Source organism: Mustela lutreola, chromosome 10 (assembly GCF_030435805.1).
Source record: "Mustela lutreola isolate mMusLut2 chromosome 10, mMusLut2.pri, whole genome shotgun sequence".
Lineage (NCBI taxonomy): Eukaryota > Metazoa > Chordata > Mammalia > Carnivora > Mustelidae > Mustela > Mustela lutreola.
The window spans coordinates 11,383,957-11,628,553 of NC_081299.1; the positions used below are offsets into that span (position 1 = coordinate 11,383,957).

General features: G+C 47.3%; 7 protein-coding genes and 1 non-coding gene across 32 annotated transcripts; 2 read left to right on the top strand and 6 right to left on the bottom strand.

The window, feature by feature from the left end:
• Positions 1-5,742: 5,742 nt before the first annotated feature.
• On the bottom strand, positions 5,743-20,239 carry ARHGEF19 (Rho guanine nucleotide exchange factor 19). Of its 5 annotated transcripts, none has more exons than XM_059136022.1 (17): positions 20,068-20,239; positions 17,443-17,566; positions 15,913-16,356; positions 15,228-15,509; positions 14,957-15,065; positions 14,796-14,872; positions 14,251-14,513; positions 13,369-13,529; positions 13,096-13,248; positions 12,719-12,848; positions 12,501-12,575; positions 12,253-12,342; positions 11,914-12,074; positions 9,653-9,811; positions 9,297-9,376; positions 7,558-7,662; positions 5,743-6,080 (listed from the first exon to the last, which is right to left on the bottom strand). In XM_059136022.1, the coding sequence occupies exons 1-17, from the start codon at positions 20,167-20,169 to the stop codon at positions 6,046-6,048; spliced, it is 2,550 nt and encodes an 849-aa protein (XP_058992005.1). In that variant the 5' UTR covers positions 20,170-20,239; the 3' UTR covers positions 5,743-6,045. The 5 variants fall into 5 exon arrangements, with proteins under 5 accessions (XP_058992005.1, XP_058992004.1, XP_058992008.1 ...); XM_059136021.1 differs by lacking the exon at positions 5,743-6,080 and adding an exon at positions 6,581-7,142 and having other exon boundaries at positions 20,068-20,237; XM_059136025.1 differs by lacking the exons at positions 5,743-6,080; positions 13,096-13,248 and adding an exon at positions 6,581-7,142.
• A 1,300-nt stretch (positions 20,240-21,539) lies between these two features.
• LOC131809223 (anoctamin-7-like) lies at positions 21,540-29,251 on the bottom strand. Of its 6 annotated transcripts, none has more exons than XM_059136029.1 (7): positions 27,887-29,251; positions 26,762-27,677; positions 26,043-26,296; positions 24,103-24,139; positions 23,269-23,334; positions 22,623-22,739; positions 21,540-22,362 (listed from the first exon to the last, which is right to left on the bottom strand). In XM_059136029.1, the coding sequence occupies exons 3-7, from the start codon at positions 26,141-26,143 to the stop codon at positions 22,285-22,287; spliced, it is 399 nt and encodes a 132-aa protein (XP_058992012.1). In that variant the 5' UTR covers positions 26,144-26,296; positions 26,762-27,677; positions 27,887-29,251; the 3' UTR covers positions 21,540-22,284. The 6 variants fall into 6 exon arrangements, with proteins under 6 accessions (XP_058992012.1, XP_058992011.1, XP_058992010.1 ...); XM_059136028.1 differs by having other exon boundaries at positions 22,156-22,362; positions 22,611-22,739; positions 24,103-24,479; positions 26,123-26,296; positions 27,887-29,189; XM_059136027.1 differs by having other exon boundaries at positions 22,156-22,362; positions 22,611-22,739; positions 27,887-29,187.
• A 3,411-nt stretch (positions 29,252-32,662) lies between these two features.
• CPLANE2 (ciliogenesis and planar polarity effector complex subunit 2) lies at positions 32,663-36,514 on the bottom strand. Of its 4 annotated transcripts, none has more exons than XM_059137170.1 (6): positions 36,420-36,514; positions 35,792-35,940; positions 34,649-34,801; positions 34,003-34,127; positions 33,618-33,754; positions 32,663-33,387 (listed from the first exon to the last, which is right to left on the bottom strand). In XM_059137170.1, exons 2-6 carry the CDS (start codon positions 35,901-35,903, stop codon positions 33,138-33,140), a joined length of 777 nt encoding a protein of 258 aa, XP_058993153.1. In that variant the 5' UTR covers positions 35,904-35,940; positions 36,420-36,514; the 3' UTR covers positions 32,663-33,137. The 4 variants fall into 4 exon arrangements, with proteins under 4 accessions (XP_058993153.1, XP_058993149.1, XP_058993150.1 ...); XM_059137166.1 differs by having other exon boundaries at positions 35,792-35,905; positions 36,420-36,505; XM_059137167.1 differs by lacking the exon at positions 36,420-36,514 and adding an exon at positions 36,328-36,401.
• A 9,515-nt stretch (positions 36,515-46,029) lies between these two features.
• FBXO42 (F-box protein 42) lies at positions 46,030-151,870 on the bottom strand. 2 transcript variants are annotated; one of them, XM_059135059.1, is made up of 11 exons: positions 151,656-151,870; positions 94,921-95,188; positions 89,883-89,999; positions 82,309-82,443; positions 56,166-56,319; positions 55,132-55,242; positions 53,592-53,688; positions 53,058-53,114; positions 51,739-51,855; positions 50,759-50,902; positions 46,030-46,836 (listed from the first exon to the last, which is right to left on the bottom strand). In XM_059135059.1, exons 2-11 carry the CDS (start codon positions 95,168-95,170, stop codon positions 46,822-46,824), a joined length of 1,197 nt encoding a protein of 398 aa, XP_058991042.1. In that variant the 5' UTR covers positions 95,171-95,188; positions 151,656-151,870; the 3' UTR covers positions 46,030-46,821. The 2 variants fall into 2 exon arrangements, with proteins under 2 accessions (XP_058991042.1, XP_058991041.1); XM_059135058.1 differs by having other exon boundaries at positions 46,030-50,902.
• On the bottom strand, positions 99,708-99,780 carry TRNAK-CUU (transfer RNA lysine (anticodon CUU)). Its single transcript has one exon. It is a non-coding gene; the product is annotated as a tRNA-Lys (tRNA).
• A 9,190-nt stretch (positions 151,871-161,060) lies between the features above and the next one.
• On the top strand, positions 161,061-184,277 carry SZRD1 (SUZ RNA binding domain containing 1). Of its 7 annotated transcripts, none has more exons than XM_059135110.1 (4): positions 161,066-161,177; positions 177,770-177,819; positions 179,564-179,815; positions 181,050-184,277. In XM_059135110.1, exons 1-4 carry the CDS (start codon positions 161,127-161,129, stop codon positions 181,150-181,152), a joined length of 456 nt encoding a protein of 151 aa, XP_058991093.1. In that variant the 5' UTR covers positions 161,066-161,126; the 3' UTR covers positions 181,153-184,277. The 7 variants fall into 7 exon arrangements, with proteins under 7 accessions (XP_058991096.1, XP_058991093.1, XP_058991092.1 ...); XM_059135109.1 differs by having other exon boundaries at positions 161,067-161,177; positions 179,561-179,815; XM_059135107.1 differs by lacking the exon at positions 161,066-161,177 and adding an exon at positions 173,382-173,531 and having other exon boundaries at positions 179,561-179,815.
• A 556-nt stretch (positions 184,278-184,833) lies between these two features.
• SPATA21 (spermatogenesis associated 21) lies at positions 184,834-217,195 on the bottom strand. Its single transcript, XM_059135106.1, has 14 exons — positions 217,036-217,195; positions 215,269-215,512; positions 212,940-213,091; positions 209,915-210,113; positions 206,579-206,841; positions 206,153-206,201; positions 204,605-205,065; positions 204,114-204,202; positions 201,701-201,838; positions 199,480-199,551; positions 199,245-199,362; positions 186,540-186,712; positions 185,557-185,731; positions 184,834-185,012 (listed from the first exon to the last, which is right to left on the bottom strand). The coding sequence occupies exons 2-14, from the start codon at positions 215,386-215,388 to the stop codon at positions 184,955-184,957; spliced, it is 2,067 nt and encodes a 688-aa protein (XP_058991089.1). The 5' UTR covers positions 215,389-215,512; positions 217,036-217,195; the 3' UTR covers positions 184,834-184,954.
• Positions 217,196-223,521: 6,326 nt separating this feature from the next.
• Positions 223,522-238,494, top strand: NECAP2 (NECAP endocytosis associated 2). 6 transcript variants are annotated; one of them, XM_059136374.1, is made up of 8 exons: positions 223,522-223,680; positions 225,842-225,942; positions 228,594-228,698; positions 228,785-228,866; positions 229,829-229,937; positions 232,575-232,752; positions 236,396-236,483; positions 237,274-238,494. In XM_059136374.1, exons 1-8 carry the CDS (start codon positions 223,589-223,591, stop codon positions 237,320-237,322), a joined length of 804 nt encoding a protein of 267 aa, XP_058992357.1. In that variant the 5' UTR covers positions 223,522-223,588; the 3' UTR covers positions 237,323-238,494. The 6 variants fall into 6 exon arrangements, with proteins under 6 accessions (XP_058992357.1, XP_058992358.1, XP_058992355.1 ...); XM_059136375.1 differs by having other exon boundaries at positions 236,399-236,483; XM_059136372.1 differs by lacking the exon at positions 236,396-236,483.
• Positions 238,495-244,597: the final 6,103 nt, after the last annotated feature.

Sequence of the window (244,597 nt, forward strand, 5' to 3'; positions counted from 1 at the left end):
CTTGACCCTGGGATCATGACCTGGGCCGAAGGCAGAGGCTTTAACCCACTGAGACACCCAGGCACCCCGACTGCCTGATTTTCTACAAGAGCTGGCTTAGTTGCCCATCCACAGCCCCCAGGCTTTCTCCTACTGGGGCCAAGCTTCCGTTGAAGTTTAACTCACCTCAAGGACACAGATCTTATGTGTGTCCCTCCACGAACTGTCTCCAAGACAGCAGCCTGTGCAAAGGGCGTCCTCCGACTCCTCCCCGCCAGTTACGACACCCTGACCTCTACCCCATCCGAGAATTCCGCCCGCTTTCGTACTTTATGTGAATACAATCATCTGAGAAGCCTTTGTCTGGCTTCTCGCACAGTGTGTCTAGATTGTGTCCTTCAACATACTTGCCGGTGGTTTACTCTCCTTACTGTATAGTGTTCCCTGTGGGAACAGACCACACTTTGTCCATTTTGCCACTGATGACATCGCATTTGGGTTGTTTTTTAGCATTTTGGTCATTAAGGAATAGGACTGCTGTGAACATCCCAGCTCGTGTCTTTCAGGGCACGCACGTACACACTGTGTTTACCCTGTGGGTGTTTACCCCAGGGAAGAAGTGGATTCGCTGGATCACTGGGTAGGCACGTACTCAGCCTTAGCAGATGAAGCCACACTGTGTTTCCAAAGTCATTGTGCTGGTGTGAACCCTGCCAACCGTACAGGAGAGGTCCTGCTGCCCCCCATCCTCACTGACACTTGAGTCTGTCTGGGGGCTTTGCATCCAGGCCCTTGTTGGTCTCACCTGTTGCCGGGAGTGGATGCTTCTGTGCCACCCACCAAAAGAGACACAGGATGAAGGGGATCAGAATGCAGGACAGAGACAAAGAGGCAGAGAGAGAGAAGACGGAGGGAAGAAGGGAAGAGAGAAGGAATCGGGGAGGAAGAAAGGAGGGAGGAAGAGAATCAACAGAGAAACATTAGGCTGACTCTGCCATGGGGGCCCACACCCGCTGCCCACCACAGCCACCTCACAGCTTAGTGCCTGCTGCTGGGACTGAAGCTTCGACTCCGGGTTCGCCCAGAAACCTCAGTGTGTCCTATACATGAACAACTGAATAAAATTCTTTCTCAACAGTTTCCTTTCAGGATAAAAATCTTTTGAAACACATGTAAAATCAGGGGACGCCTGGGTGGCTCAGTCGGTTAAGTGTCTGCCTTCCGCTCAGGTCATGATCTCAGGGTCCTGGGATTGAGTCCTGCATCGGGCTCCCTGCTCAGCGGGGCGTCTGCTTCCCCCTCTCCCGCTCCCCCTACTTGTGATCTCTCTTTCTCTCTCTCTCTCAAATAAACAAAATCTTTAAAAAAGTAAAATCTTTGAAAATAGCCTGGGGTCCACTGAGCGGACAGACGGATCCACTTGGTCCCTGTAGAGGAGTGAGCCCTGGGCGGGGAGGGGCTTCCAGAGATAGGGGCTTGGAGACCTGCTGAGCAGACAGCCTCAGGGGCCAAAACCCCTGCCCCAGACAGGCCCGCCCTCATCTCCTGTCCTGCCAGTCCCACCCCTACCTTCCGCCTTCTCCCATGGCAAGCAGGGGCAGGATCCTAGGTCCACGGCCAAGGCCAGACACCCAGGCCAGGCCTACCAGGCAGAGGCAGGTACCCCTGAGAGAAAGGCCCCCTGGAGATGCTTTGCCTGGATAACCTCACAGGGAGCTGGCAGAGGAGGGGGGCTGGCCTGGTGGGGCCTGGCTCAGTCCCTGCCTCCCTGCCTGGCAGCACGGCCCCAAAGCCAGCCGTCGAGCAGCCCCCAGCCCAGCCCCCCACAGCCTCGTGCAGACACAGGTGTCGGCCCAAGTCCAGATCCGCCGGGGGCGGGCTGAATGGGAGCTTGTTTCCTCTGCTTGGCCAGCCTGATGCCAGCTTGGCTCTCCCCATGCAGATTCAGCACTGAAAGAAGCAGAGAGGCCCGCCTGTCTTCACTCAGTGCAGGAATCCCGATGCTGGACTTTCTGAGTTCCTTAAATCTTCAAGGGACAAAGGCTTTGCCACCTCCCAGGGGCCCCCACACTCTGGCTATGCAGCTCCGACACAATAAAAGCCGCCATTTTTGGCAACTTTGGATGGGCCAGGCACTCTTTTGACCTTGTATTTCCTTCCTTCCTTCCTTCTGTCCTTCCTTCCCCTTTTATTTATTTATCTGAGAGGGAGAGAGCACAAGCGGAGGAAGCAGCAGAGGGACAAGCAGACTCCCTGCTGAGCAAAGAGCCTGACGCAGGGCTCTATCCCAGGACCCCAGGATCATGACCTGAGTCGAAGGCAGACGCTTAACTAGCTGAGCCACCCAGGTGCCCATTTTTTTTTTTTTAAGACTTTATTTATTTCTGAGAGAGAGAGAGCAGCAGGAGGAGCCGAGCGAGGGGGACAAGCAGACATGGGGCTACATCTCACGATCCTGAGATCATGACCTGAGCTAAGACCAAGAGCCGGACGCTCAACCTGCTGAGCCCCCGGGGGGCCCCAATCTGGCCTACTTCCTCTCACAGCAGCTCCGTGAATTAGGCACGATGGTCACCATCAGTGTTTGCTGCTGTGGCAACAGAGGCTTAGAGCCATTCAGCATCTTGCCTAAAATCATGCAACATAGATGGGGCAATAGATTCCCCACCTCCGTCCAGGGGGAAGGCCTAGAAGCAGTGACACGTCAATACCCATGAGCACCCCCGGTGCCCAGATCTTGGTTTCTGAACACCATCTCCAATGAAAACAACTACGCGCCTTAGAGAAATGACGGATTCTAGCCCTCAGGCTGGGTGAGCACAAGACGAGCCTGGAGCATCTCCCAGCGCCAGAAAGCGAGGACATGCTCAAAAGACAGAAATAAAAGGGGAGGGGCACCTGGGTGGCTCAGTGGGTTAAAGCCTCTGCATTTCACTCAGGTCATGATCTCAGGGTCCTGGGATCGAGCCCTGCGTCGGGCTCTCTGCTCAGCAGGGAGCCTACTTCCCTTCCTCTCTCTCTGCCTGCCTCTCTGCCTACTTGTGATCTCTGCCTGTCAAATAAATAAATAAAACCTAAAAAAAAAAAAAAAAAAACCAAAACCCCAAATCAGTAAGCTGTTGCTACAGAAATGGTTAAAATCAATCCTACTCAGATCTGGTTAAGAAATAATCACAGGGGCGCCTAGGTGGCTCAGTGGGTTAAAGCCTCTGCCTTCGGCTCAGGTCGTGATCCCAGGGTTCTGGGATCGAGCCCCGCATTGGGCTCTCTGCTCAGCAGGGAGCCTGCTTCCCCTCCTTTCTCTCTCTCTGCCTGCCTCTCTGCCTACTTGTGATCTCTGTCAAATAAATATATAAAATCTTTAAAAAAAAAAAAAAAGAAAGAAAGAAATAATCACAGTGAGGGACACCTGGGTGGCTCAGTGGGTTAAAGCCTCTGCCTTCGGCTTGGGTCACGATTCCAGGGTCCTGGGATCAAGCCCTGCGTCCAGCTCTCTGTTCAGCAGGGAGCCTGCTTCCCCCACTCTCTCTCTGCCTGCCTCTCTGCCTACTTGCGATCACTGTCTGTCAAATAAATAAATAAAATCTTTAAAAAAAAAAACTAAACTAAACTAAAACAGACACCGGAGCGAGTTGGAAAGAGCTCCCAATGGCCAAAGCTGGAATAATTTAAACAACAAAATACATAACTTAGTATTGAATTATAACCCAAAGGAAAGATCCATAAAGGCACAGGTCCTTTATAATAACTGATTACATAAATAGAGAAAAGGAACAGATCTTCCTCGCAGAAGAATCTTAAATAATGGGATCCAGGTAGACGTACCCACCAGTTAGTGGGAGCGTGCCTTGAGAGTGGGTTGCACTTGCTTCCCAAGAAGACAGTATGGGAAGGGGAAGGTAGTAAACATCACAGCGGAGGAAGCAGACTCCAGTTTACCGATGTCAGCAAGGTTAATGTCACCAATAAGTCACGTGGACACCGCGCGGGCATCACATGCCTCCTGCGATCATGTGACAAGAAGGGCCCTTGGCCTCTGAGGTATTCGTCCCCCAAACCCAGAACTTCTGTCCAGTCATCAGAAAAACACCAGAGAAACCCAAATGGAGGGCCAGTCTAACAAAATTCTGACCAGAACTTCCTAAAATTGTCAGGGTCATGGAAACCGAGGGCGGACAGAGGAAACCGGTGCTGACCAGAGGACACCAGGGAGACATGACAACCAGACACAGTGTGGGATCCTGGATCCAATTCCTGGACCAGAAAAAGGACATTAGTGGGAAAACTGGTGAAATCCGAATAAAAGCTGGAGTTCAGTTAATAGTCATGTACCCGCGTTGGTTTCTTAGTTTTGACAATGGTACCATGGTAATGGAAGATCTTAACAGCAGGGGAACAGACATGTGGAACTCTCTGGGCCACCTCTGAAATGTTTCTGTAAATCTATAATTATTCCAAAGTAAAAACTTTATTTTAAAAAGTCACATGGTGGTGGGGGCGCCTGGGTGGCTCAGTGGGTTAAGCCTCTGCCTTCAGCTCAGGTCATGATCTCAGGGTCCTGGGATCGAGCCCGGCATCTGACTCTCTGCTCAGCAGGGAGCAGAGAGTCCCTGCTCCCTCCTCCTCTCTGCCTACTTGTGATCTCTCTCTCTGTCAAACAAATAAATAAAACCTTTAAAAAAAGTCACATGGGTATCAGTGTCTGAACCAGGATTCAAATTCAAATGTGTCTGTCCCCTTCGCCCATACACTGCACCCTCCCTGCACCATCTCAGGCTAGAAAGCCATTCCCAAAAGCTCCTTCATGGGTCTGAGTGGCTCCCCATCTTCCTATGTTTGCCTTCTAGGACCAACCTGGCTCACGTTTTCTTTGCCCCATGACCTCCTTTTGAGAGGTGAAGGATGCTCTGGTCCGCGCAGGTGTGTTTGCATCTCAAGCTCATTTCCCTGGTGTTTCTCCTCTCCTGGGTAATTTGGGTTTCAATGTTCATTGGCCTCCCCAGAAGCCACCTCTCCTGTACAGCAGCCATCAGACTCCGCGTGGGAACCAAGGGGGTTCCAAGAAGGGTAGGTCCCCAACCTGACTCCAGGGCTAAAGCACATGACCTAGGATAGGTCTCTCAGCACACACCACCCCCTGGCCACCGTGATCAGCCCAGAGGTAGCCCCATGACCTAAGCTGGTCTAGTTAGAAAGCATCCCCGGACTTGGACAGGGAATGCTGGGACAAAGAAAATTCTCTCCTTCCAGGGGCACCTGGGTGGCTCAGTCATTGAGCTTCTGCCTTCAGCTCAGGTCATGACCCGGGGTCCTGAGATCAAGCCCCATATTGGACTCCCTGCTCAGCAAGCCTGCTTCTCCCTCTCCCTCTGCCTGTTTCTCCCCCAGCTGTGCTCTCTCTGTCTGTCAAATAAATAAATAAAATCTTTTAAAAACAAAATACCCTCCTTTCATGTTGGATGTGAATGAAGAAGCGCCTGGAGGCCTTAGGATGAAGACAATACCAAAGACAACCAAGTGGAAGAATGGAAAGAGCAGAGTCCTCAGTGATGTCACAGGAGCTGCTGGATCAAGCCTTGCTTGAAGCCCACCTTGCCCATATATTTCTTAGTTTTGAGAACTGTGGAAGGCTGAGACATGGTCCTCTAAAAGATATCTGCCTCCTAGTCCCAGAATTGGTAATTATTATCTTCTATGATAAACAAGGGAGGGGGGACAGATTTTTCAGGAGGGATTTAAGGTAAGGACTCTGAGATGGAGAGATTATCTGGGTGGACCTGAAATAAAATCCATGTATTCTTATCCTTGGGAGGCAGAAGTAGCTCTGACACAGACACACAGAGAAGAAGGCAGTGTGATTCCAGAGACAGAGTCTGAGTGGTGTGGCCACAAGCCGAGGAGAGCTGGCAGCCACCAGAGCTGTGAGAGGCAAAGACCCATTCTCCCCTGGCAGACATCCCCACTACAGGACAGAGTCCTGCCCTGCTGACACCTGGATTTTGGCCCAGCGATACTTATTTTAGATTTCTGGCCTCGGAGCAGTCCGAGAATACAGTCCTACTGGTTTCAGTCACCCGGTGTGCGATCATTTGTTACAGCAGCTATAAGAAACAGACACAAGAGGGCGCCTGGGTGGCTCAGTGGGTTAAGCCGCTGCCTTCAGCTCAGGTCATGATCTCAGGGTCCTGGGATCGAGTCCCGCATCGGGCTCTCTGCTCAGCAGGGAGCCTGCTTCCTTCTCTCTCTCTCTGCCTGCCTCTCAGTGTACTTGTGATTTCTCTCTGTCAAATAAATAAATAAAATCTTTAAAAAAAAAATGTATAATTAAAAGGAGGCTTTGTAAAAAAAAAAAAAAAAAAAAAAAAAAAAAAAAGAAACAGACACAAGAGCCAATAAAGTGTCTTCAATCTCTATGCCTGGTTGAATACGGTTTCTTGTCAGTTGCCACACAAAGGAGTCTAATTCACACCCAGCCCTGTCGTCCCCTCCTCCGGATAGGGGGTGAGCTCTCCCCACTGGGAGGCAGCTAGAGAGCCTCCTGACCTTTAGCTGGAGGAAGCGGGGTTGGAGGGGGCAGCATCAGACAGCTTGCAGACTCCAAGCCAAGGCATCATGGGAGTTTATTTACAGAAAAGTCACAGCCGCCAGGGCCCATGCAGGCTCTGGCCAGAAGACCCCAGATATATATACATCTCTCTATATATACGTCCCAGCACCCGTCAGCACCAGAGCTGTCCCCAGCTGGGTCCCTGCCAGAGGGACCAAGAGTCAGGCAGCATGAAGGGAGTGAGCCCCAGTCCTTGCCAGATATCACAGGTCACCTGTGCAGTCCCTATGCCAGAGGAAGAAACTGGAGTCGGCCCTGAAGTGGACTGGGAGGAGCATGAGGACGGGCTGCACTCCGGACGCCAGGCCATGGAACACCAGCAGCGGCCTGGGGCATGCGACACCAGAGGTCCCTGCAGACCTGTCCAGGAGCTGGGCACGGAGCTGGCATCCCACCCATCAGGCAGGGGGCTCCCCCAGTTTGCTGGGCGCACTTGTGATCCGCTTATTCTCTCGGAGGTTTCGAAGGCGGGCACTGAGGCTGCTGATCTCCTCCACATAGGCCTGGGGCACCCACCCCTTCTCACCATCTGCCAGGCGGACCCCTTCCAGCCAGCCTAGAGCCACACGGGCCAGGAGCAGCATTAGTGGCATCAAAGGGACACCAGGGCCGGGTCTGCCAGGGAAAGCCTAGGCCCTGATGCAAGCTTTGTCTGCACCCCGGGGGCAGAGGTGACCTCATCCCAGCGTCCCAGTTCCAGGAAGGACCCTGCCTCTAGCAGTCTCATAGATGAACTTCTGACCTGTTTTTCCTGACATCCTCTACAAAGGGTATTTCCCATTCTTCCCCACCCGTCGCTCTGAATCCTCCAGCTTTGTAAGAGGGAAGTTCCTCCTCTTGTCTAACTTGATTCCTACATGCTGTGGTTGATCAACACTTGCACAACCTTTTCCTGTGATATCTTAGCCATCTAGCTACCTCCTGCCCACCTGGGTCCCATCAGGGAGGCCTTCCCAGGAGGCCCCTCTCACCGTCACTGGTTTGGGTCCTCACGGCCAGGATGTCCGTCTTCTCCAGAGTCAGCTCGTCTGGCTGCAAAGCCTTGTACGTCCTGACGCACTGAACCTGGGGGCGGTCTGACAGCCCAAGGGAGAGTCAGGGAGTCCCCAGGTAGAAGGAGGAAGGTGAGGGGTCAGAGGGTGGCTGCTGCTGCTTCATTTTCTCTGCACCTCCGTCTGCTCACCCTGGCCACCCTCCTCTCTTACCCTAAATACAAGCCCTTGGTAAATCCAGTCCCTGCCAGCTTGGGTTATTGCCCAGGGCTCTCACCTCCCCAGCTCAGTCTAACACCTTGACGCTGACCTCCAGGTCAAGGTCCACCTGCCTCCAGACACTCCCCACAAAACACTAATGGTCCCTTCATCTGCCCCTGTTGGTACTCCAGGGCTCCCTCTAATCCGTCCTTCTCAACTGGGAGTCAAGTTACATCACCTCCCCGCCAATTATAACCCTCTGGGGCTTCCTACTCCTCTGAGTAAAATCCAAAGCCCTCCCTACAGCCTACAAAGTCCTACATGGCCTGGCATTGTGCCTTCACAAGCCCCTCTTCCTCACCTCTTCCCCTTCACCGGACCCTTGCTCACGGAGCTCAGCAACACTAGCTGCCCTGCTGTTCCCAAACATTCTGAGCTCCCTCCTGCCTCAGGGCCTTTGCACTGCCTATCCTCCTCCCAGGAGAACTCCCCCCCCAAATCTTTTCATGGTTGCCCCTCTTCCTCCTTCAGGGGCCTTCTCTGACCACCTCTCAGGAATGCGAGGCTCACCCCACAGCTCAAACAGGACTCTTAGCCCAAGCCAGAGAATCTGCTTCAATCTAGGCCCACGGCTCTTTCTACCACAGGAGACAGGCTGGCAGTATTGAGAAAACCACAGGCTTTGGGGCCAGACCTGGCTTGAATCCCAGCTCTGCTCTCCACTGGCCTGTCTGACCTTGGGCAAATTACTTAGCATTTCTGAGCCTGTTTTCTCAGATATGAGAAAATGAGTCTACCCAACGGGCTTATCAGGAGGATTAAGTAAACTAAATGCGTATAAAGGCGGCCAACAGCAGGCCTGATGAGGAACAAGTATGGGTAGAAACAAGCTCCCTTCCTTTTCCCTTCGTTAGCTGAGCCCTAACTCCCCGGCTCGGCAACCCTCAGCCACAGCCTGGTGTCCACTGGATCAGGGGTCCCTCTCGGACTGGGCAACACTCTGGCTTACCGGCCTCACTCACACCCCAGAGAGAAGCCTCTAGATCAACAGAGCTGATCCCCCATCCCGCCCCACCCCACCTTGTGGCCACTTTGGTTCCTGCTCCTTTGCAACAGAGGCAGAGGCAAAAGTGGAGACAGATCAGGGCGTCCGTCTCAGCTCTGCGGCTTACCAGTTCGGTGAACTTGGGTAAGTCACTTTAACCTCTCTGAACCGCTGTTTTCTAGCGGGTAAGATGGGCTTGTGCGGGGATGAAACGGGAGGACACAAAAGGCTTTGCCATCAGGCGCCGCCTGAGCACCGGGAAGACGGTGGCGGTGGCGGCGAGGTCCGGCCTGGCTTAGGCAAATGTCGCTGCTCTTCCAAGGGTCTGCACGGCAGCCCCCAATGGCCCCAGGCCAGCTGGTCTCTCTCCCCGCCGGCTCGGCCAGCAACAAGGCACCAGGATGGGAGGAAGGGGGGAGAGCAGTGAGGGACCCAACCCCGGGGGGATGTGGGCCCGGAGGCAGACTGCTACCTTGGCCCTCGCTGAAGAACTCTTTATCCTCCTGGGAGCTGGAGGGACACAGGGCTGAGATCCATCGCTGCTTCTCACTTCTAGGGAGGGGGAGGCTGAGTTGCCACAACGTGCAAAGTACAGTCTCCCAGGGCCAGGGTGGTGAGACAGGGCTGGGAGGATTGGGCATGGTGTCTGGACTCGGGGCATGCCCGCCCCACAGCCCTGTCTGTCCCCAAGCCCGCGCCCCACCCAGCTCTGAGCCCAACAGAGCAGGCCCGGAAGCCGCTGGACGCCAGCTCCACCCGTGGCCTGCCTCAGGCCCCGTCCTACAACCAGCCCAGGGGTCCTCTCCCCCCACGCCCAAGCCCACTCACTCCGTCCGGGCCCTCAGCAGGAACTGGTGCTTCGCGTGGGGCCCATGGAGAAGCTGGAGGAGGAACACGTGGCCGGGGACGCCTTGCAGCTTCCGGCTCAGGTCCTTCACCTGGAGCTCGGCCATCCTGGCGTGGACGAACACGGCGAACTTCCCTAGCCTGCGGGACCGGGGCAGGTGAGGTCAGCCCGCTCACCCTCGGGCTCCCTCCCCGGGGAAACTCTCGGAAGGCAGTCACCTCCCTAAAAGACCGCAGGCCCCCACAAGGAATGGGGAGCGCAGACTCCCCGGCAGACGAAAAAGGTGACAAAACTAGTCCCTGCCCCTCAGGGCACACTTTCAGGTTCTCTGAGTCCCTGTTCTAAAGAGCCAACAGGCGGCCCCCCGGATGAGACCCCCGTGCTGCTTAGTGTCTGACTCTCGGACCACGAAGAAGCTGAACTATGTCTCTCCTTTGCTATTCTATCCTAGTGCTCCACACTGCCAGGCCCATCATTCGGGTTCAATAAACACTTGTGGGAAGAATGAGGAGGGGAGTGGGTCAAGGATGTCCCACGGGTCCTTTCTTCTCAACCTGTCTGAACAGCAGTCAGTATCTCCCAGTCCAAACCAGACCCCTTCACTGTTCCCCAGTCCAGGGAAAGACTCCGTCAAGTAGCCCAGGAGGAAACTCAGCCATCATTCCAGCCTCTTCCCTCCCTCTCCCCACCCTACCCAACTCCTGACTGTCCCTGGAATCTGCTTCCCACAGGCCCCCTACCATTTTGGGGTGGATCTACTCTCATTTGGGCAATTGTAATAGCTTCTGGTCTCGCCCCTTCCAGTCCATCCTCCAAACTGGCCAGGAGTGAAATGTCACTCGTCTACGTAACTCTCCATGCTCCCCATGGCCCTCAGAAAGCACAGTCTCTGTCCTATGGCTTTCAACAAGCCCACCTCCTTCTTCTGGCCTTCCCCTCTACGAATCTAGCCATATTTAGGCTTCATCCTCCCCCAAACACACTCTGCTATTATACCCTACTGTGACTTTGCTATATCCTCCCAAACTCCTTCTCCATCTGGAAAACTCCTATGTATCCTTCAAAACCCAGCTCAAATGTCCCTTCCTCTTTGAAGTTTTATAGATTCTCACCCCATACCAGGGGATGCTACAGTAGGAGTGCACCTTTCCCCTAAAAACCCTGACCAGGTGGTTATAAGGATATAGCTTAATTGTCCTGAGAGCTCCTATAGGCGGAAATGACCCTAGCACCCTTCAGGGCCCGGAAGAGAACAGGGATTCGGTGACACTTTCGTGAATGAATGAATAAACCAGGAATAAACCTTTCCCATAGCCTAAGAAGTCCTTTCTTCATCACATCCAGCCTGAAGGTTTACCTCACTCAGAAAGACTTCTCCCTCATCCCAAACTGTTAACAATCATAGCTAACACTGCGTGTGTGTTCACTGCGTGTCAGGTACTATGCTAAGCTCTTTCCCCGTCTTATTATCACAGAGTCTCCCTACATACAGTCTCTATGTTACAGATGGAAGACAAGATAATACAATGGTTAAGAGCCTAGGATGGGACATCAGACAGACCTGGCCTCCCCTGGAGCCCTCTTGGCTTCTGCACTTACTAGATCCATGCTGTTGAGAATAACAAGGGAGCCTACTTTCCAGGCAGATGCTTAGAGAACTAGGGATAATAGTGCAAACAGTGGGGGTACCTGGGTGGCTCAGTGGGTTAAGCCTCTGCCTTTGGCTCAGGTCATGGTGTCAGGGTCCTGGGATAGAGCCCCACATTGGGCTCTCTGCTCAGCAGGGAGCCTCATTCCCCCTCCCCATCTGCCTGCCTCTCTGCCTACTTGTGACACCTCTCTCTCTCTCTCTCTCTCTCTCTCTCTCTCTCTGTTAAATCAATAAATAAAATCATTTAAAAAAATTATGCACACAGCATGCCTGGCACAGGACAGGCACTCAGTAAATGCTGGCCATTATCTGGATGAGTTGGGTCAGAGCTGAGACTCCAGAATTATGCTCTTAATCTCTGCTCTACTCGTCTTAAGCTCAGAGCACCATTGAGTCCTCTGCACACAGCCTAGCCCTTGGTTCTCAGGTCTGGAAAATGGACTGGCCTCACATCGCTGCCTTTTCTGGGGGAGCCTCCAAGGCTCAGGGTGTCCCAGCAGCACAGACAGGGGCTTCCAGGCCCAGTGATGCCTGACGGCAGGGAGAAGGGACCTGGCTCCGGTCTACCTCCCGCACCCTGCCTAGACTCACTCCTTCCGCCGGGAGAGCAGCAAGCAGTCATTGAAAAGGTGCAGGTAGACTGCCTTGCTGGACAGCTTCAGCTTGGCGGGTGGCGCTGCAGGCAGTGGTGCCAGTTCCACTAGTTCCCCATGCCGAACCAGCCAGCGGGCTTGTGAGATCAGTGGGAAGATCTGGAAGTATGCGGGAGGCAAGGGGGAGAAAAGGTCAGGCCCCGGACAGCAGGGCAGACAGCACAGAACAGGGGAGGGGAGGGGAGGGGGGGTGAGGAAGTGGCCTGCTGTGCCTGGGGAAGGACAGAACGAGAGTGGCCCCTTGGTGGACCCCACCCCGCCAGCGGCAGGTGTGCACCTTGCCCTCAAAGTGGATCTTCTTGCTCAGATGGATGAGCTCCTCTGTCCTCTTCATGGACTGCACGCTGGCATTGCACTCTTGCACCAGCTGGGGAGGCCGTGTGTGAGTCATCTGTGGTCCCCCAACCCCGGCTCCCAGAGCCCAGCCTCAGGCTCCCACCTGGGAACCAGAGGCTCTGCTGGCTGGGGCTCATTTGGAGATATGCCGGGGATCTGGGGGGCGGGGTCCTGGAGAGCTGAGCTCACCTCCTTGAGTGCATTGAAGGCTCTGGTGGCCATGTCTTCATCTTCCGAGCCCTGTGCTGTCCGTTTCAGGATGTTCTAGAGGGTGAGGTTGGTGTGGTGAGACAGACCGGGACCTCTACCCATAGCCCTGCCCGCCAGTGGTTACCCAGGAGGGGCTGTGGGAGGCATAGCACCATTCCCCCCACAGCTCTCACTGTAGCCTGGTGCCCTCCACGTACCTCGACCAGCATCTTGAGGCGGGTGATCCTCTGAAATGGCAAGATAAGGAAGGAGGTGAGGGGCAGACGTTGGCATACGGGAGACTCCTCCAGGCGAGCCAGGATGCCAGGGAACTTGGGGTTCTCCAGGCTGGAAGATGGGGAGGGACCTGAGGTCACAGATGGGCTCATAGATCCTATGAACCCCCAGGATCCATGACCCCAGCCACCCTCTTGGTTTTTCAGGTGTCTTCCTGTCACATCCTTCCTGCCCTTTGGGGTGGGGTCTAAGCTGACCCCGGTCAGAGAGCCCTATTCAGGAACCATTCCCGCCTAAGACTCCCTTTATCTCCAACTCCCACCACCCCACGCCCGCCTTTCAGAGCCTCCAGCCCTACAGCAAGCGCTGGTAGGTGCGCTCCTGGTAGGCCTGGTTGGTGACATAGGGCAGGTACACTCGGCGGAAGGCTGGACAGTGGTGCAGCACAATGTCACACACACTGAAACGCAGGACATCTGCCTCCAGCCGCTGCTCCAGGTCCTGCAGAAACCTGAGGGGTCCGGTGAGAGGTCAAGGTCAGGGTCAAGGCGAGAACCCAGACCTGGGAGCCCGGCCAGTCACAACAGGCTCTGCCCCGCCCCCACCACACCTTACCGTACCACTCCCTCACCTCTCGCTCGTGCTCTTGACTTCGGGTAGTTTGGAGAACAGCCATTGCTTGTCCTGCACCCCCAGACATTCGCTCAGTTCAGCAGATCCTAAGAAGTGGCCCACGGCCACCGACAAGCTGTGGATGTAGGACGCCTCGGACGTGATCAGCTCAAATTTGGCCTGAGTGAGGGGGAGGCGGGATCGAAAGGGCTGGACCGGCCCACCTCAGACACTGTGAACTCACCACCCACCCTTCCGACGCCGCCTTTCCCTCCCTGTCCCCCTGCTGTTCCAGCCCCACTTCCGATGACCTAGTACCTGCCGGGTGAACGGGACCACCTCTGGCCACGCGCTTTTGTTCAAACTCAACGGAAGACCTCGATTGAGGGGTGGAACCCCTAGCTCCACCCATCGGGCCTGCACCCCCCAGCCGGGCCCTCTCAGTCCTTCGCCCACTAGGCGTTTCCTCTCCAGAGGGCTCCGCCCCTCCTGGTCCCCGCTTTCGCGGTCCCACCTCGGCAGGCCCAGCCTGACTCCGCCCCTCGGCCGGCCCTGTTGGCTCCGCCCCGGACCCCACCCCTGACCCCACCCCTCCTTCCCGCGGCGGCTCAGTCCCCGCTAGCCGCCAGCCCCAGTTCCTCGCACCCACCTTTCGCATAGACGGTCCCGCCGGCCCCGCCCTCTCGTGGCCCCGCTTTCCCCGCTGGGTCCCACGCCCACCTCCAGCAGCGTGCAGTCCCGCTGGTCCGGTAACCCTGGGCCCCCGGCCCCGCTAAGTCGGGGGACCCGTCCCCCGTCCCCCTGGCCCCGCCCCCGATGTGGCCCCGCCCCCTGCGGGCCCCAGGGCCACCTCCCGGCCGGCAGCCCCGCCGGCCCCGCCCCGCCGGCTCCCGGCGCCCACCTCCTGCAGTTTGCAGTCGCGCAGGCTCAGCGTGGCCAGGACGCCGCTGCCGCGCACGTCGGGGATGTCCTGCCACAGCGAGAAGGTGGAGCCTCGCGCCGAGCGCTGCGCCCGGAAGGAGCTGCTCGGGGAGAGGTTGGCGCGCGGCGGCCCGGGCCCCTCCTCCGCGCCCTCCGCCTCGTCCCCCGGGCCCTCCTCCTCGCGCTGCTGCCGCCGCAGTTCGCGGGCGCTGGCCACGTCGCTGTATTCCTGGTAGAGGACCGCTGGGCGGGGAGAGGGGCGGGGGAGGGCCGTGGGGCGCCCGCCTGCCCGGTTCGGCTCCTGCCCGGCTCCCCGAGAGCCTGCCTCAATAAACGAGCCTTTCGGACGGTTCGGGTAGCGGGACACCGTGAACTCGTTCACTCACGCACTCACTCCTTCCACCCACTGCGTGCTGGGCACTGTGCTCGCTCCTGAGATTCGGCTCTCCCTCCCTCTCGCCAAGATCCCAACCTCTCAACTCTCCAACCCCCCCCCCCCGCCCCCAGCCCCTTCGTCCCACGTACTGTTAAGGAGAAACCGTGACTGGCGCCGCTCGCTGGAGCTCCTGGACCCCAGAGCCAGCTCTTCCGGCGTGTCCAGCCTAGGAAACGGACAGGGTCAGGGCCCTACTTCGCCTGCACCCCTGCACCCCTCCTCGGACCGAGCGCACAGTGGGAGATAGTACCTGGGCTCGGGCCAGCCGCTATGGCACCCGCTCGGGTCAATAGGGGCTGGCATCACCAAACCGTCCACCCTCATCTCTACACTGCGCGACTCCCTTCCAGATGATCTTCCTAGAGAGGGCGAGAGCTCTGAGGGTGGGTGGCTCCAAGAATGGCGCCGGGCGCTGGGGTGCCACGCTGCAGCTGACCAGCACCCAGTCTCAAGTGTGGGCCTTGCCCCATGCTGCATCTGGTTCATGGCCTGCTCTTAGGGCCCAGGGGAGAAGCTGGTACCTTCCCGAGCTGCGCCAGTGCCTGACCCTGGGGTCAGCACCCTGGCTGCTGAATTCCGCCCCAGACGCAGGGAAGAGTGCAGGCGGGTCATCAACTCGGAGGCTGAGAAGCGCCTGCGCTCAGGCCCCTCCAGGCCTACCCTGGAGGGTAGGGACAGCTCCGGTGGCCTAGGCTCCTCTGTGCTCAGGGTTTGCTCTGCTGCCTGGCCAGGCTCGAGGAAGACAGCATGGGCTCCAGGGCTGCCAGGGAGCTCTTCACGCTGATAGACCCGCATCTTGCGCCCTGTGGGGAAGTGGGGTGAGCACACTGGCTGGCATCCACTAGGTGCTCTCTCCACTCCTCCCTGTTGCTACCCTGTGGCCCGGAGCATCTGAGGGAAAGGTCAGTATTTTGGCCAGGATCTGGTCCCCATCCCCAAATGGGATCAACAAGAGGGCTAGTAGAGAGAACAGAGCGCCTGACTGCAGTGGACAAAGGGCCAAGAGCTCAGGACAGCCCCTCATCTGCTGTGCAGCCTCTGAGAAGTCACCTGTCCTCCCTGATTTCCAGTTCTCTTGTCACTAGAATCTACCACTTGTCCTGCCTGTTTGGGGGAACTGTGGGGGTTATGAGTCTTAAAAGTGCCACCCAACTTCTCCCCTGTCTGTCCCACTAGGCCACCACCCCCTCACCCAGAGTGACTTACATGCAGATTTCTTCTCCGAACCATGACTGGCCCGGCGCTGTGGCTGTGGGTGCTGGGGACTCCAGGGTCCCTCCAGAGCTTGGGGCTGGGCACTAGGACAGTGTGGCCAGCTGCCAGCTCTGCTGGGCCGCAGCCCCCCACTGGTGGAGATCTCGGTGTCTGGGACTTCCGGGGATGGTGGCCATGGCAGCCCTTGGAGAGGAGCAGGGGTCCCCAGGGACCAGCGGCTGCCGGGAGCCCGAAGCTCCTCTGGGGCAACAGGGAAGAGATCCAGACACACAGGGCTCGGGGGCTGCAGGGTGGGCAGCTCTGCAAAGGACAGACTCTCCTGCTGGCACACAGCTACTGGGCGGCGGTCAGTGCCACGTGGCCCAGCCAGGTGGGACTGGAGGGTGGCAGGTGGCCCACAGTCCATTCCTCCTTTGCTCTGCCACCCACCTGGGCCTGCAGGGGAAAAGGTATGAGAGGCAGACACAGAACAGGAGGGCTGGCCAGCAAGCCACCTTTGTCTTGGAGGCCTGGACAAACCCTTGTGTACACACATGCGCACACATCTGTTCAAGCACACTCACACACCTAATCGCATAGTAACAGCTAATACTTACTGGGCACTTACCAAAGGCAGGCCAAGTGCTTTTTATATGTCATTTCATCTAATCCTCACCACCCTGAGGTGACGCTAGTTTTATCCCCATTTTTTTAGGTGAGGTCGGGGAGGCACAGAGGTTATTTGGCATAGGGGAGAGCCAAGATTCAAACCCAGGCAGTCTTGCTTCTGAGTCTGTGCTTTGAACCAGCTCGTGCATTTTCAACTCTCACTGACCTATGATCAGACACACATACATATGTTGTCACACAATCTGTGTATGTTCCATGCACATGCACACATGCTTCCTTCCAAGGAGACACATGGACATACACACTTTCATGGGTACACTCAGACACTTCATATTCACAGGCTTACACATTCACACTTTTCACACAACTACATATATTCACAGACTCTCTCTCTCTCTCTCTCTCACACACACACACACACACACACACACATGCTGACCCATTAGATATTTATGTATCTGCTCAAGCTTTCTCACACTCCTGTTCTATTCACACTCACACACCGAGATATCAACGCACACACACAGGCCCAGAAGTCCTTGCTTTGGTGTTACCCAACCTCCCCTCCCATGCCCAGAGTTGCAGCCTTCAGCTCTGAGTAGTGCCCACACCCTGCCAGGCTGGCTGGGAGGGTCACAGACTGGCAGGCGGGCCACCACGGAGATCAGGCTAGGCCCTCCCGGGAGAAGGGCAGGGAGATGTCCCAGCTCCCCAGTTTGGGGCGAGAGAGGGGTTCTTCCCTACCCGGGCTCTCAGCCCCAGATCGAGCCAGGCTGACTGGGTCCTCTCTGGGCAGGAAGTCATCCCCAAGGAGTCTGCCAGAGCCTCGGGACAGGCCTGATGACAGAGGGATCTGAGCCCTCACAGCCCTTCCCCTGTCCCTCCACCGGCGGTCCTCCCGCAGCCCCTCACCTCTCCAGCCGAGGGCCGCTGCTGATCTTGTTCTGCTCCTGCTCCCCGCGGCTGGGGAAGCCCTCTCTCTGCCCAGCTGGCTGGGGGAGATCCCACCCAGACAAAGAGTTTGATTCATCAAACCCTGTGGTGAGGCAAGCGGGAGGGAGGGAGGGAACAGGCAGCGGGCTGGGCGGGGGCCTACCCTTGCCTGGCCTCACTGTGGGCAGGCGGGGCAGCAAGGACCCCCCCCCCCAGAGGCCCCCTGTGGCCAGAGGAGCAATGCCCAGCCTGACAGGGCAAGGAGACCCAGGAGACAGAGATAGAGACCCAGAGATACGGAGAGACTTTAGGCAGCATCTCAGCACGGGAGACACCAAAACACTCCAACCCAGAAAACCACAGATGCCGAGACATTCAGGGACCCAGGGATGGAGACAGAGAGACAGAGATACCGAAAATGTCACAGACCAGATACTCAAAGACAGATGCAAAGCCCAGAAAAAAAACAGGGAGACAGATGGACAAACGTTTTGTGGCCCACTGCGTTGCCAGTCTAGTGAGGGAGCTAAAAATGAGGACAGTTTCAACTCAGGGTTGGCAGGAGCCAAGCCAGAGGAACCATCAGCGCTGGGTTCGACTTGACCTGAGCATTCCAGGAAGGCTTCCTGGAGGAGGTAACGGCTAACTGTTCCAGCTGAAATAGCCAGGGACCCAGTAAACATGGATAAGGAGAAAATCTTGACTTGAGAGAAACAGTGACAGTGTCAGTAACCGAGGGATGAGGGAGGGATGGAGGAGAGTACCGGGGGGAGGGGCACCACTCTATCTACACAGCTTCTCCCTTGCTCTCTTCAGTGCCTGCCTGGGGTGGGGCTGCTCCCAAGAGACAGTTACTCTGCCAGGCCCTCTCCACAGGGACAACTTTAGCATGTACCTTAAACCTCTGTCCATCTGAGCACATCTCTGTTTCCTCATCTGATAAATAGGCCACTCATACCAGCTTTAAAACACTAAAGTGTGAGGGGCACCTGGGTGGCTCAGTGGGTTAAGCCTCTGCCTTTGGCTCAGGTCATGATCCCAGCCTCCTGGGATCGAGCCCCGCATCGGGCTCTCTGCTTGGCAGGGAGCCTGCTTCCTCCTCTCTCTCTCTGTCTGCCTCTCTGCCTACTTGTGATCTCCATCTGATAAATAAATAAATAAAATATTAAAAAAAAAAACAACACTAATGTGTGAATCAATGACAGCGCGTGTAAAGCCCCTTGCATGTGGTAGGAGCTTCGTAGTTGATAGTCATTCTCCTGAGTATTATAATTAGTCTTTCTCTAGTCGGGCAGGTGGCCTGGGTCATCCCACGGATGGGGAAACTGAGTCAGTGAGGATGAGACCCACCGTTCTTTGTAGGAGCGTGAGGAAGGAGACTCGGGACCACTGCCTGCCAGAGAAGTCTCTTTCTCTCCAGGACTCTGAAGTTCTTGACATAGAAGTCCCACTTGCTTCCGTGAGGACCCGTGTGCAAGAATACACACGTGCTCTGCTCCCCTTATATCCTGGGAGATCCTCTCCACTTGGATCTCGGAAGCCCCTGGAAGGCAGGGAGCACACCACCCCACACCCTCCTGAGTTACAGGGATAAATGAGCAAAAACATGGAAGCCTTGGGGCAGGAGCACCCCCTATTAAGAGCTTAGAGGAGAAGCCTAGGTGAATGCCAGGGGAAGGTGGTAGGTTTTCTGTAGAGAGGAGGCTGGAGGCAGGTCCCTAGGGGAAAAGTCAGGGATGAGTCAACCTCCACCTCTGTCAGACCAAAAGGCAATGACCCATCTAGCTGGGATACCAGCCCTATGGCCTTCCAAAGATGTGGCCCACTCAACCTTGGTGCTCGGGACCAAGGAGACGTTGAGCTGTGTTCATATTGTGTGCAGCTCATCTCTGCTAGTAAAAAAAAAAAAAAAAAAAGGAAAAAGCCTCAGGAAGAGAACTGACCCCAAGTAGCATGTTCATTCCCGGCCCCAGAAATGATCACTGAATATTCTAGTGCCAAGGGTCATTCTGGAACCTATAGGGGAAAACCCCTAAGGTTCAAGCCCAGTGTTGACACTACCAGCTGTGTGGCCCTAGGCGAGTCATAGCCTATTCCTGGGCCTCAGTGTCCCCATCTGTAAAGTAACATGGGAAGTCCCTCTTGGCTGCCCCCTCTAGGAAGCTCATGTCATCATGAGTGTCTCCATGGCCAGAGAAGGACAGTAGGGACCAAGGAGGGCTCCATCCAGTGGACGCTGCTAATCACACAGACAAGGAACCCACTTGGCAAGGCTGGCAGGGAGGGTCTCTGGATACTACTGTGGTTCAGGGAGAGCACCTCTGGCTTCCTACGCCCAGGATTTCCCTGCCCCCTCCCTGGTCCCCCTTGCCCCAGTGCCCAGAGGAGTAGGGCCCTGCCATGGCCCCTGTGCCCCTTCAGGGACAAAGCCGAGTGGAAGGTCATGGCCGGAAGGGGGATCCAAGCCAAACAGGCTGTGGAGCCTCAGGAGGCCATAAGTGGGTGGGAGCCTGGATCAGAGGCCAGGCCGGCAGCACAAAGGACGCACTCTGGGAACACGGGCTGGAGGAGGATAGTACTGCCGGCAGCAGGGTGGGGCCCTACCTCAGCCAGGGAGCTCCGTCCAGCCTCCGACACGGTCCAGGGCTCCAGACCACCTGGGGGCTCTGGGGTTGCAGCTGGATCCTCAGGGGGCGATGTCAGCATGGCCCCTGAGCCGGGCAGTGCACGATCCTGGGTATTGTGTGGGGCGGGGAGGGGGGGAGGCGAAGGCGGAGGGAACCTCGCAGGCAGGCGGGCGGCTGTCTCAACGTGCCTGCTCCCCGCCCCCCTTCCCCAGAACCGGTTTGGCCAGTCTGGGGTACAAGAGGGGGGCTGGAACAATGGGAGTCCTATGCCCAGGAGAGGTTCTGAAGGACCCCAGACCGATGTCCTAAAGATGGAGGAAGCACTGCTTTTCTGTCCAAGAAACAGTTCACCCCTCTTCTGAAGCTAACCCCCACGTAAGACATGCTGGGGGAGGAGTGGCTTCACAGAGAAACTTCCAAGCCTTGGACTCTTCAGGGACCCTGAGAACTCTGTAGTTTGCTGACCCTCTCTGAGCTGGCTACAGCACCCATAAAATAGGAACACTCGTTTCCATGGTGGAGAGATGGAAATCACGAAAGTTGGTGATGTGAGGCATCGAGGACCAGCCCGACCAACCCTTTCAGCATCACTGCTGTCATGAATGACCCATCCTCCCCTGCTGCCTGGAATGACCCACCTTGCCATTTCCAATGGCCTCCTCCTCCAGGAAGCCTTCTGGGTCTGTAGTCCACACTGAATGAGCCCTCAATAAACCAACAGCCCAAGCAGAACCAGCCTCCAGTAAGGAGACTGCAGCAACCATGCAATCATCCCAAGCCCATGAAAGGGAAAGCTGTTCTTTTCCTAATACTGCCTGCCACTTATTTAAGCGCTCCATAATGGCCAGACACTCAGTGTTAATTCCAATATGTACACAAATACCAATACTCATGTTGTGAATAAATTATTGTGCACTATGTGCCAGGCACTATTCTGAGCACTTCACATCTGTTTACAGGTTTCCCCCACTACCCCAAAGTAGAGCCTTCCTACAAAAGCTTTCCTAAGCCAAAAATGGCACAAAATGAAGAAGCAGTTACCATTAATGTATATGGAAAAATGTTTTTTCAGCATTTCCATACCCCCAAAATAACCTCTCTTAGACTTTTCTGATACTTGAGGACACATCTTCCTAACAGATGGCAAAATTAATCGAGATAAAGGACAGATGCTCCTGGACACAGTTCAAAGTTCTGGTAGTTTGATACTGAGTTGCCGAGTGTGGGGCGGGGAAGAGCTTGGTGGGGCAGGCTCTCCGCTCAGGGTGTTTGCTGCCTCTATAACGGATCTTTGCAAAACAAATGTTGAATGCTATTTCCTCCTTTTTTCACCATTTTCCGCAATAGCAAACATTTTCTCTGTATTTCCTCTGGTTGGTGAAAACAGGTAGTAATAGAGGTCTTTGGGGGAAGCCAAGTGGTTGTAACACAAACTTTTGAAAAGCAGGGTATACTGTATTCATTTACTCTTGGCCACGACCCTGTTATTGCTCCCACAAGTACATGTTAAATCAGGGGGGATTATCCCATTCAATCTCTCATCAGCTCTATGAAGTCTCTATTTTATAGATATGAAACTAAGGCCCAAAGGATTAAATCACTTGCTCAAGTTCATACAGCCAATAGGTGTCAGAACTCATACTCAAGCCCAGGTCTTTGACTCAGCCACCAACCTCTGTCCTAAGCCACAGCCCAGGACCACGTGACCAGGCTTTTGGGAAGATCTGGTGAAAAGTGTGTAAACGTCCATTGGGAGGTGTTTCAGCTCCCCTAACTTAAACCCTCTTACTATTACTCATACACTGCAGGCCTTCTTGAGCATATGGGGCAGGTGTCCAGGGCCCAGATCCCCTACCAACGGGTGACCATTCAGTACTGAGTGATTAGCGTCCCTCCACTCCCTCGATCTCTAGAGCACGCAGACATGATGAAGAGACACTGCACAGCGTGTGTGTGTAAACCAAGTGTCCGTGGAGAGGCGGCACCCTGGGGGGCAGAGAGGTTTGTTGCCAGCACTGCACGTGGAAAAGGAGACTGCGACAGGGAGAGGGAGGCAATGCGAGACTAGCGGTCTTCAGAGAGCTTTAATCCTCACAGTCCAGTTCAGAGGCCGACGTTGGGGCCGCTGGCCAAGGTACTGCCCAGACCCCCTGCCAGAGGCAGAAGACCCCCCCCCCCCAAGGGGAAGGAAGCATCAGGAGAGCCCAGGATTCTTGAAAGACCGTTCCGCCTCACTCGCCCCGGGTCCCGGGCTCTGGGGACAGTGCCCCTGCTGCAAAGGACAGAAAGCATGGCTTGGTCAGGCTAAGTAAATTGGTCCTGGAGAGCAGAGGGGACTCCAGTGGGGACACTGTCATAGAAGGGGCGGGAAGTGGGCGGAGTTTGGAGAAGGAAACCGGCCAATTCTCCCTATGGGAGAGGCCAAACCAGAGGGCGTGGCAAGAGAGGGCTGAGCTAAGGCCTGGAGGCGGGCCGAGGGGCGTGGTCAGGGAGGGGCCAGGGTCTTTTAGCCGCGCTGACCGAAGGCAGCACCTCCCGGTTGTCCGCAGGCTCCTGCACGACCAGACAGCGCTCGCGCTTTATTTTGGTCACCAGGGCGGCTGGAACGTCGGGCACGAGCCAGACGAGGAGGCGCACGAACACCACGTGCTGGGGGCATGGGGGAGCCAAAGAGACAGTGAATCCCTTAGTTACCTTCATTTATCGACGCTTGCTGAATGCTAGGCTCTGTTCTGAGGTTTCCCGGGTATTAATTCACTTAATTCTCACAACACTAGGAGGTGAGGACAGTTACTACTCCTGTTTTACAGATGAAGAGACTGAAGCATAAAGCGGTTGTCATTTGCCCAAAGACACAGGCATAATTTGAAACCTGTAACACTAGGGACCCTGGTAGAGGCCGAGCTGGAGAAAGGATCCTAAGCAAAGCTGGAGGGAGCATGCCTCCTCTCCTTCCTTCAGGTCGTTGCCTAAAGAGAACAGTGGTAGTGGTAGTGCTGCTTATTGAGCACGTACACAGTGCTGGACACTGTGTAAGGGCTTGGCACCGAATCTTCATAACGACCATATGAAGTAGATACTACCCTATAGCATACCCCCCGTTTACATCTGGGCCGCGGCAGCGCTTAAACTTGAACTTGAACCCCAGTGTGTCCCACACACAAATAGCTGAGCCTACCTCGAAGGCGACGATGAAGCCCAGACGCAGGGCCAGTAGCTTCCAGTAGAAGAGGGTGAGGTTCCCCTGTGGGTCGCAAAAGGCCGCGTACCTGAGCTGAGGAGGGCACGGGGTCCGGCGAGTCTCTCCCGCCCCTCCGGGCCCTAGAGCCTGGCCCCGTCCCCTCAGGATACTCTCCCCCCCCTCCCTCGCCCCCGCCCCCAGCTCTGCCCAGCAGTCCGCTGCGCAGACTCAGCTTTCTGTCCTCCCAGTCAGGCCCCGCCCCATCCCTCCCACCCACGGACTCACCGCTCTGCCTCCAGATTCAGCGCCCCGGCCCCCCAGCCAGGCCCCGTGCTTCCCAGGCTCAGCGCTCCACCCCTCCCAGACAGGCCCAGAGGCCCTCCTTGAGGCTCTCATTTGGAGGGCGTGAGGTCCACCTGGGCAAGGTAGATTGGAGGTGCGGGTGCAGTTGTGCAGTTGACTAAGCTGCACAGAAGGCTGTGGTGTTCCTACTGGCGCAGGAGATGCATTAGGTCCGCGGTGGAGGCGAGGAGAAAAGCTTGCAGGGCCAGAGGGACTCCAAGGCCCAATTCCCCAGCTACCCTGGGTCCAAACCCATTCCCGTGGGCAGGATGAGCCCGCGTCCAGAATCCTGGAACTCTACCTCTTACCTTCCTATCTCTGACCCTGGAATTCAGCCCCCATTTCCCCATTGCTAAGCCGCCTTTCCCGGACTCTGATCTCTATTTCCCCCTCTGACCCTGTATGCCCCTCCTTTGCCCCATGCTCACATTCACAATGAAGGTGAGCCATGGCCTTAAGCAGAGGCAGCCAGATTCCAGTGCCCTGTACCTGCTCAGCCTCTGGCCTCCAAGACTCGCAGGGGAACCTGTGATAAATAAAAAATAAACGGCTCTCCAACTGGTTGTTGTTGAGCAAAGCAAGCAGGGGTGCCGGCGCAAGGGCCCAAAGCCCCCTCACCATGACAAGGATGGCTGCAGAGCTGGTGAGTTGGTGAGGAAGGCAGGAGCAATGTGGGAGGGAAGTGCGACTCCTTCAAAACCCTGTCACTGGGATCTGGGCCATCTGTGGGCCCAGAGTGGCCAACTCTGGACATGCACACTCGTGTTCAGAGAGGCAACAGGTGTGCCTCCTGGGGCCCAAGAGGCTGGGTGTTACAACCGCGGGGTGGGGGGAGCCCCCATCTTTTTCTGCCTGTGTAGGGAGTTCTGGAAATACAGGAATGAGGTCCAAGTCATTTTTGTCTCTGCAGGGCCTTTCCCCTCAAGGTTCTGGCTAAACACCTGTGGATGGATGCATGCATAGATGGAAGGTACGTGTGACGGACAGGAGAGGAACCAATGGGTGGGTAAACCGGATAGGAAAAATTGGCAAATCTCCATGAGTGGGTGCACAAGTGAGTGAGCAGAAGGGCAGATCGGTGGACAGACAGGTGGATAACTGTGGATGAGCAGAGGGATGGCTGACCGGCATGAGGACAGATGGACAGATAATGGATAATGCACTAGTTCATTCAATAACTGTGAACTGGGGCGCCTGGGTGGCTCAGTGGGTTAAAGCCTCTGCCTTCGGCTCAGGTCATGATCCCAGGGTCCAGGGATCGAGCCCGCATCGGGCTCTCTGCTCCGCAGGGAGCCTGTTTCCTCCTCTCTCTCTGCCTGCCTCTCTGCCTACTTGTGACCTCTGTCTGTCAAATAAATAAATAAAATGTTTTAAAAAAAACAACAACAAAAAACTGTGAACTGACTGCGGCACCTGGCTGGCTCAGATGACTGAGCATCCAACTCTTGGTTTTGGCTCAGGTCCTGATCTCAGGGCCATGAGATCGAGCCCCGTATCAGGCTCCAGACTCAGTGCAGAATCTGTGTGAGATTCTCTCTCTCTCTGCCCTCCCCCCAAAATAAATAATCTTTAAAAGAATAATCTTTTAAAGATTATTAAAAATAATCTTTAAAAGAATAACTATTAACTGACCACATACGGTTCTGCAGTAGATACTAGATATGCTGTGGTGAACAACCTGGGCACGGCTTAGGCCCTGATGGAACCACAGTCTAGTTGGGGAGACAGACCTCAAATGAACAAGCACAAATATGTAATTGTGAACAAGTCCGATGAAGGACTGATCTAAGTAAGGAGTTGTGGGGGGGGGGCAGCATCCCACAGTGGTGGCGGTAATGGCAGGGAAGATCAGTCTGTGCAAAGGCAGGGCCATTCTTTAGGGTGCATGAGCTGTATACCACCATATTCTAGAGGGCACCATTCACATTGATTTTGCTACCTCTGTGTTCCCTGACTGCTTTCTCGGTCCTCCCACATCTGTTTAACCTCATGCAGCCCATAGGGCATAATACGACCCCCTAGAAGGTGTTGAATGAGGGCAATGCATGATGTGATTTGTGTTTTCAAAAGGTCACCCTGACCCTGAAAATGAATTAAGTAGGGTAAACATGGAAGCAGGGAGATCTTGGGAAAGCTACCACAGTGGTCCAGGTGAAGCGGTGTGGCTGGGACAGGGGGTGGGGATGGGGGAGGGAGCGGCGGTGGAGATGTGGACAAGCAAAGAGATTCAGGATCAGTGATGGGGTGTTTGGTGGGAAGCTGGCTGGATGGGTGAATGGAATGCTTCTCCTCTTCCTCCCTGTGCCAGAGTTTCTCTTTGAGACCCTAAATATGCCCAGTGTTTAATCTCACCAAACCTGGTTTCATCCTGATCTCAGGGGAGGGTGGTAAGTAACCCAGGAGGTGTGGGAAGGAGCCAGATTTGGAACCTGGAATGATGGTCTCTGGTCTGGGCTCTTCCCAGCATGCCTTGTGGTTTCTGAGAATTCTGGGAAGTGGAGTTCCGGACCTGGCAGGCTGCGCTGGGCATCACTTCCTCTTCCTGGAAGCCACTGAGGTCCTAGTGGTGGGCCAAGGGGATGCTCTTGCCCTTCCAGTGCTGCAGGAAGGCTGTGGCTCAGAAGGGCTCAGAAGGACATGAAGATGCTGAAGAACACAGTTGCCAGATAGAGAAGCAGCCCAGCTGTAAGGGAGGGAGAGAAGACACACTGCAGGACCAGAACTACCTTCCCTGCAGCCAGGCCCAGGTGTTCCAAGCCCTGTCCATTCCCTTGTCCCTGTCTCACCTGGCCATGGGGCAGATCTTGGAAATATTCCACGTGGCACAGGTGTTGCAGAGTGGGCACATAAGGAAGGCACCCTCATGGCCCAGATCTCTTCCCTGTGAGCTAAAGCTGCCCATCCTGGGAAGGGCTGTTCTCAACCAGCCAGCTGATCTGGCCCACCCAGCCCATCCTCCTGCCCCCGGCTCCAGCCACTCATGGTGTGTTGGTACCCATGGTAATAAGGCCAGAGATAAAGACCAAGGTGCCCCTAAGGGCAGCAGACAGGCTGTGTGCAAAAGCCAGAAGAGGTGACAAAGTCCGTGAGCCATCATTACTGTACTTGACCTCAGCTCCCAGCCCCCACCCCCCATTGCCCGACTCACCTAGCCAAAGTCGATGGCCACCGTCTCCCCAAAGTATTCTCATACAAGGTGTAAGGGTTGGTGCCTGTGCCAGCATCGCCAGGAGGCCTAGGATGAGTGCAGCAATCGGTGAGGGTTGGGGTGTGCCTCAGGCACCTGATACCCGGGCAGTGCAAAGGGGTCCTAGGCAGATGAACAGAGGGAGGGCTGCAGGGCAGTCCCAGAATTCCCTCCTGATGCCCCAGCAGCAGAAGAGGGCTGAGCTCTGTCTTCTCTCCTTCACGCAGTGGGAAGCCTGTAGCGCAGACTCCGGCCAGCAGACAGGCTATGGCTTTCTGCTCCCCATTGACTGCCACCTGCCTGAGAGGATCCTGACATCAGCTTCCTCCCCATAAGGTCCCAGGTCCACCCTCCCCAGGCAGCTGTCTTGCCATTCATGTCTCTGTGTGTTGGAGAAGTACGAGTGGTAGGACGCACTGCCTAGGAATCGGTGAGCAGAGCAGGGGTCAGACCTAACACAATGGGATTACAGGGTCTAATTTCTAGGCTGGGGCAGAGGGTGGAGACGTAGCAGTTGCTAAAGCCAGAGAGCCCATCTACCCACGAAGCTCAGCCTGGGCTGGTGTGTTCCAGCCAGATGGACAGCTGAGGGGGTACTGAAGAGGTGGGAATCAGGTATCAGGAGCCGCTAGAACACAGAATGGCTGAAGACATAGCATGAGGGAGGCGGGAGTTGCTTTTCTGAAGAACTTGGGAGCCAAGCGCCCCGCCCCTCCGCGGAAGGCCCCGCCCCCTCACGTAGCTTGCAGGGAGTTGCGGGCTGGGAGCGCTGGATAGTCCCCCCGGCTTGGCCACGTGTAGCTGCAGAGAGTTGTATAGGCAGGCGCAGGCGTCGCAGCGGTTCTTCCGAGCCGTCCGAGGCCAGGTTGGATCGGGCCTGGGGGACAAGAGCAGAGTCACCCGCGCCTGGCGACACTCCACACCCGGGCCGACTCCTCCCCGGCCCACTACTCAGTCTCAGTTTCTCTGCGTAGAACCAGAGCAGCACCCGGGCTGCGCTCAGCTTGGCGAAGTGCACGGCCTGGGCGCGGGACCGTGCGCCTGGGGGCCAGGGTTCCGGGTGGGCCAGAGCCCCGAGCCCCTTACCTTGAGACCCCGGCTGGGGCTGACAGATCCCGTCGTGCGCGAGGGTCCTTTCCGCCTTCAAAAGCATTTTGACGCGCCTTTTCTCGTTTGAAATTCAAACGAGGAGGGAACTAGCGCCCCCGTTTTATAAACGTGGATACACGCTGAGCGGGCCGGCGTCCTCGAGCAGTGGCTGCTGTTTCCCAAGTATTGGGCATCTCCAGTGTGTCAGGCTGAGCGCTGTGCACACTTCGCCCACTAAAGCATCAGCCCCTCTGAGGGGCTGACACGACAGTAAAGTCCATTTTACAGATGAGGTGGTGCAGTCGCTTGCGCAGGTCCCAGAGCTTGTTAGGGGAGCCCGCGCTCAGCTTCGGGTACCCAGCCGGCTCAGCCCGTCTCCACTGGTTTCACTGGAGCGCACACTGCGAGCGCCGCCGCGCGGGAGGAGAGGGCACAGCTGCCCATCCCTTAAGAGCACGAAGACTACGCCATGGCAGGGAGGACAGTAGTTAGGAAGGGTCCGCCTCTTTCTCTCCCGGGCGGGAGGCAGGGGACTGGGTTTATCAGTCCCACTGAAGCCAGAATTAAAGGAAGTAGGTTGCGCTGCAGCAAGAGGAATTGGGTTTGTTTCTAAGGGGGAACTACCCACTGCCCGTTGCAAGCAACGGACCAGAGATGCCACAGGCTTGCTCACAGAGGGAGAGGGGACTTAAGAGAGGGCCGTCCGTTGGCTACTCTGGGCTCGGGTGATGTGGGGCAAGAGTCTTGTCTGGCCCAAGTCTCACCGAGTTTGGTTTTCCCGTCTAGGAAAAGGTTGCCCTGGATTCTGAGGCACAAATGCTGACGCAGGACGGGCAGAGACGGGCGTGGTCCGGGTCCTTGTCCTCAGTGCCATTGCCGTCCTGGGCGCAACAGGACGGAAGTGCGGGGGAGAGGAGTCCCTTGCAACCTGCAGTTGCAGGTGCCAGGAGTGTCTCCATTCTCCGTCGGCCCAGCTGGGCTGCCCCTCCCTCTGCCCACCAGCCGCCCATCCCTGGGTGAGTATGCAGTGTGGCAGCCCCTCTGCTGCTCTCAGCCCAGGAACAGCCACCACTACCATAAGAACAACGTGGAAGATCATAGCCAGCCTTTATGGTGCCCCTCAGGTGGTGCCTGGTGCAGCGCTGAACATTTACATACCATTTACTTACAACTCCCAGAAGCGGGTGTTGTTATCTTCATTTTACAGAGGAACACGCAGGAATTGAAGTGAATGGTTCAAGGTCCTAGTTCTCCTTCGCCTTCCTTCTGGAGCCCCTCCCCACCCTCAGCTCTCCGGATCTACCCCTACATTCAGACTGGAGTAGAACCCCAGCTTCTCCATCCCCACTGCCCCAGCCTTTGAGTCTGAGGTCCAAGGGAGGGGAGAACCTCCACCCTCTCACCCTTCACTCCCCACCCCCAGTTGGGCCCCCTCCGGTCCACGCAGCTCCAACTTGTCCAGGCCCCTGAGCCTCCTACCTCCATCTGGGCACTTCCCTCCCCTCCCCCAAGCCCGTGCCTGGCACATGGGGATCACAGCTGGCACCAGGCTGCCCAGGGAGTAAGATCCACCGCAAGACAGGAAACCCCCACCCCCACCCTGGACTCAGCCAGGGTCCTGCATCCCCTTCCTTATGCTGGGGCCAGGTTCCTTGCCAGGGGGTCCTCCCACTTGCCCAGTTGCCCAGGAGGCCAGCCAGATCTGGGTGGCAGAGGGAAGAACTTTTCAGTGACCAGCTGGGCATGGCCTGGGAAGGGAAGCAAGGCGGGGGGGGGGGGGGGAGAAAAAGGGAAGGAAGTGAGGAAGGAGGTGACAGCACTGTATCTCCCCTCCTCCGGGCAGCCCCAGGCTTCACAGCTGGCAAAGCTGGGAGGACCAGGAGTGGGCCAGTGAGGGGCTGGACCAGGAAGACAGCATTAGGAGATTGGAGGGGGGGATGGCTCAAGGGAGGGGCGTGCCTAGGGCTGAGAGCATCAGAGATGCTTCGTGGCTCTGCAACCCTGGGCAAATGCCTGTCCCTCTCTGGATATCAGCTTCCCTAAGTCTATTCGGGCTATTATAATAAAATACCATAGACTGGGTGGCTCATAAACAACAGAAATTCACTTCTCACAGCTCTGAAGGTAGGAAGTCCAAGATCAAGGCACCAGCAGGGGCCTTGAGGACCATCTTCCTGGTTTATAGCCTGCACTTTCTGCGTCTTCTTCGGGTTGAAGGGGCTACAGAGCTCTGCATGAGGCTCTGCCCTCAAGAGATGATCACCTCCCAAAGGCCCCTAATACCTTTGCTTTGGAGATTCGGATTTCAAACTATAAATCTGGGAAGATCGGCAGCGGGGCTGGGCCACAGCACAGCCCACCTGCACCCTCACCTCAGGAGATGGTCCCTCCTCCTCCAGGCTTCCCTCCAGAGCCCCAAAGTTCAGTGGCTCCAGGGCCCTGGGCAGCAAGCATGGCTACTCTTTTCCCAAAGGTCCCTCTAAGTCAGGGCCCACCCCTGAACTGTTGTGGGGCACAGTCACTACCCCTTCCTCCCAGGGACCCTCAGGGCCCATGAAGGGGGTGGGGTGAGTGGAGAGGTATTCGTCTTTGAGCTGTTGTGATTTTTTTTTTAAGATTTTATTTATTTATTTGACAGAGAGAGCACAAGTAGGCAGAGCGTCAGGCAGAGAGAGAGGGAGAAGCAGGCTCCCCCCTGAGCAGAGAGTCTGATTCGGGGCTCGATCCCAGGACCCTGAGACCATGACCTGAGCTGAAGGCAGAGGCTTAACTCACTGAGCCACCCAGGCGCCCCTGAGCTGTTGTGATCTAATGGTGGAATTTTTGGCACCAAAGCGGGAAGAAGGCAACTTCTTGGTGGCCCTGCGACACTTCACTGAAGTGGTCTCTCTCTCCAAGCCCTTAGAGGGGGGCTTCATCAGGACCCCAGACCCTCTCCCTGGACAACACACACAGGACATGCCACATAATCTGTGGTGTGCAGAGTTTCAGGATGGCAACAGCAGAGCATTAAACCAGGTGGGAAGACCCCTCTGAGTGTGGGACCCACGTGGCAGGCCCATGAAGCTGGCCTGAACCCACACAGTGTGTCTACACACGCTTCTCGCTCTCCCTGTAACCTGCCCAGAGGACACACTGCAGGCACAGCCACCGGCTCTTACAACGGTTGCTCGCGGTTCCTTCCTCCCTCAGGCTCCCAGGTCTGCACTACCGTGGAGCAGCAGGCTCACGTGGCACAAGGGCTGGGCTTCCGGGGGCTGGGAAAGTGGGGCTGGGACAGCAGGCACTGGGCTGCCAGTCCACCGCCCTCCCCACCTTGTCCTTACGCAGCAAAACAGCAAAAGGGAATTGTTCACCTCTTGGTCTGGGGTGAAGGAGCGTGACAGGTGATTCTCTGACTGGAGCAGGGCTAACCGGGAGAAAACTGTCCTGCTGATGCAGAGCTGGTACCCTAGAAGGAGGCAGAGGCTTCCTTTTTGGGGGAGATTCAAGCCCAGAGGTAAGTGCTGGACGTGGGGCAGCTGGTGCTCACAACACAGGTACCAGTGCCTGGGAGGCAGGGTGTCACATTCAGGCCCAGAGGCCACCTTCTCTGGGTCCCACTCCCAAGCTTTTCTGTTGCCTGCTGGGGTAAGGTCTACTGGAGCTAAGAACAGAGAATGGGCTAACTCACTGCCCGGAAGCAGAGCTGAAGCCTACCATGGGAGGGTCTATGGCACCTGCTGGGCGCCACTGTGAGGCATGGGCTCCTGCCCAGGGAATATTCCTACTCTGGGGTATGGGGTAAGCTTGGGTCTCAGCTCTGAACCAGAGTTGGGGGTAAGAAGGCACTAAAATCAGCCCTTTAGGTCCTGGAAGGGGTGACGAACCTATGGGTAGTGCCCAGGGTGGCAGACATGGTAGACACCAGGCAGGCAATCAGGGTGTCCAGGAGTGGAGCCAGAGTGCAGAGGTACAAACCTCCTGTGCATGTCAGCAGGGGGTGTGTAAATGTGTGGACAGCAGCATTTTAGAAGGAGTGTTAGGATGGGGTCTTGCATGTTGATCCCATCTTGCATGTTGTACAGAGCTGCTGATGCTGCCTTTTCAAGAGGGGGTTCCAAGGGTCAGCTGGCTTTTGGGGTCACATATCTGGGCCCTCAGTCCCTTCCAGCTGGCTCAGACTCAGGCTGGGCCTCAGCCCACCATCGGAGGGTGTCAGAACACATAAGGGCCCTCTTCATAGCACCCACCCCCACACTTCAGCCTGCATTCACCGGTGTCTGGTAGACGGGGCAAATGTGAGACACAAGAATGGGCAAGTTCACTCGTTTTCCTTCACCTGCCCTTGCTGGCTTTCCATAGGGCAGAGCTGCCTAACAGGGCAACTCACTCCCTGACCCCACCTGGTCCAGTCCCTGGCCCTGTATAGTGAATTTTCTGATTCTCCAGGTTGGTGGGGCCCCTGTTCTAAGCCTAGCTTGACACCTTCCTGATGGAGAAAGGTGCTGCAGAGAGAGAGGGCTCACCTCCTGAACACGTTGGTGGACTACATTTCCCAGCATGCCCTGCCTCATGTAACCATGTGACTCTGTGTTAGCCAATGGATGGTGGGCAGAGGCCAGGTCCTTGGAGACCTTCTAGATAATCTTCCATTTGTGCTCATTCCCAGTGGGCTGACTGGGGGGTTGAAGTCCCAGGCCAAAACAGGAAGCCACATGTTAAAGACCTCAGAGTCAGGATCTCTACATGAGTTCAATGAGCAGACAGAGCAAGAAAAAAACTTCTATAGAGTTAAACCACCAAGATTTCAGGATTTATCTGCTACAGCAGACGGCTGTAATGTAGGCTCTTGATTGAAGTCACTTGAGGTCCAGACCCAGCGGGGACACCCCCTCTTCCCAGTCACCCTCTCTGGGTGCTGCAGAAAGGGGGAGGACGGCAGGCAGCTGGGGGAACAGCTTGAGCCCTGGGGCCCTGCCCCTACAGTTCCTCAGCTTCCAGGGCCTAGACCCTCAGGTCAGAAGGAGAAGACCAGGGACACCCAGATGCCCTCAGACCACTGGCCCACTGAGCCTTGTGCCCCCATCTCACTGTCAGGAATTCTGCATGGAAGGTGCTGCTGGGGCAGGAGGCTTCTTCTCAGGGCACCGTCCTCCCAACAGGGCCCTCTGGCCAGTCCTCGGGATGAGATCAGACATTCCTGCCTCAGCCCTAGGACCTGGCTGCTGCCCTCTGCCTTGGGTCACGTGAGGGTTGGGAGTAGGGATCAGCTTGGGGTGTTCTCAGAGGTGTTGGGAAGCACGCCAGCTGCCACCTGGTCCTGATGCCACAGCTGTTCAGCCAAGCCATTGAGCACATGGGCAATGTCGGCTAGCCCGGCCCGCCCATCCAGAGTGCGCCCATCTGCCAGCCGCCGCCCTGGCACACTCTTCACCCGCAGGAGCGGCAGTCCCCAAGCCTGCCGGAAGGCTGTGAGGTCCCGCTCAGGCACATCTGTGTGCATGTACTGGTCAAATCTGCAGGAGGGTCAAGGAGCCTGGCCGGGTACCTCTGTGTGCCACCTCATCACACCCAGCCTTAGCCCTCCTCCCTGGGATGGTGGCAGGGGGGAGCACGCCTGCTGCCTTTAAGATAAAGTCCATGGGACTAGACCCCACAGCTGGGCAGAGGCAGGGTTCCTGATCCCCTTGCTCCATGCCTTGCCAAGTGTGGCCTCTGACCGTCCTAGGGGCCACCCGAAGGATACTTGGAGCCGATGACCATCCTGACAACACCAGGGGCCTCGCCTGCTACTCGGGCCAGCTGTCCAGGGAGGTCTTCAAAGGACGCACGGTCGGTGAAGGAGAAGAGGAAGAGGAAAGCATCTGTTTTCTCCTTGCAGGCCTGGGTATGGAGAGGCTGATGAGAGGCTTATAACCACAGGCCCTGAGAAGTCTCAGCTCACTTCCTCCCTCCGCAGGACCAGTCCCCACTGCCAGCTCAGAGCTCTCCCACCTGGGGCAGCACCCTCAGCCTGTGCCCAGATCTGGCTCCTGCAGATCAAGCAGGCTGGGCTCAGACACTCAGATTCCGAAGCCCATCTCAGACAACCAGCTCCTCCCGGACCCTCCCAGGCCCGCCTGTCTGCTCACCGGCAGCATGTGATCGAACTTTTTGAGTGCAGACTCCCCACAGTCCCAGAACTCAAAGCGGAACATGACAACACGGTCGCTGGCCTGCAGCTTGGCTGGCCAAAATACCACAGTGGTCTGGATGCCTGGGGAGGGTCAGCCATTCAGCATGGGGAAGGCAGAGTGGAGAGGGTTAAGGGGACCAGGAAGGAATAGAAAGAAGACATGTCCCTGGTGGGTCACCAGCCTGAGAGGGAAGGCATAGTCACTGACCTGGGAGAATTCTCAGTCTGATGGGAGAAAACACCTGCCTAGATAAGCCTCCAGCTTGCTGGAGAGATGCAGCTTAGCCCTAGACGAAGCAGTTTCACTTGTATGCACAGGGGACCCAAAGGTACAGGATACTGGATAATGTTGCAACCTGCTGGCCAGTCAGCGTCCAGTGGGAGGACACACAAAGGGAGGGGTAATGCTCCCTGAGCACCTCTCTTGAGCCAGCTCAGTACTATCTCTAGTACTTTGGGGTTGGTACTATTACCTCTGCTGAACAGAGGAGCCAGAGGTAGGCTCAGAGAAGTGAAGTGACTTTCCAAGGTTGCAGAGTAAATGGTGGGACAAGGGCCAGACTCTCCTCCATCCCAGGCAAGGCCTCCCTGGCTGGACTCACCAGTGGTCTCATGGTGTATGACGGGTACCTCTAGGCCAGCCAGCTTGGCCACCAGCGCTGTCTTGCCCACGCCACTCTTCCCAGACACGAAGATCTTGTAGCTGGCTGTGTCAATGGCCATGGGTGGGGGCAGCACTGGTCGCTCCAGCAGCCCTGGAACAAGAAGGGAGCCAGAGGGGGTCAAGAGGTCCGCCCCACCAGACCCAGCAACTCTAAGAGCTTTTCAGTGCCTGTAGCCATGGTTTTCTATGCTCATTACAGAGGCCTGGGACACAAGGGGGGTCCCTGGATGAGCCCTGCTAAGAAGCTCACAGCTCACCTGTGCTCTATGAGTGGCACAAAGACCTACTCCAAATAATACCAAGTTACTTGTATCTGAAGTTGGATGCATGAGATTGTTTTTATTGATACTATTATACCATGTTCTAGATTTCCCACACGTAAAGGCAAGGTTTTTCGTAGTTTTTCCTCAATGGAGAAATATTAGCAAAAATATTCTCAATTACTACAAATAAACTCAGTACAATCAATAAATCAAGATCTTTATGAATCCTTTTAATTTGAAAAAAAAAAAAGAATTATGATACATCCATAGGCTTGGGATCTGAAAGTCCTAAGTTGTGGGCTGCCCTCTCATTTTCTGGCCAGAGCTGAGCCCCCACAGCGGATGCCAGGCCCCTCTGCTGATGTCAGCCCAACCCTGGGTGAGTTGGCTCATCCTGGGAAACATGAATGTCTTGTCTTAGAGATAGCAGGTTGTAGAAGAGGCATGCCTCTGATTACTAGGCTGGATCTTGGAGAAGTCTGTAAGGTGTACTGCTGAGGGTAATTGGGAGTCTGTTGTATAACGTGCCCAGCAGAAGGCCTGGCACAGGGTGAGAACTCAATCAACAGCCTCTCTGGTGACAATGGTTCTTGGCAGCGTTTCGGCTGTTTCCATGTCCCTGGCTTTGATGATGGAATTAGCTCTAAGGTGATTCGGGGGTGGGAGCCCCAGAGATAGGGCTTCCAGGGGTCTCCAAGGTTGAAGAGTGCAGCAAAGCAGGCCCTCGCTGCCCTACGTCTTCACTCTCCCCAGGGAACAACAGGTGACACTTCTCACCAGGGAGTGACAGGCGACAAGCCTGGGGGTCAGGCACTTACCAAACACCCGTCTGCGGTTCTTGCGTAAGATGCAAGCCAGGTACTCCTTGCCCTCAGCACTCTCGTGCCAGTCTGGAACAATCACCGAGCCCGGGGCAGGTGGTCTGGCCATGGCTGGGCGACCCGAGGGGTAGGGAGATGGCAGAATGCTGAGTAGGGGATGGGAGACGGTAACCGTCCTGAGCTGGACCTGTGATCCCACTCAACCTGCTCTCTGACTCTCCTCCTTGGGGTGAGGGATCAGTCACGGCACCCCACCCTTATCCCCATTAACGCTATTGGAACCCGGGCTTCCTTTCACGGTCCTGGGGAGTTACGCAATCCCCGTCTCCCTCTTATTACCCAGAAGGTGCAATCCCATAGTTACTTCCCCATATTGCTCCCTGGGGGATACTCATCCCATTCATTGCCGGGGGTGGGGGTGGGGCATTTGCAGAGCCCTCCCCTCCCTTGTCATCTCCGGGCGGGCGGGGTTGTTACGTGGCCCTGCTTCTCCTCTGCCTCGATCCCGACTACCTGGGCCACCCAGCCCTCACCATCAGCGGGTCCCGTCGGCGAACGGGCCGGTGAAGAGCTGGTCCCTTTAAAAACCCAGCCCGCGCCCCCACCGCTTAGCCCGCTCGGGTACCTTCCGCCCGGCTCGCATCCGGCCTCGGAGCCCGCCGCCCGCCCAGGCGCGGGTGTTTGAGGCGCATGTGCGGACGCTGTTGTCAGGGAGACGCCGGGGGCGGGGCTGGCCCCACTTGACAGTCCGCGGCTACCTCCCGGCGGCGACACCCAGGGCAGAGCCTTCCACCCTCATTGTTCAGTCCGATCCCCCAGGCATTCCTCCAAAAATCTGATCAACTCCCGCGTCTCCAGGAGCCTTCCCTGCCTCAATCTCCCTTCAATAAAGTGGAGGCAAAATACTATTGCCTCCTAAGGTGTTTTGTTTTGTTGACAACAGCGCTCGGCCCATAGCAGTGCTCAGTAAGCTACTATTCTTGCTGTTACTATCGCTCTGTTAATTCTGCTCGCAGGACCTAAATGATGAGTTAGACACCTGTGGCTTCACCAGTGGGGAACCAGAAGCTCAGAGCGTGACGGACTTGCTCAAGGTCTTAAAAATGAGTCAGAGGCCCACAGGATTATGCTGGCCGGTCATTCATTTATTGATTGATTCATCCCATTCATTCAGCAAATACTTACTGAGCACCTACTATGTGTCCGTGCACCCCGCCCCCTGGCCCTGGCAATACAGAGACTACCAAGACCTGCTCCCCTCCCGGAGCTGATATTTCAGCACTGACGCCTACAGCCCCTCTCCACTGTTCCAGCAACAGGCACCGGCCTGTTTCCAGAAGGTGGGCGCTCAGGAAATGCCCGCTAGTGGGACTGGGTGTGGGTGGGTCCTTCCTGATAGATTGTCTATTATGCTTGATTTTCACCAGTATCTTCTTGCAGGGCCTTCACATTGGGCAAATCCCTGTTTTGTAAGGAATAATCTATAAGTTAACTTTTATTGAAGGCTAACTAGGTGCCAGACGGTGGGCGCTTTATAGCGGTGACCACATTTAATTTCATAAACAAGCCTGTGGAGGAAATATTATCCTTATCTTTTACAGATGAGGAAGCTCTCAGAGACAATGTGGTTATCTGAGGTCACATCATACAGATGGTCAGTGGGAAAACTAGACTTGGAGCCCAAGTAAGCCTTCTAAGTCTAGAAAACTAGACTCTGTCCTGCCAGACTGGGTCTCGCGTTTTTTACCCTCTGCCCCCAGCCACTAGGAGGGCTCTTCTTGGTAATGCTGAAAGCGTTTGAGGGCCATGAACCCGCAAATGACTGTGGCTCCTTATGTCCAAGAGAGTAGAGGGGATGTGGCCGTGTGAGACAGGGCGCTCGCTTTCAGCTTGCTTCCACAACAGCCAGGCAGAAACACAACAACTGAACACCAGTTCTTACAGGATCCTGCAGCTCGAAACTCTCGCCCACATTCCCAGGTTGCTCAGCTCCCTTTCCTGCAGGTCTGACCGCATCTGCCCAGAGTCAGGACTGGTCACAGTGTGTGAAGCGTTCTCCCTCCGTGGCAGGGCTCAGATCTCACTTATCTGAGTTTCCAGACTTCCTATTTAGCCCTGCTCTGTCTTGGCTCTTGGAGGTCTCAGAGACAGTGTAAGGAAACGAAGCAACTTGGCAGAATGAGCTTGCCGGTTCACCTGGAGGCCGAAGGTGAAGTCCTCTTGGACAGAGAGGGAGGCTGGTGATCAGAGGAGCTACTGGCCAAAGGTTCCTAGGGGAATGAGCCTTCACTGCCCTCAGGAGCCCCAAAAAGGACACCAGTGAGCAACAGGAGCCTGTTCCAAACATGGATTCTTGGGGCCCATCCTCCAGAGATTCTGCTTTGGGGGCCGGATGGGTCTGTGAGCTTGCACACTTAACAAGAGCCCTGGGCAGTTCACAAGGTGGGTTCTGAAGCAGTCTGCGGGGGCTGCCCTAACAGAACACCACAGACTGGGGGGCTTCAACAAAAGAAACCTATTTTCTCACAGTCCTGGCAGCTGGAAGTCCAAGCCCAAGGTGCCAGCAGGGTTGGTCTCTGATGAGGCCTTTCTTCCTGGCTTGCAGACAGCAGACGCCTTCTCTGTGCACACTTGTTCTTGGTGTGTCTTCGTCTTCTAAAGACACCAGTACTCCCGGGTCAGGGCCTTGCCTGATTAACTCTTTAACCTTGATTACCTCCTTTAAGGCCTATCTCCCAGGAAGTCACATTGGGGGTTAGGGCTTTACCATATGGATTTGGGTGGCGGGTGAGGGGGGGGGCACACAGTTCAGTCCGCAGCAGGGCCACAGATCTCACGTAAACACTGCTGCTGGCAGCAGGAAGCCAGTCGAGGGTTAGAGCTGGGAGTGAGGTGGTTCAGAATTTCATTTCAAGAGGATGCCTGTGGACTGTTCTGGTCTGGTGAGTTCCACTTTCCTGTGCCCCCTCTGACCACTAAGTTGAGGGTCCTCCAAGCAAGATGCTTTTCCTTTTAAGGCCTAAGGTGAAGCAGGTTGGCCATTTATCTAAAGGCCCTTCTGATGTAAAACTTCCCAATTAATCCACTCATTTCTCATGGTTTGGTCTCTCTCCATCCCCCAAGTTGATCGAGCACCTTCTGGACAAGGCCCCATAAGGCCTGGAGAGGACTTATCAAAGCAGGGAGAGACAGTCACCTGCCTGAAATAGATGGCCCAGGGGGGCAAACACACAGGACTTCGGGGGCAGGGGGGGGGGATGGGATGCCCAGGGAAGGTAAGTGGTGAAGGGACAGTGGGTTATGTTTCTCTCTCTTCTCTGCCTGGACACTGCAGCGGTGTCCTGCAGGGTTTCCCATTTCCCAGCTTGCCTTCTGGAATACCACAGAGGCACGAGAGTAGTCTTTAAGCAGTGTAAATCCAGCAATGCCACACCCATGCTTCCAGTTTTCCAGTAGTTTTCACTGCACTCAGAATAAATCCAAACCTCATGCCTTCAAGGCCTTCTGTAACTGGCTCCTCGTGCTTTCAAAGGGTCACCCTCTTCCCCTTGCCTACTGCACTCCAGCGCGCCCGGCCTTCTGTTCCCACACAGCGCCCAGCACGGCGCTCTCTCCATCTCCCCCCTAACCTCCTGTGCGTGGGCTGCCCCACCTGCCCGGAGCCCTGCCCCCTCCCGCACTCACGGACACGCCCTTCCTCCCTCCGCTGACTCCTTCACATCATCCTGTTCATGATTCTGAAATTTTACTTTTTTTTGTTTTTTTAAAGATTTTTTTTTAAAAGATTTTATTTATTTATTTTGACAGAGAGAGATCACAAGTAGTCGGAGAGGCAGGCAGAGAGAGAGAGAGAGGGAAGCAGGCTCCCTGCTGAGCAGAGAGCCCGATGTGGGACTCGATCCCAGGACCCTGAGATCATGACCTGAGCCGAAGGCAGCGGCTTAACCACTGAGCCACCCAGGCGCCCCTAAAGATTTTTTTTTTTTTTTTTTTTATTTTATTTTTTTTTTAAAGATTTTATTTATTTATTTGACACACAGAGAAATCACAAGTAGTCAGAGAGGCAGGCAGAGAGAGAGAGGGAAGCAGGCTTTCCGATGAGCAGAGAGCCCGATGCGGGACTCGATCCCAGGACCCCGAGATCATGACCTGAGCTGAAGGCAGAGGCTTAACCCACTGAGCCACCCAGGCGCCCCCCTAAAGATTTTTTTTAAGTAATCTCTCCACCCAATATGGGGTTCGACCTCACGAACCTCAGAGTAAGAATTGCATGACCTACCAGCCGAGCCAGCCAGGCGCCCTTTGGTTCTGGAATTTTAAAATTTATCGTCGGTCTCTCTCACCAGAACATAAGCTCCATGAGCATAAGGGCCTTTTTGTTCTGTTCTATCCCCGTATCCCCTCCACCTGCAGTCACGAAGGACCACAGACTGCGGCTTACGCAGCACACAAACGTGTCTTCTCACTTCTGGAGGTCGGCAGTGAGAGACAAGGAGTCGGTAGGGGCGGGAGGGAGGATCTCCTCCAGGCCTCTCTCTCCGGCTTGTGGGTGACCAGGCTCTCCGCAGGTCCTCGCACTGCCTTCCCTCCGTGGAAGTCTGACTCCAAATTCGCTCTCCTTAAAAGGACACGAACCATACTGGATCAGAGCCCACCCTGATGGCCTGGTTTTAACTTAATCACCTCAGTAAAGACCCTATCTCCAAATATGATTACAATCCGAGGTATTAGGGGTTAGCACTTCAGCATAAGAATTTGGCGGGGCGGGGAGGGGCAGAAGGACACAATTTGGCCCATAATAATCTCTACCAGGTGGAGTATGTCTGACCCAGTAAAAGCTCAATAGAAATGTGTTGGCTGACTGGCTGTGGCTGCAGCTTGGGAAATGGCCTGAAGAGGGCGCACCGGGAAGGAGGACCGGTTAGGAAGCTGGGCGAACATCCCAGGCCTGAGGGGATGCAGACGGGTACTTGTCAAGTGTGGACAAACACACCTTGTGGCAGGTCAGACGCTGGGAAGGCCACTGGGAAGTAGATACGGACCCTGCCCTTGTGGATCCCACACTCTGGTGGGGACTGCGATTAAATAACCAGGCAACTGCACTTAGAAACAGGACAGCAGGGTAGAGAGAAAGGGCACACTGGAAATGTCTAGATCCTGTTTAAATATAAAATTTGGGGCTGAGCTGCCAAATTATCCCCAGAGAGTTCTTCTGAGCCTGGAATGTGCGAGGCCTGCTTGGCAGCAAGGCTGGGGTCCTTGACCTGGACAGCCTCATGTATCACTTCCCTGCTTACAGCCCTCTAATGGCCACCCACTGCACCTAGAGTCATGGCCACCCCAACCCCTCCCTCCCCATGGCCTAAAGGGCCACCTGCAACCTCTGCCTTCACTCACATACTCCAGACATGCTGGCCTTTCCTCTGCTCCTTGAACTTGTCAGTTTCATGCCTGCCTCAGGGCCTTTGCTGCTGCTGTTCTCTCTGCCCCGCTGCTCTTACATTAGGGTCTCAGCTAAAATGTCACCTCCTTGGAAAGGCCTTCTCTGGTGAGCCTAAGCCCATCACATTTTGTCACATCCCAACTTTATAATCCTCACGGTCCTCATCTGGAATGGTCCTGCTCAGCTCTTTACCCATTTGTTCCTTCTCCCTCACCCCCCACTGAAATGTCAGCTCCACAGGAAGGGTCTGGCACACAGCATTACATGCTTGCTTAAAGCAGGAGTGGGTGCCGGCCTCCTGTTCTCTTGATGTAGTCAGCCGCCAGGGGCTGAGTTTTCTCCCTATACATTTAACATCCTCTTGTGGTCGCCCCCACCTGGGTCCAGACCCCACGCCTGCCTGCCTCTCATCCCCCTCTCCAGTTCTGCCCTGTGTACTCGGGTCACACTGACCTTCCTCAAGGTCCCGGAAGGGCGGGTCACACTCAGATTTCTGTGCCTCCGCAAAGGCAATCCTCTCTACTGGAACACCCTTCTCCTTTCTCCCTCTGGCACTGGCCACAGCGCCTCTCACCCTCCGTTCTTGGGATTCCCTAGCCCTTCATCTGATTTCTTTCCTTCTAACGGGAGCAAGTACAAGCTCTTACCTTCACTGAAAAAGAGCTTTGTTTCCTGACTTGATTTAATCTGTCTGCAGCCATTTTAATCCAATAGTTTCCCGGTGAACTTAAATTCAGTTGACTTCTCATTCTCTACAGTTTTATCTCAATCTCCTCAAGGTTGTTTCTTTTTGTCTCCCCCTCCCCTGGCCCTGGGGCTCATTTTCCGTGTGTAGGACGGGTTACCCAAATGCCAGGGAAGCACGTGTGGGGAGGGGAGCACCCTCTCCTTGGACATCCTCTGTTCTGGACCTTGTGGGTCTCCTGCTCCAGGGAGAACTCTCTTTCAGAATTCCGCCATGGCCCCATCTGTGCTGGCCTCTCCTCCCACTGTGACTGGTCATACGCTTCTTTCCCTGCTACATCTGAGGCAATAACCCCTGGTCATTAGATCCATATGGCTCACTCTGCATTGCCCTCAGCGCTTCTGATATGCCAGATCTCCCACAGCTCCTCTGCACTTGACCTGGCCCACAGTGAATGGGTCTTCCCCAGTGTGAGGCCTGGAGGACGGCCGACATCCTGCATTACGGACTGCCCCAGGCCAGGCCTGGGATCCCCCAGACAGACTTTATTCTTATCTGCTCGCTGCCTCAGTTTAGTGGGGTGAGGCTGGGGTATGGAGAAACCCATCTCTTAGCTCTCTCTGGCTTCCGAACAGCTCTCCTGCCCGCCTGGCTGTTGCTTCCAGACAGTTCTTTACCTTCTTTGTGTCTTTTTAGTCTGTTACCTAGGACTGTCTTCGGCTTCTGAAGCTCAGTGAAACAACCTCCCTGGTTGGTCAGGAGGCTGTGGGAAGCTCCAGGTGCAGGCCTCTTTTTAGCCATCTGTGTCCCTGCGCCTCGAGGGCCAGTCCACGCTCAGGCGAAGGTGTGCGGGAATGACTGATCCCCAGGGCAGTGCTGGGCTCTCGTGCCCTTGCTGATGGGTGGGCAGGAGCTTCCTTCTTCCTTCCAGGTTTCTGCCTGGTAAGGCCTGGCCCCCAGCCCTCTTTCTCTTTCCTACAGTGGGTGGGCAGACAGGTGCCCCGGTGGGGAAATGGCACACTCTGCCAGCCCGCTTAGGCATTTTCTTCTAACATCAGCTCAGCTTTGTGCGTGCTGACAGGGCCTGGGCCCAGAGCCCAGCCTGGTGGGGAAAACACTGGTTTTCCCACAGCTGGGGGCTGGGGCAGAGAGGGCAGGGAGCCAGCCTGGGGGTGGTGCTCAGAAATGTGGCAGAGTCCAGGGATGGGGTCCTACCCAGGCTTTACCAACAGAGAGAAGGGAGAATGGGCATTTTTCTCCTCCAGCCCATTCAGTTTCCCTCCGAAGTCGGCCTCTGATAGAATGCCTAGGATGCAAAGCCTTTCACAGGGTGCCCCCAAGTGGTCTTCTGGGGAAGCGCACCCACTCCACAGATGAACAATTACTGCTGAATTGCTAACCTGTGAGGCTAGCCTCGACCCAGGTTAGTGATAAAACTGAGGCTCAGATGGGATCAAGAGACTCCTATGTGACCTTTAGTTGTGGGATGACTTGTCTCAGCCCAAAGTGACAGTACCAGCTTTTGAACCAAGGTGTTTTCTGGTTGAAAGTCAGCCCACGTCCCTGTCCTGCAGCCTCTCTAGGCTGAAAGGGCATGGAGGGGTCTCTTGTCCCATTTTTGATCTGACGCACACATCAGCTCTGTCATTGCCTCCCATGCAAGTTCCCAATCTCTGAGCACTTCCGTAACAGTGGAAGCATGACCTCTCAGAGCATCTACAAGAGCTCTGGACTACTGCTGGCTGTGGTCAATCAGAGTGGGGAGGGCACAGTTATGGCCACTGAGGGCAGAAGGCGGACCCGGGCTAGGTATGCTCCCCCATCTCTGGGGAGGTGGTAAGGCACAAAGAAGCAAGGGTGGACACCGGTCCCCTGTGGTAGCACGACAAGCAGACCAGCCTGCAAGATTTGAAGGTGATGCCTCCTGTCCTGCTGGATATGAGGGTGCTCAAAGGTTGGTCTTTCAGGGTTCCCCAGATGAGGGTGATGGGATAAGCGATAGGCTGCAGGACTCGCTGAGGGTAGGGACATGGGCAAGGCCTCGGTCTCCTCGTCTGAGTCAGTGATTCCCACACCGCTTACTCACAGAGCCAGTTAGAAAAGTAAACCCAAGTCCTGGGAAGGAGAAAGGGCAGTGTCGAGCGGCCCTTTCCCTGTAGGTGCTGTCATTTAGACCTAAACGTGCACAGGCCTCTGGCCCATCAATACCGAGGGGAGTGGCCCGGGAGTCTCGTGCTAGAACTGCATGGGAAGGCAGTGGCCGCCGCCTCCTGCCAGGCCTTGGGGGAATCATGGATCTTCTCTGAGCTGTGTTCTCCCTGACACTGGCATATCCTCTCTTCTCTGTTCCCACGCACCCTCTGACCTGGGGCCGATCACACTGCTGTCCTCACGTTCAGGTCATCATCTCTGGAGCAGGAGCATGGCCCGTGGTGGGACAGACTACATTAGGATGCTGTCTGGGGGGCTTACAGGCCAACCTATCCTGAAAGCTGAGTATGTGGGGTCCTCCCCAGGCACTGATGTTTGCCTCCTTCCGCAGGACCACAATCGCCCCGGCACCCTACGCACTAAACGCCGCCTCCTCTACAACATTCCAGACTGCCCAGGCAATGCCTGAATTCCCCCAGCAGTGCCAAACTGGTTCTGATACATACAGCTCTGACCATAATGGAGTTCTTCCCAACGATGAGGAAATCTCTTCTCTACAGCTTCTACCCACTGGACCTTGTTCTGCCCAACAGACCTACAATGAGCCCAGCCCTTCCACAAGGGTGACTGAGAAAGAATACAGAACAGTCGTTCTGCCTCTTGCCAGTTTAGCAGCGGCCAGCACATGGCGCTGGACCCTTCGGACCCAGGACCCTCCTGCGGCCATGCTTTAGTTTACTGTGTCTCAAAGTGCAGTGGGATAGACAGCATGCTGTTAGAAAGGGAAGTTTCATGCCACATCTTGGGAAGCACAAATGTGCAGCTAGCATGAGAGCTGCAGGCTCGCGGCACCTGAGCCTGGGACAGGGTCAGTACACGGTACTCACCGAACGAAAAGAACATAATGGTGCTCGGCACAAAGACCCATGGGTATAAGAAACTGGCATGTGGTCAGCAAGTGGTTTCAGCTCTCTACCCTCATGGTGCCTGTCTCCTCCCAGGCCCCCACGTAGCTGGGCAGACTCCTGTCATCAGTCCCCAACTGACACTTCCAGAATGGGAGCCAACTGAGTGTGCCCTTGAATCCAGGCAGAAGGATACCTTAAGTGCCAGAGGCAGAGTTCAACTAGCAAACCAAGGAATTCAAGTCCAAAAGGGAGATTAAACAATGAGACAATTCTGACCTGATTTATGGCAGCAGCTGCTGCTTACTGCTCTCGAGAGGCAAAAGCCTCAGAGGTTCTCACGCTGACATCTAAAAGATGACCCAGACAACCAGAGACACGCATAATCCTCAGCAGGGACATGCTTGTAGCAATTTACACAGCGAGCCTAGCCCTTTCCTTCCCCGAGCCTCTATTTTCTTCCAAGGTTCATTATAAATAGTAGCCACCATCTACTGAGCACTCACCATGCGCCAGACACTGTGCCTAGTGCTTTCATACACAACCTCAGCTAATCCTCATGAAACAACTGTATTTACAGATGAGGAAACTCACGTCCAAGGTTAAGCAGAAAGCAGGGGAAGGCAGGATTAGAACACAAGCCTCTGGGGCTTCAGGCTTGTGTTTCTAACCATTTGCCGTGCTGTTTCAAGATCCAGGGGCCCTGTGTCCTCCTCTTTGCTTAAGAGGCCAGCGATGATGTGGTTGTTGCTGTCCTGGTCCCTGGGGCCCTCCTCCAAGCTCAGGCCCTCTCTTGAGTCTCCACCACAGCGCGGTGCCTGAGACTCTGAAATGCCAAGTCCTTCGAGCATGACTAAGAGTTGCCTCTTATTCAATGGGAGCTGTCCCCAGGGAAGGGCAGCTCCCCACCTCTACGCCCAAACAACCTTTCTAGAGTGGTTAAGGGCAGGTTTTCCAACTACCTTGCCTCCAATTTCCATCTCCAATCTCAACAGCTTCCATGACAGTTCCGTTTCTTTCTTCTTTTCTACTAATAAAACAGTTAAGACAATTCTGTCCATTTTGTTTTATTTGTTAAATCGCTAAAAAGTCATCAGGGAAAACCTTAACAAAAAAATGAAATTGACAGATTTAAATACCAATGAAGTCCACTTTTCATTCCTACACTGTTATGTGCCTAAAATGACCATCTCAGGGTAAGCCATCTGGGACCCCTGAGTTGTATGGGAAACATCACTCACAGCACCAGCTTCGCCAGGGCACGACCGGGGTGCGCTGACATGAACCCTGGTTGGTGGGAAGGGAGCAGAGCGAGGACAGAGAGCAAGGGTGGAGCCAAGGCCGAAGGGCTGCTCTCATAGGACAATGAACACAGTGAGAGGGAGCCACTTACTGGTGACCATGCAGAACATGCCTTCTGCAGTTCGTGGGGAGGCTGCACGGGACGCAGGCCTCAAAGTTCGGCTTCCTTGCCCCTGGGTGTGTTCAGATCCTCCCCACTGACTTGTGCGCTGGTAAGAGAGCAGAGACAACGCAAAGCAGAGCACATCACCATGCCAGGATCACCACAACAACAAGGACAGACAGACAAACCCACAGGAACATCACTTTTAAGGGGAAGCAAAGAAGCAAAGCAGAGGGAAACCCAGAGAGAGAAAGAGGAAAGGAAGTATCCCTCTGTTCTCCATCAGCTGGTGGCTTTCTGTTCTCCAACGTCAAGACTTCTCAAGTTGGTTTTCTTTTGTTGTCCTCTTCTTTTCTTTATTTTAGAGAGTTCCAACACAGTTCCTGGGATAGTTCGTGGTTTTAGCTCTTGATATAAAACTCGAAGATTAAAATTAGATCAATCTGCAGAGGGCTGGGAGGAGAGGAAGGCCAGTATTACCTTACAACTAAATGTAAGCTTGTTTCGACACCTAGTTTGTGCTCCTAAAATACAGAAGTGTGTGCGGGGGGTGTGTGTAAAGGGGTGGTTGCGCAGCCCACCACCCATGAAATGTGAACGGAAATACAGAAGCCTCTCTACTGCCCGGCCTGCAAGGTGAGAAAACAGAAGCCCTGTCCACGAGGCAAGGAAGACACCGAGACTCTCACAGGAGGTCCACGAGGGGGCCAGGGAAGTCCATGTGACGTGGGGCTCTCAAAGGCACACTTGCAGGAGTGGAAGGGGTTAAAGCTTCAAGTAAGAAACACCATGTATTTTAAATACTTCAACACTGACAAATATTTGCTAATTTAGGTGCTCGTGAAGGCCAAGGAAACTGTCTCATTTTTCTCAGTGAATCGTTAAGACAAAATTGGCATCCTGTCCAAACCAGAGTCGTGGTTAAATGTGCCCTCATGGAAGCAGCCAGGGTGTTGGGGAATGCTCTCCACAGGGGGGACACCTGAAGTTCCCCTGCACACGTGGCTTCACGGGGCCCTGAGGACACAACCACCCTGTGTGGAGATGCTCTCCTAAGCTATCTGGCCACAGTGCCCAAGAGCCACCAAGGCCACCACCACCAGGTGCAGATGAAGGAGATGTTCCTAAGGAGCTGTCAAAATACAGCGCGCTTCTGAGCAGTCTGGGTAGCACTGGGTGCCACGGAGCTCCAAGGAGCCAGCGACCTTCCAAGGGAGTCATCACCTCCGCTGCCTGCATGTTTGGGGAAGACAGAGGGAACCCACGAGCCAACAGCTGGCTGAGGAAGGCCACAGGACTAAGGGAATGGTCACAAAGCTGAGATTCCGAACTCTCAGGCTTCCAAATACTTTATATTTAAACAGGAACTGAGTTTGGGGACGCTGCCCATGCACAGATGCAATGTCATAAACACGGTTCGGTAATAGCAATAAAGTAATACCTAATCTTACAGGCTAGGCTTTCTCTTGCGAATAAGGACCCCACATGATCTAACAGTCTTTGCTGAAGAAGGACCGGCAATAGCCCAGGAGCAAGGTGTCCAGCAGGCAAAGTGCTGAGCTAGGAGTAGGTGGATACTACAGTAAATAGGCACATGGCAGTTCGTCATCTAAGGGAACAGTCTCTGGAACACAGACCTCTCCCTGTGAGCTGGCCTTTTCCTGGGCTTGGCACCAGGGGGGGCTTTCCCACCAAGACCACATTGTAAAAGCTAATGGCTACGGGAAAGAATTCAACATGATGTCATAGGAGAAAACACACTTATCAGACAGATTGCTAAGGGCTGGCCTAAAGCCAGGACCCAGGGCCAGCTGTAGCAGGCTTGTGCTTGGGAAATGCTAACAGGAAAAAAGGGGAGTGTGAAAGATGGGAAATGCAGTGTTCTGAAATTCAAATCCTAAAGGCAAAGTAAAAATCTTTCCACTGATGAGAAATCACCAAAAATTAAAGTGGGGCCATCTGACTTACTCTAACATCTCCTAGGTCCAGGCCATGGTTTATAGACTGGTAATTTGTAACTTCCTGTATCAACCAAAGGAATGCTCTAGTTGGTTGCACATTATCTCAGGAACCGTATGACATAAAAACCCAACTCTTATTTGGGTCACATGTGAAGGAGACAGTCACAAAGGAGGGGCTGCTCCCAAGGTGTGCCCTGCCTCAGAGAGGCTAAGCACCTGACACTCAACCCAACCACTAGTCAACAGCCACGCAGAAAAATGCATGTCACACCAAGAGGCGAAATTATTTCTAGAAGGAACTACTACTGGGATTCTCTTCCAGGATCAATTTCCACATGGTATAAATAATAATGGGTGTGCCTAATGCGCTTTGGAAGTAAAAAGAAGCCCAAAGGGAAATAACAGTATTCTTGACACTTCAAGGATTTCTCATGCTATTGGCATCTTGGAATTCCCTACCAGGTCCCTCCGTGATACCAGAAAACAGGATCCAGAAATATCTCTAAGAGATTTCCCTGGGCACCTTAGCTCTGTAAAAGAAACAGAAAGTGGGAACACTTTCAGGGCTTGCTTTAAAAAAAAAAAAAAAAAAAAAATCCACATATGCCAAAAAAAAAAAAAGGGAAAGGCAGCTTCTGAGGATCAAGTCTTAAGGGAACAAATGTGGTTTTTGGCAGCTTGCAATCAAATACGATTGTCAGAAAGTTCCGAAAGCAGACACCAATATGTTTTCTGAGACAGAGAGGGAGTGTGCTCCAGACCAATGGACACTAGGCGACAGGCATCTATGCATTAACACTGCCCCATGGTGATCCTGGGACACACACGTGCAACGGAATTCCTGGCTGGGTAACTTTCCTCGGTCACAAGGCCAGAACAGGGCCAGGCAGAGGGCATGACCGCAAAGAGACATTTGCACAGGTTCTGTGTGGTTTTAAAAGGAAGGGAGGAAGAGTGCTCTACAGGCTCCTTTCACCCTGCCAGCTCCTGGAGCTCGTGGATCGGGAGGCTCCACATGTGCACCTTACACACGCTCTTTCTTTCTCTAACTCCAAGAAGGCCACATAAAAATTTACGGGGGCTCTTCAGTTGTTCTAGTTAAGTTCTGACATTAGTCTGTTCCCTAAATTCTTGGTCTAGTTACCAGCAAAGTAGAAAAAGGCAGCACAGCCTCTGCTAAAACACAGCAACAAATTTATCTGAACCAGGACGGAGATCTCTCCCTCTTTGTAAACAGAGTTGGCTATATAATATATATTTATATATTTATATATAATTCTTTTCTTAATGGAGTTTTGATCCCAGCCTGGAGTGAGTGAGGTTGGGAATTGGGGTTTTGGTTTATGGGAGTAATTCTGTCCTTTGTTTTCCCAATTCGCAGTCCAAATGCTTGCACGCTGGAAAATTAAAAGCCACAGAAAGGGGAGGGGGTTTAGAACACATTATCTCTTTGCTCGCACAAAGTACAAGGCGTTTGTTTTTGGATAGTACTTCACATTCTGTTTCTTGTCCATGAGTCCTCCAAATATGATGAGTTCACCCCTGCCTTGGACCACTGTATGGAGGCTGGTTTCAGGAGGTCCGACCACAGAACTGCTATTAAATACTTTCCATTTGACCCGCCCCTTCTCCTTGGTGTCTTTAATGTCTAGCACGTACATCTGCATGGGCTTGCAGTTCATACTCTGGTACAAAGGTTTGCCAACATTTAGGGACTGTGGAGGGTGGTGGCCCAGACGGCGGGCAATGGGAGGTAAGGAATGTCCGTCTCCTTGGGCAGGCCCTGGGCGGGGAACGGGAACTGTTTCTCCACTGCTCAGGTTCTGGTTCCCAGGAGAGCCTGGAGAAGACCCCAGAGGAGGACTTAGCACTGCGGAGGCTGAGGGGCCTTTGGATGACATTGCTTTGATGGCTTCTAGGCTCCGACGCAGGGCACCTGGGGAGACAGCTCCTGCAAGGGCACTGGCCACGTGTGGAGGGGTGTGCACACCATTCGTCTGCTCAGGAGGGTGTCTCATGCTTCCCCCAACTGTCCTGTTGTCCACACCATCCATATGATTGCTACTCGAAGCAGGTTTTAGATCCCAATTCAGATCTATTGATCCTAACCTCAGATCTTTCTGATCTGGTAGCGACCCTCGTCGGGGAGCCAAAGAAAGTCCCATTTTGAGGTCACACCCTTCAGTGGTAGACGGAGTGCCAGGAGATAGGGCCTGCACAGGGCTGTCCAAGGAAGAGCCACCTAGAGCTGCTGTCCCTGGAGACAAACTCCCGCCGTTGAGGATGGGAGAGCCATCCCCTCTGGCTGGGGAAAGGCTCCCTTCCCGGGAACTTGAGGGGGTCTGCCTTTGAGCTCTGGGCCTCAGTGTTCCCCAGCGGCCGTTAACACAAGGGGCTTCATCCATACTCCTTACTGGAGACTGTGAGCGGTACTCTCGGGTTTCAGGAACCAGGGCTGGAGGAGTGGCACTGATCGGCGATGGGCGGGAGTTCAAACTGGGGCTCAGTGGGGCTCTCCCACTAGGAGCCTGGCTGAAGACCACCACACACTGCCCCACCTGGAAGACAAAAGACCTATGTTCAGTTCTGATCATTCATTTAAGCCTCAAACATTTTATTATGAGCACCTGGGCAGGCCAGGCATTATACAGGTACCAGAGATACAGAGATGAAAATAATGCAGCCTGCCTTTCAGGCCAGAAGGGGAGACAGACATGGGAACAACCCATGGCTGAAGCATGACAAGTGCCATCATGAGAGGTGTGTGTGCAGGACAGGGATAGGGTGAAGGAGGAATCAGTTTTTGTTTGGGGACCCTGAGGAAAGGTTCACAGACAGAGAGATACTTAAAGCTGGCACTTAAAGGATCAGTGTGGGGGGGGGCACCTTGCTGACTCAATCAGTGGAGTGTTCAACTCTTGATCTTGGTGTCAGGAGTTCGAGTCCCACATTCAGCGTAGAGTAAATAAATAAATAAATAAACTTGGGGCACCCAGGTGGCTAAGTCAGTTAAGTGTCTGCCTTCGGCTCAGGTCATGATCCCATGGTCCTGGAATTGAGCCCTGAAGCAGGCTCTCTACTCAGTGGGAAGCCTGCTTCTCCCTCTCCCTCTGCCCTCCCTACCCTGACCGCTAATACCCAGCTCATGCTCACGCATGTTCTCTCAAATAAATATACTTAGAAAAAGAAAAAAAAGGATCAGTGGGGCCCACACAGGTTTCCCATCTAGAAGTTCACATATGAGCAATGCCCAAAGAACGATGGTTAATGTCCACTTCTTTTATGACATCAAGGTGTTTTTTATTTCCACACAAATCTGCTTAGAAATCTGACAAGCCAATTAGGCTTTACAATTAGGGCCCTTCTCTCACTGGCCTATCAGTGCCCTGCTTACCCGACAAGCTGGGTGGCACCACAGTTCTGGGGCCCCATGGTCTTCATTTTCTACCTTGAGTGGCTGCCAGGCCCAGGGGCCCGAGTGCATGTGCAATAACCAAGCATCCTTGAAGAGCTAGAAGAGAAGGACCAACAAGAGGACTCAGGTGAGGTACGCTACACAACACATACACATCACAGGAATCCCAAAGCTGTGCCGTCTGGTCTAGAGGGTGTGTGGGCTCTTCAGAAGAAGAGCAACATTTGTGGGGCACTTGGGTGGCTCAGTGGTTAAGCATCTGCCTTGAGCTTGGATCAGGATCCTGGGTTCCTGGGACTGAGCTCCATATTGGGGCTCCTGCTCAGCGGGAAGCCTGCTTCTCCCTCTCCCACTCCCCCTGCTTGTGTTCTTTCTCTCACTATGCCTCTCTCTGTCAAATAAATAAATACAATCTTTTAAAAACAAACAAGTAGGGTGCCTGGGTGGCTCAGTGGGTTAAGCCGCTGCCTTCGGCTCAGGTCATGATCTCAGGGTCCTGGGATCGAGTCCCGCATCGGGCTCTCTGCTCAGCAGGGAGCCTGCTTCCCTCTCTCTCTCTCTGCCTGCCTCTCCATCTACTTGTGATTTCTCTCTGTCAAATAAATAAATAAAATCTTAAAAAAAAATAAATAAAAAAAATAAAAACAAACAAGTAATTAAAAAAAAGGAATACAGCCACATTTGTGGCCGCTCTTTCACTCATGCCCTCATCATGCTCTCCTTTATTCACAAACTATGGCTGGAACGGAACATGGAATTGTGCTGTAACCCATGAATCAATTTTAAGTGGTTCTCAATCTCAATTTTGCCTGTGTGTGTGTTGGTGGGGAGAGGTAGATAATACATATTCACAACTTTCTCGATCTGCATTCTTCAATAAACTCCATGTAAATTTTGGCAGTTATCAGACTGTTGTTCTGCCCCACCCCTCCTTGAAAAAATGGTAGCAGCAAACCATACAGCCTAAAGAGGAAGCGCGAGTAGGAAGAATATAGATAGAGGTATGAATATTTAAGAGACGAATGTCTTTGATTTAAAGCACCTCTCACCCCACCAAAGAAAGAAAGAGGAAAGGAAGAAGAGAGAAGAGAAGAGAAGAGAAGAGAAGAGAAGAGAAGGAAAGGAAGGGAAAGGAAAAAGAAAGCAGAGTTCGGCCAGAAAATACCATGGTTATATACCCAAAGTGAAAAAGGTATTCCTTCAATAAAAAGGACACCATGCTCACAAGGTGAGACAGGGAAGCAAGTTCTGAACCCTTAGCAGCATGTGCTTTGGAAAGCCACACCAGCAATACTCACAGCATTGGGACCGCCACACCCTCCAAGGATTAAGATAGTTGCATCATCTATGACAATCTGGGGAGAGGAAGACATTTAAAATAAACCAACAAAGACACAGGTATCTGACCTCCTATGCGTCAGTGGTATATGAAAACAGCCTACCCAGAACCCAAATCAGAGTATTCTAGTCACTATAAGTTCTCCACTCTCCCCAGACCATGTCAATTCCGATCCTTGTGAACAAATTACTGATGATTAGCCTGAATGGATATATTTTTTGTTGATCAAACATTAATGTGAGTGTACATAAAATGCAGGGTTCTCTTGAGAAATGAAACAGCAAAGTAAATGCTTTGGAGAGAGGATAATATAAAGCCACTAAAAATAAATACAACCCATTAGAAGTTGAAAAATAAATACCAGCAAAAAAAGAATGACAAAGTCTCTTTGGCTTATGCACGTGGGCAGCTTACCTGACTCCCTCCTCCCTCTCCCATCCCAACTGGAAGATGCTACAGTGTTTGCTGAATAGTTATTTTAATTCCTGAGCACCTGAGATTGGCCACCTCGAGGATGAGGACTGGGGCCGGAGATGTTCGGCTTGGACCACGCCCACTGCTCAAGGTCAAGGACCCAGACATCGTTGCTCCTATAAGATAAGGACATAAGGTTGAAAGAGTTGGGAGCTCCCAGGGACCACAGAGCTGATATAAATGAAGTTACATTTATATTTTATTTATTTTTTAAATTATTATTTTTAAGTAAGCTCTATGCTGGACGTGGGGACTGAACTCATGACCCTGAGATCAAGAGTTGTATGCTCTACCAACTAAACCAGCCAGGTGTCCCTGGAAGTTACATTTATAAAGATGCCCAGCAAAGTGCCATGGCCATAGCATTTTAAACTATAGTTTTCTTCCCCTTCTTTCCCTGGAACCCATATCAAGACCTTCAAACCTTTGCTCTTCCCATGGACCCATAAGGCCTCTTTGGAGTTATGTCTGCAGCCACATACTAGTACCTGCAGTAAGAGTGAACCAGCGACAGTAGGAAACAGCTACTGACCAGGAGATAGCCGTTCAAAAGCAAAACCACAAGAAAGAGAGAAAACTGATGCAAACGGTAACTCTACCATTGTCCAGGAGATAAAGATTTATTGATTCTGGCTACAAAAGTAATTTCACCATGGCTCATGAGATCTGCAGTTTTATCAAGGACAAACTGGCATCTCCAACCCCCAAGGGGCCGGTATGGCCAGGAGAGACTACTGGAAGGCAATCTCTATTTTACCGTCACATCACTAAGGTCATTGACTCATAAAGAGGAAAACAGGAATAAGAACTCTAAGCCCTAAACTTTCTCATCTGGGGGGCAGCTCACAGTCTCTCCATAAATGTTTTGAAACAGGAAGATGGGGAATACCTTGTCTAACAGAGAACAGAATTGGATCTTGAATGTTTTCACTTCTGACAGCTCATTGACTTCCCTCTCCTGACCATTAACGCAGCTACCACCAACTCAGATAAAGAGTGATTCAGACGGAATGCTCTGGTTCTTGACTCTGGCCTGAGCTGGCCAGCTGTGGCCAGAGGTGGTAAGGACAGAAGGCAGGGAGCACAGCCTCACAGAAGTGCACTGGACCTGAGAGTTTTCCTGCTCCTACCCACTCTATCAACCATCTCAAATGAACCATTTTCAACTTGTCCTGTCAATCTACCTGTCTTCTCTAAAGCCCAAAAGGGCACAAGCTGGGTAATAAAGGAGAGAAAGTAAAAGGACTTTTTGCTTCTTAGATGGTAGCCTTCTGTAGGCACAGGGAGAAACAGACAAGGTGGAGGCTACATCAGAATTTGATCCCACTCAATGAACCACATACCAAATAAAAAGATTCTACATGGCTCTAATTTTATGGAGAAGTTTTTCATCCTACTGCTCTGTGATTCAGGGATCAAAAATGGGAATGATAGGAAGCAACAACTGGTTGGATCAAAATCCTGCTGAGAATACTGACCTGACTAGTTCACTCTTCTGACCTGTTATTCCCAGGAGTATTTACCTTCAGGCTGACAGGCAGCAAGCCAAATATACTTACATTTGCCGGGATCCTAAGGAGCCACCAAAGACAATCATTTTATCATCTATCACACAGGAGGAATGGCCAGCCATGGGAGGTGGCCCATGGGTTGTCACAATGCAGTTCCACCTAATATAAAAAGAGAGGAGAAGCCAAGAAGTAAGCACCACCTGTATTGAGTCTTAAGTATTTAAGGTGGAAACAGTAAGTGGGTATCCACTTAAATGACAATCCTATCACCTTCAGTAGAGATACTGTTAGCATAGTAAGTGGAAGATGGCAGAAGGTATGAGGACTTTCCCACAAACGTGCTAAAGCTATGCTCACTTTTAAGTTCTCAGTGTGTATGGCTTAGAGGTGGAGTGGACAGATGACCAGAGACGCCATCATGGCTCCCTGGCTGTTTCAGCCTAATGTGCTGGGCACCACCTTCCACTTCTTTCTATAGTCCTGATCAGCTGCAGCTGCCAAGAGCCCCGTACTAAGTAGACCATTACAAGGAAAAAGGAAAAAAAGTCAGGAATCAGTTGGAGACACAGCAGGGAACAAAGGATCATCTGGATCCACAGCACACCTGAGAAATGAGCCGCCAAAACTGAAGACATCCCCCGACCCCTGCCATTCTCCAAATGGCACATTTATTTTTCTAGGAAGAGGAATAAACCTCTTCTACTTTTTCTCTTTGGAAGAGAGGATCTTAGCTTTAGTTTAGTTTTTTTAATTCTTTTTTTTCTTCTTTTTCACCTTTTTAAAAAAAACGTTTTTAATGTAAGCAATACACCCAACATACGACTTGAACTCACAACCTGATCAAGAGTCGCATGCCCCACTGACTGGACCAGCCAGGCATCCCTAGCTTTAGGTTTTAGGGGGCCCTGTAAACTCTCCATAACTGTCAGCACATCTGTGCATATGTGAATTTACTTCCTGGAACAGAGTCCAGAGCTTTTACCAAATTCTCAAAAGAGATTCCTGGACACAAAAAATGGAAGCTGTCCATTCATTTGAAATCTTTTATTCCAGACTGAAAGGATCTTATCTTTATGGCTTACCAGTTTTTAGAGGGTGAGTAAGTGTGTATTTCATCAAAGAATCTCTCTGGTTGGTGTAGGGGATATGGGCTTGGCCGCGTCCAGCCACCAAATAGTACCAGCAGGTCCTTGTACACAACCAGAGTTGCTCCAGCTTTAGGGGAAGGATAGGATCCTAGGAAAGGTAAATAACATGGTGGTTAGGATTCAGGGTCTCACAAGTCATAGGTAGGTTGTCTGTAGGTCACCTTTACCTGAAAGAATCACAAAAGTGGAACGTATAACTATAAAACATAAGGGAAGGGAGAGAACAAAACTGGTTTGCAGATCTGACAGAAAACCATCACCAATTTATACATCTTTTCTTTTCTTCTTTTTTTTTAGTATAGTTGACACACAATGTTATATTAGTTTCGGCTGTACAACATAGTGATTCCACAAGTTTATACATGATGCTAAATCCACCACAAGTGTGCCACCATCTGTTGCCATACATCGCTATTATAATACCACTGATTCCCAATTTATAAATTGTTTATAATTAAAACAGGGAAACCTGAGTTAGAGGAAAGTTACTTATTTTGCTTATCTGAAATTAGGGATGAAGAACACCTATCTCATAAAACTGTTTTGAGTATTAAACAATTCATCTGAGAGGCACCTGGGTGGCTCAGTCAGTTAAGCACCTGCCTTTGGCAGGGTCCTGGGTGTTGAGCCCCACCTGGGGCTCCCTACTCAGCAGGGAGCCTGCTTCACCCTCTTCCCTTCTGCATGTGCTTTCTTTCTCTCTCAAATAAATAAACAAATAATCGTTAAAAAAATAAAATAAAAAATAAATAATACTGTGTATGTGTATACACAGTGCTTGGCAGACAGCAGGTGCTCAATAAATGTTGATTCGCTCGCCCATCCTTTTAATCAGTTTAGTAGACCCTACACAGCAAACAATGTAAGGAAATCTAGGGAGTACTAGGGAGTACGCATACAGGCTAGTACCTGGATGCAACGTAGTAACAGCTGCTGTCTGAGAACCTGGGTAAAAGAGGAGGCACCCTGGAGTTCTCCTTTGTGCTGAGCCACATGTTAGCATGGAGACCTCTAGGCCTCTAGCTGTGGGCCTCCCCAACACAAATGGGGGCGGAATTTCAGGCTCAGTATGAAGGCATTCCAGTGGAGCTGCAGGCCTGATACCAGCAGTGGCTACTAAGGCCCTCCAGGCTAGACTTCTGAGCTGTGTTGACCAAATCTTGAAACAAAAGAAATTTGGCTTATGCTAGAAAACCTGAGGGATAATAAATGTCACATAGAAGCAGGGTTTCTCAGAGCCTATTCTGTCTTTTAAATAACAGTTGCTATTTCTCCCAGCCTCTTACTCTATGTGCCGCCTTTAGTTTACTAAAGATCAAAGAAATTTGTCTCAATGTCCAGGTGTCAATTAATAAATACTGTAATATTTAAGAAAAAGAAATTGTTAACGCTGCAGGATTCATTTTAAAAAATCTTTTTTTTTTTTTTTAAAGATTTATTTGAGAGAGAGAGAGATTGAGAGAACGAGTGGGAGGAGGGGCAGAGGGAGAATCAGAGTTCCTGCACAGCAGGGAGCCCAAGGTAGGACGCCATCCCAGGGTCCTGAGCTGAAGCCAGATGCTTAGTTGAGTCACCCAGGCGCCCTAAAAAAAATCTTAAGCAGAAAGAATCCCGACACTATATTAAGCTAATAGCAGCTGAGGTGCTCCCATTCAGGCAGAGATCTGGGCTTTCCACTTCAGCAAGGGATTTTGGGAAACATGGTTTAATAGTGTTGATGACAAAGTCTCAAGGCTGAAAAAGGGAGCAAGTGGCTGTCTTCCTTGGGCTCCAACTTAAGAGTAACGTACCGTGATCTACGGAGAAGGAAGCAATCTTCGGAAAATGGAGTGAGTATCTAAGAGTACTATGTGGCATCAGCTATTCTGAACACTTTCCTAACGTAACAGACATCAATCCAAATAGGATCCGACCACAGAAATGAGGCTTCTCTAGGAATGATTCTCCTGTCAGTTAGCAGCACTGAGGGAATGTTGGCTGAGTCCTCCATGAGCTTACTCCTGCTACCCTCATACCCTACTAGAATCATGGCTAAGGGAGCTAAAGTTCTACTTAAAACTTCTGCCTTCCCATGGGGTGCCTGGGTGACTCAGTCAGTTAAACCATCTGCCTTTGGCTCAGGTCACGATCCCAGGGTCCTGGGATTGAGCCCTACATGGGGCTCCCTGCTTGGCGGGAAGCCGGCTTCTCCCTCTGCCTGCCTGCCCTGCTTGTGCTCTCTCTCTCTGACAAATAAATAAAATTTAAACAAGCAAACAGAAAAAATTTTTGCTTTCCCAGGAGGAAGCCTCCTAGATCAACCAGAAAACTTAACTGATATAATGGTCTACTAAAATGCTAATACTACCCCAAAATGATTTGATTTATGAAATACCAAACAATGCTTCAAGTTCTTGACCTTACTCTGGAACTCATAAATACGATGAAAAAAGTTGGAAAAAGCAAATAAAACATGTAACAGATTCAGCAGAGTAGTTACTAACCTTACAGACTAAAATTTGGATTTGGATTTGAAATACTAGAAATCCTGGTTTTTAAAACCATGGGTATAAAATGAAGCAGCACCATTTGCAGTGACGTGGATGGAGCTGGAGTGTATTCTGCTGAGCAAAATAAGTCAGAGAAAGACAAATGCCATATGTGGACTTTAAGAAACAAAACAAATTAGCAAAGGGGGGGAAAGAGAGATAAACCAAGAAACAGACTCTTTCCTGAGAACAAACTCGTGGTCACCAAGGGGAGGTAGTGGGGGGATGGGTGAACCAGGTGATGGGGATGAAGGAGGGCGCTTGTGTACAGAAGCGCTGACTCACTACATCATACACCTGAAATAATATTACACTGTATGTTAACTAAGTGCCGCTTATTTTTATTTTTTATTTTATTTTATTTTATTTTATTTTTTTTTTAAAGATTTTATTTATTTATTTGACAGAGAGAGAGATCACAGCAGGCAGAGAGGCAGGCAGAGAGAGAGAGAGGGAAGCAGGCTCCCCGCTGAGCAGAGAGCCCGATGCGGGACCCGATCCCAGGACCCTGAGATCATGACCTGAGCCGAAGGCAGCAGCTTAACCCACTGAGCCACCCAGGCGCTATTTTTATTTTTTAAAGACTTTATTTATTTACTTGTCACAGAGAGAGTGCACATGTGCACAAGCAGGGGGAGGCAGAGGGAGCGACAGACAGAAGGAGAAGCAGGCTTCCAGCTAAGCAAGGAGTCTGACACGGGGCTCCATCCCAGAACCCTGGGATCACAACCCTAGCCGAGGGCAGACTTCCAACTGACTGAGCCACCCAGGCATCCCCCAAGTAACTGGAATTTAAATAAAAACCTTAAAAAAAAAAAAGAAAAAGAAAAAGAAATGAAAGAGCAGACCAAGGGTCCCCAAAAGAGCACAACATGGGATCAGGAGCACCTCGGTGGCTCAGCTGAAGGAGTATGCAAGTCCTGACCTTGGGGTTGTTGAGTTCAAGCCCATGTCAGGCCCGGCACTTACTTTAAAAAATAAATTAATTAGATTTTTTTAAAAATTAATTAGATTTTTAAAAAAGCATGGAAACAAACAGAATTTCTAAATGGCCATTTGTATCAAATTTATATAAAAAATTTTTAAAGTGCAGGGCACCTGGGTGGTTCAGCTGGTTAAGTGTCCAGCTCTTGGTTTCAGCTCAGGTCATGATCTCAGGGTGGTGAGTTCAGTCCCATGTCTGGCTCTGCGTTAAGTGTGGAGTCCGCTTAAGATTCTCTCCCTCCCTCTCCCTCTGCCCTTCCCTCCCGCCACTCTCTCTCTCTCTCTCACTCTCTCTCAAATAAATAAATCTAAAAAAAAAAAAAAAAAAAAAAAAAATTTCTTTTAAGTGCATATGCTTTCAATCAGTAATTCCATTTCTAAGGATAATCTAATGATAGCTGGACAAAACAAAAAAAGAAATACAAGGATACTCATTTGAAGTATTAAAGTAGACAGAGGAATATTCATACAAAAAATACTATGTGGCAATTAAAACTTATGTGGCTCTCTGTCTTAGAATAATCAATGTCCAGGCTTTATTAGGTGAAAACTGAAAGCAGCAACTGACCATGTGCCTGTGTTTTGAGGTTATGGGGAAGGTGACAGGAAAGGATGGGTGACTTGATTTCTTTTTTCCCATAAAGATTTTATTTATTTACTTATTTCAGAGAGAGAGCAAAAAAGCACGAGAGAGAGCATGTGAGACATGCACCAGCGCCGGGTGGTGGTGGTTGGTGGGGGATGATGGGGCGGAGATGAGAAGCAGACGGGAGGGAGAGGGAGGGGAAAGAATCTCCAGCAGACTTCATACTGAGGGCAGAGCCTGGCTCCATTTCATGACCCTGAGATCACAACCTCAACTGAAAACAAGAGTCGGATGTTCAACTGATCCACCAAGGTGCTCTGGGTGACTTGATTTTTAAGAGAAATTGCAATGACTACTATTAACTACTGCTACTACTAATGATAATGACTAATATTGGTATTTATCATATGCTAGGCACCATCGAAGTATAGTCTGGGGGACTGAGCCCTGCATCAGGCTCCCCACTCAGTAGAGTCTGCTTCTCCCTCTGACCCTCTGACCCCCTCTCGTGCTCTCTCTCTAATAAGTGAGATCTTTAAAAAAAAAAAAAAAAAAAAAGTGACTTCTCAAATATCTTGACCTTTTAGAAAGCCAAAATCCTTTTCTCTACTTCCCATCCCAAGAAGTGGGAGAATTTCCTCATCCAGCATTACCAAGGCCTATTTCATGTCACAAATATACATTTTAATTTCAGCATTTAAATATTATGACAACTAAGTATGGTCATACTTAAAATTAACTGTGTTCCTCCACCTAAGTTTGTAAACAAAGTGGGGAAAAATTACCAAATGAGGTGGGGTGGGGGCGGAGGAGGACACACAATTCAACGTACAACCCCCTAACAGTTAGTTCAGGAAGGAAAGGTCAAAGATACTGATGTATCTTTTTTTCTTTTTAAAAGATTTTATTTATTTACTTGACAGAGGGAGACACAGCGAGAGAGGGAACACAAGCAGGGGGAGCGGGAGAGGGAGAAGAAGGCTTCCTGCACAGAAGGGAGCCTGATGCAGGGCTTGATCCCAGGACCCTGGGATCCTGATCCAAGCTCAAGGCAGATGCTTAATGACTGAGCCACCCAAGCGCCCCGATACTGATGTATTTTATTTTCTATGACCCAATTATGCATATAATGTTTGTATTTGTTACAAACTGGATACTTTTAAATTCTTGTTACTTTAAGAATCAATAGTGAAGACCCTGTAAAAAGTCCCTAATTTGATCATTTCTAAGAATCTATGTATTTCACTTTTTTAAAAACGGGTTTTTAAAAAGATTTTATTTATAGGGGCGCCTGGGTGGCTCAGTGGATTAAGCCGTTGCCTTCAGCTCAGGTCATGATCTCAAGGTCCTGGGATCGAGTCCCGCATCCGGGCTCTCTGCTCAGCAGGGGGCCTGCTTCTCTCTCTCTCTCTCTCTCTCTCTCTGCCTGCCTCTCCGTCTACTTGTGATCTCTCTCTGTCAAATAAATAAATAAAATCTTTAAAAAAAAAATAAAAAGATTTTATTTATTTGACAGAGAGATACAATGAGACAGGGAACACAAGAAGGAGGAGTGGGAGGGGGAGAAGCAGGCTTCCCGCCCAGCAAGGAGCCTGATGCCTGGGCTCTATTCCAGGACTCTGGGATCATGACCTGAGCGGAAGGCAGACACTTAACGACTGAACAATACAGGTGCCCCTGTATTTCATTAAAAAAAAAAAAAAATTTTTTTTTTTTTTTGAGAAAGCAAGAGCAGGAAGGGTAGGGGAGAAGGAGGAGTAGAAACAGATGCCCCACTGAGCAGGGAGCCCACCAGCCACGGGGCTCCATCCAAGGACCCTGAGATCATGACCCGAGCAGAAGGCAGACGCTTCATGGACTGAGCCACCCAGGTACCCTCAGATTTTGAATTTGTATAAAGTAGAGGGTCTTTTAACTCCTCTCCAATGATTCTAATTCAAGGTTCACAAATCAAATGAATTAAATTTATTGTGAGGTCAGAAACTGCAGGGGTCAATGAACTCTGGCAATTTCTATAACTTGAAGAATAAATGGTCTTTTAAGCCAAGTGGAGTTCTGGAAAGCAAACAGTAAGTCTCTACTAGGATTTTGAAAAAATAAGAAAACTTATATTCAAATTACATACCTTTATCTATTGTTTTAAGGTTCTAAGAAAAGCAAGCTATTTTAAGAGTACTTAAAACTTTCTAAAAAAAAAAAAAGAAACCCAAAACAACAAAAAAACAACCCCCAAAACATGACCACACTGTTAGATGAGGAAATAACTTTTATATGAACTAGTCCTAGACAAAAATGTGAAGTCAAAAACTTTGAAGAATACATGCATGCATTCATCTCATACAGTGGCTAGAATGATATCATATTTCATAAATTTTTATTAACACACACCTTTCTACCACACTAGAGACTGATTGATTGGAAATCTGGGGTACATTATAAAGTACTCTGACAACAGCAGAACCCTTCACAGTTAAGAGGCCCATCATCCTCATCTTGGTGATATATACTGAATAAATCCCCTTCCCTCCAGAAAATTTATATTTGAAGGATTTATACTCAGTAGGACATCTCTTGGCACAACTTCAAAATAATGTGGCTACTGAGCCTCTAGACAGAGTCTAAATATCATCATATCACAGAAGTAGAAGAAGAAAGGTTGACACAGGACCGAATGTGCCCGTATTTTTTTTTTTTTTTTAAGATTTTATTTATTTAACAGACAGAGATCACAAGTAGGCAGAGAGGCAGGCAGAGAGAGAGGAGGAAGCAGGCTCCCCGCTGAGCAGAGAGCCCAGCGGGGCTCGATCCCAGGACCCTGGGATCATGACCTGAGCCTAAGGCAGAGGCTTTTAACCCACTGAGCCACCCAAGTGTCCCCGAATGTGCCCATATTAAACCATGTTACTCAGGCCTGTTCCCCCAGAGCCAATGGTTAGCCTCACAGGGTTCATTCCCCAAACATAATCACACAGCAGGTATGATCAATGGAGCGAATCTCTAAACAAGGCATAAGCCAAAAGGCAGCTGTGGGAAACTGGATAATGAGACAAGCACACTCTACACAGAACTAACATTCCCTAAAATTGCTAATTAGTTCAGATGCTTCCCAAGGTTCCTATGAAATCGGGGAATTTCACATGTAAAAGATAGTGGCAGAATTACGAGGCATTCTTGTTTACTTTTGCAAAGAAGATGGTAAAACAGTGAAGCAATTTCCAATTCTATTTTGGTTTCTTTGCCACCTTCCCACTGTAGTTTCTATTCACACAGAACCAAGAACTAGGAGAGCGGTTCGAATGTTTGATACAAGATAAAACAAGTACTGGTTCCAATCAGGGATGCCTATAATGTTACAGATGGCTAAAACATTATTTCTATATCTCTATTCCATGACTGGTCTTTATTAATATTATTGATTTTTATTACTAAGATTTTATAGACAATAGCCACCGTCCCCCTGGAGCATTAGTTCTCAAACTCCAGCTTATGTTAAAAGCAGCTGGAGGAGTTCTTGCAACGCAGATCACTGGGCCTCACTTCTGCCTTTCCTATTTAAGTAGGTATGGGGTGGGGACGCAGTTAGATACATATCTAACAAACATCCAGGTGATGTTCATGTTTGGGGACTAGACTGTGAGAACCATGTTGTAGAGTTAAACCATCCTTGAGTGCGTTGTTAGAAAATTTTCCAAAAGGACATGAACATGGAATATATACAGCCTGCTCTTCTCCTTCCTCCCTGCCTCCCTGCCTTCCTTCCATTTACTTATATGAGAGGGAGAGAGAGAGTGAGTACATGTGTGTGCAAGTGGGGCAGGGGGTGGTGGTGCAAGGAAAACACAGGATCTCAAGCAGACTCCCCACTGAGTGCAGAGGTGGGCTTGATCCCACCATCCATAAGATCACAACCTGAGCCTAAACCAAGAGGAGGACCCTCAACTACCCAGATGCCCCATATTGAGTTTCTTCAATGCACACTCAATTTAGGACTATATGGGACTCTTCATTTTGGTTAACAGAATAAGAACAAGGGTCCAAAGTGGGCTTTCCTCAACAAATGCTTTTGCTCATGGGGGTGCTGAAAAGAACACGCAAGTTTTCAGTATACAAACATTTTGCCTCATCTACAGGTCACTGAACTTACACTTTGCAAAATAAATAAAAGGAAAAAAAATGTTCTACCTACTGGCTTTCAGGCAAATCACTTTAAGACTTATTTATAGCAACACAGGTTACCTGCTAATAGTTCTCTAGGACTCTGAAAATAGATTGGAGACTAGGAATTAGGGACTTACAGGAGGTGAAGTTTGAAAATGATATCTATAAGCATGAAAAATTTAACCATGGGACTCACAAGCATACTAATAAATCCAGAAGAAAAGTACTGGACAAAATCTTTTACTTTGCTCAAGGAATTCCAGAATGTTCTGCTTTGTGATTTGCTTTTCAAGGGGGCTTGGTCTAAACAGGTTCTTAACTGGCAATCGAAAAGATTTCCTCTGGATGCTTTCAAATATTTTACAGTAATGCTGCTGAAGGGAACATAACAGCATGAGTAACTGCTGAGGTTCTAGGTCACAGTCCTTACTTTGAGCAACTCTTCACGTGCACTCACTTTCACAGGCAGGTCCGAAGAAAGGCACTCCCTTGCAGCTCCACAGGCAGCACCCCAAGTCCTTCCCACATAGGACCAGCCTCTAGGGCGAAGTAAGACCTGATAGACCAAACTGACCTACAATCCTACCAAACAGCTTCTTTTGTGTGAGTACTACTTCTCTGTGGTAGTCAGGAGCCTTGAGCTGGTGTGTGCACAGGGGTTAGGAGAGATGAATTTTGCTGAGAGAATCCAAGTTGGGTCTTGGGAAGCTGACCAAGCCTTTGGCTTGATAGAGCTGTCTTTTTGGTAGTGTGTGAAGTGACTGACCTTGATAGCAAGAGTTCAGAGGTCAGGAAAAGAATAATTTGGAAAGGAATTTCCCAGAACACCACATTAGCATCTGAATCAGAAAACCTAGAGGGCATGAGAGGACAGGCTAGCACTTAATAACTTAGGAGGCAAGAAATCCCTCAAAGAAAAACTGCTGGAGTTATAATTTAACTGCTTCTATCTCTAAACTGTTGATTTTATAGGTAATACTTTGTCAGAGAAACAAGGAAAGCATGTTTCACAGTTTTATTGTTTGAGGAACAGAGAAACAAGAGGAAAATTGAGAACACTTTACAATTCCTGAGTATAAAGTCTGTCTTGGGCTGTAAACACCTAGAAGACAAATAACTATTCAGAATGGTTTCCAAAGTACACAGAAGGTCCACAGGGGTACCGTCTGGAACAGATAACAGTCTCTCTCCTGATAGTGAAAATATGTCCAATTTACCATCAGTGTGGCCAATAATAATTACAATAAGTCTTTGCATTTATAGAGATATGCTCAGAAGATACAAAAATATAGTGCTTATTTTATAGAAACAGAGTAGGAAGCAAACAGGAAGCAACTCTTTAGCAAAGTCACTATAGAACCCCTAAACCACTTTCTAGAATTTTGTTCTGGTCAAGTATGCTGCTTAAACTCAGCCTAAAATAGAGATTTAAGTTATAAAGAACATGGTACTGGATACAGAACACTAAATTCTTCTGAACTGGCAAGGCCTTCTTTGGGACCTCTGCCAGCACACCCCTCCCATGCCGGTTAAAGAGCCTCCTGGAAGGGGAGGGGTACACAGGGAAGGGACATCCTGTATCTACTTCAGTCCCAGAACTTAGCACACTGCGTTGAAGTTATCCATTTAGAGTATCCCGATAAGATTTCACTATCCCAAAGGGCAAGAACTATTTCTTAGGAAAATGCTGAACCAAATGCTTCCACTGAAACCAAATGGTGAAAGATCCCTCCTGAGCTGGGATGAGAAGTGGCTCCAGTGAATCACAACCTACCCTGGAGGCTCCAGCTGGTCACTCAGCAGGGATGAGGCCAAACAATTTTTAGGGTGTCTCCTTTACACTTCCATTTTCTTTTCTTTTTCTATTTCTTTTTTCTTTCTTTTTTCTTTTTTTTTTTAAGATTTTATTGATTTATTTGACAGAGAGAGATCACAAGTAAGCAGAGAGGCAGGTGGAGAGAGAGGGGTAAGCAGGCTCCCTGCTGAGCAGAGAGCCCAACGGCAGTGGGTCTCAATCCTAGGGCCCTGAGACCATGACCTGAGCCAAAGGCAGAGGCTTAACCCACTGAGCCACCCAGGTGCCTCTTCTTTTCCTATTTCATTCTTCAGTTGCAAAATAGCCAGAAAGGTACTGATTGATATCAAAACTACTCACTGATATTAGACAAAGCCTGTCTGGAACTTGGGTTTCAGGGCATACATTTTATTATTATAATTATACTTACATTTTAAAAAACATCACTCCTTGAGTCACTTACAGGACATCCAAAACAAGAGGAACTTTTGTAATGGGCATGAGAAACGTTTAGATCCTGTATGCCTGCATATGCCACATGCATTAACAAAAAGCAATTCCCTACTGGCACTGTTTTCCCTTCTAAATAAACCCACGTGAAAGGCCCTGAAAGGCCGCTTGATGAATAGGATAGCACTTATCAGCTAAAAATTAACAACATGAAACCAATAATAGTTCCTTGTTATCCTTTCAAGCAGTCTTTTGATTCAGTTTCTCCTGGAAGAGAGGAGGGCCACAGTCTGCTTAATCTGTTAACTTGTTAACTGCAGTTCTAATGGGGGTTGGAGAGTGGGTACCCTTTGAAGTAGCTCTGTTTAGAAGTAAAAACAATGTTGCTAGTCATAAAGTTTCTGGCCTGGTATCAAAACAGGAAAACCCTAGTGAGGCGGGAGAGAGCCAAACTGAAATACGGAATAATCTTACTTATTCTCTCCCCTGGAAGACCAAGGTTTACCCAGATTTGTGCTATGCAAATATTCCCACTCTTCTCTCCAGCAGGAGAGAAAGTGTACCCACCTTAGAAAAGCATGTATTCTGGAAAAATCCCAGGTTCTGAACTTTATACATAAACAGGAAGGACTCCTTCCTTTCCTAGGGAACCCAGTGGCTCTGCTCTCATGCACACCTCCTGAGGCCACCGCAGATCCAGGTTGTTTCCAGGACTGCAAGTGGCTAGAGGAGACAAGGAGAAATCACCAACTCATAACAAAGATTAACCAGGAACTGGTCCAGGAATGAGGAAGAAGCTAATAAAACAGAGTAGTAGCTAAAATAATATCCTATGACTTCTTCACAGAGATTAGGCCATGAAAGTGGTATCTGGGCCCCTAACTGCCTTCCTCCTATGAAACAGAAATATGTTTAAAATACTTCACAGGCATTTTAATCAAAAGCAAATCATCTTAATAAAATCACATAACTGGCCTTAAAAATAAATTGTAACAAATTGTGAAAAGAATCCAAATTCATTAGTGTGCTACTTCTCTTTTCATAAATTAGATTTCCTATAAAAATCCATGCGTCCACACAGAAGTCCTGGCTTGACATAGTTTATAACTTATGTTTTTAAAAAGATTTTATTTATTTATTTGAGAGAGAGAGAGAGGAGAGCAGGGGAGGAGCAGAGGGAGCGGTACAAGCGAATTCCGTGCTGAGCACGGAGTCTGACACGGGGCTCAATCCCACGACCCTGAGATCATGACCCGAGCTGAAATCAAGAGTCAGATGCACAGACACAGGCTTCTCTGGGACTTGTGTGTGACTGAGCCACACAGGCACCCTTATAACTTACTTTAAACACGCCGTCTGCTCTCTGGAGCCAGCAGTTATTCTCTTCTTAGTGCTTTATATTCTCTTTGTACTGACTGGTTTATTGTCTGTTTTTCCCCAACAGACCCTGCATCTTACTCACGTCTGTGCTGCTATAGCTAGGACAGCACTGGCTATAAACAGTAAATAAAGGCATGAAAATGAATACAGACAGATGAATGCAATCACTTTTCAAGCTCTGGGAACGTGAGGGTAACTTCTGGCCACTCCCCACTCCATAGCTGGCACTTCAATATATATAAAGGTGTCAAATTCATCAGATTCTATATCCCCTCTCCAGCTGAACACCATATGGGATAGAATCGGAATAAAAGCTAGGAAAAGGTAGGTATTACCATCTCTACTCTAAAGTTAAGGCAAATGAGATGTTAAATACCCCATTTAAGGTCGCCAGTTACTAAGCAACAGATCTGATGCAAACCTGTTTCTGCCTAGCACAAAATCCAAGCTCTTAACGTGTTACCCACCAGCCTCCCTCCCTCTCCCAACACATTCCTTCCATCACTTTCGGTGGGGACACCTTCGTTACGAGCACTACCTTTAATTACTGGACACACAGTCTTTCCTCCTCAACCCTCTGTGATACTTCGCTATCTACCATCAGATCTTTCTATTTAGAGCAGGACTAAGTGAACAGAGAACTCTCTAGCAGACTCACAATATCTAGAATATTCCTTTTCTTTTTTTTTAAGTTATTATTATTATTATTTTTCAGTAATCTCCACACCCAATGTGGGGCTTGAATTTACAATCCCAAATTCAGGAGTCGCATGCCCTACGACTGAGCCAGGCAGGCCCTGCCCCTTAAGACCTAGTAGGTCTTTTTTTTTTTTTTTTTTTAAAGATTTTATTTATTTATTTAACACACAGAGAGATCACAAGTAGGCAGAGAGGCAAGCAGAGAGAGGGGGGAAGCAGGCTCCCCGCCGAGCAGAGAGCCCAATGCGGGGCTCGATCCTAGGACCCCGAGATCATTATCTGAGCAAAAGGCAGGGGTTTAACCCACTGAGCCACCCTGGCACCCCAAGACCTAGTAGGTCTTAAGAAATGAATGATATGTCCATAAACTTATATAAGAATGTTAACTCCCAACTATATTCAAAATGGAAATAACTCCAACATCCAACATCAAGAGGACGAACGGAAAAAAAAGAATATTCATGTCATAGAGCACTCACGGCAATGAGAAAGAATAAACCAATGGTAAATGCAGATGAATTGCAAACAAACCAAGATGAATCTCAAATCACGAAGAAGTCAAAAGGTGGTTACCTCTGTGGGGACTGGTACTGACAGGAAAGGGCATGAGGGGATAGAAGTATTTTGTATCTTGACCTGGGTGATAATCACATGGCTGTATACATACTTCTTTTATTTTCAATATGTTTAATTTATTTGTTTGTTTGTTTGTTTATTTCAGGTGAGCACACATGTGTTGTGGGGAGAGGGCCAGAGGGGAAGGGAGAGAGAGAACTTAAGCAGACTCCAAAACCAGCGTAGAGCCTGACATGGGGCTTGATCTAACAACCCTGAGATCATAACCTGAACTGAAATGAAGAAAAAACAACTGAGCCACCCAGGTGCCCCTACTACTGTTACTGTTTTGTTTTGTTTTAAAGATTTTATTTATGTATTTGACAGAGATCACAAGCAGGCAGAGAGGCAGACAGAGGCGGGGGCGGGTGGGGGGGTGGGGGTGGGGGTGGGGAAGCAGGCTCCCTGCTGAGCAGAAAGCCCAATGAGAGGCTCGATCCCAGTACCCTGAGATCATGACCTGAGCTGAAGGCAGAGGCTTAATCCACTGAGCCACCCAGGCACCTCTGTTTTGTTTTGTTTTGTTAAGATTTGAGAGAGTGGTGGGGGGAGAAGGAAAGAGCGAATCTTAAGCAGACTCCCTGCTGAGCGCAGAGCCTGACACAGAGCTCCATCCCACGACCCTGAGAGCATGACCTGGGCTGAAATCAAGAGCTGGACATCAACTGACAGCCGGCTAGGTGCCCCTGTACACATACTTTCATAAGTCTGAGTTGGGTACTTAAAACCTGTTCATTTTACTACACATAAATTATGTCTTCAAAAGTATTGTTAAGAAAAAAGAAATAGCTAATGTCTGAACTGACAGAGTGAACTGTCAACCATGTTTTTACCACTGTCACATCAAGTCACCTACTGCTTTACCCAGTAAACAGAAAGACCACTGACCCACTGCCAGAAAATTCATTATGTGAGGTCTTTAAGAATATTCCTCAAATAAAATGCAATCATGTTATAACTCATATATGTAAATCAAACAAACAGCAAGAAACATTTTAAGCCTGGGCAATGGTTTTCAGAAACCTTACTAAAATGGGGAAGAAGGCAAAAAAGGAACACAGCATAAAGGTTAACAAATCAAATATACAATCCATAGCCCATAACCACTTCCAGAGAGACTTATGAACAGAGGAAATTATCAGGGAGACAGCTTGTGTGAAAAGAAGGGTTCCTTAAAGCAACACTGCAGGAGTTCATATCCCAAAGAGATGAGAGGTGGCTTCCAAGCTTTGAAAGGATAAGGCAGTCTCCTAGGATTGAAGATGATATTTCAAGTTAATAAATGACCCATCACAACCCTCGCCCACCGAGAAAGACCACCTGATAGATCTCTTACAAATCTTCTCAAAGTTACAAGAGCTAGAAAACTTAAGAAACCAGACCAACCCTGACTGTACAGAGAATAAGCAAACAAAATACACGCACTGGGCAGGAAGTGGTACAAGGCACTGCTGAGTGTCCGGAAAACCAACAGTGCCATCCATGGGGCAGGACTCAGGACTGACTCTAGGACAGTATCTTGTGTTCTCCCTAAGTAAGATTAGCCTTCTGCAATTTCACTCAGGACACAAAGTAACATCAATAAATCTATATAGCCATGGAGATACACAGGGATAAGGCACCATGCAAAATGAAGTCTACTGTGCTCATAACACAACAAGAGCTGCTGGGGGGAAGGAAGGTTATGTGGAGACCTGAGAAAAACAGAAATATTAGATGATTTGAGTTTTACTGCACAGGAAACCCCAAAGCAACCAAAAACTGCCTGTCAAGATGGTAGGTAGACAGTTAACAGTGCACAGATATGAAAGCCAAGAGGTGTTTTGTTTTTGTTTTTTTTAAGATTTTATTTATTTGAGAGAGAGAGAGAGAGAGGCGCACAGGCAGAGGAAGAGAGACAAGCAGACTCCCCACTGAGCAGGGAGCCCGACCTGGGACCCAATCCCAGGATCCTGAGATCATGACCCAAGGAAAGCAGACGCTTAACTGACTGAGCCATCCAGGCACCCCTAATGGCCTGTTTCTAGGACAGAGAGCAGAAGCTTGGAGTGTATTTGAAAGGCATGTGTGTCCTCTTGTTATATGGTCCAATATTTATCAGTTGATAAGCTTCCACCTCTCTCATCTCCACACAATTGGCATTCTCAGAACATACCGGCATATAATGCTGATTTTAAATAATGTAAAGGGTGCCTGGGTGGCTCAGTGAATTTAAGACTCTGCCTTTGGCTCGGGTCATGATCCCAGGATCCTGGGATCAAGTCCCGCATGGGGCTCTCTACTGGGCAGGGAGCCTGCTTCCCCGCCCCCCGCCCCACCTGCCTCTCTGCCTACTTGTGATCTCTCTGTCAAATAAATAAATAAAATCTTAAAAAAAATAAAATAAAATAATGTATAAAGTGTTCAGATGCAGAACAATGTTAAAAAGCAGAATCTAATGCCTATGATTAAGTACACTAATACATTATTTTTAAAAATTCCACATTCAGCCATTTCAATGTCTACACCGACACCTGGAACCTAAACTGAGGAAAGGACTGTGTGATCTTTTCCAGAACAGACTCTTCTGGTTAGCTGTTTTGGTTATACCTGGTGCCAGGTTATCAGTCGCACACTCCCTTATTTGTTTTGACATTTTTTGGACACGTTACCACAGGCTCAGGAAAGGGCAGCAGAGAACCTAAGACTAAGCTTTTCTACCAGACACAGGACAACAAAACATCTGTGGATCCAAGAGCCCGATCTGCATCATTTTTAAGGTATCATTTACACAGTAAGAGAAACAATGATACTTTGGGCAGTTATTTCTAGACAGTTTCAGAAATTTCCCGCTTCTGAGGATATCCTGGCCTTCCCACAGACATCTGATATGACCAACACTCTTTCTTTTTGCTGCCCAACTCCAAAAGTAAACTAGCTTTCCTGCTGGAAACTCAGTGATTTTGGAAGATGTGATTATTCGTTTAGGGAACAGTCCTAATGAAACAAAATGATTTCCAGTAGAGCTTTTGGCTCTAGGTAGCTGGAAAGATCTGGATGTACAAGGTCATAATAAAATAGATGTTGTCTTCAGCATTCTGCTCCCCACCAAAAAGTCTTTAAAAGTCTTACTGATATTTTAAAAATTCCCTAAGGGGTACCTGGGTGGCTCAGTCAGTTAAATGTCTGCCTTTAGCTCAGGTCATGATCTCAGGGTCCATGGATCGAGCCCCACATCGGGCTCCCTGCTCAGCAGAGAGCCTGCTTCTCCCTCTCCCTCTGCCTGCTGCTCTGTTTACCTGTGCTCTCTCTTTATCTGTCAAATAAATAAAAATCTTTAAAAAAAACCCCAAAACCTCCCTAAGCTGTGAAAATTTTTCTTTAAATGACATACCCTATGCTCATTATCCTTTCCTGACTCTGATGATAGACATAACACCAGATAGCTCAGTTATTCCCCGCCAACCCCAATTCAAAGGAAGATCAAGAACCAAGGACAACTACAAATAAAGGGAATCACAGGAAAAGAAAGAAAAATAAACTAGAAAGAACAATTTTTTAAAAGTAGGCTCCATGCCCAGTGTGGAGTCCAACACGGGCCTGAACTCATGACCCTGAGATCAAGACCTGAGCTGAGATCAAGAGTTGGACATGTAACCAACTGAGCCACCCAGCACCCTGAAAAAATAATTTTTAAAGAAAGAGCAAAAAAAGGAGAAAAATTTTACTGTAGAAAAAATCTAAGATACACTATCTCAGCCAGGTGATCAAATTATCAAAAGCAATAAAACATGTTCATAGTATGTCCTCTTGACAGCATATGATGAGAAGGATGCTTTACTGCTGTGGTGTTCCTCCTCCTAACTCCAAAACTCTAATCGAACCATAAGAAAAACCTCAGACAAACCCAAACCAAATGACAGCCCACAAAGTATCCGACAGTACTCATCAAAACTGTGAAAATCATGAAACAAGGGAAGTCTGAGAAACTGTCATAGCTAGGAGGAATGTAAGAAGACATTAAGATTAAATGTAATGTATCCTGAGACAGGATCTTGGAACAGATAAAAGTTTTTAAAAAAACAGATAATATGAAATAAATTATACAGAAAATGAAACTACTCACAGCATGACAGAGCAGAAAGAACACAGACTTTAGAGACAAAATCTTGGGTTTCTTTTTCTTTTTTTTTTAAATCTTGGGTTTCAATCACTGCTCCATCATTCATTGGCTGTGTGAGCTTAGGTAAATTACTAGGTGATTCTGAGCTTCAGCTTCCTCATCTGTAAAATGGGGATAAGAGTGCCAACCTAACTGGGTTGGTTTGAAGGTTAGATAGTTTGTTTAAAGAATCTGAGACCACCAACACTCCACCCCAAAGCCCTCTCACGGATGTCCATACACATTTCCTCAGACAGCAGGCCACTCGTGACTAAGCAGGGTAAAAGGCAGCCCTTTTTACAAAGCGGCAGTGAAGAGGGCACAGAGCACCCATCCTTCCTTAAAAGTCAGGGAGTACAGCTCTGCACATTACACACTCACCTAATAGACTGTGATAACAAAGTTAGGTCACAGACTGCACAGTAAGAAAGCCACAAGATTCCATAGGGATCCAGGATTTCCAAATTTAGCTAGGTTTAGAATCAACTGGGACATGTTCTGTTTTTTTTTAAAAAGATCTACCACTCTATCCCCAACTCCTTCAGATAAGGTAAGTCTGATATGAGGTCGAGCAATATATTATTTTTATTATTTTTAGTTTACTTGGATAAATTGATCTGCTATGGGATTTTTGTTTTTATTTCTCTTATTATTATTTAAGATTTTACTTATTTATTTGACAGACAGATCACAAGTAGGCAGAGAGAGTGGGGGAGGAAGCAGGCTCCCTGCTGAGCAGAGAGCTCGATGCAGGGCTTGATCCCAGGACCCTGAGATCATGACCTGAGCTGAAGGCAGAGGATTTAACCCACTGAGCCACCCAGGCACCCTGCTATGGGATTTTTAGAAACAGGGATCCTGTCTCTTCTTTCACAGAGAAGGAAATCAAGGCCCAAAGAATGCAGAAGTGATTAAGGATTAAGTTCAGAGGCAAGTGGCTCAGGAGTGGCAAGGCCAAGACCAGAACATGGCCTGGGCTCAGTTGTGTATCTCTGCCCTGTTTTCTAAAACAAAGGTCCCAAACCATAAGCTGTCACTTGAAACTGCATGTGTGACTGACAGGGAAGAAAATGAAAAGCAAAAGCATTTATTGGGCAAGAAGATTCTATGGGGAGAATGTAGTGGAAAAATCTACTGTGCTCCGGGACTAGTTAACAGACATGAATGACAGTGTGAGCTTTAAATCTTCCCCTAACATTTACCAACTCTCTTACCGGTGGAAAATTCAAATACTGAAATTTGTTCCCCTATTGTAAATGGGTGTTGGCTAATGTTTAAGAAGTTCTGAAAATCAGAACACTCCAATTTTAAGTGTAAAAATGTATGCTTGGAAATCTCTACTGTGATTTGAAGTAACCAAAAGAGACTGTGACTGATGATGTTATTATATATTAAACAGATGCCAAAATCAGCCCCAGTCTGATGAAAGGGTATTGTAGAAACAGTTTAAACCTTAGTCTTTTGAAGAACCTATCCCAAGAACTGCGCAGTTACTTTGGGAATCAAACACAGGCTGATTAAGAATTAAGGTGTTCCTTAGTACAACACCAGAGGGTGGAACATTCAACTTCCTAGAACCTTCTGGCAAAGACTACAATGTAGACAATTGTACATTCATAATCACCTGCCAGGATTTCCAAAGGCATCTGTTCTGTTGCACCCTCAGTTATTTTATCTGAGTGATAAAGCAATCAGTGATAACTTCCACTAGTTCCCACATCTATCCATCCGCCAGCATCTGTAATCACATAACCCTTCCTGTTCCTTTGGATAAATTGTCAATGCTCCCATCCACAACCAACATCCCTGCCTTTCTCACCACTGGAGGACACAGCTCTAACAATCCTTTCTCTCCATCCACACCCATTCCTCCCTCTAGATCACTCCCATCAGCACGAATTTGCTATACAACCTGTCATCTTAAAAATAAACCTCTTGGGGGCACCTGGGTGGCTCAGTGGGTTAAGGCCTCTGCCTTCAGCTCAGATCACGATCTCAGGGTCATGAGATAGAGCCCTGCATCGGGCTATCGAGCCCCACATCGGGCTCTCTGCTGGTCAGGGAGCCTGCCTTCTCTCTCTGCCTGCCTCTGCCTACTTGTGATATCTGTCTGTCAAATAAATAAATAAAATCTTTTAAAAAATACTCTATACTACTTTTAAGGACAGTTCTAAGTCCTCAAATGACTTGATCTCTTTGCTGTGCAGGACCGAGCTGATTATCTTTCTCCTGAAAACACGTCCAAGTATGGATTTCTAAGATGCCATGTTCTCCTTGTTTTTCGCCACCTCCTTGGGTGTTCCTTTTCTAGTTTTTTGCTGTTTCCCCTCTTCTCGTTGATCTCCAAATACTGCTATGTCCCAGACTTACCCTCCTCTACTATCCTCACTCACTCCCCTGGCAATCTCACCCAGCCTCATGGTTTTAAATCTATCCACATGCTAATAACTTCCATGCTATCTCCCAGAACTCCAGACACACCTCCACTTGGAGGTCCAAATGTGTGTTTCAACGCTGATGTTTCAAACTGAATTTCTCACAACTCCTGCACTTTACCAACCTTGACCACCCACAGGTCTTACCTGCCTCAGTTAATGGCAACGCCATTCCTTCAAATGCCCAGGCTAAAAATCATTAGGGCCATCCTTGACGCCTCTTTTGTACTTCACATTCAAATCCTGTTGGCTGTGTCCAATCCATTCAGTTCTTAACTTCCTGACCACACCCTAGTCCATATCACCGTCATTTCTCGCCTAGATTATTGCTACCACTTCTAAGCTGGCCTCCTCACTGCCACACTTGTCCTCTTCCACAGGCTTCTCAGAACCCCAAACGACCAGTCACTTCACTCAAAAAAATGTGAAAACCTCCCTACAGCAGCCAAGAAGCTGTACATGGATAACACATTCCCCTCCATTATTTGCCCGACCCCCTCTGCTAGGAGAGTCTCCTTACTTTACCCGGTGCTAGTCACACTGATTTCTCATTATCCATGGACTATCACAAGCCGACTCCCACCTCTGGACCTTTGCATTGGCTCTCCTCTCTGTTTGTAATGTTGCTTCCTTAGCTCTCCACTCACTTCGCTTCTTTTACCCATTCAAGTCTCCGTTTCAATGTTGCCTCCTCCATGAGGTCTACCCTGGGCACTCCAGCTGTAATAGTTCCCCTATCCCTGACCCCCTTAACATGTGATCATTTTCCTTCAGTAGCTTAATCATCTTCTAATATACTGTATTATATTGTCATATATTTATTATTTTTATTTATTTATTTATTTTTATTTATTTTAATGGGACCCAGGCTTGGGGATTTTTTAAAGATTTTATTTATTTATTTGACAGACAGAGATCACAGGTAGGCAGAGAGGCAGGCAGAGAGAGAGAAGGAAGCAGGCTCCCCACTGAGCAGAGAGCCTGATGTGGGGCTCCATCCCAGGACCCTTGGGATCACGACCTGAGCCGAAGGCAGAGGATTTAACCCACTGAGCCACCCAGGCACCCCTATTTATTATTTTTTTAAAAATTTTTATTTATTTGAGGGCGCCTGGGTGGCTCAGTGGGTTAAGCCGCTGCCTTCGGCTCAGGTCATGATCCCAGGGTCCTGGGATCGAGTCCCGCATCGGGCTCTCTGCTCAGCAGGGAGCCTGCTTCCCCCTCTCTCTCTCTGCCTGCCTCTCTGCCTGCTTGTGATCTCTCTCTCTCTCTGTCAAATAAATAAATAAAAAATATTTTTTAAAAAAATTTTTATTTATTTGAGAGAGAGTGAGTGCATGCCACCATAAGCAGGGGGAGTAGTAATGGGAGAGGCACAAGCAGTCTCCCTGCTGAGCACAGAGCCTGACAAAGGGCTCAATCCCAGGATCCCAAGATCATGACCTGAACCAAAGTCAGACACTCAACCGACTGAGTCACCCAGGTACCCAACATTGTTTGTCCTTTTATTTTATTTTTATTTTTTTGGGCAGACAGAGATCACAAGTAGGCAGAGAGGCAGGGGGCTGGGGAAGCAGGCTGAGCAGAGAGCCCAATGTGGGACTCAATCCCAGGACCCTGGGATCATGACCAGAGCCGAAGGCAGAGGCTTTAACCCACTGAGCCACCCAGGTGTCCCTATTTGTCCTTTAAAATATGTCTTCTCTCATTTGGATTTGATCTCCATTAAGAGTTGGATTTTTGTCTGTTTTATTCATTCCTGCATCCCCAGCATCTGAAATAATACCAGACACAAGGTAGTAAATTTATAAATATTTGCTGCCAGAACAAATGAATGATGAGAGTAGAATTAACCAAACAAAAGGAAGGGCTATGACATCATTTAAGGGAAGGTAGTCCCTCTATTTTAAATGTCAAAATCTCACAACAACTAATTATGGGACACCACCACTTAAAAGTATAAAGAAATTAAAACTTAAACTTCTTCCAAACATTTATTTTTATTTTTAAAGACTTTATTTATTTGACAGAGAGAGATAGAGATAACAAGTAGACAGAGAGGCAGGCAGAGGGAGAGGAGGAAGCAAGCTCCACGCTGAGCAGAGAGTCCAATGTGGGGCTTGATCCCAGGACCCTAAGACCATGACCTGAGCCAAAGGCAGAGGCCCAACCCGCTGCGCCACCCAGGCACCCCGCTTCCAAACATTTTCCATTTTAGCAAACAGGCCCACTGTCTACCTAGCTGCCAAACCTGAAACCTAAATCAGCCTTGACTAACCCTCTCACCCTCCCACAGTCAAACCATCAAGAAGTCCTATCGATTCTATCATAAAATTTTAGTTCAAATTCATCCGTTAGCCTTTTTCTCTACTACTAGAACTCTAGTCCAAGTCATCACCTCCTACCACTGTGATGGCCTCTTGGCCGGTCTCTGTTTTGTTCTCATGGCTTCAATCTATTTCCTAAACAGCAGCAAAAGAGTTCTATAAAACATAAATTGGATCCATAATATCCCTCTGCTTAAAATTTCAAAATCTTCCAGACCTTGAGGTAGGAATGAATTGGCTCCTGTCTACATCTCAACTCCATCTCTACCACTCTACTCCTTGCTCATCATGCTACATCCACAGAGGTCTGCTTTCAGGTCCTCCAATACATTCCATTCTTTGCTGTCCCGGGGTCTTTGCTGGTCTCACTCACTCCACTCTTTATCCTTCAAATCAGCAAAGAATGTTGCCTCCTGTTTAAAGTAGCTCTTCCCCTCTTATTCTATCTCATTCCCTGCTCTCTTCATACTTTCTATTTGTTTTCATTTCTCCCCCAATACAATATAAGCTTCATGAGAGGAGGGGCTGCAGCAACAGCTGTAAGGGGAGAAGGAGGTACTTCACTGGAAATGTCTGAGAAGTACTGGCTGTAGGTAGGTCTCGCTCAGCTCTTTCTTTCTACATTTCTTTTTTTTTTTTTTTTTTTTTTTAAGATTTTATTTATTTATTTGAGAGAGAGAGAGAGCAGGGAGGCAAGGGATAAGCAGTTCCCCACAGGCGCCTCTATTTGTTTGTTTTTGTTTGGTTGGTTTTTCAGTAGGCTCCACACCCAATGTTGGGCTAAGAACTCACGACCCTGGGATCAAGAGACACATGTTCTACCAACTAAGTCTCTTAGCGGTGTGAGTTGTCATTCTAACACCAGTTACTACCACATTCCCTCGAGATGGAGCACTTCTACCATTTCAAAAGGAACTAATAATAAGGACTCAGGGGCAAGTCACATTAATTCTAATGGCTACGGCCTGAATTGTATCCTGTCAAAATTCGTATGTTGAAGCCCTAACACCAGTGTGGTGGCCTTTGGAGATAGAACCTTTGGGAAATAACCAGGTTTAATGAAGTTATGAGGTTGAGGCACCAGAACACAATCTCCTCCAGGTGAGGACAGAGCAAGAAGGTAGTCTGAAAGCCAGAAAGACGGCCCTCACCAGCACCCTGACCTTGGACCCCCAGCCTCTGGAACTATGAGAGAGAAAGTTGTGCTGTTTATGCCCCTAGTCTATGGTATGTTGCTATGGCAGCCTGAGCGGGTTACCGCTCACGTCACCAAAAATGAGAAGGCCCCAGTCTCATCTGCAGGATCAACAAATGAACAAGGAAAAAGACGCCTGATGCAGGAGCGCTCTCCAGAAAGACTGCTCCAAAATGAGACCGCCCCCTCCTGCTCATGGGATGCTCTTCTCTGCACCACTACACGAGCAGAGACTGAACCCTGTTCAGGCTGGTGCTTTGAATACTCGCTGCTTACCAATGCTCACATGTGAGAAGACTTCACAGCTGACACGGAAGGGTGGCATGCACCCTCCCTTTAGCCACCTTCCAACCTACCCACCCCCATGCACTAAAATGGGTGAGTCAGGCACACCAAGGCATATATCAACAACTGTGTTTTGTTCAGAAAGACTCACTGATGTTTCAGTTAGGAAGTAATTTGGTTGGAACTCATGACAGCAGGCAGAAACATTTCCTTAGGCAACCTTCCCATGGGATTTCTGCCTGAAGGAAAATCTCACAGGATTCTTTAAAAACTATTGCTTGCTTGTTTGTTTAAAAAGTAGACATTTCAAATAGCTGTTTCCCCCCCTTTAAAACTAGGCTTTAATTGTAGATTAGAGTGAAGTGGCTAGCAGATTCTTTGAGACACTTTGTTAGAAAATCAAACCTTCAGGAGTTTCTATGTTTTATAAAAGGAAAGAGTCAAACATTGTATTTTTATTTTTTTGAAAGATTTTTATTTGAGAGCGAGCACATGCACATGCACAAGAGCGGGGGAGAGGGGATGGGGGAGACAGAATCTCAAGCAGACTCCCCCCACTGAGCATGGAGCCCAATACGGGGCTCAATCTCACGACCCTGAGATCATGACCAGGAGCCAGATGCTCAACCAACAGAGCCACCCAGGCACACCTAACATTGTATTTTTTTTTTAAGATTTTATTTATTTATTTGACAGACAGAGATTACAAGTAGGCAAGAGAGGCAGGCAGGAAGAGAGAGGAGGAAGCAGGCTCTCTATGGAGCAGAGAGCCCGATGCGGGGCTCGATCCCAGGACCCTGGGATCATGACCTGAGCCAAAAGCAGAGGCTTTAACCCACTGAGCCACACAGGCACTCCTAACATTGTATTTTTAAAGTCAGTTATTTCTCTGATACTTCTACCTTGGGGATTTCAAAACATAGCCTTAGTGATTTTAATAAAAAGTCCCATATCTACCTTACAGGGAGAAATAAGGGAAACTAAGCAATAGGCTATGAAGGTCCCACAGTCCAGAGCTCCATATCAAATCATCAGAGGCATAAAGCTTGGTTACAAGACAGAGAAAGATTATATTGGTATTTTGTGATTAGAAAAATCAAAGCTGCTCTGAAATGGGACCTAGACACCAAGTACAGTGGCAACAGGATGCTTGAGCTGAATCTGTGATTCTAAATATTAATATTGCACGAAGTGCAACAGGGGACAGAGGGCTAGAAAAGGAAACCCTCACACAATTCAGAGGGCCCTAAAATAGTACAAACTTTCAAAATTTTTAAAAGATTAACACCTAGTCATCTTTCTAATGATTTTAATAGAGAGTTTCACCTATACGCATGCCAGCCCCACTCGTGAATGAATACCCGCCGTCAGTAGGCTACTGCAGGGGAAGGAACAGGAGTTTACAGCTTTGGGGGAGCAAAATGTAGCCTCATCTCAAAAAGGTTTTAAGTCTCTGGCCTAGACATTCACAGCAGTCATCACAGAAAAAAAGGGAAGCATAAACCAGCCTTCCCAACCCTCTATAAAACAGAATCGCCTAGTCCTAATCCGTATTCATCCCAGAGAGATGCAGTCACCCGTACAAAGATACCTGGTGAACTGGCTGTTTTGCCAGGAAATGAAACTCAGGTCTCTTCATCTTAGCTCAGGGCACTTTTTACTATACCAAGTCACTTCCCATCTAATACTCAAAGCAGTAAATCAAGACCTAAATAAGAATCTGCTCAAGGAAAACCTCAGTCTCTTTAGTCCGAGAGTGAATTCCGACCTTGAAAAGCCAAATGAATGTCCGGGGAAAGCTTGCCAATGAATCTCGGAGAGTGCTTGATGCTTCGTGGACTCTATTTCTCTATCACCCCAGCTCCTTCAATCTTGTGGCTATGTCTTTTCAAACTGTCCTGCCTCAAGCGTGCAAAAACAAATCCCCCACCCGCCTCAAGAAAGGTGAGGTCAAAAAGGAAAAAAAACAGTTGCTTTTTGCTAGAACCGTGGCACAGTGGGGCTGTGCAGGAATGTACCTACTCAAGAATCTTCCCACACTCCTAGGTTGTTGAGAGAAACCAGCAGAGGCATGTTCCATACACTCCCCAAATATCTGAGCTGGCGACAACAAAAGATACTCATTCAGAGTTCTCAGCCCTGGGACAACAGCTTCTGTCAGTCAGCTATAGTTCTCACGATGCTGTGTGTCTGCTCTTACTTCAACTTCATACCAAAAAGCATATCACACCAGTGCAAGCACTTGAGAAAACCACACAAACGAATTCACACAGTAGCCCAGCAATCCTGGCAGTGCACCAGTACTCAGGATAAAGCTTTTTTAAAGAATTTTATTTCAAAGACCTTATACAAACACATTACTTTTGGCATTTACACAGCAGATCTGACAAAGGACCTGGGGCCCCAGCACCAGAGACCAACATCAAAACAGCCAGAAAGAATTACCATGCACAGGGAGTTACCTGGTAAGAGGACAAAGATCGGCATTTTCTTTCTTACCTGAAGCCAAAGGTCGGATCCACTCTTTGCTATTTAGGTCAAGTCTCCAGAGGTCATTGAAGGCAGCATTGCAGCTGCTCTGGGTACAGCCTCCGAACACATACATAGACTGGTTAGCATCGTAATAGCATGCACCTAGAAAGAAAACAATAAATGCATAGTTGATGTTTAACTCTAAAGCCCCTCTAACACTGTAATTATAGCCCGTATCATTCAAAGATCAATTATCTCACGTGTTCTGCAACTCTTTGCCAGGTGCCATCTTTATATAACCAGCCTCTTGTCTTCAGATTGGTTAATATTATATTACTCTTTTTTTTTTCTTTAAAGGTTGTATTTATTCATTTGACAGAGAGAGAAAGCGTGTTAACAACCAGGGGGGAGAGGGAGAGGGAGAAGCAGGCTCCCTACTGAGCAGGGAGCCCAATGTGGGGCTCTTGGACCCCAGGATCATGACCTGAGCCAAAGGCAGAAGCTTAACCAACTAAGCCACCCAGGCACCCCTCACATTATTACTCTTTAAAATAAGGCCCAGAGAGGGGCACCTGGCTGATTCAGTCGGAGAAGCATACAACTCTTGATCTCAGGGTCATGAGTTTGGGCCCCACGCTGGGTGTAGAGATTATAAAAAATAATAAATTTTTTAAAAATGTGTGTGTGTGTGTGTGTGTATAAAATAAAACAAGGCCCAGAGAATGGCTATGGAAATGTGATTTCTGAGCACACTAAGCAAACTGACAATGTTGTCATTAAATAAGAGTATCATTCCAGCAAGAGCACACAAGAATTCAGATTAAGAGTGCTCAATGAGGGACGCCTGGGTGGCTCAGTTGGTTAAGCAGCTGCCTTCGGCTCAGGTCATGATCCCAGCGTCCTGGGATCGAGTCCCACATCGGGCTCCTTGCTCCACGGGGAGTCTGCTTCTCCCTCTGACTCTGCCTTCCACTCTGTCTGCCTGTGCTCGCTCTCCCTCTGAAAAATAAATAAATAAAATCTTTAAAAAAAAAAAAAAAAAAAAAAGAGTGCTCAATGAGTAAAATTTCAGTACAGCTGCATATTTAATCTAAATCTACATCATTATGCTCTAGGGCTAGGCAGAGGCAGAGGCAGAGATTCTATCAAGAAGTAACATCCCCCCCACTACCAAGAAGTAAAATCCTATGAAAGTCCACTGCCCATACTTCAGATTGTTAAGAACTGCAAATAACAAAGGACAGAGTTTAGCTGACCTCAGACAAAAAGCCTAACTGCCAGAGTCACATTTCCATGTCCACTAATGGAGCTGAACTTCAGCATCTTGGTTTTCTCCTATCTGTCTTTAACTAGACATTCCAACAAACATGAAAGAAATTTTCAACTGAACCAACTGGTGCCAGGCACGAAAGAACATTCTTTTCCTCCTGGTAACCCATACTTACAGAACAGAAATTAGCAATGTCCTATGGTTTCTGAACCTTAATTTGTGTCCACTATAAGAATCTTTAATAAGACAATTCCATAACTAAGAGAGTCAAGGGCTCATTTACGTTTCACCGTTCTTCAAAGACCAATTCTTGGCAGCTGTTTCCTTCATATAGCAGAAGAGCACGGTGCCTTTATTTTTTAAAGAGCTAGCCCACATTCTTCTTCTTCTCTATTTGGACTGAAACCTCAGCCAACAGCTGGGCCCCATGAGCTCCTTGCCACATGTATTTTAATCCCATACTAAAATAAGGCAATTGGCATTTTCCTGCTTCTCTTTTAGCAAACAAAGGTTTCTGGAAGAGGAAGGCACAGCCCAAATTCTGCAAACCTAGCAGGCCTGAAACGACAAGTTTCACACACACTGTATTCTCAATGCCTATCAGTTATTATCAACGAAGCTTGGAGAGGAAGGGAGTCAATTCAGGCAGCTATGTTTAGAACTCAGATATAATGGAATGAGAAAATAGCCATCAATAATACACTCAAAAATTTTAAGCATCCTACTAAACTTTTGTTTATTGTCTATTTTTATTTAAGACACCTACATGTTGGTATGGGTGGGGGTGGGGAGACCCAATGAGTTCAATGGGCCTTTTAGAAAAAATTAAGAATTTAAGCAAATACCAGCGCTCAAGTAGTCATTTCCCTTTTACCAGCATTCTCCACCCAAACAGCACATTTTCTTTTAGAACATCCAGACCACTGGAATGTGCAATACAAAAGTTATAGTTCACAGTACAGTATGAATATTCTGCTAAGAAGTAACATTAGGAATGTTTATTCTAATTGCTAAATCTCTTCAAATTTTCTAAAATGGTTTGATTGCTCCATGAATAACTATTCCAAGACATCTATTTCCAGTTAATATCTAATAATCCCTACTCAAAGGCAAGTCAAATATTCACATGAACACACAGCAAGCAGTTCTTCAGCACCCAGCACAATTGCCTACTGCAGTATAATCCTCTCCAGTGCAAGGTCTTCCAGTTGTTTCATATTTCCCATGATGCCTGAGAGTCACTTAAGAAATTTCACTGAACTCCAACCTTTGCACATTCAGATGTTAAATTCTCTTTTGTTTTCCACTTGTTTCTAGGGAAAGGTCCTGAGGCATTTATCCCATGCTTAAAGAGCTTTGCTGTCAAGTGTCTCACATCTACAAGCTAGGACATATTTGATAAGTAATTACGTAACTATGGAACAAGCAGGGCTGCTTATCCAGTCTGGGCCTGCTAGCTATTGCACGGGCACTACTAGCATGGGTAGGAAATGACCCGACCCTATGTGCAGCCTAAACCTAAACACTAAAAGCATGAGGCTAGGGACTCTAAGAGATCCTTCCATCAATCTGAAAAGGACATTCTCTGTTAGTCAAGACTTCATGATTAGTCATGCGCACAATCGCCAAATAGCTAGGAAAACTGGCTTCATTTTTGTCCCAGGCTTCTACGCAGGAAAGAAGCTGTACTGCTCCATCTTTGTGACACTTAATTTCACAGAATTCAATAGATTTCAACTCTGAAAGAAATGTCACGAAAGGTGCAAGGATGTCTAAGACCTGGAACCTGCTTATCCTCCAGGAGTCAACCACCTGTGGAGCAGACACCTTCAACACCCAATCACTCTGCAGTTTAAAACAAGCATTTCCTTGGTTAAATTTCCTAGCAATGCTGTGACATAAACAGAATTTGTTATATACACTTTACAGATGAGAAAACTGTGAGTTAGAAGAACTAAGGAGGGGCGCCTGGCTGGCTCAGTCAGGGGGGTGTGTGACTCCTGATCATGACTTTGAGCCCTATGTTGGGGTCCTGGGATAAAGTCCCGCATCATCCTCTCTGCTTGGCAGGGAACCCGCTTCTCCCTCTGCTTACAGCTCTGCTCGCTTGTGCTCCCTCCCTCTCTGTCAAATAAATAAAATCTTTTTTTTAAAATTTGCTAAATAAAAATTAAAAAATAAGAGCCAAGGGACTTGCTTCTCAAGTTTAAAGTTCTTCTATCAGGGGTGCCTGGGTGGCTCAATCATTGGGCATCTGCCTTTGGCTTGGGTCACGGTCCCAGGGTCCTGTGACTGGTCCCACATCGGGCTCCCTGCTTGGTGGGAGGCCTGCTTCTCTCTCTCCCACTTATGTCCCCCCTGCTTGTGCTCTCTGTCGCTGTCTCTGTCAAATAAATAAAATCTTTAAAAAAAAAAAAAATTCTTCTTTCGTATACAGCCTCTCTGACAATTATGGGGACAGATAGATGGTAATGAACAGTACAAGGAAGGAAGGAAGAGTGCTTTAGGGGTGTACAAGTAGATGAAGGAAAGAGCTTAATCTCCATGCAGGAAATATGAGAGGAGTTTATGAAGAACGTGGCTTTTGGCTTTATCTCTGAGAACATGTTCAGGCCATTAACAAGGGACAAACAAGTCCAGGGATGAAAAAGGAATAGGAGGGAAAGGGAGAAGGCAATCGTGGCATCCAAACGAGGCCATGATGTAGGAAATTTTTTTTTTTAAAGATTTTATTTATTTGACACAGAGAGAGAGAGAACTCTAAGCAGAGAGCCTGATGCAGGGCTCGATCCTAGGACCCTGAGATCATGACTTGAGCCAAAGGCAGAGGCTTAACCCTCTGAGCCACCTATTAGGCACCCCTGACATAGGAAATTTAAGACATAATAAGGAGTCTTGTGTGGGTGGAGCCTAGTTGTGTGAGGATGTGGCAGAGATTTAGGCTGAAAGAGTATACTAGGGCCCTGAAAGTCCAGGGGAGTGGAAACTTCTGCATGCAGTGTAGAAAGGCTGAGTTTTCTCGGCAGAGGAGAGGTTTCAGACTTGCAGCGGATCCGGACAGGGGCTCCTGCCATTTTAGGCAGGTCCATTCTCTTTGTGTAAGAGCATCCCATTCACCACAGGACAGACAGCATCCTGGTCCTTGCTACTAAATTCATGCACTGCTCTCCAGTCAAGCCAATGAGCAATGAATGACCTTACATATTTCCAAATGCCCTAGGAGGTGGCACTGTCCCCAGTTTCAGAGATGGGTGCCAGAAGTGTCTAGTGCAGTTTTAGACGAAGCGAGAGAAAAAGACCATTTAGAAAAGATTTAGGAAAGATGGAATGATAAGCTCATAAAAGTGAGTAATGGGAAAAATAAGAAAAGATACAAGAGAGATTGCAGAAGTGGATGGAATCAGTAAGATTTGACTTTTGTTGCTGAAGGAAAGAGAAGAAGTGAGGATAAATCCAAGAATTCAAGTGTGTAACCAACAGAATGATAATGCCATTAACTAAACTATGGAGAGCAGAACATCTGGGGGAACTCCTAAGGGCCACGAGTAGCTGGCAAGATAGGAAACATCTGTGTATCTCTGTGGCAATATGAGCAAAGACCTGGAAATGCAGACCTTGAGCTCAACATGAGTCAAGAATAAGAAATAAAATTGGGCTCTGGGGAGAAACACAAAGTAGGAAGAGGAAGGAGCTAAGGAAAGACACTGAAGGAATTTCTGGTTTTTAACCTATTCTGAAAAATGCCGACTTCCCATGTAACAGTCGTCTTCAGTCTGCCAGTTAGCACGCAGAGAGAAAGGGAACAATGAGAGATGCGCTCGGAGGAAATGAGACACAGCCCCTTTTTAAAAAAATCTATGGCACATTTTCTTGGCTTTCAAGTGAAGATATGAAAAAATTTTAAGGTTAAAAACATATATCTAAACCCACCAACCTCTGAATTTCTGTGAGCTTACTCGCTGCACTTTTCCTTTCCATTTTCCCTTCAAATAACTATCTCTATTTTGTGGTGATACTCTTTCCAAAGCTGTTAACAGAAAAATATTTCCTTCTTCTCTCACTAGAAAGCTGAACTATTGCTGTGATAATTATTCACCCCTGAATACTAGCCAGTCTGGTTTCTACTTTACCCAGATTCGCTCCATTTCCCTCACCTAGGGTTCTAAAACTACTTGTTTCAAAAAATCATCTGAAAAGTCTTTAGAAACCTTGTCTCCACTTTTTAGTCCAAATATCTGTAGGTAACTGAAGTTAACACCCCCTTGAACAATAAATTAAAAATCCTAACATAGGGACGCCTGGGTGGCTCAGTTGGTTAAGCGGCTGCCTTCAGCTCAGGTCATGATCCCAGTGTCCTGGGATCGAGTCCCACATCGGGCTCCTTGCTCAGCGGGGAGCCTGCTTCTCCCTCTGCCTCTGCTGCCACTCTGCCTGCCTGTGCGCTCTCTCTCTCTCTCTCTGGCAAATAAATAAATAAAATCTTTAAAAAAAACAAACAAACCTAACATAGATTCTTCTGTAATTTCATTAAATATTCCTTTCAAGAATTCATTTAGAGTCTATATTCCTGAAAATATTCAAGACCCTTTCAAAATTATGTTTGAGGTAATAAAATTGAGAAGGAGGAAGAGGAGAAGAGCAGGAGGAGGAGGAAATAGTAGTACTAGTAGTACTAGTCATTGGGTTTGGGGTAATTTTCAGTAGTTGCTGTTAATGGCCCTTTCACTATGTTGACATCTGCATGGATGGTCCAAAAGCAATGCTAGGTAAAATTGCTGCAGCCTGGGCAAGACTCAAGGCAGGGGTATTAAATTAAACAAAACCAGTTCTGACTCCGCAGACCCCCGAAAGGGTCTCACAGATGCCCTCCTCCCTGAGAAGCCCAGGAATCACACTTTGAGATCCACTGTCTTGGGGGGTTTACAACAGGACAAGTAAAAATAGCTCAAGAAAACTGAAAACACTGGAATAGTTTGGCCTGTTCCTTTGATCTATTTAGACTCAGTTCAAAGACAATAATAAATTGTAATTATGGACTGAATTCCCTCTGGATATGAGTACCACATACAGTCTGAGGCAGCCAGCCTCCAAGATGGCCTCCAACAGTCCTCACTTCTTGGTATTTATTCCGCTGGTCAATCGCTGTGTGACCATAAGGACTGAGCAGAAAAGTCAGTATTCACTTCAAAGATGAGGTTAAAAAAGACCATGGCTTCTGTCTTGATGTCTGTGTCTCTCTCTCAGTTCATTTTGTGGGAAGCCAGCTGCCAAGTAATTAGCAGCTCTACACAGAGGTCCATGTCCCAAAGAACGAAGCCTCGTGTCTACAGTTACTTAAGTGAACTTGGCAGCGGATCCCCTGGGCCCCAGTCAAGCCTTCAGGTGACTACAGCCCTGGCGGACAGACTGACTGCAACCTCATCAGAGACCCTGAGCCAGAAGCTCCTAGCTAAAGCACTCCCAAATTCCCGATCCTCAGGAACTCTGTAAGATAAACGTTGTGGGGCGCCTGGGTGGCTCTGTGGGTTAAAGCCTCTGCCTTCGGCTCAGGTCGTGGTCCCGGGGTCCTGGGATCGATCCCCGCATTGGGCTCTCTGCTCGGCAGGAGCCTCCTTCCCTTCCTCTCTCTCTGCCTGCCTCTCTGCCTACCTGAGATCTCCGACTTAAAAAAAAAAAAAAAAAAAAAGAAAAAGAAATGTTGTTTTAAGCTGCTAAGTTTTGTGGTAATTTTTATGCAACATGAATAACCAATAAACTCTCCTGCTGAAGAGGTCAAAAAATATACACTGATCATGATGAGCACTGAGTGATTTATAGAACTGTGGAATAATTACACTGAACACCTGACACTAAGAAGATTTATAATTTCACTATTTAAATTTGTATTTTAAAGTTAATACCCTTTGTGTTCAAAAATTTTTGTGTTACCCCAGTCAAATTCAGTGTTTGCTAAACATATACTATGTTAAAATAAAGAATTATTGTTAAGACTTAGTGCTAAATCCTGGCTACTCCCAAAGTAGGATCTCAGAAATACCCATGTGCACTCCTTTCCTTTGTTTCCTCTGACTTGACGTCAGATGTTCAAGTCTAAGATAATACCTTGACTTCTTTGGAGCAGATACTAGAAAAATCCAAATATAAAATTGTACCAGAGTGTCTATGCTGTATCTAGGCTCACACTCTTCCCTGACTGTAATTATAAAATTAATATAAATCCTCATTTTGAATTCATTTCATTAAAAAGTCAAACAAAATACATGCCTCTGATGTAATTTTTAGAAATATGACTAAAGGCAGGGTGGCCTCTGCGCTCACAGTGAATACTTACTGTGTGAGAACCGCTGAGTGATCGGGGTTCCAGGGTAAGGGTATGTCCGACTCTCCCACTGAATGTGTCCTTCCTGGACAGCCTTTATGAAACCATGGTAACACTGGTGAGCTACACCTAAAGACAAAATAACAAAGGCCTCAGCCTGGATACTTCACTTTTCAATCAAATTATTAAAACTGCCTCTATTAACTATCTTATCACTTTCACAAGACTTAAGAATCCGGGATGTCTGGGTGGCTCAGTTGGTTAAGAGGCTGCTTTCAGCTCAGGTCATGATCCCTGGATCAGGGGACCCAGTCCTGCATCGGGCTCCTTGCTCAACAGGGAGCCTGCTTCTCCCTCTGCTTCTGTCTGTCACTCTGCCTGCTTGTGCGCGTGCTGTCTCCCTCTCATAAATTAATAAATAAATAAAATATGTAAAAAGACCTAAGTTTTTTGTTTTTTCTTAAAGATTTTATTTATTTGACAGGCAGAGATCACAAGTGGGCAGAGAGGCAGGCAGAGAGAGAGGAGGAAGCAGGCTCCCTGCTGAGCAGGGAGTCTGATGCGGGGCTTGATCCCAGGACCCTGGGATCATGACCTGAGCTGAAGGCAGAGGCTTTAACCCACTGAGCCACCCAGGCGCCCCAGACCTAAGTTTTTTTTTTTGTTTTTGTTTTTGTTTTTAAGATTTTATTTATTATTTATTTGACAGAGAGAGAGAAATCACAAGTAGGCAGAGAGTCAGGCAGAGAGAGAGAGAAGCAGGCTCCCGCTGAGCAAAGAGCCCGATGCGGGGCTCGATCCCAGGACACTGAGATCATGACCTGAGCCGAAGGCAGTGGCTTAATCCACTGAGCCACCCAGGCGCCCCGACCTAAGTTTTTTTTGAGGAACTCTAAATTTCTCTGATTTTTCATTCAAAGAAGGAAAACAGAATTTCAAAACAAGAAAATCCACTCCTTTTACTTTACCAAGGTTCAGGGAGGTTAAGTGTTACTAAGCTCAAGGTTACAAAATTAGCTTGCACTGTAACTCTGCTCCCCTTTATGTCATATGATGGGGCAACACATTAAAATAATTGGTAGGGGTACGTGGCTCAGTCAGTAGAACATATGACTCTTGATCTCAGGGTTGTGAGTTTGAGCCTCACACTGGGCATAGAGTTTACTTTTAAAAATAAATAGGGGTGCCTGGATGGCTCAATGGGTTAAGTCTCCGCCTTCGGCTCAGGTCATGATCTCAGGGTCCTGGGATCAAGCCCCACACTGGGATCTCTGCTCGGTGCCCCCCCGCCCCTCTCTGCCTGCCTCTCTGCCTATTTGTGATCTCTGTCTGTCGAATAAATAAAATCTTTAAAATAATAAGTAAGTAAAAATAAAATAACTGTATTATTTACTCCAAAACAAAGAGGGTGGGGGAATAGTTTAGTTTTCTGAGAAAGAGCTGGTAAAACAGTGTCTGGAATATAAATAACAGGCATTGATTAATGCCTATGGTTATACCATGGTAACCAAGCATATTCCATCTTTTCTTTTTTTTTTTTTTAAAGATTTTATTTATTTATTTGACAGACAGATCACAAGTAGGCAGAGAGGCAGGCAGAGAGAAAGGAAAAGAAGCAGGCTCCCTGCGGAGCAGAGAGCCCAATGCGGGGCTCGATCCCAGGACCCTGAGATCATGACCTGAGCTGAAGGCAGAGGCTTTACCCCACTGAGCCACCCAGGCACCCCAAGCATATTCCATCTTAAACAAAGAGATAATAATTAGCTTACAGGGAATTATGAAATGATGAATTTACAACTACAGAAAGCTATCTTTAAAACTGAGAGCTTTTACTATAATGGTGGATACATGTCATTATCCAGTTGTTCAAACCCAAAGAATGTGCACCCTAATGTAAACTGTGGACTGTGGGCAATGAGTGGTCCAAGAGGTTCATCAACTGTAAAAAATGTACAACTCTGGTAGGGGATGTTGATAGGGGAGGCTGTGGATTCTGGGTATATAGGGAGATATATGGGAAATCCTAAAATTTCAATTCAATTTTGCCGTATACCTAAAACCACTCTAAAATATCCAGTCCATCTTCCTTTTTTTTAAAGTGAGAGCTTAATGTTTCTGGAACAATCTTTTTTTTTTTTTTTTTTTTAATATTTATTTATTTGACAGAGATCACAACTGGACAGAGAGGCAGGCGGGGTGGGAGGTTGGGAAGCAGGCTCCCTGCTGATCAGAGAGCCTGATTCGGGGCTCAATCCCAGGACCCTGGGATTATGACCTGAGCCGAAGGCAGAGGCTTTAACCTACTGAGCCACCCCGGCGCCCCAACAATCTATCTTTTTAACACATGAAATGATTATCTTATTTCAAAGAGCAACATTCTGAATGAAGAGTATAACAAATTATGTTACACATTTTTAAATTCATGTTACCTTAGTGGATCCTTATGCAGGATCAGAGTACTTACACATGTTCTCCAATGATGATTACTATCCCTTGGCTGAACTCACAACTAAGAATTAAATATTAAGGGATGCCTGGGTGGCTCAGTTGGTTAAATGTCTGTCTTTGGCTCAGGCTCCTTGCCCACTCCCAGCTCGTGCTCTCTCTCCCAAATACAGAAATAAAATCTTAAGAAAAAAAAAAAGATTTAGGGGCATCTGGATGGTTCAGTGGGTTAAGCCTCTGCCTTCCACTCAGGTCATGGTCTCAGGGTCCTGGGATCAAGCCCTGCATCGGGCTCTCTGCTCAGCGGGGAGCCTGCTTCCTCCCCTCTCTCTGCCTGCCTCTCTACTTACTTGTGATTTCTGTCTGTCAAATAAATAAATAAATAAATAAATAAAATCTTTTAAAAATAAAATAAATAAAATTTTAAAAATTTTAAAAAGGAATTAAATATTCAATGTGTGACAGCACTGCCAACTATACATTGATGAAGAAAGTAACACAGATTTATAAATACTGGAATGAGGTAAGGCAGCAAGGAATAAAAGACAGATACCTAGTGAAAGAACAGGACAGGGGGAAACTGTCTTGGCAGTAACTTCCTTCCCCCTGAAGATTTAAGGCTGTGAGTACTAGGTTAGGGTTTCTCTCCCTTAAAAAAAAATATATCAAAATAATTGGAATGCCAGAAAAACCCCACAAAAAACCCCTAAGAATAAATTCATGTATTTCATTAGATCACAGTCCCTCGAACGTGATTCTTCCACTTCTATTTTAGAGATGAAACCATATACTCCTACAGGTTAGGCCCCCAGTCTCTCCTGGGGAGTCCATTAAGTCTACAAGTGGAAGCAGGCTGTGCACACCAGTATTACCAGTTGTGAGCAAACGAGCACAGGGCCCACAAGCAGTTACAGCACAGATGGTCCTCAGTCTTCAGGCTGGATGCTGAGCAACTGACAATGACCCCACGCCTCCTAAGAACCACCCTGATGAAAAGATTTTAAAACTCAGTTTGATGTAAAGGTTTTTCTGTTGTAACTCTGACTGCCTGTTCCCACCAGGAAAGAACAAATTGATACAAGCCTTGCTTTGATCAAAGATTATTTAACTTGCCTGATATCTTAATTTTACAAACAGGCCTTTTCCACTTAAAATGAAGTCAAGGGGCACCTGGGTGGCACAGTCGGTTGAGCCCAACTCTTGGTTTCAGCTCAAGTCACGATCTCGGCGTCATGGGTACCAAGCCTTGGATCAGTGGGTTAAGTGCTTGCCTTCAGGGCAGGTCATGATCCCAGGGTTCTGGGATGGAGGCCCAAATCAGGCTCCCAGGCTCACATTCGGCATGGAGTCTGCTTAGGACTCTCTCTGCCCCTTCATTCCTCTCTCCCAAATAAATAAATGAATCTTAAAAAAATAAAAACAAAACCAAAAAAACCTGGGGTGCCTGGGTGGCTCAGTTGGTTAAGCATCTGCCTTTGGCTCAGGTCATGATCCCAGGGTCCTGGGACCAAGTCCCCACATCGGGCTCCCGGGATGCTCAATCTGCTTCTCCCTCTCCCTCTGCCTGTCACTCCCCCTGCTTGTGCCCTCTCCTCTCCTCTCTCTCTCTCTGAAATAAATAAATCTTAAAAAAAAAAAAAAAAAAACCAACCAACCACCTAATGAAGCCAATTACCTGCTCTCTGTTAATTCAAAATATAGTACACCTAGTAACTACAACATTTAGCCAGAGTTGAAATCTTGATTAGGAAATGATGGAAAAACAGGAGAAACTCATTTTTAAATGTTAAAGACATGCATAGAGCCCATATTGCTTGAGATAAAATTAAACAGTAAATGCTTGTACAACTCTACATTTGCCACAGTTAGCTACTTTAAGAAACACAATGATATCCTCATAGAGAACATGGACTCTAAACCCAGACTACCTGAATGCTGAGTGTTTGATCCTCCATTTACTACCTGGGTGACCTTGGCTAACATACTTAACTATGCCTCACACTCCATTTCTTCATCTAATTCAGAGTCTGTAGCCACTACACTGCCCAACAACAGTACGAGGTACATTAACGTTCATTATACTGTTACCCCATGTCCATCCCTACTTCACCAATTCAAGAACAATACAATTTACCAGATTACTCTAAGAATATGCAGAAAAAGAATCTTCGTTTTAAAACTGCAAGTGGGGGGCGCCTGGGTGGCTCAGTGGGTTAAAGCCTCTGCCTTCGGCTCAGGTCATGATCCCAGGGTGCTGGGATCGAGCCCCACATTGGGCTCTCTGCTCTGTGGGGAGCCTGCTTCCTCCTCCTCTCTCTCTCTGCCTGCCTCTGCCTGCTTGTGATCTCTGTCTGTCCAAAAAAATTTTTTTTAATTTAAAAAAAAAATACTACAAGTGGGATTAAATATCACAAAATTCAAGCTGTTCATAACACTAGCCAAAATTAAGAGAAAAGGAAAATGTACAGAGTTAATTGTCTTACACTAAATTTTAGAACCATGATACACTTCAGGGAGAATAGTGAAAATGAAAGTAGGAGTTCAAAAATAAATCATTAGAACAGATTTTAAATAAATAAATAAGCCTTTCCACTGTCCACAGTACCTTTGATAAGCCGATACCACTGTTTGCAGACAAGGGCTGCAGTTTTGTGCTCCTGGTATGGTGAAAGGAAGGACAGGATATACTCCAAAACCTCTTCTGGCAGTTCAGACATGGACCTGTTATGTCTTGTCTCCTCAGCCTCCAGTGCTGGGTGGGGCTCCTCATCCTGCTCCATTGTCCCTTCCAGCACAGCTTCTTCTTGGTCCACAGCCATGAAACTGTCATCTTCACTGTCCGAGGAGCTGGCCATGACATTCCACTCAAACAGCTATGGTAGGAAATGCACAAACATCAGTATACACTGTCAGAAGCTCTGAAACAACTCAGGCACACACATTCAAGCTGCACATGATATCTTTCAGACCCTCAATGTGAAATTTGTTCCTCAGCCCTTTCCCACACTAGCTGTGAGCCGTCCTCATTTGACAGGTAGAGCTCATATACCAAGCCCATCCCAAATATCTAACAAATCTTTACAGGCTTCTGACTGTACTGTTTCTCTCACTGTAAACCAGAATGACAGTCAAGTTTTAGTACAACCATAAAACTAGAAGACTGTTCTCTAACAGCTCTTCTAAGACAAATTCCTGACTGGCAAACAGCAAAGGGTATAGCAATTAGACTCCCCCTAGACATGATTCAAGACCTCAAACTTCAAAGAAAAAACAAACCGTGGGTCCTATAAAGAGTAATAAGAGCATTCTGAGGACGTGGATTAAGAAAAGTTTTTCTAGGGATATCTGGGTGGCTCAGTTGGTTGGACCACTGCCTTCGGCTCAGGTCATGATCCTAGAGTTCCAGGACTGAATCCCACATCAGGCTCACAGCTCCATGGGGAGTCTGCTTCTCCCTCTGACCTTCTCCTTGTTCATGCTCTCTCTCACTGTCTCTCTCTCTCAAATAAATAAATAAAATCTTTAAAAAAAAAAAAAAAAAAGAGTTTTTCTAGGGGCGCCTGGGTGGCTCGGTGGGTTAAGCTTCTGCCTTTGGCTTCGGTCATGATCTCAGGGTCCTGGGACTCCATCCCACATCCGGCTCTCTGCTCAGCAAGGGAGCCTGCTCCCACCCCCCCACCCCCGCCTGCCTCTGGCTACTTGTGATCTCTCTCTCTGTCAAATACAAAGATAAAACCTTTAAAAATAAAAGTTTTTCCGGCACCTGGGTGGCTCAGTGGGTTCAGCCTTTGCCTTTAGCTCAGGTCATAATCTCAGGGTCCTGGGACTGAGTCCCGCATCAGGCTCTCTGCTCTGCAGGGAGCCTGCTTCCTCCTCTCTCTCTCTCTGCCTGCCCCTCTGCCTACTTGTGATCTCTCTCCGTCAAATAAATAAATAAAATCTTAAAAAAAAATTTTCTAGATTTTATACAAGGCAATTCACTTAAGAGGAAAACAAATATTCCAAGAATAGGCCTAACTAGCTAAAATACCATATACAAGGCAATATTTACATTGTCTTGCATCAAAATAGATCCAGGGAGTAAAACAAAACAAAACAAAAACCAGAAAGAGATATATATGCCCATCAATAACGTAACAGATAAATTGTGGTACATTCACACAGTGAAATTAATACAATGGAATACAGCAAGGAACTACAGGCAGAGAAGATGGGGAAGCAGGCTCCCTGCAGAGCAGAGAGCCCAATGTGGCGCTCGATCCCAGGACCCTGAGATCATGACCCAAGCCAAAGGCAGAGGCCTAAACCACTGAGCCACCCAGGCTCTGCTCAGCCACTGGCTGGGAGTTCCTCCAAAGCTGAGGCCCACCATGAAGGGACTAAAGGATTTCTTTAGTTGTACTCCTTACAGATGGGCAGCAAGTTCTTTCCTGAAAGGACATCTGAGTTCATTTTCTTATTTTCCAATCAATCTATTCCCCTTGACCATACACAACTATCCAGATCACTCACTAGGACATTAAAATTTCCAGCATTCCCTCTAACACTGATGCAAAGAATAAAAAATAATGGGAAGAGAAGAGGACTCTTGAAATATACTTGGGGCTTTGAGAAAGATCTGCAATGTTCCAGGGTTGCCTGGCTGGCTGCCAGTAGGGCATGCAACTCTTGATCTTGGGGTTGTAAGTTCGAGCCCCACACTGGGTGTAGAGATTACTTAAAATAAATATAAATATAAATATAAATATAGATATAAATGTAAAGATATAGATATAGATATAGATATCTGAAATGTTCCAAAAGATGAGGGGGTGGGGAGAGCAAAGAATAGAAACCTTCCCTCTCATTTCCACCACTCCTGTAATTTATATAAGAATTATGTATGACATCTTAAAAACCAGGGGCACCTGGGTGGCTCAGTGGGTTAAGCCTCTGCTTTTGGCTCAGGTCATGATCTCAGGATCCTAGAATTGAGTCCTGCATTGGGCTCTCTGCTCAGCGGGGAGCCTGCTTCACCCCTCACCTCTGCCTGCCTCTCTGCCTACTTGTGATCTCTCTGTCAAATAAAATCTTTAAAAGATAAATAAACACTGGAAGAATGATCACATAAAGGAAAATGAAAACATGAATCAGCTCATGAAGTAGCTTCCAAGAAACTCATCTATCAAATTGGCTCACGATACTACAGTGTCCTAGCAAAGTGGCTGCTAGAATCTTAATGAGGTGGTAAACGACTGGTAGCTAATGGAAGTAGTGGGGTAGCCTAAGTTCTCCTAGCTGGGGAAAGAAGGACAATGGCAGAGGGAAGGTGGCAGCAATCTCCTCCATTCCCCAAAAGTAGAGCACTGTTTACTATAGGTTTACTGTAATTGTATTAAATGATCCTAGTTAGTTACCCCCATATTGGGTGAGCTGTTTTTCCACACACTTAACTCACTAGAGGAAGGCCTTTCCATTTCCAGTCCTAACTCCTACCCCAAAGAGTTGTCATATAGGGGCACCTGGGTGGCTCAGTGGGTTAAGCCTTTGCCTTCGGCTCAGGTTGTGATCCCAGGGTCCTGGGATCGAGCCCCGCTTTGGGTTCCCTGCTCAGCGGCAAGCCTGCTTCCCCCCGCCCACCCCCTCTGCCTGCCTCTCTGCCTACTTGTGATCTCTGTCAAACAAATAAAATCTTAAAAAAAAATAAGAGTAGTAATATAAAATATAAAACAAAAATTAAAAATTTTTTCTGGCAAAAAAGAAAAAAGGCACATTTACTACTGGGAAAAAAAATTACTTCCCATATTCCCTCTTATTCTTTCCCCTGCAAGTTATCATTTCTCACTGCCCACTGGCTATCTTCCCTAATATATTGACTTTCTCCTATTTTTAACCCCTGTAAATTTCAGCTCTCAGGGTCCTGGGATCGAGTCCCGCATTGGGCTCCCTGCTGGGAGCCTGCTTCCTCCTCTCTCTCTCTCTCTGCCTGCTGCCCTCTCACTCTCTCTGCCTGCCTCTCCATCTACTTGTGATTTCTCTCTGTCAAATAAATAAATAAAATCTTAAAAAAAAAAAAAAAGAAAAGAAATGTTTGGGGATGCCTGGGTGGTTCAGTCAGTTAAGCTACTGCCTTTGGCTCATCATGATCCCAGGGTCCTGGGATCGAGTCCTACATCGGGCTCCTTGCTCAGTGGGGAGCCTGCTTCTCTCTCTTTGCCTCTGCCTGCCACTATGCCTGCTTATGCACTCTCTCTCTCTCTCTCTCTGACAAATAAATAAATAAAATTTTAAAGAAAAATAAAAATAAATGTTTGGCCCAATAAAAACAACTTCTTGGGCGCCTGGGTGGCTCAGTGGGTTAAGCCTCTGCCTTCGGCTCAGGTCAGTATCTCAGGGCCCTGGGATCGAGTCCCACATCGGGCTCTCTGCTCTACGCAGAGCCTGCTTTCTCTCTCTCTCTCTCTCTCTCCCTCCCTCCCCCACTGCCTGCCTGTCTGCCTACTTGTGATCTCTGTCAAATAAATAAATAAATCTTAAAAAAAAATTTTAAGAAAACTTCTTACTCCCTTTCCAAATCTTCTCAAAGTACAATTAGCAAGCAAACATGAAGGGACTCACAGTTTTGTACCGACCAGTTTTAAGTAATTCTCCCATTCAACCATTTCCCTGTCCACAAAAGCACCAAACCCCATGCTCCTGAAGGCATGTTTCCAATCTTAGCCCTGAGCACAGATGCCAATGAGAATACACAGGAATGGGCTCAGATGCGATTCCTCTGTAATTACATGCCCAGTACCAATTTGCACAGTCCTTCATTTTCACTTCCATGATTAGGTAATGAAATCATCACTCATATTCCCACAGGATATGGAGGCCTTCTGAAACAATTTTTGTTCCTTTCATGCCAAAAAAAGCCCTACAAAACAATTCACACGTAACTGTTGTTAACTCATTGAATGTGGTTTTCATGAAGCCTTTTTTTTTTTCTTTTTTTAACATCTTAATTCTTGGGACGCCTGGGTGGCTCAGTCAGATGGGTGGCTGCCTTCGGCTTGGGTCATGATCCCAGGGTCCTGGGATCGAGTTTCACATCAAGCTCCTTGTTCAGTGGAAAGCCCGCTTCTCCCTCTGCCTGCTCTGCCTGCCGGTCCCCCTGCTTATGCACGCACGTGCTCTTTCTCGTGCGTGCATGCTCCTGCTTTCTCTCTATCTCTCTGATACATAAATAAATAAATAAAATCTTTTAAAAAAGAATAAAGATCTTATTTCTTAAGTAATTTTTACACCCAATGTGGGGCTCAAACTTACAATCATGAGATCAAGAGTCATACCCTGTACAGACTAAGCCAGCCAGGAACCCCAGTTTTCCTGAAGTCTTTTTTTTTTTTTTTTTAATTTTTAAAGTAATCGCTACACCCAACATGGGGCTCAAACCCACAACCCTGAGATCAAGAGTCACACACTCTACCGACTGAGCCAGCCAGGTACCCGATCATGAAGGCTTTAATAGAAATCTTCCTCATCCTTCACATTTTTGTTAGACCTTCTTAGTTTCCCCAAGTTTTTGGAAGAACCACAAACTGAAGCCAATTTACTGGAATCTGAGCTCTTTTGAGGACAGAGACCATGTCTAGCCATCTTGTCTTGCTAGAACTAGATATACAAATGAGCCCAAGGTTTATTGAAATTTCTACTCACACCACCCCTGTGCTGACTTTGCCTTATTTTATACCAGAAATTACATCATCAGTACATGTGAGAATAGCAGACCTTACCCTTATAGGTCACTGGATGCTGCCAAGATACTTTACTGGTCAGAATGAACATACTCTCTGGTTCCTTGTTTCGACCTTTTAAGGTGTACACTGGTCTGAGAGTCTGCGCCAGATTCCGGAGCCATACCCAGTGACCTTTTGCTGGGTCAAGATGGGTGGTACTAAAGAAACCATTTATTTGGCCCAATAATATCCCTACTATACTATACTATACTATACTATACTACTACACTATACTATATATAGTATACTATGAGACTACATCCAACTAAATACAAATCACTTTTAAAAATCCAAACACCTTGTGGCACCTGCCTGGCTCAGTCAGTGAAGCATGTAACTCCACCTCAGAGAGCTCAAGCCCCACATTGGGCATAGAGCTTATTTAAAAAAAAAAAAAAAAGTGGAGGTGCCTGGATGGCTCAGTCATTAAGTATCTGCCTTCAGCTCAGGTCATGATTCCAAGGTCCTGGGATCAAGTCCCCCATTGGGCTCCCTGCTCTGGAAAGCCTACTTCTCCCTCTCCCACTCCCCCTGCTTGTGTTCCTTATCTCTTGAGTTTCTTTCTCTCTGTCAAATAAATAAACAAAATCTTTTTTAAAAATTACATATACCCTGCCCGTCTGAAGTATAAATTAAAGTTAAGATTTCGAGACAGGGAGATCTGGCTACTGTTTCTCCTTGTAACACTGCATGATCTAGGATAGGTCCACACAGAACAACGTGGGAAAACCTCTTTACCCCTAAGTAATGAAAATTCCCTACTTTATGAAGATTCTGTAAACAGGTGGCAGCTATCAAGCAACAACTCTGAACTCCCTGAAGGAAACTGATTTCCTTGTGAAGAGTTAAAATCAATTCATAGAAATTCAGGATGGGAATAAAACTATTTTGTTAATCAAGTACAAGTTTTTATCAAATCCTAGAACAGTATTTGATTAACTGTGCCTTTGATTTCCGCAGAACTAGACATCTGACAATCCTCTTGGAATAAACATGTCTTTATGAAAATCAAAATACATTTCACTTACTAAAAGGAAGCTGAAGGCTTAAAATGCAATCAAGTTTATTCTTCACAATTTCAAAAAGCTAAAAAAGATAATGCAACAGGGGAACCTCTCACTGACAGTAAGATAAAGCACTGAGACTTAACTGAAGAACATGTGGCTGGACTGAATGGAAAAGCAACCACAGTCATCTGCAATATGAGGGCTTCTGAGGTTCAGGAGCAAAGCAGCAACCTTGCACACAGTTAATGTGAACTCATGAAGTCACCCAACTCAGCAGCACTCATGTTAGCTAAAAGGTATCAGATATTACTCTTGAAAATATAAAATACTGTTAAACGAAGGCCACAATATGATTCAATCTAAGATGATAACAAGCCTTGTTAATATACCACATTATCATTCTACTAACTCAAATGAGTAAGTTATAGAAAACGGTAAAACACAAATTTCCACCCTCATGCATTCAATAAATATCAATGGAACATTTACTATACATGAAAATACTGTGCACACATCCCATGGGAGTTAAAAAGAGGAGGACATTCCAGGGTGCCTGGGTGGCTCAGTCGGTTAAGCACCTGATTTTGGTTTCAGCTCAGGTTATGGTCTCATGGGTCAAGGATGGAGCCCTGCACGGGGCTCTATGCTCAGCAGGGAGTCTGCTTGAAGATTCTCTCCCCCTGCCCCTGCCCCTACTTGCATGCATGTTCTCTCTCTCCCTCAAATAAATAAATAAATAAATAAATCTTTAAAAAAAAAAAAAAAAAAAAAAAAAGAGGATATGCCACTATTTCCTCTTAAGGACATTAACCTGGTGAGAGCCAAAGACATATAAATAATGAATACCAACACAGGACAGACCTGTGATACAAACAAGCTTTGGCAGTTCAGGGGAGGAGGAGATGGCTTCCAACTAGTCTGAGGAGGAAATTACACAAAGACAAGCATTTCAACGTTGAAGAATAGGTAGGACTGCAGAGAATGAAGTGGGAGAAGGTGGAGGGATAAAGACGTATCTCTTAAAATGATATTCTTGCTATGGAATCATCTTTAGGACAAAGGGTAAAACTATTTTTTCACCATTTGCACATACTACTTAATATTTTATCTATATCAACAAAAGCTCATAATCTGGAGACTCCTTGGTTCCTGACAGTCAATGTTTTGACTAAGTCTAGAAATAGAGTCATTTGGCATAACTACTATTGCTATTAGCAAACTGTGAGCTATTTTGACAAGCAAATTCAGAGCGCTGTTTCTACAAAGCATTCCAAACCTAGTAAGAGATATCAGCTGCAGTAAGCTTTTTTTAAAGTGGTTAACTCATCACTGGGTTATCTAAGATCTGCTTTAATGAAATCGAAAAATATTTTCCCAAACTACCCACTTAGTATACTTTCATTCTCTACAATGATTGATTATTGGACTTTTATAGAGTAGCAGAAATGGACCAGGTCTCAGGGCATTCTCCATATTCATATGTAGCAGCAAAGGCCTTTGTCATTACCAAGTATATGGTCAAGAAAATGTACTGGTTTCATATCACGAATGGAAATACTCTAGGATCTGAAAATCCCATATGGAGGAACTACACATTCTAGGTTCAACAAACTGTTTCATTTGGTAGAAAGAATACAACAGAACTTTAATACTCAAATTTGTATTTTGTGAGAGCTTAAATTTTTGGGTTTTAAGAAAAGACAATGATAATGTACAAAATATAGAATAATTAGGATTGCAATAATTTAATACATAGTAATTTTAAACAAAGTGCTTTCATTTGAAGTACAGTATGAATCAGAGAGGGGTTAGAGGGGAAAAAAGGTACATTAAAAGGTGTATTATTCTGGGTTTGGAAATTTTTTTCTTCTCAAAAATAATTATTTAAGGGTGCCTGGGTGGATCAGTTGGTTAAGCATCTGCCTTCGGGGTCAGGTCATGATTCTGGAGTCCTAGGATCGAGTCCCACATCAGGCTCCCTGCTCCACAGAGAGCCCACCTCTCCCTTTGCCTCTTTGTCTCTTATGAATAAATAAAATCTTTAGAAAGTAGTATTTAAGAAAGAAAAATGCAAAAGGGGCAAATAACCATACTATAACCGTAGTAAACTGTATTAACTCAAAATTGACTCCATCAGGCTACAGAAATGCTCAGAACTTACCTACTTCTTCCTCTCTGCTCCCACAATACTAACTACCTGCCAGCAGTACCAGGAATTACTCCACTGCAGCGTCTGTCTGCCTTCTCCTCTCCCCTTAGGACATAATAGAAATTCATTTTCTGCATCCATAAAAGAGATCAGCAAATAAGCAAATACAACTTTACGAATTCATTTTAAAGTCAATGACAAGGGGCGCCTGGGTGGCTCACTGGGTTAATTAAGCCTGTGCCTTCGGCTCATGTCATAATCTCAGGGTCCTGGGATGGAGCCCTGCATCAGGCTCTCTGCTCAGCAGGGATCCTGCTTCCCCCTCGCCCTCTGCCTGCCTCTCTGCCTACTTGTGATCTCTCTCCCTCTCTCTGTCAAATAAATAAAATAAAATTTAAAAGAATAAATAAATAAAGCGAATGACAAAACCTACGTATTAATTCCTACATATTCTGATGGGGGAAAAAACACTTCATATCAAAAAGTAAAATTAAAAAAAAAAACAAAAACAGTTCAGATGGCTAAAGACTAATAAAACTGGAAGATGGAGGCTAGAAACAGGCATGAAATGGGAATTTTTATTTTTTTTTAAGATTTTATTTATTTGTCAGAGAAAGAGGGAGCACAAGCAGGGGGAGCAGCACACAGAGCAGGCAGAGGGAGAAGCAGGCTCCCTGCTGAGCAGGAAGCTCGATCCCAGGACTCTGGGATCACCAACCAACTGATCGCAGATGCTCAACCAACTGAGCCACCCAGGCGCCCAAATCACTACTACTTTTTTTTTTTTTTTTTTTTTTTTTTAAAGATTCTACTTATCCATTTGACAGATAGAGATCACAAGTAGGCAGAGAGGCAGGCAGAGAGAGAGGAGGAAGCAGGCTCCCCACCAAGCAGAGAGCCCCATCCGGGGCTTGATCCCAGGACCCTGGGATCATGACCCATGTTGAAGGCAGAGGCTTTAACCCACTGAGCCACCCAGGCGCCCCATCACTACTACTTTTAAGATGTTCAGATTTTTCTGCCATTATGCATTTTCCTTCTGACAATGAGAGAGGAGTATGTAAAAACCACTGCAGGCCAGGATTCTTTAGCCTTTTGTGGAAAGATCGTATCACAATGGTTTCCCAGACTTATGAATTTCACAAATCAGCAATTTTTTTAGACTGACATAGGGTCAACAAATTTCTATTTTCCCAAGTAAGGACAAGGTGCCCCTTGCATTCAAATCCTTGGTTCATTTTGAGTTTACTCTTGTGTGTAGTGTAAGAAAGATCCAGTTTCATTCTTTTGCATGTAGATGTCCAGTTGTTGAAAAGACTGTCTTTTTCCCATTGCAATATTTTTTCCTCCTCTGTCAAAGGTTAAATCCCATATTTATTAACCATTATAACTATGGGTTTATTTCTGAGCTTTTATTCTGTTCCATTGATCTATGTGTCTATTTTTGTACCAGTACCATACTGTTCTGACTGTTACAGCCTTGTAATTATAGTATTATGTCATCTGTGAATCAGGGAAGTTTTACTTCTCCCTTACCAATTTGGGAGCTTTTTATTTCTTTTTGTTGTCTGATTGCTGTGGCTAGGACTTCCACTACTATGTTGAATAAAAGTGGTGAGAGTGGACATCTTTGTCTTGTTCCTGACCCTACGGAAAAAGCTTTCAGTTTTTCCCTTTGAGTATGATGTGAGCTGTGGGTTTTTCATATAAGGCCTTTATTATGTTGAGGTATCTTCCCACTGAACCTACTTTGTCAAGAGTTTTTTTTTTATAAGGAATAGATGTTATACTTTGTGAAATGCTTTTTCTGCATCTATTGAAATGATTATACGGGTTTGTTTGTTTGTTTGTTTGTTTTTCATTTGTTTTCTGGGTTTTTTCCCCCTAAAGATTGATTTGCTCTAGAGAGAGAGAGTAAGCGTGCACACGAGCATGTGCAAGCTGGTGGAGGGGCAGAGAGAGAGGGAGAGGGACAAGCAGACTCTGAGCTGAGCGTGGAGCCCATAGCCGGGCTTGATCCCATGACCCAAGCAGACACCAAGAGCCTGACGCTCACCTAGGCACCTGTTTTTTGTTTTTAAGTAGGCTCCACTTAAAAATTCCTCAATGCAGAACTTGAACTCATGACACTGAGATCAAGACCTGAGCTGAGATCAAGAGTTGGGTGCTTAACTGACTGAACCACCCAGGCACCCCATGATCCTATGTTTTTTTCCTTTCTCTTACTGGTATGATGTATCATGCTGATTGATTTTGATGCTGTTTGATTTATGAGCATCAAACCACTGTTGCATACCAGGAATAAATCTCACTTGATCATGGTGAATGATTTTTTTTAATGCATTGTTGGATTTGATTTGTTAGTATTTTGTTGAGAATTCTGACACCCTGTTCATCAGAGATATTGGCCCGTAGTTCTCTTTTTTTGTTGTGTATTAACTCGTTTTGGAATCAGGGTAATGTTGGCCTTATAGAATGAATTCAGAAGTTTTCCTTCCTCTTCTATTTTTTGGAATAGTTTGAGAAGAATAGATAAGAACTCTTCTGAAATGCTCAGTAAAATTCACCTGTGAAATTGCCTAATCCTGGACTTTTGTTTCTTGGGAGTTTTTATTACTGATTCAATTTCATTGCTGGTAATTGGTGTATTCAAATTTTCAATTTCTTCCTGCAGTTTTGGTAGGTCACGTTTCTAGGAATTTATCCATTTCTTCTAGGTTCTCCAGTTCGTTGGTGAATTTTATATTTATTTATTTACTTAGTGAAGTTTAACAAAATTAGCTGTTTCCCGTATGCTGGGAAACCATTTCCTAATGCTACAAAACAGAGGGAATGATGGTTAATGGCAAGAGTACATGAAAGATGAATATAACCTGATTTCTTTCAGAACTATCTTAGCTGCTCCTGGGGAACACGGGTGACACAGCTGACTGTCTGACCCTTGGATTCAGCTCTGGTCCTGATCTCAGGGTTGTGAGATCAAGCTTTCTGTCAGGCTCTGCCATCAGTACACAGTCTAAGACTCTCTCCCTTTCCCTTTTCCTCTGCCCCTCTTCAACCCCCACCCCGTGTGCGCGCTCGCTCTCTCTCTCTCTCAAATAAATAAATAAATCTTAAAAAGATATCTTAGCTGCTCTTTTCATAATGCTTTTTAATTTACAATTTTTCAAATTTTATTTTATTTACTTTTTATTTTTTATTTTTTTTATTTTTATTTTTTTTTTTTTTAAAGATTTTATTTTTATTTATTTGACAGAGAGAAATCACAAGTAGATGGAGAGGCAGGAGAGAGAGAGAGAGGGAAGCAGGCTCTCTGCCGAGCAGAGAGCCCGATGCGGGACCCGATCCCAGGACCCTGAGATCATGACCTGAGCCGAAGGCAGCGGCTTAAACCACTGAGCCACCCAGGCGCCCCTACTTTTTATTTTTTATTAGATTTTATTTATCTATTTGACAAAGAGAAAGAGAGAGATCACAAGTAGGCAGAGAGGCAGGCAGAGAGAAAGGGAGAAAAGTAGGCTCCCTGCTGAGCAGAGAGCCTGACTCAGGGCTTGATGCCAGGACCCTGAGATCACGACCTGAGCTGAAGGCAGAGGCTTCCCACTGAGCCACCCAGGCACCCCAATTTACAATTTTTTTTAACTAATGTGTTTTCCCCACTAAATTCCTAATGTCTATATATATAAATATTTTTAAGATTTTATTATTTATTTATTTAACAGAGAAAAAGACCCAGCGAGAGAGGGAACACAAGCAGGGGGAGTGGGAGAGGGAGAAGCAGGCCTCCTGCTGAGCAGGAAGCCTGATATGGGACTCGGTCCCAGGACCCTAGAATCATGACCTGAGCTGAAGGCAGCTGCTTAACCAACCAAACCACTCAGGATCCCCTTCACTGTGCTATTTTATCACTCCCTTACTTCTTCCTTATACCTTTACCACATAAAGATATGAAAGAAAAAATATATTCCTAAGCAATATATTGTTTAGTTGCTGGATATAGCTGCAGTTCATTTTCACTGCAATGTAAAACTGCTGTATGAAGACATCACAATTTATCCATTCTACTGTTGGAAGAAACCGATGTCTCCAATGTTTGCTCTTATGAAATAATGAGCATTTTTTAGTTTCTGTAGGTTAGGAGTTGCTTTTCTGTTTGTTTGTTTGTTTAAAGATTTCATTTATTATTTGACAGACAGTGAGAGCCCAGGTAGGGGGAGCAGCAGACACAGGGAGAGGGAGAAGCAAAGCAGGCTCCTCACTGAGCAGGGGGCCAGATGCAGGGATGGACCCCAGGACCCAGGAATCACGACCTGAGCTGAAGGGTAGAGACACAACTGAATAGAGCCACCCAGGTGCCCCTAGGAATTGCTTTCAAACTTTCTCGATAGCAAGCATGTAAGAAAATACATTTTACCCCACAAGTCAGTTCCCCTACACATACAGATATATAATTGGGAGTAAGTTTCTCAAAATAATACCCTTACAATGAAGTACACGAATATTTTCTGTTGTATTTACCTGTTAAGAAAACTGTTGGCCAGGGGCGCCTGGTGGCTCAGTGGGTTAAGCCGCTGCCTTCAGCTCAGGTATGATCTCAGGGTCCTGGGATCGAGTCCTGAGTCAGGCTCTCTGCTTAGCGGGGAGCCTGCTTCCTCCTCTCTCTCTCTCTCTGCCTGCTTCTCTGCTTACTTGTGATCTCTCTGTCAAATAAATAAATAAAATCTTAAAAAAAAAAAAAAGAAAGAAAGAAAAGAAAACTGTTGGCCAAATGCCATTAAACTGCCTTCATTCTTACTACTGGGCTACAAGCCATAGGCTGAAAACAGAGCTCTAGAAGACATGTTTAGGAGTACAATGTTTAGGAGTGAAACTGCAGGATATAAGGAGAGACATGTACATTTCTACAAGGTAATGTCAAACTATCTTCCAGAGTCATTATTCCAATTTACACTCCCACCTGCAGTGTATACAACAAGTAATTTTAATTTTTTTTAGAAGCTTATTTATTTTTAAGTAATCTCTTTATCTAACATGGGGCTTGACCTCATGCTCTTCCAGCTGAGCCAGCCAAGTGCTCCCATTTGATTTTATTTTAAAATTATAAATGAATTTTAAAAGTTTATCAAATGTTTTTGCTGTAATTACTAAAATACATGGTTTTGTCAGTTTATTGAAGTAAATTACATTAAATTATATATGACTTTATTAATGTTAAAATAAGCTTGCATTCCTCAGATAAAATGAACTAGATAAAATAAAGTAAATGTACTGTATTTTTTTTATAATGCTGGATTCAGTTTGCTAAATGTTTGGTTTAGAATTTTTGTATCTAGGGGCGCCTGAGTGGCTCAGTGGTTAAAGCCTCTGCCTTCGGCTCAGGTCATGATCCCAGGGTCCTGGGATCAAGCCTCACATCGGGCTCTCTGCTCAGCAGGGATCCTGCCTCCTCCTCCTCTTTCTCTCTGCCTGCCTCTCTGCCTACTTGTGATCTGTCAAATTAAAAAAGAAAAAAAAACTTCAAAAAAAAAGAATTTTTGTATCTACATTCATGAGAGAGACACGGCCTACAATTTTTCTTTATTATCTATCTCTGGTTTTGGAATCAAAATTATGCTAGTTTTATAAAATGATCTGGGGACTGTTCCTTTTCTCCCCATTGTCTGGAAGAGTTTAAATAAAGGGAATTATCTGCTCATTGAATATTTGGCAGAAATCACTAATACAACTATACAGGTCTAGAGTTTTCTTTCTTTCTTTTTTTAAAGATTTTATTTATTTATTTGACAGACAGAGATCACAAGGAGGCAGAGAGACAGGCAGAGAGAGAGGAGGAAACAGGCTCCCTGCCAAGCAGAGAGCTCGACGCGGAGTTCGATCCCAGGACCCTGGGATCAGGACCCGAGCCGAAGGCAGAGGCTTCAACCCACTGAGCCACCCAGGCGCCCCAGGCCTAGAGTTTTCTTTGTGAGATTTTTCTGTCCCCAGATTCCATTTCTTGTATAATAGGACTACTTGAGTTTTCTGTTTCTTCTTGAGTCAATTTTGTAAGTCCTATCTTTTTCTAGAAATTTACACTTTGGGGCACCTGGGTGGCTCAGTTGGTTAAGCAGCTGCCTTCAGCTCAGGTCACAATCCCAGAATCCTGGGATCGAGCCCCACATCAGGCTCCTTCCTCAGCAGGGAGTCTGCTTCTCCCCTGCCTGCCTGCCGTTCCCCCTGCTTGTGCTTACTCTCTGTCTCGCTCTCACACTCTGTGTCAAGTAATTTTAAAAAAAGAAAGAAAGAAAGAAATTTACACTTCATCTAAGAGAAAACACACCAACCAGAATCAACTACAGCTTTCATTACCCATACAATTTAAACTTAAGACTAATGACAAAACACAGAAATAACTATACAGATACCATCTACATAATTGGTAAATGCCCTTAAACAAGGTATATATTCTCTGAAAACTTTCAATTTATGATGAGCATTTAACTTTTTCTAATCTCCAACAGATGTCACTAAAATGTCCTGTTCACTTATACAGCCCTCCTTTTTCTATGACCTGCTTCTAAATTCCATTTTAACTTCCTTTCTTCCCCACTACATGGTACACTACTTGAGAAAAGAGGCCAACTCGTGTTCATCTTACCAGATTTTTTGGTAAGATTTTATTTAATTATTTGACACAGAGAGAGAGAGAGAGAGAGAGAGACAGTGAGAGACAGAATACAAGCAGAGGGAGTGGGAGAGGAAGAAGCAGGCTTTCTGGCAAGCAGAGAGCCCAATGCGGGGCTCAATCCCAGAACCCTGGGATCATGACCCAGCCAAAGGCAGCCGCTCAACAAGTGAGCCCCACCCAGGCACACCTGTAACATCTGGCATATTAGTAGGTACCTTATCAATATAAAAACTTTTTTTAAAGATTTACTTATTTTAGAGAGAAACAGAATGCAAGTGGGGGAGGGGCAGAAGGGAAATAGAATCTCAAGTGGACTCCCTGCTGAGTGTGGAGCCTGATATGTGGCTCAGTCCCAGGACCCTGAGATCATGACCTGAGCTGAAATCAGGAATCAGATGCTCAACCAACTGAGCCACACAGGCACCTCTAAAAACTTTTTTAATGAATGAAGATCACAAGAAGAGGTTAGTGTTACTCATCTCTGGTTGCCATTCTTAAGGCAACCGAAGTTGGGTGGAAGAACTCTATTGGATTCTACTCTTATATAGCCCTCCTTGTGACCAAAAGTACAAAGCCATCTGTAAGACAGTCTGCCTTATTTGGAAGGAGAACACAAAATAGGTTCCCTTCATTGATACAGTTACTGGATTAAAAATAAATCTGCAATAAATAAATAAACAGATCTTCAACTACTCACTGTACTTAACTTCTTCCTAATCAAATAAGTCATCTGCCTAAGAATAAAACTATAAAATGAACAAAAGGAATAATGTCCCAAAACAAAGGTAAAAATGCCAAGATACTATTCAACACTAGATTCTGAATACCTGGATTCTTTGAAGATAGAACTATTCCTTCATGAAAATCTTCATGTTAGATTTAGGGGCTTAGCTGATTTAAAAGAAAAATCCCAAACAGACACCTGACCCCAAACCACTATCTTCTTTTGTTTTTAATTTTTATTTATTTTTAAAACATTGTTTATTTATTTATTTGACACACAGTGAGAGAGAAAGAGAGCGAGAGAGGGAACACAGGCAGGAGGAGTGGGAGAAGGAGAAGCAGACGTCCTGCAAAGCAGGGAGCTGGATATGGGGCTCAATCCCAGGACCCTGGGATCATGACCTGAGCCTGAAGTAGACGCTGAATGACTGAACCACCCAGGCGCCCCTTTTTATTCATTTGAAAGACAGAGAAAGCACAAGCATGGGGGGCGGGGGCAGAGGCAGAGAGAGGAGACTCGTTTACTCAGCGGGGAGCCCAATGCAGGACCTGATGCCAGGACCCGGGGATCATGACCTGAGCTGAAGGCAGCCACTCACCCAACTGAGCCACCCAGGTACCCTCAAATCACCATTTTAATAGTGAGAAGTCCCAGAAGAAAACCATTAAAAAGAGAAACCAAAAATAAAAAAGATAGATGTTAGGGGCGCCTGGGTGGCTCAGTGAGTTAAGCCTCTGCCTTTGGCTCAGGTCCTGATCTCAGGGTCCTGGGATAGAGCCTCTATCTGGCGCATCAGGCTCTGTTCTCAGCAGGGAGCCTGCTTCCACTTCTCTCTCTGCCTGCCTCTCTGCCTAGTTGTGATCTCTCTCTCTCTCTCTGTCAAATAAATGAATAAAATCTTAAGGAAAAAAAAAGAACTAGACTCTGACAATTTTAGTAGCTGACTTAACAATAGCTGACTTAATAATCATCATCACAAAACCCTTGCTTACAAGCTAGTCTTTCCTTTAGCTAAAATGAACTATCAATATTTGCTAATATACATTCAGCTTCTGCACAAATGAAAAACAGAAATGGTAAAAGAGCTGTATGACAAAAGCACAATCTTAAGAGGCCTCAGCTGACCTCTGTAACAGGATTTTCTGAAGGCCTGTTTTTTCATTTTTTTTTTTAAGATTGTGTTTATTTATTCATGAGAAATACAGAGAGAGAGGCAGAGGGAAAAGCAGGATCCCCTCAGAACAGGGAACCCAATGAGGGACCCAGGACCCTGGGATCACGACCTGACTCAAGGCATATGTTGAATGGACTGAGCCACCCAGGTGCCCTCTGATGGCCAGTCTTGATCATGCTTTAAGCAAACTCTTAAGATCTTCTATTCCTGGGGCGCCTGGGTGGCTCAGGGTGTTAAGCCACTGCCTTCGGCTCGGGTCATGATCTCAGGGTCCTGGGATCGAGTCCCGCGTCAGGCTCTCTGCTCAGCAGGGAGCCTGCTTCCCTTCCTCTCTCTCTGCCTGCCTCTCTGCCTACTTGTGATCTCTCTCTGTCAAATAAATAAATAAAATCTTTAAAAAAAAAAAAAAGATCTTCTATTCCTTTGGGAATTTCCTTGAAATGATAAAAACATAAAATCCTGAAGAGGAAGTCATTACCCTCTGTTATGGACTGAATGTTTGTGTCCCCCTCAAATTCTTATGTTGAAGCCCTAACCCCAATGGTATGTGGAGATGGGACATTTCTGGAGGTAACAGGGTTAGACGAAGTGATAAGGGTAGAGCCCTTAATGAGATTAGGGTCCTTGTACGATGAGCCACAAGAGACCTTTCCCTTTCTCCTTCCCTCTCTTCCCCAACTCCCAAATAGGTCGTGTGAGCACACAAGGAGATGGTAGGTACTTACAAGTCAAGAGAAAAGGATTCAGAACGAACACCACCTTGCTAGCACCTTGATCTTAGACATCACAGTCCAGAAATACATGAAAAATACATTTCTGGTGTTTAAGCCGCATAACCTATGGTATTTTGTCTTGGCACCCCAAGCCAAGACACTCTCCTTCCAAACACCTCATTAAAAAATGCTAACGTAAGTACACAGGAAGTAAGCCACAGGGAATTTATAGCATAATAAACTAACACTTTTTTTTTTAAGATTTTATCTATTTATTTGATAGAGAGACACAGCAAGAGAGGAAACACAAGCAGGGGAAGCAGAAGAGGGAGAAGCAGGCTTCCCACTAAGAAGGGAGCCCGATGCAGGGCTCAATCCCAGGACCCCCAGATCAAAATCTGAGCAGAAAGCAGACGCTCAACCGACTGAGCCACCCAGGTGCCCCTAAACTAACTTTTTTTTTTTTTTTTTTTTTTTAAGCAATCTCTACAGCCAACATGGAACTCAAACTCACAACCCTGGGATCGAGAGTTGCACACTCCACCAACTGAGCCAGCCAGGTACCCCAATAAACTAGTATATATATTTTTAATGATTTTATTTATTTGACAGAGAGAGAGACAGTGATGGAGGAAATACAAGCAGAGGGAGTGAGAGAGGGAGAAGCAGGCTTCCCGCAGAGCAGGGAGCCTGACATGCGGCTTGATCCCAGGACCCCAAGATCATGACCCAAGCCGATGGCAGATGCTTCAACTACTAAGCCACCTAGGTGCCCCATAAACCAACATTTTAAAGAAAGTATAAAGGATGGGTTACTGGTTATATCTCATTACCCTTAATACTTAGTCACTTTTGATGCAGCATATTTTTGCCTTAGAAAAGATCTATCGATTTAGAGAAACAAATGAAATAAAAATGTCACTGCCCCTCAGACAGCTTCAGTAAAATTTATCACATACAATGAGAGCTTTGTTTATATTTAAAAAATGATACTGCGGTGCACCTGACTGGCTCAGTTGATGGTTATGCGACTCAGTCTCCAGGTTGAGGGTTTGAGCCCCATGTTAGGTAGAAAGATTACTTAAAAATGGTATCTTTAAAAAAAAAAATTGTACTTACATGTTAAAATTTTTCAATTTCTTCGACACAGTAGGAAAACAGATTATTATTAATATTATTATTGAATGAAGGCAGATCAAATATACCTATTTTTCTCCCCCCAAAAAGGAACATTTATGGAACAGATGAAAAGACTTAATGGATTAAACTTTGCTATGTCACCTGGGCAGAAAGTAAATAAAATTATCCTCCTGGACCGTAGAAAATATATCTTACTTAGTTTAATTCTTCCTATCAACAATATAAATGTTTTGATAAAATAAATAAAATTACCAGACAATAGCCACCAAAGCATTCCAAGGATTTAAGAATAAGATTAATGACTCTTTCTCACAAATTTCAATCCAATTATTTTGAGCTACTTGTTTCTGTAATAGACTCAGCTCTTTTCCCATCTCTGGTCTTTCTTCTTGCTGGCCTCCCTGCCCTCCTAAAATACCCTTCTCCTACTTGTCAGCTTGGTAAATTCCTACTTGTTATTTAAGAGCAATTTCTTTTGTGAGATCCTCTCATCCCCTCCGGCTCATTAAGTACCTCCTGGCCTTCTATTCATTTTGTACAGTATCTTCATTATCTTAGAGCTATATAAATATTTGTTATGTTAGGTGGCCTATAAGACTTAAGCCAACATTAGATAAATAACACAGATAGTTCCCACTCTTCATCACTTCACACGTTACAGTTCTACTCATTAATAACGTGCCTAATTAAAATCCGTATTTCACTTCTTACTGCTATTGTTTCCAATAAATTTAGGCCAGGCAAAGGCAACAGCACAAAAGGTAATCAAGATTCAACACACACAGCTAGAATTCTGCTTTCAGGTAGACAATATGCATTAAGACAGGGGGTCTAGAACATGTGAAATGACCAAAACCAACTGCATTTTCGCATGTGCTGCATCATATTGTACTTTAGATGGGTAATAGGAGGGCTGGAAATCTTCAATACCCTAATTTAAGTGTAAGAGTCCACTTTAAGGGGCGCCTGGGTGGCTCAGTAGGTTAAAGCCTCTCCCAGGGTCCTGGGATCCAGCCCCGAGTCGGGCTCTGCTCAGCAAGGAGCCTGCTTCCTCCTCTCTCTCTCTCTGCCTGCCTCTCTGCCTCCTTGTGATCTCTGTCAAATAAATAAATAAAATCTTTAAAAAAAAAAAAAAAAGAGTCCACCTTAAAAGGATGAAGTCAGGAAAACTGATTTCCATCTTTGATCTTTAAATATGCTGTGATCTGAGAGAAATTGATTTTGTATACTATTATCAATTAGCTGGTTAAAAAAAAAAAAATCACCCAGAAATTTCAAAATGGGGCATTTTGTACCATTTCTATAAAAGTAAGTGAAGATTGGGGCGCCTGGGTGGCTCAGTGGGTTAAAGCCTCTGCCTTCGGCCCAGGTCACGATCCCAGGGTGCTGGGATCAAGCCCCGCATCAGGCTCTCTGCTCAGTGGGAAGCCTGCTTCCTCCTCTCTCTCTCCCTCTCTGCCTGCCTCTCTGCAGGCAGATCTGTCTGTCAAATAAATAAATAAAATCTTAAAAAAAAAAAAAAAGTGAAGATTGTACAGAATATAAATGTATTCAAAGAAAGCTTATTAATACTGAATTCAGCTAAGGTGCCAGAGTGGCTCAGTTGGTTAAACATCTGCTTTTGGCTCAGGTCATGACCCCAGGTCCTGGGATCAAGTCCTAGCTACCTGGTCAGCAGAGGGTCTGCTTCTGCCTCTAACCTTCCCACTGCTTGTGATATCTCTCTCACATTCTCAAATAAATTAATAAAATCTTTAAAAATATATATATTGAATTCAGCTACCAGACAGAAATAATTGAAGGCAAAATTCTGTCCTTACTTAAAATTAATTTTTTTTAAAGATTTTATTTATTTATTTGACAGACAGAGATCACAAGTAGGCAGAGAGGCAGGCAGAGAGAGAGAAGGGGGAAGCAGGCTCCCTGCTGAGCAGAGAGCCCGATGTGGGGCTCGATCCCAGGACCCTGAGATCATGACCTGAGCTGAAGGCAGAGGTTTTAACCCACTGAGCCACCCAGGCGCCCCTTAAAATTGATTTTATAGACAAAACTAATGCCCTCAGACAACACCTTACTGGTATTTGGAGTCAAAGTCCAATTGTATGGTCTGTTCTAAACAGGTAACTTTTTTTTTTTTTTCAAGATTTTATTTATTTATTTGTCAGAGAGATAGAGAGCAAGAGCGAGCACAGGCAGAGTGGCAGGCAGAGTCAGAGGGAGAAGCAGGCTCCCTGCGGAGCAAGGAGCCCGATGTGGGACTCGATCCCAGGACGCTGGGATCATGACCTGAGCCGAAGGCAGCTGCTTACCCAACTGAGCCACCCAGGCGTCCCTAAACAGGTAACTTTTAAATATTCTTTAAAAGAAACCCACAAGGAAGAACATAATATAAAAAAAACTACTAAAGGGGTGCCTGGGTGGCTTAGTGGGTTAAGGCCTCTGCCTTCGGCTCAGGTCATGATCCCAGGGTCCTGGGATCGAGTCCCGCATCGGGCTCTCTGCTCCGCGGGGAGCCTGCTTCCTCCTCTCTCTCTGCCTGCGTCTCTGCTTACTTGTGATCTCTGTCTGTCCAATAAATAAATCTTTAAAAAAAAAAAAAAACTACTAAATTCACTGCTTCACATGTACTATTCTGGATCAGTTTACAAACTCTAAAATCAAACTGACATGCATTTATAGAATTCCCACTCACGTAATAACATTGTCATACAGAAGAAAGATGATACTTATGTTATTAAGAGTTAGCTACTTCTCGGGGCGCCTGGGTGGCTCAGTCCTTAAGCATCTGCCTTCAGCTCAGGTCATGATCCCAAGGTCGTGGAACTGAGCCCCTCACTGGGCTCCCTGCTAAGCAGGAAGCCTGCTCCTCCCTCTCCCGCTTCCCCCTGCCTGTGTTCCCTCTCTCACTGTGTCTGTCAAATAAATAAACAAAAATCTTAAAAAAAAGAATTATCTACTTCTCTGTTATTTCTTTTAAGCTGAAAATCATAAATCCAAACTTCAGGAGAAATTCTAAGCAGAGAGTGCATGAAGATGAACCATACAGGCAAACAGGTATACAGACATATTCAAATTCTCTTACTCTTATACACTGAAGTTCTTTGAATGAAAGCAAACTCCTAATAAATGGGAGTTCTAGAAACATAACCATGATCTTGATGCATTATCAAGAAGAAAAGAAAAATTTTTAAGAAATAAATTCCCTAATTTTATATCAAGTTGGTGGCATAAGGCCAAAGAGAAATTAGTTCAAGCTGCTTTAAAATACAGCATTTTTTTACTACATATCTTCTGTGAGTTATATTTTAAGTACAAAGCCATAGGGCTTGGCTGGCTCAGTTGGTAGAGCATGTGACTCTTGGTCTCAGGATTATGAGTTCAAGCCCCATGTTGGGCACAGAGCTCACTTAAAAAAAAAAAAAAAGTAAGAAAAAAATCCATACAAGAAATAATAAAGCTATATTTAGTCTTATTGTTAGTAATAATACTATCATTATTATTTTGAAACTAATATAGGTAAGGTATAGGATAAAGCCAACAAATAATTACATTAACAGCATTAAAAACAAAAAATTAGCATAATCGAAGAGCTTTAAGTATAAAACTAAAGAGAGTAAATAAAACCCCTGTAATTGGGGAACGTGGGTGGCTCAGTTAGTTGGGTGTCTGATTCTTGGTTTCAGTTCAGGTCGTCATCTCAGGAGTCATGGGATCAAGTCCCATGTCAGAGAGCACTTGGCATAGGGTCTGCTTGAGATCCCCCCTCCCAATCCCATTCTGCTGCTCCTCCTGCTAGTGCTTTCTCTCTCTCTCAAATACATAAATAAATTTTTTTTAAATAAAAATAAAAACCCTGTAATTGTACATTTGAATCAGAAGTATCAGTAGGAACTCATCTTTTTCATCTCCTGGGGTGGTAGACCATAAGACTCTTCACTGACTCTAGATCTCAGGGTCATGAGTTCAAGCCCCATGTTGGGTATAGAGATCACATAAAAAAAAGAAAGATTTTTCTAACCCTGTCCACTGAGAAAGGTTCAAAAGCAATGAGTAGCAAATATCCCAGAACCCAGATTGTGGTCTTTATATCCTATTTTCCACAAAAAAGACAGTCTCCTTGGAGAAATGGCTATTTCTAAAATTGGGGCAGGAAATGCACAAGGTGAGCCTGGAACATCTTGTTGTGCCCAAAGCAAGGAGACTATTAAAGACTAATACAGTCTTGTCAAAAGGTCACAGGGCCCAAAAAAAAGCACTCCCACAGGCCTAAGAGGAAACACTTTAAGCATCAAAACTATAAAAAACAAAAGTGCTATGGATTCAAACATGAAATACATAAAAATATGTACAATTGTAATGGTGCTTAAGAAAATTCATGGTTGGGGCGCTTGGGTGGCTCAGTGGTTTATTTAAAGCCTCTGCCTTCAGCTTGCGTCATGACCCCAGGGTGCTGGAATGGAGCCCCATGTTGGGCTCTCTGCTCAGCAGGGAGCCTGCTTCCCTTCCTCTCTCTCTGCCTGCCTCTCTGCCTACTTGTGATCTCTCTCTCTCTGTCAAATAAATAAATAAAATCTTTAAAAAAAATTTTTTTTTAATTCATGGTCATCAGGGGAGGCTGCTAAAGGGACAATTCATGATTACTCTTAAATTATTTGAAAAATAAGGGAAAGAAATCGTTTTCTGCTTTTCCTATAATAATCAACAGGGTAACCAAATAGTTAATATGGTAGAATTCTTTCTGAGGAATTCCGTTTATAAGAAGGACGACAGAATAAGAAAAGTACCATTTTCCAAACCCTAATTTATAATTAACAAAAGGTACTAAAAACATTACATGATAGGTTGATAGGAAACATTCTAATGGAGAGATCAGGCTACTGTCATCTGAACCCAGAGCTCAGTCTGAGGATGGTTAAAAGTGAGACCTCTAGAAATTACACAACATGAGCCAAACAATGGGAAGTATACAGCATTGCCTCTGAAGTGTTCTTGCTTTAAATTTTTAATGTCATTATTTAGCCTCCAGATTCAGCTAAATGATACCACAAGAAAGCAATCGGATAAACGCAGACTATGGGACATTCTACTATTCAAAAGACTGAATGCCCAGGCTGTCTACCTAGAGGCCATTTTGGATCTCAACGATATGAAGAGGGAACCAAAAGAGCCCATCAACCGAAAGAATTCAGGGCTCAGGGAGTCTGAAGAGTCTAGAACTTCCGGGCAAAATTCCAAACAGGAAGGAAGCTACACAGAAAAAAAACTACAAAAATCTGCATTGTATTCCCTTGAATCTTTGCTAAGTACTGGGCAATACTTGCACAATGAATCAGGGTACTGTATGGATGGAAGTTTCTGTGATTTGTTCCGCGGAGCCCACCATCACGACCTGCACCTCTGCGGGCAGGCTGAAGAATGTTGTTCGTGAGACTTGTGCTGCATTAAGTGACCTTGGGAGTCTGATTAATCGACATTAGCGGCCTCCTGGTCAGAACCAGCCTTTCTGGTCTGGACACCAAGAGCTATAAATTTTGCCTTGTGTCCCTCCAGCTCCAGGCTGGTCCCCCAGAATGAAATCCAGGAAGGGAGGCAAACACACCTAGCCCAACCTCCTTGAATACGTAAAGACATGATAACATAGAAATGCAGCTCGCTTCAAACTGCACATAGGCAAACAAATGCTTAACTTCAGACCCCATCATCTGCTCTATAAATATGGCCTTTCTGCGAATGCTCAGTTGGAAGTCTCACCTGCAGGGAGGACAATCCACTTGGGCGCGTCAATCGGGATTCCGGCCTGGCTGTCTCTATGGGGTTTCCCCGCTGATGAGGTTAGGTGTTTTAAATCTCCAATTTGAGGTAACTCTTATTCTCCTTTACTGCTTACTACTACTGTCCTCACCTATACACAGATTTCCCTTTTCTTCTGTTTCTGTTCGATTTTTAGAACCTCAATAACGTGGTGTCCTTACTGCCCTCACGCCCCACCCCAGCCTTTGAAACTGAGAGATGGCTGCTGTGAATCTTGTTTTCAGAACAGTCAGGCCAAGAACGATGGGGAAGCTGTAAGCTGATCAGTCCTCACTGCTCATAAGCACAAAAACATTCGAGCTCTAGCAAGTCAGGGTTAACAAGTCCTTGGTGACCGCCTCAGATACCCAGCACAGACACTGTGGGGGTGTGACCCCTCAGGGGAGTGCTCAATGTCTTCCAGTAAAGACCACTCTAGATCTACCCTAGCAAAACCTAGAAACACCTCAAAGCCAAGAAACTGATCAGCAGGCGACCGAAATGTCTGAGAAAACACTTGTTAAAAATAGGCAACAAAACGCAGATACTCATCCAACACCCAACCGAAGAGTACTACATGTGCCAAAAGACAAAAACGAAAACAAAACCATACTAAAAGTTAGTCAACAGGACCAAACTTGGAAATGGCAGATGGGACTGAAAGATAAGGGTAAAACTTTGAAAATGTTATCTTTAAGAACTTAAAAAGAAACCTAACTGAAATAGAGAAAGAAATGGAAAATATTTAAAAGAAACTTCTAGGAAGGAAAAATACAATATATGAAACGAAAATATCACAGGGTGCCAGGATAGCTCAGTCAGTTAAACTGTGCCTTTGATTTAGGTCATGGGGCTCCCTGATCAGCAGAGAGCCTGCTTCTCTCTCTCTGCCTGCCGCTCTACCTACTTGTGCTCTCTCTCCCTCTAATACATTGATAAAATCTTTAAAACATATATTTGTATAAAAAAAGAAAGTATCACTGCGTGCAACTAATGGAAGATTAGAGCGTGCAGAAGAAAAGTTTCAGTTGAAATATAAGACCCAGTAACACAAACTAACCAAAATGAAACACTCAGGGGAAAAGAGATAGAAAAAAATTAACAAAGCCTCATTAAGACAATATGAGACAGTCTAATACACACATAATTGGAATCCTAATGGAATAGAGGGGAGGGGCCAGATAATCAGATAAAGTTTTTAAAAAATAAAGGAGAGAATTTTTCCCAATTTCGTGAAAAACTCTAAACCCAGAGACCCAAAAATCTGAACAAACCAAGCAGAAAAAACACACACACAGAGACAAAACCACACCAAAGCATATCATAATCAAATTGCTGAAAACCAGTAATAATGACTATCAGGAACTATGAATGCCGGAAGAAAAAGAAATGGCATCTTTAAAGCACTGAAAGAAAAAAAATCAACTTGGAATTCTATATGCATAAAAATATCCTTGAAAAGAAAAGTGCAGGGGGGCACCTGGCTGGCTCAGTTGGAAGAGCATGTAACTCTTCATCTCAAGGTCATGCGTATGAGGCCTACATGGAGCGCAGATTAAGTAAAATTAAAAAAAAAAAAAAAAAAACTGAAATAAAAATATTTTCAGACAGACAGGGTGGAAATAACAGAACACCAATACACCTGCATGACAAGAAATGTTAAAGGTAGGATGGTATCAGCTAAAAATTTGGATATACACAAGAAATGAAGAGCACAGGAAATCATATACAATTAAATATAAAAGACTTCCAGGGGCGCCTGGGTGGCTCAGTGGGTTAAAGCCTCTGCCTTCGGCTCAGGTCATGATCCCAGGAACCTAGGATTGAGCCCTGCATCGGGCTCTGTGCTCAGCGGGGAGCCTGCTTCCTCCTCTCTCTCTGCCTGCCTCTCTGCCTACTTGTGAACTCTGTCTGACAAATAAATAAATAACATCTTTAAAAAAATAAAAATAAAATAAAAGACTTCCATTTTATCACTTTTAAAATTTCCTTAAAAGGTAACTGTTTGGGTGCCTGGCTGGCACAGCTCATTAAGCATCCAACTCTTAAGTTTAGGCCCAGGTTGTGATCTCGTGAAATTGGTCCTGCATTGTGCTTCAGGGTTTGCTTGGGATTCTCCCTCCCTCTCCCTCTGCCCTTTCCGCTGGTGCTCTCTCAAGTAAATAAATAAATCCTTTAAAAAAAAAAAAGAAGAAGAAGAAGAAGTGTCTAAAGCAAAAATAAAGGGGACCCAGGTGGCTCAGTTGGTAAAGTATCTGCCTTTGGCTCAGGTCATGACCCCAGGGTCCTGGGATTAAGGCACACATTGGGCTTCTGGCTCAGCAGTGAGTCTGTTTCTACCTCTCCCTCTACCCTTCTGCCTGCTCTAATAAATAAATAAAAATCTTTACAAAAATAAACAATAAAAATAAAGCAAAAATAATGTAGTTTAAGATTCACAACATAGGGGCGCCTGGGTGGCTCAGTGGATTAAAGCCTCTGTCTTTGGCTCAGTTCATGGTCTCAGGGTCCTGGAATGGAGCCCTGCATCAGGCTCTCTGCACAGCAGGGAGCCTGCTTCCTCCTCTCTCAGCCTGACTCTCTGCCTACTTGTGATCTCTGCCTGCCAAATAAATAAATAAAATCTTTAAAAAGAAAAAAAAATATTTACAACATAAATAGAAATAAAATGCATATTGTGGGAGTGCCTGGGTACCTCGGTTAGTTGAATGACTGACTCTTGATTTTGGCTTGGGTCAGGATCTCAGGGTTGTGAAATTGAGAAACCGAGTTCCATGCTCCACATAGAGTCTACTCACACCCCCCCACTCCCGGTCCCAGTTTCGGCTCCTATCACCCTCTTGTGCATACATGCACTCTCTCTCGCTAAAGAAATAAAATATTTTGGGGGGGTGCTTGGATGGCTCAGTCATTAAGCATCTGCCTTTGGCTCAGGGCATGATCCCAGGGTCCTGGGATTGAACCCTCCATCAGGCTCCCTGCTCAGAAGAGATCCTGCTTCTCTCTCTCCCACTGCCTACTGCTCTGCCTACTTGTGCTCTCTCTCTCTCTCTCTCTGTGTCAAATAAATAAAGTCTTAAAAAAAAAAAAAAGAAATAAAATCTTTTTAAAACTTTATAATGTATGTTGTGGACTGTGATAAATTAGCAGTATATACTATGAATGCTAAAACCACACATGTACACATGTGAAGTGCAACCAATAAGCCAAAGGTGAAAATAAAATGGAATACTAAAAAATATTCAATTACTTAATCCAGAAGAAGGTAGGAAAAGATATAAGGAACAAAGCACAGGTGGTACAAAGAAAAAACAGAAAAATAGTAAATTAAAATCTGTATAAAAACATATTAAGTATATATGGTCTAAAGACCCCAATAAAAAAAACAGAGATTAGCACACTGAATAATAAACCAATACCTAACTATACACTGCCTACAAAAAATGTACTTTAAATATAAAGATGCAGAGAGGCTAAAAGTCACAGGTAAGACAAAAGGGAAACACCAAGCATTAGAAAGCTATGGTTTCTTGGATGCCTGGGCGGCTCAGGCAGTGATCCCAGGGTCCTGGGATTGAGTCCCAGCACAGGGCTCCTTGCTCCACAGGGAGCCTGCTTCTCCCTCTGCTGCCATTCCCCCTGCTTGTGCTCGCTCTCTCTCTTTGAAAAAATATATTAAATCAAGAAAAGAAAAAAGAAAGCTACTGTGTCTATATTAATGACAGACATCGTAGGCTTCAAAACATATTAACAAGAAAAAAAGAAGGGCACTTCACAATGATATTTTATATGACAGGTAAATTCACTAAGAAGAAATAATCCTAGGGGCACGTGCACCCCAATGTTTACAGCAGCAATGTGCACAACAGCCAAACTACGGAAAGAGTCTAGATGTCCATCAACAGATGTATGGATAAAGAAGATGTTACACACACATACACACACACATATACACACAAACATATACATATATATAATGTTATTGTATGTTATATGTATACTAATAACATAGTTATAATAACTATGTTATGTTATATATTATATACACATAAAATACAGAATAATATATATTCACACATACACACACACACACACACTATGGAATATTAAACAGCCATATTAAAAAAAAAAAACATGAAACCTTGCCACTTGCAATGACATGGATGGAACTAGAGGGTATTAATGCTAAGCGAAATAAGTCAATTATCATATGATCTCACTGAAATGAGGAATTTGAGAAACAAGACAAAGGATCATAGGAGAAGGGAGGGAAAATTTTAACATGACAAAACCAGAGAGGGTGACAAACCAAAAGAGACTTTTAATCTCAGGAAACAGAACTGAGGGTTGCTGAAGGGGAGGGGGTGGAGGGGAGGCGGTGGCTGGGTGATGAACACTGGGGAGGGTGTGTGCTATGGTGAGTGCTGTGAATTACGTAAGGCTGATGAATCACAGACCTGTACCCCTGAAACAAATAATACATTATATGTTAATTTTTTTAAAAAAAGAGAAAAATTATCAGGACAGAAACTAAGTATGATAATAAAACTAAGTGCTTATATTTATGTTTAAAAAAAAATCTTTAAAAATGTGTATACTGTCAATAAGCAGGAAAGAAAAAAGAAAACAAAAAACAAACCCAAGACCCGAAAATCAGTTAAAGATGAGTATGTATTTACTTGTCAAATGAGAAGATGTATAGAATTTTTTTCAAGGGGCTCCTGGGTGGTTCAGTGGGTTAAAGCCTCTGCCTTCGGCTCAGGTCATGAAATCAGGGTCCTGGGATCGAGCCCCACATAGGGCTCTCTGTGTAATAGGGAGCCTGCTTCCTCCTCTCTCTCTGCCTGCCTCTCTACCTACTTGTGATCTCTGTCAAATAAATAAATAAATAAAATCTTTTATTAAAAAAATGTGAGTAATAATACCTATCTCATAAAAGCATTGTGAGGATTAAATGCTTTAATGCATGTTAAGTCTTTGAAAAGAATAAGGCATATACAGGAAATACATTTTTTTTGTACTTTGTTTCACATTTCTATTTGCAGAAGTATGGTTAAAGTACAACATTTAAACAATCAGTAGTTAAAGTAAATTTGTTTTACCATATATACTTAATTTTTTAAAAGATTTTATTTATTAAAAAAAAAAAGATTTTATTTATTTATTTGGCAGAGAGACAAAGAGGGAGGGAGAAAGCATAAGCCAAGGGGAGAAGCAGAGGGAGAAGCTGACTCTCCACTGACCCGGGAATCCGACGCGGGGTTTGGACCAAGCCGAAGGCAGACTCTCAATTGACTGAGCTACCGAAGTGTCCCATATATACCAATTTACCAGAAGATGTGTTTCCTTTGAGGAAAGCTGTATATTCTACAGATTAGATGTATTTTGTATGTACAATGTATATTCTACATTAGATGAATCAATGTTCTTACTAAGCACAAAAATGTAAACATACTGGGCTTTATTTTAAACTGATATGGAAAATAGTGTGCCCTATATTATTACATAGGAAGGCCAAAATCATTCAAAGAAAAAGTTGCATTCAACATTCACTTACACCAAGAGTTCTAAGCCTAGCAAAAAAATTTCCACTGAAAGCAGTGTCACATATGAGGTCCAAAAGGAGATAAAACAGTCTGCCAGGACTGTCTGGTTTCGCTTGATTTTGGTTTCCAATGAGCATATAATGCTTTAGTCAGCTCCTCTGGAGATGTCTTGGGACACACAAGGCATACACAGAAAAATAATATACGTGTGTACATATTCCGTGACTTTTTAATGCAATTAAAAACCTCATACTGGGGGCGCCTGGGTGGCTCAGTGGGTTAAGCCGCAGCCTTCGGCTCAGGTCATGCCTCTCTGCCTACTTGTGATCTCTGTCTGTCAAATAAATAAATAAAAAATCTTAAAAAAAAAAAAACAAAAAAAACTCATACTGTTTTCTTTAAAATTTCCTGAAACTATTTTTTCCTCATGTAACACATATTGCTTGATTTCCAAATCATTTTAGAATTCCTAGTTTCACTTTCATAGAAGACTTCGTTATTGTCACTCTGTACAAATATTATCCCTACTTCTACCAGAGCAGAATATTTTATATATAAATAAAAATGTTCTTTTTTAAGGGCAACTAGGTGGCTCAGTGGGTTAAAGCCTCTGCCTTCAGCTCAGGTCATAATCTCAGGGTCCTGGGATCCAGCCCTGCATTGGGCTCTCTGCTCAACAGAGAGCCTGCTTCCCCCTCTCTCTCCCATCCTAGTACTAACCAGGCCCGCCCCTGCTTAGCTTCCAAGATCAGACAACATCCAGTGCGTTCAGGGTGGTATGGCCGTAGACCCCTGCCTCCCTCTACCTGCCTCTCTGCCTACTTATGATCTCTGTCTGTCAAATAAATAAATAAAATCTTTTTTAAAATTTATTTTTTTTAAAGATTTTATTTATTTATTTGACAGAGGGAGAGAGATCACAAGTAGGCAGAGCAGCAGGCAGAGAGAGAGGGGGAAGCAGGCTCCCCGCTGAGCAGAGAGCCCGATGTGGGGCTTGATCCCTGGACCCTGAGATCATGACCCAGACTGAAGGCAGAGGCTCAACCCACTGAGCCACCCAGGCGCCCCGAAATCTTTTTTTTTTAAATCCTCTCTTTTAAATTTACAAAAGCAAAGAATTTTCTAATTGTAAGTCCTTTACAAATAATTAGTATGGAAACGATATTTATTGATAAAGTAAATCTAGGCAATTTATTTATACTAACGCTCATTTGCTTGTATTACACTCGGAGAAAAAATATATTGTTATTTTCCTCCAAAATGATCTGTAGTTGACTTCCTGACTAACGTATTCCAATTCAGGAAGCCCTAATACAACAAGAACCTTCTTTTAAAATCAGCTTAGCTACAAATTCTGTGAATAAAATGCAGCAATACTTGAGGGAAGCCTAGAGTTATAGTTCTAAGTGTTTATTTTAATGTTATAAAGAAAAGCTTGCTTAACTAAAACAGATTATTGCAATTATCTTCATTATTACTTCTTATTTACATTAGTGCTATGGCCAGAACCAGGAGCTATTTGCAAACTTAAGTGAAGGAAAAAAGTATTCTTCAGACTTTAAACAACACAGTTACACCAAATTCTACAGATGTTTGTTTCTCCCAAAATCAGGTTTAGAAAGAAATGCAAAATCACATACATGCATATGTCCATATAGTGAGAGAGAGACACACACATATTTATGGGGAGTGGGGAAAAGCTTAAGATTTAGATGTTACAAAAGTTATTATTACTCACATTCACCTGCAGTGGTACTAATTTCAAATTTGTAATGATCAAAATGTTAGTCATTTACATGCAAAGCTGCAAAGAGTCACCAGGACTCTTCTATTTTAAATTTTCATGTTTTCTAGTCAGAATGGACACTGGCAGTTTTTCACATGGCTGAGCCCCCTCTGCTGGTTTAGCAGCAGTAGTTGTCCAAAACTTATTTGTGGCACAATTGAATACACTTTCATTAAATTAATGAAATAAGGGGCACTTGCGTGGCTCAGATGGTTGAGCATCCAACTCTTGATGTCAGCTCAGGTCATGATCTCAGGGTCCTGGGATCAAGCCCACATCCGGCTCCCTGCTCACCTGGGAGTCAGCCTGTCTCCACTGCCCTCTGTCCCTCCCCCCCTCAAATAAATAAATACATCTTTAAAAAAATTAATGAAATAAATTGCTATTTCATTATATACACATTTCATAGAATGCATATTTTCAGTTTAAAGCAAGCTGCATTAACTTTAGACCTAAAAAGTTGTTAGTAAAAAAAAGTTATGTGTATTAGTAAAGAAAGACATGCTTCACCAACTCATTTTTTTTAAGTTATTTATTTTTAAGTAATCTCTAAACTCAACATGGGGCTTGAACTCAGACCAGAAGATCAACAACTACACACTCTACAACTGAGCCAGCCAGGCACCCCCCCTCACTAACTCATTTTTTACAGTCACAAAAATTACTTCATAAAACAAAATCTTATTTGTACAATATTGCCCATTTAAAAATAAAAATTGTCAGTTATATTAATATCTACATAATACTAACACTACATAGTGTTATAAATACATGAATATATAGTAAAATATGCAAACATGCCTGGGAATGATGAACAAAACTCATTGTGGTTATTTTAAAGAGTGATCAAGGCAACTGGAAGGGGAACACAGAAGGGTTTCAACTGGTACCTGTGTCTTTTATTTTCCTTTAAAAAAATTTGGGGGCGCCTGGGTGGTTTAGTGGATTAAAGCCTCTGCCTTGCTCGGGTCATGATCTTGGAGTCCTGGGATAGAGCCCCGTGTTGGGCTCTCTGCTTGGCGGGCAGCCTGCTTCTCCCTCTCTCTCTGCCTGCTGTCTGCCTACTTGTGATTTCTGTCAAATAAATTTTTTTAAAAAATCTGAAGCAAATATGGCAAAAGGACAAATCTCATAAAGCTAGTTGAAATGTTAAAAAAAATATTATTGCCTCTAAAAAGAATTTTCTGTAAATGTGGTATAAAACATTGCATTTCTCGGGGCGCCTGGGTGGCTCAGTGGGTTAAGCCACTGCCTTCGGCTCAGGTCATGATCTCAGGGTCCTGGGATCGAGTCCCGCATTGGGCTCTCTGCTCAGCAGGGAGCCTGCTTCCCTCTCTCTCTCTCTGCCTGCCTCTCCGACTACTTGTGATTTCTCTCTGTCAAATAAATAAATAAAATCTTTAAAAAAAAAAAACAAAAACATTGCATTTCTTGAAAAAAGAAAAAGCTAAGAAAATGAAGCATCACTCTTGAATCACTCTACTGGGCCCTTTGAATTAAGTGATTTAAATATTAGAGTGAAATTAAACTTCAAGGAGAATCTATTTTATGTGTGAGAAAGATGAAACATTGCTAGCAAAGAGGTGTTTTTTTTTTTTTTTAAAGCAGTAAGAATAAAGAAATATATTACTGGTTACATAAAAATGTGAATATACTTAATGTCACTGAACTATACACTAAAATGGTTAATTTTATGTTATGTATATTTTACCATGACAAAAAAGAAAAGTATCATGAGTCTGGCCAGTTTAAATTGAAAGAAGATTGGGGCGCCTGGGTGGCTCAGTGGGTTAAGCTGCTGCCTTCAGCTCGGGTCGTGATCTCAGGGTCCTGGGATCCAGCCCCGCATCAGGCTCTCTGCTCAGCGGGGAGCCTGCTTCCTCCTCTCTCTCTCTGCCTGCCTCTCTGCCTACTTGTGATCTCTGTCTGTCAAATAAATAAATAAAATCTTTTAAATAAATAAATAAGTAAATAAATTGAAAGAAGACAATATTTTATTTACAGATAAAAACTAAGGATCAGGGACGCCTGGGTGGCTCAGTTGGTTAAGCAGCTGCCTTCGGCTCAGGTCATGATCCCAGCATCCTGGGATCGAGTCCCACATCGGGCTCCTTGCTCTGCAGGGAGCCTGCTTCTCCCTCTGACTCTGCCTTCCACTCTGTCTGCCTGTGCTCGCTCTCGCTCGCTCTCTCTGACAAATAAATAAAATCTTTAAAAAAAAAAAAAAAAACAAAAAAAAAACTAAGGATCAGAAAGAAAAAGAAAAAGAAAAAGAAAAAAGAACTAAGGACAAAAATTCTACTTAACAGCAGAAATCTAAAACTGAACGCACAGCTGACTGGCATGCTGGTGTAATTCAATCTCAGTCATGGATCAAAAAATATGAAAAATGGCACAAGAGAAAAAAGATTTTTTAAGATTATACTGTCATCATGCCTATGAACAAAGAGAAGTGAAATAGCAAATCTTAAACTTACTCTGAAGAACAAATTTCTGAAAATTTCCAACTTCATCTGTTACCACTATTTTGATTCCATAAATTCAGATTAATTCTTGATGACTATATATTCCCATTGATCTCTACTACCCCTATGACCTCTCATTCTGAGATTCCATTCTCCTTTCATAACGTGGAGGTGGCCCCTAAAATTCCATTTTGCCTTCTCTTTCCTTGATATATTTTCTCATTTGGCAATCACATGGTTTCGAACATTGCTGCTAAGAGAATGATTCATTGCACCATGCGATCCTTGAGGTTATAGACTGCCGTGTTCACTTAATATGTCCAGTAAAGGCAGAGTTGATTCAACATTTATTCAGATGGACAGATGGACGGAGAAGCAAATCACTCCACAACTCATCTTTAGACCTGATTCCCCTAAATTATATCTCCCCATTTTCCTATTTCTCTTGCCTTCTGGAGAGGTGATGCCAAATTCATATTGAACATTCTTCCAGCCACCTACATATCTTCCTGTTTACCTGACTCAAAACCTAGCAGTCATCTTTCATTTTTCCTTTTCTCATTCTTCCCACATCTACTCAGTTGTCAAATATCCCATGCATCCGGGGCACCTGGGTGACTCAGTCGGTTAAGAATCTGAGTTTAGGGGGCGCCTGGGTGGCTCAGTGGGTTAAGCCTATGCCTTCAGCACAGGTCATGGTCTCAGGGTCCTGGGATCGAGCCCCACATCGGGCTCTCTGCTCAGCGGGGAGCCTGCTTCCTCCTCTCTCTCTGCCTGCCTATCTGCCTACTTGTGATCTCTGTCTGTCAAATAAATAAATAAAATCTTAAAAAAGAAAAAGAAAAAAAGAATCTGATTCTAGGGTGCCTGGATGGCTCAGTGGGTTACAGCCTCTGCCTTCGGCTCAGGTCATGATCTCAGGGTCCTGGAATCGAATCCTGCATGGGGCTCTCTGCTCAGCAGGGAGCCTGTTTCCTTCTCTCTCTCTTCCTGCCTCTCTTGCGCTACTTATGATCTCTCTCTCTCTCTGTCAAATAAATAAATAAAATCTTTAAAAGAAAAAGAAGAAGAAGAAGAATCTGACTCTTGGTTAAGTGTCTGCCTTTGGCTCAGATCATGATCCCAGGGTCTTGGGACCACGCCTCACATCAGGCTCCCTGCTCAGCGGGAGGCCTGCTTCACCCTCTCCCACACCCCCTGCTTGTGTTCCCTCTCTCGGTGTGTCTCTCTATCAAATAAATAAAATCTTTAATCTTTTTTTTTAAAGATTTGATTTATTTATTTGACAGACAGAGATCACAAGTAGGCAGAGAGAGGAGGAAGCAGGCTCCCCGCTGAGCAGAGAGCCCGATGTGGGGCTCAATCCCAGGACCCTGGAATCATGACTTGAGCTGAAGGCAGAGGCTTTAACCCACAAAGCCACCCAGGTGCCCCAATAAATAAAATCTTTAAAAAGAAAAAAAAAAAGGATCCGACTCTTGACTTTGGCTCAGGTAGTGATCTCAGGATCTTGGGATCAAAACCCGCATCAGGCTCTGTCTGCACTCAGCATGGAGTGAGCTTGAGATTCTCGCTCACACTCCCTCTCCCTCTGCCCCTTCCCTCTTTCTCTAAAATAAATAAATAAATCTTTAAAAAACAGAACAGATATACCCCACCTTCACCTTTGTTCCCACTTCTCTCCACTGCTGCCATAGAGGCCCAAATAATCTCTTAACTAATCTATTATAATAAAGAGGAAAAGCTGGTTTTTCCACTGCATACTCCTTTCTTCTCCAATTTCTCTCTCCTTCTTTTTCTTCTTCTTCTTTTTTTTTTTTAAGTAATCTCTACATCCAAAGTGGGGCTCAAACTCATGACCTTGAGATCAAGAGCCCCACACTCTACTGACTGAGCCAGACAGGCACCCCTCCACTCCTCCTCTTTTTTCTTTATTTTATTTAGGATTAATTTTCATTGTGCAAATCTGGATCAAGAACTTTCACCAAGTAGGGGATGGGTGAAATAAAGCAAATAAGGGATACAAAATTCCAAACATCACAGAGACAAAAAGTACAGCATAACGAATACAGCCAGCATGGCTACAGATGGTGGTGACTACACTTACTGTGGATGAGCACTGAGTAAAGCAAAGGATCACCAAATCAATACTGCACACCTGAAACTAATACAACACTGTATGTTAATTATACTTCAGGAAAAAAACTTTGATTAGTAAATGCCTCTTCTCTAATATTCAAGGTCTTCAGCACTGCATTTTTCTTATTTATTTCTATTTTTATTGTAAAATACATAAGACACAAAAAATAACATTTTAATCATTTTAAGTATATACTTCAATGGCATTATGTGCATTCACACTGTATAAACATCACTACTCTCCATCTCCAAAACTTCCTCATCATCCCAAACAGAAACTCCATACTCATTAAGCCAAATGCCCCATTTCTCCCCTCCCCTCAGCCCTCAGTAACCCCTACTCCCATCTCTATGAACTAGACTGCTCATATAGGTAGAATGACACAGTATTTGTCCTTCCGTGTTTGACTAATTTCAGTTAGTATAATGCTTTTAATCTTCATCCATGTTGTAGTATGCATCAGAATTTCGTTCCTTTCTAAGGCTGAATAATATATTCCATTGTACAGACTATTGTAATAGTGTATTTTTTGGTAAAGATTTTATTTATTTATTTGACAGACAGTGATCACAAGTAGGCAGAGAGGCAGGCAGAGAGAGAGGAGGAAGCAGACTCCCTGCGGAGCAGAGAGCCCGATGTGGGGCTCGATCCCAAGCCGAGCCGAAGGCAGAGGCTTTAACCCACTGAGCCAGCCAGGCGCCCCGTAATAGTGTATTTTAATACTCATCTCTCAATGGACCTTTGTGTTGTTTTCACCTTTTGGCTACCGTGAATATGCTACTAAGAATGTTGAGGCACAAATATCTGTCTGAATTCCTGCTTCAGTGCTCATGGATATATACCTAGAAGTGGAATTGTTAGATCATATGTTAATTCAGTATTTAATTTTTTGAGGAACTGGTTTCCACAGCTAACATAACACTTCAAAGTCACCACAATCTGGGTCAACTCTCACTTTCTGTGTGTCTCTCCCACTCCAGCCTAGGCCTCTATCACTCCAACAAACTAAATTTCTGGAAAGCCAATGTTCCTCCTACCTGTGTCCTTTGTCCTTGATGCTCTCTGCACAATTTCATATGTGCAAACCTGCCTATCCATCAAGGCTGCCTCAAGCGCCCCCTACTCTAGAAACCATCCTTGATTTCTCCAACTAAAAGGAATCTCTTTTTCTGAATTCCCTTTAAATTTCCTTCTCACTTTCCACCATAAAGAATAATCTAAACTAAACAGGTACACACATTTCTCATTAAGTATGGGTTATATGTCTAATTATGCATGTACTGCCTTCAGTAACTAGCAGGGAGTAGACAATGAATAAATGAACAGAATGGATCAATGACAAAAGAATAAAGATAAAACAGAACTCAAAATTCCCAATCAAGTTGAGGATTGTGAAGGAAAACTAAACCATACCTGTCAAAATCTTTTAAAAACTGTTATCTGTCAATATTTTAATGGACATGCCAGATGACCCAGATGTTCTTCTGTTAGAAATACGTCTGAAGTAAATGTTGGCACAATTGCAAAATGGAAGGTCAACATAGTACTTTATTCAAAGAAAAAAAAGCAAATAAAGAAAGCAAACTAAATGTCCATTCACAGGGGAGTAGATAAATTATGATACAATTGTAATCCTAAGCAGCTGTTAAAAAGGAGGTGGAACTACATGTACTAACTTTATATTCTACAACATATTGTGAAATTCCAAAAGCCATTTCTGCCTAAAAGTGTGAGGATGAATTTTTTGTAGCCACAGAAAAAAAAATTCATTTCAAACTGTTAAAAGTAGTTATCTATGGCAGTTTGTAAAAAGGATTCGCTTATGTGAACTGGTTACAGCAAGCATCTGTTCTTTAATTTTTAAAAATGTCTTCCAAATTTTCAGTAAAACCAACTCAGTTCCAATTTTAAAATGTAAAAATGCATATTTAAAAGTATGATATTTTATAGTCTAGTTAAAAAAAAAAAAAGACACCCAGGAGATTTTGTAATATTCCTGCCGAAAACAAATACAAAAAAATTAGCAATTTTGTAATGTTCAGAATCAAAGTGCTGAGTGGTTTATATATTACAACTGTATACCTTTAAGTAGGGGGAAAAGCAAACTCTGCATTAATGGGTGTTCTCCAGAGACAACGAAACATCAAGGTTTAATGCTAAAATTATTCTAAAATTGTTCAAAACTTGCCAGACTTTTTTGGGCTTTGCTACTTTAAAATTGAGCAAAAGACGACAACAAAAGAATACATAAAGTACGGTTCCATTTACATAAAGTTAGAAACAGGCAAAACTAAACTACTGCAGAGATATACTTGCAGGTGATAACAGTATCAAGAAAAGCAAGAGAATTATCACAAAAGAGGAACAGTGGTTATTTCCAAAACAGAAATGGATGTCATCAAAGAGGGGTACATTGGAAGTGCTTCTGAGGCACTAGCAATATTCTATTTCTTGACTTGGTTGGTGGTCACACTGGTGTTTGCTTATAGTTATTCTCTGAACACATACATTTATGCATTCTTCTGAATGTCTCACAATAGTTAAAAATCCAGCTGAACCTAACCTTTAACGCTATTTAATAATAACATGTAAAGTTTCTATAGTTCAACTCTCACTCTAAACGTCCGCTCATGTTTCACCTAAAATAGTTGCAGGAGTGTCTGACTGGCTCAGACCCTTGATCTTGGGGTTGTGAGTTCAAGTTCCATGCTGGGTGTGGAGATTACTTAAAAAATAAAATCTTAGGGATGTCTGGGTGGCTCAGTCGGCTAAGCATCTGCCTTAGCTCAGGTCATGATCCTAAGGGTCCTGGAATCACGTCCCACCTTGGGCTCTTTGCTCAGTTGGGGCCTGCTTCTCTCTCTGCCTGCCACTTCCCCTGCTCGGGCAGGTACATACTGGCGAGCGCGCTCTCTTGCTCTCTCTCTCACACAAATAAATAAATAAAATCTTAAAAAAAAAAAAAAAGGAGTATGGATTTGGAATCAGATATTACTTTCCTTTCTAAATAAATAGATAGATAGATAGATAGATGGATGAATAAAGTCTTAGGGCTGCCCGGGTGGCCCGGTTGGTTAAGCACCAACTCCTGATTTCAGCTCAGGTCATGTAGAGCCCTACGTTGGGCTTCAAGTTCCATGGTGTGTCTGCTTACGGATTCTCTCTCCCTCTGCCTCCTCCCCCACTTTTTTTTTTTTTTTTGTACTCCCTATCAAATAATCTTTTTAAAATAAAATCTTTAAAAATAAATAAAACAGCTTCGGCTAATAGTGCACAGTAAAACCAACCTGCCAAAAGTAAAAAGAACAACCCAGTCATTAGGAACTCAGGCAAAAAGGGGGAAATCTCTCACTGGAAATCTGTTAAGGTTCCAATTCTCAAGGTTTTTTGTTTGGTTTGGTTTGGTTTGAATTGTTGTTGTTGTTTTGGTTTGGTTTTTTGGGTTTTTTTTTTTTTTTTGCTTCTCAAGTTTTAATGTGGACCTCATTAAACTACAGGTTTGGATTCAGTAGGCCTGGAGTAGAACCTGACAGCCTGCATTCTAACCCAGGTGATGCCATGCTGCCAGTCCACGGACTCGCCCTATAAAGTTCTTAAATAGCCACTAAAATGTGGCTGGTGTCAAAATGACAAAAGAAAAAAAAATGACAAAAGAAAAGGAAATGAGAGAGGGAGAAAAACCGTAAGAGATCAACCACAGAAAACTGAGGCTTGCTGCAGGGGCAGTGGGTGGGGGGCAGGGGGTGATGGGCATTAAGGAGGGCACTTGATATAATGAGCACTGGGTGTTATATGCAACTAAGGAATCACTAAACTGCACCTCTGAAATTAATAATACACTATGTGTTAACTAACTGAATTTAAATTAAAAAAAAAAAAAAAAGGAATCAACAGGTAATGGAGAATCTGTGCCAGATGCCTTATTTCATTTAATCCTTACCTCAATGCTATGAGGGGCATATTATCACTCATGTTTCACAGATAAGGGTAACAGGGCTCAGACAAATTAATTTGCCCATGATTACACAGCTGTGTAAAAAGAGGAACCAGAATTTGAACTGAATTCTATGATTCCATTTTTTAAAAAAGAGACTACAAATCAGGGTTTGAAATTAATTTAAAATAATTCTCAAAAAAATAACTATAACATGTTCCAGTTCAGAGTCTCTTACATACAGACTTTCACCTTCCCCCATTAGTTCATTCTTCAAAATGGCCTTTCTTTCATTGTTACTCCCTCTGCTATGATGCTGGATATTTGTTATTCGCATTTACACCTCTACAGCTAATACTTACCTAACATCTAACTTCCCCAATTCCAGTCTCTGGCCCACCAATTTATTCTGAAGTCTCCAGGAAGGAATTCACTAAAGGTGAGCTAATGAGAAGGGTGGGGAAGTAGAATTCAAAGTACTCTACGATCTCAAGATACTCTCACCAAATCTCCCAGTTTGCATAGAGCCAGCTTCCTCACTGACACACAAACACATTCTAGAAAGAACAGGATACAGTTTGACAATATGCTCTAAGGGAATGGAGATTTTTATTTCTACCTGTATTTTTTTGGTGGTGGTGAGAGCAAAGGAATTCATGAAAGGTGAATAATCATGTTTATTCCCTATCCTCCAAAAACCTAAAGGTTTTTCTACACACAAAGCAAATCTTTTTTTTTTTTTTTTTAAGATTTTATTTATTTATTTGACAAAGAGAGAGACAGCAAAAGAGGGAACACAAGCAGGGGGACGAGGGAGAAGCAAGCTTCCCACCGAGCAGGGAGCCCCATGTGGGGCTCAATCCCAGGACCCTAGGATCATGACCTAATCTTAAGGCAGATGCTTAACAACTGAGCCACGCAGGCACCCCTCACATAAAGTAAATCTTTGTTTCACAAGCTCACTTGACCATTAAAAAAAAAAATCCCCTAGTAAGCAATTTCTCAGAGACTATCAGAAAAGAAGGACGGGTCCAGGAATTTTTTTTTTAAACAAACACTGCAGCAGATCCAAGTTCAGAAAACCTTCAGTAGTACTTTTAAAACTTAATCTGATGTTCTCATTTATCGTTTTCCTATGTGTTGCGTACTTTACTGAGCAACAGGTTTAAAATACGGGTAATAAAATTTCCAGAAAAATATAAAATATTATAGCAGGAAAGCTTAGAGATTACTGGGCAACTGAATCCTTACTTTACCAATGAGGAGAAACTGAGGTCAGGAAACATGCAACCTCCTAAGATCGTGTAGGTAACCTGGTGGCTAAACAGAACCTGTGTCTTTTGTTTTTCTGCTCAGTGCTCCAACACACCATACCAAAATCTACTTTCAAAAGAGTGGCAGTAAAGCATTACTTATTGCTGTTTATTGAAGACTGACTAGATGGACAAACCCAGCACATCCACACAACAAAGCTGTGACAAAGATGAAGGATTACTTCTGTTCCAATATGGCATGATCTCCAAGATACAGTAAAAGAGAATAGTGCTGAACAGTGTTACAGAGACCAAACCGGAGTCTCTTACGTCAAGCAGGAGCCTGCGTCAAGCAATGACACAGGCAGTTAAGGTACAGCAGCTAGGAGATATCACCAGGACCAACATCAGCTGACACCCCAGAACCGAAAACGAGCAGAATCAGAGGAGATCTGCAGAGACCCAAAACTGATTAAATCCCTTTAAAAAGGGAAGGATTTTGGCAGGAAACTGTCAGACTCTTCAGACGTGGCCCCTTTATGTCTGACCACTTAAAAAAGTCAACTGCCGCCAATGGTCCGCCCAATGGATCTCTAAACAGAACTGAGACCCTTCCTGCTTGAACAGAAGGAGCAGTAAATGCCGAGAGCTGACCCAGACCAGACCAAAGCCTTAGCTCAATGGCATGCTCAGAGACTACGTGTTGGGTTCGTTAACTTCCTGCACCTTCCTTTATCTTGTTTGTTGTATGGCTTGTCTTCTATCCTGCTCTGTGTGCTGTGTAAGAAGCCAAGTTTAATAACATGGTGAAGTGTCATTGAGTTTGGAATCCTAAACCTGCTTTATAATCGCGATTTAACTTTATGACTGAATAAGGCTGACTGTGGAAAGACAAACCTGTGCGTGCATCGTCATAGCGTGCTCGTGACAAGTGTACATAATAGTATGGCAACCTTTTGTGTAAGAAGAGAGAAAAATGAATATATGCAGATATTCACTTACTCTTGCAAAAAGAAACATTGAAAGGATAAACCAAAAATTAATAAAAATTAGGAGAGTCCAAGTACCAGTCATGGGGCACCTCTTGGCAACCCCTCCTCATGGTCCCAGCTCTGAAAATGGCAGCCAGTGTTTGAGGTGGTCACCCTTCCTCCATATTTTTTTTTTTTTTTTGAGATTTGATTTATCTACTTGAGAGAGAGCAAGGTGAGAGATCATGAACAGGGTGAAGGGCAGAGGCAGAAGCTCCCTGCTGAGCAGGGAGCTCAATGTGGGGCTCAATCCCGTGACTCCAGGATCATTAAATGAGCGGAAGGCTGACGCCTATGCAGCTGAGCCACCCAGGCGCCCCCTCCTCCATATTCTTTAAAAGTTCTGGTAGTCCCATCTACCCTTTCGGTTCCCCCAACTCTTGAGACTATAGTTTCACCTGTAATTATGAATCTCTAAATTACACCCTACTCCTTTTTTTACTGTCTTGCAACACATACACTACCAATTCTCTACATTAAGTCCCCATTTGAATATCTAGTACATTTTTCATTCTACTGAATGGATCCTGACAGAATGTTAAGGGTAAAAAGAATCACAAAGGAATCTTAAATTTGCCTCAGTAATTTTGTCAGTAGTAACATGGATACAGTATTTTAAAAATCTCTAATGTCTACTGTAAAATAAAGTAAATAAATGTGAACAATACTTAAAAACCAAGACTTCCAGTTGAAGAGAGACAAATACAAAATCGCTTAAAGAGGGGGGAATAAACCCTGCAATATGTTCAAAATAAACTGGAAACAGCAATATGAAGTTTTTATTTCTAAAAAACCTATTTTCCAATTCTGCTCATTGAAAGACCTAGAAATAATGAAGATCCAGTAGCAATGTGCATTCCTGGCACTCAGATCTTGGGTTTCTAATGGCATTCCCTTTTATAAAAGAAACTAGGTCGGGGCAACTGGGTGGCTTGGTAAAGTCTCTGCTCAGGTCATGATCTCGGGTTCCTGAGATTGAACACCCCCGCATCCAGCTCTCTGCTCAGCAGGGAGCCTGCATGCCCCTCTCCTTTTGCCTGCCTCTCTGCCTACTTGTGCTTTCTCTCTCTGTGTCAAGTAAATAAATAAAATCTTCAAAAAAAATTAAAAAAAAAAAAAAGAAAGAAACTAGGTCTTCCTAGAAAAAAAATGACTGATTTCAGTCAAGGACAGGGAAAGTAAAATGTGAATCTGGAATACCTTGTTGTGATAGAAAACATCCCAAAGACCAATTGGGGGCATGTCAAAAGGACACAATACCAGCTTAAAGAGACTTACATTAGGGGCGCCTGGGTGGCTCAGTGGGTTAAAGCCTCTGCCTTCAGCTCAGGTCATGATCCCAGGGTCCTGGGATCGAGCCCCGCATCGGGCTCTCTGCTCAGCGGGGAGCCTGCTTCCTCCTCCCTCTCTCTCTGCCTGCCTCTCTGCCTACTTGTGATCTCTGTCTGTCAAATAAAATAAATCTTTAAAAAAAAAAAAAGAGACTTACATTAGCCGAAGGTTAACTTGTCAGAAAGACTAATGCTACAACTACGTGTAAAACAATAAATAAAAACCACGTCACCTACAGTGATACAGAGAACAGCAAAGAAACTTACCACCACTGAGGTGACCAATTCTTGACTAAGAAAATTTACAATGAAAAGCAAAGAACTAAACATACTACCTTATTAGGAGAAATTTCTAGTAGCTCATTCTCAAGTTGATGGTATCTTGCCAGCTACTAAATGTGGAAGGAAGAGTAATAATCATCATCCTTCTGCAACCTCCAGTGAAATAACTGATTCTGACAGGGACCCTTAATAAGTGCTAAAACCAAGAAGGGAAAGACAGCTGAAAAATAGCATAATTGCGTTATGTTAAGTTGCTACCCCACAGATTGTCTGATCACTACAAAGGGAAAGCTTTACAACAGAAAGATCAAGACTTTCATATGAACCAAGAGATCAAATTTAGCATCATTATAATGATACAATATGAGTACACATATCACAAAGGATTGCAAATATGAATATAATCAAGACTTTAGAGTTGTCTAAAAAGAGGATAAAAGGGTTAAATGACACAAGGAAACATTGATACAAATCGTGAATGTGAAAAAGTCTACCAGAGAACCAGACTGGTACCCTCAAAAAGTCAATGTCATTTAGGGAAAAGAAAAAAAGGGGGATTGGGGAGGAGGGGGCTGTTTTAGATTAAGAAGAAGAAGCTAATTAAAACCAAATGCAATTTAGGAATCCTGACTGGATCCTGGTTTCTACTTCAGTCCTTTGCACTTGTTCTCTCTGTCCCCAGAACTTAACGTTGAACATTCTGCCTTGTGTCTCAGCCTGAACATGAACTTCTCACAGAGGCCTCCTCTAAACCGTCCAATCTCAGCCTTTCCCTTCCGCTCCATGTCCTTATCACATCACCGTTTTATTTTCTTCCTAGTACTTACTACTACCAGAAATTTTATTCATTCATTAATTGCTTTCTCCAATCTCAAAATATAAGATCCAGGAAACCAGACACCTTGACTATTTTGTCCACTGTAACCCTCATACCATGAGCCATGCCTAACACATAATAGCATTCAATAAATACTTGAGGTTTGGGGTTTGTTTGTTTGTTTGTTTTTAAGGTTTTATTTATTTATTTATTTGAGAGAGACAGAGAGCAAGCCCGCAAGCAAGCAAGAGAGGGAACACAAGGGGCACCTGGGTGGCTCAGTGGGTTGGGCTTCTGCCTTTGGCTCCGGTCATGATCTCAGGGTCCTGGGATCGAGTTCCACATCAGGCTCTCTGCTCGGTGGGGAGCCTGCTTCTCCCTCCCTCTCTGTCTGCCTCTCTGCCTGCTTGTGATCTCTGTCAAATAAATAGACAAAATATTTAAAAAAAAAAAGTTTTAAGAGAGAGAACACAAGCAGGAGGAGTGGGAAAATGAGAAGCAGGCTTCCCACTGAGTAGGGAGCCTGATGTCGGGCTCAATCCCAGAACCCTGGGATCACGACCTGGGCCAAAAACGACTGGGCCACCCAGGCACCCATTCTTTTTTTTTTTAAGATTTTATTCATTTATTTGACAGAGAGCAGGAGAGAGACAGAGAGAAAGCACAAGCAGGGGAAGCAGCAGAGAGAGAGAAGCAGGTTCCCCATTGAGCAGGGAGCCCAATATGGGGCTAGATCCCAGAATCCTGGGTGCCCCTTGGGGGGCTTTTTAAAAAAGATTTCATTTGGGGCGCCTGGGTGGCTCAGTGGGTTAAAGCCTCCGCCTCTGGCTCAGGTCATGATCCCAGGGTCCTGGGATCGAGCCCTGCATCCGGCTCTCTGCTCAGCGGGGAGCCTGCTTCTTGCCTCTCTCTCTGCCTGCCTCTGTGCCTACTTGTGATCTCTGTCTGTCAAATAAATAAAATCTTTAAAAAAAAAAAAAAAGATTTTATTTGACACAGAGAGCACAAGCAGGGGGAGCAGCAGGCAGAGGAAGAGGGAGCAGCAGTCTCCTCTCTGAGCAGAGAGCCCAATGTGGGCTCAATCCCAGAACCCTGGGATCATGACCCAAGCTGAAGGCAGATGCTTAACTGACTGAGCCACCCAAGAGCCCCTCAATATTTGTTAAATAAATGGACCAACAAACAAAAATGCAACAAAGATTCAATAGACACTTGAGATCATACAATGTCTCAGAAAGCTCATGAGGAACAGCAATCTGTAAGAACTGAAAGTGTATACTACATGAATATCTGAGTGCCTAACACATAAGCACTAAAATGTGTCTACAAGGCACTAAAAGTATTATATATAAATTACACCACATGATATATCCCTTTTAAGCTGCTTGGCAGAAAGTAATTAGCGCAATAATTTTCTTTTTGAATACTGACTTTAACCTAATTGTGCAAGGACGAGTGGCTCAGTGGTAGAGCATACAGGAAATAATATACAGAGCTTCAGAAACTAATTAAATGGAAGAAGAAGGAAAAAAAAAAAAAAAAAGACCCAGGCCACCTGGGTGACTCAGTCAGTTCAGCGTCTGCCTTTGGCTCAGGACATGATCCCAGGGTCTTGGCTTCGGGATTGCTGCTCAGCAGGGAGTTTCCTTCTCCTTCTGCCTCCCCAGCCCCCATGCTCTCCCTCAAGCATGCATGTGTTCTCCCTCGAGTGTGCGTAAACTCTAATAAAAATAAATAAAACCTTGGGATGCCTGGATGGCTCAATCGGTTAAGCATCTGCCTTTGGCTCAGGTCATGAACCCAGGGTCCTGGGATCGAGTCCCACATCGGGCTCCTTGCTCAGCGGGGAGCCTGCTTCTGCCTCTGCCTGTTCTCCCTGCTTGTGCTTGCTCTCTTGCTCTCTCTGACAAATAAATAAAATCTTCAAAAGAAAAAAGACCCCCTTCCTAGGAAGATGAATGTTCAGTTGTACACATGAGCATAATATGCAAGAGAGGCAAGCCAAGATACAATGAAGGTCATACAGAGAGTTCAAAAGATAAGCAGGGGACACAGGCACTTAGAGAAGTTATCATGGGTTCTTGATCAGAGTAGAAACATTCAAATAATATCCCTTAAGACTGATCTGTCAAAACACTGTCACCTCAATCTTAACCATTTCCAAAGATTACTGAGAAGAAAATCTCAAATAACAGCAGCTTCTGTTTATTGAGTGTTTACCATGTGTTAGGCATTTAGTTAAATATTTTACACATATGTCATGAGACAGGAATTGTAATTGCCATTTGAAGATGAGGGAGACTGAGATCACAAAACTAGCAAATGGCAGAGCCCTGGCAATGAGAGCAGCTAAGAACTCTAACACTACCCCAGTCTGCTTTCAGCTCATGAAAGCCTGGTCTACAGTCACAGTCAAGTCAGGCAAATCTAAGGGATCTTGAGTAAGAGAATACAGAACTACATGGCCAGATACAAGTGATGAAAGATTTAAAGAAGAAAAAAAAAAAAAAAAAAAAAGATTCCTGGTTTTATGGTCTATCAGACCAGAATAAAATTATTCTACCTATAGATATGGGAATATTGAGAAAGGAACTTGTTTAGTAAGTTTTTTGCCTTAATAGAAGAGAGAGGTGAGATAATGGACTCAGTTGTGAACACCTGCACGTCTGAGTTAGAGGATATGCTCTATGAAACCCCTGGAGAACCAAGAAGCATAAAAGAAAGATCACATCTAGAGGGATTTAAGACACATCAGGGCAGTGGTGTCAAATGGAGCCATGAACAAGGCCAGTTCTCCAATCAAGGATAGAGAAGCACAGGAGAAAAACTAAAACATGAGCGGCGCCTGGGTGGCTCAGTGGGTTAAGCCTCTGCCTTCGGCTCAGGTCATGATCCCAGGGATCAAGCCCTGTATCCGGCTCTCTGCTTGAAGGAGAGCCTGCTTCCTGCTCTCTCTCTGCCTGCTGCTCTGCCTACTTGTGATTTCTCTCTCTGTCAAATAAACAAATAAAATCTTTTAAAAAATAAAAATAAATTAAAAAATGAAACATGCATTCCTGTGAAAGGACAGGTATGCCACTGGCTATACTATATACAATTTAGGAGATTAAGTTCCCTCTGTCCCAGTTTTATTTTCTTATTCCTTAAGTTTATTCTTATTATTATCTTATTTCTTAAGTTTACTTATCTATTTATTTCTGTAACCTGTACACCCAACGTGAGGCTCAAACTCACATTTGAACCCACTGATTAAGAGCTGCATGACTGAGGGGCGCCTGGGTGGCTCAGTTGATTAAAGCCTCTGCTTCGGCTCAGGTCATGATCCCAGGGTCCTGGGATCGAGCTCTCTGCTCAGCAGGGAGCCTGCTTCCTCCTCTCTCTCTGCCTGCCTCTCTGCCTACTTGTAATCTCGGCCTGTCAAATAAAATAAATAAAATCTTTTAAAAAGGGGGGGGGGGCACCTGGGTGGCTCAGTGGGTTAAAGCCTCTGCTTTCGGCTCAGGTCATGGTCCCAGGGTCCTGGGATCGAGCCCCGCATCCCTGCTGAGCAGAGAGCCTGCTTCCTCCTCTCTCTCTGTCTGCCTCTCTGCCTACTTTTGATCTCTGTCAAATAAATAAAATCTTAAAAAAAAAAAAAAAGAGCTGCATGATTGAGCCACACGATCAGTCCAATTGAGCCAGCCAGGCGCCCCTTGTCCCCAGTTTTAATGTTCCATAAAAACAATATAATAAAGTATAACATTTGGATATTTATATGTGCTACACAATGTGCTAAGAAGTTCACATACAGGGGTGCCAGGGTGGCTCAGTGGGTTGAGCCTCTGCCTTCAGCTCAGGTCATGATCTCAGGGTCCTGGGATCAAGCCCCACATCAGGCTCTCTGCTCAGCAGGGAGCTTGCTTCCCGCACCCCCACACACACACTCTCTCTTGTGATATCTCTCTCTGTCAAATAAATAAATAAATATCTTTTTTTTTTTTAAGATTTCATTTATTTATTTGACAGACAGAGATCATAAGTAGGCAGAGAGACAGGCAGAGAGAGAGGAGGAAGCAGGCTCCCTGCTGAGCAGAGAGCCCGATGTGGGGCTCGATCCCAGGACCCTGGGATCATGACCTGAGCCGAAGGCAGAGGCCTTAATCCACTAAGTCACCCAGGTGCCCCCAAATAAATAAAAACTCTTAAAAAAAAAATTCACATACATTCCCATATTTAATTGTCCCATAACACAGGCATCATTATCCTGATTTTATAGATGAAAAAAACTGAGACTTAGAGAAGCTAAGATCCATACCTCAGGAGAGAACTAGGGTATGAACCTGAGTCTACCGGGGGCTAAAGCCCAGGATCTTAATTACTATGTCAAAATAAATGGTTACCAAGCCATCCCACAGAGCATACAGGTTACCTTTTTTTTAATTGTGATAATATATACATAAAACTTGCCACCTCAACCATTTTTAAGTGTGCACTTTGGTTGTCTTATGTACATTGACACTGTTATAAAACCATCCCCCATCCATCTCCAGAACTTGTAATCATCCCAGACTGAGACTGTAACATTAAACAATAATTCCCCAAGCCCTCCTCTCCCCAGCCCTTGGCAACTACCAGTCCACTTTCTGTCACTATGAACTGGACTTCTCTAGGTACTTCATATAGGTGGAATCATACAGTACTTGTTTTTTTTTGTCAGGCTTACTTCACCTATCATGACTTCAAGATCTGTTACCGTTAAGTTACTTTTAAGTTAAATAAAATGTGAAATTTTAACCCATGGGTCATTACGCATCTCTACAGAGAATTACATTCCCAAATTCCATACAATGTATAAAACACATTTTGGAGGAGAGAACTGCATTTAGTGAGAAAAGAGAGGTGAGTTAAATTTGAGAGACCCACAGGGAAGTAAATCTTTACGTTCAGTAATATGGAAGAGAGAAGCTGGCTTGATCTTGCTTGACTAGAGCAAAGGGCCTACTGGGGAAGATGTCATTAAGTATCAAATCAAAAGTTAAGAAAAACAGTCTTGCACAACACAAGGCAAACACAATACCGTTTGATTCTAAAAGAAGATGCTATTCCTTTTTGGCAAAAGACAGCAAGACTACTAATAAAAAAGCTTTAGGGGAACCTGGCTGGCTCAGTCAGTGGGGCCTGTGACTCCTCATCTCAGGGTTGTGGGTTTGAGCCCCATGCTGGGTGTAGAGATTGCTTAAAAATAAAAATCTTACCCCCAAACAACAACAACTTTTAAAAGAACTATTGAAATAAAAGGATAAATTCCATTTCCCCTTGACTTCTATTTGAAAAGCCAGGAGATGGAAGAGGCAACATTTTAGTAAAACTGTATTGATGAATTCATAATTAACATCAATCTTTCCCTAAACAATGCACCAAGAGGTTCATTCCAGAAAAAAAATTTCTTGCTCTCTATTAGCGACATGAACCAAGCATTTAAAATGAGATTAATGGGGTGCCTGAGTGGCGCAGTACATTAAGCACCCAATTCTTGGTTTGGGTTCAGGTAGTCATCTTATGGTCTTGAGACAGAGCCCCTGCCAGGCTCTGCAGTCAAGGCAGAGTCGGCTTGAGATTCTCTCTCTCTCCCACTCTCCCTCTGCTCCTCCCACCCATGCACACCCTCTCAACTCTCTAAAATAAATAAATCTTAAAAAGTAAATAAATAATTTTAAAAAGAAAATAAATAAAATGAGAATAATAAAGGAAACACAAATTCGGAAATTATGTGTATTAGTGAATTCCTTAAAATAGTTGAAATAAAAGTATTCAAAATGGGGGCACCTGGCTGTCTCAGTCAGTAAAGTATGTGACTCTTGATCTTGGGGTCACGAGTACAAGCCCCACACCGGGCCTACAGCTTAACTTAAAGAAAAAGAAAAATAATATCCTAAATATTAAATATTCTAAAGAAATAGTAACAGCTGAAACTAAAACTTGTTTGTCTTTATTTTTTTTCTTGTTTGCCTTTACAGTAATGAACTGAACTATCCCAAATATATATATTACTAGAAGATAAAATAAGTTACTGTTCAAAGTAGTAAAATTTTCTAAGTGACTACTACTCTATATAATACCTATACATTTATCAGACATATATATAAATAAGTATCAAAGCATTACAAGAGCATTTCCACTTTAGAAACAAAACACTGAACAGTGACACTGGAAAAAATTAAAAACTTGGGGGATGGGGCGCCTGGGTGGCTCAGTCATTAAGCACCTGCCTTCAGCTCAGGTCATGATCTCAGATCCTGGGATCACACCCCACATTGGGCTCCCTGCTCAGCGGGAAACATTCTTCTCCCTCTCCCTCTGCTGCTCCCCCTGCTTGTATTCCCTCTCTTGCTGTCTCTATCAAATAAATAAATAAAATCTTTAAAAAAAAATAAAGATTTTATTTATTTGACAAAGGTCACAACTAGGCAGAGAGGCAGGCAGAGAGAGAGAAGGGGAAGCAGGCTCCCCACCGAGCAGAGAGCCCAATGTGGGGCTCAATCCCAGGGCCCTGGGATCATGACCTGAGCTGAAAGCAGAGGCTTTAACCCACTGACCCACCCAGGCGCCCCAATAAATAAAATCTTAAAAAAAAAAAAAAAAAAACTTGGGGGAAACTCTACAACTTAAAAAATTTAATACAGGGGCACCTGGGTGGCTCAGTTGTTGGGCGTCTGCCTTCGGCTCAGGTCATGATCCCAGGGTCCTGGGATCAAGTCCTGCATCGGGCTCCCAGCTCGGTGGGAAACCTGCTCCTCCCTCTCCCTCACCAGCTCCCCTGCTCGTGTTCCCTCTATCACTGTGTCTCTCTCTGTCAAATGAGTAAATAAAATCTTAAAAAAAAAAAAAAAAAAAAACAGAAAGAATCAAAATTCAAAGCAAATTTGCTTGCCAATACATCCATGAGTAAGGAAGAGCAAAATCAAGCTATAGGAATATCACAAAGTTGTAATTTTACAAGATATTTAAAAGGACACAAAAAACAATTTAATTCTTTTCTTGTTTTGCTTTGTTTTCTTCCAACACTTTTTTTGTTTAAAGTAAGCTAAACAGGGGCGCCTGGGTGGCTCAGTGGGTTAAAGCCTCTGCCTTCAGCTCAGGTCATGATCTCGGGGTCCTGGGATCGAGTCCCGCATCGGGCTCTCTGCTCAGGAGGGAGCCTGCTTCCCTCTCTCTCTCTCTCTCTGCCTGCCTCTCTGTCTACTTGCGATCTCTCTCTGTCAAATAAATAAATAATATCTTTTTAAAAAAATAAAAATAAAATAAAGTAAGCTAAACAGGGGGCGCCTGGGTGGCTCAGTGGATTAAGCCGCTGCCTTCAGCTCAGGTCATGATCCCAGGATCCTGGGATCGAGCCCTGTATCGGGCTCTCTGCTCTGTGGGGAGCCTGCTTCCTCCTCTCTCTCTGCCTGCCTCTCACTGACTTGTGATCTCGGTCTGTCAAATAAATAAATAAAATAAATCTTTAAAGTAAGCTAAACAGGGGGCGCCTGGGTGGCTCAGTGGGTTAAGGCCTCTGCCTTCGGCTCAGGTCATGATCCCAGGGTCCTGGGATCAAGCCCCACATCAGGTTCTCTGCTCTGCAGGGAGCCTGCTTCCTCCTCTCTCTCTGCCTATCAAATAAATAAATAAAATCTTTAAAAAAATAAAAATAAATAAAGTAAACTAAACGGGGAGCACTTGGGTGGCTCAGCCAGTTAACCAACTGGTCATTTTGGCTCAGGTCATGATATCATGGGTTGAGGGATGGAGTCCTGCATCAGGTTCTGCGCTCAGCAAAGAGTCTGACCCAGGATTCTCTCTCTCCCTCTGCCTCTGCCCCTCCCCTCGCATGTGCACGCACTCTCTCGTTCACTCTCTCTCAAATAAATAAATCTTAAAGTAAGCCATATGGCCAACATGGGGCTTGAACCAACAGCCCAGAGATCAAGAGTAGCATGGTCTATAAACTGAGCCAGGCCGCAGCCCCAGGTCACAAAAAACAATTTAGAAAATAAGCTGGGGGCACCTGGGTGGCTCAGTCAGTTAGGCATCCAACTCCTGGTTTTGGCTCATGTCATGATCTTGGAGTCCTGAGATCAAGCCCCATATGGGACTCCGAGTTCAGCATGGAGACTGCTTGAGATCCTCTCTCCCTCTGCCCCGCCCCCCATTCATGATCCCTCTCTCTCAAATAAATCTAGAAAGAAAGGAAGGAAGTGAAGGAAGGAAGGAAAGAAGCAAAGCTGAACTATGAGCACAATACTAGGCAATTTTTTTATTTTTCTGATGTTTATTTACTTAAGTAATCTATACCCCCAACATGGAGCTCCAACTCACAACCCTGAGATCAAGAGTTGCAAGCTCTTCCAACTGAGACACCCGGGTCCCCAAGACTGGGCAACTTTAAAGTTACTTCTCTATGTGTCATATCCTTCTATACATAACAAATTCACAATACAGAAAAATAAACAGACACATTACCTTCATTTTACTATCAACCACCATCTTAAAGCCCTCATTTTTAGTGTTGAGTATTTACATGGTTAATATGTAAACATGAGTATTATCAAATTGTAAATGTTCTATTGATACTGTACCACGTAAAGATTCTACACATCCCAAAACTCATGAAGTTTGCAATACAGACGACAACATGCTAAATTAATTATAAAACTACCACAGCACTAAGATGAGGAACTTGTATTGCGATACAGAAGTTCAATATCAGAGATGCTAAGCAACTTTTACCTACATGAATGAATATAAAATAGTTCAGTATAGTCCTGGTTTAAGTTGTCAGCTTCGCCCAAAAAGGAAAAAGGACCTTCTCGCTTAATTTATTACTGAGAGAAAGGAGACAGTACTACAACTACTTACAGTACACATTCTAAGGGACTGACAACTAAACATTAACTAAACGTGATCAAATTAAAATCATACATTGCTTCTTATACCGGTTTACACAACAAAAAACAAAAACATCATCACTCTAAAGTTGTCACCATTTAGTAATCTGAGATATTTTCACTGCAGCTGCAATGTTTGTGTTTGTTGCCTGGTATATGACTCACTCTCAGGTTCTCCCAAGACTTTGTTAGATTTTTGAGAATGCAGAAATCATAACTGGGGCATACTGTGTGGGAAGTGTCATGACTGTGAATGAATAAAAGGGAGAAAGAAGTCAAGATTAAAAAATATTTTTAAGTTTTTATAAAAAACAAATCACTCACAAAAGGCAGATTTTTCTGCAGAATAGGAAAGGCTATGGAGCCATCCTGGCCCTGAGAAGCCTTCCTTGACTCCCTCAGTTGGATTCTGTGCATTTCTTACTTTTTAAAGTACAACATACTTAACTACTTTCCTTGTCTGGCTCCCCAACCAGGCTATAGGCAACTTGAGACCAAAATGAGACCAAATGCCCAGCGTATATAGAGGGCCCTCGGTAAGGGGTTTTCATAAAACTGATCATTGAATAATCAATCTTACATTTACCTGTTATTTTACAAAGGACTCTCACAGAACATTATCTCTTCTGACCCACGTAACAATCTCCAAGTGGAAAAGGCATTAGTTAACCAAACGGCTTCTGGTTTTATAAAAAGTTGTTAATTCCGTGACTAAAACAACCCTGAAATCACAAAAGATAATCACGTATTTGTTCATCTTTGAGATAACTTCTCCTTGGGACTTCAATATCCTTGTAAAACCCAGAGATTTTAATAGCATTTGTGCCTGCTCTTAATAATAGGTAGGAATCATGAACAGCTCTGAATCTTACAGAAGAGTTTAACTATATAAAGCAGTGTTATATGAAGGCTCTTTTAGCAATCAGACAATAAGGAGCATCCTAAGCTATTTTTCCTGATCCTGTTCTTTTGGAGACTCTGAGAAGGTAAGAAATTTACAAAGGGCGAAATGCTGGAGAGTGAATGATGTCATGGATGTCATGAAGTTGCATCAATACCTGATGATGATTTAGCACAACAATGCAACACATTATGCCAAGAAGCATAGTGTCAAACCATGAGGATGTTTTACTGCATTATTGCATGATTCTTAGCAAACTGAAATTTAAGGTGGCTCTTCAATTTTCTGTGAAGTTACTTGTTCAGGTTTATGGCCTTATGAAAGGCAATAAGAAAATCTACAAATCTCTATGGGAAAGCTTTAAGAGAAGGTCAAAGATTAGCTAATATTAAATCAAGCAGTTGTCACTTTAACAATTAAAAGCTTTCTGAGGTAAACAAAACATCCCTGCGTCAATGTAGATTGAGTAATAGATTTATACTGGGTTTGTCAAAAGCAAACAGTTACAGGATATAAAATGACAACACACAATAGAAAGGACGCCCAATCAGATTTTGCACATGAATATGCTCAAAGTTAGGAATTTGACACAGTCACTAGTCACTGTAAAAGCTGCAGACTGAATTTTAAATGTTCGATTCTAAATGATGGTATTTCTCCTCTAATTTCCTTCTCCCTTTAAACCCATGATGTCATCATTTTAAACACAAGGGAAACAAATTTTAGTTACAAAGATATTCAGTGTGTCCAAGCCAAAGCCATGGCCGAAACATTTTCCCCATAGCACAATTCCAGCTGATCCTATCATTCTTCAAGGAAGAGATCACAAGGCTTCAAGCCAGCTTCCCAACGTGAGAAACTAAATCAAAACCTCCCAATTAGCAGCTGAACAACAAAAACTTATTCTCAGGAAGGAATAACAATGTCCTTGCCAGTAGGTGAGAGCTGGTAAGGTGTCTGAATCTTCACCCAGAGCAATCAGAATCCCACGACAGAAAAGCCCAAAGACTCCGGCAATTAAGGGAAGCTTTTGTTTTCCGAATAAAATTCAGGAGATTGAACAGACAAAAGCAATTAGCTATTCCGAAGCTCAAAAACACAAAGGTTTTCAAACAAACGAAGGCTTCATTAGCACCTAAGTTATACTCTGCAGAGACCATCAAGATCTCAGAATCGGGTTTTCCTCCGTTTACAAATTCGTTCCCACCCTCCACCGTTCCCTTTGCACAAACAATTCTCACAGTCACAACGTGGACTGCTGTCTCAATCAAGGAGACCCGCAGTCCCCCCACTTCGCCGGAGGAACACTCGAAAAGCTAAGCGGCAAGACAGGCTGCTTGTGTTTTATTCTTAAAACCAATTCCAAAATCTCCCCCTCTGCAGCTACAGCTTCACCACCGATGCCGGCCCCTCGCCGCAGCCCCAATTTTGGAAGGCGCTGGGCTCCGGCTCCTCAGCGCAAGGCGGTAAAGATCCGGGGGCCGGGTGAAAGATTAGCTGACACCCTGACAGCCATCCCTGCCCTGGTCATAACACCCTTTCGTAGACGCGGTGAGGGGACGTGAACCGCCCTCCTTGAGGAGAGGGGCCGGGTTCACTCCCATTCCAAAGGCGAGGTGGAAAGGGGCACTCCTCCTCCTCCCTGCCTAACCCAGCGAGGCCGAGGATGACGACAGCAAGGCCCCCAGGCCAGCCGGCACCGACCCCCGCGCAGGATGCGCGGCCTGCGCCGGGCCGGGGACGCCCCCTGCCCGCTGCGGGCCTGGGGCATAAAGGGCAGAAGGCGCCGGCTCCCCGCCGCGGCCCCAGGAGAGGGAGAAGCCTCACCTGGTCCAGTCCGCGCCACGCTCTCGGGTTCGCTCCGCTGGCGACGGCGATGAAGGAGCCGGGGACAGAGCCAGAGCAGAGGTGCTCCGCCTCAAACGGCGCTTGCCGCACTGGGGCTCCTCACAGCTGGCGGGACCCCGAGCCGCCCGGAGCCGCCATCTTCCTCCACTCAAACGCCGCCGCCGCTGCTGCTGCTCTGGCCGGGAGAAGACAGCGCCGAGTGCGCATGCGTCGGGGACCGGCGCGGAGGACGCGCTCGCACAGACGTCAACGGGGCGTGCCCGAGCGAGGCGGCCTAGGGATGGCGCCATGTTGGGAAGGGACGTGGTCCCTGGCAGAGGTTCTCCGGCGGCTGGAACGCCGCCCCGCCGGGGCAGTGAAGCTGGCTGGAGTGGGGGAACGTCGAGCTTCTGCGCCAGCCTTCTTGAATCCCTAGAACCGACCCCAGAGCTGCACCCATCTCCCCTACTGCACTTAGGCCGAGGGGCAACTGGAATTTCCCCAATGGCTTGAGACTGTATAGACCTAGGGCCAGGAATTAAACTCTAACTCATTTGGATCCACGGGGGCTGATGGGCCCGAGGGAGGGCTATGCTGAATGGACGTGCTCTTGGACGTCAACCGAAGAAGGGAAACTGAGTGCCTTGATTGTGCAATGGAAGCCTCCCTTAATGGAGGCACCCACAGTGTGACTTGTTACTAGCTCCTTTTATCAGATGAGGAAAACTGAGATGCAGAGTAGTATCAGTATGTTTTCCCAAGACCTCACACCTGAGGAGCAAGGTCGGGCTGAGGGAGACAGGGCAGAATGTGGATTTAGACATATATGATTCCCAAGCTCCACTATCACCAGGCGGTGAGGTCCAACAAAATACCTCTTCCAAGGGGGCACCCTGGTGTGTAGGTGAGAATCTCCACCGTCTCATGCATTTGGTAAGTGGTCTAAGATAATGCCAGAGATACAGAGCCCAAGGGCTTCAGTCCTAACCATTTGCGCCTGAAACAAGCAATTCTCAGCTGCCAGCCCACCGTTTAGGAATAAAGTGGACCTTCTGGGGTATCTCTTGGGTCATAGGTCTGGGTCAGAACCCAAGTCCCTTTGGGTTGGGAGGACAAGGTACTCTTGAGGAGACGTGGGTCAGCCTCGCTCCAGAAAGTACTGGATAATTCAGTGGTCCTCAAACTTGGATAATTCAGAGACCCCAGGGGAAATACTTGTGAAACCCCAGCATGAGAAACTGATTTAAGAAACTCAAAGTTTTTCAGTTAGGAAATATCATAATGAAGGAGAAACTTGGCAACTGTAACTGGTAAAAGAAATATTAAAAGCCTGTTATTAAAAACCCCAAGCATAAAAATGGCCATAGAGCTTGTGACCAATCCCACCACTCACCAAAATACTCTATAGAGCTCAATGCTAGAAACACTGGACCAGCTATTAATTGCTTCCTTTTAAAAATGCAGGTTCCAGGGCCCACCTTAGCTCCCTCACCCACCCATCCATCCCACCCCCAACCCACCTCAGACTTTTTCTTAAAGTTCCTAGGACTTCTGATGCTCAGGTTGGTTTGGAATTGCTTGCTAGAACAAGTTCAAATATAGAACCATTCCCCCACTCTCCTCCCAAATCTAAGTGAAAGACGGCAGATACTGCTGTTTTGTTCACTGCTCTATCATCTAATTTAGAGACTGGCACACAGTAGAGACTTACTAAGTATGTGTTGAATTCAATATGTTTTGAATTCACTGGAGCACATTGGGAATCTGACAACTAAGAGGGCATATAGTCAACAAATATTTAGTGAGTACCTGTATGTGCCAAACCATGTAATATGTATAGAACATATTTTTTTAAGATTTTATTTATTTATTTGACAGACAGACATCACAAGTAGGCAGAGAAGCAGGCAGAGAGAGAGGAGGAAGTAGGCAACACGCTGAGCAGAGAGCCCAAAGCAGGACTTGATCCCAGGACCCTGGGATCATGACCTGAGTCGAAGGCAGAGGCTTTAACCCACGGAGCCACCCAGGCACCCCGAACATATTTTTAAATAAAATTAACAAAGCCCCATGTCCTTGTAGAGGTTCCCTAGAGTTACTGGGAAAGACAGACAATAAACAAGTAAATAAGCCACTATAAAATTATTAATTGTGATTAGCATGAAAGATTTAATGTTAAAGCAAAATCTTTTTTTTTTAAGATTTTATTTATTTATTTGACAGAGAGATCACAAGTAGGCAGAGAGGCAAGCAGAGAGAGTTGGGGGGGGGCAGGCTCCCTGCTGAGCAGACAGCCCAATGCCAGGATCCCTAAGATTATGACCTGAGCTGAAGGCAGAGGCCCAACCCTCTGAGCCACCCAGGCGCCCCTTAAAGCAAAATCTTTAATAATAATCATAGCTGATGTTTATTGTGTACTCTTATGTGTCAAACTGCTAAGTAGTTGCCATTATTGTGCTTATTTTGCAGATGATGAAACTGAGGAGAGGTGCCTGGCTTGCTCATTTGGTGGAGCATGTGACTCTTGATCTCCTGGTTGTGAGTTTGAGCCTCACGTTAGTGTAGAGATAACTTAAAAATAAAATCTTTTAAAAATTAATTAATTAATTAAGACAAAAGAAACTGAGGCACATGGGGATTAACTAACTCAACCCAGGATCACAGGGAAAGGTTTGAACCCAGGTGGTTTTGCTTCAAAGCCTTTGTTATTGTTAATTTTGTTCATTATTTTTTCCAATTTTCTATTGTGGTAAAATACCCATAAAAAATAAACAACATTTACTATTTTACCCTTTTGAAGTGCAGCATTCATTGCTAATAAGTACATTTATACTGTTGTGCAACCATCACTACCGTCCCTCTCCAGAACTGTTTTTTGACATACATTATATTGGTTTCAGGCATATGATACAATGATTCAACATTTATATACATTTCAAAGTGATCACTGCAGATGTAGCTAACAAGTGTTACCACACAAAGTTGTTACATATTATTAACTATAGTCCCCATGTTGTACATTGTATCACTGCGTCTTATTTATTTTATAACTGGAACTTTGTACTTTTCCTCTCCTCTTTTTTCACCCATTCTCCCACCTTTTCCCTCTGGCAACCACCACATTGTTCTCTGTATTTATCAGTCTGTATTCATTCTATTTTGTTTTTAAATTGTTTTAAGTTTATTTATTTATTGTTTTAAGTCATCTCTTACCCAATGTGGGGCTTGAACTCACAACCCTGAGATCAAGAGTTGCATGCTCTGCTGACGGAGCCAGCCAGGTGCCCCTGTTTTGTTTTTCAGATGCCATATGTAAGTTAAATCATACAGTATTTGCTTTTCTTTGCCTTATTTCATTTAGCATAATACCCTGTAGGTCCATCATGTTGTCACAGATGGCAAGATTTAATTCTTTTTTATGGCTGAGTGATATTCTATTGTATAAATATATCACATCTTCTTCTTCTTCTTTTTTAAGATTTTATTTATTTGTCAGAAAGAGAGAGAAAGCACACAAGCAGGCAGAGAGGCAGGCAGAGGTGGAGAGAGAGACAGGCTCCCTGCAGAGCAAGGAGCCTGATGGGGGACTCGATCCCAGGACCCCAGGATCATGACCTGAGCCGAAGGCAGTGGCTTAACCCACTGAGCCACCCAGGCGTCCCTATATCACATCTTCTTTATCCATTCATCTATCAATGGACACTTAGATTGTTTCCATAGCTTAGCTAATGCAAATAATGAGGCAATGCATATAGAGATGCATATATCTTTTTGAATTAGTGTTTCTTTGGATAAGTATTTCTGTGGATAAATACCCAGAAATAGAATTGCTGGATGTTATGGTAGTTCTATTTTTGATTTTCTGAGGAATGTCCATACTGTTTTCCACAGTGGCTGCACCAATTTAAGGTATTTTTTTGGAAATATTTTATTTATTTATTTGACAGACAGAGATCACAAGTAGGCAGAGAGGCAGGCAGAGAGAGAGAGGGAAGCAGGCTCTCTGCTGAGCAGAGAGCCCAATGCGGGGCTTGATCCCAGGACCCCGAGATCATGACCTGAGCCGAAAGCAGAGGCTTTAACCCACTGAACCACCCAGGCGCCCCAGCCTGCACCAATTTATATCCCCACTAATAGTGCACAAGGGCTCCTTTTTCTCCACCTCCTTGGTAACACTTGTCTTTTCTTGTGCTTTTGATAATAGCCATTTTCACATGTGTGAGGTGATATCTCTTTGTGGTTTTTGTTTTTGTTTTTTTAAAGATTTTTTTTTTTTTTTTTTTTTTTTTTTGACAGACAGAGATCACAAGTAGGCAGAGAGAGAGGAGGAAGCAGGCTCCCTGCAGAGCCGAGAGCCCGATATGGGGCTTGATCCCAAGACCCTGGGATCATGACCTGAGCCAAAGGCAGAGGCTTTAACCCACTGAGCCACCCAGGCACCCCTCTCTTTGAGGTTTTGATTTTCATTTCCCTGCTGATGAGTGATGGTGAGCACCAAACCTAGGCTGTTCAACTCTATGCAATGTTCCTTCTGATACAGAGGAGATAAGATTGACATCAGTTTATATATGATCTGAAATATCATCAGGAAAACTGGATGTTACCTCTAGGTCATAGAGATTTCGGGGCAGGGAAGATATGTGTTGAAAATAGTATTTTAGAGAGGCATCTCGGTGGCTCAGTCAGTTAAGCATCTGCCTTCAGCTCAGGTCATGATCCTAGGGTCCTGGGATGGGGCCCCGAATTGGGCTCCCTGCTAAGCAGGGAGCATCCCCCTCCCTCTCCCTCTGCCTGCCACTCCTCCTGCTTGTGCTCTCTCTCTGTCAAATAAATAAAATTTTAGAAAGAAAAAGAAAATTTTATTTTAGAATAATCTTTCTGCAGTGTGAAGGCTGATTGGGATATGATTGGACACAATAGGACAAGAGATGAGGCAGGGATGAAAGGGGCAGCCATTGCCTCTCTATAAGTAAAAGAAAAGTTAGTTTTCCTCCAGTCTATTCCAATAATCAATTAGTGAAGTACAATTCTTATGTATATACTCATGTATATACATGAATAAAGACTTTATTTACTTATTTGACAGACAGAGATCACAAGTAGGCAGAGAGGCAGGCGGGGGTGGTGGGGAAGAGCAGGCTCCCTGCTGAGCAGAAAGTCTGATGTGGGGCTCCATCCCAGGACCCTGGGATCATGACCTGAGCCAAAGGCAGAGGCTTTAACCCACTGAGCCACCCAGGCACCCCTAGAATAAGTAAGCTATTAACATAGAACAACATTCAAAAGCTACAAAAGGACATATAAAGATCAAGTCCATCATACCGGTCCCCCAGCAACCTCTCTCCTCCATCAATGTGATTACCATGACAAGTTCCTTATATCTTTCCAGAGAGGCATACACAATACACACATACACATATAGGGGCGCCGGCCTGGCTCAGTCAGAAAAGCACGCAACTCTTGATCTCTGCATTGTGAGTTTGAGCCCCACACTAGGGGTAGAAGTTGCTTAAATTAAAAAAACAAAAAACAAAGCAAAAACCCCACATACATATTTAAATAAATAAACCTACAGATAGCAGCAAACTAAACATGTTGTTCTTTACCTGGCTGCTTAAAAAAAAAAAATTATTTAACTATAATTCTCTGAGGTCATTCCGTGTCAGCATACTTAGGACCAACGAAATTTTGTTAACAAATTGCATTTCTGTTCCTTTGTATGAATGTACCATATATCTTTTAAACAAATGCTCTAGAGATGGACATTCAACTCTACTGCTTTGTGACTATAAACAAAGTAGCCAAGAATATCTTTGTCCTTTTGTTATTTGCATATGGGCAAATGTATCTACAGGTAAATTTCCCAGAAATGCAATTGTTGGGTCAAAAGGCATGAACCCTTTAAATATTGGTAAGTTTTCCCCTTTCTTTCTTTCTTTTTTTTTTAAGATTCTATTTATTCATTTGAGAGTGAAAGACAGAACACAAGTGAGGGAGGAGACAGAGGGAAAGAGAGAGAAGCAGCTGGGAGTTGATGTGGGACTCGATCCCAGGATCTGGAGATCACGACCTGAGTTGAATGCAGACGCTTAATCATCTGAGCCACCCAGGCACCCCTAACATTTATTTCTTGACATAACTGCCTACATAGCTCCAGTTCATGCATTAGATGGAAAGTTTGTTCACTGTGGGCTTTGCTCTTTTGGAGGAGGGGAGGGGCAAAGGGAGAGGGAGATAGAAAATCTCAAGCAGGCTCCAGGCTCACCAGGCAGGGCTCACAACCCTGAGACCATGACCCGAGTTGAAATCAAGAGTCAGATGCTTAACTGACTGAGCCACCCAGGCGTGCCTGGGGCTTTGCTCTTAATTCTTTTCACATCTCAATGTTTTACATGGTCTATAAAAGGTGCCTGCAGTTCTGAGTGCAAGTCCCAAACATGCGTGGTATATCATGTTTTAGGATATCTGTTAATATATGTATGTGCCCTACTTCAACTTTTGGGGCTTTCCCCCAGTGGAAGAAAACCACCACCACTTCCTCAATTTTAGAGTTCATTTGGCCCCATTTCTTCATTTTACAGATGAGGAAGGGACTTGCCCAAAGTCACAAAGGGCCCATATGATTAACTAGGGCTGGTCTCCTGGTGGCCCATCGGTTGGAACAAAGGCTATTTCCTTTGCAGCATCCTCCAATGGTCTCCTAGATCTTTATCTTTCTGTTCTCCTAGAAAACTCAGTCCCAGGAATGCCCAGCTAATTGCTTTGTTAAGGCGCATTGCCAAATACAACAAAATTGTAAGGAACTATCTCCCTCTGCTGGTAACATGCTACAATCACAAAGCCTTCAAAAAAAAGTGTCCTCAGCCTTGAAAAACTAATCACACCCCAAGAGTGAGACTTACGGTCCCTAAGACTTAGTCAGGGTAATTCATTTAAGGAAATAGGTTCACAGAAGAATGTATTCAAAATAAATATAGCTCCAGAGAATGAACAAGACAAAATCCTTTTTCTTTGGACAGGCTGTCCATAGTATTAGTTGTATTTTAGAGAATTTGAGCTGCAAATGAACTATCCATGTGGAGATGCCAAGAAGAAGCCTCAGAAACACCCAGGGAGGTCAGGACTGGAATCAACTTTGGGAATTTTAGTGTTCAGTGGGTGGCTCACACCGTGAGCATCAAGGCAAAAATGACGGACTGAGGACACACCCTGAGATGATCCATATTTCAGACACAGGAAGTCATGAAACCAGAGAATTAGTAAGCACATCACTTTAACTTCTAAAGACGTAACATTTAATACATGATTGCAGTTTACAACAATCATTATTAGGATTGCAATTGCAAAAATTCTCAACAGGAAGCTGTTACTTTAGGAAGATGACTGGCATGCTAAAAACATGAAAGGAAACACATTTTAGGTTAGATAATTTGATTACAATGGCTAAATGCAACAGTACCAAATGACAGGGCTTTAATACTGGGAGGCCTATATGAACATCAGTGAGAATAAAAACACATGGTGTTTACTTTTCCCTTGTTTTTGTGTTTTGGGAAAGAATGGATGAGTAGAGAGTTTTAAGTCTTCTTAGGGAGGCAAGACACCTGGTAATGATAAGAGTTAATGTTTGGAAGTCTTACTGCTGGCCAAGCATTGTCCCATGCTTTATATAGTAACTAGTTTAAAATTTTTTTTTTTTTTTTTTAAGATTTTATTTATTTATTTGACAGAGAGAAATCACAAGTAGATGGAGAGGCAGGCAGAGAGAGAGAGAGAGGGAAACAGGCTCCCTGCTGAGCAGAGAGCCCGATGTGGGACTCGATCCCAGGACCCCGAGATCACGACCTGAGCCGAAGGCAGCGGCCCAACCCACTGAGCCACCCAGGCGCCCATATATAGTAACTAGTTTAATTCTGACGATTTAAAAAAAAATTTTATACTCTTCAGGGTGCCTGGGTGGCTCAGTGGGTTGAGGCCTCTGCCTTTGGTTCAGGTCATGATCTCAGGGTCCTGGGATCGAGTCCCGCATCAGGCTCTCTGCTCATCAGGGAACCTGCTTCCTCCTCTCTCTGCCTACCTCTCTGCCTGCTTCCTCCTCTCTCTGCCTACTTTTAAATAAAATTTAAAAAATTAAAAAAATTTTTATACTCTTCAGGGTTTTTTCTTTTTTAAGATTTTATTCATTTATTTGACAGACAGAGATCACAAGTAAGCAGAGAGGCAGGCAGAAAGAGAGGGGGAAGCAGGCTCCCTGCTGAGCAGAGAGCCTGATGTGGGCTCAATCATCAGACCCTGGGATCATGACCTGAGCAGAAGGCAGAGGTTTTAACCCACTGAGCCACAGGTGCCCATAATTCTGACGATTTATAGTAACTAGTTTAATTCTGACGATCTGCCTTTGAAGCGGCTAGTACTACTATTATCTCTGTTTTTGTACACTCAGGGAAACTGAGGAACAGACACCTTAAGTAACTTCATAAGATCACAGGAGCTTGGGGCGCCTGGGTGGCTCAGCAGGTTAAAGCCGCTGCCTTCGGCTCAGGTCATGATCCCAGAGTTCTGGGATCCAGCCCCGCATCGAGCCCCCCATCGAGCCCCGCATCGAGCCCCGCATAGGGCTCTCTGCTCAGCAGGGAGCCTGCTTCCTGCTCTCTCTCTCTGCCTGCCTCTCCGCCTGCTTGTGATTTCTGTCAAATAAATAAATAAAATCTTAAAAAAAAAAAAAAAAGATCACAGGAGCTTGAGTTGAAAGTGTCAAAGTTGAACTTTAAAGTTGAAGGTCTCTACCACTGCACTGGAGAAAAATGAAACAAGAATATTGTTTAGGGAGATGCGTAAGGAAATGATTATGTATCTGTCGTTAATGACTCAGGAGAACTTTAGTAGTGCTGGTTGTCCAACTCGGGTGCTGGTATTATCAACTAAGGATGTTCTTACTGAGGATACAAAGGAGGGTTAACAGACGCTTGTAATACTGCTTTGTGTGCAGGAAAACTGTAAAAATTTCTCCCCATCACACAAAAATAATGTCTTATGCATCAGCAGGTATTCTTCATTATCTGGTGAGGTATAAAACATTTTCAGAACTTTGAAAAAAGCGTAGTCTGCAGTTTATAAAGATTACGACTCACTTAAAAAAAAAAAAAAGTTTTCAGTAATTGCCTGCCCTTAGAAAAGATGGCTCCAAAGAACACACTCTCCGTACTCAAGACGATGACTTCACAGGGGCTCTCCCATTCACTACGAGAGTCAACACTTGCCCTTAAGAAAAATGGCGACTTTCGGGATCGTCTGCCCTTTCCCAAGATGGCTCTCTCTACGCTAGTGGGCCCCGGCGGGGTGCGTCTTCCGGGCTTGGCAAGGGGCGGGGTCCATTGAGTAAAGCTTTGCGTGCCGGCGCCCGCGACGGAGGCGCGCTTTAGGGCGCAGGCGCGGGGAGGGGGTGGGGGAGGAGGGAAAGCGGCGAGTAAGATGGAAGATGAGGAGGTCGCTGAGAGCTGGGAGGAGGCGGCAGACAGCGGGGTAAGGAGGAGTCGCCGCCGCGGGGCAGGGCCGGGCGGGACCTGGCGTGAGGGGAGCCTCCGGGGAGCGGGCCTGGGGATGGTTCTCCCCAAGGAAAGACCCACACGCCGGGCCGGGGGTGGAGGAGAGGCCCCCGGTCCCTGAGCGCCGTGAAGGCCTCTTAAAGGGGCCGCGTTCCATTTCTCCCTCCCCCTTTGCCCGGTGCGCCTCCCTCCGTACCCCCGACGTGCGCGTCACCCAGGGCGCCCCACCCGCCACCCAGGGGCTCTTTCCTTGACTCCCGCGCCCGCTTGCTCGTCCCGGGGCTCTTTGACCCTTCCTCTCCTGTCGCCGCCCTCCCCCCCGCGCCCGAGTCACCATTTTAAAGTTCATGTGCTCTGATGAGGAGGGACACACCATGTGGGGGCGGGGGGTGCGCGGACCTGGGCGGCATGCGGGGCTCCGGAGAAGAGCTGCGGAGGGCAGGAGAGGAAATTGAGTCGTCTCTGGGCCCCTCCACTCTGCGCTAAAATCCCCTATTGCTTCGCGCCTTCCGCCACGGTGGGCGAGTCTGGGGTTTTTTTCTGTTTCAGTTTTACTGAGAGCCCGTTGCAGGCGGGTCTCCCGGGGACCCCACCGGAACAACCGAAAGCCCGGCGGGCAGCCCCTCTCCCTTGGGAGTCACCCAACGATCTGAGCCCCGGGCGAAGGTCTCGGAGAGTGCTTGCGAATTGTAAAGTGGCCACATTCCTGGGGGAGGGGGGAAGGGGCCGTTCGATTTTTCTTTTGGAGTTTTTGTTTGACTCCCAGAAGCTGTAGGAAAATAGTTTTATCCCAAGCTGGGACAGCCGGAACCAATTCCATTAGGTTTGTGATTAATTTGGGTCTTCTGAGAGTTTGTGGTTCTGTGGTGACCCTCGTGAAGATGGGGAGATGGCCTTTTGGTCTCCCCGTGTTCGTGTCTGTCCAGTGCTGGGCTCGAGTGACAGCCACCTTCAAGGTTTATGTGTTGGGAGTGGAGCTTTGGAGAGCCGAGTGTACCAGGGTAGAACAGGAGCTGGGCGCCCCCCACCTCGTCCCACCCCTCAGTCCCTTTGAGGGTGCTCAGTAGAGCTGGAAGACGCCAAGAAATTGACCCTCGCCGCAGTGGGTGTATCCCTGCGGGAATGTTGAAACTGCTTGGCTTCGAAGTTTTTTCCGGTGGTTCAGCATTTCTTTGACGGTGTTTATGTTTTTCCACGTAGCATAATTAAGGTTTTGAAAATTTATGTCGTTCAGGTGTTTGGTACAGTTCTTATGTGCTGACAGTCTTTCTTGAATTTTGACTTAAGTTAGGAGAAAAATTGAAAGATTTTGTCCGGAGCAGAGCAACAGGTGTCATCTGGGTATTTATTCAACAAACATTTTTTGAGTGTCTCTATGTGCTAGGTACGCAGTGTGTTTAGCTGTGACTTTGTGCCAGAGAATGCAAAAGTTCCGGGTACAGGCATTTATTGCCTACCACTAATATGAGTGTATCATTCAGACACCCTCCTGCAAAGAAAAAGAAGCCTGGCCTGCAATTTGAGTGACTCCGATGATAAGCTGCTTGAGCTTCTTGGCCTTTCTGTGATTTTTCTCACCTGTTTTTAAGGGACATGAGCATTTCATGTTCAGAAGGAAATGATAAGAATGCATGCAGGATTCGGAAATTGGGGATTACTTTTGTTTTTCAGAACGTGTGATTCACTAAGGGATCAGCTAGCCCAGTCCCACATTTTACAGCTGAACGAACCCCAGAGATCTAAGATTTAATTCAAATCTTCCTGATGTTTTCACTATTCTTTCTTGCTTTGCTTCAGTAAAATCCTTTAAAAGTGCCAGGTACAGAGATGGAACCCAGACCTTGCCTTGTTGACATAATGAGTGGTAATTGCCAAAATCCTTGTTTCTTCTCTATCTTTTAATTGAACCATTGACATAACCTGTGGTTATTGTCCTTTTATAAACAAGGAAACTGAGGTTTAGGGAGTAACTTGCCTTGCCCAAGATCACACAGATGTAAGGAGCTGGGATTTGACACCAAGCCTATCTGACTCCAAAGCAGGGTTCAGTCTATAGCATTTTGCTGTCTACCGGGACCTCGAGAAGACTTGGGAGTTGGGCATCACCTTTCTTTTTTAATATGTTTGTTTGGGGCTTATATTTGAAGGCTCTCTTGAATTTGGTTCCCATTTTGAATTTCATGAAGGATTTTGTAGACATGCACTTTTGCAGGAGAGCCAGAGAGGGGGATGAAGCACTATGTCCACATGACTGGGAAACCAATGCATTGTACAAGTCTTTCAGATGTAGCTAGTTGCATAGGTAATGGAAAAAGTTTCAGCTTCTGTTTATCCTGTCTTCCAACTGATACATAGTAATGAGTGTTAAGTACCCACCCTTCCAAAGAAGCAACCTGGATGGCGGGAAGACAAGCAAATGGGGATTGGCTAATTTCTGAAGTGAGCCCTCTAATGTTATATGATCTGAAAGTAGTTCTCACCCTTGAAAGTAGAGGCTTTTGGTGATCCCTGCCCTCAGCACCACAAAAAATTTTTGACATGCTGGAATGTCTTTTTTTTTTTTTAATATTTTATTTATTTATTTGGCAGAGAGAAATGACAAGTAGATGGAGAGGCAGGCAGAGAGAGAGAGAGAGAGAGGGAAGCGGGCTCTCTGCTCAGCAGGGAGCCCGATGCGGGACTCGATCCCAGGACCCTGAGATCATGACCTGAGCCGAAGGCAGCAGCTTAACCCACTGAGCCACCCAGGCGCCCTGGAATGTCTTATATGTCAATACATCTGAGGTCATTTTTTTCTTGCATATCTTCAAAATACTCAATATCAAATGCTGTTGTGTCATTTTAGGGAAGGCTTTGAGAAACACTCCATATGTTCTGCAAATAGACTGCTTTTTGCTTTTAGTATGGTGAACATTGACCTAATACAGAATTGTGCCTTTGCCTGTTTCCTCCCAAGGAGTTCCATCCCCAATCAAAGGACAATTCAAGGAATATGGCTTACATTCCACTAAGGAAATGCTTCTTTCAAAATATACTGCCTTTGGGAGAAATGAAAATGTAAATTGAGTTAATGTTGATTCAAACTCTAAATTCTGTATTTTTCTTAAGCACATTTCAGGGGACAAATAGAGCATTTTGTAATTGGAAGACATCATTGTGCTTCAGGAAAGAAAAATCAGGTCAACAGTTTGCTCAGTTTCTGATAGTTTGAAGCTTTATATATTCACTTACTTAGACTTAAAAAAAAAAAAAAAAAAAGACATGACTGAGTCTGTTTCATAGGTAATGGGCTATCCAATCCTGGGGGAAGATAGATGGTACGCAAATGGAATTGGACTGGTAGTTAATTATAATGCATTGGCAACTTCTCTGATTTCTTTGCATCTAGAAAGTGCTTTTTGTTTTTGGCAAGGGCAAGTTGTGTAGCTAATTGAAAGAAAATGTATCTTAAGTTAAAGGATAACTGGTCTTCTGGACTAGAATTCAAATTTATTTTTACTTTTTTCCCCTCTTTGAGCCTCTAAACATGACCACCCAGCAATGCTGCGTGGCATACAAGTCTACTGTAGGAAGGTGTCAGTAAACACTGGATACTATATACCAGGCACTGGACCCAGTCCAGTGGAGGAGTCAGACGGGAAAGGCAGCACTTTTTTTGGAAGAGGCATAGATGGGGTACCATGGCTGGGATCAGAGACAGCCTTGTAGAGAAGGTGATGATTCAAAGGACACTTGAATTAAGTTGTAGTAAATCTGGGAGGGGTGGGTAGAGTGTAGGGCCAGTGTGCATACAGGCAGCAAGAGAAGAATGTGCTGCATTGGAAGAGCTACAAATACTCAAATACTTCCTTTGGCTGTAGTGTAGGGGGTTGGCAGAGAGGAATGGAAAGAGATGAGGCCCGAGAGGTATGCAGGGACCAGATCAGGAAGGGGGGCCTCGTTGTTTTTGGTTCTGGGGCCCTTGGACTTTGTCCTGAAAGAGAACTTTAAAGGATTTTTTTTTTTTTAAGCAGGGTAGTGACGTAGATTTTAAGAGATAAGAACTTTGATTAACTTCTTATTTATTTTAAAGATTCTATTTATTTATTTGACAGCAATCACAAGTAGGCAGAGAGGCAGGCAGGGAAAGAGGAAGAAGTAGGCTCCCAGCTGATCAGAGAGCCCGATGTGGAGCTCGATCCCAGGACCCTGAGATTGTGACCTGAGCCGAAGGCAGAGGCTTAACCCACTGAGCCACCCAGTCGCCCCAGACTTCTTATTCTTTAGAGAAGAGGCTGTTCTCCCTGAAGCATGGCTTCTACCTCACTTTGAGGTCCTCAGCACTTCCTGTAACTGTTGTCATTATAGAATATTTACAGTGGCTGTGGGTAAGTGGGCAAATAACAGTCATTTTGGAGCTCCCTGGTGCTGATTTCTTTGTCTATCCTTACAGTAAAGAAGGCATTTAAGACTTGTGGTATGAAGCCCAGTCCCGGTGTACTGCTGTGCCTGAAGGAACCACTTCTAAGCTATTCCAGTCTTTCCGGGAAGACTGGGTCCGAAGGACTGTGATGTGTTCAGTGAGGGCTTTCTGTAAAGCAGCTGGCTAGTGTAGACATCATCATGCTGAGCAGTCTGTCCCTGAGATTCTGGAAAAAGATCTGTTTCACTATGATTTCAAAGAAGGTAGGATAATGAGCTTTTCACTCTAACTTCTCAGCTCTTTTCATTGGGCTGCATGGGGGGCCTGTTCCCAGCATGCCCTGGGTGTTTGAGAGCACTGCCATGGTTGCTGTGGGCCAGAAATTCAGGCAGTCACAGACAGGCCTTCTTGCTTTTCCTTACACAACGGGAGAGAACTTAGTGTATCGCTCTGAAGCTTTCAGTAAATGCCTACAAAGAGAAAAGGCACTGCTGTCTCGATCTGATGACTCAAACGTATCCTTGGGGCCAGCCCTTTCTTTCCAGTTTTCACGTTTATACTGCAGTGGCTTCCCTGCCATAATGCCCCTTTCTGGCTGTATCAGGTCGAAGCCTTCACAAGGTATGCTGTGTTCTTTCCTGCACACTTGCCCTACAGGAATAGAAATTTTTTTTTTCTCTTGGGACAGTTACTGACTTGTTGGTTTCCTAGGAGAAGACTGAGTTTAGCTGCTTATAGCTGTGGCCAAAACACAGAATGCATTTTTTTTTTTAAAGTAGTAACCATAGAGATTTCTCTTGCTGAAGTGTTTTTAACTGCTAGCCTCTGCCAAGCATCCTTCTCTTTAACATTCAGTTCTCTGCAGGATGTTCGACGGGAAGATAGAGGTTAAGACCCACACCTCAGAAATTAGCAACACATCCTGACTTTGGCCCTTATGTAGATAAAGACTCTAATCCTGGAGGGTGAGGCATTTCCAAATGTCCTTCCCAGCAAGTCCTCTCCTCCCCACACCCAAAACCCTTGCCCTTATAAAATGAACACAGGAAATAACAGTCATTCCTTTCTAAAAGGAATAATATGTACAGTTGCAGGATAATTATGACGCGAATCTGGAGAGGTCAGGATTGTCACTGCTCTTCCTAGACCTCGAAAGCCAAATTCCCAGCCCTCCATGCGCTGGCTGCCTTGGCTTATGCAGGCATTTGTGACCCTCCAGCTGTCAGTTCTGTTTTTTGCTACCTGGTTGCTTGTCTCACTGGTGAGTGGACTCGGACCATGAGCCCACAGACCCCTTTTGGAAGGGCTTCTTAGATGGTATGTGAAGGACTCACTACAGCCTGGGCAGAGTGCATTTGTATGTTCCTTTCCCCAGTCTGTCTCTGTGACCTAGAGACGTGGAGGTGTTTTTGTTTTTGTTTTTTTTTTAAAGATTTTATTTATTTATTTGACAGAGAGACATCACAAGTAGATGGAGAGGCAGGCAGAGAGAGAGGGAAGCAGGCTCCCTGCTGAGCAGAGAGCCCGATACGGGACTCGATCCCAGGACCCCGAGATCATAACCCCAGCCGAAGGCAGCGGCTCAACCCACTGAGCCACCCAGGCGCCCCTGGAGGTGTTTTTATTCCTAGTGTCCAGGAGAGGAAATCACTTGGTTGATTTGATCTCAGCTTGGCTGTTGGCATCCTGAGCCCACACTGGAGGGAGTGTTCTGGATTGTTTATTTACCTTTGCTTTTCAGCAGATAATTAACTAGTTAAGTGCTTTAGGATATTTAGTTGCTAGTTCCCTTGAGGTGTTGTTACTTGTCTCACCTGGGATTGACCTTTTGCCTCTGTTGATGATGATGAGGCCTGATGATGAGGTACTAAATTTCCATGTCTGAGAAACTCGAATTTGTTTCTTAAGGGCCAAGAGGATGCTGCTGCTCTCCGTTGTAAGACTAAGAATAGTGAACACTGATGGCAAGTGACATACTGGTGGAAACATGGATTATAGGAGGGAAATAACTTTTTAACGTCTGGCCAAGTGAGAAGAGATAAATAAGTTTTGCTCAGATCTCTTGAGAAGATTGAATAACCCCATCTGCTGTCTGAAGGACTCCTGTATCTGTAGTTGCATACTGGCAGCTCTTGGGTATTCAGCCTGTACACTCTTTGGGGTGCACATTGTTTTTTATATATTGAATTCGGATCCCTTTACCTGAGTCTTCCTTGCTCTCTTCTCCTCTCCTCTCTGGAGTCCCCACTTTATGTATTGTGTTACCTCTTGTGTTCTGTCCTGCTTGCTTTATCGGCTTGGCCCTGGAGGCATTGTGTTTGCTGCCCCTGCTTAGTGCCATGATTCTAATTAGCCTTTGATGGTAGTGCCTTTGGGTGTTAGGATAAAACCTGGTGGTGGTGTAGCTGATGGTATAGAGGGGAGGGAAGAATGACTTTGTGCCATTCCCCAGAGTCCAAATGCATATTTCCTTTGGGAGAGGAGCCTTTCTGTCTTCATTTTCAAGGGAGGAAAGAGTAGGACACTCCTGCCAGTTAGTGACCCACTTCCTCCATCTGTGGCAATAACAGAAGTTAGAAGGCTAGGCTAAGGGTTTAGGTGCCAGGTTTGGTTTTGGGGCAGATCACTGCCTATCTTTCTGTCAGCTTCGGTTTCTTCTTTTGTAAACTTAGGTTGATAAAGTCTTGCCTTGCCTGACGGTGAGAGTTGAGTGGAACACAGTAAAGTGTCACACAAAGGCAGGTGTTAGAGCAGAGTGCGATGCCGTCAGCCCTCCAGCCCCTCCAGTGCGCCCTCTGTCTGGGTAGAGAGGAAAGTTCCTGAGACTGGCTGAGAGGTCTCTTATTGCTTCACCCGAGGACTAATACACTCCTTTTTCTATGAGTTGTAGGGAAAAGCAATAATAAGCTTGGAGAAAGGGGAGCCCTGTTAGATTCTACTCACTGTTTTATTCCAAGGACAGGGCTCACCACCATTATTACTCCCACTGCTGCCTGTTCTGCACCTTTAAAGGAAAGGGTTGCATGGATTCCCTCCCATGGAGCCCCTTTGAAGAGGTCCTGGAAGCAGAAGGAAACAGTGTCTCAACATGGCAACTCATAGTTTCTCAGGCTCTCTAGCTTGGGATACATCTAAATTGTAAGGTTTGTCCTCTGCTGAAGAATTAATTCCTTTTGGGAGTTTCTTCACAGATTTAAGCTCCGGACTTCGTTGTGATCTACCACTGCTGTAGTCCTTCCTCAGGTTAATGCACTTGCATTAACCTGACCTGGGGTGCAGGGGAGGCAGGTTGGTGTTCCCCATCAGCCTTTATTCCTGCTTTAGTAGTTCTGTGGCCGCACGCTAGCTAGCTCCTGAACCTTTCAGCTTCCTCCTCTCGAGATTTAGGGATCAGTTTTGTCACTTACTAGTTGAATGGCCTTAGTCAAGTCATTGAACCTCTGCGTGTGTAGCAAGGCTGCTGTCCATCCCTCAGATTGTGCTGAGTATGAGCGGTGGTCAAGGGAGGGAGGGTACCGTGTCTTCCTTACATGAATCTGTGGCAGGTGCTGGGAGAATGCTGCTGCCACCACCATTGCTGAAAAATGCCTACGGCAGCCTTAGCTCTTATTTTTTTTTTTGTTTGTTTGTTTTTTAAATATTTATTTGAGAGAGGGTGTGTACAGGTGGGAGGGAAGGGGCAGAGGGAGAGAGAGAGAGAGTCCCAAGCAAATTCCACACTTGAGTGTAGAGCCTGATATGGGTCTTGATCTCCCAATCCTGAGATCATGACCTGAGCCAAAACCAAGAGTTGGACGCCCAACCAACTGTGCTACCCAGGTGCCCCCTTCACTCTTACTTAGAATATGGACAGTGTTGCTGCCTTTGGACCCACTAGACCCACTTCGGATTCTGGCTCGGCTCCATCATATGCACTGTGGAACCATGCTGAGTTACATTAAACTCTCAGAGTCAGTTTCTAAGTCATTCGTGAAATGGGAATATATCCCTAAAACCCTGCTTCATAGGATGGTTCATGAATTCATGTGTTGGGTACTATTTTAGGCATGGTGGACAACTGTAGAAAATGAAGTTTCTCATAAAGCTTGCTTTCTGTTGGAGGAAGATGGGCAGTAAAGCAGTAATGTTTTCTGCACATACACAATGAAGAAAAGTAAAACAGGGGTAGCTGGGTGCCTCAGTCCTTAATTCAGCGTGTGCCTTCAACTCAGGTCATGATCCCAGGGTTCTGGGATTGAGCGCTCTGCATCAGGCTCCTTGCTCACTGGGAAGCCTGCTTCTCCCTCTCACACTCCCCCTGCTTGTGTTCCCTCTCTCACTATCTCTCTCTCTGTCAAATAAATAAATATTTAAAAATCTCTAAAAAAAAATATGGAGCATAGAAAGTGTCTGGGGTAAGTGTCTTTTGGGGGGGCTGGGGGGGTGGTTAGAGAAGGCCTCTCAACAAGGATAGGCAGAGAGACCTGAAGGAAGTGAGAAGGAAAGTGTGCAGAAGCTGGTGGAAGTGCATTTCAGGCGGAGGGAACAGCACATGCAAAGGCCTTGAGGCTGGAGCATGCTTGTTTTATTTGAGGAATGGTGGAGGCTAATAGTAATTGCAGAGTGGTAAGAGAAGAGGTTAGAAGTTTCAGGGAGCCAGATCCTGTAGACTAGTAGGCCATGGTGGATATGACCTTGAAATAGGAAGCTATGTGAGGGTGTTGAGCAGAGGCTGACTTGGTTTTTAAAAGGATCGTTCTGGCCACTGTGTGTGAAATAAGCTGTAGGGGCAAGAGTAGAAACACAGACTGATGAAAATGCTATTTCAGCTGTCCATTCAAGGGCCGTGGTAATTTGGACCAGGGAGGTCATAGCAGCAGAAGTGTTGAGAAAATTCAGGACATGTTTTGGAAGTAGAACCAAGTTCCACTGATTAGAAGTATGAAGGAGGCATCAGAGATGACTCCAGAGTCTTTGGCCTGATCTGCGAGAAGACTGGAATTTCTGAGATGGGCTAAGTGGAGGGACTATGGGAGAAACAGGCTTGGGTGAGTCAATGAAATCAAGAGTTTGATTTTGGACCTGGTGAGGTTAGGTCCCTTGCAAAATCAAAGTAGGCATGTCGAGTCATCAGTTGTCTATTAGTGTCTATAAAGCTGTGGAGGGGTCCCTGGGGGGGCTCGGTCGGTTAAGCGTTTGCCTTCAACTTGGATCATGATTCCAGAGTCCCCGGATTGAGTCCCACCTCTGGCGGCCTGCTTAGCGGGGAGTCTGCTTTTCCCCCCTGCTCGTGCGCACTCCCTCTCTCAAATAAATAAATAAAATCTAAAAAGTAGGGGGGAAAAAAAGGCTGTGGAAGTAGATGAGATCACTGAATAAGCCAGTGGAGTTACAGAAGAGGAGAGGTGCGAACTCTCCAACCTCTAGGGATCTAGAGAGGAAGAGGAGCCTGTCCTGTTGCAAAAGAAATCAAATATGGGGTAAGAGAGAAGCTACCAGGGAGGTAGGAGGAGACTGGGAGGCTGGTCTAGAAGATGGGGCACCATCTTCAGGAGGGGCATATGGGTGGCTCAGTCAGTTGAGTGTGCAACTCTTGATTTCCGCTCCGGTCATGATCTTAGGCTTGTGGGATTGAACCCCCTGTCAGGTTCTGTGTTTCCCATGGAGACTGCTTGGGGTTCTCTCCCTCTGCCCCTCCCTTCCTCCCTGTCTAAAGAAAAAGGAAGGAAGGAAGGACGGACGGACAGACATGCCTTAAGGAGGGAGTTTTGAGCAGTGTTGGACGAGGCTGGGAGGTTGAGTGAAGTGAGGATGTAGAATTTACCGTGGAATTTGGCAGCAGTGGAGGTCACTGGTGACTCCAGCAACAGCAGTTTCAGAGCTGGTTTGACTCGAGGTGGTGAGTGTTACTCAGAGCCGGGCCTGGGCCAGACATTGGGCCCTGGGTAAGCGCTCGTTGCTGTCCTGCCAAAATGAAGGGACGCACCAGAGGAGGTTTTGCACAGCGTCAACAGCATGCCCCTTGGGTACCTAAGGCATTCGGTTGCTAGTTGCTGAAAGATTAAATGTGTAGCAGAGGGCACCTGGGTGACTCAGTTAAAGCACCTGCCTTCTGTTTGGGTCATGATCTCAGAGTCCTGGGATCAAGCCCTGCGTTGGGCTCCCTGCTCAGCGGGTAGCCTTTCCCTCTTTCCCACTAACCCTGGTTGTGCCTGCGAGCACACACACTTTCTCTCTCTCTATCAAATGAATAGATGGAATCGTTGGGAAAAGAAAAAAAAAAATTGTGTACCAGAGATAGATACATCTTATTTTAAGATTAGAATTCTGAGACTCAAAAGTTAGCTCTCAAGCAGTGTTGCCCAGGGACGTACCATGCAAGCAGCACATAAGTAACTTAAAACTTTCTCAAAGCCACATTTACGAGACCAGTGCTCTAACCCCTGAGCTACGGAGCCTCTCAAAGCCACATTTAAAAAGTGGAAAGAGGGCGCCTGGGTGGCTCAGTGGGTTAAGCCGCTGCCTTCGGCTCAGGTCATGATCTCAGGGTTCTGGGATCGAGCCCCGCATCGGGCTCTCTGCTCAGCAGGCAGCCTTGCTCCCCCTCTCTCTCTGCCTGTCTCTCTGCCTATTGTGATCGCTCTCTATCAAATAAATAAATAAAATCTTAAAAAAAAATTTTTTTTAAGTGGAAAGAAATAGGTGGGATTAACTTTATTTTTTAAAGTTTTATTTATTTAAGTAATCTTTACAACCAGTGGGCATGGGAGTGTGGGGGGAGGGGGGTTCAAACTCAACAACCCTGAGATCAAGAGGTGCATGCTCTACCTGCTGAGTCAGCCAGGTGCCCCTAATTTTAATATTTTAAATACTAAAATTGCAGTATCTCCCAAATAGTATCATGTCAGCATGTAATCAATCCTGATAATAGGTTAACAAGCTATTTTACACTATTTTTGGACCAAGTCTGGGAAACCTGCTGTGAATTTGGTGTTTACAGTACAGCTCAGTTGGGATTGGCCATGTGTGGTGGCCACAGGACTGGGTGGTGTAGCTGGAAAGTGTGCCCAATTTGGGGTAGCTATACAAGACCAGACGAGCCTGTGGGACATCATGGGTCACAAAGAGTCCAAAACCAGTCATTACAGAATTTGAGAGGAAGGTCAGAAAATGTCACCTTCTGAAATGGAAACTGACAGAGAGAAGCAAATTATCTGAGAAGAGTCACTTAAATAGTAACTTCTGCGGATAAAAAGAGATTATTTCTTAACCTGAGCCAGGAATCTCCATTTGATACAAGATTTCTGAAATCTTAGGACTTGTGTTGATTGTGTTGGTGACCAGGGATCCTAGTTACCAGGGGAGGGACGCACTGGTGGAGCCGGATAGTTCTGTCCCTGGCACTCTTGCTGGCGGACAGCAGAAGGTCAGGCATCAGAAAGGGGAGGACACCCCCTCCACCCCATAGTGTAGCAGAGCCGGATTTGGGTTTGTGCACTCTGTCTCTTCTGAGTTGGGCTAGTTGAATTGGTCCCCCTGGGCTTCCCCACCCCTAGGTAAACTAGCAAAGTCTGCTTCTTCAATATTCCGTTCTGCAGTACGGCTGTGGCTGATGCTGTTACTTCCTGGATTTTGCCCGGAGCCCGGAGCAGCCCAGTCCCTGCTCTCCTTTGCCTTTCTGCCCCTCCTCTCCACTTCCTACCTTTGTTTTTTCCTTCCTCATCCACCTCTTACTCCTAACCTGCCTCCCCTTAAAGATTCATCCCTAACCTCTTTGTCTCCTTTGATCCTTTTGAAGACGGGGACTCTAACAAAATGGGCTGGGATGTCCCCTTCCCTGGTGTGCCTCCATCCCCCAGCTTTCTGTGGGGGCTCACAAAGACCGTCATTGCAAGGGCAAGGGCAAGAGCAAGGGCGGCAGCAGCCAGTGATGCTGTGCTGCTTCCTCAGGTGAGTGGAATTTGCAGATGTTGCTTCATTGCATCTGACTTCGTTCAGCTTGTCACCCAGGCCTCTCCCATAAGGGACCTGCCCTGTCCAGACTGCCTGGCTCCCCATTATGGTTTTCGTGACCTTCTGCCTCTATGCCTTCCACCTGGTTTTGCTTGTTCTCTCAGACCAAGAAGGGTGTACTTCATTTTTGTAGAGATGTAGCCCCACAGGGCAAGTGATACCCGTTATCGTTAGTCACAGCAGAGCTTTTGTTTAGGTTTTGACCCAAAGAGGAGACCACACCACTCAGCAGAGCACAGGGCATCATCTTCTGGAGTCTGCTCAGTGCTACGTGACCAAAAATAGCCTTTCCAGGAATAGTCGCGGGGTCAGACTTTCCTTAGCACCCCCTCTGGGATGCTTCTGTCCTAACACGTGCTCGTGTCCTGGTGAGCCATGGTCACTCCGAGAAGTCGTAGAGTGAGCAGCTTATATGTGTATTCCTTTCACTACGTGTGGTGTTTAGGCCTCTGACACACAAGTCTTGACCGTGGACCAGGGTTCTGTTCATCCTTATGAAAAGAGAAGTTGCCTTCAGGTGATAAGATTTCTTGTCAGGGCCCACATCTAGATGCTTCCTCACACAGTGTTCTGAGGCCTGTGTAATTCCACTGAGCTACTGCATCTCTGGAGGAGACAGGCATTCTCCTTATAGTGTACCCTGTGGGAAGGTTTTGGCTTGGTGCAGCTCTCGGAGCATGAGACTGACAGCAGACTGATCGCAAGTCCTTGTCCAAAAAGAGAATGGACTGACTCATGATACCTGGACAGACTCCAGAGGGAGCTGCTCTCTCCGTTTGCTGGCAGGGTACCCCCTCTTAGCGGGGCTAGCTCTGGGCACACTGGTGTCCAGCTGGCCATCTGGACGTAGTCAGGGTCAGCTTTCTCCTGAAGCTGTTGCATTTCCATCTTGTTCTCTAATCTGATGGAAGAATTCCTGCTCGGCTCTGATAAGCCATCCTGCCTGGTGTGATGGTGTGTGAGGGAGTTTGATGGGAGTGCGCGGGCGCGGTGTGGCGTTCAGAGGACACGAGGAAGAGAAGATCGGGATCTAATGGCTTTACTATCTCCAGGGGTTTGAGCATCTTGGTGGGGAGTTGCTGGCATCAGAGAGGGCCTCAAAAGATCTCAATTCTTGGGCTGCCTCTGTGGTTTACTGTGTGACGTCGGGTTGGTTTCTTAACCTCCCAGAGCCACAGAAGACGATAAAAGCTCTTTGTCTGTTAGGGGTGGTGGGAACAGAAAATGAGTGTCGTGGAAGCGCACTGACAGCCGTAAAGCTTTATACTGATGTGAGTCATTACTTTTAGAGCCAGCCATTTACATTACATGGCAGGTATGTCTACCTTGGGGACAGAGGCCCATTTATTCAGGCATGGTCCGTAGTGCCATCTTGAAGGGCTTTTCTCTATCCCGTCTCCATCTGCTGGGCCTGGGCAAATTCTCTATCTTCCCTGAGGCCCTACAGAAAGAAGGAAGCAGTTTGCTCTCCTGAGAAAAGCCTGGTTGGGACATCTCACATTCAGCTAAAGTAATATGTATTTTAACACAATTTTTTTTTTAAAAATGGACTCCTATTAAAAAATAGTCCATTAAAAAATGGACTCCTATATTAAGCTGTTTGCCTGTATGCCTTATTTGGCCCTCATAGTGATATGAAAGTGAGAATTCATGAAATAAAATTTAAAAAGGTAAGCTTTCCCATAAAATCTTGAATTCGTTTTTTCCTAAAATAGGAGCTCTGGCCTCTCAGCCAAGGCTCTGATGCATGTCTGTGTCCTGCAGCCGGCGCAGTGCCCTGCGGCGCCTCTCAGCTCCTTTAGTTCCCCACTGTGCTCCCTGCGAAAGGAGTTTGGGTTACTTGCCCGGCCCCTGGAGGCACTTGGTTCTGACCCTGTTTGAGGGCCTCTAAATTCCACAGATCTTAAACCTTGCATTTATGGTGGAGAAACTTGAGTAGGAAGTATCATTTGCAGATGGGAACAAAATGATACTGTGTGGAAATTTCAAACTGTAAGTTATTTGTGGAAAGCCTTGGAAAGCCCTTACATGGTAACAGGCTTAATATGAGACATAGTATCTACTCAGGCCACAACACTGGTAGTAATAAAAAAAATTTTTTTAAAGAATTACAATTCCGATATAGACAGTGCTGTGGGCCTAGATTCTCCCTGCCTGCCAATCATTTCCCAGAAGCCATCCAGGTCATTCCCATGCTCTTGGTCCTCAAACAGTTGTTGAATGCCAGCGTATGTCCTAAGCGTGAGTGAGAGGTCTTCTATCTGGTGGCTCCTGGCCCCTCCACAGAGTTAATGGGACCCTCAGAACACAGTCTGTTGTGCTTGCCCCTAAATATATGTGGGGTAAGTCATAAAAACAATGTTAAACACAACTCAGCACCAGGCAGAATGAATGTCAGTGTCAGACTGGATTGAAATCTAGCTCTGTACAGTGAGTCAAGCTTCATATTGTTTACAGGAGACAAAAACAAGAAGAGGGAAAGATGAGAAGGAAAAGAGAGAAACATACTCCGGGGAGTAGTAACCAAAAGAAAAACAGGTGCAGCTTTATTCATGTTAAATAATAGATTTTAAGGCAAAGAAGATCATTTCATAATGATGAACAAGGTAATTTACCTTGGATGGCTTCTGGGAAATGATTGGCAGGCAGGGAGAATCTAGGCCCACAGCACAAATAATCTCTGATTCTTTGCCTAGTGGGTAGCCCTAACAAGTGAGTAAGGATGGAGAGGTTCTGAACGCTCGAGTCAACCAGCGTGACCTGTACTTACCAACCGGAGAATAGTCATTTGCAGGACATTTGGAACATTACCCAAAACTGGCTACCACCCGGCCTTGAGGTGGGTCTCAGCAAATTTCAAAGACTTTACTGGCAGTTAAGGAAGTGATTCTTCACATTTTGCAAGTTCTAGACTCCTTTGAAAATCCCATACGTCCCGTAGGTCAAGATTGTTGGCTTCAACACTGCTGACATTTGGGGCTAGGTGACACTGCCGTGGGGCTGTTCTGTACATTATAGGATTTTCACAGCATAGCGTCCCTGGACTCTACCCACTGGTTGCCAGTAGCACCTCCTCTCTGGCAGGGACAACCGAAAACATCTCCAGACATCGCTAAATGTCCCCTAGTGGGCAAAGCCAGTCCTGCTTTAGAACCACTATAAGAGTTCTTTTCTTCAGAGAAATAATAGTTTTTCATACACTTTTTCCTACTCCAGTAGCTAAATGGTCTTGCCCTCACTGAGGACAGCTGAGTGGAATGTTTTGTAGGAAAAGGTAGTGGGGCAGCCAAGGAGCCGGAAGGTTTGGTCTTTGTCCACGCACAGCCTCCCCCGTCCAGCGTGTGGACGCTTGTGTACAGGCTGTGGGAACACCTCAGAGTTCCCGGTGCCGAGGGCATGAGGGATCACTGCCATCCAGTTTCACGGATGTTAGGCTTCTGTTTTGTTCTAGACCTTTGGCTAGGCGCCAGTCCCAGAGTCCAAGTCCATAACAGTGGGGAGAAGAGGCTGGAAAATATGTGATACCTGTGGTCATGAAGGACTGGGAAAGGGAGAGCTTAATGTCTGAGAAGCAGGTGAGGAACTACGTGCGGGGCCAGGGAGGACTTCACCACGCAAAGGCTGATGTCAATGTGGAGTTCGCAGGGTCAGTGGAGGTTTGCAAAGGGGAGGCCACTGCAGGCAGGTTGATCGGCATGCAGAGTTCTTCCGGGGCTTAGGGACAGCCGAGCTTCACAGTGATGTAAAACAGGAGCAGAAGACAAAGGAAGCTAGGGGGCGAGGCGGGCTCAGGAGCTTGGACTTGATCTGGCAAGCAGTTGAGGGGTTTTAGTGGGGAAGTGACACAACCAGATTTTTGTGTAGAGAGGTGATTTGAGTGGCTCTGTAAAGGACAGATGGCAGGCCAGGAGATGAGTTGGAAGCTCTACAAAGAACCCAGCTGCATGACGAGGTCTAGAACTGTCAACGTGGCCATGGGGATGGAGGAAGATGAACCCTCAGGGAGTCAGGTTCCCAAACCCAAGTCTAGTAAAGGGAGGTCTGCATCCATTACCTCAAAGGGCACAGTAACGCCCCTGCTCAGAGGACACCATCCTTAGCTCTGAAAATAAAGACATAAGTTTTTATCTAAGAGAGATTTTTTTCCACTTTTTATATACATTTTTTTCCTCTAGGAAATAGACAGACGGTTGGAAAAAAAACTGAAGATCACACAAAAGGAGAGGTAAGGCTGCTGTCTGGTCTGAGGGCTCACGCTCTCTGCCAGTTGAGGCTGGGCAGTCAGTGGTGTTCTCCAGGTGGCCGTTAGGGTTCCAGGGCAGGCTCCCGAGCATGTCCCTCCAGGATATGGTGGCTTGAGGCTTTGAGAGTGAGGCTCGACTGTCGCATCTGCCTTCTAACTTAGTGGGTACGCGGTGTGAGGTGGTTTGGTGGAAAGTGGGGAGGTGACATGTCAGAAAACGTGGGTTTTAGGTCTGGCTCTGTTCTAATTGCTCCGAGGTTTGGGACAAGTGGTTTTCCCCTCTGGACATGAGTTTCTTTCTCTGTGACATAAAGAGGTTGGACAGATGATTTCTCTGGGCCTTCCATGACGTGGTGGCTGAGGGCATTACGGGGGTATTCTGGAAGAAAAGATTCTCAGTTCTCAAAGGCCGTTTTAAGGATATTTTCCCAGACAGAGGAGAAAGTGGGTTTCAGAGCAGGTGAAAGTTAACCTCAGCCGTCTGACTTTGGACTTAGGTAACCTGTGGGCTTCCCACAGGGACAGGGAAGGGAGGAGGAGAAGACCTCTCTGGACTTGGCTTACCATTCCCCAGGGGTGCCAGGGTGCCCTGCCTGCCCGCTAGTTTCCTGGCTCCCTGCCTCTGATCAGGTGGCCGGCTCCTTGTCTGTCTGCTCGTCTCAGCAACTGCACTGATGTCTGGTTACAGTCCCCTTGGCACGCCATTCCTGTCCTGCGCAGGACTTGTTCCAGGTCCCCTGGCGGCAGCTGAGTTCCTCTAGCCCCTTCCCTTCCTGACAACCATGGCTCTGAAAACAGGCCCTTATAGGCTGTTGGGTTCTGAAGAGAAGCTAGTTTGGGCTGCTCTGGGGAGGGTCTTTGTGGCTGCTGAAGGTCCATCATTCCTGCCTGGATCCCTTTTTCCCTTTGGCTTTTGTTTCTCTCCCTTCCTGTGTGGTTTTCCACCTCTCCTTATGGACACGTTGCCCGGTGTGCACATCCACCAGCCTTGGACAATGCTTCTCCTCTGAGCACTGCCAAGCACTGTTTCTAGGATTGTCCTCTACCCAGCCCCGCCGCGTCCCGCATCCCAGGGAGCCATGGTGAGGGAGGTGTCTCTGCTCAGAAGCTCTTCTGAAGAGATCACCCAGTTGTCTGGTGTAGCTTGTCTCGGGGAGGCCCTGGTCACTTGCCGAAGGCTGAGGCAGTTTGGTAAATCCTGTCTTGGTGCCAGGCAGGGATGGTGGAGTGGGCTCCTTTGTAGTGTTTGACTGGCGTGAGCACATGTGGTGGAAGGCCATGGCTGGCGTGAACACTTCGCTGACCCTGCGCTAAGGGGCTCCCACCACACCAGCCTGTTATCTACTCTGCTCTGTGTAGGGAAGTTGGGATTTTAACTGATGTCTTTGGAATCTGGGCATAAATATTTTGCCACAGGGGCCAAACAGTGGTTGACGTGACTGTGAACCTGGGGATAGAAGTCCCAGAATGAGGTGCTGTTCCAGCCCCCCTTTGCCTGGGGTTAGGTCTGAGGAGCAGACCTGAGGACCTCGTGAGCTTATGGCAAGGTGGCTCTTTTGAGAAATCCCTCTTAAGGAGTGAGAGTTTTGCTGTCTGGTCAGAGGCCAGAGAATAACAGATAGAATTAGGAGGAGGGAGGGAAAAGCGGGGGTGGGTGAGGGACACAGATGGGTCCTCTGTAGTCAAGGGCAGGACTTGTGAAGCTGTATTTGCTCTTTGTCAGCAGGAAATCCAAATCTCCTCCCAAAGTGCCCATTGTGATTCAGGACGATAGCCTTCCCACGGGGCCCCCTCCACAGATCCGCATCCTCAAGAGGCCCACCAGCAACGGTGTGGTCAGCAGCCCCAACTCCACCAGCAGGCCAGCCCTTCCTGTCAAGTCCCTAGCGCAGCGGGAGGCAGAGTACGCCGAGGCCCGGAAGCGGATCCTGGGCAGTGCCAGCCCTGAGGAGGAACAAGAGAAACCCATCCTCGACAGGTGAGTGTAGCTGGCGGGGCTCACCAGCAACCACTCTGCCCGGCCGGCAGAGTGGTGAGAAGCAGGCAGAATCGGGTCTGGAACGTGGCAGCTCCAGCTGCCAAGCCTGACCTGGTGGGCAAGCTCAGGGTCTGCTCCGTTGGCTCAGGACTGCAAGCTTTGAGGTCATGGCTTCCTGCTCAGCCCCCTCTGCAGTTGTGGGCACGGGCGGGTTGCGGGGTCGGGGGGAGGCAGCGTGGCACAAAGGTTAGAGGCACAGACTCTGAGTCAGAACCTGCCATTTCCTTCCACTTCCGGCTGCCTAACCTCTCTGCACCCTGTCGCCTCATCTGTGGAGGAAATGGGATAACCAGAGAACCTCCCTTGTCAGCTCGTTGTACAAATAAATGAGTATAGTGTTCTGAGAACCCCACCTAGCACAGCGGATGGCACCCCACGACGTGCTTAGATGTTATCTTCCAGGTTTCATAATAGCTCTCTGTGATGTTTGGTGAACTTTCTAAATCCTTTTTTGTTCCCAGCATTTTTTTTTTTCCCTCTGCAGTCCTAGAAGTTGCATTATGTAAATTTGTCAGCTCCTGCTAAAGTGGTATTTGTTAAAACAACCTCTTTCTGACTTTGAGAGGCCTCCTTGGGATTGCTATTCTGGGACTTAAACTAATCTATATACCTTCTTCCTGTCCCCTCATTCATTCGATAGACTCCCGTTCTCCTCCAAGCCTTCACTTGGCGACAGAAAAGGTCTCTCTCCTTATACTCTTCCATGTTAATGTGAGTCAGCCATTAACCACATGATTTGAAGAGAAGCAGGAGGGCAGCCATAGCTGGTGCCTGGTCCCTCTACTGAGTTCTTGGTTAGGAGTTTTCCTTTGCCTGAGACCCTGAAGGGTCATGCCACATAGTTCTGTGGAGGCTGAGCTGTCCGTGGTTATGACCTCAGGACAAGATGGGCCCGTGAGCACCAGCACCCCCCCCACTCCCCCCACCCCCGCCCTCTAGATTCAGGGGAAGAGCGTGGCCACTGCTCAAGGTGAACACAGATCACCTGCCCCATGTGCCCACGGGGACTTCCCAGCTTGCAGATTTCCCGAGTCCGCTTGTCAGAGAGGGAGTCAGAGTTGGCTGACAGCTACTTTGCCTTCTGCCCTAGCTGCAGTTTTAAGATTTGGTTTTAAGAGTTGGGGACCTCTTTTATGTCCTTTTTCAGGCCTCCCTCTGATCTTTTTCTCTTCAGGCCTACCAGGATCTCCCAACCCGAGGACAGCAGGCAGCCCAATAATGTGATCAGACAGCCTTTGGGTCCAGATGGGTCACAGGGCTTCAAACAGCGCAGATAAATGCGTGCCGGGAAGGATGCTGCCGCCGCCGCTGCCGCCATCACCGCCTCTTGGGTCGTCCGCCACGGGTCGCACTGCCGTGGCAGACAGCTGGACTTGAGCAGAGGGAACGACCTGACTTACTTGCACTGTGATCCCCTTTGCTCCGCCCACTGTGACCTTGAACCCCATGCACTGTGACCTCCCTCCTTCCCCCCCTCTTCCCACTGTGATTGGCACGTCTACAAGGGCTGTCCCAAGTCAATGGAAAGGGAAAGGGTGGGGGTCAGGGGAGGGTTGGGGGGACCCACGAAGGACTCAGAGTAGAGAGTCAGACAGTGCCACTTGGCCACTTGGGGTAAAGCCAGTGCCAGCAATAACAGTTTATCATGCTCATTAATTTGGGATTTCAACACACAGATGAGAACTCCCGTCCACCCACCCTCAAGTGCATGTCTTCATCACTTAAAAGCAAGTTCCATTTGAAAATATCCTTTCTTTTTTTTTTTCTCCTTCCTATTTTTGTTTGTTTATACAAATACCTGATTTGCAAGAAAAAGTGCATGGGAGGGGTTTTAGCAGTTTAATGAATTTTTAATTGAGAAAGGGTAGTTTGGTAGTCTACTTAAAAATGTTTCTAGGAAATTCACTAGAAACATTAACCAATAGGACTTTGGTGAGCTTAGCTTCTGTATTCCTACTGCCGCCCAGAAAAGGGGCAGGGCTCTGCAGCCCCCAGGACAGATGAGCACCCCATGCCTATACCTCCCTCCCTCAGCTAAGTCCCAGGGCATCTTGGCCCTACCTGGAGACTGAGCTAGCTCTACAGGCTCAGAGAGCCTGGGGAGGGTGCCAACCCCACCTCTAGTATTTTGGGAAGATAGGGGAAGTGAACAGACTTCCCTTTCCCATCCCCCTCAGGGTGGCTCCCCTGCCAGCCAGGCTTGCTCCCTCTCGAAGAGAGCAGGGAGTGAGATGCACTCCGGGCTTAGAAGCAAGGGATGTGAGACTTGCTCAGTGTTTTGCTCTTAGCCCGAGTAGAGCCAGGAGAAAGTGGCTGCAGGACCCTGAGCCTCCTGCCCAGTGTGCACAGAAGGCGGCTGGATCTTCCCACTCCAGCGAGGCCTGAGCTCTGAGAGGTCTGTGGGCACCGTCTCTGTTGATGGCGCCAGCTCGGTAACCACGCCTGGTACATTTCCTTCGTGAAGTCATTACCTTGGGAGCCAACCATTCTGAATACATTTGGGAAAAGGCAAGCTGTGCATTGCAAAGATGGGTGGTGACAGATTGGTTCCCCATAGACCCAGGCTACCCTTCACCCATTTTTCCAGAGCGAGGGCCTGGAATGAAGGCAGTTTCCTCTCTGTCTCTAGAGCCTAGAGTTTTGCTTTGGCTCTTTAAGGTGGAAGAGGCTAAGGGCAACTGCCTAGAGCAGCTGTGCGTGTGTGTGTGTTTGTGTGTGTGTGTACAATCGGGGTCCTCTCAGGCTCTCTGGTCTCTTCTCTTGCACTGCGCCTTATCCCTCAGCCAGCCAGATAGCCTCCCCACTCAGTGGATGAGTTAGGGAGTGTGTGATAGGACATTTTGTGATTCGGGCAGCTAGTGGCCAAGGTGACAAGCTAGGTTTTGCGGGCTTACTCCACCTTTGGCTCACCTGGCTCTCAGCCTTGCCCTGTGAGAACGTTGGCCCAGCAAGCCATGTCACTGCATCTCCCACTGCGGAGGAAGGGCCAGCTGCCAGCTGAATCAGCGACTCGTCCGTAGCACAGCTTTGTGACGGTGAGCAGCCAGGAGACTGTGCGTGTGGAGAGCTGGAGCCGAGCTTCGGTCATGGAGAAGGCCCGGGCTGTTGCGTGTTGCCCACTGGCTGTTGTGACGGGGATGACCCCCAGGACTGGGCAAGGAAGAAGGTTGGCTGCTGTCTTTATAGTTCCACTGCCCCGACCAAGTTTCCTCCTTTTTGCTGTACAGTGTCTAGCCCTCATGTAATAGTGGTTTCTGGCCCGATGACACTGTCCTTTCAGTTGGAGAGGGGTACAGAGGTAGGCCAGGTGGCATGGCCAGGAGTACTGATTGCTCAGCCATCGGGACCACCTGCTCTTTCCCCCTCCCCTAGTGGGAGCCGAAGGGAAGGCCAGCTGATGGGTGTCTGCGGATTGAGGATGTAGTAGGGACTGATGTTCCCACCTCCCTTGGGCCAAAGATGGGGCTTTGCCCGCTGTGTGCCTGCCACCACCCACCAGCAGTTGTACCCTTGGCTTCCCAGATGGAGAGGTGGCAGGCAAAATTTTAAAAAGAAAGAAAAGAAAAATGAAAACAAGGAACGGTATTGTGTTGGGGGGAGGTGGGAGGGAAGTTGGGAGAATGGTTTGGATTTTGTGTGTGTGGGGTTTTTTGTTTGTTTGTTGTTGGTTTTTTTTGGGGGGGGGTAGTTGTCTGTAACTTTCCTTAAGTGCTTCTTCTATTTCTTTTTCTTTTTTTTTTTTTTAAAGTAAGCTGCAGGCTTTGGCTTGGAAAACCCCAGGGGGCCGGGGGGGCAGAAACCTGAGGCTGCTGCCCCTTTATCTGCCTTCATGGTACTGTCCCCTTCCCCCAGCTCCTCCCTGACCCCATGAGCCAGGCCTCAGACCTTCCAGCTAACCGCTTCCCATGAGCCACTACTCTGATGTCAGCCTATAACCAAAGGAGCTGGGGGTCCAGGCCTGGTGACCAACCCTTCTCAGCCCACTCAATCAGGGTGCTCCCCACCTGCAGGCAGGAGGCAACACCCGATCTGCTACCATCAGCCCCTTCCAGAGCCCACTGCCCCGCCCTGCCCTGTCCAGCCCAGCCATACCCTGCTCTGCCCCATGTGGGGATGCTCTGCTCAGGGATGGGCCGGCAGGGCTGCCCCAGCCTCCCTGGTAAGCAGAGACTCTGGAAACCTCTAGGGTCCTGTTTCCTGGTCGTGTGATCCCCAGGGTGCACATGGGCCCCTTGGGTGTCTGAACAGAAGGGCATGGGAGGGAGGGCCGCACCCCTGCAGTCCTGCTCTGCTGGTCTAGCGGGCAGCTGCCTACCCCACCCCACCCCGCACCGCGGGCTCCTGAGTCGGCAGATTAAGCATTTTATAAATTGTATTTTAAATACATGTTTTAAACTTGTCAGAGCCTTGTCCTCATTTCAGTCCCTGGCCTCCTGTCCTCTTGCTGTGCCTGCTTGTTGAACCACTGGGGGAGCTACCTCTGCTCCATCCCAGGGAGGAGCTCTCTCTCTGTTAGAGAAATAGGCCTGGGGTGGTGTGTGGGTTGGGGGACAAAGACCCACACAACCTTAGGTTCCAAGAGAAGGGCCCCCATGGGTCCTGGGCTCTTCGGGTGAGAGTATGGCTGACACCCCCTTCTGCCCTTCTGCAGGGTCGGTCTGCTCCTTTTAGGGCCCAGAATCTTTCCTATCATTCCCTTCGAGCAATTGGAGAGAGATGCTCTCTGCCCTTGGGGGAGACTCAACGGAAGAGAGTCCCAGCTCTGTGCTTTGAGAATGCGTAGAAAGTCAAGATTTTGCCCCCAGCGTCGCTCTAGCGGGAGCCCCAACCCTGGCAGGGTTTCAGGGTGTGTCTTGCTTCGGGGTTTCCTAAGCCTATGGGAGACAGGGGCCCTGCACTCTGAGAGCCAGGTGGAAGGGTGAAAACCTGGGGGCCTTCCCAGCACTGGACACAGAGGCCAAGGCTCTTGGTGTTTATTGGCTTACCAGGCCACAAAAGCAAAATCCAGCAGCAATACCGGCCTAAGAACCTGTCCGCCTGCAGGTCCTGAATGGCTGCCCCGAGTCGGGACTCCAGAGGTCAGTGGGTTCGAGCTGGCACAGAACTGAGCCACTTGCAGCTCTCAGAGCCGTGTTCCCTAAGGTGAGAAGTGAGGGGGGGGGGTAAGAAATGAGCCATTCCCAAGTGCCCCAGGGGAGAGGTGGCTTCCCTGGGATGCAATGGAGCCAGGCTGGTGGGCTGGGGGGCCTGAGCGCAAGTCCTGAGTTCTTTTGCTCCCAAAGCACCTGGGAGGGGACTGGGAGGGAAGCTGCCGCCATCCAGCAGCCCAGCCTGTTTCCTACCACTCCTAACGTGGAATCAGACTCCGGCAAAGGACGTGCAAGCTAACCCCTGCGTGGTAGTGCCAGCCTGAGAGAAAGATGGTGTGTGCCACTGAGTCTGGGCACAGCAAGGCAAAAGTTCCCGGACTTAAGCACAGTCGATGGGGCACATGAGCCCTCAACGAAGCTTAGTTCCTTACTATTTCCATTATTTCCCCTTTTCCTCCCGGGAGCAGCAGTATTCCAGGTATCATCTCTTGCAAGGATTAGGCCAGGGCCCCATTTAAAAAAAAAAAAAAAAAAAAAAAAAAAAGGTGGTGGATGGGCCTGGGCTGGAGCTCTGGCTTTCGGGGTACCCACCTGCTTCCTTGGGATCCTGACTGGAAGAGGAGGCTCCGGATGTCAGGGCCCAGGCTGGCGGGGGTGCACGGGTCCAGCACGTAGTGGCTGCCCTGCTTCCGACGGACCATCTTGTCCAGCCGCGGACAGAGAGGGATGCAGGGCACCTGCGCATAGGGGCTCTGCAGGTTGGCAGCTGGCAAGGGAGGAGGAAGCAGGCCGACCCAGCTGAAGTCCCAGCTTGGCCGCATCCTGAGCTGGGTGGGTTTGGGCAAATTGCTTAACCTCTCTGAGCCTCTGTGTAAGCTGGAGGTGAGTACCCACCTCACAGAGCAGACGGTGAGGATTAAAGGGATAACACACCGAGCACAGTGTAAGGGCTAATAACAGCTCACACAGGAGCACATGTCTTTGTGATGGGTCGGGTAGGCACGCTAGAGAGACTCTAGAAAGCTCCTAGCCCATGACTTGGCACACAGTCGAAGTCTAATCAGTGACACTTGCTTTTATGGGGAGGCAACCTTGCCCAGTGAAAAGAGAACAGGTTTTAGAGTCAGACCTGGCTATACAGTGCCTTTTCTAAAACATGTTAGCTGTGGGGCCCTGGGCCTTGGCCTTAAACTTGCTCAGTTCCACTGTTCTCACCTGTAACATCGAGTGAATACATGATCATGAGTATTAAATTCTAGCCCATCTACAAAGGGCCTAGCACCGGGAGTGACCCCAGCGGGTGTTCAGTAAATGGTGAGCTGGGATTGCTAATTACCCTTCCTGCTCGGTGGAGGCTCTTGGGACCAACGTGTGCTCAGGGCTAAGCCCTGGGGAAGAATGCAGAAGACCCTCATCAGAGGGCTAGAGGTGGGATACCGTGATTCTCAGACCACTGGCTGATGCGCACAGTTATATGCCCGAAGTGGGAAACCATGTCTCTTAGCTCCTGGGTCTGGCTGTGGGGGCCCAGGGAAAGAGGAGAGCAGAGTGTTCACAGTGCCCAAGGCCCTCACCATAGTTCTGCTGCTTCAGCCGGCTCAGGATCCTGAGAACCCTTCGTTCTGGGACTTCCAAGTCTGCCTGCTGGGGATTGTAGGGAAGCTTCTTCCGGGACCGCAGCCGGCCTATGGCTGTCTCCATCTCTCGGGCCTTACAGGTGCCCTCCTTCAGCTTCTTCTGGTAATAGCTGGGGAGGCAGTGCCCACCCAGCTCAGCCTGGCTGTGTTTAATTTACCCCTCCTACCCCCCTCACTCTTTCTGAGCTCCTGTTCTGTCTGGCCAGCTCTGGGACAGGGACACCAGCCCAGGAGTTAGGGGACCTGAGTTTTGGTCCCAGCTCTGTCATTAACTCCCTGTCACTGCCTTGCTTTGGGCTCCAGTCACCCGGACCCTCCATCTGCAAGTCACATGACTTCGGGCTTCAGGTCCGTCCCCTGTCCCCCTACCCCCCTGCCCAAAAAGGGATCAAACAGGTAACAAAGCCCGTCTGAGCACTCAGCAACGTGGCTGGTGGAAAGAGCCTGGTCACTGTCACCTCTGCTTTCTGCCACTGATATTTTTACCTACACGTACACATGCTCTGTAAGACAGCTGTGTGATTAACCTGCTCCCGAGTTCGAGTTTTATTTTCTAGACTTAATGCTGCTTATCTGCCCACTAGACTGTGGCTCTACACATGCATTCAGCAGATACCGAGTGGCTGTTTTCCTCAGGCCAGCGCACGTCTAGGTGCTTGGGGAAGCAGTGCAGGAGATCTCCACAGAAGGTCCCTGCCTCCTGGCATCCCAGCCCCCGCCTCTCTCTCTGGCCACAGTGACCACTGCACATGGACTTTGAGCAGCTTTGCACAGGGACAGTCGGAGGTGGCCTCACCTCAGGAGTCTCCTGCCTGGAAGCTTCTTTGATGCCCCGGAAGTGCAGGGGAATGAAACTGCCATGGGGGCCACCTTTGACCAAAGGAGCTAGCAGCTGAGGTACATGGGTTTCTCTTTCTTCTCCTGACAGAATTCTGAACCACTATCCATAGTCTCCTCAGAAGATCATGTGGGTGGCTGACTCAACACAGGCTTGTATTGGTTCCTCCTCTGGTCCCATTCCTTCTCTCACTCCTCCCTGGAATCCCTTTCTAAATTGACCACCTAGGCAAGCACCTAGTAGGAAGGACTGTGAACAAATAAATACAGTACCTGGTTGGTGGTAGTGGGTGTAATGAGTAAAAGCTGGACAGTGGGTAGTGATGAGGGACGATTTTGCTCACAGGGGCCAGCAGGATCTCAGTGGTGGTGATATTTGAGCAGAATGAGGGGAGGGAGCAAGTCAAATGGATATCTCTGGAGGAAGAGTCTTTCAAGTAGAGGGAATGGCATGTGGAAAGGCCAGGAAGTGGGTGAGAGCTCAGTGAGCTCTAGGAATGGCAAGGAGGCCAGGAGAGGCTAGGGCCTGGTATGTGAGGAAGAGTGGGAGATGTGGGCATCGAGAAGGCAGAGACAGACCACCCAGGGCTTTGAGGCAGTGGTGAGGGGTGGGCATGCTACTCTTGGTGCTGGGAAACACTTAAGGCTTACATTGCTGGTTCTGCTGTGGTCTCTGCCTATCTCTGGGGCCTGGAATTTGGGGTTTTGATGAGCTTCACACATAGAACACAGAAAATGAATATCAGAGCCCTTACATGGAAGTTGGATCTAGACCCCTGTGTAAAACTAGGCCCTGAAAAGGTAGCAAGCATGTGGAGTAAAAACGATGACTTAGAAAATAACTTCACCCCACAGGGGCCAAAGGGACAAGAGCAAAATGTGTGCAACTTTCTCAGTCACAATTTTAAAGGAAATTGCTTGTTCTCCACTTCCTCTCTCCCTTTCCCACGGGCTTGAATTCAGATGTGTTGCTGGTAAATTAGCTTAGGTTTGATCTAGGAAATGGTGGGAAAATAAGTTAGAAACAATAAGTTGTGTGCTGGGCAGCCTTGTCTTCCTGCCTGCTTCTTCTGGAGTGTCAATATAAGAGAGAAATAAACTATCTTGTTTCAACTGTAGTGCATCGGGGTCTGTTCCTGAACTAATACACCAATATAGAATTCTATACCCAGCTAAACTACTCAGTGCGACTATAAATAAACTCTTTTGCAGACACATAAAATCTCAAAACTTTTGTATCCCATGCATTCTTTCTCAAGAAGCTGCGGGGGGACATAGTCTTCTAAAATGAGGGCATACACCAAAACAGAAAAGATATACATAGAGAAAACAGGAGATCAACACAGGAGATGCAAAGGTAGTGGAAGCTGGTAAAGGGGAATCCCACATTGGTGGTGCAGTTGCCATAAAGGACAAGTTTAGATTAGATCACTACAGTGTAGAAGACAGAATAGGGCTGCTGTTATTGCACCGGTGATTGAGTCACTTCCCATGTAACCCAAAAAAGCTGTCAGGGTAACATGCGCCTGTTATTTTTTAACTAAACCAAACAAACCAAGAAGGATTAAGCAAACCAAGAGTAAGGCATGTACTCTAACAGAGAATCCTAAAGAGGAAAGGAAGAAAGAATTCCTATGATGACAGCAGATCCCCAAGATAACAACTCTGCAACAGGCTTACAAAATTAATCCAAGGGGCGCCGGGGTGGCTCAGTGGGTTGAGCCTCTGCCTTTGGCTCAGGTCATGATCTCAGGGTCCTGGGATCGAGCCCCACATTGGGCTCTGTTCAGCAGGGAGCCTGCTTCCCCTTCTCTCTCTGCCTGCCTCTCTGCCTACTTGTGATCTCTCTCTCTCTCTCTCTCTCTCTGTCAAATAAATAAAGTAATTTTATAAAAAGAAATTAATCCAAAAATAAGAATAGTGAAATTATTTAGAACATGCCTTCAAGAAAAAGAAACTCTAAGAAGGTGGCACAGGAATTATTAATGGGTACAAAGAAAAAAAAACTAAGGCAATCATCAACTTCAGGAGTTAGACAAGGAAAGGGGCATTTGGGTGGCTCAGTTGTTAAGTGTCTGACTTCAGCTCAGGTGATGATCCCAGGGTCCTCAGATGCAGCCCCCCATCCAGCTCCCTGCTCAGCAGGATGCCTGCTTCTCCCTCTCTCACTCCCCCTGCTTGTGTTCCCTCTCTTGCTGTCTCAGTGTCTTGCTATCAAATAAATAAACAATCTTAAAAAAAAAAAAAAAGGAAAGGAAGTCATAGTATAATAAAATACTCAGCTGTTAAAAATTGCATAACCATAATAATGGACCCCCCAGAATTTAGTAAAAAATGATAATATATTAAAACAGGTAGAGGGGAGCTTAGAGGATGGTTGTATCAGACAGCTAAACCCATACCATAATTGGAAGTCAATAGATACATGTAAAAAAAAAAATCACTAACCAAAATATTGTAGTACATGCATGTTATTTCAAAATGAGAAGAGAGTCAAAAGTATTTGTCTTGGGAAGGGAGACTTCAGGGAATGGGGTACTACAAGTGTTTATTACGAACCTTTTTGCACTACTTGGTTTTTCCATTGTTCTTAACTTTTTTTTTTAAAGATTTTACTTAAGAGAGAGAGAGAGACAGTGAGAGAGGGAACACAAGCAGGGGAAGTGGGAGTGGAAGAAGCAGGCCTCCCACCAAGTAGGGAGCCCGAAGCAGGGCCGAATCCCAGGACCCTGGGATCATCACCTGAGCTGAAGTTGGACACATAACAACTGAGCCACCCAGGTCCACTGGACTATTTGTGGTTTCTTTGTTGTTTTTTGGGTTTTTTTAAACAATGTATACATTACTTTAAATTTTTAAGAATTAACTGAAAGGATAAAGTTATGTCAGTTGAATACTAACCAAAGGATTTCGGTATAACCATATTATATTTAAAAAACTAGGTCTTACGGCAAAAAGCATTACTAAAGACACAAATGATTACCATATAATGATAAAATGTTCAGTTTGTCAGGAAACAAAATTCTAAACATGAAATAGAAGGCAAAATCTGATAAAACTACAAGAAGAAGTAGATAATTTTATTATCACAGAAGTGATAATGGATACTGAGCTTTGCCAATGTAGCATCAAGAAATCCATATACTATATGGGGATGAATGGATGTGGCTGCATTTTGATAAAAGTTTAACTGTAAAAACAGAGCAAGCTAGGGGGCCTGGGTAGCTCAGTTGTTGAGTGCCTGCCTTTGGCTCAGGTCATGATCCCAGGGTCCTGGGATGGAGCCCAGGCATCGGGCTTCTTGCTCAGTGGGAAGCCTGCTTTCCCTCTCCTACTCCTCCTGCTTGTGTTCCCTCTCTTACCGTCTCTCTCTGTCAAATAAACAAATAAAATCTTAAAAAAAAAAAACAAAAACTGAGTGTGGCCTGCAGCCCATAACTTGCTGACTTCTGTCTACCGTAGGCCTTACCTAAAACTAAAATCCGTAGGAGAAAAACAGAGTTTGGAAGTTGAGTCTACCAAGTTAGAGGGTTTAGGTAACACCTGGGCCTTTCACAAATATGCCTGAACAAAATAAAAAACCAAGACTACATAAACTGGCAAGGAACTGCCCACAGGAACAAAAAATGCTCATCAAAGGAAGAGTCCCGCTTCCAAACAAAACAATCCAGTCTCTAATGCATATCATCTAAAATGTCCAGGACACAATAAAAAATTACCAGACATGACAGGGTGCCTGGATGGCTCGTCGGTTAAGCGTCTGACTCTTGGTTTCAGCTCAGGTCTTGATCTCAGAGTCCTGAGACTCTGACCCTTGGCTCAAGTTATGATCTCACGGTCCTGGGACGGAGCCCCACATCAGGTTCCCTGCTCAGCAGGAAGTCTGCTTCTTTCTCTTCCTCTGCCCCTCCTCCCATTCATGTGCTCTCTCTCAAATAAATAAAATCTTTTTTTTTAAAGGTTTTATTTATTTATTTGACAGAGATCACAAGTAGTTAAAGAGGCAGGCAGAGAGAGAGGGAGAAGGAAGCAGGCTCCCCGCTGAGCTGAGAGCCCGATGTGGGACTCGATCCCAGGACCCTGAGATCACATGACCTGAGCTGAAGGCAGCGGCTTAACCCACTGAGCCACCCAGGCGCCCTAAATGAAATCTTTTTTAAAAGGTATTAAAAAAGGGGGCGCCTGGGTGGCTCAGCGGGTTAAAGCCTCTGTCTTCAGATCAGGTCGTGTTCCCAGGGTCCTGGGATTGAGTCCTACATCAGGCTCTCTGCTCAGCAGGGAGCCTGCTTCCCTTCCTCTCTCTCTGTCTGCCTCTCTGCCTACCTGTGATCTCTGTCTGTTAAATAAATAGATAAAATCTTTTTTAAAAGTTTTAAAAAGGTATTAAAATATATATTCAAATAATTGAGGGAAAATCTGATCTTAATGAATAGAGAAACAAACTACAAACATGAAACAAATGGAAATTCTAGAACCAAAAGGTACAATAACTGAAGTGAAAAAGTCTGAACAATCTTTGTAGCAGACTGGAGAATTAGTAAACTTGAAGACAGATCAGTAGAAATCATCCAATCTGAAGAACAGTGGATTAAAAAATTGAAGACAAATGAACAGAATTCTGTTTCTGGCCATAATGAAGGACCTGGTACTGAACTTGTCCTCCTGCCATAAATAAATATATGAAACTTGTGAGATATTGAACAATAGGCAGCACAAGACTATAGTCCCTGAGGGGAGAAACCAATGAGGTGAGCTGACCGGTTCTCCAGAGAACTTTGCCTGGAGGTACAGGAAGTGGCACCCAGGCAGAACCGTCGTAGACCCACTGAGGTAAGGGGACAGACAGTGTAGCTGGTGAACATGGAGGCGACAGGGATTAGTGTATCAGGATATCAAAGAGATAGGAGTCATGTAATGAAAGTTGCAGAAATACACATGGGGTTTTCTTCAGTTTTTGGTTGCATACTAAGTAGTACACACATAGTGTGAAATTTCACGAAGCCAGACAAAGAACAAAAAACAGAAGTAATTACCAGGGTTAACCTAGGGCTGAGAGACACATGACGTTCCAACAGAGCAGAAGCTCTTTGTTGAACACCTGAAGAATTAATAGAGCTCTTAAATGAGTCCTCTTTCAGTAGTTGGGACTGAGTCCTAGAGGAGAGACTACACTGGATCTTCCCTAACAAAGCTTTATTTTTATTTTATTAAAAGATTTTATTTATTTATTTGACAGAGAGATCACAAGTAGGCAGAGAGGCAGGTAGAGAGAGTGGGGGAAGCAGGCTCCCTGCTGAGCAGAGAGCCCGATGTGGGGCTCTATCCCAGGACCCTGAGATCATGACCTGAGCTAAAGTCAGAGGCTTAACCCACTGAGCCACCTTGGTGGCCCCCTAACAAAGCTTTAAAACCTTGAAAGAGGGATACCCCCCTGGCAGAGTTGGTACAGCATGTGGCTCTTGATCTCAGGGTCATGAATATAATAAGCCCCATGTTGGGAGTAGAGTTTAATAAAATAAAATAACATAACCTTGAAAGAAAGATTATCAGTAACATAACATAACATAACATTAACGTAATGTAAACACCTGCCCTCTAGTTCAACACTTTAAGGAATAAAATCCAGACACTCAGTAAAGTGCCACAATGTCCAGCATCCAATCAAAAACTAACAGACACGAGAAGCAGGAAAGTACCAATAAAAAAAGGAAAATCAGAAAAAAAAAGAAAAATCAGTTTACAGAAACAGACCCAGAAATGACAAAGATGGCAGAATTAGCAGAAAAGGACCTTAATTGAGGTATTATAAATATGCCCAAGGATTTGAAGGAAATATGAACAAGAGGAAAGAAAATTATGAAATAGAACTGAATTAAATATTTAAATATGAAAAATGCAACAGCTGAAATGAAAAATTCACTGGATACACTTAAGAGGAGATTAGACACAGCAAAAGAAAATACCAGCAGGGGCGCCTGGGTGGCTCAGTGGGTTAGGGCTCTGCCTTCGGCTCAGGTCATGATCCCAGGGTCCTGGGGATAGAGCCCCACATCGAGCTCCCTGCTGGGTGGGATCCCAGGACCACCTAAGCTATAGGCAGACACTTACTTGACTGAGCCACCCAAGCACCCCAGGAAGAAACATTCTTATCTCAAGAGATGCGGAGCCTTGGCTGAGAGAACTCTGTAATAAACCTCCTTAAAATAACTCATCTTCCCTTAGTCTGCCCATATAGTTTCACTACTATTCCACATTCACTACTCTCTGTTCAACCTAGGATAGAAACACTTAGGCTGAGTCATTTCTTTTTTTTTTTTTTTTTTTTTTTAAAGATTTTATTTATTTATTTGACAGAGAGAGATCACAAGTAGGCAGAGAGGCAGGCAGAGAGAGAGAGAGAGGAGGAAGCAGACTCCCTGCTGAGCAGAGAGCCCGATGCGGGACTCGATCCCAGGACCCTGAGATCATGACCTGAGCCGAAGGCAGCGGCTTAACCCACTGAGCCACCCAGGCACCCAGGCCGAGTCATTTCTTTGGGTCTTCTTTTTCTTGTGAGGGTGCCCAGGTATGTGTAAATAAGATTCATATGCTTTTCTCCTCTTCATCTATCTTTTTTTTTTTTTTAAGTTTTCTTTCCTTATTTAAATGATCTCTACACCCAATGTGGGACTTGAACTAACAACTCTGAGATCAAGAATTGCATGGTCTACTGACGGAGCCAGCCAGGCAGGCATCCCTCCTATTCGTCTATCATATGTCTGTTCCAGTTGGAAATTCTGAGAGAGTAACAGACAGTTTTTCCTTTCCTGGACATCAAATGACATTTTTATTTGAACAAAGGAGAAACCATGGTTATTCAGCCTTTGGTTTTCAGTGGATATTTCTCTAAAAGTAGACGAAGTTAGCCTGTCATTTCAAGGAGAACAACTGACAGCATTTTTTGCCTCTGATCAAATTAAAGCTTTCAGGAAAAAGTTAGACTTTTGGGAAACTTAAACCCATCAACATGGGCATATACATGTCTTTATACAAAATACTTTATAGCAGTGAAAATGAATGAACTATAGCCACACACAACACTTCTAATACTTAAAGACTTTCCTGATACTAGTGGTGATATTAATTATAATATCATAGTATATCTATACTAATTAATATAGTGTCATAGTATATATATACTAGCTATATATAGTGTATATAGATATAAATATACATATACTAATTAAAATGAAATGTGCTAACACCTGGGAGATATGCAGTATTTTCCAAATGACGAGTGCACGTTACCAAAACATTTGTGGGAGAAGGGCCGTTTAAACTACAAGATAGGGGCGCGCCTGGGTGGCTCAGTGGGTTAAAGCTTCTGCCTTCTGCTCAGGTCATGATCCCAGGGTCCTGGGATCAAGCCCCGCATTGGGCTCCCTGCTCAAGTGCGGAGCCTGCTTCCCCCTCTCTCTCTGCCTGCCTCTCGGCCTACTTGTGATCTCTGTCTGTCAAATAAATAAATACAATCTTTAAAAAAAATAAACTACAAGACAGACCAATAGACTCTTCCATTTAAGAGTACAAGAGCTTCTAGCTGGCTCAGTTCGTAGACTGTGAGGCTCTTGAGTTTGAGCCCCATGCTGGATGTAGAGAGTGATTAAATAAATTAACTTTAAAAAATAAATAAAGGAGTACAGGGGTACCTGGCTGGCACAGTCAGTAGAGCGTCCGACTCTTGGGTTCATCTCACGTCATGATCTCAGGGTCATGACATCAAGCCCCGTGTCCAGCTCTCCGCTCAGCATGGGAATCTGCTTGGGATTCTTTCCCCCTTCCTCTCCCTCCCCCTCTGCTCCTCCCCCTGCTCTCTCTTTTTCTCTAAAAAGAAAGAAATTTTTTTTTAAGATTTTTTTTTTTAATTTGACACAGAGAGACGCAGTGAGAGAGGGAGCACAAGCAGAGGGAGTTGGAGAAGCAGGCTTCCCGCCGATCCAGAAGCCCAATGTGGGGCTTGTTCCCAGAATCCTGGGATCATGACCTGAGCTGAAGGTGGATGCTTAACCAACTGAGCCACCCAGGTACCCAGAAAGAAAAAAAAAATTTTTTTAAAGATTTTTATTTATTCATTTGACAGACAGAGATCACAAGTAGGCAGAGAGGCAGGCAGAGAGAGAGAGTGGAGGAAGCAGAGAACCCAATGGGGGGCTCGATCCCAGGACCCTGAGATCATGACCTGAGCCGAAGGTAGAGGCTTAACCCACTGAGCCACCCAGGTGCCTACATAAAATCTTTTTTTAAAAAATGAGTGTAGGGGCGCCTGGGTGGCTCAGCGGGTTGGGCCACTGCCTTCGGCTCGGGTCATGATCCCAGGGTCTTGGGATCGAGCCCCACGTTGGGCTCTCTGCTCAACGGGGAGCCTGCTTCCCCTTCTCTCTCTGCCTGCCTCTCTGCCTACTTGTGATCTCTGTCAAATAAATAAATAAAATCTTAAAAAAAAATGAGTGTAAAGGGATGTTGGCCTAAAAGTATAAAAACTACGCTCTTTAGAATCTTTTGCCCATGTGTCCCAGGAGACATATACAAGAATATTCACACTGTTTCTACACAGTTGAAAACTGAACATAACCCTGATGGCTATCAGCAGAATGAATAAGTATACTGTGATATAGTCACACATAATAGTATGTAGCAGTTGGGATACCTGGGTGGCTCAGTCAGTTAAGCATCTGCCTTTGGCTTAGGACATGATCCCAGGGTGCTGGGATAGAGACCCACATTGGGCTCCCTGCTCAGCGGGGAGCCTGCTTCTCCCTCTCCCCCTGCCTGCCGTTCTTCCAGGTTGTGCATGCTCCCTCTCTCTGTCAAAAAAAAATAAAAATTTTTAAAAAATAGTATGTAGCAGTGAGAACAATAAACGATTTTTTTTCAGAATCTATTTATTTGACAGACCAAGATCACAAGTAGGCAGAGAGGCAGGCAGAGATAGAGGAGGGAGGAAGCAGGCTCCCCACTGAGCAGAGAGCCCAATGCAGGGCTCGATCCCTGGACCCTGAGACCATGATCTGAGCCAAAGGCAGAGGCTTTAACCCACTGAGCCACCCAGGTGCCCCAAGAACAATAAATGATTGATAATTACTCACAAGGATGTGAATGAATCATAAAAACATAAGGTTGAGGAGAAAAAACAAGTAACAAAAGACTTAACACAGTATGAGTCCATTCATAGAAAGTTTATGAAAAGTGGGGTGCCTGGGTGGTTCAGTGGGGTAAGCCTCTGCCTTCAGCTCAGGTCATGATCCCAGGGTCCTGGGATTGAGCCCCGCATCGGGCTCTCTGCCCAGCGGGGAGCCTGCTTCCCCCACCCCCTGCCTGCCTCTCTACCTACTGTGTTCTCTGTCTGTCAAATAAATAAAATCTTTTTAAAAAAATAAAGTTTATGAAAAGGTGAACAATAAAGTACTCAGGAATACAAATGAAGGTGAGTAAAGACCAGAGCGCCACTCCATATCTACCAGGAGGAAGACCGACAATACCAAATTTGCACAAGATGTGGAGCAACTGGAACTCTCCTACAAATGGTGGGATTGTAAAATGGTGCAACCACTTGGAAAAAGGTCTGATGAGTTCTCAGAAGTAAAATACACCTACCCACAATTCCCTTCTGCATATTCACCCAAAGAAGCCAAAGTATGTGTCCACAGAAGGACTTGCACAAAAATATTAACGGCAGCTTTGTTCATGATAACCCCAACCGAGAAACATGGAGAGACCCGTCAGAATGGACGAACCAACTGTGGTAGATTCATGAGTGGGACACTGGTCAGCAGTAGAAACGGGTCAACCCTGACGCCCACAACGACACGGACAAGTCTCAGAAGCCTTGTGCTGAGTTCGAGAAGCTGACCCTAGGGCTGCATACTGTAGGTTTCCATTGATGTGAAGTTGCCAAAAAAACGAAGTCAATCTGGGATGGAAAACAAACTGGAAGAGTGATTGCCTTGCAGGGGTGGGTTCGGAGACCCACTGGGAAGGATGGTGAGGGCATCTTCGGGAGTGATGGCAAAGTTGTGTATGACTTGAGAGGGGTTCAGGTTGCCCGGGTGTGAGAAGTGGCTGAGATTCACGGACTGATGATTTGTGTGTTTCACTGAATGTAAATGATACCTCCAATAACGAAAAAGAAGAAAAAAGCTCTAAAAAAATGTCAATCTTTAGTTATTGATATGTATGCTGAAGTATTTAGAAGGAAATGACTATCAATTATTGTGAAATGAATAAAAAACTGATATGGTTGTACGAAAAAAGGTTAGGTAGACACAAGATTAAAACAAGCATGGCGGATTGGCAATGGTAGAATCTGGTTGGTGAATATATAAACATTCACTGTGAAATTCTCTCAACTTTGCTGTGTATTTGAAATTTTCAGTAAGCAAAGGGAAAAACAAGTAGTGAAAGTTTAAAAAAGAAAGCAAGGGAATAATGGTTAGTTCTTATCTGGGGAGATGTGATTGGGGTAGGGCACACAGGGCTTCAAGATTATTGGAAATGATCTATTTTTATTTATTTATTTATTTTTAAAGATTTTATTTATTTATTTGACAGACAGAGATCACAAGTAGGCAGAGAGAGAAGAGAAAACAGGCTCCCCGCTGAGCAGAGAGCCCGATGCGGGGCTCGATCCCAGGACCCTGGGATCATGACCGGAGCTGAAGGCAGAGGCTTTAACCCCCTAAGCCACCCAGGCGCTGGCGCCCCGGAAATGATCTATTTTTAAACTGGGGAAATGGACACATGGGAATCTTATTGTTTCTAAAATTATACATTAATGCTCCTTGCTCAGTGGGGAGCCTGCTTCTCCCTCTGCCTGCCTCTCCACCTTCTTGTGTTCTTTCTCTGACAAATACATAATTAAAAAAAATTAAATTAAAAATAAAATTATACATTTATATTCTTTAGAGTTATATATATACTTAGAGTGATTTACAGATGCTGGGAGGAAAAAAGACCTTTTGTCTTTGGGGTTCCTGAGCTTGTGTTGCTGGAACAACTTGCTGTCATTCCCCTACCTCTGGGCCCATGTGGACAAGGCCTGGTCTCAGTGGCAGAGACAGTCCTCTGTGTGATACACAGAGACCAGCTGGGCTGTTCTGCCATCACAGTTTGCTTTTAGCCTTGGAATGTTGAAGTTCCTTTTGTGCGTAGCCATTCCTTCCTTAGTTGAACCAGTAACCACCACCTCCACCCAGCCCAGTCTGGAAACATGGGGAGGCTTTCATCTCCAGCGTTCTCTGGCTCCAGGCAGTCTCTATCACATACCCGTTCTGAGATTGTCCTCTGGGTACTGCAAGAAAGTATTCCTCTTGCTGTTGAATTGGTTCAGCTAGGCGGGTGTGAGTATAGGGCTGCCAGTTGCCATCCTTCCCACTGAGGGAGAGGGAGAAGCAGACTCCTCACTGAGCAGAGAGCACAACACAAGGCCTGATCCCAGGATCCTGAGATCATGACCTGTGCTGAAGGCAGAGGCTTAACCCACTGAGCCACCCAGGCGCCCTGACCTAGTTGAGCTTGAAACCATGGTACAGAGATGGGTAGGAGAGATAAAACCTTAAGAGTATCATCTGATCTCCTGAATCCAGCCATTCCTGAGGCCATGATCCATTATATGAGCCAATACATTCCCCTTTTGCTTAGGCCAATTTTATTTGGGTGCCTTTCACTTGCAACTAAGAGTCCTAACTATCAAAATTCTTCAGCTGCCACAATACTAGGTGCCATTTCTGTGTCTGTCACCCTCTACCCACAACCACCGGCCGCACTCACTTGGTGATCTCTTCTAAGGCCGCCTCCGGTAAGGCCAGCATCTCCACCAGCAGGGACAGGATCTCAAAGAGCAGAGTGTGGGGGTTTGGGGGAGCCATGTCCGTCAGGGCATTCTGCTCTGGGGACATGGGAAGATGTGTGCTGTTACCATTCCGTAGTTCTGGAGGCCAACTGGTCCCACCAGCCACCAGGCCCCTCCCCGAGCTCTAACTCCTCTGGGCTCACCCCTGCTCACCCACAGAGCAGAAGAAGCGCCTGGTGTCTGTCATCACAGCCAAGAAGTCCTTGAAGCCTACGTGACCATCTCCTGTGGAGGCCAGGGGTATAACAGTGGGCAAGGGCCTGCCAGAGTGGGCGCAGGCACTGCACCCCGGGCATGTTAGCATGTACTCAATGGGTTTGATTATAAAACACAAAGAAGACACATACTCAGTGCAGCATGTGCGGTGCACACAGCAAAGTAGAAGGTGAAAATTAGGGGTGCCTGGGTTGGAAGTTTCTAGAACTGAGGGCAGCAGTCTGAGTTCCCATCCGTGGTCCACCACTTACTATCCGTGTGACCTTGGCAAAACCCCCAACCCCTCTAAGCCTTAGCTTTCTTACCTAGAGAGTGGAGATAACCATAATACTTATCTCATGGGAGAACAAATGAAGCAATGTGATTAGAGCAGAGCCGTGGGTATTATACAAGCTCAGTAAATGTCAGCAACTGTCATTATTACCATGTGCTAGTCACTGCATGAGAATTAGGTACCCGCAAGATTCCTACCTCGGCCTTCAAGGCCCTGTAGGACCTGCCTATTACCTGTCTCCAGTCTCACCTGGTGCCAAGGGCCCCCAGCATGAACCTGTTCTTCCACTGGGGCCACGTTCCCTGTTCCGGGCCTTTGCACATGCTGCTTCCTCTTCCTGGAATCTTCTCTACTGCCCTCTAACTCTTTAGTAAACATCCTACACGTGCTTCTTCTTGATCATCCCTTCCCCAAGAGAAGTCAGACCGGACCGCGTCAACTGCCTCACTACACATTCTCATAAAACCCTGTGTTTCAACCACACACTTGTAAGATCTGGAATTTAATGGAGATGCCAAAAGGGTCTGTTTTGTTCTGTACTGTGTCCTCAGGGCTTAAGACAGGTAGTTTTGGGGGGCACCTGGCTGGCTCAATCCAGAGGAACATGTGACTTTTGATCTCAGAGTTTTGAATTTGAGCCCCACATTTGGGGTAGAGATTCCTTAAATAAATAAAACTTTAAAAAAAAAAAAGACAGACAAGTCTTAGCAGATGTTTCCTGAGCTACTAGACAAATGAATAAATGGTCTCTAATCCTGAAAACCACCCCCTGGAGGTGCCTAATACTCTTATCCCCACGTCACAGATGGGGCCTGAGGCATAGAGAAAAAGGAAGCTTTTGCCAAGAGTCACATAGGGGCAGAGCTAAGGTGGTTCCTGGCTTGTGTGTGTGGATTCGCCCCCATATGGTGATGGAGGAAGCAGAGCCGGACGGGTAGTGGCCAGGAGCCCAGGCCCCCTACAGCTCCACGGCTCCTCACGGCCTGCATCTAGCCAAGCAAACCACGGGGGATTCCCCTCGCCCTGTATCCTCCTCCCTTTGTCTCGTTTATTTCTGTCACGGGGGACGCCCTTTTTTCTTCCCTCCCTGCCTAACCGCTATTTAATCTTTCACGATTTGGCTCGGTCATCACCTCCTCCAGGAAGTCTTCCTTCCTGATCCCTCCCTCTAAGCCACCTGAAGTGCTGCTTCCTTTGGTGACTCTTCTGTGTCCCTGTCTCTGTGAGCACCTCGAGGGCAGGGCTCATGGGCCTTACCCGTCTCTTTATTCTCAGTGTCCAGATCAGGAAGGCGCACACAGTGCGTACTTATAAATACTTCCTGGATGACGAACACTAGCAGCTCAATGTCTTATAAATACGTTCTGTGCACCAGGCATTGGGCTCAATGCTCTGCCTGGATTATCTCACTTGCTTTCCAGCAGCCTGCTGAGATGGATGCTATCAGCCCCATTGTATGGAAACCGAAGCCTGGCCAACTTCACTGATTTGTCCAAGGTCACATAGCTGGTCAAATGAGTGACCCGGTCATGGGAGAAGGTCCCACGAAGCACACACACAGGCCTAAAAGGGAGGTATCTCAGATACCACCTACATCCTAGGGTCAGAAGATAGGTCATGGCCATCTCCAGGTGCCCAGAACCCGGTGCTGAGTAGGTACTCAGAGAGCATTAACTTTGGGGGCCCAGAGTGATGGGACCCCAGTGGAAAATAAAAATGCAGGATGGGGTCCCTCACTCAAAAATTTATGAAGAATTTCCGGACTGCAACAGCTGAGTATTAAACCATGTGCAGGCCCCTTGAAGCGTGGAGGCCTGCAGGGCCAGAAAGGTCTCCCGTTGCTGGCCCTGCCTGGGACTCAGAGTGGTGCCTCCTGTCACTCACCATCGATGTCGGCGCTCCTCAGGGCGTCCTGTACCTGAGCCGGCGTGAGGGAGATGCCCACAAGCAGCAGGATGTTGCCAAGGTTCTGTGCGTTCACCTCGCCATGGCCATTGAAGATCTCAAAGTAACTGCGGAAGGCTGTGGTGGGGTGGCGGAGGTCACGGGAGGCGGGGACACGCCTTGTTCCCACCATTCAACGCCCCCACTTTCCAACCACCCTCCTGCCCAGCATCCTTCACCACCGTGGCTGGGTGGAGAGACAGGGGCAGCTTAAACAGCCATAGTGGAAGGCGCCATCCCACTAACTCACTCCACTCTCTATCCCAAGGTCAGGCCAAGGTCTCAGCAGGTGTGCCAACACCTAAGCTCCTTAATGACCTTCACTCTGTGCCAGGAGCACAACCACCTTAGGGCATCCCTGCTATGTGCCAGGCACTGTGCTAGGCTCTTCATGGCCACGTTCTCATTAAAGTCTTACAATGGCCTCATAAGAGTGGGATGCTTGTTCCTTTTGTCCCAATAGGGAAACTGAGGCTTAAAGATTAAGTGACCAGGTAGGTCTTTCTGACCCTTAGGTCTGTGCCTTTGACTTTGGTGCTCTATGGTCACTTATCCGCATGGACGTGCTTTCCAGGATAGCTTGGTACCAAAAGCTGCACCTGACTTCTCAGCCCGCAGCCAAATGTTGGCAGAATCAACAGACCGAGGGAAGGGGCTGGGTCTGCCCTTTAATAATAAGCTGGGTGGCTGCTTTGGCCTGAACTGCATCCCACTGAAACTCTTATGCTGAAGCCCTGACCCCCAGGACATTAGCATGGGACTGTATTTAGAGACAGGGCCTTTCTCTCTGCTCGGGGGGAGCCTGCTTCCTCCTCTCTCTCTGTCTGCCTCCCTGCCTACTTGTGATCTCTGTCTGTCAAATAAATAAATAAAATATTTTTAAAAAAAAAGAGGTGGTTAAGTTAAAATGAGATAGTAGCGTGGGCCCTATTCCAGTCCGACTGGTGTCCTTACAAGAAAAGGAAATGCGGAAACACGAGAGACAGCAGGGATGTCTGTGCACAGAGGAAAGGCCACGTGAGACCACATGAGGACACAGGAGGGTACACGCGGCCACCTGCAAGGCGAGGGGAGGGGCCTCAAAAAAAAACCCATTCTGCCGCCACCTTGATCTGAGATCTGCTTGGTTTGCGACCTCCTGAGCTCTGAGCAAAGAAATGCTCAGCCACCCCATGCTGCTGCTGTTACGGCAGCCCAAGCAAACCACACAACTGCCACGGGCAAACCACCGTACTTCTCTGAGACTCGATTTTCTCATCTGTGAGATGGACAAAACGGTTCATCCTCCGAGAGCAGTTGTGTTAATTCAGTGTCTGGCACGTAAGAGACTCTGAAGTCTGACACACAGAACCGAGATGAGGACAGAGGGAGCACTAGGGAGCTCGGATTGGGGTGAGCGGTGACCCCCCAAGGGCAGGCATGCCAAAAAAAAAAAAAAAAAAAAAGAACAGCTCTTAAAAGCAGGCGTGGGCAAAATGCCCCGTGGTTTGGACTATGAGAGCAGAGCAGCCAGAGAGGGCTGCGGGGCATGGCGGAAAGCCCGGGTCTCTAAGCCACGGCGGCACCTTGTCGGTGAACTCTGCTCAAGGACGCGGGGCAGAAGGGCCTTTTTGAAAATGGCTAGAGAGTTGTAATGCTGGAAGGAGCCAGCGCCCAGGAAGCGCTCATGGGGAGCTGGAAAGGGGAAATCAGAAGGGGCCAGTGGAGAGGGTCAAAGATTTAGGGGAGGAGTCAAGGGTGGAGGGAGGACTGATCCCTGCTCTTCTGGGGCTGGGGCAGGGTGTAGCGGGGCTGCAGGAAACCCGTGGAGCTCACGGAGTCAGCACTCCCTCCTCCTCCCTCTCGTGGCCAGTGGAGTCGTGGGGCCCAGGGCCTCCCCCAGGTGGGTATTCAGAACTTTACAACTTTTGGGAGGGGGTAGGATGTGGCAGGAAATGGGACTTGTCCAGGGCAACTGGTCTTGTTAAATGGTGAGGGATGGTCTAGGGCGGACGGGGGGCCCTGGAACTCTGCCTCCCATCCAAGCGGCCTCCAGACGACCAGCAGAGTGGGCTTGGATGGAGGGAGGCAGAAATGCCTCCAAGCCTGAAGAACCTTGCTGGGTTTGATCTGTTTACTCAAGGAGGCAGTTCCGGAAGAGGACTGGACCCCAAGGAAGAGGGCCCAGCAGGGACTCAGACTCCCACGGCCAGCTGCCACCCCGCACTGTCTCCCTAGGCAGGAAGTCTCCCCCGGGCCCAGAACACAGGGCTGCGGTGGGCCTCAGGTCAGCGGTGTGGTGTGGAGCACCCCATCCCCCCAGGACTGAGCCTTCTGCCACTGGAGGTGCTTCCCTGGGCAGGCCGGCCCTCACCTTCCTCTTGCCTCAGGGTGAGATGCTCCTCGAACCTTTCATCCCAGCTCTGGTACAGCTTGAGGAGGCCGCGCTCCTCCAGCTCCTGCCTACAAAGGACAGACCCCAGACACAGGGCACACATCCAGTCACCCTTGCCCGGGGCCACCCCCAGAAGCTAGAGGCGGGCAAGGGGGGAGGGTGGGGCAGAGGAGGGCATGGGAAGGACCCTGGGGGAGGCTTTGGGGGGTCAGGAGAGGCTCAGAGTGACCCTGGGGAGGAGGAGGCAGGAGTGAGGGGACATGAGGGGAAGGGACACGCCTCCATGTCCCTTAGAGGGACTTAGATTAGAAAGAGAGAAGCTGGCAGAAATGGGGGTGGGGGTGGGGGAGCAGAAGTGAGAAATGAAGAGGGGACACACGTGACGGGGACGAGAGTCTGGAAGAAAGATGCCAGGGACCCTGGGACCCCAGCTCTGACCTCGGGCGCTCTTTTTTGGGGGTGACTCCTACCGTGTCTTGGTGCTGCTCAGGCTCCTCTCTCCACTCGGGTGCAAGAGTTCTGCCCTTCTCCAGCCCACGTCCAGGGTGGGGGCCGGCAGGGCTGTGACCAGCCCTGAGGCCGGGACCGGGGATCCCACAGGGGCAGGGACAGGGACTGGCCCGGGGGCTGGCGACCGGGCCCAGGAAGGGGCCATCGCAGGGGCCGAGGCAGGGGTCTGAGGCAGGGTCAGAGGCAGGCTTGGGGCCGAGGAGGGCACGGGGGTCAGGGTCCTGGGGGACTTCCGGTTTGGCAGGGCCCGGGCCTTGGCAGCCCTCCGATGTGTGACCTCCTCCTCCTCCACCTCCAGCAAGCACTTCATGAAGCCTTGCCGAAGGCTCCCAAGGTTCTGGGCCTCCACAGCCACCGTGGGCTCCCGAGGCTGCTTCTGCACAGGGTCCAGATCCCTCCTCTCTCCAGTGCCCCTCACCTCCTGGGGACAGCACAGGAGAGGGAATCCAGCCAGACTGTCCCACAGAGCGTCTCCTGCCCTTCACTCTCCAGGGCAACCTCGCAGTGCTCTTCCTCTCTGGGCCCCTGGACGATGCCCTCCAAATCTCCTATGCACCCCACGAGGCTCCTCCCTGCACTTGACCTTGGCTCCCCCGCCTTCCAGCACTGTGAGCCTGGGGGGCTTGAGTAAGTCACTCCCTGCCCCACCTTTCATTTATTTCTGTCCCCGGGACCAGCACAGCCTCAGTGGTCTTGTCAGTAACCTGTTGTTTGCCGACCTGACCAGAAGGTAAGCTTCAGGTGAGCAGGACCTTGTCTGCCTCCTTTATCCGTGACTACCCAGGGACGACACGTGGCAGGCACTTAATAAACGCCCACTCATTCATCTGACAAATCTAGCCATCTCCTGCTTCTGTCCCTCCTATGACAGGGACGGGTCATCCCCAGCCTACCTCTAGCACGCACGCCCCTGCCCAGCCCTTTGTCCCACATGAGAAGCAGCTCTTGTCCCTAAAGCGCCAGCTCTATTTTGTCCATCAGCAGAAACATGCTATATTACTTTCCTTCCAACTGAAATCACCCGTAGGGGCGCCTGGGTGGCTCAGTGGGTTAAAGCCTCTGCCTTCGGTTTAGGTCCTGATCCCAGGGTCCTGGAATCAAGCCCCTCTTCGGGCTCTCTGCTCAGCAGGGAGCCTGCTTCCTTTCCTCTCTCTGCCTGCCTCTCTACCTACTTGTGATCTCTGCCAAATAAATAAATAAATAAATACCTTAAAAAAAAAAAAAATCTCCCCTGACAAATCCCATTAGCTACCAGCTACTAGCCCAGGGTTCTGCTCCTGTTTCCAAGCTCCAGAGTCTAAGGGCATCCTTTGCCCCTGCCCAAGATGCACACACGTGTGCATGCACACATGCAAACACACACACGTGTGCACACTCACACAGACACACAGGCTCACTCACACCTTCCCCAGTTGGATTCCAGATACCAGCCCAGTCCCTCCTCTGCCTCCTCTCTCCTCCTGATTCCCAGCAGGCGCCCTCCCCACCCCAACTCTGGCTCTACTTACCAGTGCAGGAACAGGCCCTGGTGTTGGTTGGGTCTCCATGGCCTTGACCCTAAACAAGGAAGAGACCCTGGAGTGGCAGAGCGGCTCAGTGCAAGCTCATCCTCTGCACTGACCTTCCCTCCGCCCCCAGGACACTCAGGCCCACTACCCCAGCCTCATCTCTCCAGCCTCATAATCTCAGAGGGACCCCTCATTCCCTCACATCCCCATGTTGGGACGAGGCCTTTAAAGTACAGGTTTGCAGAACAAAGAATTCTGGTGTTAGAAGTATCCTACAGATGGGGAAACTGAGGCCCAGAGGGGCATGGCTTGCCCAAGGTCCTACATCAGGTCAGGAGCTAGAATTCACCTCACCTGTAACTTAACAGAAGTGTGATCTTGTTGGGTCAGGGGTCAGGTAGGGGAGGGCATCAGAGGATAGCTTACCTTCCTTTGGGTGGGTCAGGTCCTGACGTGGATGGTGGGAAGGAGTTGGCCATCTTTTCCTCTGGAGTTGCCAAGGGTATCAGGGGCACTGCCTCCTCGGAAATGTCCTCCTGTGGCCTGATGTGGGGGGTGTCCAACTCCTTGGGGAGCTTGTCTCCCTGTGGCTGCCCACAGCTGTCCAAGGTGCAAGAAGTGTCCACTGGCTGCACTATGTCTGCCGCATGAGCTGCCTGGTGACCTGGGATGGGCTGACACTCCTGGCCCTGCCGAGGACAAGACACCAAAATGAGGAGCCTGAGCCTGGCTCCCAGGTGAACCTCAACGCTGGCCTGGAAGCTGGTCATCCCAGGCTTACTGTGATCCAGACACGGCGAGTGTTCTCTCACTGAGTGCTCGCAGCACCCCCAGGAGTAGCAGAGCCTCATTTTCAGGGATGAGGGGCCACAGCCTACCCAAAGTCATGGTCCATGCTTCTCTGCGGCATAGAAGGGGAGCCTGGAGGAGCTGAGATGGCTCCCTTTAAATCCCAAACTCCTTGGTATTTCCCAAGGAATGTTCAAAATACAAGAATCCTTCTTGGGGCGCCTGGGTGGCTCAGTGGGTTAAAGCCTCTGCCTTCGGCTCAGGTCATGATCTCAGGGTCCTGGGATCGAGCCCCGCATCGGGCTCTCTGCTCGGCAGGGTGCCTGCTTCCCTTCCTCTCTCTCTCTGCCTGCTTCTCTGCCTACTTGTGATCTCTGTCAAATAAATAAAAATCTTTAAAAAGCAAAACAAAAACAAAAAAAAATGGGCAAAGTATTTGAATAGACATTTCTCCAAAAAAGATATGCAGATGACCTATAAGCACATTAAAAAAATGTTCAACATTGGGGTGGCCTGGGTGGCTCATTCAGTTGGGTGTCTGACTTTGGCTCCAGTCATGATCTCAGGGTCCTGGGATCGAGCCCCGCTTGGGTTCCCTGCACTTACCAGGGAGTCTGTCTTTCCCTCTCCCTCTGCCCCTCCTCCCTCTCATTCTTCTCTCTCAAATAAATACAAAAAAAATTTTTTTAAATGCTCAACATCATTTGTCATCAGGAAAATGAGGGGCACCTGGGTGGCTCAGTTGGCTAAGCAGCTGCCTTCGGCTCAGGTCACGATCCCAGCGTCCTGGGATGGAGCCCTACATCGGGCTCCCTACTCAGCGGGAGTTCACCCTGCCTCTGCTGTTGCTCTGCCTACTTGTGCTCTCTAACTGCGTCCAAAAAAAAAAAAAAAAAGAGAGAAGAAAAAAAAAAGAAAAACTTTTAAAAAAGGAAAATTGAGGCCACAATGACAGCCCACTAGACACCTATTAGAACGCTTAAAATTAAGGACTGGCTCTACCAAGTGTTGGGGAGGATGCGGCTCAGCTGAAATGCTCATACCTCTGCTGGGGTTGGAAAAAGGCACAACGGCTTTGGAGAAGACTTTGGCGTTTTCTTAGGAAGTGCCATATACACCTACCATAGGATCCCTTCTACGCCGAGGAGGGTATTTGCTCCAGAGCAATGAAAGCCTTTGCTCCTGCGGACACGAATCTTTGCAGAAGTTTTTTTGTTTTGTTTTGTTTTTTCAGAATCAAAAAGTGAGAAGGAACCATATGGCCATGGGTAGGTGAAAAAATGAAGGTGTCTGTGTGCAGGTGTCTGGATGGAGGTGTCTGTGTGCAGCGGCCTGGACTATCACTCCGCGTCAAAAAGGAGGATGTTTTGAGACCTCAAGAGCTTGCGTGAATCTCAAAATAATCGTGCTGAGGGAAAGCAGCTGGGCAGAAGAAATGTACCCTGTCCCCTTCCGTTTGTGTAAAATTCCAGGCACGACAAACAAATCTGTAGCAAAAAGTGTGGATCAGAGGTGGCCTGCGGATGGGGGTGGGTGGGAGGAGGGATGGCAAGGGGCATGAGGAAACTTGGTGGGGAGGGGACAGCTACGTTTATTATTTTTTTTATGTGTTTTTCATTTTTTTAAAGATTTTATTTATTTATTTGACAGACAGATCACAAGTAGGCAGAGAGGCAGGCAGAGAGAAAGGAGGAAGCAGGCTCCCTGCCGAGCAGAGAGCCCGATGCGGGGGCTCGATCCCAGGACCTTGGGATCATGACCTGAGCTGAAGGCAGAGGCTTTAACCCACTGAGCCACCCAGGCGCCCCTACGTTTATTTTCTTGATGGTGGTGACTGCTTCAGGGGTGACGATGTGCGTCCAAAACATCACTGAAGCTTGCCATTTATTATTTACTTATTTATTTATTTTAAGATTTTATTTATTTGACACGGAGGGAGTGAGACACAGCGAGAGAGAGAATACAGGCAAGGGGAGTGGGAGAGAGAAGCAGCGGGGAGCCTGAGGCGGGGCTCCGTCCTAGGACCCTGAGATCACAACCTGAGCCCAAGGCAGACACTTAAGGACTGAGCCACCCAGGCACCCCTGAAGCTCTTTTTTTAAAGACTGTATTTGTGGGGCGCCTGGGTGGCTCAGTGGGTTAAAGCCTCTGCCTTCGGCTCAGGTCATGATCTCAGGGTCCTGAGATCGAGCCCCACATCGGGCTCTCTGCTCAGCAGGGAGCCTGCTTCCCCCTTCTCTCTCTCTGCCTGCCTCTCTGCCTACTTGTGATCTCTGTCTGTCAAATAAATAAATAAAATCTTTAAAAAAAAATAAAAAATAAAGACTGTATTTGTTTATTTGAGACAGAGCACGCATGGGATGGAAAGGAAGAGGAACGAACAGACTCTGCTCTGAGCACGGAGCCTGATGCAGGGCTCGATCCCAGGACCCCGAGATCATGACCTGAGCTGAAACCAAGAGCTGTATGCTTAGCTGACTGAGGCACCCAGGCTCCCCATACCTCACTGAAGCTTTAAAAGAATTAATCCCAAAATGAAAATAAGTGAAAAGATATTTTGTAGACAAATAACTTAAAAAAGGCACCAAGCTCTAACCACCTCTTGCAAAGTCCCACAACACTCAGTGGTTAAGAAACAGCTTCTAGGATATCCTAGCCTGAAGAAAACCACTGAGTGTGGTTACATCCAGCGTGTCCCTATTTTTCTCGTACACAGAACCTCTCCACTCACCCCCACCTCCAGCATCCGTTGACATACCGTGGGGCCACTCTGGAAACAGGTTACACAGTCTTGCAATTAAGAATATCCAGAATATCCCAGTGGCCCACAGAGACGGGACACTTGACATCTCCAGGGAATGGAGAGAAGTAGACACAAGTGTACCAAAATGTGGGGCACGGGGGGAAGCTCCATCGTCTTCCCTGTGGGGCAGTCATTCTGTCCCCTCCTCCCCACGTCTCCATGGACATTACCTGGTGGCTCTGGAGGGCCTGACCCTTCACCGTCCCTGGGTTCTGCTGTCTCCCCCGCTGGTCCTCGGTCTCCTTCCCTTCCTGTGCTGCAGGGACCCCGGAAGGCAGCACCCCCAGATCACTTCCTGGCTTGGCTTGACCCCGGCTTGCTTGCAGCTCCCTGGGCCCTTCCTGGGGGGCCGGAGTTGACTGTTTCTTCCTGGGGAGAACAGAAAAGTGACACGTCAGCTCCCGGATTGGGCCACAGTTTTATATTCGTAGGCTCCTATATGGTTCCCAGAGCACCTGTCCACACCTAGGTACACCATAGGTGCATACTTAATGCTGGAGAGGATGAATGAAGAACTGACATGAATTCTCCAAATCCCAAACACTTTGATGTCAATGTTTAGGGGAGTTAGGATTTTATTATTATTATTACTGTTGTTGTTGTTTAGAAAAAAAGAAAAAAACAGGAGCATCTGGCTGGCTTGGTTGGTAGAGCATGTGACTCCTGATCTCAGGGTTGTGAGTTCGAGCCCCATGTTGGGTGTAGAGATGACTTAAAAATAAATCTTGGGGGCGCCTGGGTGGCTCAGTGGGTTAATCCTCTGCCTTTGGTTCGGGTCATGATCTCAGGGTCCTGGGATCGAGCCCCGCATCGGGATCTCTGCTCAGCGGGGGGCCTGCTTCCTCCTCTCTGCCTCCTCTCTGCCTGTGTCTCTGCCTACTTGTGATCTCTGTCAAATAAATAAATAAAATCTTAAAAATCAATCAATCAATCAATCTTGGAGGAGTGCCTGGGTGGCTCAGTGGGTTAAAGCCTCTGCCTTCGGCTCAAGTCATGATCTCAGGGTCCTGGAATCAAGCCCCACATCGGGCTCTCTGCTCAACCGGAAGCCTGCTTCCCCCCCACCCCCTGCCTGCCTCTCTGCCTACTTGAGATCTCTGTCAGTCAAATAAATAAATAAAATCTTTAAAAAAAATAGAAAATAAATAAATCTTGGACCGCCTGGCTGGCTCAGTCAGTTAGCATCTGACTCTTGATTTGGGCTCAGGTCATGATCTCAGGGTCATGGTCAGGCTCCACGCTCAGCAGGGAGCCTGCTTGAGATTCTTTCCCTCTGCCCCTCCCACTGCTTTCACTCACTCTCTCTCTCAAATAAATAAATCTTAAGAAAAAAGAAGCAAAATCAGAGAGGTTGCGCGGAGAGGTTGAGACTAAAGACTCGAGCTTATAGTCATCAAGTTGCTGGTGACAGCTCAGGGTTTGACTCTGTGTCATTCAGATCCCACTTTCACGTCCTGGAGTACTTTGCCCAGGCTTCTTCCTATGGGTGTGTATATGTGATTGTCGTGGGGGATTTATGTCATTATCATCTTCAAATAATTGCCCAACTTTACATAATACAGTCATATTTCATATATAGTTTTGCAATCCTTTTTCGATTATTATAACCTAAATTTTCCCTGCCAAAAAAGCTTTCATAAACATGCTTTTAAAGGGAAAGTATAAAATTCCATATTTTATTTTATTTTATTTTATTTTTTTTTAAAGATTTTATTTATTTATTCGACAGAGAGAGATCACAAGTAGGCAGAGAGGCAGGCAGAGAGAGAGAGAGAGGGAAGCAGGCTCCCTGCTGAGCAGAGAGCCCGATGCGGGACTCGATCCCAGGACCCTGAAATCATGACCTGAGCCGAAGGCAGTGGCTTAACCCACTGAGCCACCCAGGCGCCCTCCATATTTTATTTTACTTATTTATTTTTTAAGTCATCTCTACACCCAACGTGGGGCTCGAACTCACAGCCCTGAGAACAAGAGTTGCACACTCCACCGACGGAACCCACCAGGGACCCCTAAAATTCTGTATTTTATAAATAAACATACTTGACTTTACCATTCCTCTATTGTGGGTATTTAAGGCATCTTGGCATTTCCAGGTTTTTCATATTTAAAATGACATGACAGAGGAAAAAACTTGCATAAAACTTTGCCTAATTATTTAGGGGTACCTTCGTGGCTCAGTTGTTGGAGCATGTGACTCTTGATCTCGGGGTTATGAGTTCAAGCCCTAGGCTGGACATAGAGATTACTTAAAAATAAAATCTTAAAAATAAATAAATAAAAATAAAAAATAAAAAAAGGTTAAGGCAACACTCTTGGGCCCTCTCCTTCTTCGAAACTTCATACTATTACTCAATAAACTTTACTATCACTCAATTTAAATATATAAATAAATAAGATTACTCTCACTGTACACACGTTTAAAAGTGTACAGTAGGGGCGCCTGGGTGGCTCAGTGGGTTAAAGCCTCTGCCTTCGGCTCAGGTCATGATCCGGGGGTCCTGGGATTGAGCCCCGCGTAGGGCTCTCTGCTCTGCGGGGAGCCTGCTTCCTCCTCTCTCTCTGCCTGCCTCTCTGCCTGCTTGTGATCTGTCAAATAAATAAATAAAATCTTTAAAAAATAAAATAAAATAAATAAAAATGTACAGTATTTAGGAGCACCTGGGTGGCTCAGTGGGTTAAAGCCTCTGCCTTGGGCTGAGGTCATGATCACGGGGTCCTGGGATCAAGCCGCACATTGGGCTCTCTGCTCAACCAGGAGCCTGCTTCCTCCTCTCTCTCTCTCTGCCTGCCTCTCTGCCTACTTGTGATCTCTGTCTGTCAAATAAACAAAATCTTTTTTTTTAAAGTGTACAGTATTTAGAAAACAGTAACAATAATGCACGTAAATTTTTTCCCTCTCTTTTGTTCATTCTTCCATTGATTTGGTGAATACATATTTATTGAGCATCTACTATGTGCCAGTCCCAGTCCCAGGCATGAGGGATTTGAGGCTGAGTAGGACACATCAAAGAAGCATGTGGTCTAGTCAGGCAATGCAGATGAAAGTTTCCACGAGTAATTATGTAGCATGATTTATGCTGCATGAGAGAGAAGCAAGAGCGCTTCTATCTTAGGCCGGGAGTCCTACAACATCCTTGTCCCCCAGGTGGCTCACAGGGTTCTCTCCTGGACCTTCTCTAAGAAGTCCCAGCTCACCTTGGTCCTGCCGGATACGTCTGCTCCCGGGTCCTGAGCTCCAGAGGACCCTCCTCTGCGGATTCCCTGTGTCTCGGTCCCTTTTCTGGCCCTCCTGAGGCTGAAAAGGGCTGCTTCCCACCGTCCATCCCTGCAGAATCTGGGAGTGCAACCTGGAACAGAGATGTCCATGGCGCTGGCCCGAGGGTGGCCACAAGTACCCATTCTGGAGGGTTCCTCCCTCTCCCTGCGTATCATCCTGGCCTCACAGGCAGGGAGATCCTGTATCTGACTGGAGAAAGGTGAGGAGGAGGAGACAGGGGGCTCCTAGAGAGAGTGGCTGTGTGTTAAGACCTGGCTGAGCCCAGAGGCTGTCATTCAGTGCTAATGGCTCTAGCACAAAGCTGAAGTCCAGAGTAGGACCTTAGGAGAGGGGACTCCCTGAGGTTAGCCTCAAAGGACCCCCCGGGAGACATCAACACCCTGAGAAGATCCAAGAGAGCCATCCTCAATTTCCGCTGCTTCAGAGCTCAGGCTCTAGAACTGGGCTTTGATGCCCATCTTGGTCTATCAGTCCCTAGTGGAGCCAGTGACTTAGGGCTAGCTCCAAGCCTCATCTGAGTCAGCAAACTCCAGAAGGCCTGGCTCAATCAATCGATAATTGTTCTACTGCAAGACTGTGCCGGAAGCCAACACCAAGGTCACCTACTGCAGGAGGCAGGACCTGTGCCCGTGCCTCCAAGGATTGAACCCAGTTGGTCCTCACCATGACACACACACAACAGTGGGGCTCAACGGGGTGCAGAGGCTTGCCCAAGGTCATACAGATGGTTATGTAATGGGACTGAGACCCATGACTTTGCTCATTTAAAAAATAAATCAGGGATAGAGGTGAAGGAAGCCCTGAATGTCTTCCCCAACGTCCTTCCAAGACCACCCCCCCCAACATACACACACCTTCAAGGTGCTCTCCCTGCCCCCAGGGGAAGCCATGATTTGTAACAAAAGCAACAGGGAGAAGGCAATGCTTTACCCGTGAGAATGCTGATCTTTTTTTTATGGGGACATTTTTGGCTCTGTGGAAACTAGATGGGAAGGAGGGCCTTCTTTGTGCTCTTCAGTTCATGCCACTTGGCACTTAGAAGGATGGACGGAAAGAGGTTCAGAAGTGTGATAAAAGCTCAGGGTGCAGGCTGGGGGCTGGGGAGGGTCATGGGTAGAGGCCAGGAGCAGCTGCCAGGGGAATAAGGGTTAGAAAGGGGCTGGATGGGGCGCCTGGGTGGCTCAGTGGGTTAAGCCGCTGCCTTCAGCTCAGGTCATGATCTCAGGGTCCTGGGATCGAGCCCCGCATCGGACTCTCTGCTCAGCAGGGAGCCTGCTTCCTCCTCTCTCTTTGCCTGCCTCTCTGCCTGCTTGTGATCTCTCTCTGTCAAATAAATAAATAAATAAAATCTTAAAAAAAAAAAAAAAGAAAGAAAAGAAAGGGGCTGGACACCATGGAATTTGCATAGTAGAGTAAGTAGGAATTCTTATTTTACTCATCCAGCATTTATCCTGGTAAAAGAAGCCACATTTTGTGTGTGTGTGGTGGGGGGGCCAGCTCGTGGGGACAGTGGAGCCACCTGAGTACCATTTCTGACTTCATTATACCAAGAGCTCCAGGCCACTGTGTTCTGCCATGGTGACTAATTCAGGGATAAGCATGTGACAGTGGGCCAATGACAGTGGTACCAGAAACTTTCTTCAACTATTGCAAAGAGGTTCTCTTCCTGTTGGGGACGCTATTCCAGAGGATGTAAGATGAGAAGATTAAAGTCTGGAGTGGCCAGGGAAATCCTTGCCATCTTTCAGGGAGAGTCTGCCAGGGAATGGCATGTTGGAAGGCAGAACCAAGGGACACTCATCTATCACCTTGATGGAGCCATACCTGAAATCTTCTGATAGATCTGTCAGTTATCCAAACTGACATATTCTCATTTCTGCGTAATTCAGTTTGAATTGGGTTTTGTATCACTTGTAACTGAGTCTTAATTAAAATAGTTGGGGAGGGGGGGCGCCTGGGTGGCTCAGTGGGTAAAAGCCTCTGCCTTGGGCTGAGGTCATGATCCCAGGGTCCTGGGGTCGAGCCCCGCATCGGGCTGTCTGCTCCGCAGAGAGCCTGCTTCCTCCTCTCTTTCTCTCTGCCTGCCTCTCTGCCTACTTGTGATCTCCGTCTGTCAAATAAATAAACAAAATCTTTAAAATAAAATAAAAAAATAAAATAAAATAGTTGGGGAGGGAGCCTGGGCAGGGGAGGGGAAAGGTGACTGCTGGGAATAGCAGGGTCAGAACAAGGGGTGCAGGGCCCTACCTGGTTAACTCCTGATATGGTGGGCTCAGCACAAGGCCTCTGGCTGGTGGCGCTCATGCCAGGACTTGGCTGGGCCCCAGGAGCCTTGATCCTTGCCTCCACGTACATTTTCTTGTCCATTGTGCCACAGCCAATGGCGGGTACCCAGGGATGGGCATCAGTTGCTGTGGTCCCACAGGAGAAATCCAGTCAAAGTTCCATCAAGCTCATTATCTAAGCACTGCTGCAGCAGCCCACGTGGAACCTGTAACAGAAAGCCTGACTGAAGAGAAGAGTCAGTGCCGGGCCTGGCTCTGAAGGGCACGCATCGAAACCAAAGAGCTGGCCACACCCAATTTACCCACAGATCCTTCCTAATTCTCACAATGACTCTGAGGAAAAAGAGGCTCTGGGAAGCAAAGTGATTTGCCCAAGGTCTGACACCAACTGAGCCACAGAACAGGAATTAAACCATAGCCTATTGGATCCCAAGACATACGTACTTTCTTCTACCACAGCATTGCCTAATGGGTGCTCTTTGATCCTAATATTGGTCCCACGAGGGGCACTGCAAAAAAACATTCTGATGCCAAATGTGTTTGGAAAGAGCAGAGTTGGAATAGGAATAGGAATAAGAATAGGCTGTGTTGCAGGACTTCTCAGAGCCTTTAGTATACATTTCAGACATGCATTTTAAAGACTGCCCAAGAATGTCATGGTTGCTGTTGTTCTAGATGAAAACTCCAAGTTCTTCTTGGGGTTAAGGAACAGAAGTTGGGAACATCTGTCTGGAGAACCCCAAGAACTCCAATGGCATATGTAGTTCACCAAAGCACCCCCATCCCCCGGCTGCCTCTGCCCTGGACACATCCCTTTCTAAAGCCTTTCCTGGTGTCTCTCCTGCCTCTCCCATCCAACCTCATATTAGGCTGTACGACCATCCCCTACATAAGCATGCTCTTTTAACCTGGACAGCCTCCCGCAATCCTAATCCCACAGATCCCCAGCCTCTGTACCTGCAGCCTGCTTCTCTGTCTCTCTAACCCCCGCTCCCATTTCTTCAGCCTCCCACCTCTTCTCCAAACTTCCAGCCACCCCAGCTCTCCCTCCAGCCTCTGAGCTCCTCTGACGCTCATATTTCTATGGGTGCATCACAGACCCCATTTTACTGTTAGCGAGTTTCTAGGGGGGTAAATCCTACCCCTCCGTGAGATCGTGGGGTCATGGAGATCTTGTGTTTTCACTCTAAATCATGGCAGGCCAGCCAACAGACACGGAGGAACCCTCTATTTGCTGGGCACGTTTGCAAGCAGTATTCTCCTAAGCCCGTGAGGTCAGTGGGTTTAGCCCTAAAGCTCAGAGAAGCCCAATGTCTTGTCCAATATAGCACAGCTAGCCTGCAGGAGATCTGGATTCAGACCCAGGACTGTGAGGCTGTCAAGCCTGCTTGTCTCATCATATTATCTTGCCTCCAAGCTGCTCATTCGTTTACCTACACAACCAACAACTGTCTCAGGGACCTGTGCCCAAGCTATAGGCAGAGCACAAAGCCCTGAGGGTACACAGGGTGTTCAGAAGTCTCTCACCATTTACCAGGGGCACAGAGGAGATGCCCTCATCAGCCACGAACCCAAATCCCCACTCCCTCCTCCTTTCCTCCCACCCCTGCCTACCCTCCAGTCCTTCCCGCAGCTACACCAGCACCCCACAATGCAAACAAGATCTCCGCTCCTGTAGGGCGCCCACCCCAGGCACAGCGCCCACCTCCCAAAGGGTCTAGGCTCTCACTTGGCACAGGAAGTCAGCACTGTGACCAAGTTCCTCCCTCTCCCTGGAGAGTTCCTCTCTCTTCCGGTCTCTCTCCCATGAGGACTCCCTGTGCATTCCCCTTTCCTCCAGGGCTTCCTGCCCCAGGGATAGATGACCCATCTGGAGGAATCCCCTTCAGAACCCCTCACACACGCCCCCCCATTGTCCACTATCTCCACCTCAGAATCTTCAGTCCCCAATATTCCACAAGCTGAAATTTTAAGGGGGCGGAGTTTCCAGAAGAGGTCCAGCGCCCTCTCCGTCCCCATCTGAAACTTACGAACTCTGTGAGCATTCGAACAAGGGATGTCCCCAGCCCTAATAGAAGGGCGTGGAATCTGTGGACAGAATTGAGGGGGGGTGGCTGGTACATATGGACGATATTCTCCTTTTGGAGCACTTGGTGCGTTTTCTTTTTGTTCACAGCTTTATTGAGATTTAATTCACATACCATACAGATTCTCCCATTTAAAGTGTATAATTCAGGGGCACCTGGGTGGATCATTTTGTTAAGCATCTGGTCATGATCTTGGGGGTTGTGGGATCGAGCCCTGTGTTGGGCTCCCTGCTCAGCGGGGAGTCTCCTTCTCCCTCTGCCTGCCCCCACCCTGCTCATGCTCTTTCTCTCTCTCTCTCAAATAGTGTACAATTCAGTGGCATTTAATACAGTCACATAATTGACATTGGGGAGGGTATGTGAAATGGTGAGTGCTGTGAAGTGTGTAAGCCTAATGATTCACAGACCTGTACCCCTGGGGCAAATAATACATTATATGCTAATAAAAGTAATTAATAAAATTTTAAAAAGTAAAAAAAATACAGTCACAGAATTATTTGACCATCACCCAATATTAGAACATTTTTATCATCCTAAATAGAAAACTCACTACCCCATAGCCATCACCTCCATCCTCCCAAGCAACCCCCAGCCGTAGGCAATCAGTAATCTACTCTCTGCCTTTTAGGTTTACCCATTCCAGACATTTCACATAAATGGAATCATGTGATATGTAGTCCTTGGTCACAGGCTTCTTCACTCAGCAGAATGTCAAGATTCATCCACATTGTAGCCTACTCCCATCATTCCCTTTTAGAGCCAACATACTACATGTTTATATTCATTCATCGGTTAATAGACATTTGCATGTTTCTACTTCTGGGGTATCAGGAATAATACTGCTATAAACATTCTTGTACAGATTTTTGGTTAAGCATCTCATTTCATGATCTCATTTCTCTTGACTATATATCGAGGAGAGTAATTGCTGGGTCATACGCTAACTCTATGTTTAGTCTCGGGTAATTGCCAGGCTGTTTTCCAAGAGAGCTGTATCATTTTCCATTCCCAGATGCAGTATGTGAGAGTTCCAACTTTCCTACATCCTGACCAACACTTGTTATTATCGACCTTTTTAAATTCTAGGCATCCTAGTGGGTGTGGGTATGAAGTGGCATCTCATTGCGGTTTTGATTGGCATCTCCCTGATGGCTGATGAGATGGAGCATGTATCTTTCTTTCTTCTTTTTTTTTTTTTAATTTTGTTTTTGGGGCTCCTGGGTGGTGAAGTCCACTGGACGTCCAACTTTTGGTTTTGGCTTGGGTCATGATCTCAGGGTCATAAGATCAAGCCCTCCCCCATCCCCAGACTCAGTGCGGAGTCTCCTTGAGACTCTCCCTGCTTCCCCCTGTTACCCACACTCAGCTTCTCTCTCACTCAAATAAAATAAATAAATCTTCAGAAATAAATACATATTTTAAAGTAATCTCTATGCCCAACATAGAGCTTGAACTGGCAACTCCAAGAGATCAAGAGTGGTGTGCTGTACTGACTGAGCCAATCTGGTGCCCCACAATGGCACATCTTTCTATGTGCTTACTGGCTATTCATATAGCTCCTCTGGGAAAATGTCTACTAGAGTCCATTGTTCATGTATAAACTGGGTTGTCTTTTTACTGTTGAATGGTAAGAGTTCTTTATATCGATGTAAGTCTTACTAGGTGTGAGTCCCTTGCCAGATAAATAATTTGCAAAATTTTCTCACCTGATGTGCTTGTATTTTCACTTTTTTGTCCTTTGAAGCACAAAGTTTTAAGTTTTGTTGAAGTCTTATTTATCTATTTTTTTCTTTTGTTACTTGTGCTTTTAACGTCATTTCTGAGAATCCATTAGATTATTATTTATTAGAACATAAATCCAAGGTTATGAAGACTTAGGTTTATGTTTTCTTCTAAAAGTTCTGAGTTTTAGCTCTTACACTAAAACTAGGATCCATTTTTAATTCATTTTGTATATGGTGTGAGGTAGGGATCCGTCTTCATTCTTCTGCATGTGGACATCTCAGCACCATTTGTTGAAAAGACCATGGTTTCTCTATTGAATTATTTTGGCACATTTCTGGAAAGTCAACTGACTATAAATGTGAGGGTTCATTTCTGGATCCTGAATTCTATTCCATTAATCTATACATTTAGCCTTTTTTCAATATTCTACTATACTCTACTAGTTTTGTAGTAAGTGTTGAAACCAGGAAGTAGAGGAGTTCTCCAATTTCATTCTTTTTCAAGATTGTTTTGTTACTGAGTGTCCTTTTATAAGTGGACACTTATATGTGTCCCGTTCTGAGGAATGGGGGAATTTCTCTTAGAAATGTCTCTGATGGGGGTGCCTGGGTGGCTCAGCGAGTTAAGCCTCTGCCTTCGGCTTGGGTCGTGGTCCCAGAGTCCTGGGATCAAGCCCTGTGTTGGGCTCTTTGCTCGGCGGGGAGCCTGCTCTCCTCTCTCTCTCTGCCTGCCTCTCTGCCTACTTGTGATTCTCTCTCTCTCTCTCTCTCTGTCAAATAAATAAATAAAATCCTTAAAAAAAATAAATGTCTGATGGAAGAAAAATGCAGCAAAGAAAAATAATAAGTGACCTATAATATATATTTCAGGAAGCCACCAAGGACAGCTGTCCACACCAAACCCCCACCCTGCCCTGGACCTACCAGAAAGCAGCTGGATGAATCCGCAAGACTTTGCCTCCTTGCTCACCTCCTCATGCTTGGGATGGGTTCTCTCTGAGCCTATACTCTGCCTGTTGGGTTGAATTGAATTCGTTTGGTAAATAATGTAATTAACCTGGGAGTAGACAGTAGATCCCGTTGGTCTCACCAGAGAGGTCTAGGGGTGCGTTTTGGGCAATGTCCAGCTATGGGTTTGAGAAAAAGTCCAGGGACTGTCTGACCTCCAGCTGCAGGACAATGTGGTTTCCCTGGGACTTGTCGCAGTTTCAGTGCCCTCCCTTGCACAATGGAGGTAACAACCTTTGCCCTGCCTACCTCACAGGGATTATTATGTCGCTGCTGTAACCTCTTCCGGAGAGCCTTCCCTGACTGCCCCAGGCTAAGATGGGCCTCTCTCCTCTTGGCACCCACAGCCCCTGGGAATTCCTCTGTCCTAGCCCTTCCCACTGTGCATCCTAAAGTACTCTTTTCCTCGCTGTGTCCTCTGGTTTGTGCACTCGATGAAAGCAGGAGCTGGGCTGGCTCCACCCAGTGACGCTGGCACCCAGCATGTATTACACAGAACTGACCTGCCAGTGTTTTGACACACGGGAAGCCAGGCTGCCCCTCGGCATGGAGTGATGATTTCCTCCGAGGTTCATGAGGGGAAGGCTTCTTACCTTCTTACCTTCTTACACGGCAGCCACGTGGAGAGGCCAGACTGCTACTGTGTATACGCTGCTTGGCTTCCAGAGTGGACACGATGGAGTTTGGTGGTGACTATGGACACCACCCCAAAGTTCAGCTCTCAAGAGCTGGTCGTAGATGCTGTCCCCACTGGAAGTTCTCTAAATGAGTCCAGGTGATTTACTCCTTGGCTACCCTCTCTGCCCCTCCGTTGTTCAGTGAGTATTGATGCAAGGGGTCAGAGCGTGAAAGAGAAAACACAGCAGCCCATCCCCAAATTGCCACTTGCTTTTGGGATGTAACCAACGGAACACACACACATTTACTCATTCATTCTCTGAGCACTGCCTCTGTGCCCAAACCTGTGTGGCTGAATACAGGGTCCCACAGATGAGAGGGGACAGGGTCCTGCATTCAGGAAGCTCACAGTCTGGGGCCCCTGGGTGGCTCATTTGGTTAAGTGGCTGCCTTCAGCTCAGGTCATGATCTTCAGGTCCTGGGACCGAGCCCCATGTAGGGTTCCCTGCTCAGTGGGGTGTCTGCCTTTCTCTCTCACTCTGCCCCTCACCCCTACTCGTGTGCTCTCTCTCTCTTTCTCTCTCTGCCTCTCTCTTTCTAATAAATAAATAAAATCTTTTTAAAAAGTAGAAGCTCATGGCTGGAGAGAGGGAATGCGAGGGGGAGTGCACCTTCCCTGCCCCTCTTGGTGTATCTCCCCTTCCACCTTCAAAGGGGAGTTCTGTCCTCGGCACTCTAGGACTTTAGGATGATGAGAGACAGGATCAAAGAAGAGGGAAGAAGAAATCTCATGTTCTGGGCCATTTCTCAATTTCTTCTCTGCTGTAGAGAATCACGATAATGAGCAACGTTGAAATTAGAGGTTAAAGCAATTCACATAAAGAAACGTTAACTTCACACCCACCAGGATGGCTGTGATCAAAGAAATGGAAAATAGATATTGGTGAAGATGTGAACAAACCGGAACCCTTGTTCAGAGCTGGTGCAAACGTAACATGGCGCAGCCACTAAGGAAAACAGGTTGGTGGCTCCTCAAAAAGCTAAACATAAAATTACCATTTGGTGGGCACCGGGGTGGCTCAGTCGTTAAGTGTCTGCCTTCGGCTCAGGTTATGATCTCAGGGTCCTGGGATCGAGTCCCACATCAGGCTCCCTGCTCACCGAGAAGGCTGCTTCTCCCTCTCCCGTGCCTCTGTGTTCCGACTCTCTCTATGTCTCTCTGTCAAATAAATAAAATCTTTAAACAAAATTACCATATGGCCCCGTAAATCCACTTCTAGATTAATACTCAAGAGAACTGAAAACGGGGACTCAAATTTAGTGGCATTCTTCACAGTAATCAAAAGGTGGAAAGAACCCAAATGTCCATCAACAGAGGAGTGGGTAAACAAAGTGGGGACTGCCCTGCTCCCACAGCTGTCAGAAGAAGTGAAATTCTGTTAGATGCTAGGACAGAGAGGAACCTTGAAAACATTATGCAAAGTGAGATTAGCCAGATTCAAAGGACAGATACCGGAGGACTCCACTTACATGAGATTTCTAGAATAGGCTATTTCATAGACACAGAAAGCAGAACAGAGGTTACCTGGGGCTTGGGGCTAGGGGGAAATGGGGTGTTATTGCTTAATGGGTATAGAGTTTCTGTTAGGGAAGGTGAAAAAATTCTGGAAATGGTGGTGATAGTTATGCAATATTGTGTACGTACTTAACGCCACTGAATTGCACACTTAAAAATGGTTAAAGCCGTCAAGTATAGGCTATGTATATTTTACCACAACTTTTTAAAAAAGATATTTTAAAAGATTAGATTAATTCTGTAATAAAGAACTTCGACAGCGTGAGTACAAGGAGAGCGCGGAGCGGGGATGCGCAGGTGGAGCAAGTGTGCGGGCGTTCAGTGAAGCAAAGGCGGGATCAGCACCCTCACAATAGTGGAACGAATGAATGAGGGATGGCACAGGAGAAGAAGGGATTTTTTTTTTAAGATTTTACTTATTTATCTGACAAAGATCACAAGCAAGCAGAGAGGCAGGCGGGGGCGGGGGGAGGGGGAGCTGACTCCCCACTGTGCAGAAAGCCGGATGCGGGGCTCGATTCCAGGACTCTGGGATCATGACCTGAGCTGAAGGCAAAGGCTTTAACCCACTGAGCCACCCAGGCGCCCCGAGGAGAAGGGATTTGGAGAACTTGACTATGGTAGGACAAAATGTATCCCCTACGACATTCTATGAGAAATCCACGAGGACTGGGAGTCTTTTTTCGAGGCTTATGTTAGTTAGACTTTAATCTTTTGTCGAGTGGACGTCACACTGGGCACGTGGTGGGTGAGGATAAGGGTGGCGCCCCACGTAGCGGTGGCTCAGGTCAGCCTCTCTCTAGGAGGAAGAGCCTCCGTGGAGATTTCTAGAGTCAGGAGAAGGCAGGACGTTCAGGAAGAGCCCAGGGAAGTAGAGGCTGGAGACCATACTGGCTTCAGGGTGAGCTGTGTAGGCAGATACAGCTTTGAATTTCAGCCAGCTGGGATGCAGGTGTAAGTGTTGAGGGGATGGGGATGAGCCACAACCAGACAATGGACTGCAGCGGGGTCGGCACTGAAGTTTTCTCGGCTGCGCACAAGGCCTCGTACGAGCCCAAAGCCCCTAAAACCTCTTGTGCCTCAGCGCACGGCTCCAGGATCCGTCCGCCGCGCGTCTTGAGCCAGAGTCGCCAGCAGAGGGCGGGAGGGAGACGGACGTGCTGAGGCTCGCAAGCTGCCGCTCTAGCCTGAGCCGGGTCATAGAGTCGAGCCGCTTCCGGTCCCGCGGCTAGGAAGGAGCCGGAAGTCCGGTGGGCTCCGGGTGTCGAGATGGAGGAGGGAGAGTACGAGTCGGTGCTCTGTGTCAAGCCGGAGGTCCACGTCTACCGCATCCCGCCGCGAGCCACCAACCGTGGTTACAGGTGACCGCTTGCCGCCGGGCCAGGCTAACCCCGATTTAACCGCTTCCCCGCCGCCCGACACGCCCACCATGGGAGCCGAGGACGGCTCCGGCCGGTTGAAGGGAGAGGCGGGAGGTAATGCGGGGGCTTCTCCCAGTTCGAGGCCAGAACGAGGAGGGAGACCCAGACTTGGGGCTGTGTCAGGCCGGCGCACGGGGCTTCCAGCGCGGGGAGGGCTTTGGAGCCGTGCGTAGCCGGTCCCCTAAGTGTGGTTCGGGGTGGTGGTGTCACAAGCCCTTTTCTTTCAGCCCTAACTGGTGGCCTTGAGGGGAACCTTGAAAAGCCTGAAGGGGTGTGTGTGTGGGGGGGAGGGTCCTATCACGGGCGGAAATCCCCAGGGGCAGGAAAACAGCTCAGAACCGGCCAAAAGGACCCGTCTGAGGAAGCTGTAGGCGGATGGCCAGAGCCCGGGGACCCCTCCCTGCCCAGCTCCCTTGGCGCGAACCTTAGTCCTTATCACAGCTGGTGGCGGTTGGGAGGAGTGCATCGCGCTTCTCCGGTGAAACGTTCACCCGAGACGGATAGACAGATGCTTGTAGGGTCTGGAAGGGAACGCAGGAAAGGGCGCTACGGGAGGGCAGCGGGAGTTGGAAGGAGACTTCCTTTCGCCATATGCTTTTTTTGGTGCTGTTTGCATTTTGTTACCAAGCCTGTGCATTATCTGTGAAAAGGTGGGGGAGGGGAGATGTACCTGTTACAGACAACCTTGGTCTGTGGCTATTTTGTGCCCCTGGAGTGGGGGTGGAGTCGCTTTGGAAGGCCATGTTTTTGTCTCCGTGGTTCGGAAATACGGGATTGGCCCGCATCGCAAGGATGGTGGAGTGGCCACATCATCTGGCTTCTTGTTACTCTCCAGGTGTGTTAACACAGACGCCTGGCTGATTTTCTAGACAGCAGATTACTTGTTTGAACACCTGTGACATCCGTGGTGTAACTAGAAAGTAGTTTGAAAGCAACAAGAGAAGCCGTTCCAAAAACACATCCGCTTTCTGTTATCAGACTGGAGAAGGGACACCGAACCCAGGATGGTCAGCCTCCTCTGATCCCCTTCAGTAGGATGGGTTTTGTCCCTCCTGGTCCCCGCAAGAGTGAGGTTCCCAAGTGTCCCGCTGGCTGGTTTGGCGTAGAGGAAGCCGGCAGCCCCTGCCCTTGACCCTGAGAGCTCCAGTTAGCTTGGATCTGAGGCCTGTGTTGCCCCAGTAGGAGGAACTGAAACGGAGTCAGCTGACTTGTGAATCCAGAGTCTGCATTTGTGTGGTCCTCAAAAAGACCTGTGTCTGTAGTTAATGGTGTTGCTTAGGGACTTCCAGGAAGAGCCTTTGAAAACACCCAAAGTTCTTGCTATTTGGGGATTTTACTGAATTGCTTCTTAGAAGTAAAATGTGAAGTTACTACTTTAAAAGTCCCCAAAGAAGCTATTGTGATAGGTCCACGGTTTCCTGGGGTTCTTTTGGCCTGGAACACCTTTGGGGTTAAATTTCCTGGATTCACTTTTCTCAGGTGTATAATTGCTTTCTTTTTCTCTTTCTGCTAATGATTGCTCGCTCTCTGCTTTTCCTCGAAGATCATCTCACTGGTCCCAGGTGGTCACTCTCGCCACTGCAGCCTGGCAGTGTCTTAAACAGCAGGCCCAGGAGCTGCTGCTCTTACTGAAAGAAAACTGGAAGTCCTGCTTCTGAGAAAAATCTCTGTAGTCTAGAACTGGGGCCGGCAAACTGCGACCCACTGTGTTTTTGTATGTCTCACAGGCTAAGGATGGTTTTTATATTTTTAAATAGTAGTTAGGGAACATTTAAAAAGAATATCTCTTAATGCAAAAATTACGTGAAATTCAGGTTTTTCGTGTCCAGAGAGTTGCGCTGAAATACAGTCACACGCCGCAGCAGACGTTCAGATAGAATATATAAAGCACCAAGACGCTGCTGTACTCTGTATCACTGCTGTCACCCTACAGCAGCAGAGTGGGTAGTTGTGACAGAGATGGGATGGTCCTTTTCGGAGAAAGTCTGACAGCCTCTGGTCCTGCGCAGGCAGCCCACATGCCCTTCCCATTCCCGTCCCCAGCCCTGGAGTAAAGGAGCAGGACCCCCTAGCAGAGGCTCAATGGTTTTTGTCCCCGTAGGGCCGCGGAGTGGCAGCTGGACCAGCCATCATGGAGTGGCCGGCTGCGGATCACTGCAAAAGGGCAGGTGGCCTACATCAAGCTGGAGGACAGGACCTCAGGTAAAGGCCAGGGAGGCCCTTGTGGGGCTGAGATGCTGTGCCTCCTACTTTGTGAAGGGAGAAGCAGCCCTGGCGAGTCCACTCGGGTCACGGGAACTGATCCTCCAAATCAAAGGCCCAGCGGCCCGCTAAGCCGCCTCCATCCCCCCCCCCCCCTTTAATTGTAGAAAGCCTGGTCTCCAGGTGTAAAAGGGTGCATTTCCTGTCATACACCTGCCTTTGGTGGGGGGCATCCTTAAGAACATACTAATTTTGGAATCCAGGAAGATGAGACAGACAAGTTGGTCTCAGGTAGGAAGCCCCAGAGTTTGCCTTTAAGACCAGCTTGGCCAGGGGGAGACGCACAACACTGTGCCGCTGAGCAAGGCTTCCTCCTCAGAAATTTTGTTTATCAACTGAATGGTAACTCCCCAGACTGACCACGCCCATGAACTGAAAGTGCTGGAAGTTGTCCTACTCAGCGGTTTCTTTGGTGAAAGGACAAGCCAAGCTGGGCTGTGTTGGGGTCAGCTGGCAGATGTCACCTTAGGGGAAATCTGTCTGGAAGTCGTGTGCCCCCAGGGCCTCCGGGTGAGCTGTGGAGGCCACCGCAGCCTGAAAGAGCCCCAGCCCCCAGAGCCGGAGTTGGGCTTGGTGCTGCTCAGTTGGGGGCTACAGCCTTCGGTCATTTATTTTTCTAACGTGTAAGAGATTCTCCCGGGTGGGACCAGCTGTAAAGCGCCACAGGCAAAACCGCTTCCTCTGAGAACTGCAGTCTCTGTGTCTGAGCCGTGGGACCTTTGGCGAGCGATGTGACTGCTGGTGCCTTGGCCTCCTTTTTGAAATGGGGATCACATTAGCTCCTGCTTCACAAGATTGCTGGAAATACGAAGTGAGCACACATTTATCCAACTGTTTTGTGAACTGCAAGGTGACCAGAGCATTGATGCGTATGGAACATGGCGCTGGCTGGGTATTGGCTGTAGAGGAGTTTGAAAAAACAGCTGCTGTGACGAGGCCTGAGAATTCCGGGGTGTTCCAGGTGATCTCACAAGGGATGGCAACAGCTGTTTCCTGGGGACCTTGGGAATGGACTTAAGGTGCCTGCCTAGTGGAACAGCGGCTGCCCAGGGCTGAGCCTCCCCTGCAGGAGCCGCCCTAGGAATGCTTGTGTCTCCGGGTCAGGCCTGCTGGGTCCTCTTGTCTCTCGCTCCGCGCTCCTTCTTGGCCAAGACTAGTGGCATCTGGGCCAGGGGAGTGTTGGGACTGTCAAGTCAAATGTCAGATATGTAGCAACATCTCTGGCCTCTGCCTACCAGATGCCAGTCGCACCCCCCAAGCTGTGAAAAACCAAAAGTGTTTCTGCACATTGTCACATGTCCCTGGTTGGGGGCGGGGGCAAAACCACCACTGGTTGAGAATCACTGCTCTAGGCCAAAGGCATCCAGGTGGGTCCTAGATCCCCAAGGGCCAAGCTGGGGTAGGGGGCACGGAGAAATTACCAAGAAGCGACAGACTCGAGGGCCGCCAGTTTGGATTCAGCTGAGCCTTGATTACAGTCACCTGTGAACCCCAGCACTGAGTAGAGGAGCCTCGATCGAGTACCAGAAGCTCCGACAGAGGTCACCACCTGTGGAAGCGACACGAGTTCAGAATGCCCCCAAAGGCATGCACCGCACCGGGGCCTAGAGTGCCGGAGTGACAAGAGATGCATTCGGCAGGGGCTTCTTTTAAAACTGGTGGTCCTCTTGTCCTGTCTCAGCTGCTTCAGATCCTCCTTCTTGTTAATATTTTATTTATTTGTCAGAGAAAGAGAGACAGAAAGCACAAGCAAGGAAAGAGGCAGGTAGAGGAGAAGCAGGCTCCCCGCTGAGCAAGGAGCCCGATGTGGGGCTCGATCCTGGGACCCTGGGATCATGACCAGAGCCGAGGGCAGCACTTAACCGACTGAGCCACCCCGGCGACCCTGCTTCAGGTTCTTCTGTGGGCCCTCAAGCCCCTTTCACTGGGTTCTGCAGCTTCTCTGCAGTCCTGCCTCGGGTTCCAGGCCTTTCCTGAGGTGGTGCTGTTCCTGGACTAGGGCCCTCCGGTGCAGGCAGGTGGGCTCCAGCCGAGCTCTCCTGTGCGGATGGAGTCTCAGCATCGCTAGAGGTTTGATTGCCAGGGAAGACCAGAAATCTGGATGATTTTGCATGTAATTTGATTTTGAAGAGTTTGGCACTTAAATCAAGGATACTAACCTTGGGCTGTATCTGACCTGCAGGCCACTCCTGACTAAAACCTTTGCTTGGTTATACGTCTGTGTCCTCTCTTCCATCAGAATGGATTTGATTTGAACCCTGGAGTAAGGTTTGCCTCGCTGCCTTCCATGCCTTTTAGGAAAAAGGCCGCAGTGGTTTGATAGAAATGTCAGGCGGGGGGCGCCTGGGTGGCTCAGTGGGTTAAGCCGCTGCCTTCGGCTCAGGTCATGATCTCAGGGTCCTGGGATCGAGTCCCGCATCGGGCTCTCTGCTCAGCAGGGAGCCTGCTTCCTCCTCTCTCTCTCTCTGCCTGCCTCTCTGCCTGCTTGTGATTTCTCTCTGTCAAATAAATAAATAAAATCTTAAAAAAAAAAAAAAAAGAAATGTCAGGCGGGAAGGGGCCTCCAGGCTCACCCTAACCTGTGCTTCCAGGGGAGCTCTTTGCTCAGGCCCCAGTGGATCAGTTTCCTGGCACGGCCGTCGAGAGCGTGACGGATTCCAGCAGGTACTTCGTTATCCGCATCGAAGATGGAAACGGTGCGTGTGGGTCTCGGGGGTTCCTCCTTGTAAGAAGAGTTTCCTTTGCCTCTGGCGAGTGGGATTAATCCTGTGTTGTCCCCCAGGGCGCCGGGCATTTATTGGAATTGGCTTCGTGGACCGAGGCGATGCCTTTGACTTCAATGTTGCGCTGCAGGACCACTTCAAGTGAGTGGTTCCAAGACACCCGTGCTCATGCCTCTTTCCCTGCTTTCCTGGGACAGAATGGTTTCCCAGCCTAGGATACTTAGGTGCTTGTGTGGGATTCGTCTGCTCGCAGAGCCCCCGAGAGACTCCCTGCTCCTGGCGGGCAGGCTGCCTTCTCTGCTTTCCAGTCCTCTCCGTTTCCGCAGGCCCATCTCTCTGGTCAGCTAGCCTAGCCTCTGAGGTGCCATACCTCTCCCCTGACCAGGCCCCAGAGGAGCCAGAGTCCGTGCGGGGCTCCTGGGGCCTTCCTGAGCCTGCTCCTCCGTGATACAATAAGTGGTGGCAGGTGGCCACTGTCTGGGAGTCCTTTCGAAAGCTGAAAGACGGGGCAGGAAAAACTGCTCCCCTCACCTTCAGGCCTCCGTCTCTGGCTGCTGTCGAGTTAGTGTGTGTGCAGCCACTCACGTGGGCACCCCTGGCTCTTCCCTGGCCTGCTGTCCCTTCCCAGGTGGCTGCTAGATGGGTATCGAATGGGGGGTGGAGGGTACCTTTGTGTTGCTCACCTCTTCCTGGGCATCTGTCTTGTCTCACCATCTACCTTATGAGTCCTTATGTGTGGGGGGTGTGGATATGTTGTCCTGGTCCACATGCCAAGTGCTAGGGGGGAGAGGGCCAGTTCTCCGATTTCCTGAAGACCGGTGTGAGGACCTTTGTCTGCATGCATGAGCTCACTGAATTTTCAGAGCTGTGTTTAACACATACGTAACTGTCATCCCATTTTGTTGATGAAGGAACTGATCTGCTCGCAGCCACTTATGTGTCAGAATCAGGATTCGAATTCAGGCCCAGCTCCCAAGCCTGCGTGTGCTCTTTCTGCCATGTAAAACCTCTTCCCGGACGGTTGGCAGGTGGAGGGGGCGTGAGGGAGTGGAATGCAGGGCAGCGGGTCTCTTCCTCACCTTTTTCTTCCGTCCTCTCCCCAGGTGGGTGAAACAGCAGTGTGAATTTGCGAAACAGGCCCAGAACCCAGACCAGGGCCCCAAGTTGGACCTAGGCTTCAAAGAGGGCCAGACCATCAAGCTCAACATCGCGGTGAGTCCCACCTCACTTGGCTTTGTTGGCCAGCCCCCAGCCCCGGCCCGGAGCCCGCCTGCCCTTTTCCTAAGCTTCAGTTCCATTGGTTGAGTAGATGTTTGTGGATCAGCTGCCTTTTGCCAGGTCCTGTGCTGGGGGTGAACGAGAGAGCTCTGGCCTCGCGGAGCTCAGAGTTAAACAGAAGGTGGAGGCGAGATGCGACCACAGCCGGGGAGGGGACGCCTTGAGCACCTAGAGGAGGGGCACACAGCCTGTAGTTAAGGGAAGCGAGGAAGGGTTCCGAGAAAAAGTGACCTGTAAGGAAGGGGAAGGAGGGGGGATCAAAGGCCGTTCAAGCAGAGGGAACAGCATGTGCAAAGCCTCTGAGTTGAGAAGAAGCATCAGTCCCTTGTCGCCAGAGCTGGTGTTCCTGACCAGGCTGTTAGAGTGGGGGTCAGCTGCGTCCTGGCCTTGCTCCTCAAGGAAGAATAGGGAGGGCTCTGGACAGGAAGGCATTGAGGTGGGCGCTGGGAATCATGGGCAGCTTCTGCTGGTGGTGGGGGTGTCCTGACGCCCCATGTCTCACCCTGAGCTGCCCTGCCTCTGGGTTTCCGCTTGTTAGCTCCTGTGGAGAACGGGAAAAGGTAGGGCAGGCTGGGTGTCCGGACTGGGTCCTCACCTGACTGCAGGCAGTGGGGTTGGAGTGATTGGGGGATCCAAGGACACATGGGAATGTTTTTTGAAGAAACTTTGTAACCCTAAGATAATGTTTTTCCTCTTTACTTCCCTTTATTTACTATCTCTTTCTCCTCTTTTCTGCTTCATGCTGGTGATGATTTGGGACCCTTGACGTTGGCTAACTGGCCCTTAACAGAAAATACAGGTCATGTCCAGTGGACTGGTCGGGGTGTGACTCCTCTCTTGCTGGGAGGAAACTAACATTTAATGAGCATCACCTGTGTGCCAGGTAGTGTTTTTAGGCACTTACGTGAATAAACATTCTCCCATTTTACAGGCAAGGAAATTGAGGCTTAGAGAATTTAAGGGACTTGCCCAGATCATAGAGCTGAAAATAACCAGCCCAGGTGGACTCTCACCGAGGCCTTTGAGGGTTCTGGCTTCAGGGCTGTGGTCTTGGACTGCAAGTGGGTAATCTTGTCTTCATCTTCGTAACTTACACTGGTTTCTGGCTCACATCCGTGCTCAGGTTTTTGTTTTTTAATTTTGTCTTTTTTTTTTTTTTAAAGATTTTATTTATTTACTTAAGAGAGAGCAGGAGCAGGGACAGAGGGGGAGAGGAAAGGGAGAAGCAGGGAGCCCAGTGCAGGGCTCGATCCCAAGACACTGAGGTCATGATCGGAGCCAAAGTCAGATGTTTAACCGGCTGAGCCAGCTAGACACCCGCCCCCCCCCCGCCTTTTTTTAATGTTTTATGGAAGTATGATACACATACAGGAAATGCACACTCATAAATGCAGAACTCAGTGAATCTTTGAAAACCAAATGGACCCATGCAAACTAGCCCCCAGGTCAAGAAGCAGAGATTATCAGCATTCTGGAAGCGCGTCTCCTGTTCCGTCCACATGCCAGAGCCACCACCGTCCTGATGTTGAATGCCCTGGATTTTGTTTTCAGACAAAATCTGCCTTTGTTTTGTTGCTCGTGGTTTGTCCATTGTCACTGCAGTGGCGTATTTCATTGTGAGAATGTGTCATAGCGTTACTGTTTGTGGGTTTGTTTTTTATTTAAAGATTGATTGATTTATTCGAGGTGGGGAGGGGCAGAGGGAGAGAGATCCTCTCCAGCAGACTCCCTGCTGAGCACAGAGCCCCCCAGGAGGCTCGATCCCACGACCTGAGATCACGACCTGAGCTAAAACCACGAACCAGACGCTTAACTGACGGAGGCCCCCAGGTTCCCCCAGTGTTATTCTTTAATCAATGGTAGATACTGGGTAATTGCCAATTTGGAGCTATTCCAGATGGGGTGGCTATGGACGTCCAAGGGCATGTCTTTTGGTGCCATGAGTATGTTTCCTTGGGGTCTGTTTCCAGCAGGAAATTGCAGGGTCAGCAGTTCAGGTAGTGCTGTGCGAGGGGCTTCTGTCTGCTCCCCGCCCTTGTCAGTACCGACAGTCTGCATCCCTGCTGTTCCAGTGTGTGTGTGATGACCCAGCACTCGTTTTTGTTTTTTTGTTTTTTAAGATTTTTATTTATTTATTTGACAGACAGAGATCACAAGTAGGCAGAGGAGATAGGCAGAGAGAGAGGAGGAAGCAGGCTCCCCGCCGAGCAGAGAGCCTGATGTGGGGCTTGATCCCAGGACCCTGGGACCATGACCTGAGCCGAAGGCAGAGGCTTTAGCCCACTGAGCCACCCAGGCGCCCCACAGCACTCGTTTTGATTTGTAGTTTTAAATTGTATTTCCCTGCTGCTTAATGAAGCCAGAGCTGATGGGACGTATTTGGGATCACTCTGGAACTGTGATGCCTTGACCACCACTCAAAACAGTGAGAGTGCTGGATGGCTCTTGATTACCTTTTGGTTATATAGACGTTTGGGGCTTGGGGGCCACCTTGGCCCTCTTTGTGGGGTTTTCTGATAAGCAGGGGTCCCCAGCAGAGCTGACTGGTTTGCATTCCTCGCCTCTCTTCAGAACATGAAGAAGAAGGAAGGAGCAGCTGGGACCCCCCGAGCACGGCCTGCCAGCACAGGAGGACTGAGCCTGCTTCCCCCACCCCCCGGGGGAAAAACCTCCACCCTGATCCCTCCCCCTGGGGAGCAGGTATCTGTGGGGGGATCACTCGTCCAGACAGCGGTTGGTCCCAGTTCAGGTCAGTAAGCTGCACCTGCAGGTTCCTCTCCCCCCCCCACCCCAGCAGCTGGGGCCCCATGCCATTCCCGCCTTCACTCACGTTGTCCATCATTTGGTACCTGTCTGTGATACCATGAAGCCGATCCTGCCCGGGCTGGGTAAGGGGTTCCTCTGTTTTCTGATACCTGCTACATCCCCCGCTCAGTGCCTCTGTCTACCCCTGCCAGGCGGGGGCTGCAGCCTGTTTGCTGTGACACTGATTTGCTGTGAAATCATCAGTGTGTGGGCACCTGGTTCTTAGAGGCTGCTCAGTGGTTGTCACGTGAGTAAGTGACAGAGAGAGACAAGCTCTGCTCGTATCTAGGAGACAGGAGCCCAGGGCACAGAGACCGAATGAATGGGTCCACATACGACCAGCCAGGATGATGTGGGGAGGCTCCGTGGAAAAGGTGGCATTGAGGTGGGCCTTGGAGAAGGAGGTTGGGGCAGGGGACGCTTGGCCTTCCAGACAGAAGAGTAGGAGAAGGGCTCAAATTTTTAAACACCTGGTGTGTGTAGGGAAATGGATGTATCGTAAGTCAAGTGAGTGGTGGGAGGTAAAGTTAGGGATTTAATTTAGAGCAAGCTCCTTGGTAAGGCCCTCGGGATGCTGGGAAGTAGAGAGGCAACTCCCCCAGCACACTGTGTTAGTGTTTGCTCTAAGGTGTAAGGAATGCCTTTTGGTGACCCCAGGATTCCAGAACTTAGTGCCCAGTACCAGCCATCGGTAGTGCTGGGGAGCTAGCCCATTTTCCTTGGCCCCCGACCCTACCCACCCAGCCTAGCTGAGGTTCCAGGCCTTTCCCAGGCTGGGTGATTATCCCAGCTTGGTTTCTCCACACAGATCTCACTAGGTTCTAGGAAGCAGGATCTAGGCAGGAAGCCTGCTTTCTTTCCCTTTTAAGGGTGTGGACAGAGGCTTCCCCATCTGGTGGTCAGCTTCCAACCTCAGCCTTTGGGGGAATTCCCAGCCCAGGAGTGGGCAGGAGTAGCGGTCAGCCAGCCTCTGCCCTGGTACCAGGAACCATTCTTCCAGCATCGTTTCTCAGAATAACGGGACCACCTGCCTTGGCATCGCCAGGAGCGTGGACAGGAATCTGTGTTCCTAACGGTGTTTGGATCCTCACCACGGCGGGAGAACTATTATCTCAGGCCTTCCCTTGGTCGCTGGCGCATGTTTAACAGCCCATACGGAGTATCCGCTACGCGCCAGGCAGTGTTTTAGGCCCTGGGGGATGTTGCAGGTACAGCACCAAGTCCCTGCTCTCAAGAGCCTATGGAGTTTTTTTGTTTGTTTGTTTGTTTTTAAGGTTTTATGTATTTATTTTGAGAAAGCAAGAGTGATGGGTGCAGAGGGAGAGGGAGAATCTCAAGGAGACTCCACCCGGAACTCAGAGCACGATGTGAGGCTTGATCTCATACCCTGAGATCATGACCTGAGCCAAAGGCAAGAGTTGGACACAACCAACTGAGCCACCCAGATGCCCCTCAAGGGCTTACATTATTTTTTAAAAATAATTTTTGTATTAGCACAAGCAGGGGGAGCAGCAGAGGGAGACAGAGAAGCAGACTCCCCTCTGATCAGGGAACTGATGTGGGGCTCAATCCCAGGGCCCTGGGATCATGACATGAGCCAAAGGCAGATGCTTAATGCCTGAGCCGCCCAGGTGCCCTGCTCTAGTGATTTTTTTAAAAAAAAGATTTTATTTATCTATTAGAGAGAGAGCGCATGCACACAGGGGAGAGGGAGAGGGAGAAGCAGACTCCTGGCTGAGCAGGGAGCCCGATGTGGGGCTCGATCCTAGGACTCCAGGATCATGACCTGAACCAAAGGTAGACACTCAACTGGGCCATCCAGGCGCCCCAAGGGCTTATGTTCTTTTCTTTTCTTTTTTTTTTTTTAAGATTTTATTTATTTGACAGAGATCACAAGTAGGCAGAGAGGCAGGCAGAGAGAGAGGGGGAAGCAGGCTCACCGCTGAGCAGAGAGCCTGATGTGAGGCTTGATCTCAGGACCCTGAGATCATGATTTGAGCTGAAGGCAGAGGCTTAACCCACTAAGCCACCCAGGCACCCCAAGGGCTTAGGTTCTAATGTACAAGACAGGCAGTCAGTGTGTCTGCAGATAGCATGCTGTCAGATAATGAGCCACGAAGAGCTACCGTTTGTTGAACACTTACTATATCCTCTAAAACCAGACTGGCTGAGTTCATGTTCTGGCTTATCCATTGTGTGATAGAAGATTGATTGCCTGCTTCTCTGGGCCTTTGTTTTCTGATCTCTAGGCTGAAGGGGGGTCATGATAACCTACAGTGTGGGTTTCTTGTGAGGGTTCAGCGAGCTAATCTGTGTGTAGCACTTGCAAACGATACCTAAAGCACTAAGTGCTCGTGTTCGGTAGGTCTCGTTCCACTGATGCGGTCGTTATCACCACCACGTGCTGGCCTCCTCCAGGCTTGCCGCTGTTCTGACTGCTGCAGCCCAGGCTGGTTCTGTGAAGTAGTCACTGTACCGTCCCCGACCCCCGCATGAGATAAGGAAACCGACTTGAGGGATGTGCATTGAGTCACCCCGTTGGTCCTGGCCTGTCTTCCCCCAGGGACTGTGATGGGTCTGAATGGGACAGTTCACTATAAGCACTTGGCAGGCATTTGGTGAGCTGTAAAACTAAATCCTTGAGGGCCCTGCTGTTATCTGGTCTCCCTGCCTAGAGCAGATTAGAAATAGCAAATTGGTGGGAGGGTGGAGAGAGGGGGACACAGAGCCCTCAGCAGGGACAGCGGCCTGGAGGGCAGTGCTGGAAGAGCGCAGAAGCCTGCCTGGCTGCCCCAGGTGCCCCCCACCTCGGTGAAGGGGCACACAGACCACCCTGTGTTACTTCTTCTGGAAGGCTTGCTCCAAACCCTAACCAGTTTGGGTCCCAGCCCTTGGCACATGTCTGGAGCATAACTTCTTCAACTAGTCGATCCAGACCCTGGTCTGAGGGCTTTATGTGAGGATGACCTTGCATTCTGTGGGGTATTTTCCATTCAACAAGCCAGGGCGGATGGGGCGCTTGGGTGGCTCAGTGGGTTAAGCCTCTGCCCTTGGCTCCAGTCATGATCCCAGGGTCCTGGGATCGAGCCCTGCATCAGGCTCTCTGCTCGGCAGGGAGCCTGTTTCCTTTCCTCTCTCTCTACCTGTCTCTCTGCCTGCTTGTGTTCTTTGTCAAATAAATAAATAAAATCTTAAAAAAAAAGAAGAAGAAGAAGAAGAAGCCAGGGCAGGAGCATGTGAATTTTAAACAGATTGCCAACATAAGCGGTTGAAGACCTCAGCTTGGTCAGTGAGTCAGTCTGAGTGACGGATGATGTGTGACTTGTCTTCACCGGCACCCTGCCCTCCACCTTGTGTGTATGTGGTTTTCCACTTTTCTCCAGGAGGCCTCAAGGGCTCATGAGCAGATAGAAATGTGGCAGCTTATTTGTTTGTTTGTTTTTTGTCCCAGAGTGGGTCTCTGTGTGTCTTTCTCGGCCACCTGGAATCATGAGACTGATTTCAGGGTCACTAAGACCAGAAAGAGAGATCTCTGACTCCTGTGTCTCCTTTCCTTCTCTCCCTGCCGGCAGATTTGGGGACGTCAGTAGGAGGGGCCACTGTATCCTGGCCGCAACCCAGGCCTGCCACGACTGCCACCACCGACATCTGGGGAGACTTTACCAAATCCACAGGGTGAGGAGAGGGTCACATTCTTGTGGTGGGACTGGGGCCAGGGCTGTGTCCATAGAAACCTGAGATTGTTCCAGATGCTTTTTTTCTGGTGCTTGGAGCTACAGCTCAGACTTGAATGTTTTCTGGCCAGCCAGAGGGCAGAGCCCCAGAGTGCCTGCTTTGGGTGGCTGGCTTTGCTTCATGAAGGGTTTTTGCTGCTCTCTACTGCTAGGTGACCTGGGGCTGCGCTGTAACTCTTTCTGGTCTTCCAGCCACCTTTGCTTGCCCCAGTAGTTGCTCCCCTTCGTCCTCCACTCCACACTCCCTAACCCCGCCCCAGCTCTCCTGGACACTGGACTGAGAGTTAACCTTGGATCCGGCCTTGGCCCGCTTGCATTCTCTGCCTCAATAAAACTTCAAGCCTTTCCTTGGAGTCCAGGGGGAAAGACACTAAAAACTGACTGCACCTTTGTTTATGGGGATGGGCTGTAGCACAGGACTCAGCACCTGTGTTTACTATAAAGACAGATCGTTTCAACTTGATAGACCTCATGGTCTCTACTTGGTTTTGATTTGTAGCTCAAAAGCATCCATAGATGGTGTGTGAATGAGTGGGCGTGTCTCTGTGCCAATGACTATACAAACAGAGGACTAGATTTGGTCCCTGGGCCATAGTTTACTGACTCCTGCTCTAGAACATTCAGGGACTGACTTCTTAGAGCTCTTTCTGCCCAGAGAGAAGCTTCATTTTACTGACTTTATATTTTCAAACATCTGAACTCTCCTACCCTTCCCTTTTTTCCTTTTACAGGTCGACTTCCAGCCAGACTCAACCAGGTACAGGCTGGGTCCAGTTCTGATCTGAGTGTAGCCCCCCTTTTTCCTCATACAATTTCTGGAAAGAAGCCACGTCACCTGGGCCAAAGGAAGGAGGACGAAGCACTCCCCGGCCAGCCTCTGTTTGGAGCACGACTCTCTCCTCTCCTCCTCAGCTGACTTGGACAGACTGGCGTGTTAGGCAGTAAATGGGTGCAGTGTCACACTGTTCCCTAGGGCTCGAGGAGGAAAGCCCAGCATCCCTGTCCCTGCCCATCTCTTGACATGAGAGACTCTGAGACTGCTGCTTCCATCACGTGACCCATATTAAACAGAAGCCCCCAAAGCAAAAGAAGGGCTTAAGCGTGCTACCTGGCCTCACTGGGCCCTTCTCAGTGGTTGCAGATGTCCCGTGATCACTGGCCAGAAGGAGGAGGGTCTTCTGTACGCTCGTTGGCAGTAGCCACGTCATTCACGGTGCCTTCAGAGGGGGGATTCCTTCCTGATTTTTGGCAGGTTTATAGGCTGCAGCTCGAGCAGATAATCAGGAGGGAAATCAAGAGTATTAACCAGCTTTTAAAAATTTTTTAATTGCTTTGCTAACGTGCTGATCTGCACTAACTCATCTTTGCAAAAGGGACTGCTCCTGGAAGATGTCCCAGCAGGGACCTCGGAAAGCATCCCACCCTATCCGCCATAGGAGCTGCTCTGAGCTTTAGAAAGTGTTGTTCCTTCTTGGCTAAGTGGCCTGGCTGCCTGGTCACCACGTGGGCAGTGCGGGCTGAGGCAGGTGCTGGAAGCTGCTCAGGCAGGAAAGCCGGCACTGTTCTCATGGCGGTGGGTGGTCCAGCCGTCCTGTCCACTGACAGCTCTCTGGGCTCACGGGCTCCCAGCGCGGTTCCCAGGGGCCTTGGGTTTTCTCCTTGGTGTGGTTTCTGAAGTGCCTTGTTTGCAGACAGCCTCTTACTTTCTTTTCTCCTTCAGAGACTGTACACGACGGAAGGAGTTCTGAGTGAACTGGGAGACTAGGGCTGCCTGTTTTACTGGTTGATGAGAAATAATTTTATCTGAGCACACCTCGAAATTTGCTTTTTACCAACATACTTTACCTCTTAATTGAAGATCGATTTTTTGAAGGGTCAAGACAACTGAAAGAAAAAGTGTTGGCCTTTTTGTGGGACCAGATTCCGAAGATAAATAAATATTTTTACTTCTGTCTCGTGTATGTCAAAAATGAGCCTGTTTTTGGCAGCATGGCCACGAAGCCATCCAGGGTGCCGCAGCTAGACTCACAGCCACCTCCCACTGCTGATCGTGTGTCCAGATTTAAAGTCCGGTGCCAGGATGTCACATGAGGCAGAATAAGAGAATTGGGTCTTGTTGCTCTAAGGCAACCAGTAACGTCTCCCCGGTGTATCTAGAAGAGCACTGGGACATTTTTAGCTTAATGTGGGAGGGGGCCCCTGCCTACCCCCAAGACCTCACCGGGGGAACCACTCCTTAAATAGGAAGGGTGTAACAGGCACGCAGAAGCAAAAAACTAAAGGCCCCAGCACTTCCCGTGCTCAAGGGTTCGATAAGAAAGCTGCAGTTTTTGTTATGGAAACAGCTGTTACTGGCTAATAAACCATGTAAGGAGGGACATAGAAGATTAGAATGAAGGGTCCTCTGCCCTTCGAGTAAGAGTAAGGAGTTAGCATCAGAGTCTGGAGTAGGATACCTTGTGTCTCTTGCCCGTTATGTCCCATCTTCTTCCTTCCTGAGTGCTTGGAGGCTGGAAAGGAAGTTTACCTTGAACTCTTCCTGGAGTGGAAGTTCCTCTCCTTGGAGGTGGGCTCTCGGGTTCTGGAGCTGGACCTGGGCTTTGGGTCTGGGTACTGTCCTTGTTAGGCTCCTTCCTTAACTCAGGGGTCAGTCCCAGGAGGCCTAGCAGCACTAGCACGTGCCCACGTACCATAGTTAGGCCTTAATTACCTTCATCTAGAATCAGAAAACCGTTACTCCTAATGGGGGTGATGAGGCAGCTGGTGAAGCAGCCTTCAAGGGTCTAACCGGAAAAACACCTTGACACATCCGTGAGGGGTTGGGGGGCAGGTAATAAAACAGTTCGGTGCTCTCCATCACCAGCTGGAAGCCTGGCTGGGAAGAACCTACCAGGGTCCCCAGGAAAATCCCCACTGCCAAACCAGGCTTCTCTTCAGACACCCGGACTGGAGCTTCCAAGGGGGTGGGGTGGGGTGGGGGGACACGGGGCCTGGGCTGCGGTCTACAGAGCAGGGGGATTTGAATACCCCCCAGATGAGTGTGGCTCCCACAACTGCCACCACCAGGTGTGCCCATCTCCAGGAATCTTCTAGTGCAGGCCAGACCCGTGACTTCTAAGCAACACAATAAGGCAAAGAGGACAAAATGTGGCTTCCATGATCACGTTACAGAACATCGCATCTGTTCTGCTGTCAGGACATCTGCCCAGAGAGAGACCCTCTGTTACTGGCTTTGGAGAAACAAGCTGCTCCGTGTGTGCTGCCCCGGTTGGAGGGTCAAAGAGGTGAGGAGCTAGGACAGCCTCAGGCTGACAGCCAGCAGGAGACCAGAGTCCCTGGTCCAGCAGTCTGCAAGGAGGGGAGCTCCCTCCATGGGAGCCTGGAAGCCGGTCCTTGCCCAGCTGGTTGTTCAGATGAGCCCCATGCCCTGGCCAAGCCTTGACTGCAGCTGTGCCCAGACACCTGATCCAGAGAAACAGCCAGTAAATGTTTTGAACTGCTGCATTTGTGGGAATCCTGTTAGACAATAGATCACCAAGACAAGAAGTGAGCAAAACATGTTTGAAGTGGGAGTCTCGGAGAAAAGCATCTGGACAGATCTGAGGCCTCTGTGGCCTTGGCAGCTCACTTCCCATGCTCCTTTGGGCTTCCTCTCCCCCTTTATGTTGCCAGCAGCGATGCTTACTCTTACTCCGTGCTAGGCACTGTTCCATGCACTTGGCCTAAAACTCGTTTTGCCATCACATCTGCCCTCCGAGGTAGGTACTCGCCTGTTTTACAAATGACAAGACTGAAGCAGTGAGATGAGGTAGTTTGCCTGAAGTCACACGGCTGCTCGGCGGCAGAGCTGGGATCAGAGCCCAGGCATCTGGCTCCAGCATCCATGCTTCTAATCAGAGGGATCCAACCAGTGCTGCCTCCACAGCGGGCTTGGAAGACTGGGTTAATCTGTGGGAGTTCCCATTCTTCCAGCAGATCAAGAAAGCCATAACATGGCAGGTATCAAATGACAGGTCAAGGGCGGGGCCTTGCCTCCTAGGTGATTAGAAGCCCCTCCATGCCTCACTGCACACAGTAGGTGTTGATTTCTCTGAGCAGACGGTGACAGGAGGGTGCCATGCTCTGGGCAGAATGGACCAGAACTGGGAGAAGACGAGTTTTTCCTTACTGTAGCTTGAACGTAGACAGATACTTTCATGTTTTCTTCTGGATTACAGAGGTAACGCAGGTACAAAAACAAAACCACAGAGGATATTAGCGATCATCCCAAATCGTTCCTTGCTTTGTAGGAACAGGAGCCCATCTCTGAGGACACCCTCAGAGACTGGATTTAGGGCCCACCCCTGGATTTAGATGGACCTTGAACCACGGACAACTTGGGCGCCTGGGTGACTCAGCTGGTTAAGCGACTGCCTTTGGCTCAGGTCATGATCCCAGGGTCCTGGGTTCAAGTCCCACATCACGCTCCCCCTGCTCTATGGGGAGCCTGCTTCTCCTTCTCCCTCTGCCTGCCACTGCCCCCCTGCTTGCGCACTCTGTCTGGTGCTCTCTCCCTCTCTGTCAAATAAATACATAAATACATAAAATCTTAAAAAAAAAAAATCCAGGATGATTCTCTCAAAATCCTTAATTACATCTGCACTGGCCCTATTTCCAAATAAGCTCACATTCACAGATATTGGGGGTTGGCACTTGAACATATCTTTTGGGGGGACACATTTTGACTTACCACAGTCTACCCACTCCAAGATCCATCAGTAAGGGATGGGTTATATAAATTTAGATACATTCATATAATGGAATACTAGATTTGGGGGGGGGGATGGAATAAAAAAGCTCTTTATAGGGGCACCTGGGTGGCTCAGTCGGCCTTCAGGTTGGGTAATGATCCCAGGGTCCTGGGATTGAACCGCAACCGCAGAGGGCTCTCTGCTCAGTGGGGAGCCTGCTTCTCCTCCTCCCTTCGCTTGCTGCTCCCCCTGCTTGTGCTTGCTCTGTTTGTCAAATAAATCTTAAAAAAAAAAAAAAAAAAAAAAAAGCTCTTTATATAGTTGAAAGGCTGAGCTATATCAAGGGTAGGCAGCAAGGTACAGAATACGGCGTAGATAGAATATGCTCTTTTGCATAAAAGGGAAGGGAAAGCTTTATGAGCATAAAATATCTCTGGAAAGATACACAGGAAATAGCACCCCACAAGTTGCCTACACGAGAGACTGGGTGCCTGGGAGACAGAGATGCTGGATACCAGGAGATACTTTTGTAACTTTCTGAATCTGAACCATGTAAATAAACCATCTTTTCAAAGAAAGGAAGAAAGGGTGCCTGGGTGGCTCAGTGGGTTAAGCCTCTGCCTTTGGCTCAGGTCATAATCTCAGGGTCCTGGGATTGAGTCCTGCTTTGGGCTCTCTGCTCAGCAGTGAGCCTGCTTCCCCCTCCCCCCCTCCTCCCACCCCCCACCCACCTGCCTCTCTGCCTACTTGTGATCTCTTTCTCTCTGGGTCAAATAAATAAATAAAATCTTTAAAAAAAAAAAAAGGAAGAAAAAAATCTACATTTAAAAGGTCATTTGTTATATCAACACTCAAAGATACAGAGCAGAATGAGCATTTTAGTATCTTCTCATCTTATTATATATATAAGCAGTAAATAAATTTTATTTTTTTACAGATAGGGGCTTATTCTGTCTAGTGTTCTGAAACATGTCACTTAATAACTTATAACCATTTCTCCAGGCATTGAATGTTCTTCTCTAACATTTGGAATGATTTCATAGTTTTCCATTAAAGAAACCACCCAAGATTAGGTATGTTAGTGCTGGACCTTTCAGTCTTTCTCATTTTTTGCTATCCAAGTTGGATCTTATAGAAAGACTTTGCAAGTTACCTTTAAGATATCCAGTGAAACCAGTCAATCAGAATGCCTCGTCCTCTAAGCCTCCTGGTTAATGTGGTTTTACGGATGGTGGGCAGAGTCCAACCCAGCCCAGCACCCGGATTTGGCAGGCAGTTGGCCCTAGCAACCCTGGGGTGGCAATTCCAGTGGCTTGTTTTCCAGTTACCTGAGCTGCAGATTTAGAACCCTCTGCAGTGAGCAGGTGAGCCCCCGGCACGACTCCCTTCGGGTGACTGATCTTGGGGTTGCTGGGCCGAGCACCGTCTGGTTTTCGGGCTGGGTGACCAGTGGGCAGCAGTTCTGGGAACTCAGATGACCACTGGCCAGTCTGAGCTGAGCAGAGCCACTGACTCGGCACAGAGAGGGGGGCCAGAGGTACGTATGTGACTCCCCGCAGCAGGGTCCTGTGGGCTCTGGGATAAGAGGGTCAGGAGAGAGTCACTGTGCTTGCTGTCCCTTCCAAAGTCTCGCATCAGGTTGCATGGTATAGAGGAAAGAAGGTGGGGCTGAAAGCTACTGAACCCCCTGCTGTGTATCGTTGAGCAAGTGACTGTATGTACCTCTCTGAGTCTCAGTTTCCTCATCTGTAAAATAGAAATAATCCTAGAACCTGCTTCGTAGCCTAGATCCTGTGTCACAGAGCATCCAGAGGGGACGGAGGATAGCATGAGAAAATGGAAGCCAAAGCAGCCAGCACAGTGTAGTACACAGCCAGTGTAGGCTGCGTTCAAGGTGCGCGTGCTGGTGACCAAGGGACACCTGGCGGAGGCAATAGGAGGTCCGTTGGAAGGAGGGACAGGGATGGGGGCACTGGGAGGAGCATGCTGGTGTGAGGGCTCTGCAAGGACACGAGGATCAGCAGTGGACTGCGGAGGCCATGAGCCTGTCAGGGCCTGGGTAGGGACCCCGCTAGTCAGGGGACTCCAGACAGGGTGACACAGACCTGGGCCATGCTGGGGTGCCTAGGAGCCAGCTGTGCTTACTGGCAGACGTCAGCCAGCCCTCTCCTTTGTGCTCTTCCTCTCCCAACCTCACAGCTCCACCTCCCCAACCCCAAACCCTAGGGATTGACCCAAACCTTTCTGAACTCATAGCTCGTAGCCCTGGCCCAGGCCACAGCCTCACTTGTGCGGTCCCAGGGCCGTCAGGGCTAGAATGCCACGTTGGCAGCCTCAAATGTCGTTTCTCAGATACAAAACCCAGGCTCTTCTTTCACAAAGAGAAAACTCCTACTCACCCCCTCCTGCCCATCTATTGACTGTTTTCCAAATATAAAATCATCAAGTTAGGAGCACCTGGGTGGTTCAGATGGTTAAGCATCTGCCTTCAGCTCAGCTCCTGATGCCAGGGTCCTGGGATCGAGCCCTACCATGGGGTTGCCTGCTCAGCTCAAGCTCGCTTCTCCCTCTTCCTCTCCTTCTGCCACTCCCCCTGCTTGTGCTCTCTGTCATATAAAAAATAAAATCCTTTGAAAAATCATAAAACTAAACATGCTTTTTCAAACCAACCGCACCCCTCTCTCCGCCCTAGATTTTCAGACCTGCCCCCCACTTTGAAAACGGGTGATTTGATTCAATGCTTTGGAGAGCAGAGCGAGATTGAGCCTCAGTAGGCAGATAGAATCTACAGATCACAGCTTAGTTCCCAACGCATGGTTTCCTCAGAGGGCCTGTGAAGCTGGAGACTCTTGATTCCAGGGTTGTGAGTTTGCTACCCACTTTCCGCGCAGAGATTTCAAAGAAAAAAAAAAGAAAGAAAAGGCACGGTTTCCTCTGTGGTCTGATCCCTATCCCAATTGGGCAAGGCACATGAGTTTGAACCAAAGAGTGGGTAGCAGATGGGTTCTGCCATTTCACAGATGAACAAACTGAGGCCAGGGTGCCTCAGGCAAGGTTGCAGGGCGATCAGGAAAACGTTCTCCTGCAGTCATCAAAGCCTTAGTACTGTTATTGTGGGCTCTGAAGGCGCGGGGCGATGGGGCGGGGATTGCCCTCAGTCTGGCTGGCGACAGGCAGAGGCCAGAGCTTGAGTTTTAGACCTTCAAGGCCGGGCCAGGGAATATAAGCGAGACCACAGCGGGATTCTGCCCCTGAGTGTGGGGGCATTTTCTGTTAGGCAACAGGAGAGAATAATCCCTGTTTGCTGGATTGTCCGGGGCCCCAA

Bases quoted from the DNA above. Each gene is read 5' to 3' on its own strand.
- FBXO42 (XM_059135058.1), bottom strand. From the start codon at position 95,170: ATGGCCAGCTCCTCGGACAGTGAAGATGACAGTTTCATGGCTGTGGAC. The intron at 82,444-89,882 runs GTAAGTATTCAC...TTTTCTTTCTAG, and splicing joins CACTCAGCGGTTCTCACACA to GTGCATGCTATTACGATGCT. The intron at 53,689-55,131 runs GTAAGTATATTT...CTTATCTTATAG, and splicing joins TCCTTAGGATCCCGGCAAAT to GAGCAACGATGTCTGGGTCC.
- SPATA21 (XM_059135106.1), bottom strand. From the start codon at position 215,388: ATGGACAAGAAAATGTACGTGGAGGCAAGGATCAAGGCTCCTGGGGCC. The intron at 206,842-209,914 runs GTAATGTCCATG...TGTCCTCGGCAG, and splicing joins AGGCCCTCCAGAGCCACCAG to GGCCAGGAGTGTCAGCCCAT. The intron at 205,066-206,152 runs GTAAGTAGAGCC...TGCTGTCCCCAG, and splicing joins CAGGGCCTGTTCCTGCACTG to GAGGTGAGGGGCACTGGAGA.
- LOC131809223 (XM_059136027.1), bottom strand. From the start codon at position 26,143: ATGCCCAGCGCAGCCTGCCAGGTCCGGAACTCCACTTCCCAGAATTCT. The intron at 22,740-23,268 runs GTAGGCTCAGCT...CCATGCCCCCAG, and splicing joins GCTTCATCGTCGCCTTCGAG to CACGTGGTGTTCGTGCGCCT. The intron at 22,363-22,610 runs GTCAGCGCGGCT...TGTCCTTTGCAG, and splicing joins ACCGGGAGGTGCTGCCTTCG to CAGGGGCACTGTCCCCAGAG.
- CPLANE2 (XM_059137166.1), bottom strand. From the start codon at position 36,486: ATGCGCCTCAAACACCCGCGCCTGGGCGGGCGGCGGGCTCCGAGGCCG. The intron at 35,906-36,419 runs GTACCCGAGCGG...CGGGTCGCCCAG, and splicing joins GGATGCGAGCCGGGCGGAAG to CCATGGCCAGACCACCTGCC. The intron at 34,802-35,791 runs GTAAGTGCCTGA...TTCTTGTTCCAG, and splicing joins GAACCGCAGACGGGTGTTTG to GGCTGCTGGAGCGACCAGTG.
- ARHGEF19 (XM_059136021.1), bottom strand. From the start codon at position 20,169: ATGCTGACATCGCCCCCTGAGGATCCAGCTGCAACCCCAGAGCCCCCA. The intron at 13,249-13,368 runs GTGAGGGAGTGG...CGGACCCCTCAG, and splicing joins GTCAAGAGCACGAGCGAGAG to GTTTCTGCAGGACCTGGAGC. The intron at 9,377-9,652 runs GTGAGTGGGCTT...CCCCCTCCCTAG, and splicing joins CTGCTGAGGGCCCGGACGGA to AAGTGAGAAGCAGCGATGGA.
- NECAP2 (XM_059136372.1), top strand. From the start codon at position 223,589: ATGGAGGAGGGAGAGTACGAGTCGGTGCTCTGTGTCAAGCCGGAGGTC. The intron at 223,681-225,841 runs GTGACCGCTTGC...TTGTCCCCGTAG, and splicing joins GCCACCAACCGTGGTTACAG to GGCCGCGGAGTGGCAGCTGG. The intron at 229,938-232,574 runs GTGAGTCCCACC...GCCTCTCTTCAG, and splicing joins CCATCAAGCTCAACATCGCG to AACATGAAGAAGAAGGAAGG.
- SZRD1 (XM_059135107.1), top strand. From the start codon at position 173,397: ATGGGCTGGGATGTCCCCTTCCCTGGTGTGCCTCCATCCCCCAGCTTT. The intron at 173,532-177,769 runs GTGAGTGGAATT...TTTTTCCTCTAG, and splicing joins ATGCTGTGCTGCTTCCTCAG to GAAATAGACAGACGGTTGGA. The intron at 179,816-181,049 runs GTGAGTGTAGCT...TTTTCTCTTCAG, and splicing joins GAGAAACCCATCCTCGACAG to GCCTACCAGGATCTCCCAAC.